The 288,358-nt window shown below is 41.4% G+C and overlaps 7 protein-coding genes and 2 long non-coding RNA genes across 22 annotated transcripts; 3 read left to right on the plus strand and 6 right to left on the minus strand.

Moving 5' to 3' along the window:
- Window positions 1-1,972: 1,972 nt before the first annotated feature.
- Window positions 1,973-14,962, plus strand: ZNF397 (zinc finger protein 397). 4 transcript variants are annotated; one of them, XM_054461378.2, is made up of 4 exons: window positions 1,973-6,280; window positions 7,553-8,046; window positions 8,312-8,453; window positions 10,407-14,962. In XM_054461378.2, exons 2-4 carry the CDS (start codon window positions 7,633-7,635, stop codon window positions 11,453-11,455), a joined length of 1,605 nt encoding a protein of 534 aa, XP_054317353.1. In that variant the 5' UTR covers window positions 1,973-6,280; window positions 7,553-7,632; the 3' UTR covers window positions 11,456-14,962. The 4 variants fall into 4 exon arrangements, with proteins under 4 accessions (XP_054317353.1, XP_054317352.1, XP_054317354.1 ...); XM_054461377.2 differs by having other exon boundaries at window positions 6,147-6,280; window positions 7,553-8,103; XM_054461379.2 differs by having other exon boundaries at window positions 6,218-6,849.
- Window positions 14,963-16,217: 1,255 nt separating this feature from the next.
- Window positions 16,218-57,221, minus strand: ZSCAN30 (zinc finger and SCAN domain containing 30). The gene is made up of 5 exons (XM_054461373.2): window positions 57,064-57,221; window positions 32,294-32,390; window positions 29,085-29,595; window positions 28,659-28,797; window positions 16,218-19,540 (listed from the first exon to the last, which is right to left on the minus strand). The coding sequence occupies exons 1-5, from the start codon at window positions 57,104-57,106 to the stop codon at window positions 18,609-18,611; spliced, it is 1,722 nt and encodes a 573-aa protein (XP_054317348.2). The 5' UTR covers window positions 57,107-57,221; the 3' UTR covers window positions 16,218-18,608.
- LOC129019102 (zinc finger protein 271) lies at window positions 33,775-85,188 on the plus strand. 3 transcript variants are annotated; one of them, XM_063653539.1, is made up of 5 exons: window positions 33,775-34,228; window positions 37,602-37,797; window positions 54,878-57,372; window positions 57,994-58,216; window positions 72,953-85,188. In XM_063653539.1, exons 4-5 carry the CDS (start codon window positions 58,168-58,170, stop codon window positions 74,920-74,922), a joined length of 2,019 nt encoding a protein of 672 aa, XP_063509609.1. In that variant the 5' UTR covers window positions 33,775-34,228; window positions 37,602-37,797; window positions 54,878-57,372; window positions 57,994-58,167; the 3' UTR covers window positions 74,923-85,188. The 3 variants fall into 3 exon arrangements, with proteins under 3 accessions (XP_063509609.1, XP_054317347.2, XP_063509610.1); XM_054461372.2 differs by lacking the exon at window positions 33,775-34,228 and adding an exon at window positions 34,545-34,656; XM_063653540.1 differs by lacking the exon at window positions 33,775-34,228 and adding an exon at window positions 34,545-34,656 and having other exon boundaries at window positions 37,602-37,747.
- An 11,091-nt stretch (window positions 85,189-96,279) lies between these two features.
- ZNF24 (zinc finger protein 24) lies at window positions 96,280-108,359 on the minus strand. Its single transcript, XM_054461380.2, has 4 exons — window positions 108,272-108,359; window positions 104,142-104,644; window positions 103,738-103,885; window positions 96,280-101,689 (listed from the first exon to the last, which is right to left on the minus strand). Exons 2-4 carry the CDS (start codon window positions 104,559-104,561, stop codon window positions 101,151-101,153), a joined length of 1,107 nt encoding a protein of 368 aa, XP_054317355.1. The 5' UTR covers window positions 104,562-104,644; window positions 108,272-108,359; the 3' UTR covers window positions 96,280-101,150.
- Window positions 106,479-199,970, plus strand: LOC129019109 (uncharacterized). 4 transcript variants are annotated; one of them, XM_063653543.1, is made up of 4 exons: window positions 106,479-108,398; window positions 120,014-120,132; window positions 123,450-123,561; window positions 199,573-199,970. In XM_063653543.1, the coding sequence occupies exons 1-2, from the start codon at window positions 107,742-107,744 to the stop codon at window positions 120,071-120,073; spliced, it is 717 nt and encodes a 238-aa protein (XP_063509613.1). In that variant the 5' UTR covers window positions 106,479-107,741; the 3' UTR covers window positions 120,074-120,132; window positions 123,450-123,561; window positions 199,573-199,970. The 4 variants fall into 4 exon arrangements, 3 of the variants coding, with proteins under 3 accessions (XP_063509613.1, XP_063509615.1, XP_063509614.1); XR_010124166.1 differs by lacking the exon at window positions 106,479-108,398 and adding an exon at window positions 108,804-109,395 and having other exon boundaries at window positions 199,573-199,841; XM_063653545.1 differs by lacking the exons at window positions 123,450-123,561; window positions 199,573-199,970 and adding an exon at window positions 110,332-110,424 and having other exon boundaries at window positions 120,014-122,095.
- ZNF396 (zinc finger protein 396) lies at window positions 125,532-140,070 on the minus strand. Its single transcript, XM_054461388.2, is given in 6 exon segments — window positions 125,532-132,343; window positions 133,193-133,361; window positions 133,363-133,538; window positions 137,022-137,166; window positions 137,442-137,929; window positions 139,956-140,070. Coding segments are annotated over 5 exon segments (1,002 nt in total). The 5' UTR covers window positions 137,859-137,929; window positions 139,956-140,070; the 3' UTR covers window positions 125,532-132,248.
- LOC134738442 (uncharacterized) lies at window positions 197,563-203,672 on the minus strand. Its single transcript, XR_010124167.1, has 2 exons — window positions 203,604-203,672; window positions 197,563-199,694 (listed from the first exon to the last, which is right to left on the minus strand). It is a non-coding gene; the product is annotated as an uncharacterized LOC134738442 (long non-coding RNA).
- Window positions 203,673-205,259: 1,587 nt separating this feature from the next.
- Window positions 205,260-232,796, minus strand: LOC134738443 (uncharacterized). Its single transcript, XR_010124168.1, has 3 exons — window positions 232,254-232,796; window positions 208,290-208,370; window positions 205,260-205,416 (listed from the first exon to the last, which is right to left on the minus strand). It is a non-coding gene; the product is annotated as an uncharacterized LOC134738443 (long non-coding RNA).
- Window positions 232,797-233,939: 1,143 nt separating this feature from the next.
- On the minus strand, window positions 233,940-263,754 carry INO80C (INO80 complex subunit C). Of its 6 annotated transcripts, XR_008495520.2 has the most exons (8): window positions 263,344-263,677; window positions 254,966-255,019; window positions 253,019-253,072; window positions 246,112-246,222; window positions 244,963-245,074; window positions 243,950-244,017; window positions 243,297-243,511; window positions 234,213-234,346 (listed from the first exon to the last, which is right to left on the minus strand). XR_008495520.2 is itself a non-coding variant. In XM_054461390.2 (7 exons), exons 1-7 carry the CDS (start codon window positions 263,497-263,499, stop codon window positions 234,215-234,217), a joined length of 687 nt encoding a protein of 228 aa, XP_054317365.1. In that variant the 5' UTR covers window positions 263,500-263,662; the 3' UTR covers window positions 233,940-234,214. The 6 variants fall into 6 exon arrangements, 5 of the variants coding, with proteins under 5 accessions (XP_054317365.1, XP_054317366.1, XP_054317368.1 ...); XM_054461390.2 differs by lacking the exon at window positions 243,297-243,511 and having other exon boundaries at window positions 233,940-234,346; window positions 263,344-263,662; XM_063653547.1 differs by lacking the exons at window positions 234,213-234,346; window positions 243,297-243,511 and adding an exon at window positions 234,357-235,612 and having other exon boundaries at window positions 263,344-263,673.
- Between the last annotated feature and the right edge of the window lie 24,604 nt (window positions 263,755-288,358).

Consider the following 288,358-nt stretch of genomic DNA (forward strand, 5'->3'; position numbering starts at 1 on the left):
ATACTCAAAAGATTCCAAGAAAATAGTATTTTATCTTTAATGTCTATTTTTCACAGTATTAAATTAAATAGCACTCTTACATTGATCTTAACACTAGTGTTTTTTAATTCATTTACTAAAATACAAACAAAACAGGGTTTCTGTTCCTGTCTTTGATCTTAGAAGTAGATAAGGGCGCCAATTATATTAAACTGAACTCCAAACCACTGTCAAATACTTTTTGGTATTACAAATTTGGTAAATATGGGCCGGGCATGGTGGCTGACACCTGTAATCCCAACACTTTGGGAGGCCAAGGCAGACAGACTGCTGAGCCCAGAAGCTCGATACCAGCCAGGGCAACATGGTGAGACCCCATCTCTACCAAAAAAAAAAAAAAAAAAAATTACAAAAATTAGCCAGGCTTGGAGATGTGCACCTGTCATCCCAGCTACTCAGGAGTTGAGGCAGGAGGATCAATTGAGCAGATTGACAGAGTAAGACTATGTCTCTAAAATAAAAAAATAAAAAGTAAGTCCATTAAAGTCACTCAGTGAGGCCCTGGTTGGTGCCTTAGAGTGGTAATCCCAATATATACTATAAGGTCTATAAGGATAAATGTAGAAATATTTTTATCAGATTTAGTATCTGCTGTAGCCAAAGAATGATACACATAGACATTTACACATAATTGTTTAATGGATGGGTCAGAATCCACATCTGTCTGACCCTAAAGCCTGTACTCTGTCTACCATATCACAGTTTCCTAAACTAATTGATACTAAGAATCATCTGGGGTATTTGCTATAAAATAGATAGAACCCCCTCCCCCAGGTGTTCTGATTGAAGGCCTAGAAATGTTTATTTTTAATAATGACCCTAAATTGTTCTTATCATTGGGCATATCCAAACCTGCAGAAATATTCCTTCTTCTAGCCTCCACATTCTCCCCACCGACTCAGTACCTCCTCCCACAAATAACAATACACATTTATTGTGCACTGTTCTAAATGTATTGATTCACTTGATGCTTACAACAATGTTATAAGGTAGACACAATAATTATCCTTATTTTTCAGAAGAAGAAACTGAGGTATACAGAGTTTAAGAAACTTGTAGAAGGTCACAGAGCTAAGAATTAAGAGAGCAGAGATTTGAACCAGCCTTTCTCCAGAACCTGAACTTTTAATCATATTACTCTGTCCATACTCACTTGCCCCTTCCTCCCCAAGGTGCTAGCCCCAAAAGTTCCCTTTGGATAATCATTTCCATAACTGGTAATGAAGTCAATTTATTGTCTCTGTATACTTGATTACAATTTCAAACTGGTAGATTATAAATAAAGGAAGTTCCACAAGAAGGTATTCAACTGGATATTTTAAATATAAGAAGTAGCCATTTATAAGAAAAGTATTACCTGCAGCAGTATAATCCTAGTCATAAAAACATAATGTATAAAATAATATATATAAAATAATTTTTAAAAGCTACACATATCCAGAAAGATAAGCAAATTATATTGTATCACCTGAAAGATATTTAAAAATAAAAGTATATTTGGCATTTAGAGGGCTTTAAGGTAATTTGGGGGAATATATAAATTAGTTATTCATTTACCACTATGTTGCCAAGCAAGATTAAAAGAAATAAATTTCTTATTAGACACTGTCAAACAGAAACCCAATGAGTATTCAATAAATTCATTGTCTATCAAGAATTCAATTAAAATCTAAATCTCCTTTTAATAATGATAGCTACAACAAAAGAATTTAGGCAAATAATACAAGCTCAAGGCAACCAGATTAGGTTTTTAAACATATCCACAGATTAGATTTTTAAACATATCCACCTTATCACATATAATAGGTGTAATGAAATGAGGTGAGTGTCTTTTATCACTTAATTCCTACAGCTTTTTTTAATGCTTTCTCTCCAAATGCTCAAGTTTCCTACTCACAAAACTATGAGAACATGTGTTTTTCTTTTTATGACTCATACGCCATGCTTTTAGGCATTGCCTTTTTTTAAAAAAAGTTCTTAGAATGTATCTATGTATCATGGTTGAATTATCCCTAAGACAGAACAGAATCCCAGTGGAAGATCTTTCTGAAGTGGCTGACATAATTAAGAGCTGGGGTGGGACCCTGTCAAATGATTTATCATTGTGATTAACCTGAAAAAAGTAAAACAATAATAACAGCCTACCTGAAGCTTTAACTCTGTTCTATACATGATAAATACAAGAATGAATGTCAGAAGAAACCTCAAAGGCTTTCTTTGACATTAGCAGCAAACAGAAAACAACAGTCACTGAGGCCTTTGTTTACTGTTTTAGATACTACAAATAAGCACTGTCATGCTCTGTTAATACATCCTATTATCTGTCTCTGAAAAATACAACTGCTAAATTAGTGACATCATGGAAGAGCCATAGAATACATTGTGAGTAATAAAAAACTCTTTTTGTAAAGGCAACGGCCTCTGTGTCTGTCATCTTACCATAACCAATAAAAACAAATCCTGGGTTCATATTAAAATAGTCTAAGCATATTATTAAAAATTTTCCTACCTGTATACTCCATTTCTTTGAATGCTTCAAATACTATCACTAGTTTTTGCATCAATACTTCTTCTTGTATATATGTATTACATATTCATTCATTTATTCATCCAAATATCTACACAATGCCAGGCCATACAGGAGAGACAACAATGGAAGACAAAATCCTTCCCCTCATGGAATTTATACTCTAGGAATTACAGTGATGAGTGAGGTGAAAGGGTATATATTTTACTTCATTTGAATCCCTACTTTTCTTCTCAGTGCTTCACATATATAAATATTTCATAACATTTGCTGAATGAGAAAATGATTTGGCCAGGCGTGGTGTCTCATGTCTGTAATCCTAGCACTTTGGGAGGCTGAGACGGGAGGATCACTTGAGCCCAGGAGTTTAAGACCATCCTGGGCAATATATTGAGACCTCGTCTCTATGAAAAAAAACTTTTTCTATAAAAAATAAAAATAAAAGAAAATGATTCCTTTCCTTTGTGCATCAGAAGCCATTTTCTCTATCCTTTATTATTGAATAGTTGTTTACAGTTAAGAGACTTTCAATGGGCTTATCTCACTTGATAAATATCATAAAGTAGACCGATGTTATATGATACAGTAATTCAAGCAGTTGGACTTCACTGAATGAGCAACCTTACTCACCAATCACTGGTAATGCCTGGAGCTGACATTATTTCACACCTGTCATACATATCATTAAAAAAACAAACAAAAATCAAGAACATCTGAAGGAGGAGAAAAACAAAAATTATACTTCTCTACCCTTGATTCAATAATTTTGTAAATATTTTTACATTAAAAAAGACTGGATATGTGTGAAGTTGGGGATGGGGGAAGATGGAGGGAATGATTTCAAGGGCATTGATATAATCGATAGCACTGAAAGTTAAATAAGTCATGGAAATTGTTGGCTAAGGTCCTTAAGGGGCTCTAAGGAGGCCCTAAGGCCCTACAGTCCTATGGGGTAATCAGTTGCTCTCTCAGTAGGAACTTAAACTATGTCCCGGAAACTAGCTCTAAATCTCTAATCTACATGTCTTGCAAGTAAGTAATTATTAATATTTTATATTTTAAACATATGTAACATCTTATAAGGAAGGACAGGAGTCTGGATTTTTTCTCAGTGTCTCACTTTCTTACCTATATGAGGGAATCAGATTACCTATCAAAGCAGATATTACTGTTGCAAATTCAGCATTCATCTATTTATCTCTCTTTTCTGCCTTTTTAACACAGCCCTAATTTCATGCATTCTCCCCAGAGTGTCTGTGTCCTTTAGGAGAGGCTGGCCTTCTCCTTAGCCCTGGGATATAAATTTCAACTGTCCTAATCCCACCATGGAGGCCTTACCTCCCTTGTTAGTGATAGACATTAGCACTCAAAGCAATTTCAGTTAATAAGACATGACGGAGAAATCTGCCGAGGAAAAAGAGTTTCCTTAATCTTATAAAGGGGCAAAAGATAAAGGTGTTCCCCTTTTTGGTCTCTGAACATTATCTGTAATCTAGAACTGAGGGAATCATTTTAGGACCATAAAGGAAGCCAGACTGGAGAACAACACACTTAAAGATGGCAGAGCCAAAAGAAGGAAGAAACCTGTGTCCTTGACAATATTGTCCAGATGCAGAAGTAAGCAACCCTGGGAATGATTTTATCTCTATGCATCTAGCTATTAGGATTTGTTTTAAAAAGGCTTAAACAATAAGGACATTTAGTAAGGTTCCTGTTACTGCAGCCAAAAGCATTTCAACTAATACGCCTTCTCTCTTTCAATAGTTTCACTCTTACGTAGTAGGTTTCTCAATATAACAAGGTGTGTTAGGTTGGATGCAAAGATAACTGCCAAAATTTCCTCCTATGATCAAGCTGCTTAATGTCTATTTCCCTTTTCCACCATTCTAGTCCTTCTATCATGGAATACTGCAGAAAAATATAATGCCAGTTACAGACTCAGGCTTTAAGAGAATTAGCATCTTTCCTCCTCCTTCACTCTCTTGGAAGCCAGTCACCATGTAAGAAAGTTTAGGCTAAACTCCTGAATGGAGAGAGGCCTTGTGGAGAAGAATCAAGTAACTTCAACCAAGAGGCAGCACCAAGACTTCAGCAATTTGAGTGAAGCCATCTTGGACCTTCCACCCCAGTTAAGTGAAGATAGCTGACACCTCATAAAGCAGAGACTAGCCATCTCCGCTAAGCCCTGCCTGAATTCCTGGCAACAGAACTGTGAGCAATAAAACATCTGCTGTTTTCAGTCACTAAGTCTCGAAGTGGTTCATTATGAAGCAATTGATAATTTATAAACAAATTAATATTATTTAGTTTTTTGCTTTGTAAAATTGCTGTAGTCATTTCACAATGATAAAGAATTATGAGTCACTAATAGCTTTGAATGCTAATGAACATTTTTCTCAAATACGTGTTTTAACAGTCTTGGCTCACAAAGGAGAATTTGTTTCTATGTATGTATGTATCGCTTCGTTATTATCCTACGTACTTTTTTTAATATAACATTTTAAAAATATATAACATTTAAACATGTAAAATGTAACATTTTAAAAATAAATACAAATAAATGGGAAACGACTTGCAACAAATGAGTTGCTATCCTTAATAAGCAAAGAATTCTCACAAATAAAAAAGAAAAATCTTACTCCCTTAATTTTTTAAATGGGAAAAGCCATCTCTGAAGAACCATAAATGGTCAATAAACATGAAGGGCACAAAGTTGAAACATGAGGCATCATTTTTCATCGACTAAATACCCAAAGAAAAATTTAAACAGTAAGACAATACCAGCAAGCTTCCACTGAAGAACTGGAAGAGCCTAAGATAGGCTCCTGGAGTCTACGATACCAGTCTCCTTGAACTATGGGGACGTGGACGTCCCCGGTCACAAGTTGCCTGACTTTGGGCGATGTCTATGGCTGTAAATTTGGGATTATACAGCCACAGCATAGAGCTGTTGTAAGGCTCCAGTGATACTCATAGGCAAAAGCAATATAAGTGACTGTTAGTTTTTGTTCAGCCTATTCATCCTTACGTTTACTTTTGTCGAAAAAGATCTGGAAGAAAATCTGAGGGTTTTTTTTTGAGACGGAGTCTCGCTCTGTCGCCCAGGCTGGAGTGCGGTGGCACATCTCAGCTCACTGCAAGCTCCGCCGCCCGGGTTCACGCCATTCTCCTGCCTCAGCCTCCCGAGTAGCTGGAACTACAAGCACCTGCCACCATGCCTGGCTAGTTTTTTGTATTTTTAGTAGAGACGGGGTTTCACCGTGTTAGCCAGGATGGTCTCTATCTCCTGACCTCGTGATCCGCCCGCCTCGGCCACCGCGCCCGGCCTAAAATCTGAATATTTTAATGGAAAATTTGGGAGTGAGATTCCGGAATTACTTGACACCAACAATGGTGGGTGGCGCCAGGAGAAAGCCTGGGTGGGGACAGCCCAGGCGGGATGCGGGGCCCTCCAGGTGCCGTCGCTCACAAGGACTCCCGACTCCTAGCGCACCATCGCCTGGGCTTGGAGGTTCCGCCGGGCTAGCAGCTACCGGGAGAAGGCGGTGGGAACGGTAGAGCTCGCGGCTCTGATTGGCTACCTCAGAGCAAGGGGCGGGGCGGCGGAGGACCCGAAGGGCGCGAGAGCGGAACACTGCGTACGCGCACTTCCGGTCTTTGTGGCTGGCAGCTCGGGGTGGGCGGCTCATTTCCTGGCCGCTCCTGGGCTTCGCGGTGAGGGACCTGGGCCCCTAGGAAGAGGGAGGTGGGGTTGGGAGCGCGCGCCGGACAGTGGAGGAGACCTGCTCCTCGGCCGGCCCATCCTCAGGTCGCGGCCCCTTGGCCCGCGCGGCGTCTCCAAGCGACTGGGGAGCTCAGAGGAGGCCAGCAGTCAAACCCCTGCTTTCCAAAGGAAAACGCAGTTCCGCTGACCACGTGACTTCGCAAATGCTGCGGGTTTAACCAAGGATATAAAAATAGAAGCGCTAGTTAGTGCGACCGGACTGGTTAAACCTTAAATTTGTAGGCTAAATATTCTAATTAATCTCTAACGTTAACCGTAGCGTGAGGAATGAATTTTATTCATCTGTCCTGACAAACTAAGGGCATACACTACTATCGATATCTCGCCATCCTAAAAGCAGGTCAAGTTTGGTCTGTGTCACAACATTTAATACCTGTTTGTTACCATATTTTGCTTTTGAACATTTTTAGTCTTGGGATATTCTAAGCTTTTTAAGAACTGATACGGATCTTTTTGCTTCTTTTGTATATGTAATACCTATCATGTTTTTGAACACATGGTAAGCATTTTACAGATACGTCTTGGTTCTTGGTCAATTCCTCTGTAGACTCGTTTATTCATAAGCAAAAATCTTAATCTAATGCTCAGTAAGTGCCTCAGTGTTTGTTGAAGTAATTCAGTAAACACCAAATGTGATCAAATGACAAATATCCAATATTTACATCAACTCATGTTTAATGTGAACTTTTAAAAAAATGTTATTACTGCCTTAAATGAAAATCAACATTACTTGCTTTAGATAGAAAGTAAAAATAAATGTTTAAAATCAGTATTACTAAATTCTGCCTAAATATTTTTACCCTTGGAAGTCTGATTCTGAAGGCTGTTTTTATTTAAAAGAGAGTTCTACAAGTTTTATTAATACATACATGTTAAAGATAGATTTTTCTCCTTGATATAATCAGAATTGAAAGAGAATTGGAAAGGAAATTTTCTCACTATGTGATTGACGTTAATGTTGCATTCACATTCTTAGGCTTCTAAAAACAGTTTTTTCCAACATTAGTGGTAGGAATTCTTCATAATGGGAGACACTAATTGAGGTTAATGATTTTTAGTTTATCATCTCATTATTGTTTTATTTAGTGATAGCCCCAAATCTACTCCTTTTCAATATATTACTAAAGTTACTCATCTTTATTATTACAGGTACTTAGAGATTTTATTGATTGCTGTAAGTTAACTGCTTTTATATCCTTCAGGAAAGAAGAGATTACTCACACTCCTTCTCAAGCACAGAACCAGTTGTACTGAGCTTTTTGCTAAGCTGTTTCAGCCAAGAATGGCTGTGGAATCTGGAGTGATTTCAACCCTGATACCTCAGGATCCTCCGGAACAAGAACTAATACTAGTGAAAGTAGAAGATAACTTTTCCTGGGATGAGAAATTTAAGCAGAATGGGAGTACTCAATCCTGCCAAGAATTGTTTCGTCAGCAATTCAGAAAGTTTTGCTACCAGGAGACACCCGGGCCCCGGGAGGCTCTGAGCCGACTCCAGGAACTTTGCTATCAGTGGCTAATGCCAGAGTTGCACACTAAGGAGCAGATCTTAGAACTGCTGGTACTGGAGCAGTTCCTGAGCATTCTGCCTGAGGAGCTGCAGATCTGGGTTCAGCAACATAATCCAGAAAGCGGCGAGGAAGCTGTGACCCTGTTGGAGGATTTAGAGAGGGAGTTTGATGACCCAGTGCAGCAGGTGGGAACAGAGAAAAGTGATGTGGGAAAAGGAATTTGCAGCCTGGCGCATGTAATGGTATCGTAACAGTAGGATAAAAATGTTTATGTCTCTACTGAACCCTAACTTGAAGTGACTAATAGAGCCATACTTGTCTATACCGTTGAATGGTCTTTTTCCCCTGTCCTTCATCCCTGGAGATGTCATCATTGACCTCTGAGATTTTTACTAAGCAAGTTTTCCTAGGGATTTTCTCACAAAGCTAACCATATTTTACTGATTTCAGGTCCCAGCTAGTCCACAGGGACCAGCAGTGCCATGGAAGGATTTAACATGTCTCAGAGCATCCCAAGAGTCAACAGACATCCACCTCCAGCCCTTAAAGACACAGCTGAAATCCTGGAAACCGTGCCTTTCCCCTAAAAGTGGTGAGGAATGGGAAATCATCTGGAAACTCTTGACACTTAGGCCTCTGTTTTTGAGAATGCAGAATTAATTGCACTTGACAAACTTGCCACATGTGAGCATCACCTTTATTATTCTAAACCAGAGGTGCTCACTTTAGCGGCTTTGTATTCACCCCTCATGAATTGCTGTCAGCCCTCCTGTGTCAGTTTCCCTGTTGTTCATTCACTCATTTCATTATGTTGTAACTTTATAAAGCGTCAATACATGTCTGGTACTGTGGTAGGCCCCGGGTCTCTATCTTAAAGAGGTTTCAGGTCTAGGTGGGTGATGGACAAATAAAAAGGCAGTTGCAATGTAGTAAATTATAGAATATAAGTAGGCACTGGGTACTGTTGGAGCACATCTAAAGGCACCTAACCCAATCTTAGAGGATCAAGGAACACTTCCTGAAGGAAGAAAATCTAAGCTAAGACTTGATCTATGAGTAAGAGAAAGCCAGGTAAATAGGTGGGACGAGGAGTAGCCCAAGTAAAGGCCATACCATCCCAAAGGTGTGAGAATACAACCCATTCTGAAAATTGCAGGTAGTTTAATTTGACTTGAATGGAGAACTGACAGGTAGTAAGAGAAGAACCAGAGAGGAAAATAGGATCCAAGTCATGAAGACCTGTATGTCATGCTAATTTGTTTGTATAGTTTCTTAAGTGCAGTGGGATGCAGTTGAAGGATTTTGGACAAGGAGTGACATAGTTTGATTTGTAGTTTAGAAGTTAGCTGCAAATGGAGAATCATGTGAGGAAGGCAAGAGTATAGTCCTATTAGAGACTGCTGTAATCCAAGTGGCCACAGTGTATTCAATCAATATGTGTTATGGTGAGCGGTGGAGAACATAAAAGCTGACTCCTGTTCATCAGCATTTAAGTTGTTTTGCAACATCTGATAATTATTAAAACTAGAGTGTGAGGGAGAGGAGTTGAGGATGATACTGAGGTTTCAGTCTTCAACAATCTGGTTAATGGTAGTACTGTTCATGTGAATGAGAAAACATAAGGAAAAACAAATACATCTGATGATATGTTTAAGTTGGTACATTTGGTGCTTGTGAAATATTCAAAAGTAAAATGCCCAATTAGCATAAGACTCTAGAGCTTAATAAAATATGGATATAATTGGGGATCTGGGCAGACATTAGTCAGACAATAGCTTACAATGTAAGTTGTAATGGAAGCCAAGGGTTGAGAGTTTGTAGAGTAAGGATACATGAGAGCCCAAAACAGAATCTGGAGGAATGCTCGTGTTTGAGTGATTTACCCTAGAATCTAAGAAGGAACAGCCACAGAAATCAGGCTAATATCACTGGAAGAGAATATCTCTAGAAGGAAGATGTGATCCTCAGTGTCAGTGCTACAGAGAGGCTAAGTAATAATCTAGAAAGTACCTATTGGATTAAAGAGCTATGAAGTGATCTTGATGAGAGTAGTATCAGTGGAAGTAGGGGACGGGGCGGTGGGGGGTGGGGGAGGACGGTAAGGCAGAAACCAGATTGTGGAATGAGGATACTTTCACTTGAAAGGCTGCAGACAACTCTTTCAAGAAACCACTATGAGAGAGTGAGGTTGCTTGAGGGAGATATGGAGGCAAGAAGGTTGATTTTAAAAGGTGAGAGACATTTAAGCTTATTTAAAAGCTGATGAACAGGAATCAGTTGAGAAAGAGATTGTAAATAGTAGAAAAAAATTGTAGGTAATTTATCAATTGATGTCTCAAAAGAGGGAGGAAAGGATGAAATTCGAAGTGTAGATGTAGACTTTATTATTAGATAAGAGAAACCCTCTTTTGGCCAGTTGAAAAAAAAAGATACTGGAGTACAGTGACATCTTTGTAGGTAGAAGTTTCTGTTTTCTCTCATGTAGAAAGTATTGACAGTGACTAGAGAAATGTAATATCTGTTTTTTTGCTACTTATTGTTTCAGATTGTGAGAACAGTGAAACAGCAACAAAAGAGGGCATCTCAGAAGAAAAATCACAGGGACTCCCTCAGGAACCTTCATTTGGAGGAATTAGTGAGCATGAAAGCAATTTAGTGTGGAAGCAAGGAAGTGCTACAGGGGAGAAACTAAGATCTCCTTCCCAAGGGGGCAGTTTTAGTCAAGTGATCTTCACAAACAAATCTGTAGGAAAGAGAGACCTTTATGATGAGGCTGAAAGATGCTTGATTCTAACTACAGACTCTATAATGTGTCAGAAAGTTCCTCCAGAAGAGAGACCTTATAGATGTGATGTATGTGGGCACAGCTTCAAGCAGCATTCCTCTCTAACACAACATCAGAGAATCCATACTGGAGAAAAGCCCTATAAATGTAACCAGTGTGGGAAGGCCTTTAGTTTGAGGTCCTATCTTATTATTCATCAGAGAATTCATAGTGGTGAGAAAGCATATGAATGTAGTGAATGTGGGAAAGCTTTCAATCAGAGCTCAGCCCTCATTAGACATCGGAAAATCCATACTGGTGAGAAAGCTTGTAAATGTAACGAGTGTGGCAAAGCATTCAGTCAAAGTTCATATCTCATTATACATCAAAGAATTCACACTGGTGAGAAACCTTATGAGTGTAATGAGTGTGGGAAAACCTTTAGCCAGAGCTCAAAACTCATTAGACATCAGCGAATTCACACAGGAGAGAGACCCTATGAATGTAATGAATGTGGAAAAGCTTTCAGGCAGAGCTCAGAGCTGATTACTCATCAGAGAATACATAGTGGAGAGAAACCCTATGAATGTAATGAATGTGGAAAAGCTTTCAGTTTGAGCTCAAACCTTATCAGACATCAGAGAATTCATAGTGGAGAGGAACCTTATCAATGTAATGAATGTGGCAAAACCTTCAAAAGGAGCTCAGCCCTTGTTCAGCATCAGAGAATTCATTCTGGGGATGAAGCTTACATATGTAATGAATGTGGGAAGGCTTTCAGGCACAGATCAGTCCTTATGCGCCATCAAAGAGTCCACACTATAAAGTAATTTGTGAATACTGTGAATAGTGTAAATACTTCAGTCAGATTTTTATGTTTGTTAGTCAAAAGAGTTTACTTTGGAGCAAAACTCCATAAAGGTTATAAAATACTAGGTCTTGAGTCTAGCTTGCTTTGTGCAGCATTTCCCAGTGCTAGTGTAAAGTGTCCCTTGAAAGCTTTTCCTGTGACTAATCAGAACAGAATACAGAAGAATCATTACTTCCAGCTCTTCTCTTATTAGGAATACTCAGGAAATACGAAAAGTGGGAATGTAACATTGAAACCTCATTTTGTATGAAAGTGTCATGAAAAGAATATAGCAACCCAGGCTCTGTCACTGCATCTGATTGTTAGTGTGCCAGGTTATGAGGCTGGTGTGGACTGTGTGAGGCACTTTGTCTCAGGAACTAAAAAAAAAAAAAAACTGACCCAATAAAGAACAGTGACAGAGCAGCAAGAAAGGTGGGGAAATGGCTTCATCAGTGATTTGTTGAGCCCAGGGCAGGCCAGGAATTAGATAGGCGTGAGAAGAAAGAATATAATTGACCCAAAGGTTATTTTTTGAGTACCTACTTTGTCCCAGGAACTAGGAATACAGTGGAAAACGACTGTAATCTCTATAGTCTAATGGGCAAGGCAGCCAAATAGGCAGTGAAAGTGGAATGCTCCTATGTGACCTTAAGGAGCACCTGACTCAGCCTTGGATAAGGAAATGGGGGAAATGGCCTGAAGGATGAGGAGGAGTTAGCCAAGGTGGTACTCCAGGGAAGTGGTACCCCAGTAAAGAACAGTAGCCAAAGGCTAGAAACAAAGTGTGGAGCATTCCTTGAGTTCCTATTGTAGTGAGGTCTTGTCTATCAGAGAAGTCTGGGTCTGGCCAGACTCTTAAGCAGTGCCAATGGAGAAGTTCCTGTTAATAGACAAAACCTGGAGCCCTTGGGCCACAGGGTAGTCAAGAGCTTTGTCTTGGTTTATGTGACCCCAGGGAAAGGGCAAATATGTGGTTTCCTTGCCCAACCTGTAGGCTATCCTAGAACTTCCATGAGGGTAGTGGTGGGAATGAGGGTGAGAAAGAGCCCAGCCTATACCTCAAGAGTGTTAGAGTGTTAAGACTCTCTCTCCCATCCTTAAGATTCTCCTTTGATTCTAAAGACAATATCAGAGCTGCTGTCAGGTTTCTTATAATTCCCAAGGCTCTGGATCAGAAGCTGCCATATCATTTGTTTCTGGGGCTATATGCCCACAATTCCTAGTACCCTAGTACATTCCCTTGGGCTTTGGTGCTCAGAAAATATTTGTCAGTTGCTGGTTCTGTGACATTCTTTGGGCACCTCGCACATGTTCAGTTTTGTCTTATGTCACCAGTATTTCACAATATCTTTTGCAATTCTTTTTTTTTTTTTTTTTTTGAGATGGAGTTTCGCTCTTGTTGTCCAGGCTGGAGTGCAATGGCATGATCTTGGCTCACCGCAAACTCTGCCTCCCGGGTTCAAGTGATTCTCCTGCCTCAGCCTCCTGAGTAGCTGGGATTACAGGCATGCACCACCACAGCCGGCTAATTTTGTATTTTTAGGAAAGACAGGGTTTCTCCATGTTGGTCAGGCTGGTCTCGAATTCCCGATCTCAGGTGATCTGCCCGCTTCGGCCTCCCAAAGTGCTGGGATTACAGGTGTGAGCCATGGCGCCGAGCCATCTTTTGCAAATTTTATTAAAGACAATGCTAAAAGGAAGTGACAGCTGAAACTAATGGTCATAGTCAGTCGAGACTTCCCTTTTCTGAGGGGCCTAGCAGGAAGAGAATATTTAGACTGATGCTTAGTGTGAGATGGAATCTTGTACAGGTTAACCAGCAACACAAAGACATATTCAAAAGACCTAATAGGTCAGAAGAATAACACACCACACCAAAAACAAATCTGTATGGAAATATAGAATCATGTGCATAGAAAAAGAATTTTCATGAGGATAAAAGGAAGCAAAGAGAAGTAATGCTCTTATTGGGGCGTACATCAGTGGACATGTGCTAACCAGTAAGAACAGCAGGAGGCCTAAATGCCCATGTTTAGGGGGAGAATATGGAAAAAATGGATGGGATTATTTGGAAAAGATGTAAGATATTAAAATACGTGGTAAGAGCTACTCGACTCTTGTTTTCCTCTTCCATAGATAAAGACCTGAACAAACTGAAAAGGTAGGACGTAAAGTAGGAATTGTAAAACGGAAATACTCTTTATATAAGAAAGCTCTACTGTATGTCAGTAAGCAGTGTAATAGATAGGCAAGCACAGTGGCTCACACCTATAATGCCAGCACTTTGGGAGGCCAAGGCTGGAGGATTGCTTGAGTCTAGGAGTTCAAGCCCAGCCTGGGCAGCGTAGTGAGACCCCATCTCTACAAAAAATAAACAGAATTTGCCAGACGTAGTGCATGCCTGTAGACCCAAGTATTTGGGAGGCTGAGGTGAGAGGTTTGCTTGAGCCCTGGAGGTCGAGGCTTCAGTGAGGCAAGATCACACCACTGCAGTCCAGCCTGGGAGAGCAAGATCCTGTCTCCAAACCAAAAAAAAGGAAAAAAAATAAATGTAATAGATACTTGCTAAGGGCTTTGTATATACTTATTAATGTTATTTCTCAGCACGTATGTAGCAAATGAGGAAATGAAGGCTAAAGGTCGTATATCTACAGAGTGGAGAGGTCAGACTTTGAACCCACAACCTGACTGTGGAGCCACTTCAGTATACTCTCTCCCCATAAGAAAGTTCCAATAGAAAAAAAAAGCTACTTAAGTAGGGAAATCACAAAATAAGTGCCAATGAACAATAAATGTTCAAGCTCACTACAGTTAAAATGTATATTAAAGCAAGAGTTGAGATGACACTTTTCCTTATAAAACAGACAGGGATTCAGGGACATTGGGACTCTAATGCTGCTGGTAAGACGTGAATAAATATACATACCGTCTCTGGCAATCAGTACCAGAAGCCTTAAGCATTGCCTTTTGACTTTGAAACTGTACCTGGAAATGTATGTTTCAGTAACCATCATGAATGTACACAAAATCCTGAAACTCTTAAAACTGATGTCACAGGCCGGGCACAGTGGCTCATGCCTGTAATCCCAGCACTTTGGGAGGCTGAGGCGGGTGGATCACCTGAGATCAGGAGTTTGAGACCAGCCTGATGAATATGGTGAAATCCCGTCTCTACTAAAAATACAAAACAGCCGGTGTGGTGGCATGCGCCTGTAGTCCCAGCTACTTGGGAGGCTGAGACAGGAGAATTGCTTGAACCTGGGAGGTGGAGGTTGCAGTGAGCCGAGATTTTACCACGGTATTCCAGCCTGGGTGACAGAGTGAGACTGTGTCTCAAAAAAAAAAAAACAAAAAAACTGATGTCAATTAATGTTAAATGAAGTATTCATGATATATTGTTAAGTAAAAATATTACAAAACAATATGTACAGTATGATCCTATGTAAAATATATATTTATGTATTAAAAATACTGAAAACAAAAACTCAAAGTGCTATACTGGTTATCTGTGGGTGCTGAGGTTGTAGGTGATGTAATTTTTTTCTCGTGCTTTTTTGTGTTTTCCAAATTTTTCTATAGTAAACCTCTAATACTCTTAAAATTAGGGGGCAAGAGTGAATGGAATCCCAGGATACTTGAGAAAATATTTTAAAAGCACTTGCTTTTCATAGCATCTCTTGTGTCTTCCAAGTTTCAGGAAATTAGCTAACTTGTTAACTCTGATCCCTTCATCACTGGTAAAATGACAATGGTAAACATAACCATCTCATACATAGTATATTAAAAAGTCTGCAAATTATAAATTCGGGTTTAAAAGGAATTCTTGCCTGAAAGATTTACAGTTGAGAAAAGCAATAGCTTTGAAGTGGAGATCTTTGATTATTAGAGTTTTTCCATGTATTCCGTAGCCATAAGCAAGTCATCTTCCAACTCTAGACCCTTACTTTAAAGGAGCTGATGTAGATGATCTCTTATGGTCAAAGCTTCAACATTCCACTTTTTATGAAATGGAAGGGGCACCAATATAAGGTGGATGTCAAAGGAAATTTTTTCGTCTTCACCACTCTTGCTTGGAAGAAAAGTAATTCATGCCTTTCCCTTCTGCTCAGGGCTGTCCTGTTTCTCTTGGTATAGAAGCAGTCCAGGGAGTAATAATGTCTACGTTAAATGAGTCTTACACAGATTTTGAAAGATAATGTGCAATTTAGGCAGTGTACTCTGGTTTCCTGCCTTTCCCCTTCCTCATTTCCATAGCCTGCAACTAATACGTCCAGCTGAAAGGATTGGAAATTAAAGCAAATCTGACTCTTATCTCTCCAAGCTCATTGAAGACCTGCTGAGGGAGAAGGAGGCCATGGCAGGTCCACAGGTCTAAGCTTGGTCCTTCTCAGCAATTAGTGTTGAAGATTCCAGTCTGGTGCATACAGCCACCTCCACTAAAGGGAAGAGAGAGTCCTAATTCTGGTGAACACAGGACGTGTTTGTTTGTGTTTAAGAGGCTCCTTCTTGCTCTCATTCCCATTGTTTTTCAACAACTGAATCTCAGATGCCCCCTCACTTTGGTTAACTGCAGCCCCAGAGACTGGCTATTTTAGTTTCCTGACATTTTTTGGCCCGGAAAATAGAAACTGAGAACACCAATTCCCTATCTTCTTCTCACAACCTCTTCCCCATCGTCCTAGCATTATCTCTGTTCATGTTATTGTGTTCCCTATTCCTGAATGAATAATTTCAAAGCAGACTTTTAAAACTCAAGTTTTATTGCAATACATCTTGCATTACATTCTAGTAATAAACGGTTGAAGTATAAATTTTGAAATGAGTTACCAAAAATCATTTACTAAACAATAGTTTTACTAAAAATACTAGGATTGGAAAAAATAAACACTAATAGAAAGTACTCCCTCCAGAATGTTAACAACGTTTCTATGGGCAATGGGATTGGAGATGGTTTATACTTTCTCATTTTCTGTATTACCAACAAAATTCACAATCAGGAGAAAAACCTATTAAATCATACTTAAAACATTAAATCTCTGATTGTCAGCTATAGGAAAAGGCAACTCACTATCCATTTGAAAGATCCCTTTAAGACTTATGATCAACCTCACTCGATAACTGCACAACCTCTGGACACAAAGAGGCTGAATTGTCCCCCCAATTTCACTCCCCTATTACCCACAACAGCAGTGATATGGTTTGGCTCTGTGTCCCCACCCAAAGCTCCAATTGTAATCCCCAGGTGTGGAGGGAGGGTCCTGGTGGGAGGTGATTAGATCATGGGAGCAGATTTCCCCCTTGCTGTTCTCATGATAGTGAATTCTCATGAGATCTGGCTGATTGATAAGTGCCTGGCATTTCCCCTGCACTCCTTCTTGCCACCTTGTGAAGAAGGTGCTTGCTTCCCCTTCACCTTCCACCATGATTTAAGTTTCCTGAGGCCTCCCCAGCCCTGCAGAACTGTGAGTCAATTAAACCTCTTTTTTCTAATAAATTACCCAGTCTCAGGTAGTATCTTCATAGCACTGTGAAAATGGACTACTACAAGCAGTGATCACCAAGTCTTCTTTAGAAATGACACTTTCTAGGATATCTTAGAAGAGGAATCAAACTTTCTCTTAGGTATTAATTGCCCTCAGCAATTGTGGGTTAATTAAAACTGCCAAAATAAAAATTAGCAGAGAGAGTTACAGGCAGAGGTTATAGCCCATACAATGGCATGAAGATAAGATAGGATCTGGAGACAGTCCATCATCAGGACTCTTCTCTCTAGCAGGAATTAGTTGTCATAAAGCCTGGCTCAGAATCCCCATGTGTTGGTTTTCCTCTTCCTACTTATAATCACTGAGTTGGGGAGCCTATTCTAGACCCAGAATGACCTGTGAGACTCTGAAGTGCTCAGAATTAGTGTGGTGTGAGACTCTGGTGCATTTTATGGGAAAAGGCATGTATACACACAGGGAATGACTGCATATCAGAGGCTAGAGAGACAGTGGGGACTGGAGTGTTTGTGTCCCATGACTCTGGGACTCAGGAAGTGGGAAGCATAAAGGAACACAGTGATCTGCCTTCCCAGGCTCCGCTATTCCCCATTCCCTGCCCACACCCCTTCTTACCAGGCTTGCAGACCCTGAGCTATTATACTTGAGGGCAATAAATACTTGTTGAATTACTCCCTCAGATTCATTTTTTTAAAAAATTAGGTCTATGACAATTTCTGCAGTAGAGAAGAGTCTTGATGGAGTGTCTCCAGATCCTGTTCTCTTCTCCCCTGCCCTTGCTACCTTCTACCCACCTTTACGTCTGAGATACCATCATATCCAGGAAGTCTTTAGTGACTCATAGACCAGATTTAGGTATCCCTGCCACGTACTTTGATGGAAACCCGCATTTTTCCTACCAAAGCACTTACCACACTTTACTGTAATTACTGTTTAGTATATATGCATATCCTATTAGCCCTTAACTCTGGGAGGGCAATGACCATGTCTACCTCAATGCCTAGCAAATACAGGTGCTCAATAAACAAGTAGACTTGAATTAACCTCAGCAGGAAGCTCAGGATTGAGGAGACAACTGGCAAGGGGGCAGAATGAGGCACCATTCCTCAGGTACTATTTTACTGCCTCAGATATTATTAAACTAATAGCATAATTCAATATTTTCACAACCTCTCAATTCAACATTTCAGATAGTTGAATAACTCTCAGCACATGCCTCCACCTGCCAAAATACAAATGCTCTTGCCAGGCACATTTGCCATCTTATAAGAAGCTCTTTCAGGATCTCTGCCCCAATCCTGGCATTACTGTGAAGGTGCCCAATGGAAATTATATCTGAGTTGGCAGAGAGTGGAGTGAAGGGGATATTGATGAGTCTCATCCAGAAATGGGTTAGGCATTTCAAAGAAATATCTACCATTCTTTTTGGAGAAGACTTGGGTAAAATTTTTCTTCCATTTAACACTTCAATAATCATAACAAACATCTTTGTGTGGATGTCTTCTTATAGTACCGAACTGGGCTGGAAGGACAGAAGTTCTGCTCTCAGGAAACTTTTCTTTTCTGTGGAGTCTCACCCCTACAGTGAACTCCTTGCATTTCACAATTGTACAACTCTTACCCACAGAGTTAAACTCTGGTGTGTGTTCTCTGATGCTGCATAAGGCCTGACCTATGCCTAAATGTTTTTCTACATTCACTACATTCATAAGGCTTCTCTCCAGTGTGAATTCTCTGGTGCTGGGTGAGGGCTGAGCTCTGATTGAAGGACTTTCCACATTCATTACATTCATAAGGTTTCTCTCCAGTGTGAATTCTTTGATGTTCAATAAGGACAGAACTCCTACCAAAAGCCTTACCACATGCAATACATTCATAGCCTTTATCTCCAGTGTGAATTTTCTTATGCTGAATAAGGGCTGAGCTCCGGCTGAAGGCTTTCCCACATTCTCCACATTCATAAGGCTTCTCTCCAGTGTGGATTCTCCGATGCCTGATGAGCTCTGAACTGCCCCTGAAGGCTTTTCCACATTCACAACATTCATAGGGTTTTTCACCACTATGAATTCTCTGATGTCTAACAAGGTCTGAGCTCAAACTGAAGGCTTTGCCACATTCTTTACATGCATAAGGTCTCTCTCCAGTATGAATTCTCTGATGTCTAATCAACTTTGAGCTCTGGCAAAAGGCCTTCCCACAGTCAAAGCACTCATAGAGCTTTTCCCCAGTGTGAACTCTCTGTTGTGTAATATCATTTGAATTCATACTGAAACTTCCTTCACTCTCATGAGATTCAAGGACACTGTGTTCTGTGGGGATTCTTCTATTGAAGGTTGCCAGACTGAAATGTCTGTCCTGGGAAGGAAGCTGACTGATTTTGTTCCCTGCAGCATTTCCCTTTTGCTTCTTAGAGTTGTCCAGACCTCCCAAATCTTCTTCAGCTATCTGTTTGGAAGGTGTTTCTCCAGGAAGTTTTCCTGGAGATATCATAACTGCTGAGGCTACACATTCCACAATTTCTTGCTTTGCCATCAACACTTTGCCAGCCACCATCTTGCCATCTAAAAATGTGAATAGAAAGTGTAAGTATCATTTACTTCCCATGACAGAAGAAACTGTTGTAGCAAGAACACAAACCCAATGAAATAGGTATTTACCTATTAGGAGGACAGTTCTCAAAACTAGATTCCCAATCTAGAATTCAGAGAAGTGGCCTGGGGTAGCCAAATATGGCCCCCTTGGAGAGTAAGGTAGACAAAGAAATGAATTAGTATTGTAGAAGAGGGATGGTGAACAAGGAAAGACATTAGTTAGAGGGAATGGTGACAAACAGGAATATTGGCGATAAACCAGGAAGCTAGGAGACAATCTTGGGTTAGAGAAGATACGTTTTTAGGCAATGAGATAATCAGGAAAAAAAGTTAAAAGGAATGATCAGGATAAAGAAAGATATCTAAGAGTCTTAAATCTGTGGTCTTCTATCAATATAGGAGAGCAGAAGATATGATTAGGAAATGCTTTGGGAGTTAGCACTGAACAGAGGTAGCTGGGCGGCAACTAGAAAGCATTAAGGCAATTTCAGATTCTGATAGGTTCCACAGGAATTAAATAATTATAAGCAAATAGAATAAGACACAGACCCAGAGAAAAGAAATACAGGTTCCTGACTCATTCTCAGGTCAGGTGGGAATTTTTTTTAACATTAAAAAAAAAATTTCACTTAAATCATCTATGGAATACAAAAGAATCTTATGGTTCTACTTTTTAAAATGTATAAGTATCAAAGAAGGGGATGGAGACAACAACTTCTTTGAGCATTTATACATAAAAACATGACTGCCCAGAGCCAGACCTTCTGGCTCTCACAAAACATGCCCCATCTCTAGTAGTCTCCTGTTATGAGTTACTGGAAATCTCTCTAGATAACTACAGTAACTCATAATAGAAGGCTACTAGAGATGGGGCATATTATATCAGCCATCTACTAGTTATATCTAGAGATTTCTAGTAACTAGAAATGGCTGATATAACTTGAATTATTTTATTCTGAAAAATACATCTTCCCAAAAGCCCTCTAAATGTATATGCATTTTACGTATCAGGAAACTGAGGCTCAGAGAAGCTAAGTGAGGCCATAGAAGTAATAACTGTTAAGAGTTAGGATTCAAATAAACATTCTTAACATCAAAGCTTGCAATCTTTATGCTATCTGCCTTCCCTATTGAAAGGATGCAGGGCTGTAGTTGCACTGAAACAACATATAACTTAAAAATCATTTAAATTTGGCTTTGGAAAAGCATTATGCTTTTATATAAAAATGAATACCTATTTCTGATATTGAGTTCACAACACTTCAAACACAACAATAAAGCACCACAGGTTGATACCTGATCAAAGCAGAGGGTTGTCTGGCTTCCTGTTTCCCCATTCCTTACCAGAAATTAAACACAGACAACATCACCTCTAAAATTCATATTCTCCTTTGATTTTAGATAGAAATTTAAATTATTCATGGTTTCATTTATTCAAAAAGAAAACATTTATGAAAAATATACTTGCATACAATAGAGGCATAAAAATTAAAAGTACCAAACAGGTTAAAGTCAGAGACCCGACGACCTAATGAGAAATTTTCTGAAAGTAACAAATAGGTCAAATTATTAAGAGTATCAATTATAGGGTATAAAGTGGCAATATAATTGTCTAGGGACAAAATCAAGGGCAATAAAAATTAGAAAAGCAATGTAACATATGGGATTTAAAACATCTTCAAATTCTGTAACTATATGAAGTCAAATTATGAGACCAGAGAAAAATTTTGCCCTCAGATGTATACATCAGGAAGACATCAAGATTTTTATTTGTTCAACTATACATTTATTATTATATTTAAAAAGTTGGAATAAATAGCTAACTAGAGTAATTCTTAGAAAAGACAAATAGAGATTACAAGTAGAGACTGGGCACGGTGGCTCACACCTGTAATCCCAGCACTTTTGGAGGCTGAGGCAGGCAGATCGCTTGAGGCCAGGGGAGTTCAAAACCAACTTGGCCAACATGGCAAAACCCCATCTCTACTAAAAATATAAAATTTAGCCAGGCATGGTGGTGCACGTCTGTAATCCCAGCTACTCGGGAGGCTGAGGCACGAGAATCACTTGAATCAGGGACGTGAAGGTTGCAGTGAACCAAGATCACGCCACTGCATGACAGAACAAGACTCTGTCTCAAAAAGAAAAAAAAAAGATTACAATAAGAAATGGTCACTTGATTATTTAGAAATACTTGCAGAGAGATAACCCAATTACTATCTCCCAAGAATGAAAACTAATTCGTAATCAGGCCCAAGTCTGGAGGCTGGAGGGTGGTGTATAGATTTTTAAGAGGCTCTTTGGAGGAGAAATAAGGCATAGGTATCTCTGTTAGAAGAGCTCTTCTGTTTTGTTGTTGTTGTTGTTGTTTGTTTTTGAAACAGAGTCTTGCTCTGTCACTCAGGCTGGAGTTCAGTGGTACAATTATCAGTCACTGAAGCCTTGAAATCCTGGACTCAAGGGATCCTCCCACCTCAGTCTCCCCAGTAACTAAGAGTACAGGTGCACATCATTGCATCCAGTTAATTAAAAATTTTTTTTGTAGACATGGGGTCTTGCCATGTTGCCCAGACTGGTCTTGAACTCCTGGGCTCAAGCAATCCTCCTGCCTCAGCCTCCCAAAGTGATGGAACTACAGGCATGAGCCACCACACCCAGCTAGCTTTTCTCTTTAACACACCTCCTGTTTTTCTTACTTGTTCTCTGGGGTGGCTCCTCAATGAGTTCTGCCAGCTCAGCAGTTCAGTGAGCAATTCCATCCTGTTTAGTTTAAAATCCTTTTAACTAGGAATGTGGCCTTCAATTGCATATTGACGAGTATGCTTTTAGCCTTAATGCTATGTCAGTGATGCTCCACTGCCCACCCAGTTCCCCTTCACCAATATGATGCCTCCTTCCCTCAGCCACTGTGAATGTTGGCTCCTCCAATGACCTGAATGTCTGTGTCTCCCCAAAATTCATATGTTGAAGTCCTAACCCCCAAGGTGATGGTATTAGGTAGTGCGGCCTTTTGGAAGGTGACTAGGTCATGAGGGCTTAGTGACCTTATAAAATAGGCCCTATTGTGCTCATTTGCCCCTTCCACCATGTGAGGACACAGTGAAAAGGTGCCATCCATGAGAAAGTGGGACCTTACCAAATACGAAATCTGCTAGCACCTTGAACTTCTCAGCCTCCAGAACTGTGAGAAGTAAATCCGTGTTGTTTACAAGCCACTCAGTTGATGGTATTTTGTTATAGCAGTCCTAACTGATTAAGACAGTTCCTAACTATACAGAGGTGCCTCCTTCTGTGGAGAATTACCCTGGCTGATGAGAGCCACTTGGCCCGGGAAGTAACTTCCACCCTCATTGCCCCTTCTCTGCGTCAAGAAGAGACAACTCTGCAGTGCAATTATGCTTCAGCGGCCCATGAAATGCTCCAAGGATTAGACCAAGGCTAGACTGTAACTGAGACCACATCATTGCTTGCTCTTTTCCCTTCCTAATCCTGCTTCTCTCCCTCTGTTACAGATTTTTCCTGAAGAACACATCCTCAATAAATCACCTGCACCCAAATCTCCATCTCAGGCTCTACTTCTGGCAAGGCATATCATGAGGCTAGTGAAGCACCTACAAGAAACTTGTAACTCAAGGTTGTAAAAATGGCATGGTGACTCTTACAATCATATCACAGTGGGCCCCTCCAGCAATTTAAACCTCATGACCTAGGTGAAAGCTGTAAAAGGATCCACATTAATTCTTCAGAGGCACGGCTAAGACTTTCAAGACTGAAAAGAGACTAGCATAAGGAGACTTAACAGGAACCCAGTCAAGACCATTCATGGCGATGGGACCACGCATAAATGGAGAATGAGTAAATTTTGCTAAGTCCAAGGACATTGGAGAGATAGAACCACTATTACTGACATGGTGACTGAGTCAACAACATACTGCCGCTATGAAGTAATAAGAAAATAAAAAGTTAAAAAATGTAACAGGTAACAGTTGGAGGGTGAATATATTTTAAACCAATCAGATCCTCATTAGAGTATTTTATTTTGTCTTGATCCCCAAACTTCAGATGAATGTGGAGAAACTGAAGCATGTCCAGAGAAAAGTGGCAAGATATCCAAACAGACAGAACACAGATGGGATCAGAGGGAGTGACAGGCTTAGTTAAAAAAGGTCAGGGGGCTGGACACGGTGGCTCATGCCTGTAATCCCAGCACTTTGGGAGGCCAAGGCAGGTGGATAACAAGGTCAAGAGTTCGAGAACAGCCTGACCAATATGGTGAAACCCCGTCTCTACTAAAAATACAAAAATTAGCCAGGCATGGTGGCGGGTGCCTGTAGTCCCAGCTACTCGGGAGGCTGAGGCAGGAGAATCGCTTGAACCCAGGAGGTGGAGGTTGTAGTGAGCCAAGATCACACCACTGCACTCTAGCCTGGGCGACAGAGCCAGACTCCATCTCAAAAAAAAAAAAAGGGTCAAAGTGCAGTGTACTCACTGCATTCAAGTATAGATTGTGTTTTATGAGGACTCTGTAAACTAAAGAAAATGGATTACGAATAAATTAAAGCTGGGAGTATTTCATATGGACATAAGGAAGAATTTTAATACAGTATGTTTGCTATACTATAGCAAACAAAATACCATAACAAAATACCACAGAATGGGTGGTAAACAACAGAAATCTCTTTTCTCACAATTCTGGAGGCTACAAGTCCAAGATCAATGTGTCAGCAGGTTTGGTTTCTTCTCTCTCCTTGGCTTACAGATGATGGCCACCTTCTTCTTTTTTTGTTGTTGAGATAGTCTCACTCTGTCACCCAGGCTGGAGTGCAGTGGCGCAATCTTGGCTCACTGCAACCTCCACCTTCTGGGCTCAGGTGACCCTCCTGTCTCAGCCTCCCAAGTAGCTGAGGCTATAGGCATGCACCACCATCCCTGGCTAATTTTTGTATTTTTAGTAAAGACAGGGTTTCACAGTGGTCTCGAACTCCTGACTCAAGTAATCTGCCTGCCTCAACCTCTTAAAAAGTGCTGGGATTACAGGCATAAGCCACTGCACCCGGCCACAGATGGCCACTTTCTTGCTAGGTCCTCACAAGATCATCCCTTGGTCTGTGTTGTGTCCTAATCTCCTCTTCTTTTAAGGACATCAATTATTTTGGATTAAGGCCAATCCTAATGACCCCATTTTAACCTTTATAAAGGCCCTATCTCTCAAAAAATGCAGTCATACTCTCAGGTTCTGGCTGGGGGTTAGAGCTTCAACATATGAATTTTGAAGGGACACAACTCATCCCATAACAAATAACAATATGAAAAAGCCCAAGAAGAACTTACCACAGTCTCTGTTCCTTAAGATTTTAAAAAAAGAAAGTAAAAATAGTCTACCTAAATGATTTCATCATTTACCTGATTTAAGGCAGGGGACTTGATGAGATGAATTTTCTTTTTTAAAAATTTAAGTTCCAGGATGCATGTGCAGGACGTGCAGGTTTGTTACATAGGTAAATGTGTGCCATGGTGATTTGCTGCACCTTTCAACCCATCACCTAGGTATTAAGCCCCACATGCATTAGCTATTTATCCTGATGCTTTCTCTCCCATCCCCACAGGCCCCAGTGTGTGTTGTTCCTCTCTCTGTTTCCATGTGTTCTCATTGTTCAGCTCCCACTTATAAGTGAGACCACGTGGTGTTTGGTTTTCTGTTCCTGTGTTAGTTTGCTGAGGATAATGGCTTCAGGCTCCATCTATGTCCCTGCAAAGGACATGATCTCATTCCTGTTTATGGCTGCATAGTATTCGATGCTGTATACATACCACATTTTCTTTATCCACTCTATCATTGGTGGGCATTTGAGTTGATTCCATGTCTTTGCTATTGTGAGTAGTGCTGCAATGAACATATGCATGCATGTATCTTTATAATAGGATAATTTATATTCCTTTGAGTACATACCCAGTAATGGGATTGCTGGGTCAAGTGGTATTTCTGGTTCTAGGTCTTTGAGGAATCACCACACTGTCTTCCACAATGGTTGAACTAATTTACGTTCCCACCAACACTGTAAAAGTGTTCCTACTCCTCCACAGCATTGCCAGCATCTGTTGTTTCTCGACTTTTTAATAATCGCCATTCCGACTGCCGTGAGAGTGTTTCTCATTGTGGTCTTGATTTGCATTTCTCTAATGATCAGTGATGTTGAGCTATTTTTTATATGGTTTTTTTGGTGCATAAATGTCTTCTTTTGAGGTCTCTGTTCATGTCCTTTGCCCACTTTTTAATGGGGTTGTTTTTTTCTTGTAAATTTGTTTAAGTTTCTTGTAGATCCTGGATATTAGACCTTTGTCAGATGGATAGATAGATTGCAAAAATTTTCTCCCATTCTGTAGGTTGTCTGTTCACTCTGATAATAGTTTCTTTTGCTGTGCAGAAGCGCTTTAGTTTAATTACATCCCATTTGTCAATTTTTGCTTCTGTTGCAATTGCTTTTGACATTTTCATCATGAAATCTGTGCCCATGCCTATGTCCTGAATGGTATTACCTAGATTTTTTTCTAGGAATTTTATAGTTTTGGGTTTTACATTTAAGTCTTTAGTCCATGTTGAGTTTATTTTTGTATAAGGTGTAAAGGAGGGATCCAGTTTCAGTTTTCCGCTTATGGCTAGCCAGTTTTCCCAGCACCTTTTATCAAATAGGTAATCCTTTCCCCATTGCTTGTTTGTCAAATATCAAATGGTTGTAGATGTGCAGTCTTATTTCTCAGATCTCTATTCTGTTCCATTGGTCTATGTGTCTGTTTTTGTGCCAGTACCATGCTGTTTGGGTTATACTAGCCTTGTAGTACAGATTGAAGGCAGGTGGCATGATGCCTCCAGCTTTGTTCTTTTTGCTTAGGATTGTCTTGGCTATAAGGGCTTTTTTGTACCATATGAATTTTAAAGTATTTTTTTTCTAATTCTGTGAAGAATGTCAATGGTAGTTTAATGGGAATAACACTGAATCTATAAATTACTTTGGGCAGTATGGCCATTTTCATGATATTGATTCTTCCTATCCATGAGCATGGAATGTTTCTCCATTTGTTTGTGTCCTCTCTGATTTCCTTGAGCAGTGGTTTGTAGTTCTCCTTGAAGAGGCCCTTCACTTCCCTTGTTAGCTGTATTCCTAGGTACTTTATTATCTTTGTAGCAATTGTGAATGGGAGGTAATCATGTTTGGCTCTCTGGTTGTCTATTGTTGTACAGGTGTGCAGTACAGACATAGAGATACAGGAATCTCTGTATATAGGAATGCTTATGATTTTTGCACATTAATTTTGTATCCTGAGACTTTGCTGCAGTTGCTTCTCGGCTTAAGAAGCTTTGGGGCTGAGACGATAGGGTTTTCTAGACATAGGATCATATTATCTGCAAATAGAGACAGCTTGATTTCCTCGAGATGAATTTTCAAAACCCGTTTTAATGTAGCACCTGCTTGGTGCAGAAGATACTTAAGAGGGCCTGCTTGGCTAATGGTAGTATCAGGGTATGATGCCTGGGGAAGGTTGGGAGGCAGTTTCCCAGGAGAATTCAGTGGATGGATGGTATGGATTCCTTTGGTGAACTGCCGAGGTCCAGGGTCTGGCCCTTGGGCTTAGGTCCTCATATACCTAATTTTATCATCATACAAAAAATAGATTTATCTCTTGGGGTAGACTCTTAATAACTAAGCCCGTGAAACTCAGTAATAAAAACAGAATGAGAATTAATGAGTAATGTAACCATCACATGGACCGGACTGAACAAATGCATTTTCTTATTACAGCTAAGCTTCATGGGAAGTTAATAAGATTGCTTGGTGAAGACGAAATCAGAAGGGTAGTCAGATTTAACAAAAGATTAATGAGAACAAGCTGGTATGCCTGATATATCTGCTGCCCATAAGGATGATTTTGCCAATAACATAATCAAAGTCCTTTCAGTTCTAATCCCTGGCATCTGTGACAGCTATCAATTTATTGCCTCAGTTTCAAATCTATGCTTCATTGCCCTGTCTGAGATACTGGAATATTTGCCAGCTGGCGTGATGTGAGCTTTATCAATAGAGGGGGTTGCAGAGGAACTGGAAGAAAGGGCTTTTCTTCCTGGTTCCAGCATGTTCTTTGTGTTTGTTTCTGTAGCACATGGGACACCCAGCAGTGCACATCCCAGTGAGTTCTAAAGGCCCCATCCCTATGGGTAGCTTCCCAGCAAGTTCTGTACCTCATCAGCTCCCCATGGGGAGCTTCTAGCACCCCAGAGTGTGGCTCCTCAGTGAGTTCTGCCAGCTCAGCACTGCAGTGGCATCTCCATCCAGTGGGCTGTGGCTGTGCCCTCTTCAACAAGGCCTGGATCTAAGACCTGGCAGGAAAGGGGAAGTTGTGGCACCCTCCTGCAGATTTGTTCTTACCCTGGATGTTCTGCCTCAGCCCTAGAGACACTCTATATCTGTTATTCCTGTATTCTTTTGAGTTTCACTTTTTGTTATAACACTTAGTAGTTAATAATTCTTAACATTAAACTTTCCCTGTTCAAGTGATTATGTGGTTTCTATTACTGATACTGTATTCATCTTCATCTTAGGGACTGTCTTGCCAATGAAACCAAAATTAAATAACAGAATACTGAGCTTTGAATATTATGGATATTTAGCCAGGCATGGTGGTGTACAACTGTAGTCCTAGCTACTCTGGAGGCTGAGGCAGGAGGATCACTTGAACCCAGGGGTTCAAGCCTGCTGCAGTGAGCTGTGGTTGCACCACTGCACTCCAACCTGGGTGATAGAGTGAGACCCCATCTAAAAAAAAAAAAAAAAAAAAGAAAGAAAGAAAAAGAAAAAAATAATTATGGGTATTAGAGAATTTTACTAAAGACTTTAATTCTTAACCCAAAGTTACAAATGATACTGGAATTTCAGATTCTAGGCAGAGCCTAAGGAAGAATATTTCTAGGCAAAGAAGCCTTTCCACAATACTTAGTGATAGCCACAAGTGGCTGTCATTAAGAAAATGAACCGTGCCACAGATGATAGCTCTCACCTCCATCCTCAACCCCACATGGACTGGGGCTTCTCACCTCTCTCCTGGAAAGCCTGGGACTCCTGAGTCTCAGTCTTGCACTGGTTCTCTAAGGGCTGCACCGGGCTATTCAGAGACTTCAGTGCTCCTGTGGATGTCATTTCCTGCCAGAACATTTCTTGGCCATGAGTTGTGTCCTAGGAGTAATCAAGTACCAGCACTATCATTCTGAGGATACACAAGCAGAAAACTCCTAGAGCAACAGGGCAGGAACGGAAGAATCAAAAACTCATTCAAATGATTAGAGAGAAAAAATACAGGACCTTAAGAGCCCTAGTGACTTGAACCCAATGAGTGAATAATTAATAACCCAAAAGAAAGAAACTGTATAATTCTCTGAGAGCTGAGTCAATGCCCCAGTCATAATTATGGCTTCCCCATTAACTTACAATAGATCAAACAAACAAAAATGTTTACTTCTTACCTGTTGCCTTGGCTCCTCCAGTTCTTTTTCCAGCTCCTCCAGCATAGTCACAGCTTCCTCTCCATTCTCTGGCCGATGCTCTCGCAGCCAAGCTTGCAGCTCCTCAGGAAGGATGGCCAGGAACTGCTCCAACATCAGCAGCTCCAGGATCTGCTCCTTGGAGTGCACCTCCGGCCTCAACCACTGACAGCAAAGCTCTCGCAGCCGGCTCAGAGCCTCCCGAGGGCCAGTGGAGTCAGAGTAACTAAACTGCCTGAACTTCTGCCGGAATACCTCTTGGCTCCAGGGGTTTCCCTGAAGGCCAAAGTCCTGGCCCAAAACATAATTTTCTTCTTCAACCTTGACAACTAGAAGTCCTTCCTGTTCTTCTGGAGCATGGTAGGCCAAGACTGTGGCCTCTCCTGACATTCTGGGCAGAGACAGTCTGAAAAGGCTGCCCAGGTGAGACAGGGAGGAGATGGAGATTTGCGTCTGAGAGATTCCTTCTGAATTCCAACTCCCCAGGACACTCCTGAGGGTAGACAATGCTCACGTTACACAGGGAAAATAATGTACTTGGAATATAAATACAGGTTTTTGAAGCCCAGTTGCCAGGGAGCATAGTGCTGTAAAGAAAACTGACTAACAGGGCACTTCCACATAAATCATACATTTATAGATGACTCAGGATTTTTTCAGGATGTGAAAGAAAAATGTTAGTATGGCCGCAATCAATTTGGCCTTTAGTAATACTGTTAGGAACAACATTAGGGATAATAAAATAGTGCTTGTAGATTATAGAGAGCAAGAAAAGCACTATAGTATATGATTCCATCTCAGAAATAACCACCATTTTATTGAGCACTAGCTTGATACTTAACATAAATTTTATATGCTTTTCCTAACAACTCTATAAGGACAATCAAAATTATGCCCATTTTTGCTGGGTGCGGTGGCTCATGCCTGTAATCCCAGCACTTTGGGAGGCCGAGGCGGGCGGATCACGAGGTCAGAAGATCGAGACCATCCTGGCTAACACGGTGAAACCCCGTCTCTATTAAAAATACAAAAAATTAGCCGGGCATGGTGGCGGGCGCCTATAGTCCCAGCTACTCGGGAGGCTGAGGCAGGAGAATGGCGTGAACTCAGGAGGCGGAGCTTGCAGTGAGCCAAGATGGCGCCACTGCACTCCAGCCTGGGTGACAGAGTGAGACTCCGCCTCAGGAAAAAAAAAAAAATTATGCCCATTTTCCTAACGAGGCTACTAAGTCATAAGTTGACCAAAGACAGACAGCCAGTGAGCAGCAGAACTGGGCTCTGCAACCAAAGTCTTCAGCTCTTTCTATTATGCTATGGGGCATCCCAAAAGAAGGGAACTCACACTTAATAAACACCTACTATGGGCCAAGCACTTTACAAATAGTATTTTATTGGAGCTTGACAATAACGCCATCAGGTATTATCATCTCAATTTTACAAATGAGGAAACTAAGGTTCTTAAAAGCCAAGCAATTTGTCCGAGGCTACAAACTGGTAAATAGCAAAGTCGAGACATGAACCCAGGCTGCAACTCTACAGTACTTGCTCTTTTTATTTCTTTTTATTACAGAATGGGTTGATGCCCAAGACAATCTTGGCTGATACTAAATTAGAAATGATGGTGAAAATGTTAGGAAGGGATCAGGGAGAATGGGCAAGGTGAATGTAGAAACAAGGAAAAATTATTGACTTCTAAGTCGCAAGGTTCTGAAACAGCACAAAGAAAAATGGATTCTTTCAACAAATACTTCAGCATTTACTCTGTGCTGGATAGCGTACTAAAGAGCAGTCTCAGAATTAGAAGATCTGTACCAAAGGACTCTTAGTTTATTATGGGAAAGCAACACGTAAACACAGTGATAAATCCAAGGACAGAGCGAAGTAGGCAAGGTAGCACAAGGGAAAGATGACCAACCAAGAGCAAGGAGAGAGGGATGGGAAGAGCCAGAAAGAGCTGCCTGGAGGAGACATCTCAGCAGAGTTTGATGTGAGTGAGCTGAGTGAGATGGAGAGGAAGGTCACTCAGGCAAAGTGAAAATGGGTATGAGAGAATGTGGCCCACTGAGGAAACTGAAGGTAGTGTGGGGAGACCAGATTAATGGCTGTCACTTCTGACTACGGCTCAAAATCAGCCATGAAACACGAACCCCAAGGCAGACTTCCTGAATCAGAATCTCCATGGGACAGGGCTTTAATAAGTGCCACAAGAGCTTCTGATGAGCAGCCAGGTTAAGAACGCTGCGCCAGACCCTGGGGTACAGTTAATGAATGGTGAGAGAGGAGGTCTGAGAGGTTGAACTACAGAGTTTGCATTTGATCCCCATGGCCACAGTGATGGCTGGAAGGTCTGTGTGCCCACCCAGAGAGTGGCGTGGAGAAGACATGGGAAGGGGTTTGTTGAAACCATTCAGGTAAGAGACTGTGAGAGACTGAGCCATGGGAGGCAAAAGACAAAAAGACGGGAGATTTGACAGGACTTGACACACCATATAAGGGTTTGGAAGAGAGAGGGGTCAAGGACTCAAGTTTGTGGTTGGCCCTTGTGACTAGAGGATGATGGTGCTATTTGCTGAGCTATTCATTAAGAAAGTTAGGTCTGAGATGCCTACGAAGCAGCATCTCCTAAACCGTGCTTTGGCAGATATTAATAGATTTTTCATACATATCTAAACACAAGAACCCTGGGGATAGTTCTCCTCTTTTTTTTTTTTTTTTTTTGAGACGGAGTCTCACTCTTTCGCCCAGGCCAGACTGCAGTGGCGCTATCTCGGCTCACTGAAAGCTCCACCTCCCGGGTTCACGCCATTCTCCTGCCTCAGCCTCCCGAGTAGCTGGGACTACAGGCGGCCGCCATCGCGCCTGGCTAATTTTTTTTATTTTTAGTACAGACAGGGTTTCACCGTGTTAGCCAGGATGGTCTCGATCTCCTGACCTCGTGATCCTCCCGCCTCCGTCTCCCAAAGTGCTGGGATTACAGGCGTGAGCCACTGTGCAGGGCCTTCTCCTCTTAATTTTTTAGTGTAAAATACTAGAGACCAAGCACAGTGGCTCATGCCTGTAATCCCAGCATTTTGGGAGGCCAAAGGCAGGAGGATCACTTGAGTCCAGGAGTTTGAGACCAGCCTGGGCAACATAGTGAGATCCTGTCCCCACAAAACATTTAAAAATTAGCCAGGTGTAGTGGCACTCACCTGTGGTCCCAGCTACTCAGGAGGCTGAGTTGGGAGGACTGCTTGAGCCTGGGAGGTTGAGGGTACAGTGAGCATGATCGCTTTACTGAACTCCAGCCTAAGTGACAGAGTGAGACCCTGTCGCTATTTTAAAAAAAAAAATACTACACACATTTCTTTAGTTCTTATTATGTGACAACAGACATTTTAAAAATTTCATGATATCTTACTCTGAGCAGGGTAATAGCAAAATAAAAGTTTTTTTAATGAAATTTTGTGACAACCAATGCATTGTCAGATCTGTGCATGGATGTGTACATAGCATTTCTCAAGAGCTACATCACATTAATGTGTGTTCTTCACTTAGTGACCATTAGTCTATGTTATGTACCTTGCTTTCTAAATTCAATATATTTGTGATATTATTCCATTTTATTGTAAATATTATGCCTCACCAACTAATCCTCCATGGGTATGTGGCTGAGGGAAGATCTTGGTCATAAAGACTCGACCTCTGCTCCTTCCGCATCTCCTTCACAGGTCCAGCCTCCGCTACATCAGTCCATCAGTGAGCCCTAAGTCCTCTATTGCCACTCTCTACTTTCCTCCTAGGCCACCTAATTCTAACCTTCAGTTACCATCCAGTCTAGACCTCCTATCTGAACTCCTGACCTATTTACCCACGGTTGCTCACTCCCACCGTAACTACTCTTGAATTTCTCAAAAGGACCTCAAACTCAGCACATGCATAACCAACTCGTGATTCTTCCCACCCTAAACCTGCTTCTCTCCCAGTGGTCCCTCTCAAGAAGTAGGAACATCCATTTGGCTGCATAACCAGAAACGTGGAAGGATCCCTAACATGGTCCTTTCCCCCACCTCCTTCCTTCCTTAAATCCTGTTGATTTTATTTTCTCTTCAAGAATCTGCCCTTCCCCATCTCTGCGACCATCTTCATCCCAGCAACTATCCCTTCACACTGCACAAGAACTCACCAACTGGCTCCCCACATTCACTTGGTCCCCATCAGTCTGTTATACACATTGTAACCACAGTGATCTTCACAGATTGCAAATCTGATCACATTCTTCTGACCAGTTTTTAAGAGTAAAAACAAAAACCTTCTAGCCAACGTGAGCTTAGGTACAGCCCTTCCCTTTGGGAGAAAGTGAGTCCCCAGTCCTAGTCCGAGCAACCCAGATGGAACCTCCAGGGTACTTTTGGACAATCCTGACTGCAGCAGCATCACTGTTATTATAATGTACCTGTATTATAATGTAACAGATATTATAATGTATCTGTTTGCTTAATTGTAATAGAAAACGCTGAGGCTTCATTACAGAGTCAAGCCCTGTTTACCTGCTTTAAGTGTCTTATTTCATCTTCAGAGCACTCTATGGTGTAAGTTCATCCGTTCATTTGAAGACAAGAGAGAAGTTATGTAATTTGTTCCAGGTCATGTGGCTTTAAGTGATGTAGTCTGGACTGTTCTGAAACCAAATAATCTGACTCCAGTCATTACTTAAACGCCTACTCTGCTAAAATGCCTTTTCACATCTGGACTCCCCACCAAATCAAAGAGCCCTTCAGAAGAGGACCTTGTTTTTCTCACATTTGATATTTGAGTGCCTATTTGTGCAGGTATTTGTGCCAGGTGCTGAGCAGAGTTATAAACAAGACAGCGTCTTTGCCATTACAGAACTTAAACATAGTAGAGACAGGCAGACGTTAAACAGAAAGCATACATAATTACCTAATTATGACAAAAACTACAAAGGGGAAGGCAGAAGGTGTTCCGAGAGTGACTGAGAAAGGATCTAGCCCAGACTCGGGGAGCCAAGAGGAAGGCTGAGACTCGTCTCAAAACCGAGCTTTGGCCACGTGAGAAGTGGCAGGAAGGAGCCCACTGGCAAGTGTCAGACTCCTGAGCCTGCAGCCCGACACAAGACACGCTGGGTAAGCGCCTGAGGAGTCAGCTGACCGAAAAGGCGGGTGGCTGAGTGGGCAAGTGGAAACGGATAGGCGGGACGGAGCGGCGGGCGGGATCCCAGATACAGCCGAGGCCCGGCCTGTGGCCGAGGGGTCGAAGAAAGGCGGCGCGGAGGCCGGATGCGGGACAGGGGCGGTTTGGGAAGCACTCGGGACCGCCCTGCTGGACCGCCCAACTCACCCTTCGCTCTACCGGCGACGCGAACCCACCCCCGGGAGAGAGACCAACGACCGGCCGCACGCGCGCCGGAAGTGGGGGGGGGCGCCCTTCTAGGAGCCCGGAGGACCGCAGCTCTGTGGCAGGCGCGGGTCGTGTCTCGCAGGAGCGGCGCGGGTCCGGCTCAGACCTGGCGGGGGCATCGCAGAGTCCAAACGGTTGACGCGCTGCTGAAAGGGTGGGGAGCATAAGATACATATTAAATATAATTATATATTCTATATATTTTAATACATAAAAATATACGTATATATTCAAACATATTTTTCCTCGATATGTCGCGGGCTGGTATACCATCGAGAAAATAAAAACCGAGAACCCATGATCTCTACATTTTGAGAGGAAGAGGAGCTGCCCACGCTCACAGCGGACGTGCTGACTGCTCACCGCGGACGTGCTGACTGCGAAGACGACAGTCCTAGGAGCTGCGGAAGGGCAGGGGCGGGGACGGGTCCTGCCCAGGAATGCCGAGGACGCCAGGTGCTGCGGAGGGGTCGGGGTAGGGGGGCAGGAGAAGCTGTAAAAATTTCCTGGTGGACTCTGCCCTCGAGCTGCCCGTGGCCGCGTGCTGGATGCTGACACAGGAGGAGGAGGAGGAGGAGCGCCACGGGTTTCCCGCGTAGGAGGCGGCAGGAGCCAGGGCACAGCGGGGCGGGGTTCAGGGCACGCTCGTAATTGGCCCAGCATCTTAGCTGGCCAGAAACTAGGCTAAGGGGTTGGTTAGAGTGAGTTAGGTTGTGGAGAGTCAAATACCAGGCTCAGGTGTTAGAAATGCATTGAATGATCAGTGCAGGGTATTCACATATAACATGGCTGGAACAGTGTTCAGGGCGGTTGTCTGTACCGTATAGAGTGGATTAAAGGACAAAAGAGATGAAAGAATACAGGTGACACATGAATTTAGCAAAATGTAATAATCTGTGAAAATATGATTGAAAATAGGGCAAGGGATGACATCGCTAAGGGAGGTGTTTTGGAAAATAAACGGATTGTGAAATACCAACGTTTTGGAATGGGGAGGAAAAGGAGTTCGAGAAGAGGAGCTACTTAGGGAGCGCCCAGATGGTTCAAACATCATAAAAGCAACAGTGTTTCAGGAGAGGGAACAGGTGACTAGCAGATGCTGCAGAGAGCCGAAAGAGGGTGAGAACTAAGCTGAAGGTGGAATTAGGGGGAATGACAGAGGAGGGCAAGAGAGAGAGATGTTACCTGTGGACTGTCCTTTCCAGTGGTTCAGAAGAGTTGGTAAGGCTGAAAATAGACAATAATCTCTTTTGAGAATTGTGATACTGCAAGAAAGGAAAAAGGATATTGGTTGAACTAAGCAACCGGATTTAAAGTATTCTTATTTTCAAGGGTAGTGGAGAGCTAATTTGTAGAAAAGAAAAGGTAAAGTTTAGTAGGCACAAGAAATTGAAGATGGAAGAAAAGAGATACAGCTGATGGGGAGGAAATGAGACCAGATGGGCTGGTGAAGTTGTTTGTCACAGAAAAGAAGGAAGTGATTTGTTCCTGAATAGGAGGAAAGTGGAGGGTGAGTGCAAGAGAGAAGGGAGAAGTTGAAGATGTTTATGTCAGATGACTGACCACAAAGGTGTTAATCAGAAGATGTTACAGTTGATCCAGACTTTGAAGAATGTTACGACGGCCAATGACTGGAAGAGACGACTTCAAGTTATGTTCTATATCTACTATCCAATATGGAAGCCATTAGCCATTTATGGCTATGTGTAGGAAAGCAACCTGTTGCATGGCAAGAGTAATGCTATCTTGAAGTGAAACATGATAACCAGTGTTTGACTCTTGCATACCAAGGCATTCCCCCAGCAAGGTGAAGAAACAATGCCTATAACATAGATAACCCCTCATAAAGAAACAATACCTGTAGCATAGAAAACCCCCTAATAAAGATCCTTATCTAATTTTCCCACTGGTCAGAGTTTTGCAAGAGGGTCTCAGACATGACCAGCTGCACGTTTTACCAAAAAAAAAAAAAAAAAAGCTTGCAATAGAAAGAATAATATCTGCAGGGCAGGTATGGGGATCCACCATCTTAAGTCCTTTCGTCCCTACCTAATGTTTCCTTCTGAGAAACTGCATTTGTCAGCTCAGCTCTCTCAACCTCTGGGAGTAGGTTTACATATATTTGCTCACTTGATATATGGCTGATAGGAACTGAGGAAGTAAAATTTTCATTTCATTGAATTTTAATTAATTTACATTTAAATTGCCACATGGGATTAGTGGTTCCATACTAGACAGTGAAGCTAGCCTATACTGGTTAAAAAGAACCCAATGAGTGAAATGAACAAAGTAAACATAGCACACTTCTAATGAAGCAGATAAAATAATGAGTGGCCAAAAAAAAAAAAAATGTAAAATTGTCTTCTACATAAAAAGTCCATAAGGTTTATACACAGAACATACTCAATTTGTTCATTCCCTTAAAGGATCTAGCAACACACTTTTTAATGTTAAGTACCCAATTTCCCCATTTTTAATGAACAGATGAATACCAGTATCTGCTAACACTGTGGGGTGGGGAAGAGAGAGTGATATATACCTAAGAAAATTAGCAACTTCATCAATAATAAACACTTCTCTATCATTTATTTATTTTAAAAAAGTATTAACACCTGAATAATGCATGGATTTTAGATAATGAAGTATCAATTTTGGTCAACTAATTTTGACAAATATGTCATATCAGTGAAAGATGTGAATAAAAAGAAATGTGTGCAAAAGTATATGGGATCTCTCTGTACTATCTATCTTTGCAATAATAGATAAATTGAATTTTAAAATATCTTAATAAAAAGAAGGCAGGAATAGGGGAATGAGGGAACAAATACCTTGTCTGCCCTTCTTTGCTGTGGGACTTCAATAACCTGTTAGACTTACACACCATATCCTCTGTATCTCCTATCTGCTCTTTTCAATTTTTGTTTCTCATTTGCATATTTTACCACCTATTTTCCAATCACTAATTCTTTCTTTAGTGATAATGTACTTTTAAACATATCCCTTGAGTTCTCAATTTCTGTCATTGAATTTTTTAATTCAGAATTTCTCTTTGGTTCAAGTTCACATCCATTATATTATTTTATTTATTTTTTGAGACAGGGTCTCACTCTCATGCCTAGACTGGAGTGGAGTGGCATGATCTCAGCTCACTGCAACCTCCGCCTCCCAGGCTCAAGCAATTCTCCTGTCTCAGTCTCGCAAGTAGCTGGGATTACAGGCACAGGCCACTACTGTGTCCAGAATTGGTGGGTTCTTGATCTCACTGACTTCAAAAATGAAGCCGCGGACCCTCGCAGTGAGTGTTACAGTTCTTAAAGATGGTGTGTCCAGAGTTTGTTCCTTCTGATGTTCGGACGTGTTCGGAGTTTTTTCCTTCTGATGGGTTCGTGGTCTCGCTGGCTTCAGGAGTGAAGCTGCAGACCTTTGCAGTGAATGTTACAACTCTTAAGGCGGTGCGTCTGGAGTTTGTTCGTTCCTCCCGTCCAGAGTTGTTCATTCCTCCCAGTGGGTTTGTGTTCTCACTGGCCTCAGAAGTGAAGCTGCAGACCTTCACAGTGAGTGTTACAGCTCATAAAAGCAGTGTGGACCCAAAGAGTGAACAGCAGCAAGATTTATTGCAAAGGGCAAAAGAACAAAGCCTCCACAGTGTGGAAAGGGACCCCAGCAGGTTCCTGTTGCTTGCTGGGGCAGCAACTTTTATTCCCTTATCTGGCCCCACCCACATCCTACTGATTGGTCCATTTTACAGAGAGCTGATTGGTCCGTTTTATAGAGAGCTGATTGGTCCATTTTGACAGGGTGCTGATTGGTGCGTTTACAATCCCTGAGCTACACACAGAGTGCTGATTGGTGTATTTACAATCCTCTAGCTAGACTTTAAAAGTTCTCCAAGTCCCCACTAGATTAGCTAGACACAGAGCACTGATTGGTAAGTTTACAAACCTTAAGCTAGACACAGGGTGCTGATTGGTGTGTTTCCAAACCTTGAGCTAGACACAGAGTGCTGGTTGGTGCATATACAACCCTGTGGCTAGACATAAAATTCTCCAAGTCCCCACCTGACTCAGGAACCCAGCTGGCTTCGCCTAGTGGAACCCGTGCCAGGGCCGTGGGCGTAGCTGCCTGCCAGTCCTGCACCGCGTGCCTGCACTCCTCAGCCCTTGGGCAGTCAATGGGACCGGGCACCACGGAGTAGGGGGCGGCGCCTGACAGGGAGGATCTGGCGGCATGGGAGCCCACCGCGGGGGGCGGGGGGGCTTGGGCATGGCGGGCTGCAGGTCCTGAGCCCTGCCCCGCAGGGAGGCAGCTAAGGCCCGGCGAGAATTCGATTGTGGCGTGGGCAGTTCTGTGGGACCCCACGCCCCCTCCGCAGCTGCTGGCCCGGGTGCTAAGCCCCTTACTGCCCAGGGCCGGTGGCGCTGGCCAGCCGCTCCGAGTGCGGGGCCCGCCGAGCCCGCGCCCACCCGGAACTTGCACTGGCCCGGTTCCCACCCACACCTCTCCCTCCACACCATGCCGCAAGCAGAGGGAGCCAGCTCTGGCCTTGGCCAGCCCAGAGAGGGGCTTCCACAGTGCAGCGGCTGGCTGAAGGGCTCCTCAAGTGTGGCAAGAGCAGACACTGAGGCCAAGGAGGTGCTGGGAACGAGTGAGGGCTGCTAGCCCATTGTCACCTCTCACTACCACCTGGCTAATTTTTTGTATTTTTAGTAGAGACAGACTTTCACCATGTTAGCCAGGCTGGTCTCGAACTCCTGACCTCAAATGATCCACTTGCCTTGGCCTCCCAAAGTGCTGGGATTACAGGCGTGAGCCACCGTGCCTGGCCCATATCCATCATTTTAGAAAGTTTTTTTTTAATTTTTATTCTTTAGATGGAGTCTCGTTCTGTGGCCCAGGCTGGAGTGCAGTGGCACAATCTCGGCTCACTGCAACCTCAGCCTCCCAGCTTCAAGCGATTCTCCTGCCTCAGCCTAGCTGGGATTAAAGGTGTGTGTCACCACACCCAGTTAATTTTTGTATTTTTAGTAGACACGGGGTTTCACCATGTTGGTTGGCCATGCCGGTCTCAAACTCCTGACCTCAAGTGATCTGCCTGCCTCAGCATCCCAAATTGCTGGGATTACAGGCATGAGCCTCTGCGCCTGGCCCATTTTAGAAAGATTTTTATGGTAAAACACACATGCCATTAAATTTACCATTTTAACCATTTTTAAGTGTACACTTCTGTATTAGTCTGTTTTCACGCTGCTGATAAAGACGTGCCCGAAACTGGGCAATTTCCCAAAGAAAGAGATTTAACTGGATTTACAGTTACATGTAGCTGGGGAGGTCTCACAAACATGGTGGAAGGTGAAAGGCATGTCTCACATGACAACAGCAAGAGGGAGAATGACAGCCAAGCAAAATGGGTTTCCCTTTATCAAACCATCACATCTCATGAGACTTATTCACTTCCACGAGAACAGTATGGGGGAAACCACCCCCCTGATTTAATTATCTCCCATTCCCTCCCACAACACATGGGAATTATGGGAGTATAATTCAAGATGAGATCTGGGTGGGGACACAGAGCCAAACCATATCAACTTCAGTGGCATTAAGTGCATTCACAATGTTGTACAACCTTCACAAACATCCATCTCCAGAACTTTTTCATCTTCCCAAACTGAAACTCCATACCAATTAAACAGTGATTCCCCATTTCTCCCTCCCCCGAGCCCCTGGCAACCACCATTCTACTTTCTGTCTCTATAAATTTGACTACCCTTAAGTACCTCAAATAAGTGGGATCATACAATATTTGCCTTTTTGTGACTGGCTTATTTTATTTAATGTCTCCAGGTTTATCCATGTTGTAGTATATGTCAAATTTTCCTTTCTTTTTAGGGCTGAATAATATTCTATTGCATGTATATACCACATTTTATTTATCCATTCATCTGTTAATGGACACTTGGGTGGCTTTGACCTTTTGGCTATTTTGAATAATGCTACTATAAATATAAGAGTACCTTTAATCCATTTTTAATTTTTGTATGTGGTGTAAGGCAAGAGTCCAACTTCATTCCATTGTATGTATCCAGTTTTCCCAGTATCATTTCATGAAAAGACCACCATTTCCACCATTGAATGGTCTTAGCACCCTTGTTAAAACTCAGTTGACCACGTGTGAGGGTTTACGTCTGAGTGCTCTATTTCATTGGCCTGTATGTCTATTCTTATGCCAGTACCACACTGTTTTGATAATTGTGGCTTAATGAAATCAGGAATTAGTGTCTAATAAGTCATTCTAAAAATAGCTTCTGGTTTTCTGTCAAATTCTTCTCAATCTTGTCTTTTATGTCCTCGAATAAAAAAAAGTATTTTATCCAAATCTAATTATCCTAACATAAGAAACTCCAGTGATTCTACTTCTGTCGTCAATTGTTTCTGCTGGTTGTTCTTATCTCGCTTGCCTGGTTGTCTTTTATCAGGAATTTTCATGAAAAATTGATGTGGAAATAATTTGAAGGTACTCCTCTTATTTTATTTTTTGAGACGGAGTTTTGCTGTTGCTCAGGCTGGAGTGCAGTGGTGCGATCTCGGCTCACTGCAAGCTCCGCCTCCCAGAGGCAGAAAGGTTCACACCATTCTCCTGCCTCAGCCTCCCGAGTAGCTGGGACCACAGGTGCCTGCCACCATGCCTGGCTAATTTTTTTGGGTTTTTTTTTGTTTGTTTGTTTTTTGTTTTTGGTAGAGACAGGGTTTCACCATGTTAGCCAGGATGGTCTCGATCTCCTGACCTCGTGATCTGCCCGCCTTGGCCTCCCAAAGTGCTGGGATTACAGGCATGAGCCACCGTGCCCGGCCGAAGGTACTCCTCTTCTAGAGAAATCATTGTTTGCTTCTGCCAGATATCTGGGAGCTCCAGTAATTGTAGGTCATCACAAACCAGTTTAAGGTATTGAGATTTTTCTGGGTCAACCAGATGACTTGCAGTTGGGCTACTGTCTGTGGAAGGGCTGGTTTACTACAAGTTCACCTTTATTCCTAGAATGTAGTTGATTTTGGGTATAATTCAAAGTACCAAGGTCCCAACCCTTAGTCTCTGATTCCAACTTTCTTCTCTCTAGTACTATGAGGCTATCAAAAATGCCATTCAGTACCCTCAGCTGCCTCTTCCAGATAAGCAAATAATCTGAAAGTGAAAGCCCACTAGATGCTTTGGTTCACCTCACTGGACTTAGATCATTTCTTGGATCTTGTTCTAGTATTCTGTACTACCTTGACAGTTCTAATGGCTTCCAGCGGATTTTCATATTTTTATATGGATTTACTGTTGTCCTTAAGGGACGTGTGAGCCACATTACTCACTGTACCAATAATGGAAGCTGAGTTCTGTGACTTTAATTTTTCCCTAAAAGATAGTATCTTTTGAAGAATAATAAGTTTTTAATTTTAATGTAGTCCGATTGAACTTTCCTTTGTATATATATTGGGCTTTACTGTCTTTTTTAAAGATTTCCTTCCCTACTCTGAAGTCATAAATATACTTTCACATATTTTCTTCTACAAATTTTACAAAAGGTTTGCTTTTCTCCCATGTATTTAATATACTTGCTATTTGCTTTGAGTGCAGTTATGAGGCAGAGATCTACAATAACTATTTCTAGATGAATAACTAATTATCCATTGATCACTTACTGAATCGTCCTTCTTATCCACACTGGTTTTCATGCCAGCTCATTCAACTACATTATTCATCTTTGATCCCACATGTAGTGTTATGATGGAGATGGTTATAGGCTATTCCATCCATCTATAAAGTTAGCATCATAAAAATGATTAAGAATACATGAACATTACAGGTCACTCAGTATTGCTTACCAATCTTATGTTTTTCTAGTAAGCTCACCTTTGCACAAAGTTTATTTCAAGCCATCTTCTCAAGCATTATTCTCCTCACCCCTCATTCTTAAATGATGATATAACCTCCTTCTTCCCAATGAATTGGAACGTCCTCAGTTTCCCACTAACCTACCTGAGCTTGCATCCATTCTCTCCTATCATCTTAGTTAGCATAGGAGAAGGGCCACTCATATCTAAAGACCTATTCTTCCACTTGTATCTTGGATCCCATCTCCTTCCCCATCAATCATATGCCATCAACAGTTCATTCTCTTCCTGTGTTATCTACTCTCTCTCCTGGATTCTTCCTGCTATCTTTTACACATTTACACATTACATATCTTTCCTATCTTAAAAATTATCAAGCCACCAACCAAGCAAATAAACCATCCCTAAACTCCACTATTACCCTATTTCTTATTTTCTTTTATTCATAACTGACTTATTGAAGTTGGTCTGTAATGACATTCTCCATTTCCAGATATCCCATTTTTTTCTCATGCTGGTTCTCTTCAACGTTTGTTTTTTATGAAGAGGTGCTGGATTTTGTCAAATGCTTTTTCTGCATATTTTGTCCTTTATTCTGTTGATATGGATTTGGTTGATTTTTAAACTGATGCTCAGATGGATTCCTGGGATAAATTCCACTTGGTCATGGTAGAAAATCCTTTTTTATATGTTACTGAATTCAGTTTACTAGTATTTTGTTGAGAATAAGAGATACTGGTCTGTAGTTTATGTTTCTTGTGATGTATTTGACTGATTTGGATATCAAAGTAATATTGGCCTCATGAAATGAGATGGAAGATATTCCTTCTTCTTGTTTTGGGGAGGGGGAGAGTTTGTGAAGAACTGGTATTAATTCTTCTTTAGATGTTTGGTAGAATTCACCAGTGAAGCCCTTGGGGCCTGGGCTTTTCCTTGTGTGTCTTTTTTTTTTTTTTATTACTAACTCAATCTCTTTATTATACATCTATTCACATTTTCTATTTCTTCTTTAGTCAGTTTTCTGTCTGCAGGGCATGTCAGAGACCTTCACAGCAGCCCCTCCCATCACAGGCCTTGGGGCCTAGGAGGAAAAAATGGTTTTGTGGGTGGGGCCCAGGGCTCCCCTGCTGTGTGCAGCCTAGGGACTTGTTGCCCTGCGTCTCAGCCGCTCCAGCCATGGCTGAAAGGGGCCAACGTAAAGCTCAGGCTGTGGGTTCAGAGAGTGCAAGCCCCAAGTCTTGGCAGCTTCCACGTGGTGTTGAGCCTGTGGACACAAAGAAGTTAAGAATTGAGGTTTGGGAACCTCTGCCTAGATTTCAGAGGATGTATGAAATGCCTCGGTGTCGAAGCAAAAGTTTGCTGCAGGGGCAGAGTCCTCATGGAGAATCTCTGCTAGAGCAGTGTGGAAGGGAAATGTGGGGATGAAGTCCCCACACAGAGTCCCCAACAGGGAACTGCCTAGTGGAGCTGTGAGAAGAGGGCCCCTGTCCTCCAGACCCCAGAATGTTAGATCCACTGAAAGCTTGCACCATGCACCTGGAAAAGCCACAGACACTCAATGCCAGCCTGTGAAAGCAACCAGGAGGGGTGCTGTACCCTGCAAAGCCACAGGGGCAGAGCTGGCCAAGGCCATGCAAGCCCACCTCTTACATCAGTGTGCCCTGGATGTGAGACATGAAGTCAAAGGAGATCATTTCAGAGCTTTAAGATCTGACTGCTCCGATGGATTTCAGACTTGCATGGGGCCTGTACCCGCTTTGTTTTGGCCAATTTCTCCCATTTGGAATAGGTGTATTTACCCAGTGCCTGTATCCCCATCATATCCAGGAAGTAACTAACTTACTTTTGATTTTACAGGCTCATAGGCAGAAGGGATTTGCCTTGTCTCAGACTTTGGATTTGGACTTTTGGGTTAATGCTGGAATGAGCTAAGACTTTGGGGGACTGTTGGAAAGGCATGATCATGTTTTGAAATGTGAGGACATGAGATTTGGGAGGGGCCAGGGGCAAAATGATATGATTTGGCTGCATCCCCACCCAAATCTCGTCTTGAATTGTAGGTCCCATAATCCCCACGTGTCATGAGAGGGACCCAGTGGGAGGTAATTGAATCATGGGGGCAGCTACCTCTACGCTGTTCTTATGACAGTGAGTTCTCATGAGATTTGATGGTTTTATAAGGGGCTTTTCCCCTTTTGCTTGGCACTTCTTCTTACCACTATGTGAAGAAGGACATGTTTGCTTCCCCTTCTGCCATGATTGTAAGTTTCCCGAAGCCTCCCCAGTCATGCTGAACTGTGAGCCAATTAAACATCTTTCCTTTATAAATTACCCAGTCTCGGGTATGTCTTTATTGTCAGCATGAGAACAGACTAATACAGTAGGCGATACCATCTAGGTTTGTGTATGTATACTCTATGATGTTCACACAAAGACAAAAGCACCTAATGATGCATTTATCAGAATGTATCCCTAGCATCAAGGAAAAGATGACTGTACTTCCTTCCTTCTGCTGTTCTGTTGTTGTTGTTTTTAAGTTTGCTCTCATTTTTAGTTTCTTAAGGTGGAAGCTTAGGTTTAGATAATTTTTTTTCTAAAATAGACATATTAAAGCTATAAAATTTCCTCTAACCATTACTTTTGCAGCATCACATAAAATATTTTATGTTGTACTTCACTTTTATTCAGTTTAAAGAATTTTCTAATTTCTCTTATGATTTCTTCTTTGGATCATGGGTTATTTATATTATGTTATTTAATTTCCAAATATCTGTGGAGTTCTCAATATGCCCTCTGGGTTAGTGGAATCCTCACTGTCCCCAACCTCTTGGTCTATAGATACCCAACTGGTCCTATCTTCTGGACTCTAAGAGGCCTCACTGGTCCCTGCGCCACCCTCAGCTGAGATGGCCCTGCCATCTCTGCCCTTAGTAGTGTCCCCACCCTCTGGGTACCTCGTTTCCTGCTTTTGGAATACCAGAAGTTGGACAGCTTTTCTTCTTTTCATCCTGTCTCTGTCCTCTTCAAAATTAGCAGTGTTTCTGGTGATAGCATTGTCAAAATCCTTGTTAGTTTTCCATAGATTTTAAGAGAATACATACGATTAGGCACAAGGATTCTCTATAGATCCTTCCTGGATAACCCAATTTCTATCCTGGATTTGGATTCTGCTGAAATAGTTAATTGGATCCATAAATCACACACCTAATCGCTTCACCAAAACGTTTGTCCCAGCGCTGTCTCCAGAGCATGCTATCTGAGACAGGCTGAGAAATTTCCAAATCATCAAATGATTTTTGCTTAACAGTTTCCTCCTCAGTATATCTCTTTCCTCTCATATTTTACCATAAGAAGGAAGGAAAAAACAAGTTACACCTTCTACTCTTTGCTTGGAAATATCCTCAGCTAAATACTCAAGTTCATTAGTTACAAGTTCTACTTTCCACCCAATAGCACAGCATGATTCAGCCAAGTTTCTGCCACTTCTAACAAGGATTGCTTGTTCTCTAGTTTCTAATACATGTTCCTCCTTTCATCTGAGATCTCACCAGAAGTATCTTTAATGTTCATTATTTCTAGCAGCATTCTCTTCATAGCAAATATATGTATTCCCTAAAATGTAACTTTCTCTACTGTCCTCTTTACTTCCTTCTGAGCCCTTACCAGAATCACCTTTAATCCTCCTATTTGTATAATCTTTTCAAGGCTTTTTCTATTAAGAATTTCAAAACTCTTCCAGCTCAATCACTTATTCAATTCCAAAGCCACATCTATATTTTTAGATATTTGTACATAGCACCCCACTTCTGGTACCACAAACAAGATGGCATAATAGAAATGTATTCTCTCGTAGTCTGGAGGTTAGAAGTACAAGATCAAGGTGCCAGCAGGGCCATACTCTCTCTGAAGGCTCTAGGGAAGTGTCTGTTCCATCCCACTGTCTTAGCTTCAGGTTGCTGGCAATCATTGGCATTCTTTGCCTTTTGGATGCATTACTGCAATCTCTGCCTCCATCATCACATGCATTCTCCTCTGTCTCCTCTGTGTCTGAATTTGCCTATCTCGTAAGAACACCAGGCATTGGATTAAGGCCCACTCTAATCCTTTATGAACTTAACTTGATTATATCTGCAAGGGCCCTGTCTTAGGCCATTCAGGTTGCTATAACAAAAAATATCATAGCCTGGGTAGCTTATAAACAACAGAAATTTATTTCTCATAGTACTGGAGGCTGGAAAGTACAAGATCAAGGCACTGAAAGATTTGGTGTCTGGAGAGGGTCTGCTTCCTGGTTCATAGACGCCATCTTCTCACTGTGTCCTCATATGGCAGAAAGCCTTGGAGCGCTCCAAGTCCTATTTTATAAAGATACTTAATCCCATTCATAAAAGCTCTGCCCTTATAACCTAATTACCTCCCATAGGCACATGTCCAAATACTATCACATGAGGAGTTACAATTTAATATATGAATTTTGGGGGGACATAACATTCAGCCTACACAGACCCTATTTTCAAGTAAAGTTACATTCACAGGTAATGGAGGTTAGGGCTTGAACCTATCTTTTTGGGGGGATACAATTCAATCCACAACAATGTGATTAGTATAAACTAAGATTTATTTAAACCACTATGGGCCAGAAGCAGTGGCTCATGCCTGTAATCCCAGCACTTTGGGAGGCTGAGGTGGGTAGACTGATTGAGCCCAGGAGTTCAAGACCAGCCTGGGCAACATAGTAAAACCCCGTCTCTACAAAAAAATAGAAAAATTAGCCAGTCATGGTGGCATGCGCCTATGTTCCCAGCCACTTAGAAGGTTGAGGTGGGAGGATCACTTAAGCCCAGGAGGTTGAGGCTGCAGTGAGCTGTGATCACACCACTGCACTCCAGCCTGGGTGATGCAGTGATACTTTGTCTCAAAAAAAAAAAAAAATAGAGAGAGAGAGAGAGACAGAGAAGGCAACCACCATTTATAAAAAGAGAGAGAGAGGCAGAGAGAGAGACATAGAAGGCAAGCAACACTTAGTGAAAAAAAAGAAAGAAAGAAAACACACACATACACACACACAAAACACCATGACCGGGCTTTCAGGTATTTAACAGATAAAGATTTTTCGAGGTGATGCCAATGACCTCACTGATAAAAAACAAAGGGAATTATCTGACCTGAACTCAACTTTAAAGATCTTGGGGAATTATAGTATTTCTTGACACAAGGCCAGTCACTTCTGTCAAAGTGAACCTTGGGAACTGTAATTACACTGGCCATTATTTTCTTTACTGAATCAGAGTTTTCAGCAATGGTTCTGAGTTTTAGGAAGTCAGTGTCAACTGGACATGCACACTGACATGTCAAAGATGTCTTATTACCCATAATTTAAAGATCTTATTCACAACAAACATGTTAATACTTGTTAATATTTATTTGAGCAGCAGCCTACTTGTTAATATGAGCAAAAGGCAAGTTAATTTTTAATGTGGCTTCACAATTTTATTTCTTTTTTTTCCCCAGAACTGGAAATTGATTTTTAAATTGAAATCCCTTCCTTGTGAAAATTGTTTACATAGTCTAAGTATCAAAGAAAATTAATTTCCAATACAATACATGATAAGCAAAAGTCCACATGTAGGTCTTTATGTTCATTTATCTGAGAAAGAAGTTTGCAGTTTTCATCCTTTTCTCAAATAAATTTACTATCTCAAAAAGATTGAGAACCACTGCTCTAGAATGTATGCCTAAGTTAGACATATATTAGTACATATGTTAGTTTGACCTAGTTTCCCCCAAGTGAAATGAGAAATAGAATTCAGGTAGAATATTGGTGGTGGCCTATCAGTTTCATTCTTGAGAATTTTATATCACTTCCCATGCCTGTATTATCACTCCTAATCTCTCTGGAAACCCTTCAATTCCATTTACTTCATTGAGAGGAACTTCTTCAGTGTCAGCTGGTATGGACCATAGTTGGCTCTAGATTTGTTTTGGCCAGTCCAACAAACAAACTCCAAGTTAGCTCATCAAACTCACACACAGAAAGCAACATCTCTGGCAAGACTCCACAAAGCTACAAATCTAACATAATCTGAAAGAATGGTTTGGCTTCCTTGGTCAAACACCCAGAAAATCTACGTTCATATCATCACTTTTGGGTAAAAGGTTAACAAAACACTTTACCTCTGTACATGAGAATTAACCTTTGGTTAATTTTCTCATTCTGTTTTATTGAAAACTTATTAATAGGTCAATGATGTTACCCAACAATATTGTTTATGGTAAAAATGTTTCCTGATTACCAAATGAATTATAAATGAACTATAAATACTGACTGCGCTAATGGATACTATAACTTTGGGCCTCCCTGAGTACAGTGACTCTTGTAATTGGCATGTCTCTTACAGAAATTCTAGAAGCTATGTCCATGGAGTTGCTATAAGACATATTAGCTCCTGTGGAAGTTTCTAATCCAGATGCATCCCACAGGTGCCCAGTGTTAGTCTCATCTCCTTGCATCTGAGCTGTCAACTTGGAATGGGAAGGCCAAAAAAAAAAAAAAAAAGCCTGGATGCTTGTGTAAAACACTGTGAGTACCACTACCACTGAAGAGGGGTAGGTGCTGCCTACTGGTCAGCTGTGGCTTCTGTCCTATCCTTCTAAATGAATCTGATGCCAAGGGTGATCTGTAGTGGTCTTGAAGGTCTAAAAGTCTAGTTGAATTCAAGAAGAACATTCTGGTTGGCAATGATATACACCCAGCTTCTTTTGGAAACTACTTGAAAATTTATGTTTCTTCCTTCTCTCATCTTCTTATCGTCTAACACAATATGTGTTAATAGTTAACTTTATATGTCAGTATTTAAGTTATAGGATATGAAAGAAGGAGTGTTATCATCTGGGAGCAGAATGAATGCCATTCATGGACCAAAAAAAAGACTATTTTCCTCTTTTGGGAAATGGTTAGCATGTTAATAGTTATGTGATAATAGTGTTATGTAAGGTGAAAGCACAGCTTCATTATTATCAAATTTGGAGAATTAAAGTATGGCTTAAAGAAACATGTATGGTACTAAGTTGACAAGGGGCAGACCATGATGCTTTTATAATGTGTCATCTTGCTTAAAGTGCACCAGTTTTCCTAGAATTATTTATTTTATGTTTACAGTTTGGGTGGGCCAAAAAGGCAATTTTTGGGAGATGCGTAATGTGGAAAGGAAATAGTAGCCATTTGTAGTTCACATATGTTGTTGCTGACTGGTGACTCACTTTGTTGACTCATTTTGTTGCAGCTTGGCCTGCAACTACTCTACCATCCTCTAGATCCTCCTTCAGCTTCTCCAACTCCTGGCCTATGTATGTGTGTTTATGACAAACAGCCCCAGCTTCTGAAGGATACCCTCACCACCAAGGTCAAAGGCAACAAGAACTAACATGGATTTCAGTCCATTTTCATGAGGTTCAAGTTTGTACTTGTGACTTCCAGCCTGACCTTGACTTCTCCCACTTTACTTCCATCTTCCTTTCTGACTACTCTGCCAACATCAAATTCTAGCATCAGACACAACAGCATTATAAGAGTGCCTAACTAGCTCTCATAATTGTTTAAGTCAATTCTCTTTAACAAATCCATATGTACATGTACACATATTCAATTACTTGTTGTGTGTCTCTGGTTGAACACTGACTGATATATCAGAGATAAAGAAGGTCATTTCATTTTGAAAAAGGAGTCAATCAAGAGGCATAACAGGCTGGGCATGGTAGGCCACACCTGAAATCCCAGCACTTTGGAAGGCCAAGGCAGGCGGATCACCTGAAGTCAGGAGTTTGAGACCAGCCTGGTCAACATGGTGAGACCCCGTCTCTACTAAAAAAAAGAAAATACAAAAATTAGATAGATGTGGTGGCACGCACCTGTAGTCCCAGCTGCACCAGAAGCTGAGGCACAAGAATAGCTTGAACCCAGGAGGTGGAGGTTGCAGTGAGATGAGATCATGCCACTGTGTCACAGGATACTTGGGGTGTTGCTTTTCTGGTCAGAAACCTCTGTGGCCAGTGGTGCCTTTGCCTGAGTTTTGCTTGGGCCCACTGGGATTGTTCCGCCCACTCAGCCTGGCAGGCTGCACTTGGCTAATGCTACCAGCCTGGATCTCACCCCTGCCAAGGGTGAGCCAGGCGTGAAGTAGCAAGGGGTATGTGAGCGAGAGAGTGTGGGGTCTGGCCACTGCACACAGGCACGCTGGCTGCTGCAGCAGGGTGGGCAGCTCCAGGTGCCAGTACAGGCCCTGGCTCACTGCAAGGCTGTGACTGGACTAAGTACACCGCAGTGGTGCCCAGAAGCTTGGAGACTCCAGGAAATGCAAGGCCCCAAAGGGAGTCACAGTCCTGGCTCAGGGAGCTTTCTGGTCTGGGCTCCCCGAAGGGCCACAGCTCTTCTCTCCTCTTTGCCTGCAATGTGGTGAGCAAGGGGCATGTTACAGCTCTGTTTGTGTTACAGCTCTTTCAGCCCCACCATTCAGCAGGTCTCAAGTTCTTGTCCTGCATCTAGAAAGAATGAGGTATGCAGACAAGTGGAGGCTGAGCAAAGTGAAGAGGAGCTTTACTGAGAAGGAGGAGCTTTACTGAGCAACAGAATAGCTCAGAGGAGATCCTGGAGTGGGTAGCTCCTCTCTGCAGGCAGCTTGTCCCATCATCTCTGCAGCTGTCAGCAAAGAGGAAGCCCTGTAGTGGGTAGCTTCTCTCTGCAGGTTGGTCCTCCTGTTGTCTCTGCAACTCTCAGCAGAAAAGAGGCCCTGGAGTAGGTAGCTCCTCTCTACTGGCAGGTCTTCTCCCCAAGTCTGGCTGAGTCCAGGGAATTTTATGGGCCTCAGAGAGGAAGAAGTGCATGCTGATTGGTCTATTGGTGGCCATGGGCAGGTCCAAGGAAAAAGCACCACCAGTTCCCCCTCCAGTCAGGGGGACTGGTGGCCTGGCCATTAGGCTTCAGGCCTTCTGGGGACCCGCCCCTTTCTGCCTCAGAACATGTCGCCTCCTACTGCTTTCTATGGTGCCTAGGCTGTTCGTGGGGACAAGCACCTGCAGGCAAATGCCAAACTGCCCTCAGCCTTCCCTCAGCCTCCCTCCTATGTTTGTCAGCACCCAAAGTCTGGAGGGGGCTGAGGCAGCAGCCTATCAGCACTGCCTCAAGTATGCGCACAACTGGCTGGGCCGCAACAGCACCCTGGCTCGGCCCCAACCTTGCTCCTAGATCGGACCAGTCACCAGGAGCAGGGAGAGGCCAGGCAGCAGAAGCAGATACCTCCAAGCCTGCTGAGGTGGGGATGCCTTCCTAGGCCCCTAGAGCGCAGAGATATCCAGGTTGGTCCGCAGCCACAACCTGGGTGGCTACAGCGGCACAAAGGAGGTGGGGGATGCAGGAAGGGCTCATGCCTGCTCCGGTGCTCCTGCCTGCTCCCAGCCTCCAAGAACACGGTCTGTAGCAAAGACTTGGGTGGATGCAGTTGCACCCGGGAGAGCGGGGCTCCTGCCTGCTCCCGGTCTCCAAGAACACAGGGAGGCTCAGCCAGCAGCCATGACTTGGGCAGCTGCAGCTATGCCCGGGGAGCTCCCACCCGCCAACTTGGAAGGAGCTGGGCTCCTGCTTGTCCCCGCTCCCTCTGGCTCTGTGAAGCTCGCAGCATGGGCAGAGCCTCCCGGCTACAGCCAGCATCTTGGCAGTGGCCACTCCAGATGGTCCAGATGGCCCACAGTTGCCATCAACAACACTCCACCCTGGGCAACAGAGTGAGAGGCTCCATCTCAAAATAAGAGAAAAAGGAAAAGGAATAACAATCCTAAACATTTATGCAAATTGTGAGCTTCAAAATACATAAAATTAAAACTGATAGAATCACAAGGAGAATAGACAAAACCACAATTATTGACAGAGAATTCAATACTCATCTTTCAATAATTACTTTTAAAATTAGTAGAAAATCAGCAAAGTATATAGTAAACTTCAATAATACCATTAACCAACTAACAATAATCAAATAGTCAACCCAACAGCAGCAGAATATATTAATATATCTTTCTCAAATGTGCATGGAACATTTATGAAGACAGACCATGTTTTTGGCCATTAACGAGTCTCAATAGATTTTAAAGGATTCAAGTCATATACAGTATGTTCTTTGACTACAATAAAATTAAATTAGAAATAAATATCAGAAAAATCTCTAGAAACCCCCCAAATATTTAGAAACTGAAATAATCCAAGTTCAAAGTATTCTGAACTGAATGAAAATAAAAACACAACACATCAGAATTTGTGAGATGCTGCTAAGGCAGTACTTAGGGGAAAATTTATAGCACCAAATTTCTATAACACAAAATAAGAAATATCACAAATCAGAGACCTCAACTTCCACTTAAAGTAACCAGAAAAAAAAAAAGCAAATTAAACCCAAAGCAAGGAGAAAAAAGGAAATAATAAGGGACAGAGTGGACATTAGTAGACCAGAAAATGAAAGACAATTTTTAAATAAATGAAAAGCTGGTTCTCTGTAAAGATAAAAATGACAGAGCTCTGGCCTATCCCACAAGGGGAAATGGGAGAAGATACAAATTACTAACAGCAAGAATGAAAGAGTTAACATCACTGCAGATTCAACAGATACAAAAATGACAAAGTAATATTATAAACAACTTTATGCCAACTTATACAAAATTGGCTGATTCTTTAAATGATACAAAATACTAAAGCTTACCCTGGAAGAAATATATAACCTGAATAGCACCATATCTATTAAAGAAACTGAATTTGTAATTTAAAACCTTCCCACTAAAAAACTCTAGGTCCAGATAGGTTCACTGTGAATTCTGCCAAATATTTAAGGAAGAAATAATACCAATTCTGTACAAACTCTTCAACAATACCAAAGACAATGGGATGCTTTTTGAATCATTCTTTGAGGCCCATGTTACCCTGACCCCAAAACTAGACAACGACATTACAAGAAAACTATAGGCCAATATTCTTCATGAAAAATCCAACAATATATAAAAAAGATAATACATCACAGTGAAGCAGGGTTTTTTACAGCAATGCAGGTTTGGTTTAATGTTCAAAAATCGATCATTGTATATCACCATATTAACAAACTATCTTCTCAAAAGATACAGAAAAGGCAATTGACAAAATCCATCCTACAATCCTGATATAAATTCTCACCAAACTAGAATTAGAAAAAAACTTCCTCAGTCTGATAAAGAGTATCAATCAAAAAAACCACAGCTAACATCATGCTTAACAGAGAAAGACAGGATGCTTAAGATTAAAAAAAAAAAGACAAAGATCTTCACTTAAGATTGGAAAAAAGACAAATATTTCCACTTTCTTCATTTCTACCAAACATTGATATACATAAAGATCAATTTTACTTCTTCTTTTCCAATCTGAATGCCTTTCTCCACCTCCCTTTGCCTGCCTTACTGCGCTGAAAATAAGAAAGGCATCCAGATTGGAAAGGAAGGAGTAAAACTGATCTCGTATGTAGAATATCTGACAGAATCTACAAAAAAAGCTACTAGAACTAATAAATGAATTTAACAAAGTTGCAAGATACAAGATTAATATACAAAAATCAATTGTATTTCTCTATATTACCAACAAACAATCTGAAATTAAAGGAAAAATACAATAGCATCAAAATATATTAAATACTTAGGAATAGATCTGTCAAAAGTTATGAAAGATCTGTAAAATATTAAAAAGAACTACAAAATATTGGTGAGAGATATTAAGGAAGACCTAAATAAATTGAGAAAAATATTGTGTTCATGGATCAGATGACCCAATATTATTTTAACATGTCAGTTCTCCCCATATTGATCTACAGATTCAATCCAATCCCAATCAAAATCTCAGATAGCTTCTTTGTAGAAGTGACAAACTGATTCAAAAATTGATATGGAAATGCAATGGACTTAGAATAACCAAAACAAAAAAATTAGAGGTCTCACACTACCTGATTTCAAGCCTTATTATAAAGCTAGAGTAATTAAGTGTGGTGTTGGACTAAAGAGACAAGTAGATCAATGAAAAAATAGAGAGGCCAGAAATAGACCCACACACATATGGATAACTGATTTTACAAAGCTTAAAGGAAACTCAGAGGAGAAAGAAATGGTACAGAACAACTGAATATCCACATACCAAAAAAAAAAAAAAATTAACTTTACCCTAAATCTCAGAGTTGTATGGGTACAAACAAATTAATTCCAGATGGATCAGAGACCAAAATGTAAAACCTAAAAATCCTGGAGGAAATCTTGGTGACCTCATTTTAGGCAAAGATTTCCCAAATATCATACAAAAAAGCATGATCCATAAAAGAGCCAATTGATAAACTGTGCTTCATCAAAACTTAAAACTGATGCTATTCAAAAAATATTAACAGAAAGAAAACTGAAGGCACAATATATTTGCAAAGCATATATCTTCTTCTTCTTTTTTTTTGCAACAGGGTCCTGCTTTGTTGCCCAGGCTGGAGTACCGTGGCATGATCACCACCCACTGCAAGCTCCACCTTCCAGGCTCAAGCAATCCTCCCACCTCAGCCTCCCAAGCAGCTGGGACCACAGGCACACACCACCACATCCGACAATTTTTTGTATTCTGGGTGGACAAAGGGTGTCGCCACGTTGCCCAGGCTGGTCTCCAGCTCCTGGACTCAAGCAATCCACCCACCTCGGCCTACCAAAGTGCAGGAATTACAGGCTTGGGCCATGGCACCTGGCCACAAAGCATGTATTTGACAAAAGACTGGTGTCCAGAATGGACGAAAAATTTGTACAGATACTTCACCAAAGAATATATACAGATGGCATATAATAAGCACATTACAAAATGCTAAATATTATTAGTCAGTATGGAAATGCAACTTGAAACCACAGTGAGATACACAGTGAGTTGGTAAGGATGTGGAGGAACAGGAACTCTCATGTACGCATGTTAGGAATGCAAAATGATACAGCCACTCTGAAAAGTAGTGTGGCAGTTTTTTTAAACATTAAATGTACATCTACCATGAGAGAGGGGGAGAAAAGTATATGTCCATATAAAGACGTGTGTACATGAATGTTCTCAGTTTTATTTGTAACAGTAAAACCTGGAATAACCCAAATGCCCATGAACTGGTGATTGGATAAACAAACTGTGGTATATACATACAATGGAATATTATTTAGCAACAAAAATTAACTATTGATACACACAGCAATAGCGATAAATCTCAAAATAAATGCTTAGTAAAACAACTCTGACAAAAAAAAAAAAGGACATTCTGTATGATTCCATTCAAATAAATATCTAGAAAACCCAAACTAATCTCTAGTAACAGCTGACCAGTGGAGGGGGCATTGGGAGAGAGGCATTACCAACGGGCAGGAGGAAACTTTTGGGGTTTAGATGTGTTTATTATTTTGATTGCAGTGATAGTTCCACAGCTGTATTCATTTAACAAACCTTATCAAATTATATCCTTTAAATATTTGCTGTTTATTTTATGTCAGTTATACCTCAGTAAAGCTGTTTTGTTTTGTTTTGTTTTGAGACAGAGTCTCACTTTGTCACCCAGGCTGGAGTGCAGTGGCGCAATCTTGGCTCACTGCAACCTCCGCCTCCTGGGTTCATGGGTTCAAGCGATTCTCCTGACTGGGCCTCCCAAGTAGCTGGGATTAAGGGCGCGCACCACCATGCCCAGCTAATTTTTGTATTTTTAGTAGAGACAGGGTTTCACCATGTTGGCCAGGCTGGTCTCCAACTCCTGACCTCAGGTGATCCACCTGCCTCAACCTCCCAAAGTTTTAAGATTACAGGCCTAAGCTGCGCCCGGCCAAAAATAAAGCTGTTTTTTAAGAACTATCTGCACTCCCCACTTGGGAGGGCTGGACTCAAATTCCCACATCTCTTTCCTCTTACGGTTATATTAAGGTCTTAGTCATACATCCCTAAATTTCATATATCCCAACAGGGACTTCGGCTGGGACAGGAAGCCCTCTTCCTCCACCTCTACTACCACTTAGCCACCCACCATTTTCTCAAACCTCTTCCTTTCCCCACCGGACAGCTTGAACCAAGTCACATGTCTCATTGGTTTCAAACCAGAAATGAGGTCCCAACTCCTCATTTCCCAAGATACTTCCATGAACACAGCAATATCCTTTCCTACCCTGATTACCCCGCACCCTCCATTTCGGGTCCTTCTCACCCTGATCAGTGAGAATTGTTCTAGCAAGCAAACCTTAAATAGACCTCGTACCCTTTCTAGATTGCAACGTAGATAAAAATCCAACTTTCCGTTAATTCAGGGATTAATTACTGAGCATCACTTATTTCTTGGGCAGTGGTTCTCAAAATGTGGTCCCAGGACCAACAGCTTCAGGATCACCTGAGAACCTGGGCTGCCACAGCCCCCTCCCCCACTACTAAATCAGCAACTCCGGACTTGCGGGGCAGAAGTCAGTATTTTAACAAGGCCTCCAGGTGATTCTGATGCGCGCTACTCTTCTGGGGGTGTCAAAAACCAGAGAGGACAGGAAGAAAGTTAGAATTAAAGCATACCTACGAATCAGATAAGCGATAGGGGGAGGGGTGGTTATTTAAAAAACGATAACTAATTAAGAACTTGTATGTAGTAAGAAAACCTACCCTGCCCCAGAGAGCTTTCCCGAAAGATAATGGATTCCGACATTCACCTCAAGAACCGGCAGACAGAGCAGCAAAGGATCTGTCACTGGCCAAGCAGGTCCCCGGCTAAGGCACTGCTAGCGACAGCTCGCGGCCGTTCGGGGGTTAATTCTCGGCACCCCCTCCCTCACCCGGTGCCCCACCCCCACCCTGCGCCTGCGCGGTGAAGCGCCATAGAGCTGAGCACTCCTCCCAGATTCCTAGAGCGGACAGGGCGATGGCGGGTTCGCCGGGTGTGAAGCTTCACAGCGGTCCGGTGACCAAGTCGAGGTAAGGGTGATGTCGGCTCGCGGATAGCAGAGGAGTTTCGGGTGATCTTGCCTAACGAGCAGGAAACTGTGCGTGGTTTCTCGAGTCCTTGGAGAGTGAAGGCCCCCGGGGTCGCTCCCGTGCACGGAGAGCCGATTGGTTCACGGCCTAGTGTTCGGTTTGTCCCCAGTCAGCCCTTGCTGGCCTTGGGTTCAACCGAATGAACGCCAGAAACTCTGTGGGGTGGGTGGAGTCACCAAGCGTGGTGCATCCACATGAATCAGCCTACTGTACTGGGAAAGAGCCACCTGAATTTGTGAGTGTTGGAAAAAGCAAAAGGGGAAGAAAAATGATCAGGAGTGTCATTTTTGGATAGGAAGGGCAGCGAATAACATAGTGTTAACCACTAGAATTCACAGTAAAATTCCCCCCTCTGCGTTATCTTTCCAGTTATACCTTTTTTTGGTAACATTAACCCTTAATTTTGTTTGAACGTCTCTAGACTTGGAATCGGGAATGTGTGTCTTAAGTGGGTTAATCCCTGGCTCTTGGATGATGGGGAGGAAGCCTAATATATTCTGAGAGAAAAGCAACTGGAAGTCAAATGAGATTTTTTGTTTTCTCCTTCTTTTATATCTTGAGGATTTTTCTGGTGGTCTAGTCTCAGAGATTACATCTGTAGTCAGCACAATGATTCCCTTCCAAGCCCAGTGGTGCCCCGTTGCCTCCAGGTCCCAGACCTTTATGTGGACAAGAAAAGCTTACAGAGGAAATGGTAATTCTCCACTTGCACCCTGAGGTGTCCAGTTGCAGCCCATGGAGATCCAATTCAATTATGAATCTCAGGAACACCACCTTCTGTCAGGTGAGAGGCAGGGTATTATATCTTTCTTAGTGGCTTTGGCGGGGTGGGGAGGATGAGGGGGTGTCACCCTATGCTAGTGTCTTCAAATGATCCCCCTTTACTCTGTTAGGCAGTATTACCTCTTTAGTGTACCAAGCATAGTCACATGACTTTATTTCAAAATCTGGCAATCAAATTCTCATGCAGCTCTCTCCACTTTTTTAAGACCCCAAAGCCATTCATTTTTCCCTGTATAATGACCTCATTGCTAATCTGTCAGTTTTGGTCATTTTTCTTATCTACTGTAGGGGCATAGTTAAAAGTTCTGGAGTCTGACAACCTAGATTCAAATAGTAGTTTTGTCACTTAACTGGCTCCGGTAAGTTACTCATATATTTTACGATTCTGTTTCCTCACTTTTCAAGTGCATAATAATTCATACCTTGAAGTTATTTTGAGATTTGTATCTGTGTATTACTCCAGAATAAAGAACCCCAAAATTTAGTGACCTAAAACATCAGACTTCTTAAACCACATTATTTCTTATGATTCTGTAGGTCATCAACTTGAGCTGGGTTCACCTGGGCAATTTTTTTTTTCTCTTGGTCTTTTCTGGGGTCATTTTGCAGTCGTCTCAAGGCTGACTCTACTGGGGCCAGGGTTTAAGATGGTTTCAATCACATTGTCTCAATGTCAGACTGTTAGTGTTGGCTATGGCTTGAGTCCTCATGCCTTCAGCAGGCGACCCTGGACTTTTTCACAGGACAGCTTGTTTCCAGTCAAAGAGAAGGCAAGCTCTTTTCATACCTATGTTTGTGTTTCATCTGTTAATGTGTTTCATCTGTTAATGTCTCATTGATGAAAGCAGGTCATATGACCAGTTCTAAAGTCATTATAGAAGGAAACTACACAGGGGTATACGTACTGGGAAATAGGATTCACTGGGGTACACTAATACTGTAATAGGCCAGGTGCAGTGGCTCACACCTGTAATCCCAGCACTTTGGGAGGCCAAGGCAGGAGGAATGCTTGAAGCCAGGAGTTCAGGACCAGCCTGGGCAACAAAGTGAGACCCCATTTCTACAAAAATTTAAAAAATTAGCCAGGCATGGTGGTGTGTGTGTGCCTGTAGTCCTAGCTATTTAGGAGGCTGAGGTGGGAGGATTGCTTGAGCCCAGGAGTTCAGAGGCAGCAGTGACTTATGATTGCACCGCTGCACTCCAGCCTGAGTGACAGAGTAAAATGCCATCTCCAAAAAAACACCAAGAAAAACAAAAAAAAACAACTAAACAAGATCCTTATCGTAAAACTCTGAGCACAGATTTTGCTTACAGTAAATTCTTTATAATTGGTAGCCACTATTATTTTAAGTAAGATAATTTTGATCTCAATGTTTTTCAGGTGTTCTGTAGGGTCTCATTTCCACATCATATGTTACTTCTTTTTGGTTTGTCCTCTCATTGCGCTGTTTTTCCTATGAGTCACCTTCAGTTGTCCCTTTTCTCACTCTAGATCTTCTGCTTCTCTTTAGTCTTGGAGCATCTTTATTTTATTTTACTTAGTTTTTCTCTCCTATGTCTAGAATTTGTCCTTCCTTAATAATCTATTCCAAGACATCTAACTCTTTCCCGAGAATCACTGCAGAATTGGACCTCCTCCTTGCAGTTTTACATAAATTGATATATTTAGTCCTTGTGTTTATGTCTCTTAGAATATGTATAAAATAACATTTTATTACAGAGAAATACAGTTATACTAAAGTCAGTTTGTAAAGAATAGATCTACACAAAACAAAATTTAAATAACCTTCAGCTCCACCCTCTAGAAATAGTCACTGCTAACATTAATATATCCTTAAAGTCATTCATCTAATTCACCAAATATTTATTATTGATAAATGTTTGCTAATAAGATCATACCTTATTAATTACTAGCCATATAATATTAGTTATTAAGGGTTTGCTCTGTGCCAATAACTGTTCTAAGTGCTGGGGATATAGCAGTGAGCTGAACACACAAAGCCTTTGCTGTCAAAGTGCTTACGTGCTAGTGGAGGGAAGGAGAAAGTAAATGAATGCTCATTATATTATCAGATAATGATAATGGTTATGGAGAAATTAAACCAGGATATATCAGTCAGGATTCCAGCAGGAAACAGATGGGTCATTCCAGTGCAGTAATTCAAAGTTTCATGAAGAGGATGGGCATGATTACAGAAATCAGCAAGGGATGGAGAACAGCCATGGATCAGACAACACTGGGGAGCAGTTAACTACCTGTAGGTCTTCAGGGACCAGGGGAAAGATTGATTACCAGGCCCTGGAAAGTATAGCTGTAGGATTTAGCCATCTGATAGGAGCTCTGGCCTTTGCTAAAAGGCTCAGCTAGTGGCCCGGCAAGGAGAGAGCCAGGATGTAGGGTGACCAGTTCATCCCCGTTTGCCTGGAATTTAGCACTGAAATGTGCAATAGCCCCTTCAGTTTTAGGCAAACCAGTACAGTTAGTCACTCTACTATTTTCCCACTTGTGCCCAAATCTACTTGCATACCAGAGGGCGTGGAACCCCAGGTGGTGCAGTCTGTCAACATCAGTCTCCTGGTACAGAGCAGGGTGGGGCACAGAGCAGGGTGGAGAGTAGATCTGGAGGGGTAAAAGGACAATATTCATTATAATCCACCACTTTTATCCTGCAATATCTACCCCAACATAGCAGAAAAACAAAGTCCCTTAAGCTGCCATTTCATTTCAGGTTGACATAATTAAATCATTATTCCCACCGGAAACCTGGAATTTAACTACCACTAGTGCCCTTCATATAAAATGGTGAAGGAGAGGGGGAAAAGGCATAAATTAACATAAAACATGACGGCTACTGTTTTTGCTATTCACAAAGCCTAAATTGATAATCCTAATTATCTTCTTCCATTACCCATTTTATATCTCCCTTACTCTCTGCCAGCACCTCGGTGGCATAAATTTCTTTACGTAGTTAAGTAATATAAAGCTGCTTTCCTGGATGATCTGAGTCCTCGGTAATCCTGCTTCTTTCAGGCTGCTTCAGTGTACCATTGATTAGGCCTACTAGACATGAGAGGACTAAGACGCATCCTATTGAATCCTCTTGAGTTCCAGACATACTCTTTCTTGCCCTTCCTATGTTGCAGCAACCAATTCCCCCTTGGTAATTGAGATCAGTCATCCTGGCCAGTAAAGTGATCCCTTCTATGTTGGTTCAGCAGCGTGAGGATCCCAGAATGACCAGGAGACGGTTTCATCTTCGAAATTAACAAAATCATGACTTTGTTCCATGGTGGAAACATTTCTCCTTTGAGCACTAGAACTCCAAACTCACCATGCCAACAATTATGGGGATAGGAAGCAAAAATAATACAAGCAAATTAATAGGTCTCTAATAAGAGGAACCATTCTCACTCTTCCTCCACCCTTGGTTCCTGTACCTGTGTATGTATTCTGGCCATGGTGAAAAAAACAATATTTATTGTCCTTTGATTTAAGGCATATATTGCATCTATATGACAGCACCCCAGACTTACAGGGTGTTGTGTTGTTGACATAACTCAGCCTTTAGCAGATCATTCCACATACTTTTGGATTAATGGGCGTATGGCAAGACCTATGAATTACATGTATGTGAATTCACTGCTATACTTGCTTTCCTGAAAAATGAGTTATTTGGAGGCAACAGAGTATTGAATACCGTGGTAATAAACATAACCTCAAGTCAATGCAAATTTGTATCTGGACTATGTATTTAATACTTTATAAACAAATTGCTGCTCTCTTTTTGATAGAAGTGGTTCAGTGTAATGAATCTGCCCCCATTTCCAGGGAATGGTTTTGGTCTTGGCTTTTAGGGGCTTGGTTTTGGTCTTGGCTGTTAGCTGCTTGGCCACATAGCAGTTGTGATAGGCATATCAACCTTAATGAGGGGAGGTCCATATTGTTGAGCCCATGTATAGTTTTCATTCCCACTGCCATGACTACTTTGTACATGAGCCTATTGGATAAGCATTGGAAAAGAGACTGGTTGACAGTCATAAAGTAGATCATCATGTCTGTCTGACAGAAAGTCTTCTTCACAGTGGATGCCCTTTGGTGAGGATTCACATGGGACACAAATATATTCACATTCATTGCCCATTCTGGGAATTCCATCCTCATACTTTTCCCCCAGAATCTTTGCTTCCAGTCCTCCAATCTTGTTCTTTCCAGGTACCTACATAATCAAATAACCCATTAGTCACTACCCATGAATCAATATAAACATATATCTTAGGCTATGTTACCTTTCATGAAAAGTGGACAACTAGGTACATATGTGAAATTCTGCCAACTGGGAGGATTTGCCTTCACCAGTGTGTTTGAGGCTACTTCTGAGTAGGGGTATAAGTAAAAGCTATTTACTTTTGGCTGGTGCCACTCCCCACCATTTGTAAACCAGTTCTGTAATTTTTTCCTCGGCTGTTAACTGGTAATAGGGAATTCCCATGAGACCATAAACATAAATTGAAAGAGAGAGGTAGTGAAGCAGTAGGACCAGGTACTGTGGAATCCTAGTCACTTGCATATGGAATTTACTTTTCTTCTAGACTTTCTTTTGAAATGGAACGTTGCTTTGTGTGTGATTTGGTGGAATAACAACCAATACACAATGAGCAGTCTAATGTATAGTCATTTGGTGCTCTGTGTTCAAGTGTGAAATCTCTGTCAGTGCCCAATACTAAGCCAGGATCTGCTTTTCATATCGAAAATGGTTGCTGACAGAAGAAGATGTGGCCCTACTCCAGGGTGGTTCTCTATGGAGGCTTGTGAGAGGCTCTATACAGCATCCATGACTGCCACTGGCACTTCCAATACCATTAGTTGTCCTGGTAATAAGAGTCTCACTCAAAAGTAGCAACCTTACAAGTTAATTAAATGGGTCATTTCAGCTCATTGAGCTGTGGTATCTGTCACCTCAAAAATGCAGAGGTACTCCAAGTCTTGCACCTCCCTGCAATGGTAACATTTGGGTAGAGCTATAAATGAAGTGAGAAAACAAGCCATATGACTATCTGAGAGTGTTCCAGGAAGAGGGAGTAGCAAATGCCAGTGGCTCCTAAATGTATCAGGAATAGAGGAAGCCTGGGGTAGACAGGTACTAGGGGTGGTAGTGGAATGAAATGAGGGCAGAGAGAAAGAAAGGGACCAGATAATGTGGAACCTTATAAACCATAGTAAGGACTTGGAATTTTATTCCCAATATAATAGGAAGCCATTGGGGTTCTTTATACAGGATAATGAGAAAGGTTAAGTTAGGGAGAAGAAATCAAATGTTTCAAGAAGAGAGTAATAACTATTCAAATCAATCCAGAATAAGATTGAGAAGTGACCATTGGCTTTGTCAAGATAGAGCCTATTAGGAACTTTAATAAATCCAGTTTTGATGGAGTTTCAGAGATAAAAGCCTAATGACAATGGACTAAAAAGAGAATAGACCAAATGTTGGTTACAGCATAGAACAATGTGAACTCCTCATACACCATCCTGATGGAAGTCTATTGGTTCAACTACTTTGGAAATACCTAGTTGAGACCCAAACAAGTCAAGGTTATATAAACTTGATATATAACTTATAGTTTATATAACCTAGAGAAACATTTGTATATGTGTACCAAGATAGATATACAAGCATATTCATAACAGCATTGTTTATAATAGCAAAATGTTATTGTTTATTGAAGGAGAATAGGTAAATAAATTGTAGTGTATGTTACGCTGTAGTAGCAAACATGAATGGACTACAGCTACACACATCAACATGGGTGGATCCTCCAGGCGTAATGTTGAGCAAACAAAGCAAGCCAAAGGATACAAGTAGAATTCCATAAATGTATAAAGTTCAAAAACATCCTGTTTTAGTCTGCTAGTGCTACCATAACAAAATACCATCTACTGGGTGGCTTAAAAAACAGAAATTTATTTTCTTATAGTCCTGGAGGCTGAAAGTCCCAAATCAAGGGACCAGCAGAGTTGGTTTCTCCTGAGGCCTCTCTCCATGGCTTGCACATGACTTTTCTCTGCACGCAGAGAGTGGCTTTTCTCTGCATGCATGCCTCTTGGTGCCTCTTCATCTTCTCCTGAGAACACCAGTCTTATTGGATTAGAGCCCTCCCTATGACCTCATTTAACCTTAATTGCCTTCCTAAGGGCCCTCTCTCCAATCGCATTGGGAGTTAGGGGTTCAACATACGAAATTGGGGATGGTGACGGGGAGGGAGGGGGCAGTGCACAAGCACAAATCAGTCTATAACACATGCAAAACCAAACAATACTTTATTAAAAATACAAATATTTGGTAAAGCTCTGAAGAACGCCAGAGAAGGATAAACACAAAATTTAGCACAGTGATTACAAGAGTAGGTGGGGGAAAGAGATTGGAGGAGGAAGACAGGAACAGGGAAGCATGCAGAAGGGAATTCTAGCGTATTGGAAACTTTCTGGTAATTTTTTTTTAAGTTGAATGGAAGGTTCAATTTTGTTTGTTGTATTATTCATTTTTAATTGTACATATATGCATATAGATGTATCCATATTTTTGTATATAAAATAATAATAAATGAGAAAGTAAAGTTTTTCAAGGAGAATTGCTATAAAGGGAAACAGAAATGAAGCAATAGAAGGATGGAATATAAGGTCAAGGTTTTTTGTGTTGTTGCTTTTTAATATATTTTTACTGACTTTTATTAAATCTACTTTAGTGAGGCATAATTTATGGACAATAAAACATACCTCTTTTAATTGTGCATTTAGATGAGGTTTTAGATGAGAATAGAGTCTCCCTCTGTCACCCCAGCTGGTGGCGCAATCATAGCTCACTGCAGCCTGAGCCTCCCAGGCTCAGCTCAATTGATCTCCCACCTCAGCCTCCCAAATAGTTGGCATTACAGTTGCACATCACCATGCCAAACTAATTTCTTTTATTTTGTAGAGACCAGATATTGCTATGTTGCCAGGGCTAGTCTCGAACTCCTGGGCTCAAGCAATTCTCCCACCTCAGCCTTCCTGAGTGCTGGGATTACAGGTGTGAGCCACCACACCCAGCTTGCTTTAGATGAGTTTTGACATATTTATACACCATGTCCACTACCCTCACAAGCAAAACATAGAATCTTTATATCAACACCCTTCTTCCAAATTTCCTTCCAGTCCATCCACATCCCTAGACAACCATTAATATGCTCTCTGTCACTACATATTTGCTTTGGCTTCTCTAACATTTCATGTAAATGGAATCATACTTGCCTGCCTTTAGTTCAGCATAATGTTTTTGAGATTCATGCATATTTTGCTTTATCAGTAATTCTTTTTTATTGCTAAATAATATTCCATTGTATGGCTATATTATAATTTATTTATTGATTCACTTGATGATGAACATTTGGATTGCTTTCATTTCTGGCTGTTAATAAAGCTGCTCTAAACGTTTGTGTACAAGTCCTTGTGTGGACATACATTTTCATTTCTCTTGGATAAATATTAATATCTAGAAATAGAATTGCTGGGTTGTATGGTAAGACAATGTTTAACTTTATGAAAAGCTGCTAGAATTTTCTAAAGTAAGTATACCATTTTGTATTTTCATCGGCAGTGTATGAGAGTGCCAGTCGGTCCACAGACTAGTCAGTATTTAGCCATTAACTATGTTAGTTGTATTGTCAGTAATGGGTATTTACCAGTAGCTCCTTGAGGTTGAATTTTATTTCCCTGATAACTAGTGATACTGAGCATTTTGTCATGTGCTTACTAACTATTCATATAACTTATTTTGCGAACTGTGTATTCTAATCTTTTGTTCGAGTTGTATTATTTTTGAGGTGTAAAAGTTCTTTGTATATTGTAGATATATAAATCGTCAAATATATGCTTTGTGAATATTTTCTCCCAATCTGTAGCTTGAATTTTTTTCTCAGTAATGTCTTTTGAAGAATAGAGGTTTATAATTTTGATGAAGTATAACTTACATTTTTTATTTTATGATTCATGCTTTTGGTGTCCTAATATCCTTGCCTGCCCCCAAATCATAAAGATGGTCATCTGTGCTTTCTTCTAGAAGTTATATACTTTTAGCTTCAATGCTTGGATTTATGTTACATTTCCAGTTAATTTTTGTGTATAGTGTGAGGAAAAAGTTGGGGTTCATTTTTGTCGTTATGATATCTACTTCTGACACTTTTGTTTTGTTTGTGTGTTCATTTGTTTTTGGAGACAGGGTCTTGCTCTGTTGCCCAGGCTGGAGTGCCGTGGTGCGATCACAGCTCACTGCAGCCTCAACCTCCCAGGCTCAAGCGATTCTCCCACCTCAGCTTCCCAAGTAGCTGGGACTACAGGTGTGCGCCACCACACCTGGCTAACTTTTATATTTTTTATAAAGACAGGGTTTCACCATGTTGCCCAGGCTGGTCTTGAACTCTTGTACTCAAGTGACCTACCTGCCTCAGCCTCCCAAAGAGCTGGGATTACAGGCATGGGCCACCGTGCCTGGCTTAGTTTCAACACTTTTTGTTGAAAAGAGTTTGTCCTTTCAGTATTGAATTACCTTGCCACCTTTGTTGAAGATCAGTGGTACATACGTTTTTGGATCTATTTCTGAAATCTGTTCTGTTCCATTAATAGGTATGTCTGCACTTATGCCACTGCCACCCTGCCTTGATTACCGTGGCTTTAGAGTAAAGCTTGAAATCTGGTAGTGTAACTACTCCAGTTTTGTTCTTCTTTCTCAAGTGTTTAGCCTCTTCTGTGCCTTTCTATATAGAGTTTAAAACTAATTTGTGTTCCCCAGTGGGCAGGTGGATGCATACCTGCCCCCAAAGGCCAAGGGAGCTGAGAGGCCACATAAAGAGGCTAACAAATCCAGTTTTCTAGAAAGAATCACTTACTAGAGATGAGGAGAAGTCATGTCTGAGGCAGCTGCAAGATTTTGGATCCCCACCCTCGTCCTCAAGAAAGCACTCTTTATGTAGCAAGCTTTTTTTTTTTTTTTTTGGTAAACATGTGCAGCTTGTCATGTCTCAGACCCTCTTAAAAACTCCGACCACTGGGCAAGTTAGATAAGCATCTTTATGAGGGGTTATCCCTGCTATAGGCAACATTTCTTTATGAGGGATTATCTATGCTACAGGAATACCTTGGCATACAGGAGTCAAACATAGGTAATTATGGTGGTTTCATTTCAAGATGGCATTACTCTTATCATCAACAGGCTGTTTTCCTCGAGTTTGTCAGTTCATCCTAAAAAACACCTGCTGGGATTTTGATTGGTGTTGCTTTGAATCTGTAGATCAGTTTGGGGAGAATTACCATCTTAACAATATTAAATGTTCTTACTTATAAGTAATTGTATATTTCTGTTCTTTTTTAGTTTCTCTGAACAGTTTTGTTTTCATTATGCAAATGTTGCACATATTTTGTTGAATTTCTAAGTATTTCATTTTGGGGTACAATTGAAAAAAACATTTTAGACTGTGATTGTTAATTGCTTGAATATATAAATACAGTTGGGTTTTGTATTCTGTTACAGTAAACTGATTTAAAAGTTCCAGTAGCTTTTTTGAGATAGGGATTTTTTGGTATATGTGGTTGTGTAGTCTCTAAAGACAGTATAACTGTTTTCTTTCCTATTTGTATGTGTCAGTTATTTTTCATGTCTTATCTTATTGGCTAGGAATGTTGAGTAGAAGTGGTACAATATTGAAGAGAAGTGATAAGAGTAGGCATCTTTGCCTTACCCCCTTGTTCCTAGGAGAAAGGCATTCAGTATTTAACCATTAACTATGTTAGCCGTAGGTTTTTCTTTGCTTTTTATTGGAGTAGTCATTTTGCATAGAATATAATTGATATGCTTAGATTTAAATGTACCAGCTGCTTATTTTGTTTTCTTTTTTATTCCATTTCTTTTTTTCCTTTTTGTCCAATTTTAGATTATCAGGTTTTTGCACTTTTTCTTCTGTTAGCTTATTATTTACACAGTCTTCTATTATTTTAACGGTTACCTCATCCTAGGCTTTCTCCCATGTGATTCTGTGAAAGAATTAAGCCCCAATGCTGTCAGGCTGTCTTATACATCTACTATGGTATTAACTGTGTACCATCATTGGAGAATTAAGAAAATAGTCACTCAGTTCATTTTCTGTTTCATTCTCTTTTGGAACTCTGGTTGAAAAAGGCTGCCTTAGAAATTAGAACATGTACACTGGATTTATTACAGTTTAATTTACTACTTCTAAGACAATGCTGAGACCCTATAATACTGTAGTTCTTCCTATCCCCTCCTCTTATGCTATTTTTGCCATATATTTTAATTCTATGTATTTTATAAACTCCACAAAACATTCATATTGCTTTAATCAGTAAGTACACATTTAGATTTACCCGGACACTTTACTTTTCCAGTGCTCTTCATTCCTGCATTACCTTGCTTGCATCTGGGATATTTTTTATTCTTGAAGAATTCTGTTTAGTATTTATTTTAGTGCAGGTATATTTTTAAAAACCTTTCTTGGTTTTTATTTAACTGAAAATATCTTTATTTTAACTTTTCTTTCAGGCATTTTATCTTATTATGCAAGTCTACGTTGGCACTTCTTTTCCTTAAGCACTTGGCAGATGACATTCCATTATCTTCTGGTTTTCATCATTTCTATTAAAGTTAGGGTTGAGAGAGAATTCTCCATGGGCTCTTGTGGGTCTGCACATCTTTTAAGCAAAGGAATTGCCTACATTTGTTCTGGACTGTTTTTTAAGAATGTTGTGGCCGGGCACAGTGCCTCACACCTGTAATCCCAGCACTTTGGGAGGCCGAGGTGGGCAGATCACGAGGTCAGGAGATCGAGACCATCCTGGCTAACACGGTGAAACACCATCCTACTAAAAATACAAAAACAAAATTAGCCAGGCGTGGTGGCGGGCGCCTGTAGACCCAGCTACTCGGGGGCTGAGGTGGGAGGACTGCTTGAACCCAGGAGGCAGAGGTTGCAGTGAGCTGAGATTGCACCACTACACTCCAGCTTGGGCAACAGAGCAAGACTCTATCTCAAAAAAAAAAAAAAAGTTGTATAGCAGGCAGCCTTTGAATATAGTGATACTGTACCCCTCTAAAGCAGAGGACAGGTGTCCTTATGTCCCTGCCTCAGGGTTCCTGTCCTGCAACACAACTTACTTTTGTCACCTTGTGGGAATTAGGGTTCAGGAAGGCAAATACTGCTATTCTGTCTAATGCTGTTGCTGTATGTAATAAACTGTCATTTGTTTCTTATCTAGGATTTTCATGTCTTCTTCCAGGGGCTGTGAAACTGGGTAGATTGACTTGTTAGCTTGCAAGTAGGGTAAAATCCCAGATTTTTCTGTTTTTGATAGTGTTGGTGATAATGATGGGATGCTGACAGAGACATGACTTTCTGGAAGAGGAAGTATAAGGGCCTCACAGGCTCTTTAACAGATTTTGAGGGAAGTCCATGAGAATTGGTAGTGAACATGTTGACCAAATTGTATGGTCAACAGAGCAATAAATGTTTCTTCATTTTATTGCCTGTTAATGAGTAGGAATTCAGGAGGTGGTTGCAAGCCAAATCCAGGAAGCATGTTCAAAGACAGCTATCTAAGCAGTACTCTGATTGTTGCTAACTCTCCTCCAGGAGAACTTCAATTTAGTGGTCAGCCTCAGGTGTGTGCCATTGTAACAAATAGCAGTTAAGATTCATATTGGGTGGACAAAAGTTTCCACCCACTTTCAGACAGTTACAGAGATATGTAGCTACACTGAGCATAAAAGGAGGAAAATTGGTGAACACTATGGACAGAAACCAGGTGAATTGTTAGAACTTTGGCTGGTTTGCTTGGGTTGGTTGCTTAAAGATTAAGGAAGAATGGAAATAGCTGAGCCATCTTACTACTTAGTCCCTCCTGTAGTCTGTCATGCCAACCTTAGATCTCTTTGGAGATGACAGTAAAAGTCATTTCAGAGTTCTTTTACAGTGGATCTAAGATGTGATAGAGGAAATTTGGCACCCTAGGAGAGAGGGGGCTTTCCCTCAGACAGACAAAACTCCTGCGAGATACCATGGACAAGATATTAACTCGTATCCAGGCTCTTACAGCTCCACACTGAAATTACAGTGCTGAATGAAAATGACCAACTTGATATGAAGAATTAGATAAAGTGTACTGTTGTTACTGCTTCTACATCTGAATGTTTAGTAGGTATTAGTTCTTGTATTTCAGTATCACTTAAGCGCCAGAGGGGATCCTCCCTATTGGAAAGAACTGAATATAGGGAAGTGCCAGAAGTCCTTTGGGACCCCTCACAAACCTAATGACTCCTTTGAGCTAGTCTTTATTTATAACTAATGATTCTGCTAATTGAAGCCTTTGGCAAGAGGGAAGAAGCCTCCACTTGAAAGTACCCCTTTAGGTTTTAGACTTTCACCCGAATTGAATGTGTTTTCAGCTCTCCAGACCATTTGTAGTCCGACAGTGATATGCCTTTTGTAATAAACACTACTCAACAATGGGCTGATAGCCAAGAAATTCAGTGGGAACCAGTGCTGTGGCATAGGCCTGTAATACTAGCTACTTAGAGGGCTAAGGTAGGATTGTTTGAGCTCAGGAGTTTAAGATCAACCTGGGCAACCTAATGAGACTGCATCTCAAAGAAAGAAAAAAAAGAAATTCAGTGAAGCTTTCATGTGCCCTACCATCATAGGTATCTGGTATTGTTGAGTATAGGAATGGCTCCTCAAAAGTCAACTCAAAAACGATATCTAACTCTATCTTCCTAGCCTTTTTTTCTGGTTCACACTCCTTAGTAAGGAAGTTTGTTACTGAATATGGCTGTTGCCAGAAAGGGATTATGTCTTCTTGGTCACTTCCTTAGAAATAACCAGGACAAAAGAGGTAGAAATTTTTTATAGACCTGATTTTGAAAATTTAAGATTCTGTTCTAAACATTCCTGGGCATGATGTTTGTTTCTTTCCCCTAATGGCAGTTGCTGGCCAGCCTGGTTGGTGGTAGGTATACCTTCCCGGTTACAGCTTAGCCAAAATGGAGCTTATGGGGTTCAAATTTAATTCTGGTCCAGCTATCTGGATTCTTTTGTTGGATAGCATGTCCTAAACCATAAAGATAATGATCACTCAGTTGAGTGCACTGCTTGCAAAGTACACTTACAGTGGCTCATATAGACCAGAACACAATACATTTTCTTGTAACCAATTTTCAGAGTGATTTATATTATCACTTTGTGGTCTGTGTTTACTGCTACAAATTGTCATATACAAATATAGATCTCTTTTTTTCCATAATTCACCAGTTTTACTTACTTTGGTATGTGAAAGGAAAATAAATCTCCAGACCCCAAAGTCACTAAGCTAAAAGGAAAAGTCAAGTTGGGAACTCCTCAGGACAAACCTGCCTCCCATTCTATTTAAAGTCATACCTCTGCTCACTGAGAGAAATGCATATCTGATTGCTTCCTTTGGAAAGGCTAATCAGAATCTCAAAAGAATGCAGCCCTTTATCTCTTATCTACCTATGATCTGGAAGCCCCCCCTCCCTGCTTTGGTTATCCCACCTTTCAGATCGAACCAGTGTACATCTTACATATATTGATTGATGTCTCATGTGTCCCTAAAACGTATAAAACCAAACTGTGCCCTGACCACCTTGGGCACATGTCATCAGGACCTCCTGAGGCTGTGTCACGGGTATGTCCTTAACCTTGGCAAAATAAAATTTCTAAATTTACTGAGACCCATCTCAGATATTTGTGGTTCTCAGGTATATTCATTTTTAAAAATAGCTAATGCATGCAAGTGATCAAAGAGTCAAGCATTATCAAAGTGTATGCAATAAAAAGTTTCTCAGAATTCCTCATACTCCTCACCATGTGACTCCCAGTTTTCTTTAGGTGTAATTATTGTTATTTTCCTGGATATTCTTCCTAAAGACATTCCTATGGGCAGAACTAGGATGGCCCTCCATTTGAGTGAAAATAAAAACCATAATTTTCATAGTAAGATGGAAGGTATGCAGCATTATCCCATTTGGAAGCCTATTGATGTTTTCACATAATAAATTCAAACAGTTGTATGAAAACTCAATATTGAAGTGATTGCTGTACTAAAGGACTGGGATCATTCTTGTTTGTGGCTTTATTATATAAGATATTGAGAGCATAGTAAATGCTCCACTGGTGTGTTAACAATCAATCTTGTACCATTTCTAAAAATTGATAGAGAAGATGCAAACAAAGTAATTGAAGCATTTTCTTTTCCTTGTTTTTCTTTTTCTCTTTTTTGTTAATACCATACTTTTAGCCCAAATTGCTGGGTAGTACTAAATTAAGCCCAACCAACTTCTTTATCTTTTTTGAGATTCACACTGCTTGCCTTATGTATGTTAATAAAATGTTTATGTATTAGTTCTAATTTAGTCACAATTTACTAATCACTAATTAGGTTTCAGTATTCCTAGATCTCCTGTGACAGACATACAGAGCATATCTGGTACATCACTTCTATAAATGATTAATGTGATCCATTACTTATTGAATCTTTCTAGGTTTCCTCAGAGGGTAATGTTCATTTTTTGGAACACTCACACTATGATCACATTTTATAGGTAAATACTAATCTGTGTCACCTGAAACTTTCTTACAATATACGGAACGCATTCCATTTGGGTTTTGTTTATTGTTCCAGATGGTGAGAACAAGACCAAGATTGGAAAGCCAGCTTCAGAGGAGGGAATTACAGCAAAAATTGAACCATTGACAGAAGAGTCTAGCAGTCTCAGAGAGAATGTTCTCCAGGATTCTGAAGGCAGAGAATTCTGTGAATTTGGGGATAAATTAAATGAAAAAGATCAGAACGTCTTTAAAAGGAGACCTCATAACTGTGATGAATATGGGCAAAGCTTTGTTTGGAATACAGGCCTTTTTAGGCATCGAAAAACCCACTGTGAGAAACCTTATGAATGTGATAAGTGTGGAAAGGCCTTTAGTGTGAGCTCAGCCCTGGTTCTGCATCAGAGAATTCACACTGGGGAGAAACCTTATTCCTGTAATTGGTGTATTAAAAGTTTCAGTCGGAGCTCAGACCTTATTAAACACCAAAGAGTCCACACTGGTGAAAAACCTTATAAATGTGATGAGTGTGGGAAAGCCTTCAGTCAGAGCTCAGATCTTATTATACATCAGAGAATCCATACAGGAGAAAAACCCTATCAATGCAGTCATTGTAGTAAAAGTTTTAGCCAGCGCTCAGATCTGGTTAAACATCAGAGAATCCATACTGGAGAGAAGCCTTATACTTGTAACCAGTGTAACAAACATTTTAGTCAGAGTTCTGATGTGATAAAACATCAAAGAATCCACACTGGGGAGAAACCATATAAATGTGATGTGTGTGCGAAAGCCTTCAGTCAGAGCTCAGATCTTATTCTGCATCAGAGAATTCACAGTGGGGAGAAACCATATCCATGTAATCAGTGTAGCAAAAGTTTCAGTCAGAATTCAGACCTTATTAAACATCGAAGGATCCACACTGGAGAGAAACCCTATAAATGTAATGAATGTGGGAAAGCTTTTAATCAGAGCTCAGTCCTTATTTTACATCAGAGGATTCATACTGGAGAGAAACCCTATCCCTGTGATCAATGTAGCAAAACCTTCAGTAGGCTTTCAGATCTTATTAATCATCAACGAATTCACACTGGAGAGAAGCCTTACCCATGTAATCAGTGCAATAAAATGTTTAGTCGAAGATCAGATCTTGTTAAACATCACAGAATTCATACAGGTGAGAAACCCTATGAATGTGATGAATGTGGGAAAACCTTTAGTCAGAGCTCCAACCTTATTCTTCATCAGAGAATCCACACTGGAGAGAAACCTTATCCATGTAGTGATTGTACTAAAAGCTTTAGTCGCCGTTCAGATCTTGTTAAGCATCAAAGAATACACACTGGAGAGAAACCATATGCATGTAATCAGTGTGATAAAAGTTTTAGTCAAAGCTCAGACCTCACTAAACATCAGAGAGTACACTCTGGTGAAAAGCCTTATCATTGCAATAGTTGTGAGAAAGCCTTCAGTCAGAGTTCTGACCTTATTCTTCATCAGAGAATTCACACTGGAGAAAAACCATATCTATGCACACAGTGCAGCAAAAGTTTCAGTCAGAACTCAGACCTCATTAAACACCAGAGAATCCACACTGGGGAAAAACCATATAAATGTAGTGAGTGCAGGAAGGCTTTCAGTCAGTGCTCAGCTCTTACCCTACACCAGAGAATCCACACTGGGGAGAAACCAAATCCATGTGATGAGTGTGGCAAAAGCTTTAGTCGGCATTCTGATCTCATTAACCATCAAAAAATACACACTGGTGAAAAGCCGTATAAGTGTGATGCATGTGGGAAAGCCTTTAGCACATGCACAGATCTTATTGAACACCAGAAAATCCATGCTGGGGAGAAACCCTACCGTTGTGTTCAATGCAGCAGAAGTTTTAGCCAACTCTCAGAACTTACTATTCATGAGGAAGTCCATTGTGGAGAAGACAGTCAAAATGTGATGAATGTGAGAAAACCTTTAGTGTATACATCAACTCTATTCAGTACCAGAGACACTGTACCAGGAAAAAATCTAATGAATGCTGTTGATTATTGATGAGTATGAAAAAGGTTTTAATCAGTGTTCAACTCTTATGCTACATTTAAACCACACTGGATCCGGATACGTGTGGTGACTCACGCCTGTAATCCCAACACTTTGGGAGGCAGATGTGGAAGCATCATTTGAGCCCAGGAGTTTGAGGCTGCAGTGAGCTATGATTCCACCATTGTGCTCCAGTCTGGGCAACAGAGCAAGACCCTGTCTATTAAAAAAAAAAACAAAAAAACACCAGTACCACACGGGAGAAAACATTAATTCAGTTTTTGTAATGAAAGGTTAACTCAGAGCTCAGACATTACTAAAATTAAGAAAAATTCTCCAGCCTGGCCAACATGGTGAAACCCTGTCTCTACCAAAAAATAAAAAATAATTAGCTGGGCATGGTGGCAGGCGCCTGTAGTCCCAGTTATTCGGGAGGCTGAGGCATGAGAATCACTTGAACCTGGGAGTTGGGGGTTGCAGTGAGCCGAGATCTGCCATTGCATTCCAGCCTGGGCAACAGAGTGAGACTCTGTCTCAAAAAAAAAAAAAAGAAGAAAAACAAAAATTCTGAGGAAGAGTCCTGTGAGTTGTGGGAAAACCTTCAATGTGAAAAACATTTTTACTGAATGTCAGTATACCACAATAGAAACAAATTTCTATCTATAATGTTGGAAAAGCTCTAGTCTTATTCAGACATAACCTACAGGAAGAGAGTTGTATTATTGTAAGAAATCTAATGCAGAACTTATCAGATATTGTAAAAATCAGTGTGGGAGGTATTCAGTCAAAAGTCAGAAGGAAATGTATTATTGTTATAATCTCAAACCTTTAGAGAGCCTAAATTACCAATTGCATATCAAATTTTTTTCGATAATGTAAGGAAAACTTAAATCCCCTCCATATCCTAATTGGCTTTTATAATAATATGACAGTTAACCCTGAGAGCTAGAGTCTTACTTTATGCTAATGCTAGATTATCTATTTTTGAATTCCATGTGTGTAAACATGCTATACTATTCTGATATTAAACTTACTAAGTACATAATTCCAGTGGCCCCTTTTCTCAGAAGTTTTTTTTGTTTTTAGTTTTAGGGGGTATAGTTTTGGTTTTCCTAGTGCACATTAGTTTGTGCAAGTTTTTGTAATGTTCACAGCAAATACAGATGTATTTTACTTTGAATAATGCAGCCCATAAACTTTATTGGTTTGAAAGTTCTTCACTACCATTTAATCACAGCTTCTAAACATGTGAAACAGGATCTTTAAAAAAATTTTCCATGTGTCAAAGTGTAGAGATGTTTCTAGCAGCATTTGTCTTGTCATCTATAGATTGAACAAAAAGTGGTAGCTGTGAAATTGTGATTTATAATAAATATATATTTGGTCTTCATCCCCTGGTACAGAGCTCCTAAGACCCTTGAAATTTCCTGAGTGGACAGGCCCCTTTATCCACACCTGAGTTTATGTTAATGGGATTACTTTTTGAAAGACAGAACTACAGGATGGGGGCTAGTTGCCACGAGAACCAACCATGTGATTAGAGGGTTGGAACTTTCAGATCAACCCCACCCTGCCTTGACCTCTGGGAGGAGAGAGGCTGGAGACTGAATTCAGTCACTAGTGGCCAGTGATTTAATCATTCATGCCTACGTGATGTAGCCTTCATAAAAAACTAAAGGACAGGATTCAGAGAGCTTCCAGGTTGAACTTGAGGTACTAGGAGTGTGGTGTACCTAGGGAGGGCATGGAAGCTCAGTGTTCTTCCCACACACCTTGCCTTATGCATCTCTTTCATCTGGCTGATCATTAGTTGTGTTCTTTTACAAGAATCTAGTAAATAAACTTTTCCTACATTCTATGAGCCATTCTAGCTAATGGTGAAACTCAAAAGAGGGGATTGTAGGAACCTTGGATTTATAGCCAGTTGGTCAGAAGCACCAGTGAAAACATGGACATGAGATTGGTGTCTGAAGTGCAGGTTGGTGTCCAAAACTGACACAATTGGTGTCAGTTGTAGAACTGAGCCCTTAACCTGAAGCATCTATGCTGATCTGATTGCAGGTAGATAGCTTCAAAATTTAATTACAGGGCACTTAGTGGGTGTAAAATTGGAGAAAATTGGAGAATTGTTTGCTGTGGGGAAACATACACATCTGGTGTCAGAAATGTGAGTATAGAGAAGACAATAAATTTTTCCTATACAGTAGCTAAAGTACCTACATGATTAATTTGTATAGTATATTCTGTGTAAAAATAAAAAGGCTTTCTGATATTTTTTTCAAGTGGCAACATTTATCAGACTTTTTTGATTTCTGACATACATACTGAAAACAGGCAACATACATGCAAAGTTTTCCACTGAAAAATAGAAATAGTTTGAAAAAATAAATTCAAATTGTCTTTCTGGTATTAACAATTTGATAAGTTCTGCTACTAAATAATAGTACTTCAAAGTTGTTTACTTTGATTATCCCCCATAATTGTCCAACTAATATTTTAATTTAGCAGACATTGTTAAATTCTGTTCCTTAGGAGTGTGATGCTAAGGCAAGGCCTTTTGGGAGGTTTTGTAGTACATTAAAAGAATATACTGTCTCTTCCAATGAAGTGTATATCGTATAGTGATAGAGACTAATATGTACAGAAAACACATGGCTCAGTGTAATCATAAAGGTAGGACATGCTTGTAAGAACTCAGAGGAGTCAGGGTTCAATTCTGACTAGAAAGAAAAGGGAGAGCTTTGTGGAACTCCTGAAGTTTGAGCCTTGAAGGATGGGAATAGAGGCATAAAGGCAGAGAGGGAATCAACAAAGGCACAAAAGTAAGGAAGTGCAAGAAATGTGGAGCATGGTGGTTATTTATTCAATAAATATTCAGTGTCAGGCATTGTACTGGTTCCTGTTGAAGATGGGCGAGGGAAGGGCCCCTGCCCTCAAGCTCACAAACAGTTACGATGCATTATGAAAATGCTTATTGAAACATACATTTCAAAGGGTAAGAATAATGTGGAAATGAAAATCAAGTGGGAAAAAAAGGGAGTGTGATGCTAAACAAGCAGGCACTTTAATTTTCTGGGCTGTAGCTAATTATCTCTAAAACAAAAGTACTTGGTGTGGTTAGACTAGATTTTATGTTTCTGCATTTTATTCTCAAAGTAATGAAAAGCCATTAAGGTCCTTGAATGATCTTCCTGCTTTAAAAACAGTTTCAGATTAAAAAGGGGAGAGAAACAACAGAAAGGAAACCCATTTTTAAAGTCTAGAAATAAAATCACGAGGTCCAGAAGTAGAGGAGCTAGAAGGCATTGACATGTTGATAGGTTGAGAAGTGGGTAAGAGAAAGGTAAAAGTTATTATCTGTTCTTTGGAGAATTTAAAAAGCAAAGAAGAAAAAACAGGGTGGTCTCCAAATCTATTTCTGAAGTTTAGCTATCTCTCCTGAGAATACATTTTGAGAGCTTACTACCCATTTCTCTATTCAGTGTCCTAGGGGTAAACTGAAATTCATGAACTTAACACACACACACACACACACACACACACACCCATGATTTCTTCCTCCTGAATTCCCTATCTTTATGAATTACACTACTAAACACCTTGTCATCCACATAAAATAACTGGTAATCAACCTACACTCCTGACCTCCAGTTTTCCAAATCTGGTTGCTTACTAGGTCTTAGAAGTGAGTTGCAAAATTGCAAAATTCGAACAACTGTCAAGAATATAGAGTGGAAGGGAAATACAGAGAATTGGGCCTGACACTTTATGCCAGTTGATTCTTCCAGGCATTTGCTGATTCTTGAACTGACAGAGCAAAGGGCCAAGAAATCTATTCAAAGAATGCTGGAAGGTTAAATGAAACTCAGCTGACTCATGCTAGGGAATAAAAATTAGAGTATAAATTGCGCCAAGTAGGTGGTGTCCTTGTAAACACCCCACATTCTCAATGTAAACATTATATGGCTACACCCAAGAGGACAAAACCTGACCAAGTCTTAAAAAGACTGAATGCAATGTCAAGTAAGGTCATCCTTTTAGTGAACTAAGTTATCTTGCCTTAATCTGGCTGCCAGCTAGAAAAGAGGAAAGGGTGAATCCTCTCTGGAGGATGGCTATCCAGATTCTACAATTTTTCATGCACAGTATGTTCAATCAAAAATTGCCAAAACTATTAGAATCAGAAACATCAATATGAATTCATACATAAATTTTATGCACACACAGATGGATTACGCAGAAACAATTATAGAACATACCTCTATACATATGTCAGTAGGCATACATACACTACCTAGCTCTTTGAGAGGATCTAGAAGAAATGACACCCGAGCATCAATGAGCATAACTAGACCTTGGTTTCTAAATATCATTCTCCAAATAAAAGGAACCAGGGCTCCTTTGAGAAATGACTGGTTGTAGGGCTAGGGCAGGGAAAACTCAAGATGAACCTAGAGCATCTTGTAGTACAGAAAGTAGGTAAGAGTTCAAAAAACAAAAGGATAGGGGCATGTCAAAGGAACATAGGAGACAAACTGAAGGAGTTCCCAAGGCCAAATAAGCATACATGCATCCATACTGATACATAGGTATGGGAGAAGAGACAACTCTTCCATATGGAAAAATTCCAAATTACATATTTAGATTCTCTCCTCCTCCAGAGGAAGCTGGAACTGTTGACCTACTTCCAAAGAATAGAGTATGGAAAAAGAAAAACTAACTACAGTGGAGAAATCTGACAAAAACTATCATAAGGCACGGCTTGTCAACCTTAGCACTGTTGACATTTTGGGGCACATAATTTTTTGCTGTGAGGGGCTGTCTTGTGGACTTATTGGACATTTGATACTATCCCTGCCCTCTATCCACTAGATACCAGTGGCAACCCTCCCCCAGTTATGACAGTCAGCCAAAAATGTCTCCAGCCACTGCCAAATGTCCCCTGATGGGCTTCTCACCTGCCTAAGATGCACCACCTAAAGGGTAACATCACCAGTGAGTGATGTTCTGTGAATATTATGTACCACTTGGTATGATGTTACAAGAAAGTCACTTCAAATTGTATTCTTTTTAAAAACCTATAATCCCCAAATTAACTAAAATCAGAAATAAAAGAGGGCATGTTACTGCTGTAATTTCAGAAATAAAAAGGATTAGAAGAAACTGCTAGGAATAATTGTACACCACAAATTGGATAACCTAGATGAAATAGACAAGATCCTAGAAACACACAGCCTACCAATGAATTGTGAAAAAGTAGAAAATCTGAATAGAACTATGGCTAGTAAGATTAAATCAGTAATCAAATACCTCCCAAAAAAATAACCCAGGACCAGGTGGCTTCACTGGTGAATTCTATCAAAGAAGTAACACTGGCTGGGCGCGGTGGCTCACACCTATAATCCCAGCACTTGGGGAGGCCGAGGCGGGCGGATCACAAGGTCAGGAGATCAAGACCATCCTGGCTAACACGGTGAAACCCCGTCTCTACTAAAAATACAAAAAAAAAAAAAAAAATTAGCCAGGCGTGGCAGCGTGCGCCTGTAGTCCCAGCTACTCGGCAGGCTGAGGCAGGAGAATGGCGTGAACCCGGGAGGCGGAGCTTGCAGTGAGCCGAGATGGCGCCACTGCACTCCAGCCTGGGCGACAGAGTGAGACTGTCTCCAAAAAAAAAAAAAGAAGTAACACCAACTTTTTATTAAATTCCTACAAAATATTACAAAGAAAGGAACAATTCCAAATTCATTTTATGAAGCCGGCATTAATCTGACACCACGCCAAAGACACTACAAGAAAGCTACAGACCAATTTCCCCTATAAATAATCCTCAACAAAATTCTAGAAAACACGATCCAACAATGCTTAAAATAATTATACACCATGTCCAGGTAAGATTTATTTTTGAAATTCAGAATGATTCAACATACAAAAATCAGTCAATGTAATACATCACAGTAACAGAATGAAGGAAAAAAGTGTGATTAACTCGACTGATGCAAAAAAGCTGACAAAATTCAATGCTTTTATGATACACTCAACAAACAAGGAATATAAGGAAACTACCTCAGTATAATAAAGGCCATATTTAAAAAAAAAAAAACCTACAGTGAGCATCATAATGGTGAAAGACTGAAAGCTTTTTCTCTAAGAAAAACAATATGCCTGCTTTCACCACTTCAGCATAATACTGGAAGTCCTAGGCAGATCAGTTTGGCAAATAAAATAAATAAAAGGCATCCAAATTGGAAAGGAGGAAGTAAAATTATCTCTATTTGCAGATGACATAGTCTTATATGCAAAAAACCCTTAAGATCACACACACACACACACACACACACACGAATAAGTGAATTCAGCCAAGTTGCAGGATACAAAATCAACACCCAAAAATCAGTTACATTTCTATATACTGACAATCTACAATCTGAAAAGGAAATGAAGAAAACAATTTCATTTACAATACCATCAAAAAGACTAAAATACTTAGCAATAAACTTAACCAAGTAAGTGAATGACTTGTTCCCTGAAAACTATGAAACATTGCTGGAAAACGTGAAAGAAGTCACATATAATTGGGAAGATACCCTATGTTCATTCTACCCAAAGAAATCTACAGATTCAATGCAATCCCTATTAAAATTCCAATGACAAGTTTTGCATTAATAGAAAAACTAATTCTAAAACTCATATGGAATGTAAAGGGATCTCAATTAGCCGGAACAATCTTGAGAAGCAATAAAGTTGGAGGTCTCACACTGCTGATTTCAAAACTTACTATAGCCAGGCATGGTGATGCGTACCTATAGTCCAAGCTACTCAGGAGGCTGAGGTAGGAGGATCCCTTGAGCCTGGGAGTTTGAGAACAGCCTGGTCAACAGAGTGAGACCCAGTCTTTGAAAAAAAAAAAAAAACTTAATACAAAGCCACAGTAATCAAAATAGTGTGGTACTGGCATAAAGACAGACACTTGAGGAAGACAAGAAACTTTTAATCTGAGGAATGTGAACTTCCTTTAAATTATCAGGCCCAAATAGACATTGAAATGTGACAGTAGTCACCTTTTACTCCATGCTTGAGCTAACTATTTCTAATCTACCTGCTATAGGGACTCTAGACTGTCACCACCAAGTAGCCATAAACCTAACAATGCCTTACGGTGGACACCATAGCTCATACCCTGTAGTTCAACAATGTATAGCTAATCACTAATCAGTGTTATTTCTGTAAACCAATGACAATTCCTGAAACTTTTGTAAATTGCTTTCTCTTTTGATTCATCCTTTTCTTTTTTCTTTAAAAGACTCAAGACTCTCCTTTGCTCTCTGAAGCACTTCCCAGTGGTTCCCAAATTCCAGTCCTCAACCTTGGCCAAAATATACTCTCTACATTAATTTTGCCTCATTTTCTTCCTTCAGGTCAATACACATAGACCAATGAAATATAATAGAGAGCCTAGAAATAAACCCTCCCATATATAATGAAATGATTTTTGACAAGGGTGTCAAGACCATCCAATGAGGAAAGGACTATTTTCTCAACAAATAGAATTGGGAAAACTGCATATTCACATGCAAAAGAATGAAGTTGGACCCTTACACTGTACCATATACAAAATTTAACAACAACAAAAAAAGATCAAAGACCTAAACATGAGAGCTAAAAATATAAAGCTCTTACAAGAAAATGGGAAAACCTTCATGACATTGGATTTGTCAATGATTTTATTGGATATAACAGTAAAAGCACAGGCAACAACAAAACCCGATTTTAAAATGGGCAAATTGCTTGAATAGATATTCCTCCAAAGAAGATATATAAATGGTCAATAATCACATGACAAGATGCTCAACATCATTAATCATTAGGAAAATACAAATCAAAACCATGATGAAGGCCGGGTGCGGTGGCTCACGCCTGTAATTCCAGCACTTTGGGAGGCCAAGGTGGGTGGATCACGAGATCAGGAGATTGAGACCATCCTGGCTAACACAATGAAACCCTGGCTCTACTAAAAATACAAAAAAATTAGCCGGGCGTGGTGGCACGTGCCTATAGACCCAGCTATTTGGGAGGCTGAGGCAGGAGAATCACTTGAACCTGGGAGGTGGAGGTTGCAGTGGGCCGAAATCGCGCCACTGCACTCCAGCTTGGGTGACACAGCGAGACTCCATCTCAAAAATAAGTAAATAAATAATAAAAAGCCATGATGAGATACCACTTCAAATCCATTAGGCTGGGTATTTTCCAAAGAAACAAACAAAATCAGAACTTGTTAGCAAGTATGTGGAGACATGGAACCCTTGGGCATTGCTGATGGGAATGTTGGTGGCTCCTGAAAAACTTAAAAATAGAATTGTCATATGATCCAGCAATTCTACTTCTTGATATATACCCAAAAGAAGTAAAATCAGGGACTCAAGCAGATATTGTACATCAATGTGCATGGTGATTACTACTCATAATAGCCAAAAATTAAGGAAAAACATCCTGTCCTGAAAAACAATTTTAGGAAGAAATGAAGAGGCATGGAAAGAGTAAATCTGAAGGTAAATGTAAATGAATATTGACTCCAAGATAATAATCCCTAAAATCAGGACATTCTCAAGGATGTAGTAAAAGTACCAATTTATAATGGATTCCAATAAAAACCAAGAAGGCATGTTATAATCTCTAGGGTAAAACAGGAGTTATCTAGCAACTTAATAGAAGGTAAAATGCATTAATTAAAAGTATTGATTAAAAGAACGCAACAAAAATAGAAAAAAACATAGAACAGGAAAGACAAATATAAACAAATAGAAACACAGTAGATATAAACCCAAATACATCCGTAATTATATTACATGTAAGTGAACTAAATGACAAATATTCTTCACTAGAAACTTTTTAAAAACATTAATTATATGCCACTTACACAGGACACACAATAACTATAAGGACTCAGGAAATTTAACATTAAGAGTATGGAAAAAGATACAGTATTCAAACACTGAAGAGTAAATAGCTATTTAGTATTTAGTATATTTAGATATTAGTAAATAGCTTTACTATTTACTAATTACTATTTACTAAAACTATTTAGATATTAGTAAATAGCTTTACTAATATCAGACAAGAAGTAGACCTTAAGGCAAAAATATTACTAGAGATAAAGTAGAACATTCTATTGATTAAAGAGTCAATTTGGCAAAAATATAAATATTCTTAAAGTATATACATCTAATAATGAGACAGAGTAGGGATGGGACTCAGCCTACCCCCACCAATGTATTTTTTCATAACATACTTGCTGACTGGAGGTTAGCGAGCTCTCTGAAAAAAACTAAGATAAGCAGCATCCCACCATAAATCTCACTCAAAGGAGTTAACCCTGTTGCCCTGATGTGCACAAGACCAGAAGAATGATCTTTAACACATGCTTCATTATAATACTAAATGTCTCACATATCTGCCATTTTGTTTCGTTGAGGTGTTTTTGTTGTTTTTAGGAGGGAGTGTTGTTTGTTTGTTTTGAGACAGGATGTCACTCAGTCACCCAGGCTAGAGGGCAGTGACATGATCACAGCTCATTGCAGCCTTGACCTTCTGGGCTCGAGTGATCCTTCCACCTTAGCCTCCCAAGTAGCTGGGACTACAGGCACACACCATCATGCCCTGCCTAATTTTTTTATTTTTGTAGAGACCGGGTCTCACCATGTTGCCCAGGCTGGTCTCAAACTCCTGGGCTTAAGTGATCCTCCCATCTCACCCTCCCAAACTGCTGGGATTACAGGTGTGAGCCACCGCACTCAGCTTATCTGCCATTTTGATCATGTGACATGTATGTTACCATGATTCCTTACTGCATCTGCCCACTCTGCATTCCATCCTGCACATGTAGTAATGCTCACCTACCTCATGAATTATGCATGTCATCCTCGTTAAGACACCGTGATGCAGTCTCCTCAGGGAGTCAGCCAGAGAACCCTTTTTCCTATGCTGTTTCCCTTATGCCCAACATTGGGCATAAGTCTTAATAAAACCTAATCTCAGAAAAGTTTGTCTGGCCTCATATTAATTTCTATTACATTGAGAGCTGACAATGTCATAGCAATAACATATTTCTTGGCAACCATGAAGGGATTGTGAGGATTTTTGTCCCTATTCGGGGGAGTTGAGAGCTAGCAGGCCTGGTTGATGTGACCCTTTTTGCAGCTAATGAGGAGGTACCTGAACCTTTGATTCAGTGTCACCACAAATGGTAAGTCTTCCTCTGGCCTCACGGGGCTCCTTGCTCACCCATAAACAATGTTCTCTTTTCCTGTCTATCTTCATTTGCTCCTTTCAGCACTCCTTTTGTTTTTTCTTCACTTTCCCCATAGTTTTACTATTTTGGATTGCCTTGATAGACATCTGTGAGAGATGAATTAAAACAGTTTCCCCCAGGGTCTGATTAACCTGGCAGGCAGCAGGACAGGTTGCATCCCTCCCCTGGCCTACGTGGTCTGGTTTGGGTTTCAGTCCCAAAGAATCAGGCAGACTGGTTTGGGCTGGAGTCCCAAAGAATCTGGTTTCTGGCACTCTGGCTGTTGACTCTGTAACTTTGGTTAAAAGCCCTCTCTACTTCATTTCCCTGTGCCACACTTAGTGGGGAAGAGAGATCTGTGACTCTTCCTGATGTTTGTCTGTCCAGTGTGTAGTCCTGTCAGTTTGGGGAGACTTCCTGAGATGGTGCCAGGGACACCTGGCTGGACTTAAGGAAAGCATCAGGGATGCCTGGATGTGACAGTCAGTGTTGGTTTTCTGCACAGTAAGAAAAGTTGAGAGCTCAAATGATTAACCTGCAACTATGGAGTTAAGTAGAGTCTTCTAATACTATCTTCCTCTCTTGTGCCTGCTTTGAATCTGTTGCTACTAAGCTGTTGGTGCTGAGGTAAGACTCATTATTTATGGTCTAACTGAAATATAAACATTGGAAACTCATTTGAAACTGAAGGAAACAAAGGGTAAAAGAGGCTTTTTAAAACAAACTGTCATAGAGACTGCTTTACCCAAATTTTGGTCCACAACTTTCCTTGGATTATCTATTGGGGTAAACAAAATTTAGCCATGTGAACAGGTTCCAATTTTGTAAAAAAAAAAAAAAAAAATCATTTGGATCCATCTATCTTTTATGATGTGTTGACTTTGTATTGCTATCATATATGGATAGAATTCTGAGGTAAGAGCTATTGGATCTTTATGTGTATATATACATGTTTAGATGTGTTTATGTGTGTATACATGCATTATGTTAAGTGTTGTGTCTAGCATGCTACTAAATTGGCTTATAAGTAAATGAATACTCATAAATTAAGTCCAATGCTGTTTTAGTTTATATGACTTTAGTAATCTTTGACAAATAAAGATCATTTTAAAGATTATTGGCAAAATAAAAACATCTTCAAAATTCATGCCTTTGGCCTCAATTAGGCAGGTTAAAAGACTGTGCTTGCTAGATGTTATAACATCATAAACTGATTCTGTAATTTTTGATAACTGTTCAACTTGCCTGCTTGGAAGCCATTAGATTCTAGGCAAGGCCCAGGGCATGTGGAGTTAGCCATGCCCCTCACTATGATGGAAAAGAGTCAGATATTATCTTCAGTTCCTGTGTCCTAGGCTCTGCACCTGGTACATGATTAAAATTGCTTACACTAAAAATAAAAGCGATGTGTTTTTTTAATAAAAAGTCACGGGGATGTGGTTTATTAAAGAGAAAGTAATTTTTTCCAGTTTAGAGGGTTTAAAAATTATTTTGAATTAAAGAAAGATAGGATAAAACTAAAGGTTTAAATGAATTGTAAAAGATTTATAAAAGACTACTCCTGTAAAAAAAATTACATGTGGGAGCAAGCTGAGTTACAATTAAAAGGGTATTATTTACTTTTTCCACAAATTAAACATTAAAATAAAAGCACATGATGCAAAGCCAAAATGTGGGCCCATGTGTCAAAATAAAAAGGGTTTCTTGGAACATTAAGTTGCTCTAACCAAAAATTGTAAAGGGTTATTTATGGGCATCTTACCTGGTGGTCAAACTAAGTAAAATTAGATAGATTTGTTTATAAGATTTTATTTAAAATTAACCTTAATGCTAATAATGCATTAATACAAAGGTAGAATTTGGTTTTCTCTTTTAAACAAGATTTTTCTGTAATAATTAAAAGGATAATAAAAGATTTCAAAAGGAGACGGATTCAGCTGGCCTTGTGATGTCTTCACCAGATCTTATTGTCTGGAAAACCAAGTCTCTACCAAAGAATAAAATTCCTGCCCAAGGAGGGGCTTATCTGCCCTTTCATGGCCATATATGTTACCAAGATTCCTTACTGTATCTGCACACTCTGCATTCTACCCTGCACATACCGTGACACTCACTGACGTCATGAATTCTGCATGCCACCCTCCTTAAGACATCACAATGCACTCCCCTTGGGGAGTCAGCCCAAGAACTTTTTCCTGTTCTGTCTCCCTTATGCCCAACCTTTCTGGGGGTAAGTCTTCATAACCCTTGTCTAGGAAAAGTTTGCCTGGTCTCATCTTCATTTCTGTTACCAATTTCTATTGAGAGCCAAGAACCTCATGTACATAACAATAATTTCACTCCAAAATATATAAAGCTTAAATTGACAAAACTAAAATAAGCGATAATTCTGTAATCCTAGTAGGAGACTTTCACAATTCTCACAATTTTTTCTTTTATGTATTTATTATCACGACCTCTACACACTGAAACAACTCTCACATTTGTAAAAGATAGAACAAACAGAAAAAAATATCTAAGGAATTACAGCGTAGGTTGACAATTTAATTAACAAAATGGCCTCACTGATGTATAGATAACAGTGCAACCAATGGCAGAAAACTTATTCTTCTTAGATGCACAGAGAAAATGTACCAAAACTTAGCATGAACTGGTTCATAAAGCAACTTATAACAAATCTCATCAGATGGAAATGATTTAGAGTAGTGCTGTCCAATAGGACTATTTTTGTCCTTTTTATACTGTTGAATACAGTAGTCACTATAGTCAACACAGTAGTTACTAGCCAGATGTGGTTATTGAACACTAATACATGACTAGTGTGGCTGATGAACTGAATTTCATTTCTAATTAGTTCAAATAGCCACATGTGGTTAGTGACTATCATCGGAAAGCACAGACTCACCATATATTTAGACAATCACACACACACTCACACACATACAGTGTAAATAACCCATGGGTCAAAGAAGTAAGCACAATAGAAATTAGAATATATTCTTATCTGAATGATAGTAAAAATTGTGGCATACAGCTAAAGTCCTGATTAAAGATAAATGTATTCAGTGTATGTTTTAGGGAAAAAAGGCTAAAATGCAATGATCTAACTATCCCAAGAAGTTATAAAAAGAAAGCAAATAAATCTAATGAAAGTAGAAAGAGTTAAATGGCAAGGAGTATGGATTAATGAAATAGAAAATAAACATTTACAAAAGGAAAATAAAGGCAAAATGGATTTTTTGAGAATAATAAAATTGATAGTCTCCCAGTAAAACTGATCAAGAAAAAAAGGACTATTTGTCAGACAAAGAATGCAAAAATGTCCATCAGCCCAGATCCTGTGGTCATTACAGATATAATATAAGGGATAATACAAAATTAGCCAGGCGTGGTGGTGCATGCCTGTAATCCCAGCTACTCGGGAGGCTGAGACATGAGAATCGCTTGAACCCAGGAGGCAGAAGTTGTGGTGAGCTGAGATTGCACCATTGCACTCCAGCCTGGGCAACAAGAGCAAAACTCTGTCTCTAAATAAATAAATTAAATAACCTTAAAAAATTGAAAATCTGTCCAAAATATATACAAGAAGAAATCTAAAATCTGAATAGCTCTGAGTCTCTTAAGGAAATTAATTATAGTTTAAAATTTGCTCATAAAATGTATTCTAGGCTAGATAGTTCAATGAAGAATACTTTCAGCATTAAAGGAAAAAATAATTAATTGTACGGAATCTCTTCAAGGTAATGGGAGAAGATGGTATACTACCCACCTAATTTTATGGAATCTGTGGATTATGCTCTTTAGAAAGGAAGATTTCCTCCCTCAAACAAGACCAGAAGGAGCCTGGTTTTCCCTAGAATTCTCCTCACATCTCCCCAGAACACCCTCCAGGCCTTTGTCAGGTAGTTACTGCTGAGCCTTTCATCATCATTTAAAGGAATCTCTTTCCAACAGTTAGCATTCACTTCTCTGGCAGACTGAATCTAACTAACTATCTACAATATGACAAAATATGCATTTATCACTTACATTACACTCCTCTACTCAAGGTGCTTGTTATTTGTAAAGATGGTTTTCATTTAATTTCTTTTGGTCTGTTTACTCAATAATATAACTAATTACACAGGACCAGTCAAAATTCCAGACTGCCAGTTGGTCTAGGGGGCTCCCCAGGAAGCTCCAAAGCAATGAGAACATTCCTTCCCAGTAAGCCATGCTAAAGGGCAATAAGTGACTATATAAACCATGAGTTAGCAAACTATTTCAGGAAGGCCAGATAGCCACTTGTTTTTGCAAATAAAAAGTTTTCATGGAACATAGTCATGCCCATGTTATCTAAGGCTGCTTTCTGCCATGATGGCAGAGTTAAATACTTGGAACAGAAACTCTGTGGCCCTCAAAGCTGAAAATATTTACTATCATGTCCTTCAGAGAAAATGTATGCTGACCCCTGATCTAAATGAGAATTTTCTTCCTTTTAAAATGTTTTACTGATTTCCTGCTGATTATAAATTTACTGATAGCTTATTGTAAAAAAAAAAAAAAAGAAAAAATAACATGTAAGAGAATAAAGATAAAAGTCACTTATTGCCAGAAGCCTACTTAGCAAATTGTATCTATAATGGTAAACTAATATTTTTCCTATTGTTATGTCATATTTTACATGTCCATAATATAGCTCTATAACATCATTTAAAATTATGTCTTTAATGGGTGGATGTTAGTAATTCCTTTCTTGATATTCCTTCTTCCCCCTCCCTGACGCAAGCTTTCTCAGTAGCCACACCTGCCCTGATTTTCCTTTAAGTAATTCGCTCTTTTCCTGAGACATTGTTTTGTTAACTTTGAATTTTGACAATTTCAAAATTATATAAAAATTGAAAGAATAATACAGAGAATTCCTGTATATCCTTTACCCAGAGTCCTCAAATGTTAACATTTTACCATATTTACTTTATAATTCTCCATCCTACCAACTCTAATCTATTTACCTATCTAGATATATATCTATATATAACACATCTAGACATACTACTATACCTATTACTCTTCCATATACCTATCTAGGCATATTATATATATATATGCAATATGTACATATATACATTATATATATTTAATTTTGGAGAGGAGAAAATGTATACAAATTTATTTAACATGTATACACAGGGAGAATCACAGGGTAATTGCCCCACATATGTAGAATATTTGTCTGAATTATTTAAGAGTAAGTTGCAGACACTATGCCCCTTTGACATTTATGTAGAGTAAGATGGGAGAGCATTTTGAGCAGAGGAGTGACATGGTCTGACTTATATGATCTAGGGGCTGTGTTGAGAACTGAGTGACGTAGGGCAAGCAGGGAAGCAGGGAGGCTATTAGCCTGAGCAACTGGAAGGACAAAATTACCGTTTTCTAAGAGGAGGAAGACTAAAGGAAGACATGTTTGGGGAAGAAATTTGCTTCTGGATATATTAGGTTTAATATGCCTAATCAGTCATGGTACCAAAGCCAATTTATAAGGCTCCTTATGTTTTCAGAGCCAGAATTTTCTGCTCTTATGATACTGATGATTCTCTAAGATTGCACCATCCACCCTGGAGGTTGCTGACTCCCACTTGATTGCTGGCCTGCCACTCATCCTGTGCTGTTTTCTTGGAGCCTGACCTCCTCAGTGATTGCTGCTGGAGAGGCTGAATGGTGCAACCTGGAAGTGCGGAGTAGCTGATGCTCTGTGGTGGAAACCGACCAGATGGAGAGAGGAGTCTGCAGAGAAGTCTTCTCTTTCTTCCTCACCCCATAGTAAGGTAAGATGCAGTACTTTAGTTCACATGGCTTGTGTCTTGAAAATGATCAGTGAGACTAAGCAAACAGGTGTGCCTTTAGAAGCTACAGACAGCTCAGTAACACCTACTCATATTTGCTTTCTCTCCTCTGCTTCACTTCTCATTTACCTTCAGTCATGCTTTTCTTGAATTGCATCACCCTAATATTGTCTTAGTAATAAGGTTTTGTCTTAGGCCCTATTTTCTCAGGAATCCAGACTAAGACAGGTTTCATAGTGGAGATGTTTATTAGGCAAAGGGATACATGAGTCTGAAGTTCAGAGAAGAGGTCTCTGGGCTGGGGATATAGATTTTGGATTTGTAGATAGTATTTAACAAGATAAGACCATGAGATCAACTAGGAAGTGGATATAGCTAGAAAAGAAAAGAGAGCTGAACACTGAGCCCTCAGGCACTCCAATATGTAGAAAGAAGTCCAGAGAGGTGAGGAAATACCAGCATTGAGACTGAGAAGAAACAGCTCATAAGGTAGAGGGAAATCAAGAGTGTTGTTCTGGAAGCCAAACTAAAATATGTCAATTATACAAAATACTATTCATTGGTAAGCAATGTAAGTCTGAGAAATGAGAACTGGAATCATCAACACTGAGGTTATCAAACTTGGCTAGAACTCTATGTTGAGAAAAATTGTATAATATATAGTAATGTCACACCTCTCATTCCTGATATAATTTGTATCTTCTTTTTCTCCTGATCAGTTTGGCTAGAAGTTTATCAATTTTACTATTATTTTTACAAGATACTTTTGGTTTAAATTGAGTACAGAAATTCATTTTTTGCTCTTGTTTTTCTGTTTCCTATTTTATTGATTTCAAATCTAATCTTTATTTCTTTTCCTCTCTTTATCTTGGGTTTACTTTATTCTTATTCTATCTTATTAAGTTGGAAGCTGAGGTAATTGAGAACTTTTTTCTACTATAATTGCTTTATTGCTATGAATTTCTCTCTAAGTAATACTTTGGCTGTATCTCATAGATGATGATGAAGTTAATGATGATGATAATAATTTTAATATATATTTTTTGAAGAACTGTTTTAGGTTCACAGCAAAATGGAGCAGAAGGTACAGAGATTTCCCATATATGCCCTACCCCCACACATGCATAGCCTCATCCATTGTCAACATCCCCCACCAGAGTGGTATATTTGTTACAACTGATGAGCCTACGTTAACACTACATTATCACCCCAAATCCATAATTTACATTAGGGTTCACTTTTGGTGTTGTACACTACAAGGGTTTCGACAAATTTATGACATATATCTACTATTATAATATATACAGTAGTTTTACTGTCCTAAAAATTCTCTGTGCTTTGTGTATTCATTTGTATTCATCCTCTCTCCCCTCTACCAACCCCTGCAACCACTGATCTTTTGGATGTCTCCAGAGTTTTGATTTTCCAGAATGTTATATAATGGAATCATACAGTATGTAACCCTTTCATACTGGCTTCTTTCACTTAATAATATGCATTTACATTTCCTGTTTTTTCATGGCTTGATAGCCCATTTATTTTTAGCACTGAATAATATCCCACTGTCTAGATATTCCATAGTTTATTTATCCATTCACCTACCAAAGGAAGTTTTGGTAGTAAATGTAAATCTAATCTTTATTTCAAATCTAATCTTTATTTCTTTTCCTCTCTTTATCTTGGGTTTACTTTATTCTTTACTTTATTCTTATTCTATCTTATTAAGATAGATAATTCTGGCCCAGAATGTGGTCTATCTTGGTGAATATTCCATGTGAACTTGAGAATAATGTGTATTCTGCCGTGTTAGATGAAATGGTATATAGATGTTCATTATATCCAGTTATTGGTGTTGTTGAGTTCAACTATGTCCTTACCTGCTGGATCTGTTTATGTCTGATATAGGGGCATTGAAGTCTCCAAGTGTCATGGTGGATTCATCTATTTCTCCTTGCAGTGTTATCAGTTTTTGCCTCATGTATTTTGACAATGTTGTCAGGCACATACATGTTAAGAATTGTTATGTCTTCTAGGAGAATTAATCCCTCTATCATTTTGTAATACTCCTGGTTGTCCCCGATACCTTTCCTTGTTTTGAAGTCTGCATTGTCTGAAATTGATATAGATGCTTCCACTTTCTTTTGATTAACATTAGTATGGTACATCTCTCTCCATCCATTTACTTTTAATCTATTTTTGTTTTTATATTTAAGGTGGGTTGCATTGCTTGTAGACAATATATACTTGGGTATTGTTTTTTGATCAACTCTGACAATCTCTTACAATTGATGCATTTAGACCATTGATATTTCAAAGTGATTATTGACATACTTGAATTACCATCATATTCGTTACTGTTTTCTATTTGTTGTCCTTGTTTTTTGTTACTATTTTTGTCTTCTACTCTTTCTATGCCTCTTGTGATTTTTCTTTTTTTAAAAAAATGTGGTCTCACTATGTTGCCTGGCTGGTCTCAAACTCCTTGGTTTAAGTGATCCTCCTGCCTCAGCCGCCTGAGTAGCTGGGTCGATAGGCATGGGCCACTGCACCTGGCTCATGGGTCTTGTGATTTTAATTGAGCATTTTATATGATCTGCCCGCCTCGGCCTCCCAAAGTGCTGGGATTACAGGCATGAGCCGCTGGGATTACAGGCATGAGCCACTGCGCCCAGCCAGGTGTTGGGTATTTAAAAAATACACACACATACACACGTTCATGTCCGATACAGGGACATTGTATTCTTGAACTTTCTTCTGGTATGTATTTAAGTTTTGTCTTCTCAGGTCTTGCTTTTAAGTTTTATGCAGTGTTTAGGGTTTATTTTTCTCCACAAAGTAGGCAAGATCCTTCCCTAGTACTCTAACTAACTACGAGTTTTTTCAAACCTCAGCACTACTGCCATTTGGGGCTAATTCATTATTATAAATTGTAGGATACTTAGTAGCATTTCTGATCTCTACCCACTAAATGCCAGTAGTGCCCATCTCCTCTGGTTGTGACAACCAAAAATGTCTCCTGGGGAACAGAATTGCCCTTGAGAATCACTGCCCTGATGCTCTATGAATTATGAAGTTTTCTACTCTGGCCGATACCATTCCTGTCTCTTTGTGAGTTCCGGTGATCTTTCCCTCTAATCCTTTTGGATAGTTCTTTTCCCAAACTCAGGTAGTCTCCTTACATATATATGCTCATAAGTACTCAACTGAATACTTGAGAGGGACTCTGCAGATCTCCACTGTTGTCTGTGCACTTATCTCCTGATACTCTGTCCTGCAAAAGCTAGCCACCTTGGCCTCCCAGGACTTCTTCCTCCATCTTCTCAACTTAAGAAAACTGCCAGTCTCTGCCTGAGCCACCCTCCCTGTGCTGAGGCCTGGAAGTTCTCCCCAGGCAAGTAAATGGGCAATCCAAGTTTGCCTCATTTTTTTGTCTCTCGGGAATCCCATCTTCCCATTCTTTGCCTCTGTCTGCTATATTTTGTCTGATATTTTATTCAGGCAGGTTAGATCTGATCCCTGTACTCCATCTTGGCCTGAAGGTTTTTGTGTGATAAAAACAGCATATTTTTATGTTAATTAGAAAAGTTCAGAAGACAGGAAAAACTGATAATGTGGGAAACGTGAGGATTATTGGAGTATGTCTTTCCATAGGTGTGAGAAGACAGCTTGGATCCAGTGGAGAGGTTAGCCTTAGGCAGAAGCAGACAGTTGATCTAAAGTTCAGAGGAAAGAAGGAAGCCGTATATAGACATATAAACACAGGTTTTTTGTTTTTTTTTTCCTAAATGTGTTTGTTGTGAATAATGGTGTGATATAGATGGGGAGAGGTATATAGATAGAACATTTATATAGGTGTATAGAGAATAAAAAATGTTACTAGGATGTTATTAGGATTATGGATTCACGTGACTTTTTGGGTGATTTTTATTTCTAAACTTTTCCTATTATATTACCTTCATAAGAAAATATGTAAAGAAACATTTTAAGAATTTAGATAAACTAGATGTTTTGTTTTGTTCAGCTGTTCTCAGCACCTTGTCACATTACTCATTTGCTTAAAACCTCTAATGGTCTCTCATTACATTCAAAGAAAAAGTTATAGTTCTATCAATGGCTAACCAGGTCCTCCATGATCCAGCTTCTCCCTGCCACCCTCACCACATTTGTCTTTGGCCTCACCTAGGTCCCATGTTCATTCTGCTGTAGCCATACGGGCCTCTTTGGTTTCTTGCACAAATGAGGCATTGCTCTTACATCAGCTTGCTTTGCAGTTGGTGTTTTCATGCCTGGAACATTCTCCAGTCTTATGGCTTGCTTCCTTATACTATCTTTTCTCCAATGTCACTTTCTCAGTGAAAACCTTCCCTGGCCAGCCTATCTAAATTGCACTATCTTTCCTTCTTGACATTTTGTATCCCTTTCCTATTTTCTCCCTAACCACTTCTCATCATATGACATACAATATGCTTTCTTAAAAAACTGTTTCTCATTTACTTTTGGTTTTCCACTGCCATGTATAGTTTTTCACACACACAAGCAACAGCTGTAAATCCCAGAACAGTGCCTGACCCAGAGTAGGCATTTAAATGTGTTGAATAAAAGCTTGCAAAATGTTTTCCTCAATTTTGAAAGACATCTCTTTGAAAACTCCATCTTGGGAGATGTGATTAATAGAGGTGCCAGGTGACATAGAGCACTGCTACATTTCTGGCCATAGAAAAGAGCCCACAGGGTGAGGCTGCTCAGGTCTGTGTGTGCTCATTCAGGTCTTGAGTCCACAGGCCTGAGAATGAAACAAAGAGCCAGAGAACCATGGAGCTGGGATGGAAGTCATTGGAAGGGCTCCAAGGGTTGTATACAGGGAATGCTTGAGGGGAATCCCCCAAGAACAATGGTAGGAGATGGGTACAGCTCTCAGCAGTGTAACTCTTAAAGTCCCAGGTTAATGAGTCTAGAGGAAGAATAAGAAGAGAACTGCCAAAGAGGCAATTGTGTAAAAAGCTGTTCGTCCACATTCCCAACATCAATGTTCAGTTACTATTGGAATGTAAAGTGTATGTGTGTGGGGTGTGTGTTACAGGGAGAATGGAGTAACAAATGGCAAAAGCTGACACAGGCCAAATCATGGAAGGCCATGCTAATTTTATTAACTTACTTATATAGTGCATAAAGTCTAGAATTTAAAATTACAAAGGTTTTCTACAAATCAATAAGAAAATACAAATAACCTATATTAATCAGAACAGAAACCCAATTCAATTATCTTAAACAAGAAAGGGACTTTATTGGCTCACAAAACTTTAAAGTCCGGAGGTAGGGCAGGCTTTAGGCACAGCTGGATCTAGGGCCTCCAGAAAAATGACTTCAGAACTTAGTTCTCTTTCCATTTCTGCTAGCATCCGAGTTTCTCCTCAGACAGACTCTCTCCACATGGCACAAATTCAGGCTTACATGGTCCTTGGTTCCTGGCATCTCCATAAAGCCTTCTTTCCAGTAGTCCCAGCAGAAGTTCTGTTGAGGGCTCTCCTTAGCCTGGCTTAAGTTATATACCCATTCTTTAATCACTGAGGCTAGGAAGCTGTGGGACTCAGGAGGCCAGGCCTGGTCACATGCTCACCTAAGCCACAGGGAATAGGTTCCCCACAAATAAATAAAGGTTGTGTTACCAGAAGATGGGGAAGGAGATGCTGAACAAATAAAAACAAGATATCCACACATAACCCAATAGAAAGCAGGTAAAGGATACAAACAATCCACAGTAAACTATAAATGGCCAATAAACATGAAAATAACCCCAATCTCACCATTTTTTTTATAATCAGGGAAATGCAAAATAAGAAAAGATTCTTTTTCACCCAACAGATACTATCAAGTGTAGGTATGGTTATATGGGGAAATGAACATTTTCCATACACTTGGCGAAAATACAGTTATGAAGGCCTTTGGGAAGACTGAAGGTGGACAGAGAACAACCCCTTTGACCCAACAATCCACCTTACTGGACTCCAGACTAAACAAATATTCACACATATGCACAAAGACATCTGAATAGGATGTTTACTTTGGCAATGTAATAGCGAGAGGAAAAAAAATTAAGGGAATAGTTAAATAATGGCATTTTCATAGTATTTAATCTTATTCAACCATTAAAGAAATTTAAAGACCTATTATCTTTTTTTGAAACCAAAATTTTAAAAAGCTACAGAATATGAGATCCTATTTATGTAAAAAGTGTTTTTATGTGGATGTATATTCGTACTGAAAGGTGACTAGAGGATGTATGTTAAACTGTGGTAAGTGGAATGTGATTGGTAGCATTGGAGAAAAGGGTCTCTCTATTCAAAGAACTGTGTTTTTTATACAATGAGAAGGTAGTCATTAGACTTTCATAATTAAAAAAAGGAAAATGGGCAAAAGCAATTCATAATAGGAAATGCAAATGGCCAAGAAACATGAAAAGATGTTCCTCCTCATTAATATTCAAAGAAAAGAAATTTTGCCTATCAGATTGGCAAAAATTTTTAAGGATTCAGGGTTGGCAGACTATAGGCAAACAGGCATTCTTACTAATGATGGAGTTGTAAATTGGTGAAATATTTTTGGTAGTAGTTTTCAAAACTGCAAATGTGAAATCTGATCCAATAATTTCTAGTTATTCATCCTATAGAAATACCCACACAAGTAGCAAAATACATGTACAGGAATGTTAATTACACTTCTATCCATAATGAACCTAATTATCAATCCATAGGGGATTAAATAAATTAAAGAATATTCATGCAATGGAATAGTATATAGTTATGAAAAAAGAACATCTTCAATGTGGGGGGAGAGGAGGCAAGTCTCAGTGTAGTGCATGTGAAATGGGGTTATGTCCTACTTTATATGGTAGCTGAGGATTAAGAGTTAATCCATGATAAAGCACTTCAAATAGTGCCTGTCACAGCAACCACAGGTGTCAGCTATTAACACATTATTGATTAAATAAGTATATGCCTAAATCTGGAAGAACAAACGAAATTATCATGACTTCTGGGTAACACTGTGAAAGGAAACATCCTTTTTCATTTTACATTTCTGCACTGTAAAAAATTCAAACCAGCAATGTTTAATAGCTTTCACATTTGTTAACCATAAACACAAATTTATCAAGGTTTAATAGCCACTACCCATGGCATGGTGAATATGTCCCTGGAGTCTACAGAACCAGATTTGAGTTTTATCTCTAGGCCACATGCAAGTCACATGATCTCTGAATCTTGCTTTCCTAGTCTACAAATCTAAGTGAGATAGGTACAGTGTCTAAGCCAATGCCTGGCATGTAGATTATTTCAGTACATGTAACCCTCCCTTCAATTTACATGAATATGAGACATATTGCTAAAGATCAAGTACCAACTGGGTATGACTACAGAGAGCTTAACCTCCAAGAAAGCCAGAAGAAAAAACCAGCAAATGCTCAGTGGCTACTGGGCAGATATCAGCAATCTGCATGACCTAAAATGACTGCTCATTTGCTAACCAAACAGATACTCTGGCGATGCCACTGCTTGGCAACTGCCATATCACCACTTCATCAGAAGCTAGGCACTCCCCCAGATTTCTATGATTATCTGTGTGGGTAATAAATGAATGTGTGGATGGAATTTAAAAATCACTACATAGTATTTAAAATCAATTTGTCTAGTGGGGACTAAGCCTAACCAGAGATAGAAGGTACACATCTCATAATTTCCTCTTCTTGTGTGCCACCATCCAGTTTTTTTTGGTCCAGTCCCTTTTTCCCACAGAGCTTTGCCTTAGCCTCAGAATCCTTTCTGAACAATGCAGATATTAGAGCTGCCAAGACAAAAACAGTATTTGCCAACCCTAGTACTACTTTTTCTACACTCACATTACCAAATATCTTTGGCATTTATGACAAATCTACCACAGCGAAGCGTCCTTGTATATAGGAACCGTATACGATCTTAAAAAGCATGACATAATAGCCATTGAGAGGTTGCTCCCTTCTTACCTACTCTGATACAAGAATTCTGTCATCCCAGCCGTCTTCCAAATATGCCACCTCAAAACCTACTTGGAAAGAAGCCAGTTATAAATAAATAAATCACATCATTTATCTTAGAGCAGAGGAGTTTACAGCTTTATTGGACATTGACTTGTTTCCCCTCAGCCACAAAGAGAAAAAGACCCAAACAAAAGTCCCTACATTTTCTTGTATAACTTAAAATACATTATATCATTACTACATATTTATACTTCAATAAATCTTAATCTATAAAGCACATTTTTTATAATTGTTATCAGAAAACCTATAAACAAGCTCCATTCTGCCTCACTTTTCCACCAGCTGGCCTTGCATTTATTACTATGCTTTTTAATAGGCTCATGCAAAACCTCACCTTCCATTTTTAAACTTGATCCAAGCACCAGATATAACCAAAATCTCTGAACTAGGAAATATTTGTATTCACATGGGTCATTTTCCACACAATGATGCCCATTATAAAAAAGCCTCCTCTCATATTCTATATTTTAACTTCCAGAGTTTTCCACTAAACAGTAGAACCACAGTACTTGGAATTCTCAGCCAAGGAGTATATAATCCTACTACTACAATGTATTACTTTAATACATTTTTAAAAATGTGTTAAGACTGAAAATTAAAAAAAAAATTCAATTGTGATAGGTTAATAAACTAGTTGTTAATAGTCTAGTTGTTTATTTTTTAAATAGAACAGTCCATTCAACTTAATATGTAGGTACAACCTCAATGCTATTAGAGATTGATTAGTTCTTTAAAAAGATTCACAAACTTCCAAATTGTGGTAAGAGTATCGTGGACTCACCTCTGAACACTGGAGAGCCAGCTAGCTCTTTGAGCCGAGTCCTCCTCCCCCTCCAAATACAACACCCTGGTAAAAGAACTACAGTTCTGGGAACCTCACAGGTGACCTCCCCTGAGGAATGCTCAGACAAGAGGAAGAGGCTAAGTTACATAAAACAGCAAACCCCTATGATTTACAGTGGAAGAAATACCTACCTACTTATGGTAGGATTACAGTACCTAGCACAGTGCCTTGTCGGTAGAAAATGTTTAATAATAAATGCATGGCTGCTTTTTTAGCCTGACGTTCAACCCTTTTGTACCAAAGGAATAAAAAATAGGTAACCTGATACTTGCCCACCTGTCAGGGAATTTTCTGTCCTTAACAAAGATGAAGGCAAAATAATGATGAATTCGATCATCTTTTTCTAAGAGCCATGACAGACCATTACCCTTATGTCTACATTTGCCTTCAACACTGCCATCCACTACAAATTTTTCCCTAGTGTTATAATTTCTACCTTCATTATTTTACAACTGTTTATTGTTTAGACTGTATGCTTTTTAATAATATATGGGAAAACATTATTTTCATTAGTAAGATGACTCCAAATTATAGAGAGGATGAGTAGCTTTTGAATTTTCCCGCAGGCAGAATATAAATTCTTGATACACTTCAATTCTTAGATCAAAGTATTTGCATATCTTCCCCAATCAAGGTGTTCCATTCACTTTTTGATGTTTTATCACCATCACTTCTTATCTGAGATCTTATGGCTCATTTTGAGGCTCTTAGCCATCCTTTATCCTCTATTTTCTCAAATGCATATTCAAATTAGGTAAAAGGAAACAAGGGTAAATTTTTAAAAGATGGTTTAAAATGGTTTTCAGACTGTAATTCCTGTTGCCTTTTAATATATAAGGGAATGTATCCTTATAAAGAACATTTCAATGATCAATGCAGAAATATTGTATTTATCTTAAAAAAAGGAAACTTTCAAGAAAGGGACAATGAATCAGGTAGTTCATTATTTGGAGAAGTAATACAGACTATAAACATCACATGGAAAATTTAGGCATTAAGACCTGAATTAAGTTTAAAATTTCAGTTTCTAGGCAGGTACGACACCATTTCTTTCAAGATAAATATCATAATGGTGAGTGAAGATTTTTACATTTCCCAGTGGATTTTCTGACAGTCAATAGGGAAAAAAACTATTCTGCATCATTTCATATTTTAAATTTTGTCTTCATTTCTGAAGAAAAAGACCTGAGTGCTGATTTTTTTTTCTTCAATCTCTTAAACTTTCACAACATTCAGAAGTTTTTCTGCATTGTGTCTTCTCTGATGTCTAAAAAGATTTGAGCTTTGACTATACGATTTCCCACACTGAACGCATTCATAAGGTTTCTCCCCAGTATGGATTCTCTGATGATTAATAAGCCCCGAATTCTGGCTAAAGGCTTTCCCACATTCAAGACATTTGTAAGGTTTTTCTCCAGTGTGGACTCTCTGGTGTTGCACAAGAATGGAACTTCGGCTGAATGCTTTCCCACACTCAACACATCCATAAGGTTTCTCCCCACTGTGAATTCTTTGATGAAGAATAAGGGCTGAGCCCTGACTGAAGTGTTTTCCACATTCATCACATATATGTTGTTTCTTTCGAGAAGGATTTCTCTTTCTTTCAAACCTGCCCTTGGGGAAACAGGTTTCTCCATATTTAAAAATTTGAGGAACACCCATATTGAGAGTGCCAGGAACTTCATGGGATTCTACTGCTGAAGGAAGCTCCTGCTTTGGAGCTAGTGCTCCATTTTCAGTCCTACCATCATCATCTGAAATAAACAGAAAATGTAAATATCATTCATTATCTATTAAGGGAAAAAGAAATCTAAAAAAAATTTAATGTACTAAAATAGCTTGCACACATCTATAAACCACTCTGACACTGGTGTTAAGGCCTATTCTCAAAAAAGAAAAAATGAAATTACTCTGAATAACAGTATAACATCATGATATAAGAGATATCTGAATAAAACATAGGCAAGTGGTTTACAAATGGTAGTCAGAAAACAAAGGTCAGAAAGATGGTAGATTCTAAGATGGTTACGGAGATAGTCAAAGTGATGTGGCTAGGTATGGATGAAACTTTGTAAGAATAAAAATAAAATAAAATTGGCCACTAGGAAATCATTATAATGTTCTTTTACTTTGAGAAAGGGAGAAATTACATCAAAATACAAAGATGTAAATTGAAAAAACATGTCAGAAAGTGGCTATTTCTGAAATGAACAAGCCAAGTCAGGTGACAGCCAATGTTAGACTAAAAGCAGAACACAGGAGTCTTGACAAGAAGGGGCTGAAGATAAGCTGGGGGCATCCTGTGTTAACCAAAGACATGACATAAAAATCCAGTATGCCCCTAATAAATGAAAGTTTTCCAATAAAAGAAGCTTGTCCCGTGTGGTATTTGTCTTGGTACTTAGAAAAATGGTTATTTCTAAGCCTCAGTGAAACGTGTCCAATGAAAGAAAAGCCTGAATTACCAACATGGGGTAGCATCACTCACATGCAGGCAGAGATAACAGCAAGTGTCATTTAAGACTTTTCTAAAACTTCATGCCTTTAAGTAAAGATCCCGTTCATATAGGGTTAGCAACTGCCTTCAGTGAAGAGGAAAACAGTAAATAATTAACAAAAAGATCAAGTCAGGAGATAAGGCTAAGAGAGAGAGACTGAAAGGTTAGAGGAGGATAGTGAGGCTTGGCGACTTGAAAAACAGAGGAGTGAGTGTGAAGATTAAGTGGAGACAAACAGCACACAGGAAACAGAAATTCCCAAGTGTGGAAGAGACTAGACAGCTGAAATAAAGAACACAGGTGAAAAGTCACTCTAAAATTCAGATGATGAGAAGTTGAAAATATCACCCCCATATATCAAGAATGATACTTCTCAAACTTTATTGCACAGAAGAATGTCCCATGAAACATGTAAAACTGCAGATTTTCAGCAGACTTCAGACCCACCCCAAAAGTTGACTGGCTGGCACTGTCCCCTCAGATGTGAAGAAAACCTGCCAGACCTCATTCAGTGGCATACCAGCACCATCTCCAACTACCTCAAGGAATGATTACTAAAGCAGAGTCAAACAAAATTTCATTTTAGTTCACATAAACATGAGAAAGCAATCTAGCAGTTTTAGGAATATACTGGGCCATATCAAAGGATACACGTAAGTATATGGTGTTAATGACCAATATATTGGGAAAGACTGGTCTTGTGAATTAATACAACTGAGCTTTTAAAAAAGCTTTTTCTGCATTTAAAGCATGTTATAGCTAAGGAGGCTTTTTTTGCATAAATACTTAGAAAAAGGAAAAAAATTACTCCAAATATTTCTACAAAACAAGCTTCTTAGAAGAAAATGACTCTAGGTAGACATTGAAGAAAATCAGAAATAAATAATTAGAAAGACTTCAGTGATATACAACAAACAGATTAGAAGAGGTTTTCAGGTAAGCTTACTGTACCAATGGAATTAGGCAGGAGATTGAAAGTAAAAGGATGTAAAACAGATGACAAGTAATACTGAATGCAAAATAGACTTGGTCCATGGGTGGATGCTGGCTCAAAGTAAGGCAAATGCTAGCCTCACATGGGCAGCTCTTTTTAGGAAGGAGACTGAAAGGGAAGAAAAGGCTGAAGATGTTAATATCTAGGAATAAAAGGTCTGAGGCCAGCAAAATCAACTTAATCAGAAAAAAACTGAAATATTAGATTAAGAGTGATATGATCCCCCCCACCAGTGAGAACAAGCAAAGTTCTGAACAAAAGGCCTACACTCTCTTTCACCCTCTAGGCCACACAGAGTTCTGGTCCTCACCACAGTGCCTTAGGGAATGGAGCTCCCAGGATGCCCACTTGAGCTGGTTCTCCACAGCATCAAGCTCAGAACTTGGTAATCCCTGAGCTTCTTCTTGAGATACCATGTCTTCTACTAGTACTTCCCGTTTTCGTCGACGGAGAGAAACCTGGAAACAGAAAGATTTGATTCAGAGAAGGAACTGTAATGAGAATCAGAACTAAAAACATGTAAGAGAAACCCCATAAAACAAAAATACTGCAGAAGCCTAGATGGCAAAGCAGCACAGATAACAGGGAGTGGTAGGGGAATGGGGGAAAAGGCATAAACATAATCCTAACTTAGTTGAGTGGAATTAATTCAGCAGCTTTGCCTACTACCTATGCCAGTGCTTCTGACACAGGAAATGACACAAGCAGGCTCACCGGTTGTCCAGGGTCATCAAGTTCACTCTCCAAATCCTCCAGCACTGTCACTGCCTCCTCTCCATTCTCTGGATGATGATCTCGAACCCAAGTCTGTAGCTCTTTGGGTAGGATGGCAACAAACTGCTCCAGCACTACCAGCTCCAAGATTTGTTCTTTTGTGTGCGTCTCTGGCCTGAGCCACAGACGGCAAAGTTCTCGGAGCTGGCTCACAGCCTCACGGGGCCCAGGTGAATCCTGGTATCCAAACTGCCTGAATCGCTGTCGGAAAATCTCTGGGTCTGGGAGATGATTCCAGGGGATACTTGATCCCTCTTCGCCATCAGGATCCTCCTCCAACTTCACTCTCAGAATTTTTTCCTCTTCATCTGGAGTTGGGATGATAAGTATTGAATCTTCTTCCACTGACTGTGCAGACATTCTGATTTATAATATTTCAAGAAAAGACAACTGAGGCAGAATATAAGCCTCAGGGCAATACCCCGTTTTCTTCACAGGCACTCCTGAGGCATAAGAAATAAAAGATATATAAATAAGCAAAAATATCCTAAGAATTTGGACTTACACTGGTAAAAGTAAAAGATATTTGTTCTTTGACTGAGTTAAAAATTCCAATCAATAACCTACACCAAGAATTGGCAAACTACAGCTTCACGGCCAAATCTAGCCTGCCACCCATTTCTGTACAACACCTGCACCAACAATAATTTTCACATTTTTAAATGGCTGTGGTCTTCACCACGGTGCCTTAGGGAACAGAGCTCCCTAAAATCAAATGAACACCTAATGATATTTAGGGAATGGAGCTCCCCAAAATCAAATGAATACCTCATGACACGTGAAAATGATATGAAATTAACATGACTGTGTCCATAAATAATTGTACTTATTCATACTTCACGCTACAATAGCAGAGTTGAGTAGTTTCAACAGACTAGATGGCCTAAAAAAACCCAACACAGTCATGCACTACAAAATGATGTTTGGGTCAATGAAGGACCACATAGATGACAGTGCTCCCATAAGATTATAATGGAGCTGAAAAATTCAAGATTCGCCTAGTGACACTGTAGCTGTTGTAAGGTCAATACATTACTCACATGTTTGTGGTGATGCTGGTGTAAACAAACCTGCTGTGTTGCCAGTTTAACACATACAGTTATGTATGTGGTACATAAAACTTGATAACAATAATAAACGATTATGTTACTGGTTTATGTATTTACTATACTTTTTATACTATACTATTTTAGAGTGTGCTCCTTCTACTTATTACATAAAAAAGTTAACTGCAAAATGGCCTCAGGCAGGTCCTTCAGGAGGTATTATAGAAGGCACTGTTATTATGGAGATGACAGCTCCGTGCATGTTACTGCTCCTGAAACCTTCCAGTGGGACAAGATACAGAGGTAGAAGGCAATGATACTGATAATCCAGACCCTGTGTAAGCCTAAGCTAATGTATGTGTTTGTCTTAGCTTTTAACAAAAACAGTTCCAAAAGAAAAAAAAAATTGGCCAGGTGCAATGGTTCACACCTGTAATCTCAGCACTATAGGAGGCTGAGGCAGGAGGATCACTAAAGACCAGGAGTTCAAGGCTCCACTGAGCTATGATCACACCACTGCATTCCAGCCTGGGCAACAGAGTAAGACCCTGTCTCTAAAAAATGAATTTAAAAATAGCAAAAAGCTGTGCCAGGCGCGGTGGCTCAGGCTTGTAATCCCAGCACTTTGGGAGGCCGAGGCGGGCGGATCACGAGGTCAAGAGATCAAGAGATCAAGACCATCCTGGCCAACATGGTGAAACCCTGTCTCTACTAAAAATACAAAAATTAGCTGGGCATGGTGGATTGCGCCTGTGGTCCCAGCTACTTGGGAGGCTGAGGCAGGAGAATCTCTTGAACCCGGGAGGTGGAGGTTGCAGTGAGCCAAGATCGCGCCACTGCACTCTAGCCTGGCGACACAGCGACTCTATCTATAAAAAAAAAAAAAAAAAAAGGTAAAAAGCTTACAGAATAAGGATATAAATATATTTGTACAGCCATACAATGTGTTTGTATTTTAAGCGAAGTGTTATTACAAAAGAGTAAAAAAGTTAAAAAAAATGTAAAAGTTTGTAAGTGAAAAAGTTCCAGTAAGCTAAGGTTAATTATTGAAGAAAAATGTTTTCTTAATAAATTTAGTGTAGCCTAAGTGTTCAGTGTTTATATAGTCTATAGGAGTGTACAGTAATGTCCTAGGCCTCCAAATTCACCACTCACTGACTGACTTCTTAGAGCAACTTCCAATCCAGCAAGGTCCATTCATGGTAAGTGCCCTGTACAGGCATTTTTTTTTTTTTTGAACCTTTTATATCATATTTTACTCTTATCTTTTCTATGTTTTGATACACAAATAGTTAGCATTGTGTTACAATTCTCTACAGTATTCAGTACAGCAACATGCTGTACCAGTTTGTAGCCTAGGCGCAATAGGCTATACCAGATAGCCTAAGTGTGTAGTAGGCTACGCCATTTAGGTTTGTGCAAGTACATTCTATGACGTTCGCACAAGGATGAAATAGCCTAACACATTTCTCAGACCACAGCACTATCGTTGAGTTATGCATGACCTTATTTACTATATGGCCGCTTACAGAAAAAGTTTGCCAATCATGACCTACTACGACGACAAACCCTATGTCAATAATCAAAAGAATCCAAGTAAGAACCAGACTACTTCAGTGCTTTATAAATGTGCCTGACCCTGGAACGCATTATTTCCAATTCAGGATTGGTGTTTCCTGACACACACAAGTCAACTCAAAAGGAAGGTTCGCTTTATTATTATGTGCTTAAAAAAATTTTCTTTACCATTTAAAAAATATTTTTAAGGTGTTTAAGAACTCCTTGGACTTAAAATATATGTGAAAAAATGTTCACTTGCTGAGTAGCAGATCACATAATACTGAAAAGATCATATGTGAAAAACAGATCACATAATTTTGAAAAATTATCTTGCACATAATACGTAAATATTCAGTCTTCCACCACAACATACGTACATTTATATTTATAATGACAGGCATTAATCACAGAAAATTCTATTAAGAAAAGGCACTCGCATAAGCACCTTAACTTCTTGCAGTGGTCCAGGACTCACAGTTTCCCTAGCTTCTACCTTCAGGGAAACTGTATGCTGCTTCTGGACCTTTATTATTTGCACGATCATGCCCGTGCTGTTGTTTACGACACATACTAGCAATGAGCCATTCAGCCTATTTATTTACTCAGGGCCCAAAATCTGAACAATAACAACTGAAAAAAACTTATTGTAACCCAAGCAAGATGAAGACTGGAATCAAAAAAGGCCTTATCAGACAAGTAATACACACTGGTTTAATTAAATACCCTGGAGTGTGGTGGCCTTATAAATAAGGTCTAGCCAACATTCATTCGTTCCTATTCCAAGACCCTGCTTATCAACGGTGCAAGTATTTCCACATAATTTTCTCTTCCTTTTATGCTGTAGAACATACTGCTTGTGGGAAGTGGAGGGAAGGCCCACGGTCCCGACAATGTTTGGGCAGGGTACCTCGTTCCAGGTGGATCGCCCACCTTAATGCTGCATAAACCTGCTGTGTACCCCAGTCCCGGCCCGACGTCCTCTAGCCCCTCTTCCCAGCACTCAGGACGGCTGATTTCAGATGACCAAAGGCCACCCTGTGACAACAGCGTCGGAACCACGGCACTTCCGCCTGCGGCCGGTGGGACTACAAATCCCAGCAGCCCCGCGCAAGTCTCGTCCCACTACCACCTCCTCCCATCACGACTCCCAGAACCCTCCGCGAGACGCCAGGGCCTCGAAATAGAACAAAACCGGCCGGTGGGGGAGGGGGAAGGTGAGGGTCTCGGAGGACGCAGGGGGTTAGAGAGCTCTCTGCAGATGCCGAAGACCCAAGCCGGCCTGTCGCCTACCTCTCCCAGCCCCACAATTGCTAGGCGCGGAGACCGCGGCCTGTTCCCCGCGCCTCCCGGGAAACTGAGGAAGGTCCCGGGCAGGCTTCCCCGCCGGCTCCTGCTAAGAGGTCCGCAGACCCTAGCCCGGTGTCCCCCTCCCTCTCATAATGTTCCCCGCACACCGGCGCAAACCTCCGGCTCAGGAACCGCAGCAGCTTCGCTGTCCACGGCAGACGCAGAAACGCCGTTCACAAGCCTTTTCCCAGCAGCCCCCGGCGCGGGCTGCTTCCGGTCTGCGGGCCTGAGGAGGCGGGGAGAGGTAAAGCCCACGTTGCCATGGAGAAGCGCCCCGGGCGGGGGAGGGGCGGCCCCACGACAATGACCGCATTGAGGCTGCGCTTGGCCTCGCGCCTCTCCTGGAACAGCCCAGCGTCCTCTGGACCGTTTAAAGAAAAGAAAAAGAGAGGACTCTACCATTAAGATAGTCCTTACAATTTCACAAGCCCTTTCACGTGCATTATCTTGTGGATCCTCTCAGTAATCCCCTGCAAGAAGGAATGAAAGGGAGTATTTGTGAAAGCTTACTGCATTGTGCCAAGCACTCTCGTCGTGCTTTACATGCCATTTATTTTTTCACAAATACATGATGTAGGAACTTTCATTATCCCCATTTCACAGCTGAGATAGTTGAGGCACAAATACAGTAAATAATTTGACAAGAGCTCACAACTCATTTGTGGGTAGCAAGATTTGAAACCAAGACGTGATTCAAATCTTTGGCTCCCACTAGTTATGTCACGGAGCTTTATTCTGACCTATTTATCTGTCAGGAAAACTAGATAAGACAGGTTAAGAGTTTTGGCAGTGATGTCGCGGTGAATTTGTAGAATGCATGGTCATCTTAAAGCTGGGCATTTTATACCATAAAACAACTGCTGACGCGATCATTTAAAATTACAAATCAGACCACATCACTCCCCTATTTAAAGCCCTCCAATTTATGTCATAATAATTTATGACATAAAAACTCCTTATAATGGCATGTAAGTCCCCTGTGGTCTGTTGCCTGCCTGCACCCCCAGACCCTGGCGCCCCCAATCACCTCAGCTCTTCGGCTCATTGTGGCCCAAGATCCTCAGCCTCACCGCCTGCCTTTCATGGCGCATGACCCTTCGTGGCACTGTTATTAATGGAAGTGATCTCATTTATTCACTTGTTTTTTGTTTTGTTTCGTCTTTAAGTCCCTTAAGGGCAGGGACCTTGTCTGTCTTGTTCACCACAGTATCCCATCCTAGATCCCGGAAACTGACTGCCTGGTAAATAGAGAACTCAATAAATATTTGTTGAATAAATAAGTGAATTGTGGAATGGTTACATTGCTGCCTTTAGCTAGGTCACATGATTGGCATCAGACACCACACAAAGGAGCCCTGTTGTTTAAGGACTGGTCAAAAGTGTAGATCCAGCCTAACATAAGCATTTCAAGATCCTCAGGCTTTGACTTTTTGCCTCATTCGAGAAAATGCCCTCTGAAAAGTGCCGTCAGGCTCCGCTGGATTCGTGCATGAGAGAGCAAGTAAGCGAGCAGCTGATGGTATACCACTGCTTTTCACTCCTACCAGAGCTCTTCTCACAACCCCTGCTAACACTTCTGTCTTCATTGCAGGAAGCTTCAGAAATACAGCCTTTTCACTCTGCTACTTGGATACGGCCCCTAAGCAACTTGGCTCCTCTTCCCAACCTTTCCCTCTTTTCTGATTTGTAAAGGCTAGATGAAGGCATTTTTGTTTTAAGAATTTTTACATCTAATTAATGTTGGAAAACAAAAATAATAAATCTCAAACGAAACCTTGGGGAAGTTAAAAATGTTGCAAAATTTTACAAAACCCTTTTCCTGTGATTACATTGTTTGTTTTGTTTTTGAGACAGGGTCTTGCTCTGTCACCCAGGCTGTAGGGCAATGGTGCAGTCTTGGCTCACTGCAGCTTCAGCCTCCTGGACTCAGTGATCCTCCCGCCTCAGCCTCCTGAGTAACTGGGCATTTTATATCATAAAACAGCTGTTGACGCGATCATTTAAAATTACAAATCAAACCACTTCATTCTCCTATTTAAAGGCCTCCATTTTATGCTGTAATAATTTATCTTGAAATGCTTATGGAAGGCTGGACTTACACTTTTGTTAAGTCCTTAAACAACAGGTGTGCTCCACCATGCCCAGCTAATTTGTTTGTTTGTTTGTTTGTTTTTCAGAGATGAGTTCTTCCTGTGTTTCCCAGGCTGCTCTCCAACTCCTGGGCACAAGTGACCCTCCTGCCTTGGCCTCCTAAATTGCTAGGATTGCAGGTGTGAGCCACCGTGCCTGGCCTCCATTCTATTATTCTTAATTATTTGTAAAATACTAAATGGAAACCACAGTAAGGTTTTCCTCACTAAGTTACTCCTTTGAGGGCAGGGGCTACTAACACCTGCTTTGAAACATCATCCTTCTGAGGTCCTCTGGGATTTTTTCCTGAATGGTGGCCCTTGTTGCCATCTTAAAGATCTAATCAAGATAAAACATCATGTTCCTCTGGACAACCTGAATGGAGGGAGCAGCTTCATACCAGGGTCCGACAACCTTGCACATATCCACATAGGCCACATAGGCAATGCCTGAACTACAGCTGATCTGAGTCTTGGCAGAACACCTTGGGATCCTCCCAGAAGATGAGTGCATGAGAGGCTTGTAAGCAGCTACTGCAAGGCCGTTTCCCACTCAGCTCTCTGTCTTCCAAAGAGACTATCATGAGGCAGTTTTTATTGCTTCCTGGGTTCCAATGAGCCATTCTGCCTTACCCTTTTAGAGTACAGCTGCAGGTTATAACAAGGCTTAGCTGCAGCATGGCATTAACCCCTCAGCAACAAGGTGTCCACAGTGTATGCTGTAGTCATCCAGCCCCTTCTGTTTTGGTGTCATCATTTTGGTATCTGAGACAAAAGCTCATGGAGAGCTGGCACTTGCTTTTGCTTTCAATGTCTGTGCAAATAATAATATGTTTAAATTCAAAAAGGGTTCGTTACTAGCCAAATCTTTCAACCTTGCCTTGATACCAAATATCTGATTCGTTAATTAATAGTAAAATGTACAAAACAACCAGACAGATACTACCTGGGTACCAGAGATATAGAGATGAATAAAATGAAGTCATGATCCCGACTTTGTTTTTCCCTTTAAAAGAGATGAGGTCTCACTCTGTTGCCCAGGCTGGAGTACAGTGGCGTAATCACAGCTTGCTGCAGCCTCGCACTCCTGGTAGGGATCCTCCCACCTCAGCCTTCTAAAACGCTAGGATTACAGTTGTGAGCCACCATGTCCAGTTTGATTCCTTCTTTTACATTACCATCTTGTTAAGGAAATAAACAACAACAGAAAAAAACAAGTATTCACAAGGCAGTGTAGAAGTGCTACAGTAGAGAAGAGCAGAAGGCCTGCAAGGGCTCCTAAATGAGATGGTGTGCTGAGAGGGAAGTGAGGCACCCTGAAATGGAGGAAGTCAGCCAAAAAAGTTTCCAGGCTGGGCATGAGTGGCCTGCACCTTTGGTCCCAGCTACTCAAGAGACTGAGGTGGGAGGACTGCTTGAACCTGAAGGGTTGAGGATGCAGTGAGCTCTGATCGCATCACTGTACTTAAGCCTTGTGGACAGAGCGAGATCGTGATCAAAAAAAAAAAAAGTGTTCACATTGGAAGGAAAGCATAGACCTTCAGATTTGGTGTTATCAGATTCCATCCAAGACTGATTTTTTTTCCAGGCTTTGGAGCTGTCAGTCCCCTTCAGCTCAAAAGTATCTCCCTCTGGGCACTTTAAGTACATTGCTTTAAGATTCCATTTTAGCTAGTTAAGTATACAGTATGAGGAGTCTTTTCATTGCAAGTGACTGAAAACCTAAGAGGCAGCATTGTTAGCTTCCCGCACAAAGCGCTTCCCCTTACTTCTAATACATTTCTGATTTTTTTGGATGGAGAGGGGGAACAGTGTGCCCAGCTGTAAGCAATAAATTGTAATTGAGCTAAGCTATCCATGACCATTCTGCTTCCCTGTGCCAGATACTCGCTTTGCCTTGCTGGCGCTGAGGAATGGGTATGTGATTCATTTCTGGTCCATGAGATATAAGGGGAAATAGTTTGTATCTTTGAAGAAATCTATCTAAATTCATTTAAATTGTCAGATTTATTGGCATAAAGTTGTTCACAATTATTTCCTTAATATCTTTAATGTCAGTTCCTTAATATCTTTTTAATGTTTGTAGCTATGTCCCCTCTTTCATTCTTGACATTGCTAATTTCTAGTTTCTTTTTTCTTAATCAAGACTTCAAGTTTTGCTCGAGGCTTATCAATTTTATTAATTTTTCAAAGAATCAACTTTTGGCTTTGTTTATTTGTTTCATTATTTGTTCTCTATTTATGGAGTTCCTCCCCTTTTAATAAAATTAACAGACAGCAAAATATGGCACTTTTGGGGGGGCAGATATTTCTGAGTTTTAGATTTGTGAAACGACCACCAAAATCATGATACACAATAGTTCCATCATTCTATAAAACTCCATCAGGTTGTACTCACGCCTTCGCCACATCCCAATTCATGGCAACCACAGATTTGTCATCTGTCACAATAGTATTGACTTGTCCAGAATGTAATAAAAATGGAATCATAAAGTATGTTATCTTTTAAGGCTGGTTTCTTTCATTCATCATAATGCCTTTGAGATTCATCTGTGTTGCCACACGTATCAATAGTCGATTCCAGTCTATTACTGAGTAATATTCCACTTGTATCTATCATAATTTGTCCATTCAACCACAGAAGGACTTTGGGTTGTTTCTGGATTTGGATGATTATGAATAGAACTACTATAAATATTCATGGACAGAGGCCAGGCATGGTGGCTTATGCCTGTAATCCCAGCACTTTGGGAAGACAAGGCAGGTGGATCACCTGAGGTCAGGAGTTCAACCAGCCTGGCCAACGTGGTGAAACCCCCTCTCTACTAAACTAAAAATTACCTGGGCATGGTGGTGCGCACCTGTAATCCCAGCTACTTGGGAGGCTGAGATAGGAGAATCGCTTGAAGCTGGGAGGCGGAGGTTGCAGTGAGCCGAGATTGCGCCATTGCACTCCAGCTTGGGCGACAGAGTGGGACTCTGTCTCAAAAAAAAAAAAAAATTCATGGACAGGTTTTTATATGAACATAGATTTTATTTCACTAGAGTAAATATCTAGAAGTGGGATTGGTGGGTCATATGGGAGGTACATGGTTAACTTTCAAGGAAACTGCTGAACTGTTTTCCAGAGTGTCTGCACCATTTTGCACCACCAGCAATGCATGAGTGCTCCAAATGCTCCTCATCCTTAACAGCACTTGGTATTGTCTTTTGCTGCTGCTGTTTATCCATACTAATGTATGTGTTGTCATAGCTCATCATGGTTTTAATTTGCATTTCCCTAAAGGCTAATGATGTTGGACAACTTTTCAGGTGCTTTTTGCTACCTATAAGTACTCTTTTATGAAGTGTCTGCTCAAGTCTCCCTCCCCATTCAAATTTTTTTTCTTACTATTGAGTTTTGGAAATTCTATGTTGGACATAAGTCTTCTGTCTAATTTGTGATTTGAAAATATTTATCTGAGTCTGCAACTTATATTTTCTTAATAGTGTGTTTTGCAGAGCAACACTTGTTAATTTTTATGAACGTCAATTTATCTATTTTTTAGTGCTTTTAGTGTCATATGTAATAATACCTAATACCAGACCATGAAGACACTCTCTTATGTTTTCTTCTAAGAGTTTTACAGTTTTACATTTCACATTGAATATATGATTTAGTTTGCATGAATTTTAGTATAAGGCATGAACTATAGGTCCAGGGTTTTTTGTTTTTGTTTTTGTTTTGCATAGAGATGCCCAATTGTTCTATTTGGTAAAAAGTTCATCCTTTGTCCATTGAACTGCCTTTGCATCTTTATAAAAAATCAGTTGGTCATATTTCTCAATTCTCTAATCTGTTATATTATCAAGCATGTTATCTCACATGCTTGATTACTGTAGCCTTATGATAATTGTCAAAAACCTGGGCTGGGCATGGTGGCTTATGCCTGTAATCCCAGCACTTTGGGAGGCCACGGTGGGAGAATCACTTGAGGCCAGGAGTTCAAGTTCAGCCTGGTCTACATAGAGAGACCCCATCTCTACAAAAAAATGAAAAAATTATCTGGGTGTGGTGGTACACACCTGTAGTCCCAGCTACTAAGGAAGTTAAGGCAGGAGGACTGCTTGAACCCAGAAGATTGAGACTGCAGTGAGCTATGATTGTGCCACTGTACTCCAGCCTGGGTGACAGAGCAAGACCCTGTTTGTTTAAAAAAAAAAAAAATCTGGTAGTTTGAGTCCATTTAGCATTCCATATATCTTTTAGAATCAGCTTGCCTATATTTACAAAAACACCCTATTCTATTGGAAATTCTACTGGAATTACATTAAATCCATTGTTCAATTTAGGGATGTCCATGAACACTCTACATCTCCCCATTTATTTTGATATTCTTTGATTTTCTTCATCATCATTTTATAGATTTCAGTATACAAATTCTACCCATGCTTTTTTCAATTTATTCTTAAATACTTAGTGTTTTATGAGCTAAATGTTTTTCTTTTGAGACAGAGTCTTGCTTTGTCACCCAGGCTGGAGTGCAGTGGTGCAATCTAAGCTCACTGCAGCTTCTGCCTCCTGGGTGCAAGGATTCTCATTCCTCAACCTCCTGAGTAGCTGGGATTACAGGCAAGTGACATCACACCCAGCTAATCTGTGTGTGTGTGTATATTTAGTAGAGATGAGGTTTCACTATGCCGGCCAGGCTGGTCTCAAACTCCTGGTCTCAAGTGATCCACCAGCCTTAGCCTCCCAAAGTGCTGGGATTATAGGTGTGAGCTACCGCACCTGGCCTTTAAATAGTATTTAAAAAATTTTTGATTTCCAATGTTTACTGTCAGTATATATAAATGTAATTGATTTTTGTATATTGACTTTTGCTATGGACTAAGTGTTTGTGTTCCCCTGAACTTTATATGTTAAAGCCCTAATTCACAATGTGGTGGTATTTGGAGGTGAGGCCTTAGGAGGTGATATAGTTTGGATCTGTGTTCCTGCTCAAATCTCATGTTGAACTGTGATTCCCTAATGTTGGAGGTGAGGCCTGATAGGAGGTGATTGGATAATGGAGGCAAGTTCTTGTGAATGATTTAGTAGCACCATCCTCCTTTGGTGCTGTTCTCGTGATAGAATTGTCACGAGATCTGGTAATTTAAAGTGTGTAGCACCTCCCCCTTCTCTGTGTTCCTCCTGCTCCAGCCATGTAAGATGTGCCAGCTTCCCCTTTGCCTTCCACCATGATTTGAACTTTCCCAAGGCCTCCCCAGAAGTTGAACAGATGCTAGCATCATTCTTCGTGTACAGCTTAGAGAACCATGAGCCAATTAATCTCTTTTCTTTATAAATTACTCAGTCTCAGATATTTATTTATAGCAATGTGAGAATGGACTAATACAGAAAATTGGTACTGAGGAGTGGGGCATTGCTATAAAGATACGTGAAAATGTGGAAGCAGCTTTGGAACTGGGTAATGGGAAGAGGTTGGAAGAGTTTGGAGGGCTCAGAAGAAGACAGGAAGATGAGGGAAAGTTTGGAAATTTCTAGAGACTTGTTGACCAAAATGCTGATAGTGATATGAATAGTGAAGTCCAGGCTGAGGAGGTCTCAGATGAAGATGAGAAACTTATTGGGAAATGGAGTAAAGATCATTTTTGCTATGCTTTAGCAAAGAGCCTGGCTGTGGGGTGCCCCTGCTCTAGGGATCTGTGAAATTTTGAACTTGAGAATGATGATTTGGGGTATCTGGTGGAAGAGATGTCTAAGCAGCAAAGCATTCATGATGTGGCCTGGCTGCTTCTAACAACCTGTGCTCATATGCATGAGCAAATAAATTAGCTGAAACTGGAACTTACATTTAAAAGGGAAGCAGAGGGTAGAAGTTTGGAAAATTTGTAGCCTGGCAATGTTGTAGAAAAGAAAAGCCCATTTTCACGGGAGGAATTCAAGCAGGCTGCAGAAATTTGCGTAAGTATAAAGGAGCCTAGTGCTAATAGCCAAGACAATGGGGAAAAGGCCTGGAAGGCATTTCAGAGACCTTTGTGGTAGCCCCTCCCATCATGGGCCTGGAGGCCTAGGAGGACAGAATGGTTTCCTGGGCCAGGACCAGGGCCCTGCTGCCCTACACAGCCTTGGGACACTGTTCCCTGCATCCCAGCCACTCCAACTCCAGCCATGTCACATAGGGGCCCAGATACAGCTTGGGCCACTGCTCCAGAGAGTGCAAGCCATAAGACTTGGCAGCTTCCACATGGTGGTAAACCTATGGGAATGCAGAGTGCAAGAGTTGAGATTTTGGAGCCTCCACCTAGACTTCAGAGGATGTATGGAAAAGCCTGGAGGTCCAGGCAGAGGCTTGTTGCAGGGGGTGGATCCCTCATGGAGAACCTCTACTACAGTACAAAGGGGAAATGTGGGATTGGAGCCCCCATATAGACTCCCAATGGGGCACTGCTTAGTGGAGCTGTGAATAGAGGTCCATCATCCTCCACACCCTAGAATGGGAGATCCACCAGCAGCTTGCACCCTGCACTTGGAAAAGCCACAGGCACTCAGTGTCAATCCTTGAGAACAGCTGTAGGGGCTGAATCCAGCAAAGCCACAGGGTGGAGCTGCCCAAGGCCTTAGGAGTCTACCCATTGCATCAGCGTGCCCTGGGTGTGGGACATGGATTCAACAGAGATTATTTTGGCACTTTAAGATTTAATGATTGCTCTGCTGGATTTGGGGCTTGCATGGCACCTGTAGCCCCTTTCTTTTGGTGGGCTTCTCCCTTTTGGAATAGGAGTATTTACCCTATGCCTATACCTTCATTGTATCTTGGTTGTAACTAACTTGTTATTTTATAGGCTCATAGGTGAAACGGTCTAGCCTTGTCTCAAATGAGACTTTGGACTTTTGAGTTAATGCTGGAATGAGTTAAGACTTTGGGGACTGTTGGGAAGACATGGTTGTATTTGCAGTGTGAGATGGACATGAGAATTGGGAGGGGCCAGGAGCAGAATGATAGGGTTTGGTTCTGTGTCCCTGCCCAAATCTCATGTCAAATTGTGATCCCCAATATTGGAGGTGGGGCCTGGTGGGAGGTGATTGGATCATGGGGGTGAGTTCTCACGAATGATTTAACACCATCCCCCTTGGTGCTTTTCTTGTGATTGAGTTCTCAAGAGATCTGGGTATTTAAAAGTGTGTAGCACCTCCCCACCTCTCTCTTGCACCTGCTCCAGCCATGTAAGAGGTACCTGCTTCCCCTTCATCTTGCACCATGATTGTAAGTTTCCTGAGGCCTCCCCAGAAGCCAAATAGATGCTACTAGCATCATGCTTCCTGTACAGAAATAAATTTCTGTTGTTTAAACCACTCAGCTTATGGTATTTTTGTTATAGGACCCCAAACTCACTAAGACAACTTTATATTCTACAATCTTGCTATACTCCATTATTATTATTATTAGGAAGATTTTTATAGATTCAGTGGGATTTTTTTAGGTAGATGTACATGTTACCTGCAAATTGGGAGTACTTATTTTTAAAATAAACAGTCTGCATAACTTTCTTTTCTAATTTTTAAAATTAGAGACAGGGTCTCGTTTTGTCACCCAGGCTGGAGTACTATGGCATGATCATGGCTCACTGCAGCCTCAACCTCCTGGGCTCAAGTGATCCTCCCACCTTGGCTTCCTGAGTAACTGGCACTACAGGTGTTGCCACCACATCTGGCTTTTTAAAAATTTTTGTAGAAATGGGGTCTCGCTGTATTGCCAGGCTGGTCTCAAACTCCTGGCCTTAAGTGATCCTCCTGTCTTGACATCCCAAAGTGCTGGGATTGTAGGTGTGAACCACCATGCCAAGCTGTGCATAATTTTCATATCTTGCCTTATTGTACTGGTTAGGACTTCAATTACAATGTTGAATAGGAGTGCAGAGTAGACATCCCTTTTTTTGTTCTCAGTCTTAAGGGGAAAAACATTCAGCCTTTCCTAATTAAGTGTTATATTAACTCTAGATTTTTAGTAGATACCGTTTACAAGTTTGAAGAAGCCTCCTTCTATTCTTTTCATAAATGGATGTTGAATTTTGTCAAATACTTTTCCTGCATCAATTGATATGACCATGTGGTTTTTCCTGTTGAGACTATTAATATGGTAAATTAGCTTCACTGATTTTTGAGTACTGAGTCAACCTTACAGTTCTGGGTTAAACCCTACTTGGTCATGATGTTTTATCCTTTCTATACATTGCTGAATTAAATTTGCTAGTATTTTGTTGGGAGTTTTGTACCTATGTCTATGAAGGATATTGGATTGTAGTTTTCTTGTACTGTCCTTTTTTTGTTTGTCAGTCTTTTACTCTCCATGTCATTTAGATTTAGTAATTTCTATTGATTTATCATTATTTCCTCTGTCATCTCCATTTTCCCATTGAACCCATCAGGTGAATGTTTTATTTTGATTGCTGTATTTTTCACTTCAAAAATTTCCATTCGTTTCCTCTTTATATGTTCCATTTCTTTCCTGATACATATCCTTCCATTCATTCACCCTTACTTTCAAAGCATGGTTATAAAACTTGCCTTAAAGTTTTTTCTGTGAACCCTAACATCTGTATCATCTAGATGTTGGCATCACATGCTTTTTTTTTCTCTTGCAAGTTGAGATATTCCTGGTTCTTTCTGTGCCTAGTAATTTTGCATTGTATCCTGCACATTTTCAATATTATGCTGTCAGATCCTGGGCATTATTTAAGTCATAAGGAGAATGTTGATGTTTTTGTTTAACAGGCAACTGCCCTAGTTAGGGTCAGGTTGCAAGTTCTGATCTGCATTGTGTGGGCTGTAGTTCCAATGTCAGTTCAGGTTTCAAACATTTCCAGTTCAATTTGGGTCTTTGTGTGTGCCACCCAGTGGCCAATCTGGGGCCTAAGTGGTAGTCTGTCTTGTAGCTCAGTTCTCAATGCCTGTGATGTGCCAGTTAGGGTCAGCTTCACACATGCGCAGTTTAGAGGCGAGCAGACGGGGCTTATACAAAACTTTAGGGGATCTCACTTGATCTCCATCTTCTTTGCAATAACTTTATCACTTTTCTGGCTTCCTGGGGCCTCTCTTACCAGTTCTTCAGTTAGAAAGCTGGGGTTTTAGTTTCCTGGTTTAGTTCTGCTGTTTACTTCTCCCAACTGCATTCTGCATCCTGGTCCAAGCAGCCAGAGGACACAGAGAAAATAAAAGCAATGGGGATTTGCTCCATGCTTCTGGGACCAAAGCAACTCTGTTCAGAACAAAGTGTTCATCTCCCTCTGAGTTTAAAGTGCCTTCCCACAGCCTGGGTGACAGAGTGAGGCCCTGTCTCTAAAATAAATAGATCATTAAATAAATTAATTTAATTAAATGCCTTCCAAAAGACTACTGTCATTGCAGTGCTGCTGATGCCAATGCTACTGCCATACTATTCCCTGAAGACTGGGGTAGAAGAGAAGGGAAATAAAGCAAAGAATACTGTATGTGGGATTTCCCCATTCTCTCTGACCCTTAGAACCCCCCCTTTCCCACTCCAAACTTTATTAGGGCAGGGATTTTTTTTTTTTAAACAGCTTCAATTTGTTTCTTCCAATACTTTTGTTTTTCATTGTGGTAAAATATATGTAACATAAAAATTGATCATTTTAACCATTTTAAGTGTATAATTCCTTAGGCCAGAGACAGAACTCTTATCTCGGAACTTTCTATTCATTCTCGGTGTGCACTTCTGGATTTCAGGTTGCCTTTGAGTCTAAGCAAAGAGATGCCAAGTGGGGAATTTCATGCACGTCTGTGTGAAGAGACCACCAAACAGGCTTTGCGTGAGCAACAAGGCTGTTTATTTCACCTGGGTGCAGGTGAGCTGAGTCTGAAAAGAGAATCAGCTAAGGGAGATAGGAGTGGGGCCATTTTATAGGATTAGGGTAGGTAAAGGAAAATTATAGTCAAAGGGGGGTTGTTCTCTGGCGGGCAGGTGTGGGGGTCACAAGGTTCTCAGTAAGGGAGCTTTTGAGCCAGGATGAGCCAGGAGAAGGAATTTCACAAGATAATGTCATCAGTTAAGGCAGGAACAGGCCATTTTCACTTCTTTTGTGGTGGAATGTCATCAGTTAAGGCAGGAACCGGCCATCTGGATGTGTACCTGCAGGTCACAGGGGATTTGATGGGTTAGCTTGGGCTCAGAGGCCTGACATTCCTGTCTTCTTATATTAATAAGAAAAATAAAATGAAATAGTCGTAAAATGTTGGGATGGCGAAAATTTTGGGGGGTGGTTTGGAGAGATAATGGGTGATGTTTCTCAGGGCTGCTTCGAGCAGGATTAGGGGCGGTGTGGGAACCTAGAGTGGGAGAGATTAAGCTGAAGGAAGATTTTGTGGTAAGGGGTGATATTGTGGGGTTGTTAGAAGAAACATTTTCGTGTAGAATTATTGGTGATGGCCTGGATACAGTTTTGTATGGATTGAAAAACTAAAAGGAATAAGAGAAGGAGAAATACAGGTATTAAAGGACTAAGAATTCCGAGGACTTAGGGCATCTAATTAGAGAGTGCCTAAAGAGGTTCAGCATAGCCTTGCCAGCAAACATTATTTATTTACTTTAAGAGTTAAGAGTGGCGGTTTGGGGATAGCACCAGGAGATATCAGCTGTGATGGCCTGGAGAAACAGTGTAAACTGGCAGTGTAAACAAGAGCAGGGCATGTATGAGTAGTTGAGAATGGTGAATAGGAGTATGACTAGACAGAAAATAGTAGGGATGACAAGTTTTTTGGGGCACAGTCCAAGTTGGTCTGGTGTCTGGGATGAGACTGGGGCCTAATAAAAAGGAGCATCTATACAGGAGCTCAAATGGGCTGTACCCTGTAGCATTCCAAGGACAGGTCTGAATTCTGAGAAGGGAAAGTGGTAAAAGTATTGTCCAGTCCTTTTTAAGTTGGTGGCTGAGCTTGGTGAGGTGTGTTTTTAAAAGACCTTTAGTCTGTTCTACTTTTCCTGAAGACTGAGGACCATAAGGGATATAAGGTTTCACTGAATACTAAGAGCCTGAAAAACTGCTTGGCTGATTTGACTAATAAAGGCTGGTCTGTTATCAGACCGTATAGAGGTGGGAAGGCTAAACTGAGGAATTATGTCTGACAGAAGGGAAGAAATGACTGCGGTGGCCTTCTCAGACCCTGTAGGAAAGGCCTCTACCTATCCAGTGAAAGTGTCTACCTAGACTAAGAGGTATTTTAGTTATCTGACTCAGGGCATGTTGAGTAAAGCCAATTTGCCAGTCCTCAAGCTTGATGTGTAGGGAAGGGAGGGGGCCTGAATAATCCCTGAGAAGTAGTAGAATAGCAGATGGAACACTGAGAAGTTATTTCCTTGAGGATATACTTCCATGATGGAAAGGAAATGAGAGGTTTTAAGAGGTGGGCTAGTGGCTTGTACTATAGCATAGCTTGCCTTTGCTGGTGTGTGGCGATTAGGCCTGGTGGAACTGCCATTAATAAACTAAGTGTGATCAGGGTGAGGAACAGGAAAGGAGGAAATATGGGGAAATGGGGTGAACGTCAGGTGGATCAGAGAGATACAGTTATGGGGGTCAGGTGTGGTATCAGGAATAATGTGGGAGGCCGGATTGAAGTCCAGGCCAGCAACAATGGTAATTGTGGGAGACTCAACAAAGAGTGAGTACAGCTGAAGGAGCTGGGGAGCAGAAAGTATATGTGTCAGGTGTGAGGAAGAAAATAGATTTTGGAAGTTATGAGAACTGTAGAGAGTGAGTTGAGCATAGTTTGTGATTTTAAGGGCCTCTGAAAGTATTAGGGTGGTGGCGGCCACCGCATGCATACTTGAGGGCTAGGCAAAACAGTAAGGTCAAGTTGTTTGGATAAAAAGGCTACAGGGCGCAGTCTTGGTTCTTGTGTAAGAATTCTGACGCACAGCCCTGCACTTTGGCTGTGGGTAATGAAAACGGTTGGGATGAGTCAGGGAGAGCTAGGGTGGGGGCAGTCTCTAAAGCCGTCTTCAAGGAATGGAAAGAAGAGTGGGGAAAGGATTTAGGATCTATGGGGTCAGCTAGGTTTCCTTTTGTGAGTTTATATAATGGTTTTGTTAGGATGGCAAAACTGGGTATCTCAAGTAGAAAGTATCTAACCATGCCTAGGAAGGAAAGGAGTTGTTTTGTAGAAGGTGTTGGGGTTTGAGAGACCAGCTGGACACGATCGGCAGGGAGAGCACGTGTGTTTTTATGAGAATTATGCCGAGATAGGTAACAGATGAGGAAGAAATTTGGGCTTGACTGAAGTAATGGGGGCTGTCTGTGAAGACTTGCGGCAGTACAGCCCAGGTTATTTGCTCAGCCTGATGGGTGTCAGGGTCAGTCCAAGTGAAAGTGAAGAGAGGCTGGGATGAAGGGTGCAAAGGAATAGTAAAGAAATCATGTTTGAGATCCAGAACAGAATAATGGGTTGTGGAGGGAGATATTGAGGATAGGAGAGTATATGAGTTTGGCACCATGGGGTGGATAGGCAAAACAATTTGGTTGATAAGGCGCAGATCCTGAACTAACCTGTAAGACTTGTTTGGTTCTAGGACAGGTAAAATGGGGGAATTGTAAGGAGAGTTTATAGGCTTTGAAAGGCCATGCTGTAAAAGGCGAGTGATAACAGGCTTTAATCCTTTTAAAGTGTGCTGTGGGATGGGATATTGGCATTGAGTGGGGTAAGGGTGATTAGGTTTTAATGGGATGGTAAGGGGTGCATGATCAGTCACCAAGGAGGGAGTAGAGGTATCATACTTGTGGGTTAAGGTGGAGAGATACAAGGGGAGGATGTGAAGGAGGCTTTGAACTGGGGGAAAAGGCGGCAATGAGATGTGGCTGTAGCCCAGGCATAATCATGGAAGCAGATAATTTAGTTAAACTGTCTCAGCCTAATAAGGGAACCGGGCAGGTGGGGATAACTAAAAAGGAGTGCTTGAAAGAGTATTGTCTAAGTTGGCACCAGAGTTGGGGAATTTTAAGAGATTTAGAAGCCTGGCCGTCAATACCCACAACAGTTATGGAGGCAAGGGAAACAGGCCCTTGAAAAGAAGGTAATGTGGAGTGGGTTGCCTCTATATTGATTAAGAAGGGGATGGACTTACCCTCCACTGTGATAGTTACCCAGAGCATCTGTGATGGTCCTGCAGGCTTCCGAGGCGATCGGGCAGCATCAGTCTTCAGCTGCTAAGCCAAGAAGATCTGGGAAGGAGTCAGAGAGCCTTGGGCCAGAGTTCCAGGGGCTCTGGGAGTGGCTGCCAGGTGAGTTGAACAGTCTGATTTTCAGTGGGGTCCCGCACAGATGGGATACAGCTCAGATGGAATCCCGGCCTGTGGGCATTCCTTGGCCCAGTGGCCAGATTTCCGGCACTTGCAGCAAGCTCCTGGGGGAGGAGGTTCTGGAGGAAACCCTGGCAGCTGCGGTTCAGGTGTTTGGAGTTCTTGTGTGCTGGAGATGTGGCTGGGGTTTTTCTCACAGTGGAGGCAAGGAATTGCAACTCAGAAATATGTTGCTACTTGGCTGCATCTACTCTATTATTGTACACCTTGAAGGCGAGGTTAATTAAGTCCTGTTGTGGGGTTTGAGGGCCGGAACTTAATTTTTGGAGCTTTATTTAATGTCGGGAGCAGACTGGGTAATAAAATAAAATGTATATTGAGAATAAGACGGCCTTTTGACCTTTTAGGGTCTAGGGCTGTAAAGCATATCAGGGTTGCTGCTAAAGGGGACATGAACTGGGCAGGGTTTTTTATATTTGATGAAAAAGAGCCTAAACACTAACTGATTTTTTTGGGAGAGGTCGGATAAAGAAAAAGGAGCATTAACCTTGACTATGCCTTTAGCTCTAGCCACCTTTTTAAGAGGAAATTGCTGGGCTGGTGGGGGAGGGCTAGTCATGGAACGAAACTGTAAGCCGGACTGGGGGTGAGGAGGGCAGGTGATAAAAGGATTATAGGGTGGAGGAGCGGAGGCTGAGGAAGAATTGGGACCTAGCTCAGCCTGGCGAGGAGGGGAGAGGTCAGATGGGTCTGTAGAAAATGAAGATTAGAAAGACTCAGTGACACTTGGGGTTGGGACTGAGGGGACAGGCAGGAGGGAAGGAAGATTTGGGACGAGTTGCATTGGGAACAGAGACTAGGGAGGGACTGATGTGTAAAAGAATGCCTGGATGTCAGGCACCTCAGACCGTTTGCCCATTTTATGACAAGAATAATTTAGATCTTGTAGGATGGAAAAATCGAAAGTGCCATTTTCTGGCTATTTGGAACCACTGTCAGGTTTGTACTGGGGTCAAGTGGCATTGTAGAAGAAACTAAGGTGTTCAGGTTTTAGGTCAGGTGTGAGTTGAAGAGGTTTTAAGTTCTTGAGAATACAGGCTAAGGGAGAAGGAGGAATGGAGGGTGGAAGGTTGCCCATAGTGAAGGAGGCAAGTTTAAAGAGAAGGGTAGAGACATGGAGAAGGGGGTGGGGAGCAGCCCTGGGCTGCAACGTGGGTGAGCAGCCAAAGCAGGCGTCCCCACAATTGACTTGCCACCAAGGGAATGTGGGTGAATGATCAAGGCAGGCATCCCCGCAGAGATCAGACACCAATGGAACGCGGGTGAATAATCAGAGGCGTCCCGCAATGATTAAACACCAAGGGAAGGCTGCCTTCCCGAGTCCGTGACCAGCACCAGAGTTTTGGATCCACGGATAAAATGTGTCTCCTTTGTCTCCACCAGAAAAAGGAATTGAAATTAAGAGAAGGGAGAGATTGAAGTGTGGCACCAAGATTGAAAGGAGAAAGAGGTTGAGGGGTAGTGAGGGAGGTTGAAGAAGAGGGTAAAAAGAGGCCGCTTACCGGATTTGAAATTGGTGAGATGTTCCTTGGGCTGGTTGGTCTGAGGCCCCGAGGTCGTAAGTGAATCTTTCTCATGGAGCAAAGAGCAGGAGGACAGGGGATTGATCTCCCAAGGGAGGTCCCCCAATCCGAGTCACGGCACCAAATTTCATGCGCATCCGTGTGAAGAGACCACCAAACAGGCTGTGTGTGAGCAACAAGGCTGTTTATTTCACCTGGGTGCAGGTGGGATGAGTCCTAAAAGAGAGTCAGCTAAGGGAGATAGGGGTGGGGCCATTTTATAGGATTAGGGTAGGTAAAGGAAAATTATAGTCAAAGGGGGGTTGTTCTCTGGCTGGCAGGGGTGGGGGTCACAAGGTGCTCAGTAGAGGAGCTTTTGAGCCAGGATGAGCCAGGAGAAGGAATTTCACAAGATAATGTCATCAGTTAAGGCAGGAACAGGCCATTTTCACTTCTTTTGTGGTGGAATGTCATCAGTTAAGGCATGAACCGGCCATCTGGATGTGTACGTGCAGGTCACAGGGGATTTGATGGCTTAGCTTGGGCTCCGAGAGTGTGCTTACTCTATCTTCCCTGGAGTCGGAGCCTCTGTTCTTGTTTTTGTCATTCTACGCCCCCTCCTACTTACTTGGTTTAAGTTGCTTTTTGGTTTTTTTCCCCCCTAGTTTATTAAGGTGGATGATTAGATAATTGATTTTAAATATTCTCTTGTAATATAGCTATTTAAAGGAATCGTACATCAGGGCTTCAGTCTTGCTTTCCTGTAGTTTTCTATTTTTTCCCTTCACATTTATCTGCTTAAAATCCTGCAGTTTTCATAGCTCTTTCCTCCACATGTGTCAGCTTCATCTTCCAGCTGATGCAGCATTTCCTAGCATCATAACCAGTCACAGTAACGTGGGAATAGGATGACATCATCTGTATGTCTCTTTTTTTTTTTTTTTTTTTTTTTAAGAAGAAAGCAAGCTTTTCCCAGAAGTCAGGGGGCAGGCTTCTCCTGATGTCTCATTGGCCTGGATTGGGTGAAATACTCATTCCTAAACCAAAAGCAGGCAGGTAGAATTGTTTTTGAATTTTTTTTTCTTTTTAAAAAGATGGGGTCTTGCTTTGTTGCCCAGCTGGTCTTGAACTCCTGAGCTTAAGCAATCTTCTGGCCTCAGCCTCCCAAAGTGCTAGGATTACAGGTGTGAACCACCATGCCTGGCCCACAGGTGGAATTGGATGATCAAGATTGGCTTGGACTAATCATTTGGGGTAGAAAAAGTATTAAGAAGTCAAACTGTAAAACCACCTAGGTGACAAGACTGGTAATAGCCAAAAAATAAAAAAAGTTTAATAGGCTGATCCAGTTCTGATGCAGCACATTAACATGTCCAACTGGAGATATTCTACCTAGAATCCTGACAACTACTTCTAAGATGGATAGACTGGAGCCCCCAAAGCTATATAGGAAAAGATACCAAATGTCTATGTGGTTGATCATTAACTATGACACTAGAGTTCCACACCTTATGTAAGCTGTCTCTCAATGTCATTGTCACCTTTGAATAAAAATGACCCTTCAGTTGAAGACAAACCATTTAGATTCAAAGACAACTAAGATTAATACACCCAGACAATAAGGTACATCCATTGAGCAAAATCTCAGTAATCAGCAAAGTAATTAAACATATAGCTTTATACAAGAAAATAATTTTGAATCTAAGAAATTACAATCAATTTTTATATTATTTCCTAGCCATTCAGGATTTGCGGCCTATATGGTCCATTTGAACATTCTTCCAGGGCTCCTTGGGTAATCTCATCATCCCCTGTCCTCAATGTTTAGTGGCAAAGGGAACATTATTTGAGCTTACAGTCAGTCAGTCCTTTCACCAAGGACATCTGGATTTTATCTTTCAGATTCTTTGCTTTTGAATAACATTCATTCCACAGGATTTTTTTTCTTTGCTAGAATATAAGCTTTATTATGGCAGGGATTATAAAAAAGCAGCTTCATTTTTGTTTCTTCCAATGCTTTTGTTTTTCATTGTGATAAGATATACATAACAAAAATTTATCATTTTAACCGTTTTTAAGTGTACAATTCAGTGGTGTTAAGAACATTCGTAATGTTATTCAACAATCATCACTCTACATTTCCAGAACTTTTTCATCATCTTAAACAGAAACCGTGTATCCACAATAACTTCCATTCCCCCTTTCCTCTAGCCCCTGGTAATCATTTTTTTGACTTTACGTCTTTATGAATTTGCCTATTCTAGTTACCTCAAATAAGCAGAATCGTATTTGTCCTTTCTTGTCTGGCTTATTTCACTTAGCATAGTGTTTTTAAGGTTCATCCTTGTAGCATGTATCAGAATTTCATCTGTTTTTATGGCTGAATAAGACTCTGTTGTATGTCTATACCAAATTTTGTTTATTCATTCATATGTAGATGGTCATTTGTGTAGTTTCCACCTTTTGGTTATTTCAAATAATGCTGCTATGAACATTGGTATACAGATACCTGTTTGAGTCTCTGCTTTCAGATCTTTTGAGTATATACATAGAAGTGGAATTACTGGATCATATGGGAATTTTGTTTAACTTTTTGAGGAACCACCAAACTGTTTTCCTTAGCAGCTACACCATTTTACATTCCTAATGGCAATGCACAAAGGTTCCAATTTCTCCTCATCTTTTCCAATACCTATTCTTTTTAAAATAATAACCATCCTAATGGTTGTGACATGGTATCTCGATGTGCTTTTGATTTGCATTTCCCTAATGATTAGTGATGTTGGCCATCTTTTCATGTGCTTATTGGCCATTTATGTATCCTCTTTGGAGAAGTGTCTATTCATGACCTTTGCCCATTTTTGAAATTTCTGTTGTTGTTGAGTTGGAGGGGTTCTTTATATATTCTAGATAGTAATCCCTTATCAGATATATAATTTTCAAATATTTTTGTTCCACAAGTATTTGGGTGCCTATTATGGGCCACGTACTGTGCCAGATGCTTGGGAAACAATGGTAAATGAGGCAGCTTATGCTGTCAGGCAGCATGAAATAGTGGAGTCAATACAGAAATAGATATAATCTCCAGTTAGCAGGGCAAAAAGTTATCACATTGCTTCTCAAATAAGCAAAGGAAAATGTAGTTTATTTTTTATAACTGATCATCTTTTTTTCTTGAATCCCTGCCCCATTGGGTGGGTGGGTGGGTGGTGAAAGAGCTGAATTAAATTGTTATATTTAGTTATTATTAAATTGAATTATTCAGTCCATTTTAAGTTCAACTCCCTCTCATGGCTATTTCTCACTCTGCCCTTTTCTGCCACCTGCTTGGGAAGGTGAGGGGGGCATACATTCCCTGTGATGAGGTGGTGCTATGGATTAGGTGTTAGGTAGTCTTGCTGTTCTGATCTTCTCTGGTTTCTATTCTGGGCAGCTGGTCTTCTGTGGTGCTTGCTCACCAAACCTGTGGCAACAAATCATTTGTTTTTTTTGGTTGGGCTGGGGGCCAGTGTCTCTTCCTTGGTGATTTGCCTCCACTTTGTTCCTAGGAAGAGCTATAGGTCCCCAGTAAGGTCTGGTGGGCCCTGCAGCTCTTAGCTACAGGATCCACAAGGTTACTTGCTCAACTATCCCAACTTTCCAGCTCTATAGTCAGCTATTTTCCAAGGTTCTCACTGGGCACAGAGAACTGCCATCTCTCTTTCGAGCCACATACTAGCTGATAGAGGCCATTTACCTAACACTGAATTGCCGTTTTTATGAGAGTTCAGTGTTGGAGCACCAGCAGTCTGTTCAACAATTTTCCTCCCAATGCACTCAATGGCAAGGGGACACAGCCCTCTCCCCTTGATTCTCTCCTAACCCCCTCCAAAATTCTGCAGGGGTTGGGCAACAGAGGTGAAAGGACACCCTGTGCCTGACCCTCTCATTGTCTCACTCACTCTTCCCAGGACTAAGAGAGCCTTAAAAATTTTACTTTTTGCTACTCCATAACTTTTTCCATCCCAAGGTGTCATTTATTCTCCTCTTCCTTGCGGCCATATTTGCAATTTAATACTTTAAAAATATTTTATTTCATGAGATAAATGTAATGGTAAGGATAAGAACAGACTGATATGCAATTAACATAAGAGTGTGGTGGTGCTCCCCGACCTACTCTTTGGGTGTTAGGGAACAAGTGGTACCTAAACTAAAACATGAAGAACACACAGGAATTAGGTAACATGTGAAAGCTAGATAGGAGTTCAAAAGGAGTACATGGAAAGGTCCAAAGGCTGGAGGACTTCTGATAATTCAAAATGGCTGAAGCATAGAGGCAATGGCAAGAGCTGAAGCTGAAGTGGTAAGCTGTGGTCAGATCACAAAGAGCCTTAACAATCTTGTTTGGCAGTTCTGACTTTATCCTAAAACAAGGGAAAGCCTATGTCTTAGACAGGGAAAGGGCATGATAAAATGTGTGCCTTAGCAAGATTACTCTGGTTGAGAGATGAATGCATATGAAGAGGGCAAAGTTAAGGGCCACATAATTCCCCTCACTCAGGGACTAGCCACCATCTTGAATTTTGCCAGTGTAAGCTGGAAAAATATAGGGTAGGAGGCAGGGTCACAACAGTATATTTAAGTATTGAAGGGATGGAAGCAGAAGGAAGGCAGAGAGTAAAGTAATAGAAGAGAGGAAGAATGACTGGCAGCCAAGGCCTTTCAGAGGTGAGAATGCTGAGGCTCAGAGGGGAGAGACCCCTCTCTCATTCTCACAAGAGGGAGAGGAAATGATGGGTAAAGTATAAATAATTTGGCAAATTTAGTCACAGGAACTTGTAAGAGTTCTTATCTTTTTTTCCTTTAATGCAGGAAGCAAAACATAGTTGTCTGCCAGTAAGGAGGAAGGTGGCAAAGGATTAGTATGGCAAACACGGTTGGCTAACTCAATGTCGTCCTCAACCCCCATCTGGCCTGCTTTCCCTCTAGAGGCTGAAAACACTTGCCCTACCAGACACACTTGCAACAAGGAAACATAAGCCAGATTTTGCTAGGTTTTTGGAAACCTTTTTGCTTAGCATGGCTGTCTTTCTCCTTTCTTCCTGACTTAATTCCAGTTCCTAGAGCTGTGACAGCTCTCTCGAAAATCGGACAAAATAGCATGAGGTAAAGCTAGACCAGTCGTCATTCCAGCTGCAGATTGAGAGCCAGCAACCCACCTTCCAGATTTCAGGTTGAAAATTCCTATTTGTTTAAACCACCAAAGATGGATTTTGCATCCAGAAGCATTCCTAACACAGAAAGGCTTGCTGTGTTAAGCCACTGTTGTAAGGACAGTGATGAACATTTGACTTGGTCTCTGAAGAGAATGGGAGTGGTAAACAAAAACAAACAAACCATATAGGATTATTGGTAATCTTGAAGGCCCAGATGAAGTGAAAGCCATAAAAGAATACCAATTTCATTTTGGAATATTTACTATCCCTGAAAATTAATCAATATAATGGGGGTACTAATAAAATGCTGATTTTTAAAACCAAGGTTAGCTCAACTAATTCTCCTTCTATATAAACTAGTACCATTCACTCATTAGGATACCTATATAACTGCGAAATAATTCAAAGTACACAGAAACACCCTTTAAAGATTCATCATATACTTAGATGATATGATTGACACCACTTTCTGGTGGAGACATTCAAATTATTCACAATAAAGAGAATGCAACCTTACAAAGTTGACGGCAGCACCAAGTGAAGATGGGTGCTTCCTTCAAAATACTTGATTTAGATTCTGCCATCTTATTCACATAGAACCTAAGAAACTCTTTCCATAATTAAGCAGTAATTCACAATATATACATCTCTGAGGCACTTGTTTCAATAGATGGTTTGTTCCTCTCCGTAATTACAAAGACAATGAGCCCCAAATAAAAAGTATCCTACATTTTTAGTGACTCAAAGTACACACAACTCAATATAAAATTCATATTCACTAGAGCTACAAATCATAATCGCTATCAGAAAATTCTATAATAAAATTTACATTCACTTCTCCTCCTACTAATCTTACATTTATCAGCATACTAACTAAGCAGAGTGTGGTAATTCCAAATGTTTGGAGCTCCTCTAAGCCAATTTCTGGAGATACTCTGAGATATGGTTGGATTTTCTGAGAATGAAATGTTTTACACTTTATGAGGAACCCAACCAGACAAAGAAGTTTACTATGAGTCTCTTCCCTTATTCCAAGGACTTTGATTTCTGATGTTTGCCTCCATATTGGGTAACTGCAGCACCATGGAAAACACAATACATGTATTATTGTAGTAACAATACAGAGGTTTATCAAGAATCTCTGGGAAATAGATAATTATGTTGTTTGTATACTGTCAGAATAATTTTAATAATGTACGATTCAGTAATTATATTTTTAAACAGGGAATCTGGCTGAATCAAATACAGGTAAAACATAGCTACTCATATCCCATAGATAAGCCAAATAAGATATCCCATAAATGTCTTAAAACTTATAAACTATAATGGTTAGGTTCAACAATTGTTTATAAGGGACTGCAGTGGACCCTTTAAACTGAACTTCAGAGATTTGTCCATATGTACAAGAGCATCAAAATCCAGGGTCTCGTTTCATGACAGCATGTCTAGAAACTCATCTTACTAAGAATATAGAAGACTCTGAAAAGGTTGTCTTGTGATGCTTGAAACATATTCATAGCTGATTTATGCCAGAAAAGGGGACATTGAAGCATTGTCATCAGCAGTTAAGGGGTTCCTTTTCCAGTTAAGCTGTGGTACATTTCTCCGTCACACACTGTACTTGTCAACACTTGTGGTATATCAGTCGTGTTTGACAATTTTGTTCATCTCCCTTTTTTCTTTATATTAAGATGATCATCCACCTTACAGAAGCACCCATAGAATAATATTGTTATGAAAACCTTCATGTTTAGCCGACTCCTTGTAGACAGGCAGTCATTTTCATGTTTCCATTGACTTATTTCCAAATTACATTGCAAAGGAGATTATTTTTTTCCAACATGGGAAATTAACTTGATATCAATAGTATGGAGGCTCTTGTGTGCTTTCATAAGAGATTAAGGCCCTTTATTTATCTGCCTCCTGAAAGTGACCTGGGACACTTCAGCCTAGTCTTGAAGTACATATTCTTTTGGGCCTCTGCAATCATATGTTCATATTTTGAATCTGGTAACAGAAGACAAAATAGGAATTTATTTTTATTTTTATTTATTTATTTTTTTAGAGATGGAGTCTCGCTCTGTCTGAGGGGTTCAAGCAATTTTCCTGCCTCAGCCTCCCTAGTAGCTGGGATTACAGGTGCACGCTGCCATGCCCGGCTAATTTTTGAATTTTAGTAGAGACAGGGTTTCACCGTGTTGTCCAGGCTGGTCTTGAACTCCTGAGTTCAGGCAATCTGCCCGCCTCGGCCTCCCAAAGTGCTAGGATTACAGGCATGAGCCACCGCACCCAGCCAGGAATTTTTTTGAGTGCTTTAATTTTTGGTCTTTAGAATTCTAGTGCTCAAGTTATGAAATGGAGGAGAATGTCTATTTTTATACTGAGTAACTCACACATTCCTTCTCAACGAGGCAAAAACACACTTGTCTAAAAAGATATATACTAGTTCATTATATGTGTTAATAATGAAAATAGTAGAACATGTCTGAGAATGCCTTTTCAAGGGCTGCATAGGGATGGAAATCTGAATTAAGCTTTGGAATTGCAAACATCAGAATTGAGACTGTATTGATAAGCAGAAAAGCAAATAATGCTGACATGAGATCTTCAACCTTCTCTCCTGTGGCTTTCATGATTCTTGAAAGGAGACTGGTGCTTACTAAGACCACTGATTTGTACTAAGGAGCGTTTGCACCTTGTGTCTTCCCTTGTGCTGAAATAGCTGTGAGGAAATGCTTTGATTCCCTCATGATACTTATGGGACGTTTTTTCTAATGTGTCTTTTCCTATGTCTAAAAAGATTCGAGTTCTGACTAAAGGCTTTGCCACAGTCATGACACTTGTAGTGCTTCTCACCAGTATGGGTTTGTCGATGCTGAATCAGAATCGCACTTCAGCTGAATGCCTTTGCACACTCATCACATGCATAAGGTTTCTCTCCACTGTGGATTCTCTGATGTAAAATAAGGGCTAAGCTCTGACTAAAGATTTTGCCACATTCATCACATTTGTGTTGTTTTTTTCCGAGAAGGGTTTCCTTGTCTCCTTTCAAACCTACCATCTTGTTCATAGGTTCCTCTATATGTGGAACTCTGGGAGGCATTCATATGAAAGATGTTGGAAACATGGCAATGCAGTTCTATGCCTAAAGAAGTCTTTTGCCTTGAAGCAGATTTCACATTTGTAGTTTTGATGTCTTCATCTGAAATAGAAAAACAAATGTCACCAGCAAAGAGAAAGGATGATCCAAATGAAATATACATGATTATTGCTAGCATGTTTATAAAACTACACACAATGTGAAGGATGGAGAGTATCAGACAAAATATTGAGAAGATTATATAAGACAAAGAGAAAGGTTTACATACTGAGGAGGCAGTCAACTAAACTATAAAGATGCAAAATTCTATGGAAAAGACAGAATAGAGAATAAGGATAAAAAGATATGTCAGAGACTAAGGAAAGTCTGGAAGGAAAGAAAGGGCTTAGAAAGAAGAAATGATTGGAGACAGAGAGACAGCTAGGAGAGGAATCCAATGTGCCAGTGGGAGTAAGAAACAAGATTTAGTACTGGGGTATCAATAAACAAATAAAGCTTAATAATCATAAAGGAATCAATAACTATGCAAATAAATGAGCTGAAGAAAGCCAAGGGGCCAAAAAGGAATGTGGAAAATAAAGTAAGAAAATATAAGTTAGGCCAATAAAAGGAAGATTATAGACTAGGATAACTAGTACCTCAAAAGATCAAGGGTAGCAGAGTACCCATTGATGAAAAACCTCTACTCCTGTATGGATTTTATATTACTGGTTGAATCGCTGTTTGTTGTATTATTTTGTATTACATTTAACATCCATGAAAAATGTACATGGCTGCTTATGGGCTGAGGCCACTCAGGCGGCACACAAATCTGGCTTGATGCAGAGGACCTTACGACTCAGGGTGCCTAAAGCTCCAGCAGAACTGCTAACTTGGATGTGAAAATGCCAGTGTAATGTGGATGCATTACCTGAAGAAATCATTTCAGTTATCCTCATGGTGGCATTTTAACTGAAGCTGCTGAAAGACAGGAGCTTAAAATGAGTTTATAAAAGCAAAGTACAAGAGTTTTGGACATGACTGGGGAGATGACTTGGCTGGGGCTGACTGTGACTACTGGGGGTGGCTTTATCTGAAGTAATTATATAAATAAGATTAAAAGCAACCCAGAGAGGTACTGATGATAAGTGATCCCCTGGGCCCTCTCAAGGCCTAATCAAAAGGATGGGGTGAGAAAGGTGGTCTGGGGAGAACAGTTAGTGATGCAGTGTGATACTGAATAAGAAAACTGAGTTGTTGTTTTACTCTTTAGAATTTACTTAAAATGGATCTACCTGCTGTCTCTACAATCTCCTTAGAATCACCCAACATAAGCTCAAATCTTAACATAAGCCCTTCCCAATTCCTTCTTAATGACACATCCCGTAGTTTCTGTGCCGTGTTCTCTTTCTTGCTGCAGCAAACTAAATAAACCTAACTTAAAAAAATACATAAAAATCAAATCAAATCAAATGGGTCTAAATAGTTATTACAAAAGGAATTTAAAATTATTTCTTGTATTTATTCACAAATATGGTGTCTCAGTCCATTTTCTGTTGCTTAGAATAGAATACCTGAACTTGAGTAATTTATTTATAAAAAGAATTTATTTCTTATAGTTATGGAGGTTGAGAAGTACAGGGTGGAGGGGTGCATCTGGTGAGAGCCTTCTTCCTGGTGGAGACCCTCTGAAGAGTCCTGAGGCAGTGGAGAGCATTTCATGGTGAGGGGGCTGAGCATGCTGATATGCTAACTCAGCCCTTTCTTTCTCTTCTTATAAAGTTACCAGTTCTCCTATGATAACCAATTAACTCATTAATCCACGAATGAGTTAATCCATTTATGAGGGCAGGGGTGATAATTCAATGACCTCTCAAAGGCCTCACTTCTCAATACTGCCACACTTGGGATTAAGTTTCAACATAAGTTTTGGAGGAGACAAATATTCAAACCATAGCATATGGCATACTCATTTATTATTACTAGTTTAAGTGGAAATCATTTTATAAATGGTAAGGATTCTGTCTCAAATTCATTTTTGATAGTTGATATTCCAAAGTGACCTTAATTATTAGTCATTACTATCAAAATCCTGGCATCAATTAGTACTCTACAGTACTGAGACCAAGATCATCTCCCAGAAGCTTTGATAAGACATGACTCAGTACCACAGAAATCATGTTGTGGCCTTAAGAAATGGTTCTATTATTCTATTAAATGATTCTGGTTCTCTCTGCCTTGTACTGCAAGATCCTGGACCCGTTGCATTCTGTTTCAAATTTCTATGAATCTTGAAAAAAAATGTACGAAAGGCCTCCACGAGGACATTCACAGGTAGGATGTGGTTCTTGCCACACCTGGCTTTGAGGTTGATCACTTCTGTAGTCACCACCACACCAAGCTGCTGAGGCTGGGATGGTCTCCCTCCCTTTCCTGATGGAAAATACTTTTTCATGAAAAGACTTTCACTTTTCTAAGTAAACCAAGACAATTTCTAGACTGGAGGTATTACGTGTCCCAGTATAAGCCTTCAGAGAGCCAGTACTTGCCAAGTTAGGGGGAACAATGTTTTCTAAATCTCTTTCTAAATTACTGTATTTCCTTTGTATAGTTTCTTATAAAAATTCCCTTGGAAAAACTCTAACCTTGCTTAGCTATCAGCCACTCCTGAACTATGGAAGCAGTGCTGGAGGGAGGGAAGGAGATACTCCCAAGTAGGATTTCCCTCTTAATCTCTGGCTCCTATTTTATCCAGGATGATCATCTAGAAGGAGGGTCTCTGCTCAAATGTTGCTTCATCAGAGAGGTCTTTCTACCACTCTATATAATAAGATCCTATCCCCGCCATTCTGTTTAAAGTAGCATGGCCCTTTTATCAAATGAAATTTTACATTGAGTTCCAATATATAAAACAGATGAAAACACAGCTACTCTGTCTGAAGCAGGAGCAGTCACAGCCTACAAGGCCTCTAACTCAGCCTTATTTCCACTTCTTACCTTCCCTCTAACCCCCTTATTCTTTGTTTTGTTTTTATTTTTTCCCCATAGCACTTATTTGTTTAGTATCTGCAATGGAAGAATAGATTGCTACGCAGCTATTCTGGAGCACTTATAGAAAGCAATGCAAAGAGCAGTTGAGGCCAGTTGAAGATGTGAGGGAGTAGAGAAGTGTATTCAAAGCACGTATGAGAGCAAAGTCACCTTAGCAGCAATACAGGCGATTCTGCTACTAGATCCCACCAGTAACTGAGCAGTTATATAGGAAATGATGATGAGGATCAGTGGTCTCTGGGCTGTGTACCTTGGGGTCCCACAGAAAGGCCTCAAGGGCTGCCTGAAGATAAAAGGGCTACTTTAAAAAGGCATGAAAACCCTGATGGAGATGTCAGGGATTTAAAATCTGAAGATTTTATAAGAATCTCTGAAAAAGAAGCAAGAACAAAATACTGAAGATCTTCATTTAGTAGGACAAATAACAGAAGTTCCCACAGTAAGAAGGAGATGAGAGGGGGAGATTTGAGGCCTCTTGCATAAATCAACTGAGATGTGTGTGGTGAGCAGAGGGCCCCCACACCTTCCACAATGAACTGAATCCTGCCCCCTCACCATGTGGTCTTAAGGACTGAAGCTCCCATGATGCTCCCTGGGGCTGCTTCTTCACGGGCATGAGCTGGCTACTTGGCAATTCCTCAGTGATTTCTGAAGGTGCTAGCTTCTCTGCAATCATGTCCTTCCTTCGTCCAAAAAAGATCTAAAAACAGGAATAATTGAGGCTGAAGAACACCATCAGGTTGGGACTTGAGGATAAAATAACAGAGAAGAAACTATGCAAAAAGTATCATGGACACAGGAAAAGGGAGGGAAAAAGTAGAGCCATCTTCTATTTGCTGGGACACCTATTAGTACTTTCACCTCTATACATCTGGTTGTGCTGAGTGGGAATACAGTTTGAGAGCTCTACTCCCAATGATGTGCCAGCGCTCTTGACTCAGCCTGGGGGTTCATCTCCACAGGCATCCTTCTTACCTGCTCTGGTCCATCAAACTCTCTCTCCACATCCTCCAGCATAGTCACAGTTTCCTCTCCATTCTCTAGATGATGCTTCTGCACCGAGGCCTGAAGCTCATTTGGGAGGATGGCCAGGAACTGCTCCAGCACCAGCAGCTCCAGGATCTGCTCCTTGGTGTGCACCTCCGGCCTCAGCCAGAGATGACAAAGTTCCTGGAGCTGGCTCAGAGCCTCCTGGAGCCCAGGTGAATCCTGGTAGCCAAACTGCCTGAACTGCTGGCGGAAGGTCTCTGGGCTGTAGCTGCTGCTCCAGTGGAGGCTACAGTCTGGATCACAGGTCTGCTCTTCCTCTTCCATCTTCTCTGTCAGAATCCCATTACACTCCTCTGAAGTTTGTGTTAGGAGCGATGATGACTTTCCTAATTTTGCAGACATTTTGACAGGCGAATAGCTCAGTACTGTTAGGCTTTAATCCTCAAGGAGGTGAAGCTCTCTGATGGACACTCCTTAAATATGATTAAAGAAACAAGTGGAAAGAAGACAAAAGACAAATGCTTCTTAGAACAAAACAACTAAGATTAGAAACATAAGACTGTATAGGAAATACTGACCTTAGTCTTAACAGAAACCATGCTTTTATTTATTTATTTATTTTTGAGACGGAGTCTTGCTCTGTTGCCCAGGCTAGAGTGCAGTGGTGTGATCTCGGCTCACTGCAACCTCTGCCTCCTGGGTTCAAGTGATTCTCATGCTTCAGCATCCTAAGTAGCTGGGACTACAGGTACCCGCCACCATGCCTAGCTAATTTTTGTATTTTCAGTAGAGACAGGGTTTCACCATGTTGGCCAGGCTAGTCTCGAACTCCTGACCTCAGGTGATCCACCCGCCTTGGCCTCCTGAAGTGCTGGGATTACAGGCTTGAGCCACCACGCCTGGCCCAGAAACCATGCTTTTGAATAATACTTCTTTAAGAGAACCAAACAGCTAAGACTCATTAATTCATATGCATAAGTGATTCACAATTCATTCTGAAAACCATGCCCACAAAGCTACTGAATATTACAATAAGAGATCAGCCAGGATTGCATAGAAGCTCCCAGATAATGGAAATAAGGGAAGCCTGAGAAATGCTCTAACTCTGGAGCCAGTTCAAAGAGCCAATCAGTGTTTAGTGTGCTGCAAAGAGCTCAAAGAAATAGTCTCATGAGGGAAGTACTTTTGTGTGACTTTTTTCAGCTTTTACTGTTAAAACATTACTTTGACATTAAAGGAGCCATTAAAAAAAATAAACCAATCAGCTGGGCACTGTGCTTATGCCTGAAATCCCAGCACTTTGGGAAGCCGAGGTGGGAGATGGGAGGATCACCTGAGCCCAGGAGTTTGGGACCAGCCTGTGCAACATAGTGGGACCCCATCTCTATCCCACCAAAAAAAAAAAAAAAGAAAAACAACGACAAAAAAGGCAATCACGTTCCTTCATCTGAATGTATTTCCATTTTTTCCGTATCCATATTATTTACTTAACTATTTTAAAATACTTAGATTGTTTCTAATTTCACTATTATAATTAATGCTGGGAGGCACATCTTTATGAATATACTGTTTTTCTCCTTTCAAAGTATTTCTTTCAAGCATGTCCCAAGGCCTCTGCTTGTTGAGGATCAAAGGAGAATAGCAAATTCTGTCTTGCTATGTATTATCAAAATATTGCACAAAGACTATCAATTCACAATACCATCACAATCATAGTGACTTGTGAGGGCAATGATTTCTTCAAGTATTATTAGCTCGTTAGCAACAAAGTTGGGGGGGGGCGGCACTTTTCTTTGTATCATTTTACTGTTAAGTATCACCAGTAACTAATCGCATTTTGTTGTTGTTGTTGTTTAGTTTTGTTTGAGACAGAGTCTGGCCTTGTTGCCCAGGCTGGAGTACAATGGCGGGATCTTGGCTCACTGCAACCTCTGCCTTCTGGGTTCAAGCGATTCTCCTGCCTCAGCTTCCCAAGTAGCTGGGATTACAGACGTGTACCACCACGCCCGGCTAATTTTTATAATTTTAGTAGAGACGGTTTCACCATGTTAGCCAGGCTGGTCTCGAACTCCTGACCTCAGGTGATCCATCTGCCTCGGCCTCCCAAAATGCTGGGAGTACAGGCGTGAGGCACTGCACCCGGTCTAATCACATTTTTAAAATTGGGCAGGAGGTATATGATAGTGTTTGTAAAACTTCAGCAAATGATGACTACTTTAAAAATCTTACGTGCGCCTCCATCTTCCATTGTTATGTATCCTGCCGTTTAATTTATTTTCTCACTTCACCAAGTATTGTTCTAGGCCCTGTATAAAGCCTGTGAGTTCATAAAGCTTGTTACCAAATAAATGATACAACTTTACACAACGATGTGCTGTGAAACAAACAATAGCAGACACACATATTAATAGAATTTACTATGTGCCAAGCACTGTTTTGAACACCTTAGTAAAAATAAACAAAGGTTAAATCCTCATAAAAGCCCTAGATTATTTTTACCCCCATGTTGTAGACGGGCAAGCAGTCACAGCAAAGCCAGGTACTCTGGCCAAGGGCAAAGATGGGGTCTGAATCCAGGCCGTCCACACTTATCCATGGTGCTGTGTGGTTAAGAGGCCATAGGCAGCAGGGGCCCTTGTGGTGACCCCTGCGCGTTGTCTCAGTGCAGAGGAGGAAGCGGCGGCAGGCAGCCGCGCTCCCAGATGAAGCGGGGCCAGAAGAGTCTGGGGAACAAGACCTGAGAGGTGGGAAGGGTTGAGGTCACGGGTTTGGAGCCGTCAGGTACCCTAAGGGATATATGAGGGACCCCGGGGCTAAAGCAGCCTCTGGAAGAGAGTGGCCGCCCTGTCACTTCAGCACCAGGCGCAGAATCTGTGCTAAACCTGAGGTGGGGGAAAGGAACCCCCGACACCGCACGACGGCCAGAAAGAACTGGGTCCCTGACAGGGAGGCTTCGATCAAAGCCTGGGACGCAGGGGTCTTTCCGCAGGGGACGCCGTTCTCGGCTCTACCCTGCTGTGGCGGGCCGGCTCTGGGAGGGCTGGCTTCCGATCATCTCCGGACCTCCCGCTCCGGCTCTTCGCCCCGGCTGGGAACCGCTGGGGCGAAGCGGCAGGTGGCGCGTGGGGCCGACGGGCGGCGCGTGGCGCCGGCAGGGGGCGCGAGTTCAGCTGGGACGGCAGGCGCCCGGGATCCGCCGGGGAAGGACTAGGGGAAGGGGTGCGCGGACTCAGGGGCAGACAGCGAGGTGGGGCAGCGTAGGGGAGGGGCCTGGGGATCTGGGACGGTGTAAGGGTGCTGGACTTGTGTGCGAAGGGAGGGGTGGCGCCGAGTCCGCGGCCGCCTCTCCGCGCCCCCTTTCCACCGCCCGGGGACCACCGCTTCTGACCTCAGCCTGGGGGCCCTAAAGAGGCCTCCGGTCTCACCTCCCGACGCCGTCGGGGAGAAACCTGGGAACTGCCAGCTGCGCAACAACTTCCGGTTCTGGTGGCGGGTGGGGGTGGGGCCCAGAATGCGGGGACGTTGCCATGGAGATGAGCCGCCGTGGCTGCGCGCTTGGGACAGGGAAAGAGAACTCGAAGGCTCAACCGGTGGGAATCCAGCTGCTCTGCTCAGTGTTCCGTTCGGTAAACTAGCATTGTTGCTTTGGAAAGTGTCTTTGCTTGCATTATTCATTTACTCCGATAACTCAGTAAGGTTATTCCCATTTTACAGAAAATAAACTCAAATGTCCTGTGACTTGCCAAGGATTACAGAGAGGGGCGAATGCTGTGCTGTCTACCGCTGAGTACAATCCCTAATACCATTCCCTCTCCCGAAGTGGTTACGCTCCAAGTACTGACGTTTTAAGGGACAAGTTTGACATCCGCAACCCCCATGCTTTCACAGGAGAACACAATGGCCCTTGAAAAAGTGAGAATTGACCCACATAAAATTTGTCACAATACATACACATATATTTCCTCAGATAATCTTAACCGCAATTGAAAAATAAGTTTGAGGCCGGGCGCGGTGGCTCATGCCTGTAATCCCAGCACTTTGGGAGGTCGAGATGGGCAGATAACATGAGCCAAGGAGTTCGAGACCAGCCTGGCCAACATGACTAAACCCCATCTCTACAAAAAATACAAAAATTAGCCGAGTGTAGAGACGCATGCCTGTAGTCCCCGCTTCTTGGGAGGCTGAGGGGTGAGGATCACCTCAATCTGGGGAGATGGAGACTGCAGTGAGCCATAATTGCGCCACTGCACTCCAGCCTGGGTTGCAAAGTCAGAGCGTCTCAAAAAAATAAAAATAAAAGTAAATTTGAGCCTAAATGCACCACAGCCCCACCTCGTGACTTCCTCCTCTAGCCCCTTTCCCTAGGGACTCCTGGAAAATGTACTTGTACTTGTAACTGAGGAATTAGGGAGAGGACGGAGATGCTTGAAAAGCACTTGCTAATTAATAAACAACAATAACAAAAAATCCCTTTTGGTATGACGCCCCCCCAAAAGTATGTTAGTACTGGAATCTGAAGTGAAGAAAGAAGAGGCTGGTTTACTCAGTCTGTGACGCTAAGGGACTAGGGAGAGGTTTGGATCCCAATTAAAGTACAATAAAACTAAATTTGAAGAAATTCTTGCTTCAAACAAGGGGCTTTCACAGGATAAGACTTTTTGCTGAGGCAGCTGCCAACACAAATAGCAAACAGCCCGAAAGTGCAGGTGGGAATGTGTTTCTGGCGCTGGTGGGTAGGGTAGGTTAAATGACTCACGTCAGTGGAGAATTTGAAACGAGGGCAAGGCTTGGCAGTGGCATGAAGTCACAGGAGACAATTTAAGGAGAATATGAACGACAGTCAGAAGCTTCAAGGAGAAGGAGGAACTATAAGATGTGGCAAGAGGTCAGGGATGATGAATTCATGGGTATGGTCCACCAAACAGCTGGATATCAGAGGCCAAAGTTAAAAACAACAACAAAAAAGGGAGCAGACATAAAAGATTGATTAGAAAAGTTTCACAGTCAGGTAGGTAGAGCAAGAACAGGTTTTTGTTTGCTGTTTTAATTTTTTAAAAATGTTTGGGGGTAAAGTGAAAAGAAATTAGCAGGAATGAGGTCCTAGTAGAGTGAGCACCTACTATATACCAGCTGTATGGGAAACACTGGGAATTCAATGGTAAAATATAGATTCTTGCCCTTTAGGGGCTAATAGACTAATTAAAGAGAAAGATGAATAAATTAACTTTTCTAAACAATGTGGCAACATTCTGATGGAGACAACTGCAGGATACTATAAAAGTACAAAGAAAGGGAGGTCCTGGGGAGAGACTGGGATTGGAGTTGATGGAGAAAGCTAGTGTTGATACATTTGAGACTGAGGCACCAGTGTGGGATGTTGTTTAGATTTGCTGGATTAAAGGACAGCAGGATGAGTGGCTGAGGATGAGGCTAAAGAGGCAAACAGCAGCCTAGTTTTAAAGGGTTTGACAGGCCAAGTAAAGGGCCATGAACTAAAGTTTTAAGCAGAAACTTGAATTAGTGGCATGTGCACATCTGCAATTCAGGTAGGGCTCTCTGATAGCAACACGAAGGATAGATTTGAAGGGATGCGAAACTCAAGACAGGGTTACCAGCTCTGAAGCTGTTGCAAAGATCCAGGCTGCAGCTGGTGAAGGTCTGAACTAGCACAGAGGGGACGAGAATGGAGGCAGATTCTGGAAACACTTGGGAGGCTGGTGCTTGCTTAGATGGAAGACTGACAGATGATTGGGTATATAATGTGTCATTCAGGGAAGTTAAACAACAGAGTACGTTTGACAATGGCTTATGTGGATATTTGAGGGGATTTTTGGGTAGACTGGATCAGAAGCTGAATGGGATGCTATCATCAATAACTGTACATAATTGGACATTTTGTGTGATCATGTGAAAATAAATATCAAACATGCTTTATATCTGAATGCTTCCCTTATACAGGTATGTAAAGATCTCTATGACTTTTATGAACCATTTCTAAGGCAATCACTCTACAATGACATTGTAGAGATATTTATTTCTCAACTTTGTACTCTTCACCACTCCCTTCATCCCGACATATTTGCTCTCCACCTGGGTAGAAGCTTTTAGGGGCATGGATCTGTGTTTGTCTAAACACATAACCCTTGTTTCTTTTGACCAGAGGTGCATGAAGCGGATGTATTATACACAGCTGCCATGTTTCTATAGGATAAGGAATTAGAAAGTTAAGAAATTTAGGTTGGCTCAAGCATGGTGGCTCATGCCTGTAATCCTAGCACTTTGGGAGATCGAGGTAGGAGGATTGCCTGAGCCCAGTAGTTCGAGACTAGCCGTCCCAGCAGCATTTTCTGCTGCTCATAGGGGATAGCCCTTTGCCGCTGCAATCGGATATAGCTGGACCATTTGACAAAGCAAGTGAGGTCCCTTTGGGGCTGAATGTCCTGTCCAATGCCAAAATTCTTAGGCCTTTTCTCAAACAAGGGATTTACCACCTTCTTAGCCTCCTGCTTCTTTGAGACAGCAGGGGCTGGGGCCGTCTTCTTCCCCTTGGCCTTCTTTTCCTTGGGCATCTTGGGCAGCTGGAGGAGAAAGAAAGGAAAGGGAATTCTCTCCTCCATCTTCTGAGCACCCCGACTGTTCCTCTTGTTCTGCAACCTCACATATTATTAGCGTTCTCCATTGTTCTGCCTTTAGTTCCCGCACTTTTCATGCCGTAGGCTCTCTGTGGCTAGCTTATCTATTGCCACCTATGAGGCTTCAACTACCATATCTAAAGTAATTAGTTCCAACCTATATCTTGAGCCTCACCTTTTTTTTTAGTCTCTTCTCCAGAGAGTTGACTGCTACTAAACATAACTGCTTGTTTTCCGACACCCTACACTGATCATGAATTATTCCTCTCTTTCCCTCTACCTGCCCTTTTTTTTTTTTTTTTAACCTGCCTCTTTTCTCCTGTATCTTCTATCTTCTGGACTAGCACTGCCATTCACCCATTTTCCCCAACAGAAATTTGGAATCTTCTATGATGTGTCTATTTCACTCATGTACATGTTAGGCAGGGTCTGCGTCTCATTTATCCTTGTGCTGTCTATGTCCGTGCTCCATAAAAACATAATAAAAAAAGGAGAGGAACAAATTGATAAAAGAGTCAGTTTGCTCATAGCAATGAGCTTATGAGAGTGGACTGGAAACAGGAAGATGTGAAGTTTGATTCATATTCGTAATGCGAGCCCAGTGTAAGATAGGAAGGAAATGAAGGATGAGGTCAAAATCTTAAATGTGAAATTTAACAAAGATGATTCAGACAGATTTAAAGGCATAGTTACCAGAGAAGACAGATGATCCATGAGGAGGATTTATTTTGGAATAAAAAGCATAATGGGGCCGGGTGCAGTGGCTCACGCCTGTAATCCCAGAACTCTGGGAGACCAAGGAGGGAGGATCACCTGAGGTCAGGAGTTCAAGACCAGCCTGGCTAACATGGTGAAACCCTATCTCTACTATAAATAAATAAATAATAGCTGGGTGTGGTGGTGCATGCCTGTGATCCCAGCTACTCGGGAGGCTGAGGCAGGAGAATTGGTTGAACCCGGGAGGCAGAGGTTGTGGTGAGCTGAGATCGTGCCACTGCACTTCAGCCTGGGCGATAGAGCAAGACTCCGCCTCAAAAAAAAAAAAAAAAGCATAATGGCTTCATGACAATTTGAATGTGAAGGGATGAAGAGAATACATCTCACGCAATACTGAAAATTCATGTCAGGGAAGACAGTAAAGCATGCTAAGAAACACGTGTTGGAGCTTCAGGATCTGCTATAACATTGAGTGCTCAGCACACTGCCCCGTATGAAGTCTTGCTCCTCACCTCTCTTTCAAGGCATGGGGCTCCATGTTTTCATCTTCAAGTTTGTTCTCCACAGACTGGAACTAAATATTTAGCTATATGTGAGGTGATTCCTCTATGAGTTTCCTCCCTAGGAAATTCATACTGTAACTACCACAAACTTCGTGGCTTGAAACAACAGGGATTTATTATCACATGGTTCTGGAGGCTAGAAGTCTGAAATGACGGTGTTGGTAAGGTCACACCCTCAGTGAAGGCTCTAGGGAGGAAGACTTCCTTGTCTGTGTGATTCCCGCTGGTTGCCGGCAGTCTTTGACATTTCTCATCACATGGCCTTCTTCCCTCTGTGTCTGAGTGTGGTTCCATGTATCATCTTTTTAAAAGACACCAGTCATTGGCTTTAGGACCCACCTAACAATCAAGTATGACCTCATCTTAATTAATTACATCTGCAAAAAATGTACATTTCCAATAAGGTCACATTCTGAGGTTCTAGGTGGACACAAATTTTGGGGTTTTTCAACCCAGCACACTGCCTTTGCCAGTTAGTAATATGTTGAAATTCACCCTTCTGTGACTGCTATGTAACATGAAATGGGTCTTTTAAATCTATTTCCTTAAGGCAGAGAATGAAGGAAGGGGCCTAAGAAAGGTGGCAAGTCCTGGATGGAAGGTGGATTATGACACCTGGGAAAGCAACATCTGTGATGGGTGGAGAGACTCAGACCACAAATTTGAATACAAGTCATTCTATCCAACTGCCTGATGCCTTTGGAATCTACCCCTTGGCAAAGGCCACGACAAAATATGGTAAACAGAATGTAAGGCTATGATGGGATGTATTTATAGCCACAGGAAAATACAGGGCTCTGCCTTGTGGAGGAGATGAAATGGAAACGAAGGTGGTCTATAACTAATCATCACTCACTTTGTACATTCATAAAATTTCCCAGAAGCAGGAAACTGGAATGAGAATAGGCAAACTGGAAGCAATGCACTGAGCAGTTGTTCTGCCTCCTTTCTTTTCTAGATGACAAAACTAAAGACCCCCACAGTGAAAATGCTTATCCCAATTTAGCCAGCTATTAAGTGGCAGAACCCAAACTGGACCCCATATCTCCTGACTCTGTTCTTCCTATTTTATCCTGATGCCCCTCAGGAAAATGATTAGAATAAAATAAAAACATACTTCTTGCAAGTTCTGACAATTATTACCTAGAAAGAGGATTTGAGGAAATGGCATTTTTGAGGAAATGGTGAGAAATTTGCCTTTAATTCACCTGTGTGTGAGGGAGAGTTCATTTAATTTCTTAGTTTAATATTAAGTTGTAGAAACAGTGTTTGATAAACCAAATCACAGGAGGAAAAATAAAAAAGCTCCTTAACAGTAGGCGTGATGTTACAATTTGTCAGCAGGAGGCGCTAGAGAGACATTGCAGGAGGAAGGGCTTCCCTTCTGGGTCTGGTGCGCACAGCTTATCTAGCATCCAGTAACAGCTCCTCCCTGTTTGCTCTTGCATCCTCTTGGGCAGTTTTGCAGCCAAGTGCCTCCAGTGAGAAGCCTCCCAGTGAATGGCTGTCTCTTGCACCCTAGAAGGAAGACTTCTGGTAAGTTCTGAAGGGCAGGTTTCAGGAAAGTTTCAATACCATGGCAAAACAGTGACTTTTCTGCTATCCAGTGAGCCAAGGCTATGTACCACAGAGGAGGTGCCTAACAATCAGGTGGACAAAATGATACTCTCGGTGAATATAAGTCAGTCTCTTTCCCTAGTGCTTGCTCAACGGACTGTAAACAAAGTAGCCACAGTGGCAGGGATGGAGGCTATGTATGGGCTCAAAAACAGGGACTGTCCCCACTCACCAAAACTGATGTAGCGAACACCACCATGTGTACCTACTTGTCAACAGCAGAGGCCAATACTAAGCCCTTCAAATGGTCCTCCGGGGCAACACTAAGCCCTTCAAATAGTCCATGGGAACCAGCCAGCCACCTGGTGGCAGGTTGATTACATTGGACCATTTTATTCATAGAGGAAACAGATTAATCCTCACTGGAATAGACATATATTCTGAATATGGATTCACCTTCCCTGCCTGTTATTCTTCAGCTTGCCCTACTATCTATGTACTTACGAAATGCCTTAGTCATCTTCTTGGTATTCTGCACAGCATTGTTTCTCATCAAGGAGCTCATTTCACAGCAAATGAAGGATAGCAGTGAGTTCATGTCTATGGAAGGAATCAATTGGTCTTACCACCCACATACTCCAACATCCAGAAGCAGCTGGCCTAACTGAAAGTTGGAATGGCTTACTGAAGACTCAATTATGGTGTCAGTTGGGAGACAGCGCCCCAAAACAACATCATTCTGTCTTACAGGGTATCATACATGCTTGGAATCTGAGATCATTATATGATGCTGTTTCTTCATAGCCAGATTACGTGGATCTGGGCATCAAGGGGTAAAAGTGAGCATGACTCCTCTCACTTTTATACCCAATAATCCATTTGCAGAATTTGTCTTCCTCTTTCAGAAACTTAGAACTATGCTGGTTTGGAAGTCATAGTCCCCAAGGGAGGGATTCTTCTACTAGCAGACGCAGTGTTTCAATGGAATGGGACCATTCAGGAAGGTGAAACTGCTTCCTAGACATATTAGACTTCTTATGCCATTGGACCAACTGGAAAATAAAAAGGAGTTATATAGGGGAGGTGCTTGATCATGGTTACCAAGAGGAACTTGGGTTGCTACTACACTATAGGGGCAAAGACTATGTCTGAAACTCAGGGAATTATCTAGGGATGCCTCTTATACTTCTGTGGCCACTAGTAAAAGTTAATGGAAAACTACAGAAACCAAAAAAGTCAGGGGTAACAACTTGGATTCTCCAGGAATAAAGGTTTGGGTCACTATACTGGGTAGAGAACCCCAGCAAGCTGTGTTTCTGGCTGAAGATGGAGGATAGGTGGACTAGTTAATGGAAGAAGGAAGAGGTAGATATTCAGTTTCACAACAAATTACAAAACCAAGGACAGTAATAGCTTTGTGTATTTTCTGTTTGCTTATTATATATATTTGTTTATTTTATGTTCTAACCATTTTCATCTTCTCTCTCCACATTTTCATTTTATATACAAATAGTTTAAACTTAACTTTACAATGTATTCTTTAGGTTACAGAATATTTAGTGGGACTATGACTGAATTTGGGGAGTAATTAATATAACCAGTAATGAATACAATGACTGCCAGGACTGTGCATCTCTACATTTTGAGGAAATGGTGAGAAATTTGCCTTTAAAAAGATAGTTGTATTTTATTACAGAAGAAAATTAGAGTTGCTTTGTTGATGTACAGATGTGCTCAAAGATGTGAAGAAGGTTGCACGTGTAGGTTAAGTAGTCAGAGTCCTATTCTCATTTGAATCTCTGTGCTTTTGCTCAAGCTATTCTATGAGGGAAACTTCAAAAAGTTCATGGAAAAAGTGTATTATGAAAAACTATGCATGGATTTCAAATTTTTTGGAAATAAACTCATACTAACTTGATATGACGTGTCTGAATAGAACCTAGTTTGAGGGACTAAGAAGGATAAGATATCAATTTGAAAAGAGCCCCTATTGGAGCAACATGAATTCTGCTAAAATTGAAGCAAGAACAAACATCGAATTTATGGTGATGCTTGCATGGAAGAATGGTGAAATCACTGATGCTTTACAAAAAGTTTATGAAGACGATGTCCCCAAATAAATCAGCAGTTTACAAATAGGTAAACCACTTTAAGAAGGACAAGATGATGTTGAAGATGAAGCCTGCAGTAGCAGACCATCCATATCAATTTGCAAGGGAAAAAAGAATCTTGTTCATCCCTAGTTGAAAAGGACTGACTATTTACAGCACAAACAATAGCCAACACCATAGATGTCTCAAGTGGCTCAGCTTACATAATTCTAACTAAAAAATTAAAGTTGAGCAAACTTTCCACTCTATGAGTGCCAAAACCATTGCGCCCAGATCCACTGCAGACAAGAGCAGAGCTTTCAGTGGAAATTTTAAACAAATAAGATATAGAGCCGGTAGCATTTCTTTGAAGAATTGTAACAGGAGATGAAACATGGCTTTACTAGTATGATTCTGAAGACAAAGTACAATCAAAGCAATGGCTACCAAGACGTGGAAGTGGTCCATTCAAAGCAAAAGTGGACTGGTTAACAGCAAAGGTTGTGACAACAGTTTTCTGGAATGCTCAAGGAATTTTTCTTGCTGACTTTCTGAAGGGTCAAAGAATGATAACACTGCTTATTATGAGGGTGGTTTGAGACAGTTAGCCAAAACTTTAGCAGAAAAACACCCAGAAATCTTCATCAGAGGGTCCTTCTTCACAGTGACAATGTTGCTACTCATTCTTCTCATTAAACAAGGACAGTTTTGCAAAGGTTTCAATGGGAAATCATTAGACATCATCCATCTTACGGTCCTGATTGGGCTCATTCTGACTTTTTTTATTTTCTAATCTAAAAAAAATGTGTAAAGGGCACCCATTTTTTTTCATCAGTTAATAATGTAAAAAAGACTGCATTGACATGGTTAAATTCCCAGGACCCTCAGTTCTTTAGGAGGGTCTCATCACTTACAAAAGTGTCTGGAGCCTATGTTGAGAAATAAAGTTTTAATTTTTCAATTTTTATCTCTTAATTTTGTTTTTCCAAAAACTTGAAGTTCCCCATGTATACACCTTAAATGACTCCTCCCATCCTCTCAAATTTGAGACACAGTTTATATTTCATCATGAAGTTTCTTCCAGTTACCCTACCCTGCAGTGATTTCTTTCTCTGTGTCCCTGAAGGATTTGATAGTATCATACATTTAGTACCTAATTATACATTCTGAACATAATTATCTTTTAATTATTGGATGTATTATACTGTTCTCCATCCCCTGCCCCACCTGCCCCAGTCCACTAGACCCTAAGCTCTTTTAGGATGATATCTCATTCCTTTTTTGCACTGTCCATTGAAAACACACATACAGTGAGTCACTACTCAATGAATACTTCTTAATTAAATAACTGTCCTTACCCACTTGCTGCACTGATCAATCTCCATCTTGCTCCGAATTCAGTGTTTCCACCAATACAGTGTTTTTCAACCTAATTTGACTAGAGAGCATCTTTGACATCAATATCTAATTTCTCAAAACCACTTGGGACTCAAAAGATAATTTGTCAATTTTTGCTTGATATGTAAAAATGATTTACATAAAATGTTTTATTTTGAATTAACATATCATAAAATTCTTTAAAAACATATTCTACATTTGTAATATGACTTTTTTCCATTATTTAGAAATAAGTAAGAAAGCAGAGTTAAAACACTATACTGTAGTTCTTCAAAAAACTAAAATAGAATTACCATATGATCCAGCAATTCCACTTCTGGGTATATACCCAAATTAATTGAAAGCAGGGACTCAAAAAGATATTTGTACACCCATATTCATAACAGCATTATTCACAGTAGCCACAGGGTGAAAGCAACACAAGTGTCCATCAGTAGATACATGGATAAACAAAATGTGGTATGCATTTAATGGCATGTTATTCAGTCTTAAAAAGGAAGGAAATTTTGACACATGCTACAACATGGATGAATCTTGAGGGTATTATGTGAAGAGAAATAAGATAGTTACAAAAAAAATACTATATGATTTCACTTATATGAGTTACCAGGATTAGTTAAATTTATAGAACCAAAAAGTAGAATGGAGGCTGCCAGGGGCTGGGGAAGGGGGACTAGGGAAGTGGCTAGTAGCTGCAGTCAGATGATCCTGAAGCTGAAATCATCTGAAGACCTATCAACTCACATGTCTGGTGGTGCATGTGATAGTATGTTGGACATGACATGTCTGCATAGCTGGAGGCTATCCAGATATCTCTCCATGCTGCCTCTCCATGTGGCCAGGTCGGGCTTCCTCAAAGTATGAAAATGTGAGGGTGGTCAGACCTCTTACATGGTGCCTGGCTTCCTCTAGAGTCTGCATTCCAAAAGACCTGGGGAGAAGTTTCAAGGCTTCTTATGACCTAGCCTCACGCAACCCAGAATATCACACTTTTGCTATATCCTATCGGTCAAAGAAGTCACTAAAGTCAGCCCAGATTCAAGGAGAGAAGAATTAGACTTCACCCCCTAAAGGGAGAAATAGCAAAAAAATTTCAGCTATCTGTAATCTATTGTAAGTGAGCTCATCCAATTGTAAAGTGCAATTATTACTTTCATTCCCATTTTCTGTAATAACAGACTGCATCAGTCGTGTTATGTATTCACTAACATACTGTATTACTGGAAAATTGACTCCTTACATGTGACAAGACTTTTTGCCTAGGAAAAAAAAATCTAACTTTTTGTGTTACTATAGAATTTCCATTTTTACCCATTTCTAGTTTCTGTTTTTTTGAGACAGAGTCTCGCTCTGTCACCCAGGCTGGCATGCAGTGGCTCTCCGCTCACTGCCGTCTTCACCTCCCGGGTTCAAGCAATTCTCCTGCCTCAGCCTCCTGAGTATCTGGGAAGACAGGCCTGCACCACCATGCCTGGCTAACTTTTGTATTTTTTAGTAGAGATGGGGTTTCACCATGTTGGTTATGCTGGTCTCGAACTCCCAACCTCAGGTGGTCTGCTCACCTCGGCCTCCCAAAGTGTTGGATTCCAGGCGTGAGCCACCACACCCGGCCTACACCCATTTCTAGTTTTTAATATAATTTCCTATTTCTTAACTTGAAGATTGCTTTACTTTTTTTCCCATACAAATGTTTTTGTTGAGATATAATTTACATACTGTAGTAAGCAGAAAAATGGCACTCCAAAGAAACCCACATCCCAATCCCTGGAACCTGTGAACATGTTGTACCACATGGCAAAAGTGAATTAAGGTTACAGGTGAATTTAAGGTTGCCAACTAGCTGACCTTGAAATAGATTATTCTGGGTTGTCTGGTTGGGCCCAACATAATCAAAAGGGTCCACATAAGTGATAGAGAGGCAGAAGAATGGTCAGATTGGTGTGAGAAGGACTCAACCTGCTATTGCTTCTTTGGAAGATGAAGGAAGGGGCCGTGAGCCAGGAATGCAGGCAGCCTCTAGAAGCTGGAAAAGTCAAGGAAACGTTTCCCTAGTAAGCTCCAGAAAGGAATGCAACACTGCTGACACTTTGCTTTTAGCAAAGTGAGACCTGTAACAGACTTCTGACCTCCAGAACTGGAATATAATAAATTTGTCTTGTTTTAAACCAGCCAGGTTTTGATATTTTGTTACAGCAGCAATAGAAAACATATACATGCCATAAAAATTCACCCTTTTGAAGTATATGATTCAATGTTTTTAGTATAGTCACAAAGTTGTATAACTTCACCACTGTCTAATTACAGCATATTTTAATCACACCCCAAATAAGTTCCATTATCAGTCACTCCCCAGTGCCTCCACCTCCCAGCCCTTGACCACCACTAATCCACTTTATATCACTATGGATTTGCCTGTACCAGATATTTCACATAAAAGGAATCATACATGTGTCGTTTTGGGTTTGGCTTCTTTCCCTTACCATAATGTTTTCAAGGTTCATCATGTAGCATGGATCAGTACTTCATTTCTTTTTATTGTCAAATAATATTCCATCATATGGCTATATCACATTTTGTCTATTCATCAGTTAATGGACATTTGGCTTGTTTCCACTTTGGGGACATTCTAAATCATGCTGCTATGAACATTGGTATACAAATTTTTGTGTGAACATGTGTTTCCATACTTTTGCATATATACTTAGGAGTGGAATTGTTGGGTCATATGGCAACTCTCTGTTTAACCTTTTGAGGAACTGCTTAGCTATGCTCCACAGTGGCTGCACAATTTCATATTTTCACCACCAGTGTATGAGGGTTCCAACTTGTCCACATGCTTGCCAACACTTATTTTCTATTTTAAAATTATTATTATAGCCATCCTAGTGGTTTTAAGGTGGTATTTCATGTGGTTTTGACTTGCATTTCCTTAACGATTAATGATGTTGGGCATATCTTAAAGTGCTTATCATCCATTTATATTATTTCTTTGGGGAATGTCTATTCAAATTCTTTGTTCATTTTAAAATTGAGCTGTTTGTCTTTATATTGTTCAGTTGTGACAGTGCTTTGTGTACTCTGGATACTAGTCTGTTATCAGATGTATAATTTGCAAATATTTTCTTCTTAGTGGGTTGTCTTTTCACTTTTTTGATAGTTACTTTGAAGCATAGAAGTTTTTAATTTTGATGAAGTTCAATTTTTTTTTCTTTAGTTGTTTGTGTTTTGGTGTCCTATTTAAGAAACCACTGCCCAATCCAAGGTCGTAAAAGTTTATTCCTATTTTTTTCCTGAGAACTTTATACCCTTAGCTCTTGCATTTATGTCTTAGATCCTTTTTGAGTTAATTTTTGTATGTGGTGTGTGTGGTATGGGTGCAACTTCATCCTTTTTCATGTGGAAATCCAGTTGTCCCAGAACAATTTGTTGAAAAACCCATTCTGTCCCATTGTATTGTTTTGGCACTTTTGTCAAAAATCAGTAGACCATAAACATATGAATTGATTTCTGGACTTTCAATGTCATTCTCTTGATCAATGTATCTGTCCTTATGCCAGTACCACATAGTTTTGATTACTGCAGATTTGTGGTAAGTTTTGAAATCAAGAAGTGTAAATTCTCCAACTTCATTCTAATCCAAGATTGTTTTGGTTATTCTGGGTCCCTTGCATTTCCACATGAATTTTAGAATCAGCTTGTCAGTTTTTCTAAAACAGGCAGCAGTGATTTTGATAGGCATTGTGCTGAATCTGTAGATCAGCTGGGGGAGTATTGCCACCTTAATATCATATGTTTTCCAATCTGTGGATATAGAATGCCTCTCTGTTTTTTAAAGTCTTTTTAATTTCTGTCAACAGTGTTTTGTAGTTTTCAGTATACAAGCCTTCAGACTTTGTTAAATTTATTCCTAAGTATTTCATTATTTTTGAGGCTATTGTAAATGGAATGCCTAATGTTATTTTTGGATTACTCAATGCTGCTATATAGAAATACAGTTGATTTTTGTATATTGATCTTGTATCAATTACAAGGGTTCAGCAACATTGCTGAAATTGTTTATTATTTATTAGTTCTAATAGTTCTTTTGGTGGTTTCTTTTTTTTTTCTCTTTTTTTTTTTGAGACGGAGTTTCATTCTTGTCTCCCAGGCTGGTGTACAATGGCGCAATCTTGGCTCACTGCAATCTCTGCCTCCCAGGTTCAAATGATTCTCCTGCTTCAGCCTCCTGAGTAGTTGGGATTACAGGCATGCACCACCATGCCCAGCTAATTTTTTGTATTTTTAGTAGAAACGGGGTTTCACTATGTTGGCCAGGCTGGTCTCAAACTCCTGACCTCAGGTGATCCACCTGCCTCCCAGTGGGTCACACCTCTAATCCCAGCACTTTGGGAGGCTGAGGTGGGTAGTGGCTTCTTTAGAATTTTTCTTTTCTTATTTTTAGGAACAGGATCTTGCTCTGTTGCCCAGGCTGGAGTGCAGTAACACAATCACAGCTCACTGCAGCCTTGACTTCCCAGCCTCAAACAGTTCTCCCATCTCAGTCTCCTGAGTAGGGAGTACTACAGGCATGTGCCATGATGCCTGGCTAATTTTTAAATTTTTGTATAGCGACGAGTTTTGCTTTGTTGCCCAGGCTGGTAGAATGTTCTTTGTATTATTCATATCATTGGAAAATAAAGATAGCTTTACTTCTTCCTTTCCAATCAGGGTGCTTTTTATTTCATTTTCTTACCCAATTCCCCTGGCTAGAACCTGCAGTACGATATTGAATAGGAGTGGTGAAAATGAACATCTTTGTCTTATTCCTGATTTTAGGGGGAAAATTTTCCATTTTTTGCCATTTAGTGTGATGTTAGCTGTGAGGGTTTTGTTGTTGTTGTTTTGAGTCAGGGTCTCACTCGGTCGCCCAGGCTGGAGTGCAGTGGCCCAGTCATGGCTCATTGCAGCCTTGACCTCCTCAGGCTCAGGTGATCCTCCCACCTCAGGTTCCCGAGTAGCTGAGCCCAAACGTGCACACCACCATGGCTGGCTAACTTTTGTGTTGTAGAGATGGGGTTTCACCACGTTGCCCAGGCTGGTCTCAAACTCCTGATTTCAAGCAATCCAACCGCCTTGGCCTCCAAAAGTGCTGGGAAAAGTGTGAGCCACCACGCCTGGCCAGCTATGGGTTTTCATAAATGCTCTATATTAGGTTAAGGAAGTTCCCTTCAATTTCTAGGTTTGTTTTTCTCATGATAGGATATTGAATTTTTGGTCAATTTTTTTTTGTGTCTATTGAGATGGTCATGTGGGTTTTGCTTTTTATTCTATTGATATGGTGTAATTACATTTATTAATTTTCTTTTGTTAATTTGTAATTAATAAATAAATTACATTTATTAATTTTCTTTTGTTGAATTGTCTTTCTTAAAAACCATAGTATATATAATTGTTTTGTAGTCTGTATCTGATATTTTTAGCAACTGAAATTGTTGCATTTGCTGTTTCTTTCTCAAGCATTCTAGTTTTCTTACATGTTTTGTGACTTTTGACTATAACTGAAGTTACTTGTAGAAATAATTTGAGATGAGGATGATGGTACTTTCCTCCAGAGAATATATTTATTTGCCACTCACAAAACAGCAGGAAGTCTACCTATCCAGGACCATCTCAAATCATACAAAAGCACTGAGATTTCCTGAACAACCTAGGTGATTCAAAAGTGGCCTGTAATTTTGCACAAAAGCATTATAATTCACTCCCACTTCAAGGAAGGTTTCCTCTGACTCCTAACTGTGTGCAGTATCTGTCCCCCTTACCCTGTTAGTTCTCTAAAAGGAAAGTTGCAGTGTTCTGTAATAGGAAAATATACTAAAAAATGATGTAGACCCTTACCTTATATCATATACAAAATTATCTTGAAATGGATAATTAGCCTAAAAATATAACAGCTAAAACTTAAACCCCTAGGAGAAAATCTAGAAAAAGAATCTTTGTGATGTTGGGTTAATTAGAGGTTTCTTAGATAGGGCATACCAAGTAAGAACCATAGGAAAAAAACAGATAAATTGAACTACATCAAAAATGAAAACATTTTGCTCTTCAAAAGACAACATTAAGGAAGACACAGAAAATATTTGCAAAACATATATCTGATGAGGGATTTATATTCAGAATATGTAAAACTCTTACAAACCAGTAAGACAATCTATTTTAAAAAATGGTAAATAAACACATGAAATTTGGTCAACATTATTAGTCATTAGATAAATTGCATTTTAAAGCCACCATGAGGTGCTGGGCACAGTGGCTCATGCCTGTAATCCCAGCACTTTGGGAGGCTGAGGCGGTTGGATCACTTGAGGCCAGGAGTTTGAGACCATCCTGGCTAACATGGTAAAACCCCATCTCTACCAAAAATACAAAAGCTAGCCGGGGCTGGCCACGGTGGCTCACGCTGTAATCCCAGCACTTTGGGGGGCCAAGGCAGGCAGATCACCTGAGGTCAGGGATTCAAGACCAGCCTGGCCAACATGGTGAAACCCCGTCTCTACTAAAAATCCAAAAATTAGCTGGGTGTGGTGGCGTGCGCCTGTAATCCCAGCTACTCAGGAGGCTGAGGCAGGAGAATCACTTGAACCCGGGAGGCAGAGGTTGCAGTGAGCCGAGATTGTGCCGCAATACTCCAGCCTGGGCAACAGAGCGAGACTCCATCTCAAAATAAAATAAAATAAAATAAAAAAATAAAGCCACAATGAGCTCTTACTGGAGTGCCCTAATGATTCTTGAACCACTCTTGGAAAAACAGATCTCCAGCAGACTTTCAGCTTCTTCAATCTATGGTCTCTGTTCCTGGAGGTGGGCTGAAGCTCCCTAGACAGAAAGGCCAGAAACTGTTACAGTTCTTCTAGAAGCTGCCCTTTCAGGTACTTTTCTGGTTTCAGCCACTGTTGACAGGGTCCTTGAAGGGTCCAGAAAGAGACTTACGAGGTCCAGGTGAATCTGGATAGCAAAATTTCCTGGCATGTTTTGGAAAGACACGTGGTTCATGGCAGTTACTTCACTCCAGGCTGGAATTCCTGCTCTCTATGGATAGTGTTTTCTTCCTCCTTTATATTTATACTTATTTCTCTCTAATTTGCAACCCAGTACAGTACCTTTATTAAAATTCAACAGTCATCACGGCTGTGGAGTGAAACAGCAAAACAGTTATTACTATGAGTTTCCCTTCTCAGAAATCATTTAGGAATGGCAAATTGCAAAACTTCCCTGGGTCATAGATGTCTCCTAAAGGAGGGCAATACTTAATAACATAATTTTATAAATGGAGACATAATGAAATTTCCTAAGTAATTTGCAAGGCTGCTGTAACACTGTCATGCACATAGTCACATTTATTTTAAAATAATGCTTTGTTTTGTAGAGCACTAAGAGGAACTCAGAATAAGGAGACTGAACTTCTAACAGTATTAAAATGTGGCTCCAATTACAGTTAACAAAAGATATTTTCCCTGCTGAAGGAACTGCCTTATAGTGACAGTGATCACCTTTCTATAGTGCTATAGAAAGAGAGACACTCTTTCCTCTGAGATAATGAAGGCTGGAGAGGAATATAGATTTTATACATTTCCAAATTGTTTCCCACACAAGACAGCCAGGGAGCGTAAGTAGTAGATTCTCCTTTTCCTATATCAGAAATCAACTTACTAATCCTAGCAACAAAATAGCTCACATTTCATAGGCACTTGATACTACTGTGACAAGTGCCTCATACACACCATCCCACTGAATCCTCTCTGCAGACAGGAAGTGCCTGTTAACCATTGAGCTAGGGCTGAGCTCCTCTCCAGGATTCATTCCTTTTGTGCTTCAGAGCACCCTGGAGGCTGGAGGCTTGCTCCTCAGTGGCTTCAGGAGCAGAGGCTGCTCCTAGGTCCTAGGAGTCTGCCATGGGGGCTTCTTCCAGGGCTTCCTTGCCCAGGACCATGAAAATCTTCATCGAATTGGACAGTATGAAGATCATCGGTCCCCTTTCCTAGAACTGTTTACAGGGAAGGCTTTGAGTGAACGTGAAGATTGCAATCAGTTGAGGACTAAATTAGAGGAGCAGAAAGGAGGCATTAAGTATAGATGTTTGTGACAGGATAAGACTCTGAAACAGGAACTTCTGATGATGCTGTTCTCAATAAATTTCCTTCTCACCTCATATCCTTTCTATCACTCAAGTCATGAGCCTGAAGTAGGTATTGTTTCAAGGGACAGAAAAGCTTAGAGTTTTTCCGAATAGTTTTTTTAACCACATAGTGGGAACAATAGTCTTTAAAACCAATATTTTAAAAATTCCAATAGAACATTTATTTTTTTAAATAGTGGGCTTTTTGAGAAATTTCCTCATTCCTTTCCTTTCTTTTCTTGAGTTATAAAAATTCATCTTTGAAAATCCAAAGCTGATATCTGAAGGATCTCAAATACAAAGTTCATAGCATAAACAACAGTTAGTGGGGAAAATGCATGCTAGCATGAGTTAAAGTGTGACCAGCTAGTAGAATGAGAAAACTAGAAAATGGGAAGGCAGGTGACTAAAGCTTAGGAGCTGGTGACTTTCTGAGCAGGCACCATTAGATGCCTGCCCAATAGCAGTTCTCTCTTTTTGAAACCAGTCATGGTAATCCAACTCCTCTTTTTATTACCTACTTACATTTCCAGCCTCGTTTGTTGCTAGGATGAATGGCCAAGAGATCTAGTTATTAGCAATGAGAACAAAGGAAAAATGACCTGGAAAGCATTTGGGAAAGACTTTGCTGCTGATAAAAGGAAAGCCCTTTCCCTCTTGCCATTTTCTTCCTGACTTCAATGCAGTTGTGTAAGAAAGTGATGCTTGAAGCTGCACGGTTTGGAAATCGTGAGATAATAAAGCAAAAAATGAAATGCAAGCACATTGAGAATGGCAGGTGTGGTAGACAGACTAATGTTCCCCAAAGATGACCATGTTCTATCCCTGAAACCTGTGACTATGTTATGTTGCCTGGCATGGGGGAATTAAGATTGCAGATGGAATTAAGGTTGCTAATTAACTAACTTTAAAAATAAGAAATTATCTTGGATAATCCTGGTGGGTCCAGTGTAATCACAGGGTCTTTAAATGGAAGAGGGAGGCAGAAGAAGAGGTTGGAGTCAGAGAAACGAATGTGCTACATTGCTGGACTTGAAGGTGGAAGAAGTGGCCATGAGCCATGGAATGTAGGCGATCTCTAGAAGCTGGAAAAGAAAAGGAAACAGATTCTCTCATGGAGCCTCTAGAAGGCTCCAAGGCTGTTGGCACAGCCCTGACAATGCCTTTGTTTTAGCCAAGTTAGACCATTTTACACTTCTAACTTCTAGAACTGTAAAACAATAAATTCATGTTTTTTTTTCTTTTTTTTTATTATTATACTTTTAAGTTTTAGGGTACATGTGCACAATGTGCAGGTTAGTTACATATGTATACATGTGCCATGCTGGTGTGCTGCACCCATTAACTCATCATTTAGCATTAGGTATATCTCCTAATGCTATCCCTCCCCCCTCCCCCCACCCCACAACAGTCCCCAGAGTGTGATGTTCCCCTTCCTGTGTCCATGTGTTCTCATTGTTCAATTCCCATCTATGAGTGAGAACATGCGGTGTTTGGTTTTTTGTCCTTGTGATAGTTTACTGAGAATGATGATTTCCAATTTCATCCATGTCCCTACAAAGGACATGAACTCATCATTTTTTATGGCTGCATAGTATTCCATGGTGTATATGTGCCACATTTTCTTAATCCAGTCTATCATTGATGGACATTTGGGTTTCTTCCAAGTCTTTGCTATTGTGAATAGTGCCGCAATAAACATATGTATGCATGTGACTTTATAGCAGCATGATTTATAATCCTTTGGGTATATACCCAGTAATGGGATGGTTGGGTCAAATGGTATTTCTAGTTCTAGATCCCTGAGGAATCGCCACACTGACTTCCACAATGGTTGAACTAGTTTACAGTCCCACCAACAGTGTAAAAGTGTTCCTATTTCTCCACATCCTCTCCAGCACCTGTTGTTTCCTGACTTTTTAATGATTGCCATTCTAACTGGTGTGAGATGGTATCTCATTGTGGTTTTGATTTGCATTTCTCTGATGGCCAGTGATGATGAGCATTTTTTCAAAAGAACAAAGCTGGAGGCATCACGCTACCTGACTTCAAACTATACTACAAGGCTACAGTAACCAAAACAGCATGGTACTCGTACCAAAACAGAGATACAGATCAATGGAACAGAACAGAGCCCTCAGAAATAACGCCGCATATCTACAACTATCTGATCTTTGACAAACCTGAGAAAAACAAGCAATGGGGAAAGGATTCCCTATTTAATAAATGGTGCTGGGAAAACTGGCTAGCCATATGTAGAAAGCTGAAACTGGATCCCTTCCTTACACCTTATACAAAAAGTAATTCAAGATGGATTAAAGACTTAAACGTTAGACCTAAAACCATAAAAACCCTAGAAGAAAACCTAGGCATTACCATTCAGGACATAGGCACGGGCAAGGACTTCATGTCTAAAACACCAAAAGCAATGGCAACAAAAGCCAAAATTGACAAATGGGATCTAATTAAAGTCAAGAGCTTCTGCACAGCAAAATAAACTACCATCAGAGTGAACAGGCAACCTACAAAATGGGAGAAAATTTTCACAACCTACTCATCTGACAAAGGGCTAATATCCAGAATCTACAATGAACTCAAACAGATTTACAAGAAACAAACAAACAACCCCATCAAAAAGTGGGCAAAGGATATGAACAGACACTTCACAAAAGAAGACATTTATGCAGCCAAAAGACACATGAAAAAATTCATGTTGTTTTAAGTCACTACGTTTGTGGTAATTTGTAACAGCAGCAGTAGGAAATGAATACAGCCACTCAAGGGCAAAACACCTCCCAGCCCCCCATGCAGCAAGGTGTGACCATGTGTGTAAGTAACTTCCCATTCATATCCTGAAAAGAAAGCTCCTTGCTCTCAGCCTACATTTTATTTCTATAAAGTAGAAAATGGTCATGCAAATGATTGGCCTATTTCTATCTGGTAGATGTGAACAAACCTGTAGGGGTTGGCTGAAGCCACAGACAGAATAACCTGGATCCCCGAATAATAGTAAGATGCAGAGACACATACACTCCTGGTTCACCCACCTACTGAGACTTTCACACCAAGGGGAAATAAACTCTCTGTCTTGTTTAAGTCACTGTTACTTAGCATGTACAGAAGTCTTGTAACTAATATCCTGTATTTCTCTTGGAAACATAGAATTGAACAGACAAAAAAATCAGCAAAAATTTAGAAGATTTGAACAATTCAATTAATAAACTGGATTTCTATACAGAATATAGAATATATATTTAATATATACAGAATATACAGAATACTGCACCCAACAACTGCTGAATACATTTTCTTTTCAAGGACGCATGGAATCTTCACCAAAACTGACCATATGCTGGGCTCTAAAGTAAGTCTCAACAGATCTCACAGGGTTGAAAATCATACACAATTTTCACAGGATTAAAATTATACAGAATGTTTGCTTACCACAATGCAATTAAGCTAGAAATTAATTACAAAATTACAAAAAGATAACTTTAAAAATATTGTTATGTTTGGAGATTATAAAATATATTTCTAAATAATCCATGTGTCCAAAAATAATTTACAATGAATATTATAAAACATTTTAAATTAAATGGTGATATCTTGAATCACCAAGAGTAGATTTTAAATGTTCTCACCACAATGATAATTATGTAAGGTAATGAGTATGTTAATTAGCTTGATTTAGCCATTCTACAATGTATACATATTTCAAAACATCATGTGGTACATGATGAATATACCCAATTTATTTGTCAATTTAAAATAATTTAAATATAAATTAAAAATACTAAAATGAGTAACAATTAACTCCCAATTAAAATAAGTTAATTAAATGGTAGTAAAACACTACACATTAAAATGTAAGATGTAGCTAAGGCAGTACTGAAAAGAAAATTTGTAATATTTAGTGCATAAAAGGTGAAAATCAACAAAGAAAGCATTCATTTCAAAAGATTAGAAAAAGCACAATAGGCTAGGTGCGGTGGCTCACGCCTGTAATCCCAACACCTTGGGAGGCCGAGGTGGGTGGATCACAAGGTCAGGAGATCGAGACCATCCTGGCTAACATGGTGAAACCCCGTCTCTACTAAAAATACAAAAAATTAGCCGGGCGTGGTGGTGGGTGCCTGTAGTCCTAGCTACTCGGGAGGCTGAGGCAGGAGAATGGCGTGAACCCGGGAGGCGGAGCTTGCAGTGAGCCGAGATGGCGCCACTGCACTCCAGCCTGGGCGACAGAGCCAGACTCCGTCTCAAAAAAAAAAAAAAAAGAAAAAGAACAATAAAATATAGCAAAATACAGTAGAAGAAAGAACATATTAGAAATAAAATGAAAACAATAAAAAAATAGAAAACTGTCATACAATAAAAATGATAACAAAGCTATAGTTCTTTCAAAGACATCCAATCAATAAACCAGTGGTGAGACCCTTCAAGAAAAAAAGAGAAGACACAATTAATAAGAGTGACTGTAATTTATGTCTACACCAGGGCATGTTTACACTGAGAAAGGCCACTGAATGTAATTAAATTATATACTTTTTTGAAACATTTATAATTAACAAATTAATTTTATTATACCAGTGAACCTATAAAATACTTTTATTCAAAAACTGTTCTCAAAAATTCTTTCTAAAAAAATAAAAAGAGCATGTATAGCAAAGCAGTCACTGAATTTTTTTGACAGGTGCATTTTTTTCAACATGATCATATTATTTTTAGCACCTATATAAAATTGCCTGCAATCCTATTTTAAAGCTGGAAGAAGCTTTGAAGGAGCTTCAAAGCTTCCTCAGCTATGATCAATTTATAGTTGGATTGGGTTGGGTTCTTTTGGAAACAGATTCTGAGATGAAGTTGACCGAGCAGTCTGTTTGAGGAATGTCTTTGGGATCAATGTGTGCGGGAGGAAAAGGAAGGAAAGGTGAGAGAGCGAAGGGCCAGTTGGGCTGTGATACAACCCAATGGCAGCCTTAATCAACCCCACGGGGAACTCTGCTATTAAAATGACCTGTCAGAGTTGTCCTGTTTGTGCCACAATGTCCAGATCTTTACCCCCCACCAGTTGTTGAATATGGACCATTGGAGGAAGAACAGGACCTTAGGCAAGGCAGCCCTCCAGCTGAGAGAGGCCCTGAAAGCATTGTATCTGTCACCAGCCCTGAGGCCAAAAGTCGTGATGGAAGCTGCTCAGTGCACATGTATCTTATATGCTACTGGGCCACATCATGGCTGAAGCCTGAATGAATTCCAAAGTGAAGATTGACCGAAACAATTATGGCTTATTTAAATTCAACTATTGATGGTAGTTAAATTTGGTTTCTCTAGGGAAAAATGCTAAACTGAATAGGATGCCAGGAAAATAGATATAAACTGGGACTGTCCCATACACATCAGGTCCATTTCAGGCAAATCAAGATGTATGATAGCCCTACAAATAACTGGCATTAGAAATGAGAATGGAGACATTGTTACAGATTGGCAGGGATTGAAAGAATAACAATTTGAAATTTAGAAATATTCATTTGAAATTCCTTGAAAATACAATTTTCCAATTTACTGATAGAAGTAGAAATAGGAAACATTAAATGCCCAATACTGCTAAGGAAATTGAATCTATAATTTTAAATCATCCCCCGACCCCACAAAAACTACAAGCCAAGATAGTTTCACTAATGAAATATTCCAGAACATTTAAAGAGGAAACAGTGCCAATCTCAAAAATTCTTACAGATGTTACAAAAATAGAAAATATTCTCATTTTTATTTTATAAGGCCAGGATAATGCTGAAATGCCAAAAGCTAATAAAAAAATTACAAAAAAGAAAAAGAAAAAATGGCAAAGTAATTTCACTAATGAATACAGTTACAAAAATCTAAATAAAATATTAACAAAATCCCTCAGCAATACATACATGATGAAATGGGTTCATTCCAGGAATGCAAGGTTTACTTAATACTATTGGAAAATTATTAAATGCAATCCACTGTATTAACAAAACAAAGAAGAAAAATCATATGATTTAATAGATACAGAAAAGGCGTTTAATAAAATCAAATCTCTATCTACGTTGAAAAGAAAAAACCAACCTCTTAGCAAACCAGAAATAGAAGGAAAAATCCTTAATACAATAAAGAGTATTCACAAAAGACCCACAGCAAACATTACCTTTAATAATGAGATGATCAAGTTTTATTCTAGACATGGGAAACAAGACAAGGATCTGAGAAACAAGACAAGGATTCCACTGTTACTACCTCTACTCAACATTGTCTTAGAGATCCTGGCAGAGGCAAAGGCAAGGAAAAAATTTAAAAGCTAAGGATTAGAAAGGAGGATTTTTGGTTGGGTGTGGAGGCTCATGCCTGTAATCCCTGCACTTTGGGAGGCAGGTGGATCACCTGAGGTCAGGAGTTCAAGACCAGCCTGGCCAACATGGTGAAACCCAGTCTCTACTAAAAATACAAAAAATTAGCCAGGCATGGTGGCGGGTGCCTGTAGTCCGAGCTACTGAAGAGGCTGAGGCACGAGAATTGCTTGAACCTAGGAGGCAAAGGTTGCAGTGAACTGAGATCATGCTACTGCACTCCAGCCTGGGCAACTAGAGCAAAACTCTGTCTCAAAAAAAAAAAAAAAAAAAAAGGAGGATTTTTAAATAAGACATGGTAATATTTGTAGATAACCTATAGATAAATTAAGAGCATTAACAAGTTCAATATACAACAAGCAACTGCATTTGTACATTTCAGGAACAAGTTGGAAAGTAAAAAAAAATTAAAAATCTTTTAAATAGTCATTAGAAATTCAACACCTAAAGCATAAAACAAAAGATAGGCATGACTTCTTATTTATTTATTTATTTATTTTTATTATACTTTAAGTTCTAGGGTACATGTGCACAACGTGCAGGTTTGTTACATAGGTATACATGCGCCATGTTGGTGTGCTGCACCCATTAACTCGTCATTTACATTAGGTATATCTCCTAATGTTATCCCTCCCCCCTCCCCCCACCCCATGTCAGGCCCTGGTGTGTGATGTTCCCCTTCCTGTGTCCAAGTGTTCTAATTGTTCAATTCCTACCTATGAGTGAGAACATGCGGTGTTTGGTTTTTTGTCCTTGTGATAGTGTGCTGAGAATGATGGTTTCCAGCTTCATCCATGTCCCTATGAAGGACATGAACTCATTCTTTTTTAAGGCTGCATAGTATTCCATGGTGTATATGTGCCACGTTTTCTTAATCCAGTCTATCATTGATGGACATTTGGGTTGGTTCCAAGTCTTTGCTATTGTGAATAGTGCCGCAATAAACATACGTATGTATGTGTCTTTATAGCAGCATGATTTATAATCCTTTGGGTATATACCCAGTAATGGGATTGCTGGGTCAAATGGTATTTCTAGTTCTAGATCCTTGAGGAATTGCCACACTGTCTTCCAGACTGGTTGAACTAGTTTACAGTCCCACCAACAGTGTAAAAGTGTTCCTATTTCTCCACATCCTCTCTAGCACTTGTTGTTTCCTGACTTCTTAATGATCGCCATTCTGACTGGTGTGAGATGGTATCTCATTGTGGTTTTTGCATTTCTCTGATGGCCAGTGATGATGAGAATTTTTTCATGTGTCTGTTGTCTGCATAAATGTCTTCCTTTGAGAAGTGTCTGTTCATATCCTTCACCCACTTTTTGATAGGGTTGTTTGTTTTTTTCTTGTAAATTTGTTTGAGTTCTTTGTAGATTCTGGATATTAGCCCTTTGTCAGATGAATAGATTGCAAAAATTTTCTCCCATTCTATAGGTTGGAAGATAGGCATGACTTCTAAGCAAAAAGTTTTGAAATATAATTGAGGGAATCTGAAGGGCTCCCAAATAATGAGAACAATCTTGAAACAGAATAAATTTGGAGGTCTCATACTTCCTAAATTCAAAACTTATTCCAAAAATACGGTAATCAAAACAGTATGGTACTGGTGTAAAGACAGACCTACAGACCAAAGGAATAGAATAGAGAGCTCAGAAATAAACTATCCCACACATGGTCAAATGCTTTTTAACAAGGATGCTGAGACCATCCAGTGGGGAAACAGTCTTTTCAGCAAATTGTGCTGGGAAGATTGGATATCCATATGCAAAAGAATAAAGTTGGACCCTTACACATCATACAAAAATTAACTCAAAATGAATTAAAGACCTAAATGCAATAGCTAAAGCTATAAAACTCTCAGAATAAAACATAGGGGAAAATCTTCAAGACATTGGATTTGGCAATGATTTATTTAATATGAAACCAAAAGCACAGGCAACAAAGCCAAAATAGATAAACTGGACTACATCAAACTTTAAAACTCCTGTATATCAAAGGATACAATCAACAGAGTGAGAAGCAACCTACAGAATGTGAGAAAATATTTGCAAATCATTTCAGACAGGGTTTTGATATCCAGAATATATAAAGAACTACAATGCAACAATAACAAACAACCAATTAAAATATGGGCAAAGGTCTTGAGTAGATATTTCTCCAAGGAAGATATACAAATGGCCTAACAAACACCTGAAAGAATGCTAAACACAATTAATTAGGGAAATGTAAATCAAAACCACAAGATACCACCTCACATGCATTAGGATGGCTACTAGCAAAAAACCAAAGCAAACAACTGGAAAATAACAAGCGTTGGCAAAAATGTGGAGAAACTGGAACTCTTGTGCATTATTGATAGAAAAGTAAAATGGTGCATGCTATGGAAAACAGTGGTTCCTCAAAAAACTAAAAATAAAATTACCATATGATCCAGCAATTCCACTTCTGGATATATACCCAAAAGAATTGAAAGCAGGATCTTGAAGAAATATCTGGACACCCATGTTAGTAGCAGCATTATTCACAATAGCCAGCATTATTCACAATAGCCAAAAGGAGGAAGCAACATACATGTCTATCAATGGATGAGCAGATAAACAACCTGTGGTATTTAGTATAATGGACTATTATTCAACCTTCAAAAGGAAGAAAATTCTGACACATGGTACACCATGGGTGATCCTGAGGACATGATGCCAAGTGAAGAAAAGCCAGTCACAAAAAATACAAATACTGAATTATTATTCTTATATGAGGTACCTAGAGTAGTCAAATTCATAGAGACAGAAAGTAGAATGGTGATTGCCAGGGACTGGGAGGAGGGGGAGGTGGCAATGGGCAGTTGTTTAATGGGTATAAGGTTTCAGTTTTGCAGAATTACAAGAGTACTGGAGATTGTTTGCACAATGTGAATGTAGTTGACACTACTAAACTGTGCACTTAAAAATGGTTAAGATGGTAAATTTTACGTCATGTATATTTTAACACAATTAAAAAAACTCAACAGAGCCTATAAAACAATATTTATGGAGAAAATTATTGAGAAACCAGTAAAAAAAAATTTACTGAAATACAAAGAAGACCTAAATAAATGGAGTGAATTCCCATATTCATGGACTGATTATAACTTAATTGTAACCTATTATAACCTAATATTGTAAAAATGGCAATTTTTCCCAAATTAACTTGTAGACTTAATGTAATCCCAATAAAAATTGAAACACTTTTTATGGAAATTGAAAAATGAATACTAACATTTATATGGAAATACAGAGTTAAGAAGAGCAAAGACACTTTTGAAAGGAGAATGTAGGTGATAAGACTTGCTCTACTTGTTATCAAGATTCATTAAAAGGGCCAGGCGTGGTGACTCACGCTTGCAATCCTAGTACTTTGGGAGGCTGAGGCAGGAGGATTGAGCCCAGGAGTTTTAAACAGGCATGGGCAACAAAGAGAGACCCTGTCTCTAAAAAAAGTTTTTAAAAATTAGCCAGACATGGTGGCGCGCACCTGTGGTCCCAGCTACATGGGAGGTTGAGGCCGGAGGACTGCTTAAGTCCAGGAGGTTGAGCCATATTTGTGCCATTGCACTCCAGCTTGGGCAACAGAGACCCTGTTATCTCAAAAAAAAAAAAAAAAAAAGAAGATTCATTGATTCATTAAAAGGTTGTAATAACTAAAATTAAAGTATGGTGTTAATGTAAGACAAATAAACATACCAATGGAAGAAATTAAAGGTACCAGGAAAAGATTCATACATACATGGATGGCTTGACATGTGACACAAAGATCTTTGCAGAAGAGTGGGAGAAAGTTTTTTTTTTCAATAAATGATGCTGAATCAATTATCTAAATGGAAAATGTAAAATAAAATTGACCCCTACTTCATACCATACACAAAATCATTTTCAAGTTAATTATAAACCTAACTGTAAAAAGCAAAATATTAAAGATGATGGAATATAATATAAAAAACATTTTCAAGATATTGGGATAGGGAGAGATTTTAGAAATATGACACTAAAACTCTAATCTCAAAGGGAAAGAAAAAATGATAAATTCAACTTATTAAAAATTAGGATTTTTATTTATGAAAAGATGCAAATGTGGAATTCCAGGATGTTAGCTGTGCAACAAATGAAAAAGTAGTCTCAATTTGAGCAGTAGCACTGAGAATAACTCCAGTAATTTTTCAGAAGGAGAATTATTGGAGAATTCAGACTTGTTTAACAATATTGAGAGGACCATACAGCTTCAGTAGAGATGTTAAGCATTAATTTTGATAAGCACCTAGAAAACTAAACAAAAAAATAAAGCAATGTTATGATTTTTCAGGAGCAAAAACACAGAAGGATGTTTCCAGACAAGGAAAAATAATTATACAATACAATACTACCTGGTTCATTTGTGGAAAAATTTTCAAAATCATACTATGATGAAGACATATCATTACATTGTATTGCAACTGTATGTTAGAGGAAGAGGATGAACTAAATTCCCATTTTATGAGGTAGTATTATAGTATTCTTTGCCATTTTCTCCACAAGAGGGCGCAAGGTGAATGAACTTTTCCTTTTGTGGCCTGGTCTTCATACTCTGCCGTTGGCATTTCAATCTAATACCACAAGTATTTTCAAAGCAATGGCTCTTTTCAACTTGAAGAGTGGAAAAGTGGTCTGTAACCATCCTTCAGACCCTAAGCCTGGGTCTAGGAGAGCATTTCCGATTGAGCTTGTCTGCTATGCAATGCACTGGCGTAATGGAAATCATGCCAGACCAGAGGTCATCTAGCATGGACCATCCAGCTGAGGCTGTCCCTTCCTGGCCAGGGCACCTGAGGCAAGTGAGTTGGCCTCTTGGAGTCTGTTTCCTCATCAGTAACATAAAGGCAATTAGAGTAATCACCTCATAGGATTGCCCTGGGAAATAAATGAGGTAGAGTTCCCTAAGTGTCTAAGAAATATTTTACATGTACTAAAAAAGTAACTATTATTATTTTTACTATTAATTCCTTATCTGTGAAACTCCAGAGGGATTGCCAAGGGGGGACTGAGTGACCTCCAAGAGTCTCCTCCAAGATCTTTTTTCTGAGTTTGTCAATGACTTACCATGCATGCTGGTCATTTTCTATAATCTATCTGTAAAGCTTCAGAAAGGAAGAGGAGACCTCTGAAGAGGAGGGACATGCTGTTCCCAGGAATCTGCTCCAGCAGCTTTTCTGTCCTGCTGGGCCCTGTACTCGCCCTCCATGCCTGCTGTGTGCTGTGGGGCTGGAAGTGTGTGGCCAACACATCCCACACTTTTGGTCCTGGTCTCAGCTTGGTCCTGCCAGCAGTGGAGAACAGAGGCGGCTTTGGTTTAGTGCTGTCCATGCTGGCCACAGCAGCAGCCTCTGGCTCCTGGGGCAATGGGTACCTGGTGTAGGCTTGGGGGCTGGCCGGGTCAGTAATGACTTCATCTCTAGTTAACCTTCCTCTATTTTCCTCCTCTGGCACCCCTCCAGTTACAACCACCAGCCATTGCAATACCTTGGTAAATAGTTCTTTGCCCTAAATCCTTCTCTGCTTGAAAGAACAAGTGGTTTCTGTTCTCAGACTGCACCTTGATTGATGGGTGCAGGGGCTTTAACATCTGGAAAGCTCTCCCCAGGCAAGTGGGGTGCACAGGCCAGCCAAACCACAGTCATCGTCACCACCTCTTCTCACATGCAGGTTTCTAGACATTAATATGAGCCAGGGGGCACCATACAGATGTTATTTGTATACACCTGGTGTATACAAATATATTCATTTCTATTGTGGTGCAAAATCCCATACAGCCTGCAATGGGGCAGCCTTTCTGGGCCTGAGGAATGGGTCGAACCTTTGCTAACATGTTAAATTATCAGGTTGTGCATTCCCCTTTAGGATGTGTGTTTCCTTGCTTTCTGCTGCCTTCCTGCTTTAGAAGCACAGCAGCCATGAAGCACTAAACTTCATCGTGCACACAACCAGGCACTGCAGGATTTTGAAAGGGTGCTGAAGGATAGATACGGGCTGATTCCCAAGTCATGCTCGAGACTCCCTTATGAAGGAAGCTGCCAAAGACTGGTTTTGTGACCCTAGCTGGCCTCCTGTCTTTGACCTAGAAAGAGGTTTCAAAGGCTGAGAAAAGGCTAGTGATGAGAAGGTTTTTGAGAAGGTTGCTGGGAGGGGCCTGCATGACACCTTGAGGGGCAAAGGGAATGTGGGAGTGTTTCCCAAGGACCTGATTTGGGCCGCTCCACTGAGAAAGCTGGCTGGGGTCATTTGATATCCCACCCAAGAGGGCTGCCTGAAGAGCAAAACCCCACAGCACAGTAAGTCTGAGGCTCCTTCATCATATAAAGGCTCAGGAAGGTGTCTTGAGTGACCAGCTGGAAAGAGAGCCCCAGAGACTAAGGAGTCTCTGAAAAAAACCTACAAAGTTCCTTACAGGGAGGAAAGAACTTGCTTCAGAGAGGGCTGATTCCAGATCATCACAAAGTTCCAAGTAATGTGAGAATCCTGCTGCCCCACCCTCCTTAGCTCCACCCTGGGTGCGGCCAAAACCCACAGCAACGGGTGGAGCTGAAGAAACAAAAGAGCTTGGAGAAGGAAAGAGAGAAATGTATCAGGACGCGTCTCCCTGCAGGCGGCTGGTCTGCAGTGGGTCTCTGCCACGCAGAGGAGGGAAAAGGGAAGAACTAACCCCACTGTAGGGGAAATGAATGATGCTTTCTCATCACTTCCCATGAAGCCCCTTTGCTCCACATAAAGGCTAGGCTGGCAACACATGCTGAGGTTTAGAGTTCATGGGGTGGCTAGGAGGGGTGGCAATGGCTTTGGGCTTTATTGTGGTTCAAGATCCTGAGCCCAAGAGGGTTCCAGCACCACCCCTAGGAGTGAGGGACTTTGCTTCTACCTTTCTGCAGGAACAGTGGGTCTCTGCAGAGCTTGAGGTGGGTGGGAGAGAGGATTTGAGAAAGGAGAGGGTGGAAGTAGACCATTTAGGGGAGGAGTGTGAACTTGTCCGAGGATTGTGGTGAGCCTGAAGGGTAGGGCTGCTGCTCATCTGACATTTTGGAAAGGTCTTCCTGGCTGTGACATTGCTGTCCCTCAGCACCTGCTCCTCAGGTCTGATGGGGTTGATGGTTCCGGTTAACCAGTGCTGACGTTTCACCCCAGTGAAGACAAAGGATGCAAAGTAGGTAAGGGCATTGGAAAGCAAGTGGGGCTAGCCCAGTGAGGAAGAAAGTGAGACGCTTGCCCTACAGACCACGCCTGGTGGATGGAGGAGTTGGAGCCAGGATTCTATAGTGAGCAAGAACCGTGGGGGATTATGATGACCGAGCTTCAGGCTACCAAGCAAGCTGTTGAAGATGGTGCATTTACTTGTGAAGTTAGGCTGTGGGTGTCAGTAGCTGAGGTGTTGAGGAGGGAGAGGATGGTTGTCAACATGATAGAGGACTGGGAACCAGAGTGTGTGGCGCATCTATGGTGCTGAAGTGACAGAAGGTGGAGAGGAGCAGGTTGGTCAGGTGCAAGTCACCATGCAATGAGGAGGAGGAGATGGAAGGGAGTGGAGTCACCAAGTGGAGGGTCATGCGCGGTGAGGTTTTCAGAGGGCTCAACTGGGAGGGAGGAGAAATGGATCAGAAAGGGATTTGGATAGTTGGAATGACCGGAATTATCTGATTACTAAGCGCGTGCTCTCTTTCCCCCTCTCTCTCTCTCTCTCTCTCACACACACACACACACACACACACACACAGCCTGAGCTGACCAGAGCCTGGACCATTACTCAGCCCAGACAGACTGACCCTCCTAATGCTCCAGGTCACAAAAGCCCTCCAAGGGCTCTTGGGCTGGGAAGTGCTGCAGAAGTAGACAGAGAGGGCCTGAAATATTCTCCCTCAGCCGTCCCTCCTTCATTTGAAGTACAGAATTATTTGCTTGGTGCAGGGGCTAGGAAGGTGCCATACCAGGAATCTCTAGTGGCATTTTGTGGCTCATGGGTGGCTTAGGCTGGGGTGAGCCTCGGCAATGGCACCCCTCTGCAGTAATCCTCACCCTCCTGCAGGAACTTCAGACAAACTTCAGTTCACAAATACTCATCGAGCGCTCATGGTCGGGGAGGTGCTTTGCTGGATGCCTTGAGGGATCAGCCCTGCCTCCGAGAAGCTTCCAGACCTACAGAAGACAGAAGGCTTGTCTAAGAGTCACCTGAGTCACACAGTGTGAAGTGTGAATGTTCACACATAAGGGGCGCGCAGGGGATAGTGGAAGACTTCCTGGGAAAGGCAGCTTCAAGCTGAGCTGGGAAGGAGGGTAAAGTCTTGACAGAAAGGGAGAAGATTTCCAGGCTGAGACTGGCAATTGGACAAAATTGTAGTTAATAGGTTCTGGTGATTAAACCCGCCATAGGAGGGTAGTGTCTTCTGCTGCTTGTCTGTACCACACACATGTGTGTAAGCAAATTGGAACCAACACATCTGCATGGTTCTTTTCCCACAGTGGAGGAGTTTCAATATGTTAATGTCATATTCCTCTTAGCAATGTTGAGACAGTGAAATCTTATTCAGCATTCTGGTTTGACATATTGCTCTGTGCTTGCATGGAATATCAGAAGTGATCATAATTTGTAGACAAGAATCTTGCCTATTTTACAGTTTCTGTATTCTGTGCCACACCTAGAAGCAGTAGGCATGTCCTTAGTGTCCCCATTCTCTTCTAGCTGATTTCATTCTCTTCCCTCCTGTTTTGTTGAAGGTCCTGGGGGCTCTGTCCTCACTCCTTTTTCTTCTTTCAGGAGAACCTTTGACTCCCATGGCTTTGATAACTCCTCTCCTGATGGAGGATTGGGAGTGAAGAAGGAGAAGACTGTAAATCAGGGGAGTGTGTCGGGCCTTGAGTTAGACACTAAAGGTTTGTTGAGGACGGAGAGAGTGAAAGAGTGGCAGAGACGCAAAAAACAAAGGTGGGGTCTGCTGCAGCAGATGCAGCTGGTGCAAGCAGGAGGAGGCCTGAAGGTAGATTGCAGGGGCCAGTGAGAGACGCTGTGAAAGGCTGGGGGTAGGGAGTAAAAGCCAGATTGCAGCTGGGCCAGGTGTGAGGACAAGGAGGAAGCAAGTTTTTTTCAAGAAATCTGGACAAGAAAGGGCAGGAAGAGATGGGGCAATAACTGCAGAGGGAGTGTTCTTATGATAAATGAGGCTTGAGCATGACAGGAAGCCTGCTTTTTGTTTAAATGCTCCTTGGTTGTAATGTGTTCAAGCCAAGGTAATAATCTAGTCAGCCTGCATGGAGGGACTTGCTCAGGTTTCTGCCTCTGACACGATGGTAGAAGGCACCTAAGCACATGCATACCACAGTTCTAGTGGTTCTTTGACAAACTTCTGCCCCAAGAGAGTCTCGGCTGGGCAGCAGAGAGTGCCTGGATTATTTAGAAGCACTACAGGCTGATGACAGAGAGAGAAGAGAGAGAGAGAGAGAGAAGAAAATAATTCAACTTAGAAATATCTTTATGTAAATGAAGATTGTTTTTAGAAATCTACAAACACCTACAAGTTAATTATGCTGGATTTAAAAACAAATATCGAAACTCCCTGAGCTCTAACAGGCTTGCATAGAGCCCAAGGGTTCTATGGACAACTGGAGTAGGGGGCAGTGGATGTGATGGTCTCAGTTTAGAAGAGAGTCCAGCTACAGAGTACATCTGATCTGATGACTAGGGACATCTTCAGCAGTTCATAAACACGTGCTGTTCTCACCAGCTGCTGGGGAAAAGAGACTGTAGAAGCCGCCATTTGTTGGTTACAGGCAAAGGAGGTTAACTTGAAAGAAATGGGCATATTTTATATAATACAAGCTACCAGGGAGGATTTCAGAATGGTCTTTGTCTTGGTTAAAACGTGATCAAACACCACCATACCTTAAAAAAAAGCTACAATGAAAATTGAATTAATTAATTAAAATTAAATTTGAACAGAAAATTTAACTACTAAACTAAAGCACATAAATTATGTTTTTAAAGGTCAGATTTCTGCTCCTATTCGAGGTAAACTAACTGATACATATTTAACCTCCCACCTGAAATAACAACAACAAAAAAGGGAAAAACACACAAAATATATGAAGTAATTGTTTGAAGACACTGGACATCAGGCAACAAAAGACAGTGATCCTTGAGAAAAGGAAAACAAATGATTGCCCCAGCTTATTGGTTTGAGATTTTTAGGCAACAGTACAGGGAAGGAGACCCAAGCAAAGCAAGACCCAACTACATGTTGCCTATAAGAAACCCATTTTAAATATAAAGACAGAAACAAAGACAGAATGCAAATTGGTAATTGCCAAGGGCTATAAGGAGGAGGAAATGAATAGTGACTGCTTAATGGATTTTCTTTTAGGGGGTTGAAAATATTTTGGAACTAAATAGAGCTAGTGGTTGTACAACATTGTAAATGTACTAAATGTCACTGAATTGTGCACTTTAAAATAATTACTTTTATGTTATGTGGATTTCACTTAAAAAAAAAAAAGAAAGAAAGAAAACTAGGCCAGGTACGGTGATTCATGCCTGTAATCCCAGCATTTTGTGAGGCCAAGGCAGATGGATCACTTGAGGTCAGGAGTTCAAGACCAGCCTGGCCAACATGGTGAAACCCAGTCTCTGCGAAAAAAAATACAAAAATTAACCGGGCATGGTGGTGGGTACCTGTAATCCCAGCTACTCAAGAGGCTGAGGCAGGAGGATTGAACGTGGGAGGTGGAGGTTGCAGTGAGCCAAGATCGTGCCATAGCAGCCTGAGTGAGAGAGTGAGGCTCCAACTCAAAAAAACAAAACAAGACAAAACATTAAAACCCAACAAATTAAAAAAAAGAAAGAAAGAAAACCAGCTACCCACAGGAGAACTAGAAAATAAAGTTAAAAGACTCAATCTTTAAAATAATTATGCTTGTTGTGTTCATTGAGAGATGAAAGATTGAGGATTTTGACAGAGAAATATAAAGTATATAAAAAAGAAAATTCTAGAACTGTAAATATAACTATCAAAATTCGTAACTCAGTGGATGGAGTTAGGTGGAGAATAGATAGCTGAAGAGAGAATTCATGAACTTTCAATGGATCAGAAGACAATATCCAGAGTACAATATTGGGAGATGAAAGACGGAAAAGGCAGAAGCTGGGGTAAGAGACAAAGAAGTTAGATAAAGGAGTCCCAGAGGAGAAGAGTAGGGAAGTGCAATAGAAGCAGTATTTGAAGAGTTAATAATTGAAAATTTTTAAAAGTTGATGAAAGATATTAAGCCATAAATTAAGCTGACTTCAAAGCAGAAACAGTGGAATCTGGACACAATGGAATGATGCCTTAAATGCTAAAAGAAAATAACTATTAGCCAATGAATAGTTTAGGCAACAAGTTCTCCACAGTTCATAAGTGGGAACATTCACTTAGGACAGGAGAGATGTGAAAGGGTCACAGGAGATGGGTAAGGTTTGAGAAGGTCACTAAAGAGGCATTAGCAAGTGATGTTTTCCAGCCAAGTGGTCAGGAAATCTCAGGGTCTGTTGCTGGAACACTGATTCAGTCTGCTTGGGTAAAACTGACCTCCTGTTACTAGGGGTAGAATGGAAATTGAGGTTAGAAAGAGTCAGTAAGAGCGAGATGGTGAATGATCTCATTTTACAGGTGATAGGAAGTATTGGAGGTGTATCTGTGGCATCTCTACCTTGTTTCTTGGGAGGACACCACTAGTAAAACCTTTCTGACATTTTCCTGGTGTAGGTATAAATCACACTGTCTCTTGCCACTTTACTATGAGTGAAATGAAATTTAGATAAGTGCCCGGTTCAGCCTGCTCTGTACTTTCACTCCCTTGTGAGAACATATTATTGAATTGCCATTTTTAAAGAATCCAGTTGCAATGAATCTTATTTCCTCTTTCATTTGTTCCTCTGGAGCCAGAGTGAGGCAGTAGATGAGGAAGGGAAGAGAAAATATAGAAGTTCCCTTTCAAAGTTGCTTTCACATGGCTGACCTTTCGATTTATTTTCTCTCTAAGTACCACACTTATTTTAGTCATAACCTTTCCCTTTTTGTCTCTGTAAGGGCAGATGCTCCTTATAAACCCACATGGTCTTCATCAGCCCACATGAATTCCATCTTGCTTAACTGTGTTTTTCTCATCTCTGAGTGTCACTCCTATTTGGCTCCCTCCTCCAGAGTCCTACTCTGACATCTCTGATGTACATCCTTGCATAATTCATAAATCTGAAAAAAATCTGTGGTACTCTTTATTATGTGTTTTAAATCACATTAATGGCAGTGTGCTTTTAGAATCCTGTAATTTGACCTACTGAACCGAAAGTCTAACTTTCCAGTCTTTTATCGTTTATTTGCATTTCCTGGGGTTTTTGGTTTTGGTATTATTCACTTCCTTTAAGATTTCTCAACTTTAACTTTTGCTGATTTAAAATTTATGCCATAAATTTGATATAGTACTCCACTTCTAATTGTTGTATGCAATGTGCAGCTTTCCAGACAGGGTATACATAAAGGGTATACATAAAGGGGTTTCAGTGCACAGATGTATGTACACATTTAATTGCACTAGATAGTGTCAGGTTGCTGTACAGAATGGCTGCATCAGTGTTCACTTCCACCATCGAAGCATGAAGTTTTTTATTTATTTTGTTTGTTTGTTTGCTTTTGAGATACAGTCTCCCTCTGTCACCCAGGCTGGACTGCAGTGGCATAATCACAGCTCACTGTAGCCTTGACTGCCTAGGCTCAAGTGATCTTCCATTTGCCTGCTCCTGTGCCAATATCCACTGTTTTAATATTGTGTCTACAGTATGTCTTCACAATTAATTAGTAAGACAATTTGTCCTTCTTTGCTTTTTATTATCAAATTGACTTATCAGGCTGGGCACAGTGGCTCATGCCTGTAATCCCAGCACTTTGGGAGGCCGTGGTAGGAGGGTTCGCTTAAGCCCAGGAGTTTCAGACCAGCCTGGGCAATATAGTGAGACCTCATTTCTACAAAAGACAAAAATAAAAATTTAGCCTGGCATGGTGGCATGTGCCTGTGGTCCCAGCTACTCAGGAGGCTGAGGTGGGAGTATCGCTTCAGCCTGGAAGTTCGAGGCTGCAGTGAGCCATGATTATGCCACTGCACGCCAGCCTGGGGGATAGAGTGAGACCATGTCTCAAAAAAAAATTGACTAATCTGTTTGAGAATCTTTAGTATTCTACTGCATTTTAGAATAAGTTTGCCAAATCTTTAAAAAAATCTTGTTGCAATTTTAGTAAGGATTACATTTAATTTACAGATTAGTTTGGAAGAAACAACTTTGCAAAGTGTTCTCATTACATCCATGTACATTTATGTAAATATTCTTTTATTTCATAATTAAAAGCTTTATAGGAATAAAACTGTCATACAAACCATGCATATGTTTAAAACACACAAATTGGTAAGTTTTGACATATGGATGAACCCATGAAACCATCAGGAATATCAAGATAGTGAACAAATCCATAATCCCCTCAGAATTCCTTTTGTCCTTTTGTAATTCCTTTCTCCCATCTCTCTCCACATCCCTGTCTTTATGTAACCTGTGATGCCCTCTCATCACTATAGATTAGTTTGCGTTTTCGAAAGTTTTTAGTAAATGGAATCATATAATAGGTACTTTTTTGTCTGGCTTCTTTCATTTGGCATGATAATTTTGAGATTCATCCATCTTGTAGCATGAATCAACAGTCCCTTCCTGTTTATGGCTGAGTAGTATTCCACTGTATGGATATAACACAATTTATTTACCCATTCACTGGTCAGTGGACAATTGAGTTGTTTTCAGTTGTTGGCTATTACAAACAAAGCTGCTATGAACATTTGCATAAAATTGTTTGCAGGAACATATGCTTTCTTTTCTTTTGGGTAAATACATGGGAAGCAAATGATTGGGTTAGAGGGTAGGTTTATGTTTAACTTCTTAAGAAATTGCCAGACTGTTTTTCAAAGTGTTGGTATAATTTTATATTCCCCCAAGCAGTGTAAGAGTTCTAGTTCCTTCAAATCCTTACCAGCAGGTCATATGATTAGTCTTTTTAATTTTAGCCATTCTAGCAGGTGTGCAGAGGTATCTTATTTTGGTTTTAATTTTCATTTTCCTAATTACAAAGATGTTGGGCATATTTTGCTTATTTGCCATTCATGTATCCTTTTCAGTGAAATGAGTGTTCAAGCCTTTTGCCTACTTTTAAAATTGGTTTGTCTGTTTTCTTTTATTGTGCTTTGAGAAGTCTACATATATTCCAGATAGCAGTTCTTTATTATATATGTAATTTACAAATATTTTCTCCCAGTCTCTGGCTTGTCTGTTCATTCTCATAACAGTCTCTTGAAGAGCAACTGTTTTATAGATGAGGTCTACTTTATCAAATTGTTATTTTATGAAATGCGTCTGTATGTAAAGGAATTGTGTATATAAGAAGCGTGGTGTGTAAGTGTTGTATATAAGAAGTCTTTGCTTAACTCAAGTTTATGATGAACACTTCATGTTTTCTTCTAGAGGTTTTGTAGTTTTAGGTTTTAAATTAAGGCCTATTTACTACTTTTCTACTGCAGCATAACAAATTACCAGAAATGTAGCAGCTTAAAACAATGCAAATTGCTTATCTTACTGTTTCTATAGGTTAGAAATCCAGCATGGCATGACTGTATTCTTCAGGCTAAAATCAAGATATTGGCTAAAGCTGCAGTTCTGGGTCTTTGGGTCCTCTTCCAAGCAAACTAAGGTCTTTGGCCAATTTCTTGTGTAATTACTTCAATAAGTAATTACATTCATTTGGCTTGATAATTTTGAGATTCATCCATCTTGTAGCATGAATCAACAGTTCCTTATTACTTCAATAAGTAATTATACAAGTAATTGAAGTTGGCCAAAGTAATTACTTATTGAAGTAATTCAATTACTTATGGTCATACGACTGAGATCCCTGTTCCTTGCTGGCTGTTAGCCAAGGGCCTTTCTCTCAACAACTTAAGGCTGTCCATATTTCTTCTCACATGGCCCAGCTCCATCTTCAAACAAGCAATGGTACACCTACTCTTCATGCTTTGACTCCCTCTAACTTCCATTTCTGTCTTTTGCTTCTGCTTTTAAGGACGCATGTGGATTACATTGGACATTGGACTCACATGGAAATCCAGGGTAGCCTCTCTATTCTAAGTCAGCTGATGAGTAACCTTAATTACCTCTGCAAAGTTATTTTTGCTATGTAACATATTCAGTCTTGGGGATCAGGGTATAGAAACTTTTTGGTGGACATAATTCTTCTTACCACAGTCAATGACCCTGATATGGTTTGGCTGTGTGTCCTCACCCAAATCTCATCTTGAATTTTAATCCCCATGTGTTGAGAGAGGGAAGTGGCTGGATTATGAGGGCCGTTTCCCCCATGCTGTTCTCGTAATAGTGAGTGAATTCTCATGACATCTGATGGTTTTATAATTGGCTATAAATGGTAGCTTTTCCTGCACTCTCACACATTCTCTCTGTTTTGGCTGCCACCATGTAAGACATGCCTGCTTCTCTTTCCATCATGATTTTAAGTTTCCTGAGGCCTCCCCAGCAATATGGAACTGTGAGTCAATTAAATCTCTTTTCTTTATAAATTACCCAGTCCGGTGCAGTTCTTTATAGCAGTGTAAGAATGGACTAATATAGATCCATTTTGAGTTAATATTTATATATAGTGTGAAGTATGAATAGTTCATTTGTTTTCATGTGGATATGCAATTGTTCCAGCATCATTTGTTAAAAAGGCTATCTGCAATGATCTGGATGTGTCCTCCCAAAATTCAGATGTTGAAATTTAATCACAAATGTGATAGTATTGAGAGGTGGGACTTTTAGGAAGTGATTAACTCATGAGGCAGAGACGCCATGAATGGGATTACTGCCCTTATAAAAAAGGTTGAAGGGAACTGCCTTGACCTGCCATGTGAGGATGCAGCAACAAGGTGCCACCTTGGAAAAAGAGATCATTCCCTCACCAGACACTAAATCTGATAGTGCATTGATCTTGGACTTCCTATCCTCCAGAACTGTGAGCAATACATTTCTATTATTCATAAATTACTCAGTCCAAGGTATTTTTGTTATAGCAGCCTGAATGAACTAAGGTACTTTTTCTCTACTGGATTTCCCTGTACCCTTGTCAAAAATCCTTTGTCAATATATGTTTGAGTCTATATCTGGACTCTGTATTCTGTTCCATTTATCTGATTGTTTATTGCTATGCCAATACAGCACTGTTTTGACTATCACAGCATTACAATGTCTTGAAGTCTGGTAGAGTTAACCACAATTTTTCTCTTATTTTTCAAAGTTGTTTGAATATTTCAGGTTTTTGCATTTCTATGTGAATTTTAGAATCAAAATATCAATTTCTATATGAATAATACTGGATTTTGAGATTGCATTGAATGTATAGATTAATTTAGGGAGAATTGACATCACAACTATATGTTGTATTTTCTTACCACTGAACAAAATATAATCTCCTTTTATTTAGATTTTCTTTTATTTATCTCAGCATTGTTTTATATTTTTCAGTGTAGAGCTCTTTCACATCTTTTGTCAGATGTATCCCAAGTATTTCATTTTTTGGAAATGTCATTGTATTTTAATATCAATATATGATTGTTCATTCCTAAAAGGAATTTATTTTTGTTTCTGTTACTTATTTTTCTTTCTTATTGCACTGGCAATGTTAAATGTTGTCCTTGTCCTTTTCCTAATATTAGGGGAAATGTGCAATGTTAAATGTTGTCCTTGTCCTTTTCCTAATATTAGGGGAAAGACTTCAGTCTTTCACCATTAAGTATAATGCTAACTCTAAGTCTTTTATGGACGGCCTTTATCAGGTTGAAGAATTTCCCTCATATTCCTAGTTTGCTGAGATTTGGATTTTTTTTTCACAAAAAAAAAACAAACAAAAAAGCCCACAAGAATTAGCTGGGCACAGTAGCTCACACTTGCAATCTCAGCACTTTGGGAGGCTCAGGTGGGCAGATCGCTTGAGTTCAGAAGTTTGAGACCAGCCTGAGCAACATGACAAAACCCTGCTTTTACCAAAAATACAAAAATTAGCCAGGCAAGGTGGCATGTACCTGTGGTCCCAGCTACCTAGAAGACTGAGGTGGGAGGCCCACATGAGCCTGGGAGGTGGAGATTGTGCCAAGACCCAAGATCACACCACTGCACTCAAGCCTGGGCAACAAAGTGTAAACCCAGCTCAAAAAAAAAAAAAAAAAAAAACCCACCAAAATTGATGTTGGATTTCGTCTAATGCTTTTTCTGTGCTATTGAGATGACTATATGGTTTTTGTTCTTCATTCTGCTGATATGATGTGTCACATTTATTGATTCGAACCATCTTTATATCCCTGGGATAAATCCCCCTTGATCATGGTGAATAATCTTTTTAATGTGCTGCTGGATTCAGTTTGCTAGTATTTCATCTGCGATTTTTGCATACTAGTCCATAGAGACATTGGCGTATAGTTTTCTTTTTTTGTTGTATCTTTGGTTTTGGTATCAGTGGAATGTTGACCTCATAGAATGAGTTTGGAAGTAGTTCCTCCTCTTTACTTTTAATTTTCCTTTTTACGAGAAAGAATTGAGCTTGAATCTTCTTTACTTTTTGGGAATAGCTTGAGAAATATTGTTACTGGCTCTTTAAATGTTTGGTCGAATGCCTCAGTGAAGCCATTGGGGCCTGGGCTTTTCTTTGATGGGAGGCTTTTTATTACAGATTTAAACTCATAACTAATAAGGGGTCTGTTCAGGTTTTCTGTTTCTTATTATTTCTATCTTGATAGGTTGTATATGTCCAGGAATTTATCTATTTCCATTCAGTTTTCTAATTTGTTGGCATATAGTTGTTTGTAATGTAATAGACTCAAATAATCTTTGTATTTCTGTGGTATTGGTTGCAATACCTCCTTTTCATTTCTGTTTTATTTATTTAGATCTTCTTTTTTCTTGGTCAGTCTAGATAATGGTTTGCTGATTTTGTTTATCTTTTTAAAAAGCCAATTGTTTGTTTCATTGATATTTTATATCTTTTTATGTCTCAATTTTATTTATTTATGCTCTGATCTTTATTATTTCTTACCTTCCACAAATTTTGAGTTTGGTTTGCTTTTGCTTTTCTAGTTCCTTGAGATGCACTGTGATATAGTTTCAATTTGTGTCCCTGCCCAAATCTCATGTTGAATTGTAATCCCCAATATTGGAGGAGGAGCCTGGTGGGAGGTGCTTGGCTCATGAGAGTGGACTTCATCCTTGCTTTCTCATGATAGTGAGTGAGTTCTCATGAGATCTGGGGTTCCTTATATTCTCATTTTCCACACAATGGGGGGATTTAGCCAAGGAAATCTCTCTTGGTGTCAGGTCTGATACAGCCTACAAGCAGCTGCAATGACACTGGGTTCCAGATGCAGGTGCTTGCAGTAGTTGTGAGGCTGGGGTCCTAGGCTCAGTGTCTTGTGAACCTATTTTGGCACCTGGGTGTTGGGGTGCTGGTTTGCTCTCTGTGGTGGGGTTAGTTGTAGGTTGCTCACAGAGATAGAATCTGTCACTTTGAGGTAACTTCTGGCAGCTCAGGCCCAGAGGGCTGGGTTGTAGCTATGATTATATCCCTGGGAGTCAGAGCACAGCATTGGCCCAACTCCAGGGAGTAAGGGATGCTCTGGAGGTTTGGGCCTGGGGAGAAGGGTATGGCTGCAATTCAGGAACCTGAGCCAATAGGGCTCAGTAACAACTTGAGTGCCATGAGCGCCACGAGATAAGGCACCATGTAGTAGTGACTATAGACCTTGGGATGGTGGGGCTTGGCAGTGTCCCAGACTGTGAGGGCAGATGCATTGACAGCAAGTACCCCAGAATGGTGAAGCACAGCTGTCGTTTTGCCCTGGGGAGGGCAGAGCACAGCACTGTGATCATTTGACTCTCCAGGGCTCAGAATCTAGAGGGCTAGTCCAGCTTCAGGGAAGCAGGATACTAGATTCGTTTGGCCTGTAGGGTAGGGCATCTCACCTCAGCCACTGCTCTATTTCTCTGGGATGCAGGGTACTATGTTAGCTCAGCCTTGGGATACACAGTTGCTCAGTGTGGCCAGGCCACCAATTCACCAGGTGGCAATGTGCCACTTCAGTTCAGGACTGGGGTGAGGTGGTTTGGTGGTGGCTCAGCCTTAGGGATGAAAGGGAGCTATGGCTCCGCACACCCAGAGTAAGACACTTCAGCTGTAGTTCCAATTCCAAGATGGCATAGTGTAGTAGCCACGTGAGCTACAGTGGGCAGGGCAGAATGTCAGCTCCTTCTCTTGGAGAAGCACAGGTATTTGGACTGTGCTCCCTCACCTGAGCTCAGTGCCTGTGAGGACTGCAGGGGACCTGGTAATGAGGTCTCTAGATGTCCAAGGCATTGATGGGGGTTGCTGGGATCTTCTTTCTTAGCTCCTTGCCTTAAGGAGAAGTTCTTGCTGGTTCCCAGCTGATCCCAGTTGAGGGGTGGGGTTGTAGAGGCCCAGTGTTTCCTTCTGTGGCTATCCCAAGTTTCTGTGCTCACTGGGGTTTCTGTTACTCCTCTGATGCACCCTGGTGCTCTTCCTCAGTTAATCTCATTAAAATATAGTTGTTTATTCATTGTTCTGGCTGTCTTTGTGAGAGGAATGAGTGCTAGGGGCTTCTAGTTGGCCATCGTGCTTCAGTGTGGGAACTTGAGCACTCTATTCTACATATGTCATGCTGCTTGAAGCTGTTCCACAGTTTAATGAAGCTCGCTATTTTTTTTCCTTTTCTTTTGTCAAGTCTAACCTGCCATTAATTCTTCCAGGGCATATTTTTATTGCAAACAGTGTAGCTTTCCATTTCTAGAAATTTGGTTTAGGTCTTTTAAAAAAAAACTCACATGTTTTTATATAACTTTTTGAAAAATACAGAATACAGGTTTAATGATTGCTTTAATGTCTTCATCTGCTTACTCTAACACCTGTGTCAGTTCTAGGTCAGTTTTGGTTGATCCATTATTCTCATTGTGAATTATATTCTCCTACTTCTTTTCATTGCCTGATGACCATGTTTTGATGCCAGATATTGTGAATTTTACATTGTTGGGTGCTGGATACTTTTTTTTTTTTTTTTTTTTTTGAGACGGAGTCTTGCTCCGTCACCCAGGCTGGAGTGCAGTGGCGCGATCTCGGCTCACTGCAACCTCCTCCTCCTGGGTTCAAGCAATTCTCTGCCTCAGCCTCCCGAGTAGCTGGGATTACAGGCACCCGCCACCATACCTGGCTAATTTTTGTATTTTTAGTAGAGATGGGGTTTCACCATCTTGGCCAGGCTGGTCTTGAACTCCTGATCTCGTGATCCACCTGCCTCGGCCTCCCAAAGTGCTGCGATTACAGGCGTGAGCCACTGTGCCCGCTGATAGTTTTTTATTCTGTGAATATTTTTGTGGTCTGCTCTGGGATGCAGTTAAGTTTCTTAGAAATAGTTTCATCCTTTCAGGTCTTACTTTTATGATTCTAATGGGGCCAGAGTAGTGCTCTGTGTACGGCTAATTATTTCCCACTACTAAGGCAAGACCTTCCTGGGTATCCTATCCAATAGTCTGTGAATTAAGTTTTTCCAGTCTGGCTGGTGAGAATAAGCACTATTCCCAGCTCAGTGTTAATGCCAGGCACTGTTCTCTAATCCTTTCAGCTAGCTTCCTCCCACCCCCGACCCCCAGTCTTGGGCAGGTTCCTCTCACTCCTGTGCTGGTCACTGCTCCACTGAATATGCAAGGTGACGATCTACAAATATCTGTGTTTCTCTCTTTGTCTTAAGAACTTCAGCCACTTTTATCTACCTGGGACTCTCAGTTCTGACTCTGACTCATGGAGACCGCTAGGCTGTGCCTGGGTTTCCTCTTCCAATGCTGTAGCCTGGGAACTCTCTCAAGGCAGTAAGTTGGTACAACCATAGGGCTCACCTCATCTGTTTCCTGTCTCTCAGGATTAATCTTTTTGTTGCCTGTTGTCCAATGTCTTAAAACCCATTGTTTCATATATTTTGTCTTGATTTGTTTGTTTGCTTGTTTGTTTGAGGCGGGAGTGTAAATGTGGTTCCTGTTACCCCATCCTGGGTAGAAGCAAATGTTTCTTCCTTTATTTTCTTAATTTGAGATTTTGTCTCCATAAATATCTTATATATTCTTGAATTATTTCCTTGATAGTTCTTTTCTCTGTGTTTTCTCTCTCTCTCTCTCTCATTCTACTTTATTGGAGAATTTCTCAACTTTATCTTTTAAATATTCTGTTGAATTCTTAGTTTCTACTATTATATTCCTAATTTCCAGGAGATCGCTCTTGTTTTCTGAATGCTCCTTTTTTTATAGCCTCCTCTTCTTCTTTAATGGATGAACTATCACATCTATCTAGAATATTAATTCAATTTTAACACATTTTCTTCTACTCATTGCATTGTCTTAGTTTCCAAATCCCCTTTTTCTAGTTGTTTATTTGATTTATATATTTTATATTATATATTTTATGTTAAAGGCTTTCTTCCATTATAAGGTGATCTCTGGTTTCTCATTCATATATATATTCATGTATATATATATGAATATATATATTCATATATATGTATGTATGTATGTATGTATGTATGTATGTATGTATTTTTTTGGAAACAGAGTTTCGCTCTTGTTGCCCAGGCTGGAGTGCAATGGCGCGAACTTGGCTCTTTGCAACCTCCTCCTCCTCCCAGGTTCAAGTGATTCTCGTGCCTCAGCTTCTGGAATAGCTGGGGTTACAGGCATGTGCCACCACGCTCGGCTAATTTTTTGTATTTTTAGTAGAGATGAGATTTCACCATTGTTAGTCAGGCTGGTTTTGAACTCCTGACCTCAGGTGATCCACCTACCTCAGCCTCCCAAAGTGCTGGGATTACAGGCATAAGCGACTGCTCCTGGCCCTCTTATTCATATTTAAGAGAAGACACTTACAAGCAAATTGGAAGCTCTTGCTTACTTACACAACAGTAAATTTAATATTTATAAACAGTAAATGTTACCAAATTATACACTCATCCTTATATCCCTTATTCCAAGGTGCCTTCCTATATTTACTACTTCCCTTCTTGCTAGAATTCTTCCTCTAAGAGTGTTATCAAAAAGGGTTTTGTTTGTTTGTTTGCGTGTGTGGTTTTTTTTTTTTTTGTATAGTAAAACTCTATGAGACTCAGTGTATCTGGGGATATCTTTATTTTATCCTCACCCTAAATGGTAATATACCTGAATATAAAGTTCTATTTCATAGTGCGTATTCTCACCTATAAGTGAAAGCTAAACATTGAGTACATATATGGTCACAAAGAAGGGAACAACATATGCTGAGGCCTACTTGAGGGTGGAGGGAGGGAGGAGGATGAGCATCAAAAAACAAAAAACTACCTATCGGCTGGGTGTGGTGGCTCACGCCTGTAATCCCAGCACTTTGGGAGGCCAAGGCGGGTAGATCACCTGAGGTCAGGAGTTTGAGACCAGCCTGATCAACATGGAGAAACCCCATCTCTACTAAAAATACAAAAATTAGGCAGGAGAATCACTTGAACCTGGGAGGCGGAGGTTGTAGTGAGCCGAGATTGCGGCATTGTATTCCAGCCTGGGCAACAAGGCTGAAACTCCATCTCAAAAAACAAACAAACAAACAACCTATCAAGTACTATGCTTATTACCTGGATGGCAAAATATCCTGTATACCAACCCCCTGTGACACACAATTTACGTATATAACAAAAAAGCACATGTACCCCTGAACCTAAAATAAAAGTTAAAAATAAAAATAAATAAAAAAATTTAGCTCAATTCTTTTTCTGAAACACTTTGAAAATCATGACTCCATGATCCTCTTACACTAACAGTTGCTGTTGACAAGTCAGATGTCTGTCTTGCTGGGAGGTGTCTCCAGGGTCTCTGGAGTGGTATCTTTTTCTCTTTTTCAAATATCCCTAATGAAGCCATGATACCAGATCTCTTTTTAGAGAAGAGTTTGATAATGCCATGTAATTAAACCCTGCCTAAAGCCAGGGTTGTAATTCCCACCACAAGGCTTGTGAGGCCAGTCACTGAGCACCCTGCATACTAGATTCTGCAGCTGAAGGAAACATCCAACCACCGAATCATCAAAATTTTTCATTAGTTTTCTCTTGGAGAGCTTATTATGAGGTATTAAATTTTAAGAGTCAAAGACAATGGGAGATTGGCTGCATCCCTGCCCACAAAGGGTTCCAGGTCACCTGGGTTCCATCTAGTTGGAATGGAGATGCTTGCCTTTGTGTCCCTCCCCAGGGCTTCCACTCAAGCCTGTTCACAGGAATGTTTGGCTTGGTAAAGGAGGAGCCCAGGCACATCTGGGTCTCAGAAGTGACATAATGTGCTTGCAATGTCTATGAAACACAGTGATGCTGCAGGAGATGGGTCTTTGGGAGAGAAGTGATGGAAGAACACCATGCTGGACAGTGTACAAGTGTGAGTGCGTCAACACAAGCTTGCTGTTCAGATGAAAACATATGGGTTAATCCAAAGTTTCTCTCTTTCCCTAAAGTAAACTTGAGGATTTTTACTCACTCTCACCAATCTCAGACAAGTACAGTGAGACCTACAGGACTTCCATTTTCCATGAGGTCTCTCAGGAAATTCATCATTCCCTGACATGCCCCATACACCTAGGTGCTCATGTGTCCACCTAGACAACGTCTGCTCAGAAGATGGAGCAGACATATGGCTTTAGTTCAGCTTTCCCCATCTATGGGGATGTATGTAGAGGACCCTTTGGGAGGCAGAATAGTGGCCACCTCAAAGATGCCTATTCCGGAATCCCTGGAACCTGTGGATATGTCATGTTACATGGCAAAAGCGACTTTGCAGTTGCGATTAATGTAAGGAGCTTGAGACACTGAAGTTATTCTGGATAATCTGGGTGGGCCAATTTAATTACATAATTCTTTTAAAGCAGAAATCCTTTTCTAGTTAGGTCAGAGAGATGAGATGAAAGAAAAAGGAGACAGAGGACGATGGCTTCAAGCCACAAAATTTGACAGCCTATAGAAACTGGCAACAGCCCTCAGTTTACAACCAGCAAGAAAACGGGGACCTCAGGCCTACCACCCAGGGCACTGAATTCTGCCAACAATGCAAATGAGCAGTAAATGAATTATCTCCTAGAACCTCCAAAAAGGAATGCAGCCTGCTGACACCTTGATTTTAGCTCAGTAAGACCCATACAGGACTTCTGACTTCCAGAACTATAAGATAATATATTTGTGTGGTTTTAAGCCATGGGGTTTATAGTAACTTATTATAGCAGCAATATAAACTACCATGGAGCCTTATATAAATGTAAAAAAAAAACAGTCAACAAATGAGATGACTATAAATTGAGGTGCTCCTGATATATACAATCCTGGGCACTATTATGCTCCCAGATACAGATCACAAGAAGCAGGAACATATACCATCTCTCACCCAGTCACAGACACCACAGATTATAAGATGCATCCCTACTTTATAGATATTAAAATATGAATTTTAAAATTGATGAACTTCTGGCTAGGCATGGTGGTTCACACTTGAAATCCCAGCATTTTGGGAGGCTGAGGCAGGAGGATCACTTGAGACCAGTTTAAGACCAGCCTGAGCAACACAGCAAGACCCCATCTCTATAAAATAATAATAATAATTTTAAAAAAATTATCCAGGCATGGTGGCATGCACCTGTAGTCCTAGCTACTCGAGAGGCTGAGGTGAAAGGATTGCTTGAGCCCAGGAGTTTGAGGTTGCATTGAGCTATGATTGTGCCACCGCACTCTAGCATGGGTGACAGAGTGAAGCCCCATGCCTAAAAGTCTTTTTCAAAAGATGAATTTCTGTTTAAGCTTCGGGACCAAGTCAAGCCCTAAAGAAGGGAGGTGGGAGGGCGCTAAGAAGACTGATTGGTGCTAGGCCCTGAGGGTGTCCTGCTCCCCTGCCTCCAGCATGACCTTGCTCCTATTCTCCCTCCTCCAACTGTCAGAACCCCCAGCATGGTTTCAGCCAGCAGAGGAAGACAGTAGCACTGCACCTATTACGTGCTCTGGGTTTAATATCTTTCTTTCTCCCAACATCTCAGGAAGATGGTAAAAATCAAGAGCCAGGGTCATGGCCAGCCTCTCTAGCACAGATGAGGTTAATAATAAAAGAGTCTCATGAACTAAGCTGTATGTAAAAACAATTGAAAAATCCCTTTGCTTACATAAAATAGCAGTCTATAAAGGTGGTATATTAGTTCGTTTTCACACTGCTATAAAGACATACCCAAGACTGGGTAATTTATAAAGGAAAGAGGTTTAATTGAATCACAGTTCCACATGGCTGGGGAGGCCACAGGAAACTTATAATCATGGCAGAAGGGGAAGCAGGCACCATCTTCACAAGGTGGCAGAAGAGAGAAGAGCAGGGGGAACTGCCATTTATAAAACCATCAGATCTCACGAGAACTCACTGTCATGAGAACAGCATGGGGGAAACCATCCCCATGATCCACTCACCTCCCACCAGATTCCTCCCTTGACACCCTGGGGGTTACAATTCAAGATGAGATTTAGGTATGGACACAGAGCCAAACCATGTCAGGTGGACATTTTAGATTTTGTTCCATCTACATTTTTTTCAACTTTGTTTTATGGAAACCTTCAAACACACACAAGAAGTAGACAGAATAGCATAACAATCTCTCATGTGCCCATCATCTAGCTTCAACAATTATCAACAATAATCTGCTTTCATTTCTCCCCACAACTTGGTTTTACCATGGGTATATTTTAAAGCAAATTCCAGACACCATGTCATTTCACCTATAAACACTTGAGTGTGGATTTCCATCAGATAAGGATATTATTTTAAAAATATGTTTCCTATGACATTATCAAACCTAACAAAATTAGTGATTTGAGGTGGACCATTAGGCATGGTGGTATCAAAGGAGAGAGGCTAGCCATGAAGTGTTCAATCTTGTATTCATATTCTATTGCTGCTGTAACAAATTACAGCAAATTTAGTGGTTTAAAATAATACACATTTATTTTCTTACAGTTCTGGAGGTTAGAAGTCCAAATCAGTCTTTTTTTTTTTTTCTTTTTTTTGAGATGGAGTCTCGCTCTGTCGCCTAGGCTGGAGTGCAGCGGTGCCATCTCAGCTCACTGCAACCTCCACCCCCGAGGTTCAAGCAATTCTCCTGCCTCAGCCTCCCAAGTAGCTGGGACTACAGGTGTGTGCCGCACATCAGTTAATTTTTGTATTTTTAATAGAGATGGGGTTTCACTATGTTGGCTAGGATGGTCTCAAACTCCTGACCTCAGGTAATCCACCTGCCTCGGCCTCCCAGAGTGCTGGGATTAGAGGCGTGAGCCACCACGCCTGGCCCAAATCAGTCTTAGTGGGCTAAAATTAAAGTGACAGCAGGCCTGCTTCCTTTCTGGAGGCTCTAGGGGAGAATGTGTTTCCTTGCTTTTTCCAGTTGCTAGAAGCCACCACATTCCTTAGCTCATGGTTCCTTCATCTTCAAAGTCAGCAATGGTACATGTCTCTGGCCATTTGTTTTGGGATTTACATTTTCCTTTCTGACTCTCTCTTCTGCCTCTCTCTTCCACTTTTAAGGACCCTTAACATTATATTGGGCCCACTTGAATAATCTAGATTTTTCTCTCTGATTTAACATCAGCTCACTAGCAACCATAATTTCATCCGCAACTTTAATTCTGCTTTGCCATGTAACCTAACACAGTCACAGGTACCAGGGATTAGGACATGAACATTTTTGAGGGGGTGTCTGCCACAGTCCCCTCCTCAATTACTTATCCATAGGTTTGAGGCATATGGTTGGGGGTAGGAGCCAGGAGATGCCAATAATAACAGGACTGGAAAAACCATGAGAGAAGGTATTCAAGTTCTGCATAAGAAACTTCAAGGAAAGTTTTCCAGTGTCACTATCATAAAGAAAAGAGATATGAGATCTTCACAAAAAGGTGCAAGGCAAAAACTCCTTTGCATGACTTGCCAGTCTTGGCTGCATTCAGAATTTGTTTGGAGAAGGAAAAGGCCCTTCCTTTTTCTCTCTAAACAGAGATTCAGTAATGCCAAATGGGCCCTCGTTGATGGGAAAAATCACTATGTAACTTTTAAAAAATTATAGAAATGTAAATCCGTGATGACAACAAGTCTTTGGCCCATCTGATAAGGCGGCTGGTGCCCACTGCTGGTGGCCTTTCCTGGGGCTCAAATAGAGACGAGCCACCAGGATGAGGATAGGGTCCCCAGCATTCCCTCTCTGTGAGTCAGCTTACAAAAGGCCGTGTTGACTTGGATGTGAATCATGCCTATTCCAAACAAGATTCAAAATGCAAGAAAATTATTGTTGAGCAAGGTGTTTTATGACTTTAGCTTACTTCCTCTTTTGAAACATTAGGAAATGTCAAAGTTAGTTTGTTCAGATTTATTAGGGAATGTGTGGAAAAGGGAAAACCTAAAAAACAAAACAAGAACAAAACCACTTGTGGTTGGTTGATGCACAACTGTCTCTTGGGCATCATTTCTAGGCAAAGATTGTCTTTTTGTAAACAAGGATTTATCTCCCAGACTTCCTTGTTTTTGGATAGCTGATTGCCAGACATTGCTGGCACATGCATACTCACACAGTTATCTATACTTGTTCCTTGCTGCTTATTGCTCATGCTAAAACCTCTTGAATGTAAGGTTTTCAAACACTGACATTTCCAAATACGAACACTGGCATTCTCACGTATATACTTTGTGTATTCAGAAGTTGTATTATTAATGTGGTGCAAACCTTGTGTTTAGTTTAATTAAACAGCAATGCTTTGCTATGTTTATTTCTTGGAGGGTGTGTGTGTGTGTGTGTATGTGTGTGTTCCATGCGTGCCTCACATTTCTATTTGCATATGTGCATAAAGCAAGAAAGCAACCAAATAAACAAACGCTGTTCTACTTCCCTACGAAAGTGACTTTTAAAGACGTATTGAATTATATTTTAGTGAATTTGAGTAAAGCATTTAAGTGCAGGGCAAATTAGAGCAAGCAAAACATTCGAGCATACATAACCATTTTATCTTGGCTCGTGGCCCCTTCTTCATCTTCAAAGCCAGCAATGGTGCATGTCTCTGGCCATTTGTTTTTGAGATTTAAATTTACATTAAAACAAATCTAAACTGAAATGTGTTTTAAATTTTAATTTAAAACAAAATTGTGGCCACAGCATGGATTGTGCTTCTATATTTATTTGCTCAGCTTCAAAAGTAAGACTAGTCCAGCCTTTATCCTGGGCAGGCTGTGGTCAACAAGCCACCAATCTCATCAGTGGGGCCAATATCAGAGGACTGGCATGGGGACCTCAGATATCCATCAGGTTCCTCTCTCAGGAACATGGGAGCAGTGATCTTTTGGGGGGCCACATGGACACTGCATCCCCTGCCTTGGGCACTGGATGGTATTATCTTGCTGGAATTCCCTTCCAACTCTGCCAAGAATGTCTTTGAGACAGAGAGACTGATGGGAAGAAAGTGAGCAGGACCAGCTCTAATGAGGTTCAACCGCAGAGGTTTCAGTGTTGGTTGTGCTGTTTGACTTCACTGGGACCCCATCCTCCAATTTCAAGCACTTCTCAGAACTCATGATTATTCCTCAATCTGAAACTTTAGAGAGGTTGGGGGACCACTCCAGACACCTAAGGGTAACAGAAAGGAAGCACCGTGTGCCAGCGCTCTACTGTCATTCGTGGTGAAAAGCTTCCTTCTCTTTCCTATTTTTTGTGGTTGGCAAAATATAAAAGGTCGTTCTACTTATTTCGAAAGGAAAAATAGAATGAGGGAGGGAGGGGGAGGTAAAGGGAGAAAGAGAGAGAGATCAGTTCATTTTTGTTTGGGGAAAACTTTTAGTCTATAACAGCAACAAACAGGTATTGTGGCAGTGGCCTCAGCCCTGCTGAAGGAAATCCAGGCCACATTAAAATCTGGGGAATTTGAAACGGCGGTGTTTTTAGTGGCCTGCAGATTTCCATTGGCAATTTCTTTAAAGCCAAAGGGTTATAATTAAAATAGAAATGGATCCAATTATTTCTGCCTCCTGTCTGAAAGGATGTAGCTGGTAATGAGAATCACATGTCTAAATTTCAGCTCCTTCTATTTCCAAGCAAGTTGCCCCATGAGAGAAATTCTTTCTTTTCAGCAAATCTCAGTAAACCACATTTCTCCCTCCTCCTTAGCTACTGTGGTTTTGCACTGATTTTTACAAGTCCCAGCAATGGAACTCAGTCATAGTAAATGTTCTTATTTCTCTCTCCTTTCTACTCTTTATAAGACATGTCAGGGTGATAAGACTTATTTTTTTTTTTGTTTCAAAGAGACAGAGATTAGAAGAGTGGGAGGGTTTAGTCTTAACCAGAAAAGATTTACCTTATCAGGAATAACAGGCTAGGTAGCTTGGCCATTGCCACTTGGGATATTCTGAGGCTAAGGGAGGGAGGTGAGGAGGTAACTAGGTGATGGGGGTGAGAGGGGTGTGTAAGGTGTTATAGGTGTACAGGGAGGCCAGTCTTGGGAAGAATTTTACCCACTGGGTGAGTGAGGCTCAGATAACATGTGCCTTAGAAATGGCAAAGCCTATACTGGGACAGAATGCCATGGTCACCATGAATAAATATATAATACTGTTGTTCTTATCAGCATTACTGACTATTCATGATAGATTTGGTCTGTGCAGTGCAGATCTATTCAAGTTCCAAAGGACATTCCAAGCCTCCATTCCTTCCACTTGCAGAGCCAGCCCCCAGTGCCAAGATGCTATATACATTCACATACAAGTCTTTGTGTAGACACGTGTTTTCATGTGCTTATTAGTCATTAGACTATCTTTTTTTGTGGTGAAATAGCTACTCAAATCTTTCACCCATTTTAAAATTAAGTTGTTTGACTTTCTATTATTGAATCATAAAAGTTTGTTATGTATTCTAGATACAAACCCTTTATCAGACATGGATCTGCAAATATTTTCTCATTGTCTGTGATTCATCTTTTTTTAAATGGTCTCTTTCGTAGGGCAAATGTTTTTAATTTTGATGAAGCCAATTAATTGCTTATTTTGGTAACATATTGTCTTTTTCATGCCATACTTAAGAACTCTTTACCTAATCCAAGGCCACAAAGATTGTCTACAACGTTTACTCCTAGAAATTTTAGTTTTTACTCTTACTTTTAAGCCTGTGATTCATTTTGGGTTAATTTTTGTACACGTTGTGAGGTAAGGGTCTAAATTGATTTTTCTGCATATGGATATCAAAATGTCCTAGCAATATTTGTTGAGGACTATTATTTCTTAACTGAACTACCTTAGCACCTTTGTGAAAAATCTATGGACCATAAATGTAAGGAAGTATTTATGAACTCTTAATTCTGTCCCATTGCTTTATACATCTACCTTTATGCCAATAGCACATTGTCTTGATTACTGTGGCTTTGTAGTAAGTTTTGAGGTCAAGTAGTTTGAGTCCTCCAACATTGTTCATCTTTTCAAAAATTGTTTTGGCTAATCTAGGTCCTTCGCATTTCATACACATTTAGGATTGGATTGCAAATTTCTATAAGAAATCCCACTGAGATTTTGATGGGGATTCTGTTGAATCTATAGGTCAATTTGGGGAGAGCTGCCATATTAATAATAGTGTGTCTTTCAATTCACAAAAATGGAATATGTCACCATTTATATAGATTTTTAATTTCTCTTGTAATCTTTGTACTTCTAATATACAAGTCTTGTAGTTCTTAGTTAAGTTTATTCCTAGGTATTTTATTATTTTGTATACTATTGTGGACAACATTTTTTAAATTTCATTTTTGGATTGTTCATTGTGCATATGTAGGAAATATGTAGGAAGATTGATATTTTATATATTGATCTTTTATCCTGAAACATTTCCAGACCTAGTACCACTATGTATATGTATATATGCTATATATATGTAAAAAGGTTTTCTACATACTGGATCATACTGTCTGTGAATAAAAACAAAGTTTTACCTCTTCTTTTCCAGTCTGTATACAAATACACTGGATTGCTCTTTCTTGTTTTCTTTTATTGACCAGAACCTCCAGTACTACACTGAATAAGAGTGGTCAGAGCAGATCACCTTTGGTTTTCAGCCTACACGTGTCTTTGAATTGAAAATGTATGTCTTATAGACAAAATATAATTGGATTTGCTTTTTAAATTTAGTCTGAGAATCTGTGATTTTGACTGAAGTATTTATTCCATTCACTTTTAATGTAAGTATTAATATGGTTAGAATTAAATGCGTATTCTGCTATTTGCTTTTCATATACTGTGTGTCTTTTCTGTCCCTCTATTCCTCCTTTACTCCCTTCTTTGTGTTAAGCAAATAATTTTGTATAGTATTTTAACTCCTTGGTTGATTTTTAAACTACAATTTTGAGTTATCATCTTAGCATTTGCTCTAGGAATTACAATATGCATTTTAACATTACCACAACACACTTCAAGCTAAAACTAATTTAATCCAGTAAAATATAGCAACTTTCCTCCAATCCAGCTCAATTTCCCCCCACCCTACTCTCACTTTTGTGCTGTTAGTATCATACGTTACTACATCTATTTATATTTTAAACCCAAAGTACAGTTTTTTTGATATTATACCATTTAAAGAAATAATAGAAGAAAAAATGTATACTCATTAAGTCTTTTATAATTACCCATATGTTAACCATTTTCAGTCTTTTTCATTTCTTCTTGTGGATTCAAGTTATCAACTGGAGTAATTTTCATTCCCATCTTGAAGGATTTTGTTTAGTATTTTTTGTAAGGCAGGTCATTAGCGATATATTATCTCAGTTTTTGTTTATCTGAAAATGTCTTTATTTCACTTTCCTTTTCGAAGGGTAACCTTGCTGAATATAAAATTATTGGCTGACAAATGTTTCAGTGTTTTGAACATGTCTTTCTACTGCTTTCCGGCCTCCACTGTTACTAATGAGGATTTAACCATGATTTGTACTATTGTTCTCTTATGGATGATTAGTTTTCCTCTTGCTGCCTTCAGGATTTTCTCTTTGCTTTTTGATTTCAACAGTTTGATGTGACTAAGTGAAGATCTCTGTAATTTTCCTACTTGGGGTACAGTGGGGTTCCTAGATCTATAGTTAATGTTTTTCCTCTAATTTGGGAGGATTTGAGTACTATTTGTTCAATTTTTATTTTCCCGCCCTTTTCCTCTCCTCTCATTTTGAAACTCCTCTTCCACAGTTGTTATGCTTGATGCTGTCTCATAGGTCTCTGAGACTGCTCATTTTTCTTCAATCTTTTTTCTCTTTGTTCTTCAGATTGGATAACATTCTATCTTTAGTACTGATTCCATATAATCTTTTTTTATTTTGTTACTGCATTTTTCAGCTCTAGAATTTCCATTTGGTTCTTTTTTAAAAATTTTATTTCTTTATTGATATTCCTACTTGAGTCACTTTCATAATATTTTCCTTAAATTATTTAAGCATGATTTCCTTCAATTTTTTTAAACATATTTAAAATAGCAGCTTTGAAGTCTGTCTGTTAAATCAACATCTAAAGCACTCAAAGACCATTTCCATTGATGTCTCTCCTGCCCTCCACCCCACCCCTTAGTATGGATAATACTTTCTTCATTTTTTTTCTATGACTCATAAACTTTTATTGAAAATTTCATATTTTAGATAATATGTCATAAGAACTCTGGATTCATTTTTCCTTTCATCCTCAGAGAGTCTTGGTTGTTGCTACCTTATATTAGTTTATAACTTGCCCGGACTTGATCTGCAGAATCTGTTACCCTTCAGTGTGCATCTGCTGATATCCCTGATCAGTTTTTTTTAAAAAATTCTTATTTGTTGGCTGGGCGTTCTAGCTCATACCTGTTATCCTAGCACTTTGGGAGGCCAAGGCAGGTGGATCACCTGAGGTCAGGAGTTCAAGACCAGCCTGGCCAACATGACGAAACCCCATCTCTACTAAAAATAAAAATACAAAAATTAGCCGGGTGTGGTGGTGGGCACCTATAATCCCAGCTACTCAGGGGGCTGACGCAGGAGAATAGCTTGAACCCGGCAGTGGGGGCTAGGAGGGCGGGCGGAGGTTGCAGTGAGCCAAGATCCCGCCACTTCACTTCAGCCTGGGCGAAAGAGTGAAACTCCATCTCCCAAAAAAAAAAAATTCTTACTTGTTTTTTTGCACAGGTGGAAGGGTTGGCTTCTTATGGGTCACCTTTGTGTCTGCACAGCTTAATGAGCACTCAATAACTGGTCAGAAATTGTGTTCAAATACCATACTTTGCCACTGGTGGATCTGTGATTGAAATGGGAAATGTATTCAAATTTGGGCCAGTTTTCATCTCTGCCTTAGGTGTTACGTTAACACTGGGCCCTCTTGGGTCTCCACTGTGCATGCATACAGGTTCCCAGACAGACAGCGATATGGAATGCTTGTCAAGCTCTCAATGCTGGTTCATTTCCACGACCTTCCTGTTAAATTTCTGGTTAGTCCAATACTGCTCATCCCAACCAGGATTGAAACTTCAGGCTAGGAAATCTGCAAGCTTTTCTCACTTGCCGCTGACTGTGGGTTTCTACTTTTCACTTCAAATTAAGTGAAGGCCTGTGCTGTTCAGGTCAAACAACCATGTTGACTGGTGGAGGCAGTTTCAGCAAGAATGCCATATATTTCCACTGTGTTTACTTGAATCTCCATAGTTTCTTGAGAACATAAATTTCTCAATTTGTTTGCCCCTTGTCAATTTCCAGAGCCCTGAAATAATTGTTTTCGACAATTTTGTCCAGTTTTACAATTGCTTTGCAGGGAGAGGATTTGTTAACCACTTCACTCCTTCATAGCTGGTAGTCCCATCTATATACAGTATACTTCCAAAGAAATGGATTTTATTATTTTAAGCATGACATCTTATTAACTTAGATATGACTGCATACTAATAAGTAAAGCTAAATTTAGAGAAACTGTGGTTCATGATAGTGTGCCTTTGACATTTTATGATCCAAAACAGAAAAGGTTTTTGAAAAGGCATTTTGAGATAATTCTTAAGATTTCAAGCCTTTGATTTGAAAAGTCTATTTATCTGAATAGTAAGAATCTCATATTTTCATAGCAGGAAATTATTTCAAGCATTTAATTTAGCAACAAGCATATGAATGAACTGGAGCCTAAATTAAAGAATTCCAAATTTATTCCTGATCCTGGTTGTTACTGAGGGATAACACAAATATTTCCCTGGTGTCCTGTGAGAGACTGAAGGAATTTTGAGGTCATGATTTATATAATTTGCCATCCTCTTTTAAATGGATTCAGCTGTGATGTCTGTGGCACCAGGAGAATTTAAGTGTCTGCCTGAGAGCCAGGACTCTGTCCATGTCAAGCTCTCAGCCAGACCACTTCCCTCAGATCCTTTCTACTTTTCTCCTTCCTCAGTCCATTCCAATAACCCCTGGTTTTGATGAGGCATAGGACGAGGGGCTGCAAGATCAGGAGCACATCCAGCTCTGGCTTCTGAGGCCACATGGTCACCTGGGGAGACTGAGACATCCAGGATCCTGGAAGCAGAGCAAAGAGCCATCTCTGAAGAGGAGGAAGAAGACATCTGAAGAAGAAGGTTTTTCTTCAAGAACCACCACACACTTGCCTTCGGATGAAATTTGAAGCCATTAAGCTTCCCCTTCTACTTAAAGCTCTCCTTCCCTATTTCTCCTGCATGCTGTGGTTTTTATCACTGACAACATATCGTTCCCTGAGTCTCACTGTCTCCCAAAGAGGAGCTTCAGGTTCATCTTTGTCTCCCCAAGTCTGAAAATAGCAGATAATATGCTTGCAACTTCATCTTGATGGCTTAATTCCTGCTCCTGTCATTTACACTTCACTTCCCTGTTTTGTCTCCTTCATCCTGCCCTGCCCAGCCCTGGGAACTCTGTGTCTCCCATATCACTCCCCTGCTGGGGATCTGAATGTCTCCCTACTGCCTCCCTAAGCCAGTCCAAGTTCCCCTGGCTTCTTGGGCCTTCCAGAATCTGTCCTGGCCTTATCTACCCCCACTTACTTCCCAACTGGGAGGTGTTGCGGCCATGGCAGAGGAAGGGGTAAAAGACCAGTCATTCAGCCTTGTATGACTGTAAAGCAGTGTACCTCTAACAAAAATTTCCTGGCTTAGGAGCGTAAAAATAAGTTTTATACAAAATCAATAATAGAAGCACTCAGATTGAAGCATATTTTTAAAGGTATTAGTGGGAGTGATTCAGAGTCAGCAGACCCAGGGTGTGGACATGAGCTCAGAATGGCTTCTCTGGAGCAAAATCTGTGACTTGATCCTGCAAAGCAAAATCTGCCGGTCCTTTCTCATCACTGTCTCTTTCCTGGTGTGACATGATTATGGTCAGAACTATGTTCTCCAAAAGGATCCACTGAAGTCCTACCCCCAGTACCTCAGAGTGTGACCTTATTTGGATATAGGGTCATTGCAGATGTAATTAGTGAAAATGAGGTCATTAGGGTGGGCCCTAATTTAATATGACTGGTGTCCTTATAAGAAGAGGGAAGAGGCCGGGCTGTGTGGCTCATGCCTGTAATCCCAGCACTTTGCGAGGCCGAGGTGGACAGATCACCTGAGGTCAGGAGTTCGAGACCAGCCCGGCCAACATGGTGAAACCCCATCTCTACTAAAAATACAAAAAAATTAGCTGGGCATGGTGGCAGGTGCCTGTAATCCCAGCTACCCGGGAGGCTGAGGCAGGAGAATTGCTTGAACCTGGGAGGCAGAGGTTGCAGTAAGCTGAGATTGCACCATTACACTCCAGCCTGGGCAACAAGAGTGAAACCCCATCTCAAAAATAAAATAAAAATAAATAAATAAAAAAAGGAAGATGATGTGATGTGAAGACACAGAGAGAGGCCAGTGTGTGAAAATGGAGGCTGAGATTGGAGTTATGCCTCCATAAGCCAAGGAATACCTGGGGCTATCAGAATTTGGGAGAAGCAAGGAAGGATCCACCCCTAAGAACTTTAGGGAGGGTATGCCCTGATCGTACCTTGGTTTTAGACATTTAGTCTTCAGAACTGTGAGAGAATAAGTTTCTGTCATTTCAGCCCAGCGAGTTTGTGGTGCTTTGTTACAGCAGCCCCAGAAAACTGATAAACATGACATGCATATTTTGTTAAAGTCTGTTCACTCTGACTTTGACTTCTATGTATCCAAGATAGCAGTCCTGTGTCTGCTGTCTGGGACAAAAGCCCACCTGCCCTGTCCTTCTCTCCTGGGCTACCAGGTCCTGCCATGTGTGGGTTGAAGCTTTGGGAAGCAGGCACATTTAATAGATTGAATTTCATTTTTCCCACAACTTCTCACCCTCACAGAGGAAAGTATAACTCATGCTCACTGTGAAATCAGGGCTGTTCTTGGGCCCCTGGCGAAGTGCTATCCAGACCTGGCTCTGTGACTCTGAGGAAAACGGCAGGAGTGTGAGGCCAGTGCCCTGGATGCAAAGTGCTATCCTTGGGAGAGGCCAAGCAGGGATGGCTGACCGGTGATGATGGTGGCAAGCGACTCCGTCTCTGGACCCTGTCTTGCCTCCTCCCCACACCATTCAGGGCTCTTGCACAGGCTGTTGCCTCCGCTGGGAACTCTCTAACCCGGCTCCTTCTCCTACTTTGTGCCTCGCCTAAGTGTCACCTTCTTCCTTAAGGGAGCGACGTTGTCTCCCCTCCCCACACGCGTCCTCCCCAGCCCGTTCTTTGCTTGTCTCATAACATTCATTATTATTCCTTACTATTTTACTCACTTGCCCACTTGTGGTGAACTGTCTAACAGTGATGCCAGCTTTATCCCCCATGGGCCCCTACAGTCTAGTTACTCAGCAGCCAGAGGAATCTGTTGAAACCGAAGTCAGCCCATATCACTCTGCTGTTCAGAACCCTCTGAGGCTCCCCAGACCACTAATAGTAAAAGCCCAGGACCTTACCATGCCTACTGGGGCCCTTGGGTCCAGCCCCAGCTATGTCCCTGATGCATCACCTTGTTCATCACACCAATTCCTTAGTGCCACTGAGCAGGCCAGGTGCTCACCTGAAGTGGGGCCTCTGCCAGGGACACTGTCTCCCCAGATACCTGCATGGCCGTCTCTTTCACCTCTTTCAAGTATTAGCTGAAATGTCACCCTCTCAGTGAGCCCACCTTGGCCACCCTATTTTTTTAAAATTAAAGTTTTCATTGTGAGATAACTGTAGATTCACATGCAGTTGTAAGAATGCAGAAAGATACCTAGTACCCTTTACCCAGTTTCCCCCATTGGTAATCTTGTAAACCTATGTACAATGGCACAACCCGGATATTGACATTGATACAGTTAAGACACCAGGTATTTCCACCACCACAAGGATTCTCATGTCTCCAATTTGTAGCCAAACACTTCGCTCCTGCGCCACTCCCTCCGTAAACCCTGGTAACCCATCGCCTCTTCTCCATTTCTATGATTTTGTCATTTCAAAAATGTTACATAAACGGAATCATGTAGTATGCAAACTTTGGGGATTGACTTTTTTCACTCAGAATAAATCCTGGAGATTTATCATGTTGTTGTGTGTATCCATAGTCAGTTTCTTTTTATTGCTGAGTAGTATTTCATGGTATGGATGTACCACAGTTTGTTTAACCATTCTCCAACTGGAAGACAGCTACATTGTTTCTAGTTTGGGGCCATTATAGATAAAGCTGCTATGAAAATTCATGTGTATGCTTTAATCTGAATACAAGTTTCCATTTCTCTGGGATAAATGCCTAAGACAACAATTGCTGGATCACCTATTAGTTGCATAGTTACTTAAAAAAAATTTGTTTTTTAGAGACAGGGTCTCACTGTCACCCAGGCTGGAGTGCAGTGGTGCCATCATAGCTCACTGGAGACACAAACTCCTGAGCTCAAGTGATCCTTTCAACTGAGCCTCCTAAGTAGCTGGGACTACAGGCACATACCACTGTACCTGGCTAATTTTAAAATTTTTTATAGAGACTGAGTCTTGCTTTATTGCCCCGGTTGCTCGAACTCCTGGCTTCAAACAATCCTCCTGCCTCAGACTCCCAAAGCACTGGGATTACAGGTGTGAGCCACTGTACCCAGCCCTATGTATTTACTTTTTAAGGAAGCTGTGGCTATTTTATTTTGAACTAGCCCCTTCCCCAAACATCTGATACCTTTCACCTGCTTGCTTTTTAGAAGCACAGATGCAGACACCAGATATGAAGTCAGATGTCTGACCAGTGTTCGTATATCAGGGGAAAGCTTGCTGGAATCACCAGCGCACACAAAAGCCAACGTGCCCACAAACTGCGTAATGCGGTGATGACCACAAGAGAGAACCTGTGCAGGAATTCCCCAGATGAAGCACTTTGCTAGATTTACAAGAAAATCACATTGAGTTCAAAAGTCAGGTTAGTGCTATCTTTCGTGAAAACTTACCACCTCAGGAAAGTTCTAACTCCAGAAACACTCCTGAGTTGTGAGATGACCAAGCAGAGCTGTGGTCCAAGCAGACCCTCACCTCACCAGCAGTTCCAGGCACCCACCAGTCCCAGGGGAGCAAGACTTTTTGCAAATGAGCAGAAACATTCTAGTTAGAAACATTCAGAGACCCCTAGAGGCGGGAGAATCAAAACAGAACTGTATTTCATGCTGAAAAGTGAAAACCAAATAAACAAAGCTCCCTGCCACAGCAACTGGTCAGCTCAGCTGTATAAGTGAATGGCAAAAACATTCCTGGGCTCTGTGGAAGCCCCTGGAAGAAATCCAGAACCTTATGTACTTAGCCTGATTGGGGGTGGTTGTTATTACCATGAATTTATTTATTTCTTAACATATCAGTTCCTTTCATTTCAAACATTTGCTTCACATTTGTGGTGATTAGGTGAATGCTGGAAGAAATGATTAAATGATATTGTAAAATAATGTTTTGGCCTGACTCAAAATAGAAATATTTATAGTGCTTCCACTAATGCCAGATGATGTCAGCCTGATTATTGTGCCGCTTTTTAAAAAACACGCTAGGCTGAAAAAAAAATTCACAATCTAAAGTGAGCCGAGGCTCTAAGAGGCTTTGTCTCTATAAGCCCTCTTCCTGTCTGCTATTTGGTCCCAGCAGTAAAGCCCATGTGCTTCAATCAGTGTGGTGGATGTCTGGAGCAAGGTGGCTCTGGGTGTTGGGAACTCACATGTCTCATTATCTGAAGAGGAAACCAAAGACTGGAGAGATGGCTTGAATATCACTGAGTGCAGAGGTCTGTGTCCCCTCCTAGCCTTGTGCTGTGGGATTTGAAGGTCACTGTGCTTTCACTCCTGCAACTCCTGTTCCCCACTTTTCTCCCCTGCCTTTTTCTCTCCCCCGTGTTATCCCTCCTTTTCTTTTCCCTTCTCCTCCCACGCTAAGCTGAATCCATTAAACTAACTGAACCAATGAGATCTCGGCCCAGAAGCATCAGCCTCCTTTATAGTGGAGACAGAGGTACAGACTCAGTGCAATATACCGCCATGCTCTGCAGAGAGCCGCGACTCATTCCTGGGCAACTGGTGGAAGGAGAGTGTGTCTGGGCCCAGGGAGTGGCCTATGCCAGGGTGCAGACCTCAGTGTTACTCTCCAACCTGAGCCCAAGCCTGCCCCTGCCCCGACCCACACCATACCAAGTGCCACCCGGACCTGTCCTGGCAGCCCTGGGCTTCCTTCCAGAGCATCATGGGAACTACAGGGAGCAATCACTGTGGTCTCTTTACAGTGTCTTAGTGCAGAAGGTGACGGTCTGAGGAAGTTTCATTGCAGGCTTCAGTACAATCTCTGGGGAAGATTATCAATTTGTGGAAGAAAAGCAGAAGTCATTTCCAGGAAGTCTTCAAAGACTAAACTATAAATGCTTAGTGAGCAGTGCAGGACATGGATGGGAGGAAACGCAGGTGCCTGCCCAGGCCTGCAGCCCTGGGTCAAGAACCACAGGGAAGACCATTGTCTTCAGAGTCCATCAGAGGCCCCAGAGCCTGGATTTATGGGCCAGGCCATACTGGGCCAGGCTCATGGTGGCTCCTATGTTCGTCTACTTGGGCTGCCTTACCAAAATACCATAGACTGGGTAGCTTAATCAACAGAAATTTATTTTTTCACATCTCTGAAGGCTGGAAAGTCCAAGATGAAGGTTCTGGCTGATTTGGTTTCTAGTGAAGGCTCTTTCTGGCTTACAGACAGCTGCCCATCTGCCTATGCCCTTCTCCCTAGGCCTTTCCTCGGTGCCTGCACACATAAGCCAAGAGAGAGAGTGACAGAGAGAGGGAGAGAGAGAGGAGAGAGAGGGGGGAGAGAGAGAGAGACAGAGAACAAGCTCTCTTCTTATAATGACGCAAATCCTATCAGTACCCTGACTTCACTTAACCTTAATCACCTCCTTATAGGCCCTATCTCCAAATACAGTCACATTTGGGGATAGGGCTTCAACATATGAATTTTGGGGTAATACAAGTCAGTCCACAGCAGCTCCCCAGGAAACGGTGTTCGACTTTCCTAAGTAATGGCCAAGGATTCCTTGGGCATCAGTTTGGTTAAGGTCTGCTCATGCTCCACGTCAGTCACTGCTCTGGGTGGGGACTGGGCCATAAAGAAGTCAGGGCACCTTGAGTACCCCTGCCCTGGCAAAGACTCAGCTAAGAATGTGGGATGTTATGCTATGCAGGTTCCTTCCAAATCAAGCTACAACTCCCACCAAGGTTGATGTGCAGACACAGGAGCTGTGTGCTGGCCCTTAGGCTTGAGACCTGGACAGAAGGAGAGGTGGGCCATTGGTGTATCGTGGATGGCATATGAAAAGACCGGGCATCCTCTGTTTCCTTCCCTCCGTGGTGCAATGGGGATGATACAGCAAATGCTATGCAGGGCTGCTGTGGCACTTGCATGAGATGCCGTATGTGGAGTCTGAGAAGAAGTGGAGGGAGAAGGGAAGGGAGGCAGAGGCATAAGGAGATTTGTCTCCTCGCTTTTTCATGGCACCATGGGAAGCCCGCCCCTGGGTTGGCAATCCCAGCTGCCATCTCTGTCTCTGGCACTGTGCCTCCCTGGTGTCTGTCTCTAAACCCAGACTCTGAAAGATCCACAACGTGTCTAGCAACCAAAATTAGAGGCCTGCTGCTCTTGCTGCTGCTGAATGGAGAGCAAGCCAGCATGTGGGTTGGAAGTGCAGGGCAGCTCGGCAAACTTAGAAGCTGTTGCAGACCAGAGGGAGAGCCACCTGCTTCAGGAAAGAGGCCACAGGGCATGTGTGTGTGTGTGTGTGTGTGTGTGTGTGTGTGTGTTTGTGTGTGTGAAAGAGAGAGAGAGAGAGTTGTAGCCATGAGTTCTTCCAGCAATTGGGCATGACCTTGGGAGGCTGCAAACAGATCCTAAATTGACAGTAAGATTCAGCATCTTGGGTCTCACTGTGTCCAAAGTCCTCTGGTCTTGGCCTAGGGCAATGCCCCTAAGTGTAGATGGGACAGGAGTTGCAGTGCCTGTCCTTTTACACTGGGGGAGCCCAGTGAGGGGGTGACACATATTGTGGCAGATGTCTGAGCAGTATGTCCCCAGAGGCTCTCTGTAGGGGTGTGTGTGTGGCAGGGAGGGGAGGGAGGTGGGGGGCAGTTGGGGGAGTGGATGCTGTAACACTGAGCTCCTTGCTCTCCTGTCCCTCTGGGAGGGATAACCCAAGAAGAAGCTTAAACAGAAATGTGTGACCCCTGCCCTGACTCCTGTGGGGGTAGGGATGACAACCTAGATCCTCTGCAGCCCGCTCACCCAGCCATGGAGGGGATGTCTGCTTCCACACCTAGTGGGAGGGAGCAAAGAAGACTCAAGCCTTTGGTCAAGTGACGATATTCTTAAAACAATAAAAAATGATTTAGGCCAGGTGCGGTGGCTCATGCCTGTAATCCCAGCACTCTGGGAGGCCGAGGCAGGTGGATCACTTGAAGTTAGGAGTTTGAAACCATCCTGGTCAACATGGCGAAATCCTGTTAGACACAAAAATTAGCTGGGTGTGGTGGTGCATGCCTGTAGTCAGTCCCAGCTTCTTGGGAGGCTGATGCATGAGAATTGCTTGAACCCGGCGGGCAGAGGTTGCAGTGAGCTGAGATCATGCCACTGTACTCCAGCCTGAGCAACAGAGCAAGACTGTCTCAAAGAAAAAAAAAAAAAGGAAAAGAATGATTTAGTTGGAGGCCACAAATAGGTATCAGGATTCTCCCACATTGCATTGGCAGCCCTAATTTAAGTCACGATAGTATATGAAGTATACTAGCTCCTTAGTTACCTGAACTGGATATGGAATAAGCTGTTTTCAACAGGTTAATATTTGAAAATGTCCCTTTTGTCCATTCAGCAGGTTCCTAGGGAGCCCCAAGCTGTGCCAGGCAGGTACAGCACTAGAGACCATCAGTGAGCAAACCAGAGGGTCCCTACCCTGTGAGCTTGCACTTTATCGGGAAGAGATAGACAATGAGCCGCCAGCAGAGTAAAGAAGAAAATTGCACTGTGTGCCGGAAGAAGGGAGAGATGCCCTGGAAAAAGAAAAGGCAGAAAAGGAAAAAGAAGAGAAGAATGGGCAGTGGTGCCAGGCGCAGTGGCTCATGCCTGTAATCCCAGCACTTTAGGAGACTGAGTTGAGGGGATCACTTGAGGTCAGGAGTTCAAGACCAGCCTGGCCAACATGGTGAAATCCTGTCTCTACTAATAACACAAAAATTAGCTGGGTGTGGTGGCGCTCGCCTGTAATCCCAGCTACTGGGTCGGCTGAGGCAAGAGAATCACTTGAACCTGGGAGGCAGAGCTTTCAGTGAGCCGAGATTGCAACACTGCACTCCAGCATGGACGAAAGAGTAAAACTGTGTCCCCCAGTCCCCTCCTCAAAAAAAAGAATGGGCAGTGGCAAGGTAGATGGGTCAGGTACAGCTGTGGTCAGGGAATCCTCGTGTGGGAGGTGACAGTCGAGAAAAGAAGGAGGAGCTATTGTGAGCCAAGGGCGTGTGGGGTAAGAGGTTTACAACCAGAAAGAAGAGCTAGTGCAAAGGCCCCCAAGGCTCATAAATGGGGGTCCATGGACAGTCTTCACTAGGCCAAGAAGGAAGAGGATGGATGCCCACCTGGGCCTGGATCAGACTCCTCCTCCATGTGATCTTCAAGCAGTCAGTCCCCTCACCTCCTGGTTCTCCAAGTCCAGGCACCTGGAGATAGAACAGGCTTTGTGACAATGGACCCAACCCACAGTCATGCTAAGGACCCCTCTTCTTCTCCCTAGGGCATTCCTCCCTTGTCTCTGCTTAATCTATCTCTTCCCTTGAGGGCTGTCGTTCACACTCTTTCTCACTCGGCTGGCTGTCTTCATCCTCAACCCAGTGCCATGCAGCCCCTGGAATTATTCATCTCAGAACCTAGAAGACAGCTCCCACCCCCGGGGTTTTTCTGGACCCTCTGGTCCTCATAGGGCTTTAGATTCAATGATTCATTAGATCTTTTTGAGGATTTGTATCCTATGATTATGAGAGAAATCTCTAAAAAAATGTAATGCATTCCTCGCTACCTTAGGATCCAGTGCAATGAATGTTTTATCCTTCTGCAAACTGCCAAGTCCTTATTACAATACTATAGAATCGTAAGGTGGTCTTTGAGAACATTTACCACTCTGTTCTACAGATAAGCAAAGGAAATACAGGGTTATATGTACACTGGCCCCAGGACAAACACTGAAGCATACCTGCTCGTAGAAGCCTATGATTTCAGCCTGGTGTTTTGTTTTTGTCATTTGACTTGTTCTGAAATAAAGTAAAATGAAGACTGTAGCTCTCTGACCCGCTGAACAGCAACATTTGATAAAACTTATTACTGATTAAGAGAGGCTATCTTCTTTCCCCAAGTTTTTTTTTCCCCATAGTAACTCTTCTTCACTGTTACCAGGGCCCTCTGAAGTGACTTAAATCCATACCACCTATTGCTCCCTGGGCTTCATGCATCCACAGATTCTCCCTCCAGTTAAACTACCCACTCCCTGAGAGAAGAAGCAGAACATCATAAATCTCTGTATTTATCCCCTATGGAACTGAAGAGCCACAACACACAAAGTCCCCAACCAACTTGCTGAGTTAATTTATGAAAGGAAAATAAACCTCAGGATCCCAAACTCACTAAGCCAAAGGGAAAAGTCAAGCTGGAAACTGTCATGCAAACCTATCTCCCTCATAATTTGCCCACTAGGAAATTTCTCATGGGCCCCAAGATGTTTACCCTAGAACAGTTCTGTTGAATTTCACCCTGACAACGTGAATTGATAGCTTATCTTCATGGGTATGGGACGAAGGACAGAACTCAAAGTCATCTCTCTGCTCACCTGAGACAAATGCATACATGATTGCTTCCTCTGCCCTATGCTTATTTCTTCTTATGTAAAAATGCAGATTCACTGAGCTAGATGAATGCATAAGTGACTATTCCTCTACCCTTCTCACATGTGGACAGCTGATCAAAGACTCAAAAGAACGATTGGTTGACTCTTATCTACCTACAGCTTTTTAAAATTTCTTCCTCTTTCCCCAATATCTGCCCTTTCTTCTTTAAATATTGAAACTCTCAAAATCATCTTTGAAGAAAGGCACAGACCTGTCTCCTGGGCGTGCATCCTCAATCTTGCAAAGTAAACTTCTAAACTGATTAAGACTTGTCTCGAGTACTTTTTGGTTTATAAATTCTCAACCATTTGTAAGATTCCTGCCAGAATAATCCAATACTTCATCACTTCTAGGGCCTGAAAAAGGGTTCAGGGCCCATTGAAAAAAAATTTTCAAGTCCCACAGCAAAGTTAGATAGATTTAAATTCTTTACATGGTATTTGATGGTATTGGTACTGACATGTAGCTATGCTATAAAAGCAAACATCTGCAAAATCTCAGTTGCTTAAAAAAAAACAAAGCCCTTAGGAAGAAACTGCATCAACTAATGAGCAAAATAACCAGCTAACATCATAATTACAGGATCAAATTCACACATAACAATATTAACTTTAAATGTAAATGGACTAAATGCTCCAATTAAAAGACACAGACTGGCAAATTGGATAGAGTCAAGACCCATCAGTGTGCTGTATTCAGGAAACCCGACTCACATGCAGAGACACACATAGGCTCAAAATAAAAGGATAGAGGAAGATCTACCAAGCAAATGGAAAACAAGAAAAGGCAGGGGTTGCAATCCTAGTCTCTGATAAATCAGACTTTAAACCAACAAAGATCAAAAGAGACAAAGAAGGCCATTACATAATGGTAAAGGGATCAATTCAACAAGAAGAGCTAACTATCCTAAATATATATGCACCCAATACAGGAGCACCCAGATTCATAAAGCAAGTCCTGAGTGACCTACAAAGAGACTTAGACTCCCACACAATAATAATGGGAGACTTTAACACCCCACTGTCAACATTAGACAGATCAACGAGACAGAAAGTTAACAAGGATACCCAGGAATTGAACTCAGCTCTGCACCAAGTGGACCTAATAGACATCTACAGAACTCTCCACCCCAAATCAACAGAATATACATTTTTTTCAGCACCACACCACACCTATTCCAAAATTGACCACATAGTTGGAAGTAAAGCTCTCCTCAGCAAATGTAAAAGAACAGAAATTATAACAAACTGTCTCTCAGACCACAGTGCAATCAAACTAGAACTCAGGATTAAGAAACTCACTCAAAACCGCTCAACTACATGGAAACTGAACAACCTGCTCCTGAATGACTACTGGGTACATAACAAAATGAAGGCAGAAATAAAGATGCTCTTTGAAACCAATGAGAACAAAGACACAACATACCAGAATCACTGGGACACATTCAAAGCAATGTGTAGAGGGAAATTTATAGCACTAAATGCCCACAAGAGAAAGCAGGAAAGATCCAAAATTGACACCCTAACATCACAATTAAAAGAACTAGAAAAGCAAGAGCAAACACATTCAAAAGCTAGCAGAAGGCAAGAAATAACTAAAATCAGAGCAGAACTGAAGGAAATAGAGACACAAAAAACCCTTCAAAAAATTAATGAATCCAGGAGCTGGTTTTTTGAAAGGATCAACAAAATTGATAGACCGCTAGCAAGACTAATAAAGAAGAAAAGAGAGAAGAATCAAATAGACGCAATAAAAAATGATAAAGGGGATGTCACCACCGATCCCACAGAAATACAAACTACCATCAGAGAATACTACAAACACCTCTACGCAAATAAACTAGAAAATCTAGAAGAAATGGATAAATTCCTCGAAACATACACCCTCCCAAGACTAAACCAGGAAGAAGTTGAATCTCTGAATAGCCCAATAACAGGCTCTGAAATTGTGGCAATAATCAATAGCTTACCAACCAAAAAGAGTCCAGGACCAGATGGATTCACAGCTGAATTCTACCAGAGGTACAAGGAGGAACTGGTACCATTCCTTCTGAAACTATTCCAATCAATAGAAAAAGAGAGAATCCTCCCTAATTCATTTTATGAGGCCAGCATCATCCTGATACCAAAGCCGGGCAGAGACACAACAAAAAAAGAGAATTTTAGACCAATATCCTTGATGAACATTGATGCAAAAATCCTCAATAAAATACTGGCAAACTGAATCCAGCAGCACATCAAAAAGCTTATCCACCATGATCAAGTGGGCTTCATCCCTGGGATGCAAGGCTGATTCAATATATGCACATTAATAAATGTAATCCAGCATATAAACAAAACCAAAGACAAAAATCACATGATTATCTCAATAGATGCAGAAAAGGCCTTTGACAAAATTCAACAACTCTTCATGCTAAAAACTCTCAGTAAATTAGGTATTGATGGGACGTATCTCAAAATAATAAGAGCTATCTATGACAAACCCACAGCCAATATCATACTGAATGGGCAAAAACTGGAAGCATTCTCTTTGAAAACTGGCACAAGACAGGGATGCCTTCTCTCACCACTCCTATTCAACATAGTGTTGGAAGTTCTGGCCAGGGCAATTAGGCAGGAGAAGGAAATAAATGGTATTCAATTAGGAAAAGAGGAAGTCAAATTGTCCCTGTTTGCAGATGACATGATTGTATATCTAGAAAACCCCATTGTCTCAGCCCAAAATCTCCTTAAGCTGATAAGCAACTTCAGCGAGTCTCAGGATACAAAATCAATGTACAAAAATCACAAGCATTCTTATACACCAATAACAGACAAACAGAGAGCCAAATCATGAGGGAGCTCCCATTCACAATTGCTTCAAAGAGAATAAAATACCTAGGAATCCAACTTACAAGGGATGTGAAGGACCTCTTCAAGGAGAACTACAAACCACTGCTCAATGAAATAAAAGAGGATACAAAGAAATGGAAGAACATTCCATGCTCATGGGTAGGAAGAATCAATATTGTGAAAATGGCCATACTGCCCAAGGTAATTTATAGATTCAATGCCATCCCCATCAAGCTACCAATGACTTTCTTCACAGAATTGGAAAAAACTACTTTAAAGTTCATATGGAACCAAAAAAGAGCCTGCATCGCCAAGTCAATCCTAAGCCAAAAGAACAAAGCTGGAGGCATCACGCTACCTGACTTCAAACTATACTACAAGGCTACAGTAACCAAAACAGCATGGTACTGGTACCAAAACAGAGATATAGATCAATGGAACAGAACAGAGCCCTCAGAAATAACGCCGCATATCTACAACTGTCTGATCTTTGACAAACCTGAGAAAAACAAGAAATGGGGAAAGGATTCCCTATTTAATAAATGGTGCTGGGAAAACTGGCTAGCCATATGTAGAAAGCTGAAACTGGATCCCTTCCTTACACCTTATACAAAAATTAATTCAAGATGGATTAAAGACTTAAACGTTACACCTAAAACCATAAAAACCCTAGAAGAAAACCTAGGCATTACCATTCAGGACATAGGCATGGGCAAGGACTTCATGTCTAAAACACCAAAAGCAATGGCAACAAAAGCCAAAATTGACAAATGAGATCTAATTAAACTAAAGAGCTTCTGCACAGCAAAAGAAACTACCATCAGAGTGAACAGGCCACCTACAAAATGGGAGAAAATGTTCGCAACCTACTCATCTGACAAAGGGCTAATATCCAGAATCTACAATGAACTCAAACAAATTTACAAGAAAAAAACAACCCCATCAAAAAGTGGGCAAAGGACATGAACAGACACTTCTCAAAAGAAGACATTTATGCAGCCAAAAAACACATGAAAAAATGCTCACCATCACTGGCCATCAGAGAAATGCAAATCAAAACCACAATGAGATACCATCTCACACCAGTTACAATGGCAATCATTAAAAAGTCAGGAAACAACATGTGCTGGAGAGGATGTGGAGAAATAGGAACACTTTTACACTGTTGGTGGGACTGTAAACTAGTTCAACCATTGTGGAAGTCAGTGTGGCGATTCCTCAGGGATCTAGAACTAGAAATACTATTTCACCCAGCCATCCCATTACTGGGTATATACTCAAAGGACTATAAATCATGCTGCTATAAAGACACATGCACACGTATGTTTACTGCGGCACTATTCACAATAGCAAAGACTTGGAATCAACCCAAATGTCCAACAATGATAGACTGGATTAAGAAAATGTGGCACATATACACCATGGAATACTATGCAGCCATAAAAAATGATGAGTTCATCTCCTTTGTAGGGACATGGATGAAATTGGAAATCATCATTCTCAGTAAACTATCGCAAGAACAAAAAACCAAACACCACATGTTGTCACTCATAGGTGGGAATTGAACAATGAGAACACATGGACACAGGAAGGGGAACATCACACTCTGGGGACTGTTGTGGGGTGGGGGGAGGGGGGAGGGATAGCATTAGGAGATATACCTAATGCTAAATGACGAGTTAATGGGTGCAGCACACCAGCATGGCACATGTATACATATGTAACAAACCTGCACATTGTGCACATGTACCCTAAAACTTAAAGTATAATAATAATAAAATATAAAAAAAAAACAAAAAAACAAAGCCTTATTTCCTTTTTTCTTTTCTTTTTTTTTTTTTTTTTTTGAGACAGAGTCTCACACTGTTGCCTAGGCTGGCGTGCAGTGGTGCGATCTCGGCTCATTGCAACCTTCCCCTCCCAGGTTCAAGCGATTCTCCCGCTTCAGCCTCCCGAGTAGCTGGGATCACAAGCAAGCACAAACTCACCCAGCTAATTTTTGTATTTTTAGTAGAGACGGTGTTTCACTATGTTGGCCAGGCTGGTCTTGAACTTCTGGCCTCAAGTGATCTGCCCGCCTTAGCCTTCCAAAGTGGTGGGATTACAGGCTTGAGTCACTGCACCCAGACCTCCAAAGCCTCATTTTTTGCTCATACTCCATCCACCATGGTCAGGTGGGGGCTCTGCTTTGCTGAGTGTCACCTGCCTTCAGGAGTGCAGTGACAGAGCCTTTCCCACCAGGAGCATTGCTGTTCTCATGACAGCATGTATTTGTTTCCTATTGCTGCTATAACAAATTAATATCAAATTTAAGTGGCTTAAAACAACACAAATGTATTATGAATAGTTGTAGAGGTCAAAGTCTGAATTGGGCCTCACTGAGCTAAAATCAAGATGCTGGGGCTGTGCATGGTGGCTCATGTGTGTAATACCAGCACTCTGGGAAGCGGAGGCAGGTGGATCACTTGAGGTCAGGAGTTCGAGACCAGCCTAGCCAACATGGCAAAAACCCATCTCTACTAAAAATACCAAAATTAGCCAGGCATGGTGGCACATGCCTGTAATCCAGCTACTAGGGAGGCTGAAGCAGGAGAATCGCTTAAACCTGGGAGGCAGAGGTTGCAGTGAACAGAGATCACGCCACTGCACTCCCGCCTGGGAGACAGAGCAAGACTCCGTCTCAAAAAAAATAAATAAATAAAATAAAGAGTTGTTGGCAGGGCTGTCTTCCTTCTGGAGGCCCTAGGAGAGAATCCTTTTTATTGTCTTTTCTATCTTCTAGAGACCACCTACCTTCCTTGTTTCAGTACTCCTCCCTCCATATTCAGAACTAGGCAATGTAGCATCTTCTCTTTCTCCAACTTCTCCTTGTCCAATGACATATCTTCTCTTATTCTATTACTCTTATTCTCTTACTCTTCTACTTTCTCTTATGAGGACTCTTGTAATGATGTTGAACCCACTTGGATAATCAAGGATAATCTGCCTATCTCAAGATTCTTAATCACATCTGCAGCATACTTATCGCCATGTAAAGTAACATATTCACAGGTTCTAGGGACTAACATGGATTTCTCTGGGGGGCTGTTATTAGCTGATCACACAGAGAGAAGTGATGGTGCCCAATCACACACAAGGCTTAAATATTCTGCCCAGAAGGAGGATACTTCATGCCCTTCACATTTCATTGGTTAATCAAGTCACATGGCCACACCTCACTTTTATAAGGTAGAAAGTACAATCCCTCCATGTATACAGAATGAGGAGGATAAGAAAATGCCAGGAATTCTCCTTCAGAGCTAGGAGGAAGAACGCAAAAGGTTTTCACCATCATGGTCACAAGATAAAACTAGAGGAAACAAAAATCATACTTTTCCATTTGGTGAGTAAGTGGCAGATGCAAAGAAGCCCTGATTAACTGAATTTCAGGTGGTGATGAGCCCGTTATGGTTGAGTCAAAAGGCCCAGTGGAGGCCAGCACCTAGTCTGCTGAAGAGCAGGCTGGCCACAGAGGAAGACTATGTGAATGACAGGCAGCCAAGCTTTTCATGATAGTTCACAAAGACAAACATAAGCCCACAGACCCAAGAAGCTGAGCAAGTCATGGCAGAATAAATACAAGGAAAATCACATCCAGGCACTTCATAATCAAAATGCTGAAAAGCCTAAGTTAAATACAAAAATCTTTCAAGTAGCCAAAGAAAAAAAAGACACTTTATATACATAAAAAAAATTAGGGCTGACATCTCATCAGAAACAATGAATGCCAGAGGACAATGGAACAAAATCTTTAAAGTGCTGAAAGAAAAACACTTGCAACCCAGAATCTATAAACTACCAAAATATCTTTTAAAGATCCAGGCAAAAATAAAAGCATTCTGGTTAAACAAAAGGAATCATCCGTAACACATTCGCACTCCAAGAAATGGTAAAGCAAATCCTTAATTAAGGCTGATAGAAAATGACATCAGACTGAGCAAGTTAACAAGATAGAAAATAAATTCCAAACATCAGGAACAAAAGGAGGTTATTATTGGCAATGCTGCAGACATGGAAACATTAAATAAAGGATTTTGAACAACTTTATCCTCAAGAATACTGACGACTTAGACAAGATAGGCAAATTCCATGTGCCGTTTGTTTTGTTTTGTTTTGTTTTGTTTTTGGTAGAGACAGGGTCTTGCTCTGTTGCCCAGAATGGTCTTGAACTTCTGACCACAATTGGTCTGCCTGCCTTGGCCTCTCAAAGTGCTGGGATTACAGGTGTAAGCCACTGCACCTGATCTAATTTGGTTTTGAGGGCTCGCTCTGGAAAGTTGGCCGTAAGCCAAGATATCCACTGTCTAGGAGAGCCTTGACTAGGGTAAAGTTAGGTTCAAGTGTGTGTGTCAGGTGAGGCACGACAAAGAAGTGTAACCAAAAATGCATGAGATAGAAGGAATTTATTACTTATAGTTCCCAGGGAAGTTACGGATGCTGATGGGAGGCTGATGCTAAGTGTAGAGGTAGTAGGGAGCTCAACCAGCAAGTGATGGGGAAGAGGGAGAGGGAAATGGGGAAGGAGAAGGAGAGGGAAAAGGGTAGGAGGGAGGACCTATGAGGCTATGCCTATATTAAGGTCCATAGGTGTTACCTTTTAGGTTTTCTCACAGGGATTGTGGATTACCTAATCTAAAGAAAATATGTGCAAAGAGGGGAACTTATTTTCATGACTCTGGTGTTGATCATTAGGTTTTATCACGGTTAGCAGCTATGAGGTGTGTTGGATTTGGGGTCAGTGGGATGAAGAACAAGTGGGCTATATCAGAAATAACCATTACAGGAAGGGGAAGTTTTAACTAGGCTAAAGGAGGTGGGGTATGGCTGGGTTTCAAACAACTTATGTAAGGCCTAAAGATGGATGCCAAGCAAGTATATTAAACATATTTATAATATCTTAAAAAAATGACATACCAAAACTGACACAGGAAGAAATAGAAAATCTGAAAATCTCCAAGTTGATTTAAAAAATTGAATGTGCAATTACTTGCAAGGAAACTTCAGTCACAGATGGCTCTACTAAATTCTATCAAACTTGCAATGCAGAAATTATACCAATTGCACATAAACTGTTTCAGAAAATAGGGGAGGAGGAAATCATTTCCCAATTTTTAAATGTTTTGGCCAGCACAATCCTAATACCATAACCAGACAAAAAACATTACAAGAAAAGAAAACCACAGACCAATATTCCTCATGAATATAGACACAAAAATCCTTTAACAAAATATTAGCAAATTGAACCCAGCATTTTTTAAAAAGAATAATACAACATGACCAAGTGAAGTTTTTCCGAAGAATGCAGTGTCATTTTATTATTTCAATATTAATAAATCCATATAATTCATCACATTATCAGAAAAAAGAGAAAACCCATACAGCCATCTCAATAGATACAGGAACAGCATTTGACAAAATTCAATACCTCTTCATGATACAAACTCTCAGTACACTAGGAATAGAAGTGACCTTCCTCAACCTGATAAAAGACATTTTGAAAAAAGCCTACAGGTAGGCCAGGTGCAGTGGCTCATGCCTGTAATCCCAGCACTTTGGGAGGCTGAGGCAGGAGGATGACTTGAGCCCAAGAGTTTGAGACCAGCCTGGTCAAGATAGTAAGACCCCATGTCTACAAAAAATAAAAAATTAGCAGGGTATGGTGGCATGTGCCTGTGGTCTCAGCTATTTGGGAGGCTGAGGTGGGAGGACTGCTTGAGACTGGGAGGTCAAGGCTACAGTGGATCATGCCACTGTACTCCAGCCTGGGTGACAGAGCAAGACCCTGTCTCTAAATAAATAAATAAATAAAAACCTACAGCTTACATCATACGTGATAATGAAATCTTCAAAATTTCACCTTAACATGGAGAACAAGGCAAGGATGTACAATTTCACCACTTTGATTCAACGCTGTACTGGACATCACTATCCACTAGGACAATAGGGCAAAAAAAGGAATAATAGGCTGGGCACAGTGGCTCACACCTGTAATCCCAGCACGTTGGGAGGCTGAGGCAGGTGGATCATGAGGTCAAGAGATCGAGACCATCCTGGCCAACATGGTGAAACCCCGTCTCTACTAAAAATATAAAAATTAGCTTGGCATGGTGGCATGCATCTGTAGTCCCAGCTACTTGGGAGGCTGAGGCAGGAGAATCACTTGAACCCATGAGGCGGAGGTTGCAGTGAGCCGAGATCATGCCACTGCACTCCAGCCTGGCAACAGAGCAAGACTGTCTCAAAAAAAAAGAAGTAATAGTCAGGCAAGGTGACTCATGCCTGTAATCCTAGCACTTTGGGAGGCCAAGGTATATGAATTACTTGAGCTCAGGAGTTTGAGACCAGCCTGGGCAACAGAGCAAGACTTTGCTCCCTGCACCCTCCAAAAAAAAAAAAAAAAGAAAAGAAAAAAAAATTAGTGGGGTGTGGTGGCTCATGCTTGTAGTCCCAGCTACATGGGAGGTTGAGGTGGGAGGATGACTTGAGCCCAGGAGGTGGAGGGTGCAGTGAGTTGGGATCAAGCCACTGCACTCCAGCCTGGGTGACAGAGCCAAACCCTGTTTAAAAAACAAAGCAAAACAGAAATAATAGGCATAAAGATTGGAAAGAAAGAATTAAAACTGTCTAGAACTAATAAGTGAATTTACAGGGTCTCAGGATACAAGGCCAATATAAAAATATCAGTTGTATTTCTATACACTAGCAGCAAGCAATTAGAAAATCAAATTTTAAAAAACACCACTTTACAAAAGGTCAGATTGAGGGAATACTCTGGGGTGTTGGAACCATGTTCATGGTGGTGGTTATGCATGATCTGAAAATGAAATCAGGAAAACAATTCTATTATACTAGCATCAGAAAGAATAGCATCCTTAGGGATAAATTTAACCAAGGAGGCAAAAGACTTGTACACTGAATACTGCAAAACATTGCTGAAAGAAATTAAAGAAAATCTAAATAAATGGAAAGACAGTCCATGTTTATGGATCGGAAGACTTAATATTGTTAATATGATAGTACTACCCAAAGCAATCTACAGATTCAATGCAATTCCTATCAAAATCCCAATGATATTTTTTACAAAAATAGAAAAACCCATCCAAAAATTCAAATGGAATCTTAAGGTAACCCATATAACCCAAATGATCTTGAAAAGAACAAAGTTGGAGGAGTCACACTTCCTGATTTCAAAACTTACTAAAAATCGACATTAATCAAACAGTGTGGTACTGGCATGGGAACAGACGTATAGACCAATGGAATAGAATTGGGAGCCCAGAAATAAACCCTCACATGTATGGACAATTGATTTCTGACAAGGATGCCAAATCATTTAATGGGGAAATGACAGTTCTTACAACAAATGGTGCCAGAAAAATGGAATATTTACATGCAAAGGAATGAAGTTAGACCCTTATCTTACACTATATACAAAAATTAACTCAAAATGGATCAAAGACCTAAACATATGAGCTAAAACTGTATAACTCTTACAAGAAAGCAGCAAAAATATATTTGTGACATTGGATTTGACAATGACTTATTGGATATGACACCAAAAGCACAGGCAACAAAATACAAAATTGATAAACTGGACTTCAAAAACATTTTTGAAGTTTGGTGCACCAAAAGACACTATCCAAAATATGAAAAGATAACATTCAAAATGGGAAAAATATTTTCAAATCATATACTTAATAAGGATCTAGTATTCAGAATATCTAAAGAACTTTAACAACAAAAAGACAACCCAATTTTAAAATGGCCAAAGAACTTGAACAGATATTTCTCCAACAAAGATATACAAATAGCCAATAAGCACATGAAAAATGCTCAACAACATTACTCATTAGAGAAATGCAGTCAAGCCACAATGAGATGCTACTTCACACCCACTAGGATGGCTATAATGAAAACAAAACCAAAATAAACAAGTGTTGGTGAGCATCTGGAAAAATTGGAACACTCATCCATTGCTAGCAGGAATGTCAGTTGATGCAGCCTCTGTGGAAAACAGTTTGGTGGTTCCCGTAAAAGTTAAACACAGAATTGTAATATGACTCAGCAATTTCACTCCTAGATATATACTCAAAAGAACTGAAAACAAGTATTCAAACAAAAACTTGTACATGAGTGTTTATAGCAGCACTATTTATAATAGCCAAAAGGAGGGAGAAACTCAAGTGTCATTGATGGACAATGGATGAACAAAATATGGTTTACCCACACAATGGAATATCATTCAACCATAAAAAGGAATGAAATTCTGATATATGCCATAATGAAGATAAACTTTGAAAACATTATTTTAAGTGAAAGAAGCCAGACACAAAAGGTGACATATTACATCATTCTATTTATATGATTCTCCTTATATAAAATAAACAGAATAGGTAAGTCCATAGAGACAGAAAACAGATTAGTGGTTGGCAGGGGCTAGAGGGAGGGGGAAATGACTACTAATGGATTGGGGGCTTCTTTGAGGGGATTATAGAAATGTTCTAAAAATCAGATAGTTGTGACAGTTGCACAACCTTGTGAATATATTAAAAACCACTGGGTTTGACACTTTAAAAGGCTTTTTAATATATGTAATTTATATCCCAATTTTTCAAAAAAAAGAGAATCTATCATAGAAATATATATCACAGAAGTGAATACTACTGCTTGTAAATAAATTTTTTAAAGACCATTTATAATAGCAACCAAAAACCATAAAATATTTAGGAATAAATTTAATAAAATATGTGCAAGCCCTCTATACTGGAAACTATAAAACATTACTGAGAGAAATTAAAGATCTAAATAAATGGAAGGATGAGTCAAGTTTAAGTTTCAGAAAACTCAGTATTAAGATACTCATTCTTTTCCAATTGATCTATAGACTCAATGCAATTCCAATAAAAATTCTAGTAGGCCTTTTTAATATATATATATTAAATATATATATTAAATATACATATATTAAATATATATATTTTATATATATATATAAACTTTTTTGTAGAAACTAATAGTCTGATTTTACCTTATGTTGTGCTGTTTAAGTAGCCAACAGGAAGCCACTGCAGGCTCTGGGAAATCTTTGTTTTATGGAAATGAGCAGCATTAGAACCTTCAACTAGGAGCGGATAAGTTGGATTTTGCTTAACTTGGGGATCCTTTGATTCACTAGTTACTACTCAAGGGAAAATGAGGAAACAGCCCAGAGAAATGAATCCTATCAGATCATTCTCTAAGTGTGGGCCATACTCAGAAATGAGTTTGGAGATGTTGAAGTCACTCAGTAGCTCTATGGCTTCCTTGATTGGCTGATTGTTTTGTGAGCCTCCTAATCCTTGCTTCCTCTTGAAATGCCAAATCCATTGCTAACTAAATGAGACAACCCATAAGGAGGACTTGACAAAGTACTGGGCATACAGGACACTCAGTAAAAGCTGAGCTGCACCCTTCCTGGACCTGGCCTTTTTGGGTCAGGTTTTCTGTGTTGACTCATACACAGATGAAGGTCGTGCTCTGGACAAGGAAGAACATAAAACCAGAAAAAAAGCTGGCAAAGAGTAGAACACAGGTGATGGGGACCAGGACCAAGATAGGAAGAAGCCCAAGAGACAGACGAGCTGCAGACATGACAGGGAAAACAAAACAATGAGATGCTAAGATTGCAGAGTTAGGCAGGTCTGCATGACAGGGTTCATGGAGTATACTTCAGTTTTTCAAAGACCGTTGCCAGGACTTTTTTTCCATTTATTTCTTTATGGCTGGGTGTAGCGGTGGCTCATGCCTGTAGTCCCAGCACTTTGGGAGGCTGAGGCAGGCCTATCACTTGAGCCCAGGAGTCGAGGCATGCCTGGGCAACACGGCGAAACCCTGTCTCTACAAAAAAAATACAAACATAATCCAGGTGTGGTGGTGCGTGCCTGTAGTCCAGCTACAGGGAGGCTGAGGTGAGAGGATTGCTTGAGCCTGGAAGAGGGAGGTTGCAGTGAGCCAAGATGGCACCACTGCACTCCAGCCTGGGTGATGGAGTGAGACCCTGTCTCAAAACAAACAAACAAACAAACAAACAAAACAAAAGAGAAAGTATTTTATAACTTGAATGGTATTATAATGTGTTATGTACCACAAACATGCAAATCAAGACACTAATGTTATATTTTGAGATATTTGTACTGAGAACAAGAGAAGCTTCTTCCCAAATTTCCCTTTGAGAGCATCTCTCCCCTTCTCAAATCGTCCCTCTCCCCATAAAATAATGGCAGCCCAAGAAACATTTGATGGATGAAAATCAGACACATACTGATAACCTCACCAACTACTGCAGGAAAGAATGGGCTAGACTTTGCATATGCACGATGAGGTATGGAATCTACTTGTTTGGGTTTATTGCACCTAGCTATCACTGGAAAGTACTGCTTCTTTATCACAATTCCTACAGGGTAGAATGTGGTGGAGTAAGTGGGCATTCTGAGTCATTTCCAAAAATTCTTTTAAGGGGGGTTCTGCAAATAATACTATTTCTTAAGGTAGGAGCAACTTTCACAATCTGTTCAAGTCCTAACAAGTAATACATTACATTTTGAATCAGAATAAGTCAAACCAGAATTTTTAAAGTACATATTAATAATAGTTCTTGTGGATTGTGTAATAGTTAAAACAGCAGTTAAAAAAAAAAGAAAGAAAGAAAGTGGATTTCCCACTTAGTAACTAGTTGATACTTTATCGTAACTAAAGTTTGAAAGGCAGCATTTGGGATTCATGAGTAAGATTTTCTTCCATGACATCTGACCAAGCAATTGCTGCTCCATTCTTTCCTGCAGTAACCTTTATTATTATTTTAAAATAAACTTTCAAATTTAAAACAGTTTCAGATTTACAGAAAAGTTACAAAGATACTACACAGAGTTCTACAGCCCCAACACCAAGTTTCCCCTATTATTCACATCATAACACTAGTGTGACACATTTGTTAGAATTAACGAACCAATAGTGATATGTTATTAACTGAAGTCTATAGTTTATTCAGATTTCCTTACGTTTTGCTTCATGTCCTTTTTCTGTTCCATGGTCCCTTCTAGGATACCAGGTTTCACTTAGTTGTCATGTCTGCTTAAGCTTCTCTTGGTCGTGACGGCTTTTCAGACTTCTTTATTTTTGAGGACCTTGTCAGTTTCGAAGACTACTGGTCAGGTATTTTTTAGAATGTCCTTCAGTTGGGATTTGTCTGATGTTTTTCTCATAATTAGGCTATTGGGTGTTGGGAAGAAGACCACAGAGGTGAAATGCCATTCTCATCACATCCTATCAAGGGTACACGGTGTCAGCATGACATCGCTGTGGGCATTAATAGGATGATTTTTTTTACCTTACCAGGGAAGCATGGAGCTCCCTGAAGGATGAGCCAGACCTCAGTTTCCAGGCATATGTGGGAGAGGCTGTGGGGAAAGGGGCTTGAGCTTCAGATTCAGTCATGGAAAAGGGAGAGAAGCCCGACCAGGCAGAGATCATATGCCTGCTGGGAAGCCACAGTGATTTACACTGCTGAGTGGAGAATTGCTGAGTAAATATTGCTCCCAAGGAGGGAGGATGTGCCCTGCTGCCTGCTCCCACCCAGTGCCTGGTAAGTGGATGCCCAAAAAGGCTTTTATCTGTGCTGCAAGGAAGCCCAGGAATCCTGTGGGTGGTGGCAGTGGTGGTGGTTCAGGTGGGAGTAATTTATGAATATAAGTATTTGCTTAGGAGGCAGAGGTTATGTTTAAAATATGAGCCTGTTTAAGGGAGCAACCTCAGTAAATGAAGGCAAAAGCATTACATAGATATGGCCCAAACCAGGCTGGTAGGAGAAATGTGCCTGAGGCTTGACTCCATGGGTTAGGAGCCAAAGGGGTGGATGCACCCCAGGCTAGCCTGGAAAGAGATTAATTCATGGGCTGCAGGGCCCCAGAAGGCAGGAGCCAGGTGGGGTGGTAATAAAACTGTCTGTGCAGCCCAGTGGATGTTGGCCATGCCTCCTCCCCAAACCCACTGTGCATCGGTGACAGAGGGGATAGCATTTCCAGTCTTTTCCTCTTGCTCACCCTCAAGGACTCTATGCAGTATGCAGGCCAGGATTATCTCAGGCTGTGGGTTTCCACATGTGCTCCTGCACGGAAAGTCCCCTGGCTGCTGCAGGATGTCCTCTGCAGAGCCCCATCCTGTCCTCCTTATCGCAGCTGCAGGCAGCCTGAGCCACATTCCTCCTGCCTGAGTCACTGTTCCAGGCCACAGGCCGCCTTGCCTCCAGCTTGGCCTATGGACCAGGCCACTGTCCATTCCATCATTTGCCAGACACTGTGGAGTGTCCCTGCCCTTGAGGTCTTACCCTGGTGACCATGCAAGGCAACAACTGTGGAGCTGGGGGACCTGCCAGGGTTCCATGGAGGAAGGCAGAGGGTAGAGGAGGGGACAGGGGAGCCTCCTGGAGGACGCGACGGCTGAGCTAAGTGCTGGGGAAAAGGGAGTGCTCCAGATAAAAGGGGATAGGGGATGAGATTGCCACATTGTAGGAAACGAAATGTTGTGTTGAATGAAACTCATTTAAGGAGACACTAAGCCAGAAATGTTAATGGGAATTAAAAAGGACTCTTCTATACCTAGGATGGAGTTCTGAGGATGGTGAAGCTAGGATGCAAAGTCTTGATCCCTTTGTTAGGATCTTCTCTTCAAAAAGCGGTGGGGGGCCGGATGTAGTGACTCACACCAGTAATCCCAACATTTTGGGAGGCCAAGGCGGGAGGATCACCTGAGGTCTGGAGTTTGAAACTAACCTGGCCAACATGGCGAAACCTTGTCTCTAATAAAAAATACAAAAATTAGCCAGACGTGGTGGCACACACCTGTAATCTCAGCTACTTGGGAGGCTGAAACAGGAGAATCACTTGAACCAAGGAGGCAGAGGTTGTAATGAGCTGAGGTTGCACCACTGTACTCCAGCCTGAGCAACAGAGTGAGACTTGATCTCAAAAAAAAAAAAAAAAGAAAAAAAGAAAAGGCAGTGGAGTTAGGTGGATGGGGATCCCAGGGAAGGAAAGCCAGGGCACATCCTCCTAGACACCTCTCCTCTTCCCAGCAGCTTCAAAACAAGCTTGGACTATGATCCTGTGCTGCTTGGGCTGATGGCCCCAAATTGCTGAGCCTCAGTTTCCCCCAGGGTTAAATTGGAAGCAATAGTGCCTGCCACAGAGGATACTGAGGAAGTCCTGAGGGAACAGTGCAGGGCCCAGCTTATGCAAATGGCCAGTAAGTGGTGTTTGTGACTAATGACAAAATGGGATCAGGCTTCTCCCTAAGGAGGGACCTGCACAGCAAGAGGCTCAGGGCAGCTAAGGTGGGGGAAGAGGCCAACATTACCTGTCCTAGAGCTCTCCCTCTGGTCTTCCCTGTCCCTGCTTACTCTGAGTAAAAAGACAGTCCAGGCATGGTGGCTCATGGCTGTAAGCCTAGCATTTTGAGAGATCAAGGCAGGAGGATTGCTTGAGGCCAGGGTTCCAGGTTGCAGTGAGCTATGTTTGCGTCACTGCATTCCAGCCTGGAAAACAAAGCAAGACCCTGTCCCTACAAGACAATAATAATAACTTTAAAATTAGCCAAGTGAACCTACAGTCCCAGCTACTTGGGAGGCTGAGGCAGGAGGATCCCTTGAGTCTAGGAGTTCCAGGTTGCAGTGAATTATGATTGCACCACTGCATTCCAGCCTGGTTGAGAGAGCAAGACCCTGTCCGCAAAAAAAAAAAAAAGAAGAAGAAGAAAGAAAACAAAGAAAAAGACAAAACACAAACTAGAATTTCTGGAATACTGTGGGTCACAGAATCTTTAGAAATGGGGGACACCTCACCACCCATTGCTCCCAGCCCTCTACCCCTCACAATTTCATCAAGACAATTTCAGTTCCTTCCCATTCAACGACTCATAAGAGAACAAAACAATAGTTTAAGTAAATACTACATCTGGCAAAGCCATTCAGCGTTTTAGCCTTATTGTTGGTTTCCACTCAAATATTTATGAAGCATATAAGATGTGCAATGCTCACTGCTAGGTGTGGTAATGCCAGTGAAAGGTAGTTTAAATTAAATGGGTCCACCCACCCTTCTGCTTTAAACAAAGTGTCTTGGCTAGGCTTCTTCAGGAAAACAGAGCCAATAGGCTGTGTGTATATATATAGAGAGAGGTTTACTTTAAAGAATTGGCTCATAAGATTGTCGGGGCTGGCAAGTCTGAAAACTGCAGGGCGGATGGGCAGGCTGGAGACCCAGGGAAGATGTGAGTCTGAGGCTTCTTTCCTCTCTTTGGGGACCTCAGTTTTTTTTCCTCGAAGGCCTTCAGCTAGCTAGATAAAGCTCACACATATTATGAAGGGTAATCTGCTTTACTCCAAGTCTATTGGTTTAAATGTTAATCTTAACTAAAAAATACCCTCACGGAAAAATCCAGACAACATATGACCAAGTATCTGAGTACTGTGGCCTAGCCCAGTTCACACATGAAATTAACCATCACAGAACGTGACACGGGGTGATGTGCTTCTCATGCGTGTCCCAGGCAGTGTTCCTCTGCTTCTCCTTGCCCTCCGCAGGTAGCTCCAAGCCAACCTTCTCCTGCCAGAGGACACAGGGGCTGAGAAGGAGTCCTGGGTGTGGATGCAGGGGCCTGACTCACAGCCTTCCCTGCCTCTAGTTTCTCTCTTGAACCCCAGGTTCCTTAGGTGTAGAGCGAGCCCGCCGCTACACTTGCCTCAATATTGTTGTGGGCATTAGATGGAAACAACGTGCGTGGGGTGCATGGTGTGACATCAAGTGCAGTGGCTGTGCTATCAGGAGGGCTAGAGGCTCTGACACAGAGCAGGGCAGAGTGACCCTGGATCCTGATGGGTGGCGGTGGGCTTGCCTTATGGACAGAGGCAGCAGAGGACGGATGGTCCAACCTCAAGGAATTTTCCTGAGTTCACAGGAAAGTGTTAGCAATCTTCCCAGCCCAGCGCTCCTAAATTGAGTCTCTCTCACTCTTTGTAAATTATATTGTACTCTTTCCAAAAATTCTAAGACATTCAAGTTCTCCTTCTTCATCCTCCCACTCCAAATCCACTCCTTTTTCCAAAGGAGACAATCATTAACTCCTTAGCATAAATCATTTCACATCCTCTCTTACTGATTTTTTTAAACTACAAAAAGGTGGTTGTCTATATTTGTGATTTTATTGTTGTTCACTTACCAACGTATTGTATGTATTTTTAATGTCTAAATCTGACTTCTTGTATAATAGTAGGCTTTTTTAACTTTCTACTCACTTAAAATAGAGAAGAAAGATGAAGAAAAATAAACAAAAGACTTCTACAAATAAAATATAAACTTCGTTGTAGGCCAATGAAATCAGTTTTCTGGGAAAGCATCCACATTGCTCAGTCCCCTTTTCTCTGAGAAGGGCCCTGGCCCAGGTGATGCTACCGGGAGGCCTTGCCTCTGCTCTCCAAGACCTTACATGCACCCAGAAGTCCCCACTTACAGGTTCCATTCCTAGAGTGTCCTCCTTTGTGTTTCTCTTTGGCTCCTGTAGCCATGTTTGCCTCTGAGGCAGAGCCAAATGCTATGGGCTCTGTGCCACTCCATAAGCAAACAAATGGCAGCATTGAATTTCAAAGAAAATTCCTTAGGTTACTGTTTTCCTTCCTTCCTTCCTTCCTTCCTTCCTTCCTTCCCCCCCTCCCTCCTTCCTTCCTCCCTTCCCTCCCTCCCTCCCTCCTTCCTTCCTTCCTCCTTTCCCTTTCTTTCTTTCTTTTCTTTCTTTCTCTTTCTTTTTTCTCTTTCTTTCTTTCTTTTTCTTTTTCTTTCTTTCCTTTCCTTCTCTCTCTCTCTCTTCTTTCTTTCACTCTTGTTGCCCAGGCCGTAGTGCAATGGTGCAGTCTCGGCTCACTGCAACCTCCACCTCCCAGGTTCAAGTGATTCTTCTGCCTCAGCCTCCCGAGTAGCTGGGATTACAGGCATGCACCACTACACCCAGCTGATTTTTTGTATTTTTAGCAGAGACAGGGTTTCTCCATATTGGCCAGGCTGGTCTTGAGCTCCTGACCTCAGGTGATCCATCCGCCTCGGCTTCCCAAAGTGCTGGGATTACAGGCATGAGCCACTACGCCTGGCCAGGTTACTGTTTTTCTACAAAACCTTCCAAACAGCCAAGCAAGGAGTTCGGGGGGAATTGTACAAATGCGTACTTTGAGGAAGCTCATTTTTGAGGTCTGATGTTGTCTGTAATAATTTTCCGTTGCAAAGAGCAGAAATTCTCTTCTTTATCTCTAGTGAGCAATTTCCTTTCCAGATGTTATTAGGGGAGCTATCAGTCACCAAGGCCTTGGCTGGCTCCCTCATAAAAGCCCTTGCAGTATTCCACGCTGCAGAACCCCAGGCTATGCCCTCCTGGATTCATACTGGAAAGATCCAAGGCTCCAAGCCACCAGGGCTGGTGGATGTGACTCATCTTCCTGACCCCAGGGGAGGCGAGTGGTGTGTTTGGTGCACACTGTGCACCTGTCAGTAGTCAGCATCCTGTAGGCCAGGAAAACACTGACTCTTCTCAGGAAAGGCTTTGATGGCAGTTGGAACAGAAGTACAAGTAGACAGAGGCCACTGAGTTATAGAAGAAAACCAGGCTGGATCCAGTTCTGTGGATCCAGGAAGAAGGATCCCTCATTTTGCTGCTCAAGCTGGTCATCAAAACAAGTAAACAACTAGCCCCCCTTTTTTGTTTTTTTAGGGTTTTAAGGTTTGCTATTACATAGGAAACATGGTAGTATACATGGTGAATACCAAAGAAGACGTAAAACATTAGTGATTTTTAAGAGGTCCAGTGGGTGGTTTCTACTGGCTCTTTCTGTCCCTCATTATTCTAGAGGAGTTCCTCCATTAAAGTCCTCTGCTATTCACCTCACAAATCCCTCAACCCCTCTCTCTCCCCTGGCCTCAGTCACAGATCGTTGCTTCTTTAGCTAGTTATTTACTCCTTCCCTTGTCTCATAAAAAAGTGGAGCAAGCTTATTAGAATAACAGAATAAAGGACGAAAAGAAATGGTCAAAATAAGCAATGAAGAAGGCAAGGAAAATAGTTGATAGAGCCAGCAATAAGATGAGCACATGGAAACATCTATGATATGATGTTATTCAGTTACTACAAGCAGGCATGAGCCAAGAGTCCTAGGAGCCAAGGAAATGAGAAATATAACCAAGCAGAACGTATAAGTCAGGAAAACTCTGCCTTTCTAATGCACAGACCAGAGGGGAGGTGGGTGATCCCAGTCCTGAGTTAAGTGCTTCTCTGACATTTTCTTATTTGGTCCTGACAATCTCGTGGGGTGGACATTATTATAACACTCATTTTACAGATAAGGAAACTAAGAATTCAAGAGTAAGTTAGTAATGTGCCCAAGACTACAGTTAGTGAGATGTAGAAATGAGATTCAAACCCAGGCTATCAGGCTCCATGTCTGGGTCCTGAACGAAAAAGCTCACCCTGCAGGACCAGGGTGGGGGAGTGGGGTTCTGTGGGACATTTCTGAGACAAATGTAATAGGCATTTTTGTAGGACCATATCTCCTGACCTCTTTCAATGCAATTCCTTAATATGGGCACAAAAGCATAAACCCTGTTGAAATTTAGCAAAAGCAATTCCTTGAAGCCAAACAATTTGTGCAGGTGCATAGTTCTTTGATAACCTAATTTCCTTCTCTATGTACATAAATGAATACTGCAGATTCTATCAGGAATTATAACAACAGGTATTTATTCAAGCCATAGTCAGTCATTCAATGCATCCGCAGCCCTCTCTATTAAGATTTATACCCCACTAGAACCTCAAAGCTGAAGTCTTTGGTCTCCTCACTCTCAGGCTTCCTAACCTCTACAGAGAAAATACTCTTAAATACACAGCCCTCTGGGACAACCGAACACACAATGAAGACCTCTATTAAGAACATTTACAAGACAACTTTACCTGTCCATGGTTCTTCTCTTCTATATTCTTTGTTAGATGTTTTAGGAATTGGGTACTTCCTCTATTCAAGACCTCATACCATTTAGGCAGCATTTCTCAAACTTTCAGCATCTGTAAGCCAGTGCAAGCTAATGCAAAGCACTAACTTTGGGTAAGATTTCATCACAATTTTTAGTAATAAAAATATCACATTCTTTTTGAAAGCTTTTTTATTATGAAGAAATGCAAACATATACCAAAGGCAGAATAGTATAAAGAACCCCCATGGACTTATCACTCAGCTTCAACTATAATTGACTCATGGCCAATCTTATTTCAATGCGATTCTTATCCACTTCCTCTCTCTCATATCATTCTGAAGCAAATCCCAGATATCATATCATTCCATCCATAAATATTTCAGTAGGTGTCTCTAAAAATATGAATTATTTTAACATTACAATAGCATAATAACTATTTGTGAGAATTCCAAAATATTATCAAATATCAAAATATATCAGATTCCCAATTGTCTCAAAATTTTAAAGGTTTTTTTTGTTGTTTGAATGAGGATCCAAATAAGGCCCACACATTCCCATCAGATAGAATATTATTTTAAATGACACTATTGTTTCATGCATTTGTAAGAGGGCATAATTTGTAATCTCTCCCCAGGATATCTGTCCTATTTGATAATGGGGTCAAGTTCCATAGTCCATTGATTTCTTTCGTTACCCTTTATTTTTACTAAGTTAAACACTCCCAATTTACAGTCACTGGAAAGAGTAACAAATGTCTGGTATCTTTTTCCAATGACTATGGATTCAGAAATTAAGAGATTTCTTATTGCAAACATGTTTAACCCTCCACCAGGTGCCAAATCAATCATGAAACACATTTAAAATCTGGACAGATCCATGCTTTAACTTGGGAGATGGGGGAAATTGGGTCCCCCTCACCTACAGGGACTTCCTTCTGGCTCTGAAGAGCATATCTTCAATGTTACAAGTCGTTTTAAACCATGCCCAATACCAGATTAAGAAAGAGTCAAACTCCAGTCAGAGCAGACTGGACCTGAGTTTGGTCTTAAGAGGATCTCTCAAGTCCAGCTAATTGTTTTTCTCTTAAAGGGTCTGAGTTTTTCTTTTGGATCCTGCAGACCAATACCAGAATTGACCTTTTATCAGAGGCAAATGACCAGTAGATATGCCGTGATGGACAAAGTCATTCAAAGTTGTTAGGAGGACACTGAAAGTGTCAGGCAGGGTATGAGGTGATCCTGAAGCAGGATTGGAGCCAAGTAGAAGAGGAAGAGGGTGATGTAGGAATGAAGAGGGAGGAATCTGCAATGGCATTCATATTTCTGACTCCAGTGTGGGATGCCATGTAAAAAGGAACCCTAAATTCACACATACATGCACACACACCCCAAAGAAACCCCTTGCAAGTTGCTCATGGCCCTGGGATGGAAAGAGCCAGCTGATCTGAGAATAAGAAAATGTTCCTTACATGAAATATTCTCTTCATAGTTACAGCAAATGTTCTCAATGCTGGCTGCACATGAGAAGCATCTTGGGAGTTCAAAATACTATGTCCAGGCCCCTGCACAGGCCAGTGGAATCAGAATCTCTGGGTATTTTTAAACCTCCCTCACCATCCCCCTCCTGGACACCCCCCACCCACACAGGTGATTCTAACTTACAGCTTGGCCTGAGAATCACCAGGGTACAGCATGGACAGCAAGAGCTATTTCAGTACAGGATCGATTAATGAGCAAGGGCTCATTATTCAAAATACTCACAACTTGAAGCTTGGTTTGGCTCAGCCTGGACTTCTGGAGCTTGGGGTGAGAAGCAACCTAATCTTCAGAATTCACAGCTCTCCCACGAAACAATGTCAGCAGGGAGAGCCTGGCAGGGGAATGGGAAAGGAGGCATGAGGTGTCCTGCACACAAGCTTCCCTTCTGCCCAGGGAGAACACTGGTTCGCTCACTCCTGTGTGCATGATGATCACACGGGGATATCTGTCAAATGCAGCTTTCTGGGCCCCACTCCCTGGGTCGGTCAGAAGGTCTAGGATGTGGCCCAAGAACCTGCATTTTAGCAGGTCTCCAGGTGACCCTCTGAGGGTTTATGGAACAAACACACATCCATAAACCCTGAGAGGCCTCCAGGAGCAGCAGTCTGTGGGTCCTTCCTGATGAACACGTGCGGGGCAGGGCTTCCCTCTTCAATCCTGGGCCCTGTCCCTGGAGGGTCTGAGCAGTAGGTGTGAGGTGGTGCCTAGCATCAGCGTTAGAAGTGATTTCAGGGCACTGCCCAATTGGGGAACTTCATGGAAAAGAAGTGGACCTGCCCCAAGTTTTCTCTGTACAATAGAAGGTGGAAGCGAAGCAGGAAGGACCCTTGGCTCATTCACTCCTTGCTTCTACCAAAACGGAAGCTGGCGTTTTTCCTAGGCTGACAGCTGGCAGGAAGTGCAAGCGGAAACCAAGCAGCAGCCTCTAGTCTTTCAGAGACCATTGATTTCATCAGAAAAGTGGGTCTCAAAGCATCATCAAAGCAAATATGCAAATTCTTGGGCCCCACCCCAGACCACCTACTGATCAGGTACTTTAGGGAGACAGGCTCCCTAATCTGTGTCACAGGAGGCTCCCAGGTGATTCTGATGCTTGCTCGGTGATTATGGGCTTAGGAAAGGCCCCCACCTCTTCTGGCCATCCTTTCAGGTCCCTTGTCATGGAGGCAGGGGGAGGCCCCACAGCACCTCTCCCGCTGTCGGTTTGTTATTGGGAAGGTGCTGAAGGATGCTGGGGCTGCCAACCTGGAGGAAAAGGAGCCTGGTTCCAGGCAGCTGCCACCTGCACAGGTTGCTCTCCCAGCTGACTTGCTTTGTCTTATTTTCTCTAAGCCTGAAGAAGGGCTTTCCCCAGAGAGAAAGGACACCTGGTGCCTAATTCCCCAAAGCAGAGGCAGCTGTGGTCCAGAAGCTCCAGGGCCTGTTTCCACTTCCTCCCTGGGGAAATGCGGGCATAGGGCCCAGAGAGGTCCAGGACTTGTCTCGACACTCTCCTTTCCCTAGCCAAGAAAATGCTTCCTCTTCTTGGAGGATGGAGATGCAAACACTCCCTTTCTGGAGCAGGCTGCAGCCAGAGGGGTGGCATCCTGTACCAAGACAAAAGCTCTTTTGGGACAGAGTGTCAATGCTGGTACCCCACACCCCCAAAGATGAGGGGAGGCTGATCTGAGGCAGAGGTACATGTGAGAACCAGCCCAGTGGGACAAAACAAGTTACTTGCCTCTTTCTTCTCTGGACCCAGTTTTGGAATTCTTCTAAGCATTCTGATCAGAGACAAAGACTAACATGCTCTAAAAGGGGGGTCACCAGAATTAGAAGTAATCCAGACCTGTTGTGGATTCACTGCAGAGTCTTTAAATGTGTTATATGGGGTTAACCACTTTAAAACAAAAATTCAGGGACTTGGGATAAATGAAAAGTATGGTTTTATTGTATTTTCTTGTCAAACACCTTTACTTGAGGCAACAACTGAAGTATAATTTAATTCAGCAGGAAATATCACACTTGGAGGGAAAACACACACTAAAAAAAAAAACCCTTAAATTAAAGCCAAACATTCTTTCCAAGGCACAGCACTGGCATTTTCAGATTGACAGCAGAACAAGTTTGTTTCCGTGAAACAAAATCATGAGTCCAGAGTCTGTTTTTGAAACAGCTTTCCACTTCATCGCCCTTTCTGAGGCTCAGGGAACGATGCTCGTGGCCTTCCTCAGGGCCAGGTAGCCGGTGACGACGTCAGAGGGCAGCCTCCGAATGTAGGAAAACTCTTCAATGGTGCTGAACCGCAGTTTGCTCTGGGGGTCTGTGTAGTTGGCCTGGGTGGAAAGAGGCACAGGGAAGGGCAGAAAGTTTTTGCTGGTAGGGATATTTTAAGTTCAAGTATAAGTTTAAAAATTTTTTCTGTTTCACTGAAAGTGATATATATTTTCATTATGTCTTACTCTGCCACCAAGAACACTAAATCACTCACTGTGGCACAGGCTCATTAACCTTCCCAGACTCTAGAAACACTTCAGGGTATGGACGAGAGGAAGGGGAATAACCACATCAGACTCTGGGACCCTTCTTGTTGGTGCCTCAAGGGCTGCAACAGGTCCAAGACTGAATTCATGATGGTCATCCCTCCCTGCCTTTAGACTCCTGCCTCCTTCCAACAAATGTCCCAGGTCTGTGCTCCTCAAGGCAGGAGCCAACGCCCAGCATGCTGGGCATGTGCCCCTCCCTGCTGCGCTCCACTTACCTCCAGCATGCTCCTTTCCAGCTCTTCCAACACCCCCTGTGCCACTTCCACGCCTCCCTGAGCAACTCTGTAGTGCATCACTGGCCATTCACACCCACCCTTCCCCTAGAACTGCAGCCAGGATCTTCTTTGCAACGTGCAATTCTGATCATGTCATTCCTCGGCATAAAATCTCTCAAAATGGCTCCTCTGCTCTTGGGACAAAGGCCCAAGTCCTCAGTGCAGCTCCTCAGCTATGGGCCTTCCTTTGTCCTCAGCCTCCTCCTCAGCCACACGTCCCCACTCTCTGATTCCAACTGTCCCCGGCCTCTAAGTTCCTCCCTCTTACCATGCCCCATCTGTCCTTTCCTTGGCAGGGGACCCCAACTGTGGCCCATTTTGCTCAGTAATCACCAGTCCATTCTTCAGGACTCGGCCCCAAAGCTACACCTCTGGGGAAGCCTATTTGTACTCCCACAGGAGGTCAGAACCTCACCCTCCACTTTCACAGCAGCAAAAATATTCCAGTGGAATGCACATCTCTGTTGCTTTAAAGTTCATTATCTGCATGACTCTTTTATGATGGTCTAGGCTATGAGGGTCCATGAGACAGGAACCACAGTTTGCTTATCATTGTAGACTGGCTCCTAGTGCAACGCAGAGTACACAGAGGGCCTCCAGTCAGGGTTTGTATAACAAAATGAATGATTAATGAATAAACAAACAGACAATTGGGACCACCACAGAACAGAGAACTTGTTTCCCAGACATATCAAAATTCCCTCTTGGTCTCTGTTCCCCACGTGCGAAGTGGAGGAAATAACTCACTATATACCTCAAAGCACACGGGCTTCTACGGATTCTGAAACAAAAGACATGAGGGTGAGTCATTGTGAGCTCCTTTACAAAAATTATAAAAGATGCCATTAAAGTCTAGACAGATAACATCCCATTATTCAAGTGTAGACGTCTACTTTAATGTGGATCATCTTTGTGTGGACCTAGACTCACAGTAATCCTGTGATTTAGGAAGGGAGGGAACACTCAATAAAAAAGCAACAAGCTGTCGGGAACTTATTTATAGGCTTCTCATGCCCTAAAAAGTCTTCCATTTTGCCACTGGGAACCCCCCCTAAGTATTTAACTGCTGTGTGTTAGGAAATGGGATTATTCCTAAAAGGCTAAGATTAACTAATGGCTCTATATAAAATAAAACTTCGATCCTTTGGCTTGATCTAGATGTTACCTTTCTGTACTACATTTCCTTTAAGGACAGTAATATAAGGAAAGGCTTAATTAGAAAAACAGTGACAAGTCTCTTCTGAGGGATCCTGGCCGTGAGGGAAGTTAGGTTAACTAGCAGGAGAGGCTGCCCTGCAGTTCCGAGCAGAGTGTAGGCATGTGTGTCTGGCGGGGACCATCTGGCCTCCATAGACGAACCAGCCTCGGCTGAGCTCCATGTCTGTGGCTGCCTCACTCCTACCAGCAAACTGTGCTGAGCCGGCCCGCCCAAGTTCAGACCTCACTGCCAAGAGGGCTGCTGAATAAACAGTGCAGAATACAGAGATCCTGTGGCACCAACAAAAAGGTTACCAACAAAAACCTGAACAGACTGGACTGGACCCAGGGGCCAACATCTAGGATTCTGAATAGAAGGAAGGATGCCAAGTGACACCCAGGAATTGAACAAGTAAAGAGCTTCACACCTACAGTCCACCCTCCTCTGGATGCCATCCTTTGAGCCTGAGTGAAAAAAGCAAACGCCAACTTCCCACAGGGAAGCCAGCAAACAGCTTCAGGCCACCCTTGCTGTAGGGTGACAGGCAGTATTCACGGCTTGCCCGTCTCACCCAGAATACACTTTTCATAGCTCTGTAATGAGTGCTGAACACAGCTGTGACCCTGCACGTCTTGCTGCCGTGCCTAGGCACAGGGGAAACAGTCACATGGCTGGCTAGGAACAGGTGTGTGTCAATGTAAATGTGTACTAGGCTTTACTTTTTAATTATGTAACTTTAAATTATATAAGCAACAGACGAACACGTTCTCCTCTAAAAAAAATTAAAAGAAAACATTACAGATAAGACTAAAGTACTCATTTATCACCATCTACCATCCAAAAGTCCTCTGTCTTCCCCAGGAGAAACCACTGCTAAGTGGGCACCTTTCCAGACTTTTTATGTCTACCCCTATACACATATGTAAACACACAAGAGAAATAACCCAATTTGTGTGTGTGTGTTGATTTTTATATATGTGGCACCATGCTGTTTATATTGCTTTGCATCTTTCAATCAACATTACATCCTGGAAATTTAGCCATGTTGTTACTATGCATTGAGCTCAAGAACAGTATGAAAATATCCGCTGTGATAGACCTTGATGTTGCTTCCAGCATTTTGCGAATGCGGTCTCTCATAAGCATTTCCGCATGAAGTTCTTTGTGCACACTGTTTCTTTTTTTTTTTAATTTTATTATTATTAAACTTTAAGTTTTAGGGTACATGTGCACAATGTGCAGGTTTGTTACATATGTATACATGTGCCATGTTGGTGTGCTGCACTCATTAACTTGTCATCTAGCATTAGGTATATCTCCTAATGCTATCCCTCCCCCCTCCCCCCACCCCACAACAGTCCCCGGAGTGTGATGTTCCCCTTCCTGTGTCCATGTGTTCTCATTGTTCAATTCCCACCTATGAGTGACAACACGTGGTGTTTGTTTTTTTGTCCTTGCGATAGTTTGCTGAGAATGATGGTTTCCAGTTTCATCCATGTCCCTACAAAGGAGATGAACTCATCATTTTTTATGGCTGCATAGTATCCCATGGTGTATATGTGCCACATTTTCTTAATCCAGTCTATCATTGTTGGACATTTGGGTTGGTTCCAAGTCTTTGCTATTGTGAATAGTGCTGCAACAAACATACGTGTGCATGTGTCTTTATAGCAGCATGATTTATAATCCTTTGGGTATATACCCAGTAATGGGATGGCTGGGTCAAATGGTATTTCTAGTTCTAGATCCCTGAGGAATCGCCACACTGACTTCCACAATGGTTGAACTAGTTTACAGTCCCACCAACAGTGTAAAAGTGTTCCTATTTCTCCACATCCTCTCCAGCACCTGTTGTTTCCTGACTTTTTAATGACTGCCATTCTAACTGCTGTGAGATGGTATCTCATTGTGGTTTTGATTTGCATTTCTCTGATGGCCAGTGATGATGAGCATTTTTTCATGTGTTTTTTGGCTGCATAAATGTCTTCTTTTGAGAAGTGTCTGTTCATGTCCTTTGCCCACTTTTTGATGGGGTTGTTTTGTTTTTTTCTTGTAAATTTGTTTGAGTTCATTGAAGATTCTGGATACTAGCCCTTTGTCAGATGAGTAGGTTGCGAAAATTTTCTCCCATTTTGTAGGTTGCCTGTTCATGCTGATGGTAGTTTCTTTTGCTGTGTGCACACTATTTCTCTAGGGAGCTGCCTATAAGGCATATTACAAGGTCAGAGGCTTTTTTTTTTTTTTTTAATCTCAACAGACTGCTCCAATTGTCCTCCAAAGAAGCAGTACCCGTGTATGTTCCCACCTCAAAACAGCAATGTATGAAGGTACCCATTTCTGTTTGTTGGTGCCAAAATGTATAATCAAATGTCTTAATTTCTTCCCTGTTTGATAAGTCTTTCTCCTAATTACCAGTGAAGCTGAATATCTACTTATTGGTCATCTATATTTCTTCTCTGGCAATTGCCTATTTATATCTTTTTTGCTGATTCTTCTGTGGGATTGTCCTTTAATGAACTGGGAGAGTTATCTGTCTATTCAGAATTTCTTATTTCCTACATACAGTGGGGCAAGAGGTTTTAGGTAATGTGTAATGTGACAAGTCCATTGCCAATGTCATAAAGGGGCCTGGAATAATGATTCTCCTTCCTCCTAATGTGTGAAAACCATTGTACTAGCAGATGAGCTGCCTGAAACAATAAGGATAAAGCTGACATTCTGAGGAACCACCCTCCAAGTCTGGCCATAAACTGTGGCCTCCAGAAACTCAAAATGACACAGGGAGAGATTTCCACTTTGGGTCATAACAGAATAACTGGTGCCAGATGAGCTCTCTTGCCATAAATGACTATTACAACAGGCCAAATACATGAAGTAGCCATTTTCAGGCAATAGACAAGAGGTAGCACAAGACTGCAATGCCTGAGAAAAGAGAAGCTCACAAGGTAAGTTCCAGGATCATCCAAACTCTCTCTGCCTGTGACAATTTCCTGACTGTGGGGCAGAGGTGGAGCTCACACAGAGCTCAGATTCAGGGGCTACTGAAACACCTGTTATTGGCCAAGCTGAGTAACAGAAGAGGGAGCTGCCCTGGAAGGGAGGCAAAAGTCAGTCTGGGATTCCACGTGAGTCCATAACCATGGGCTGGGCTATGCATGTTCAAGGCAAGACTATATACATCTTACTGGAGAGTGGTTAAGAGGGAAACAGAAAATCCAGAGGTTGAGCAGTGCTAGGAGTTGCTGAAGTGCCAGCCCAGCCAGAATAGAGAGATCTCTATAACACTCCTGGCACCTAGCTAAGGCAACAGAAAGGCCACAGCTTGGGAAAAAAAAATCATGCCCTTGAGTACCATCTATTCTAGTCTCACCACAACAAAGCCTAACACCAAACTTCAATAAGACTGGCAGAGGATAAAGAACTTAGAAGTTAAGTGTAACTAAGTTAAAGGAGCTTGGGAAACATCATGGGCTTTCTGCAGACCTGTCCTAACAAAGGTGATCAGTCAGTAACTGAGCTACCACAGGAAAAAAAATACTCTTCAAGGAAAGATAACAGAATCCAGAGTTTTTACAATATATCATCCATAATGTCCAGTACACAATCAAAAACTTGTAGATGCAAAGAAACAGGAAAATGTGACGCACAGTTAAGAAAAAAAGCAGTCAACAGAAACTGGCCAAGATGAACCAAATGTTGGAGACACCAGATAAATACTTTAAAGCAGCTATTATGTGTTCAAGGACTTAAAATATATATATATATACACACATATATATATACGTATATATATGTATACGTATATATACATATATACGTGTATATATGTATATATACATATATGTGTATATGTGTATCTATGTGTGTGTGTGTATATATATATATATATATACTTAATGACTAAGTAGTCTTAAAAGGCAAGGAAATCACCAGAACCAGACCCGAACATGATGTAGGTTTTGAAACTATCAGACAGGAAATTCAAAATAACTACAATTAATATGTTGAAGGAGTTAAAGGAGAGACAACATGCAAGATAGAAAGTTATTTTAGGTCAGGCATGGTGGCTCACGTTGGTAATCCCAACACTTTGGGAGGCCAAGGCAGGAGGATGGCTTGAGGCCAGGAGTTCAGGACCAGCCTGGGCAACACATTAAGACCCCTTCTCTATAAAAAAAATTTTTAAAGTTAGCCAGGTGTGGTGGCACACACCTGTAGACCTAGCTTCCAGGGAGGCTGAAGCAGTTGGATTGCTTGAGCCCAGGAGTTTGAGGCTGTAGTGAGCTGTGATCACATCACTGCACTCTAGCCTGGATTAGAGAGCAAGACTCTATCTCTAAATACATAAATAATTTAAAAGAAAGTTATTTCATCAGAGACATGAAAACTATAATAATCAAATAGAAAAGCCAGAAATTAAAAACACAATTAGAGAGATAAACGATGTTTCCAATAGGCTCATTGGTATACTCTATACAGTGAGTAAAGAACTTGAAGACACATCAGTAGATACCATCCAAACTGAACCACAACGAAATAGGAGTTTTTAAAAGCAAACAAACCAGAACAGAGCATCCAAGAGTTTTGGGACACTATCAAATAGTTTAACATGTGTGTAACTGGAATCCTAGAAGAAGGGAAAAAGACAAGGCAAAAGAAATATTTGAAGAAATAATGGCCAAGAATTTTCCAAAATTCTTGACAGATACCAAACCACAAATCCAAAACCTCAGAGAACATCAAGAACACATACCAGAAAAATAATACCCTGAGTCATATTCAGTAATACCCAGTCATATTCAAACTGATGAAACCAAAAGACGAAGAGAAGATCTTGAAGGCAGTCAAACAAGAAACATTACATAGAGATGAACAAAGGTAAGAATTATATCAAACTTCTCATCAGAAACCATGGAAGCAAAAAGACAACATTTAACCACTGACATCTTAAAAGTGATGAAAGAAAAAACTGTCAGCCCAGACTTGAAAATGTCATTCAAAAATACTCATTGAAAATATCATTCAAAAAGGAAGGACAAGGCTGGGTGCAGTGGCTCACGCCTGTAATCCCAGCACTTTGGGAGACCAAGACAGGATGATCACTTGAGCCCAGGAATTTGAGGCCAGGCCCGGGCAACAGGGTGAAATCCCATCTCTACAAAAAATACAAAAAATTAGCCAGGCATGATGGCACACACCTGTAGCCCCAGTTACTTGGGAGGCTGAGGTAGGTGCATCACCTGAGCCTGGGAGGTGGAGACGGCTGCAGTGAGCCAAGATGGCAACACTGCACTCCAGCCTGGGCAACAGAGTAAGGCCCTGTCTTAAAAAAAAAAAAAAGAAGAAGAAATAAAGGCTCTTTGACAAAACAAAAAAAGAAAGAACTTTGTTAGCAGCAAATCTACTTTATAAGAAAAGCACAGTAAATTGTTCCAGTAGAAAGAATATGACATCAGATTGCAACTTGGAAATAGACAACAAAATGAAAAAAGGTGGAAACAGAATGAAATGAAGATAAAAGAAAGTTCTTTTTTTTCTTATTTTTATTTCTCTAAAAGGTAACTGTCTAAAGCACAAATTAACAGCCATACATTTTGTTTGTAGCATAAGTAAAAGTAAACTATATGATAACAAAGAATGAGAGACTGGAATTAGAAATTCACTACTAGAAGACCCTCACATTACGCAAAAAATGGTAAAATATTTGAAAATAGACTCAGGTTATTTAAAATGTATATTGTAAACATGAAAGTAACCATTCATAATTTGTAAAAGAGGTGTAAATAATAAGAAAACAAACAGAATTTTAAAATGTTCAATTAACCCCAGTTTTACCATGAGAAAACATCAGAGGAATTCCAGTAGTGGAGGATTCTACTAAATACCTGACTAGTGCTCCTTAAAACTGTTAAGGTCATTAAAAACAACGACAATCTGAGAAACTGGCATAGCCAAGAGGAGTCTAAAGAGACAGGATGACTAAATTTGATATAGTTTTAGGTAAAAACTAAGGAAATGTGAATAAATTATAGACTTTAATTAATAATAATATATCACTATTGGTTCATTAATTGTAACAAATATACCATAGATGTTAATAACAGCAGAAACTGAGTTTGGGTTATATGGGCACTTTCTATACTATCGTCTCCATTTTTCATAAATCTAGAACTGTTCTGAAAAATACAGTCTATTAAAAAATGCTCAATAAATCCAGAGAAGGCAGAAAAAGGGGAATAAGCAAACACAAATGGAACAAATAACAACTAGTGAGATGGTAGATTTAAATACAACCATATCAACAATCACTTTACATATGAATAGCCTAAGGACAACAGTTCTTAGATTGATAGACTGGATAAAAAGCAAGATCCACTGGGTGCAGAGGGTCACATCTTTAATCCCAGCACTTTGAGAGGCTGATGTCGGGAGATCACTTGAGCCCAGGAGTTCCAGGCTTCAGTGAGTTATGATTACACCACTCCATTCTAGCCTGGGCAAAAGAGTAAGACTCTACCTCCAAAAGAAAAAGAAAAAGAAAGACCCAACAACTCAACAATATGCTTTCAACAAGAATCCACCTTAAATATATAGATAGTTTAAAAGTGAAAAGATAAGCCAAGTGTGGTGGCTCATATCTGTAATCCCAGCACTTTGGGAGGCCAAGGCAGGAGGATCACTTGAGGTCAGGAGTTCGAGACCAGCTTGGCCAACATGGCAAAACCTCAACTCTACTAAAAATACAAAAATTAGCCAGGTGTGGTGGCGTGTGCCTGTAGTCCCAGCTACTCAGGAGGCTGAGGCAGGATAATCGCTTGAACCCAGGAGGTAGAGGCTGGAGCAAGCCAAGAGCGTGCCACTGCACAAGAGTGAGCCTGGGCAACACAGCAAGACTCTGTCTCAAAAAAAAAGTGAAAAGATCAAGAAAGGTATACCATCCACACATGAACAAAAGAAAGCTGGGGTAACAATATTAATTTCAGGCAAAGTAGACTTCAGAACAATGAATATTATCAGGGACAAACAGGGATATTACATAATAATAACAAAGAAGGCAATTCTCCTCTGTACATAATTAATTTGGTCAATCTGTTAGATAAGTTGGAGTCATATTTCATCAAAATGTAAAGTATTTAAATTATTTTTCCAAATTTATGAGATGAAAAAGGATTAAGACCCTGACATGCAAGAGCTAATTAAAAGAATCTCTAAGTTTACCCATTTGTTTAACAAAACAAGACAAAAAAAGATGAATCTTAGGTTCTACCTTCTGCAAATAAGAAAATGGGGGTGTTCTGAGGTTCCTGAGCTTTAGCAACTTGCCCACTTCCCACTATTTCAGCTCTGCTGGCAGTTTCTGAATTGTGTTCCCCAGAAGCACTTGAGCAGTCACTGTCGTGGGGAGTGGGGAGGAGGACAGGCGGCCAGATCCACACGGGACCACAGCAGAAAGGTGGGCTCCAGGCTGTTATATATTGGATTCTGTAAAAGATTTCATTTGGAAAAGGTGTTCTGATGCTTAAAAATAAGTTTGAATGTCACAATCTTTGCCAAAGCACCTGTTTAGAGAAGTTTAAACACGGTTTTGTAAATACAATCATCATCTAAAATGCAGGTTTTTAAAACTTCGGCAGTAAAAAAAGAAATACATAGTTGTTTGTTTTATGTTATCTCATATAGTTAACTAGCAGAGGTAAAGAAGAGAAGCTGGAGTCTCCTGCTTTCTGGTTCAATCCTCCCCACAGGCTGCCCCCACAGATGCCTGTTTTCAGCAATGAACACACTGCACAAACCTATCACCTATCACTGTAGACAGGCTCCAGGCAGGACCAGCCGTGGTCAATATTCAACACTTGTCTAATTAGACATTACTGTGAAATCTTTTCCATTTAATGTTATAAGAGATATAATCATACTCACAAGCAGACCTGAAACATCAGAATACTTCTTAGCTGGCTTAAAGGATGGAGGAGCATCAATACTGAAGTCTGGGGAAAAAAAAAAAAAGATAACTAAACTGAACTGAAAACATTCAAACCCCTTCTCTTTTTTTTCTAAAATAGTATTTGATAATATTGCTGAAAATTTCCTTTGTGATTAAGTAGTCACAGAAGTCTCTGGAGATTAGCTAAAGAAGTAGGGGAGGATTCTCAGAAACAATACAGTGCGTCACAGGCCAAGTGCAGGCTCCAGATCTAGCCCCGCCCTGTCACCAGGGACCCTCTATTCCAGCAGAACCACCGGAAAGCTCATCTGCCCACCAGCTATTTTCACGATCTCACACTACGTGGGGTGATGGTGATGAAATGCCAAACAAGCCAATAACTGGATCTGAGCACCCTGACACCCTCATGTCCACACCCAGACAAATGAATGACTAGCTCACTTGTCACCCATGTGAGTCACCCCCATGAAAGAAGTACAGTGGAGCAGGAGATGGTGAGGACTATGAACTTGTACTTTCCAGTGAAGCTGAACAGAACATATAACAGTGTTTTACATAAATCTGGACACACTGCAGCATGAAGTATTTACTAAACACTGGCTCACAAAGTAAAAGAGCTGGCCTTTAAGCTGGTTGTCAGGAACCCTCCTAAATCTGGTATTATACTTGGGCTACCTTGTTTTTGGAAACACATTTTAAGAGTAGACTTTTGAATAAGAAGTTTGTCTAGTAGAAACACCAATATTATCATATCGGGACCTATGACCCTAAAAACCACACATCCATGACAACACAAACAAATAGGCTCAATACAGATACAGTTATGAGAAAATACACACATAATCTGCCCAGACTGATGCCACTATAAAATTCTCAAGCTAAAAATTATTTCCTACAATGATGCAAACACAATAAAATAATGTAGGTTGTTATAAGACAGTTCCTACTCTGAACATTACAAACATATGGAAGGCTCTAGACAGCTCACAGTTAGGATCGTTCAGTTGCCACGGCAATGCCCTTTCAGAAGCGAGGATTTGTTTCAGGTTCTTCCAGGTTCTGTTCTTCTTGCCAGCTACTGCGCCACCGTGGCCAGAGTGCTCGAATTGAAGGCATGGATTAGAAGAAACAAAAACCAATGGAGACTACCATTTCGACATCTGACATTTATGCCTAATCATAACTGTAATATACCTCTCATCTGTCAACAACCATTTAGACCCCTGAGACTTTTTTAAAAGGTATTTCACCGTACACATTAACATGTTAATCTTAGTTTAAAAAAGAAGTTTTCAGATTGTCAAAACCCTTGACTTACTTTGTGTTGCAGTAGAAATAAAAGGCTACTTCTTTATATGCACGTAAAAAAAAAAAGCCTTTATTGGGTCTAACTTTGTAGAATTCATTCATGAATTTCTTCATACTTTAAGATAAATTTACTACGAAGTCAGATTTAAATCCATGACTGCATCTCTAAACTCCCTTCTTGGGGCAAGTCTCTGCCATGCAAACTGGGGATCCTGGAAAAGTTGAGAAAGCCCCAGTTGCAGTATGGCAAGCCTTCTGGGTACCTCTTTTTTTTTTTAATCCTATAAAGATGACAAAATAAAATGGAAAAGAATACCAAAATCTGTTGCAAACACTGGTAATATTGTATTTCCAAAACTAATTCATTAAAAAAAATTTAACAGTATAATCTGAACTGCTGCAGTTTATTACCAGTCTCAAGAATGAAAGGAAGAGTACCCTGTGTTCTACTCAACAGCACAATAGCTTGGATTTACCTTACGAAACTAATGAGGAAGTACTTCTCATTTAGCTAAATATTTCAAGCTTTGTCCAAGATTGTAAGACCAATGGAAAGGTTAGGGGAACAATCATCATGGAAATGTCCCACCCTCCAAACAGTACCCTTTAATGAATCCACAAAGGACACCCAAATCCTTGGGATATGGCACATTGAGAGATCAACAGAAAGAACCCTTCTCTTGTCCCCATCTTGCCCATGGGGGAGAAGGAGGTGACTGGGACTGAGGGAGGAGAGAATGCCAGTGCTACCTTGGCTGCAGGCCCAGCAAGATCAGAGGATGAGGTGTGGCATTTGGCTGTTTATTCAGCTAATACCTTCGATGCTTACCACAAAGTTGGGATCCTTAAATGGCAAAGGTTTGGCAGCTTTTTCCACAGGTCCTGTGCTAAACTCAGAGGGCACCATTTTATTCTCACTCATGGCTTCCATGCTGATACCCTTAAAACATAATAAAAATAGTTTGAAGAAGTCAGTTTCTTTCAGCTGAGTTCCCCACCTCTGCTCTCAACAGGGCATACGATGATGCCACAGGGGATGCAAGAGAAGACAGTGTGCCCAGAGCTCCAGCCTGCCCCAGGGAGGGCACACCACATGGGGAGTAGCACCTGCTGTGCAGAAGCCACAGGAGAAACAGGCCAGGACCCCCAGCTGCTATGTCTCCCGGGTACCCTAAGTGCCAAGCACAGGGATGGCTGTCCTACTCAAGTTAGCTCATTTAATTCTGACAACCACTCCACACTAGGTGCTATTATCCCCAGCATACAGAAAAGAAAACTGAGGCCCAGGGGAACAGGTTCAAGGTTACATAGTGATTGACTTTTGGATTCAAACCTCGGTTGGGCCAGTTCATGACACCACACAGTTCTGACTTCCACTGATCTTACGAACTCTGTCTTAAAATATTAAGACAACAAAGGTCCAGCCCCTTTAAGGCTCTAGTTGGCCAGAGAACCCAGACTGGAGCTGGTATGCTTAAGGGGCACAACAGGACATGGGCATTCCAAGGAAGGAAAACGGAAAAAAAGCTGGAGGGCCACAGGTCAGCTGGCAGCAGCCAGAGTGCCCTGACAAGGAGGCTAATATGGTTTAAAGCAAAAAACCTTTAAGCTAACAATCACAAAGAAAAAACAAGCCAAAGTAAGAAACCACTTCTGATCTGTAATACAATTTCCCATCTTGCCAGATTTCAATTAACTTTTAAAAAATTGAGATGTGATTTACATACAGTGAAATACACAGATCTTAAATGTAGTTGTCATGAGTTTTGCCAGAAGTTTACACTAGTACAGTTCCTATCCTCGTCAATACGTTCCAGTCCCAACAGCAACCACTGTTCTAATTTCTACCACATTACTTTTGCCTGTTTGAGAATTTCATATAAATGGCATTTAACAGCATGTACTCTAGTGTCTGGATTCTTTTGCTCAGCATAAAGTTTCTGAGATGTGGCCGGGCATTGTGGCTCACACCTGTAATCCTAGCACTTTGGGAGGCCGAGGTGGTTGGATCACTTGAGGTCAGGAGTTCGAGACCAGCCTGGCCAACATGGTGAAACTCCACCTCTACTAAAAATACAAAAATTAGCCACGCATGGTGGCGCGTGCCTGTAGACCCAGCTACTCGGGAGGCTGAGGCAGGAGAATCACTTGAACCTGGGAGGCGGAGGTTGCAGTGAGCGAGATCATGCCACTGCATTCCAGCCTGGCCAACAGCGAGACTCCACTCCCTCTCAAAAACAAAGAAAACTTTCTGAGATGTATCCATGTTGTTGCGTGGATCAGTTTGTTTCATTGTATTTGCACACTACTCAACACAATAGTATTCCACTGTAAGGATGCACCCCAATTTGTTTATTCATTTTCGTGTTGGTGGACATTTGGTTCATTATCAGTCTTCAGCTATTAGAGATAAAGCCTCTGTGACGTTTTCATTTCTCTTGGGCAAATACCTAGGAGTGGAATGGTTGGGTTATAGGGTAAGTGTATGTTTAACTTTACAAGTCATTGCCAAATCATGTTCCAAAGTGGTTGCGTGCAGCCTTCAAAAAAAGAGTTAAGGCTAAAAGTCATCATGTTGTCATGTGGAACGTGGAAGACACTACATGATTAACTAAAACACAGCTTATCTACTCTCAGCTGGAATTTTAGCAACTTATTCTGGTTCCTTCATGCTGATAAGGAGCTCAACTTACTTAGTAAGTGAAAATCTTACTTATCTTAGTAAGAGAGTATGGTGGAATATGAATATATACATTCATTCATGTTGGGGGAAGAGGAGTGGAGAAGACAAGAACCACTAACATTGCTGCAATAGTTCTTTGGGTGCTCTCTCCTCAAACACCTTCCCTGACCCCTCTCCAGGTCTCTCCACCTGAGCCGAGGCTCCAGCCAAGGCCCTGTGGCTCCCTCTCTTCTGTGGACGCCACCTTCCGTCTGTATTCCCCTTCACCTCATCCTCTCCACTTCCAAGGTCTTTCTTAGCTTTTCTTCCCTCCAAGCTCAGTGCAAATGTCAACTCTAAGAACTGAGAGGCTGCCCATTCCTCATCCTTTTCCTACCATCTGTACCCACAGTGATCTATCTCTTCCTTCCTCCCATCCTCCCTCTGCACCCCCCTCTCCCTTCCTCCCACAGTCTTTTGCGTTTATCTGGTAACTTCCTGAGCTACACAATTCAGAGGTGGGACTGTGCAGTACACATCTTGCCTACTCCAGCCGATTCTCTACAGCTCAGCCAGTGACACACTTTTCAATGCAAGCATGATGATGCTCCGCTATTTAAAACTGGCCAGTGGTTTCTACTTCCCTTGGGATTAGGAACAAATTCAGGCCTCCTCTCCAGCCTCACCTCTTGCTCCCCATCCTTCCTACATTTTGTCTTTTCTGGTGCGATATCCATTTAGCCATTTTCTATATAGCAAAAATAGTCTCCAATTTTTCCATCTTCATTTATGCTGTACTAAGATTATTTTCATTGGGATTCATCCATGTCAGTTTTAATTTTACAACAAAGGTTAGATTTAGTATTTTTTACATAACGAACTTTTATTGCTTGTATGATTTTTTTTTCCTTTATGGTAATCATATTTCTGCCAGGTACCTGTACTCTGGGAGACCCAGTCTGATAAGGAAGATTTGATTCTCCCATCACATTTAATCAGTAACGAACGTTACCTTGTGCAGTTTTAGCCAGCTGTCAATGTTATTTTGCACTGACTATTTGTAAGAGTAACATCAGTATATATTGTATATATGATTGATAGTTTAGACAAAACAACAGCAGCTTTATGATACAGGCAGGGAACAACAGATCAGAAGAAAGGGGGACAAGGAGAGGGGGTAGATTCAGAGAGTGAGGATACACAGAGGGCTCAAAACATGCTGCTTTACTTCATAGTTGAGCCTCTGTCCCTGCTTCTAACCCAATGCCCAGCACAGAGTAGGTACCAAATAATGAGTGATTCATTGATTAACTGATCAATGTTAAGGAACAAGACAGGGTGGCATGACTGAATGCCAGCATCAGCACTGGAGATGTATATGCTCAGAAGCTCCTTACAAGGAAGCATCTCTGGCTGGGATGCAGCCGCCAAACACACAGGAAGGATAACTTGGAAAGAAACAACTGAGTGTGGTTACCTGCAGGGGCAGAGGGGAACACAGTGGAATGGAGAGGGAGATGGGAAGGAAATAGAAGAGAGTAAATCTTCTCTGAGTATAGCTTGTTGTAGAGTTTTGACTTTTTGAACCATGTTAAGGTTTCATATACTTGAAAAAATAAATAATAAAATCAACAAGGATGGGGCAGGGGATAAAAAATAGAATTTAAAAAACCCTATAAACACAAATTCACTTGTGTTTCAAATAACATAACCACACTGAGGGGAGGCAAGGGAGAAATAACCTGAGTAACTATGAATATGGTATTTTGACTATGTAATCCAAGGTTAAAGGCCAAAAAGAACCATACATAGTTGGTAAGTTTGTTTCTCACAGGGGCACATGTTAATAATTCTGAAACTACTTTATATGTATTCTAAGATACATAGCAAATGTAGAAAAGCAAATAAGAAAAGGGGGAAGACCAGAATGAGCGCTGTGGAATTGGATTGAAACTAGAGGTTATCAATATGAGCTCACAGTTTTCAATATACATGCAGATAATTACAGAAATACATATAGAGGTGTGGGTAGTGCAGGTATACACACACATATATTTCCTAGCTCTGTCCACTGAGAAGACTGGAAACAATGAACAATAGGCAAAGCAACATTCAGATCATCCTTTCTAAATACAATCAGCCCTCCGTATAAAGGAGTTCTGCATCCATGGATTCAACCAACCACAGACAGAAGACATCTGGTGGGGGAAAAATGCATCTTGATTCAACATGTACAAACTTTTTTCCTTGTCATTATTCCCTAAACTGTACAATATAACAACTATTTACATGGCATTTACATTGCATTAGCTATTATAAGTAATCTAGACATGGTTGAAGTATACAGGAGGATATACACAAATTATATGCAAACACTATGCCACTTTATATCAGGGACTTGGGGTTCCATGGATTTTGGTATCCATAGGAGGTCCTGGAACCAATCCACCACATATACTGAGAGAAAAGTGTATTATTCTCTAAGAACCAGTGATCCATGAAGAAATGGCTGACTCTATGGAGCAGGGATGGAGCAGGAAAGTATAAGACTAGAACATCTTGTGGTGTCAGGAAGAAAGCACTTGTGTCAGTTTATTCAGGGTGCCATAACAGAATACCATAGACTGGGTGGCTTATACGATAGAAATTTATTTTCTCCAGTTCTGGAGGCTAGAAGTCCAAGAACAAGGTGTTGACAAGTTTGGTTTCTCCTGAGGCTGTGTGCACCCCTGGAGTCTCTCCGTCTTCTTATAAGGGCACCAGTCATCCGGGATTCGGGCCCACCCAGACAACCTCATTTAATCTTAACTACCTCCCTGAAGTCCCTATCTCCAGAATGTAACTGATGTATACTAGGGGTCAGGACAAAATAATAAATATTGGGGGCATGGGGATACAAAAACTCAGTCCATAACAGCACCCAAAAAATGATAGGGGCATACTAAAGGACATGGGAGCCAGTTTGAAGAGGCTCCTACTGGACCAATCTCAAAAACTTAAGCAACAAACCAGTATATATATGTAAATCCAGAATATATGAAGAACTCTACAACTTAACAACAAAAAGACACTTCAATTTTTAAAAGGGCAAAGAATTTCCTCAAAGAAGATATACAAACAGCCAGTAAGCACGTGAAAAGATGCTCAACATCACTAGTCATTAGGGAAATGCAAATCAAAATCACAATGAAATTCCAATGCACACTCACTAGGATGGTTACAATCAAAGACAATAACACATATTGGCAAAGATGTGAAGAAACTGGAACCCTCATACACTGCTGGCAAGAACGTAAAATGGTGCAAAAAAACACCATTTAAAAAAAAAAACAATTGGGTAGTTCCTCAAAATGTTAAACACAGAATTATCATATGACCCAATAATTTAACTTCTAGGTATACACTCAAAGACAATGAAAAACATATGTCCATGCAAAAACTTGTACACAAATATTCATAGCAGCATTATTCATAATTGCCAAAAGGCATAAACAACCTAAATGTCCATCAGCTGATGAAGAGATAAAATGTGGCAGGGCCAAGCACAGGAACTCATGCCTGTAATCCCAACACTGGGAGGCTGAGGCGGGAGGACTGCTTGAGGCCAAGAGTTCAAAAGTGGCCTAGGCAACATGGCAAGACCCTGTCTCTACAAAAATAAAAATAAAAAATTAAACAGTTGTGGTGGCACGTGCCTGTAGTCCCAGCTACTCCAGAGGCTGAGGCAAGTTCAGGAGTTCAAGGTTACAGTATGCTATGATTGTGCCACTGCCTTCCAGCATGAGCAGCAGAGTGAGCCTCTGTCTCTAAAAGAAATAAAAAATAAAACACAAAATGTAGTATGTCCATAAAATGTAATATTATTCAATCACAAAAAGAAATGGCATTCTGATTCATGCTCTATCATGGATAAATCTTGAAAAAAATTGCACTAACAAAAAGAAGCTAGACACAAAAGGCCACATATTGTATAATTCCATTTACATGAGATATGTAGTCACATTCAGAGACAGAAAGTAGATCAGTGGTTGCCAGGGCTGGGAGAACAGGGGAATGGGAAGTCACTGCTTACGGGTAATGAGTTTCCCTTTGGGGTAATAGGAATATCCTAAAATTAGATAGGATACTGTGAGGGTTGCACAACTCAGTGAATATACTATAAACCACTAAATTATACACTTTAAAAGGGTGAATTTTATAGTATGTGAATTATATCTCAGTAAAGCTACTACAGATAAACTTATAAAATAAGGAATGAATAAAGCTAGTAGTGGATTATAACCCACATAATAAAATAAAAATCCATGACATAAATACTGATTTTAAAAAATGAATAAATGGCCTGTTGTAGTTCTGGTTACTCAGGAGGCTGAGAAGGGAGGATCACTTGAACCCAGGAGGCTGCACTGCGCTATGATTGTGTCTGGCAATAGCCACTGCACTCCAGCCCAGGCAACATAGCAATACCCCATTTCTTAAAAAAAAAAAAAAAAAAAAAATTTTTTAAATAGAAAAAAAAAAATGAATAAATGGAAGAGAAAGCTGTTGCTCACAACAGGATTCTAATTAATAAATCTAAAAGGAATAAAGATTCAAATTAGGAAATCAATACTTGTCAACCACCACAATAATAACTATTTCAAGCAAAAGCTATCAATGGATATTAAAAGTCACTGGCAGAGTATGAAATAAAATAGGCTATCTATAGTCTCAAAGTATCTTCCCACAAGATACTTCAATACAAACATGAAAAGAATAACTTTACATTGGAGAAACCTGGCAGATACCCCTTACTAAGTGCTCAAATCTAACATCATTAGTAATTTGACATCAAGTGCCACAACAGGATGCACAGAGAAGATAGCATTACTTCTCTATTTTTGCCAAAAATATATAACTCAAATCTAACCATGAGGAAATATCAGACAGGCCCAAATTGAGGAATATTCTAGAAAATAAGTGGCCAGTACTCTTCAAGTGTCAAGGTCATTGTGTTAGTCCATTTTCATGCTGCTGATACAGACATACCTAAGACTGGGTAAATTATAAAGAAAAAGAGGTTTAATGGACTCACATTTCCACGTGGCTGGGGAGGCCTCACAATCATGGCGGAAGGCAAAAGGCACGTCTTACGTGGCAGCAGGCAAGAGAGAGAATGAAAGCCAAGTGAAAGGGGTTTCCCCTTATAAAACCATCAGACTTCCTGAGAGTTATTCACTACCATGAGAACAGCATGGGGGAAACTGCCCCCATGATTCAATTATATCCCACCGGGTTCCTCCCACAACATGTGGGAATTTTGGGAGCTACAATTCAAGATGAGCTTTGGGTGGGGGCACAGCCAAACCGTATCATTCCGCCCCTGGCCCCTCCCAAATCTCATGTCCTCACATGTCAAAACCAATCATGCCTTCCCAGCAGTCCCTCAAAGTCTTAACTCATTTCAGCATTAACTTAAAAGTCCACAGTCCAAAGTCTCATCCGAGACAAGGCAAGTCCCTTCCACCAATGAGTCTGTAAAATCAAAAGCAAGTTAGTTACTTCCTAGATACAATGAGGGTACAGGCATTGGATAAATACACCCATTCCAAATAGGAGAAATGGGCCAAAACAAAGGGGCTACAGGACCCATGCAAGTCTGAAATCCAGCAGGGCAGTCAAATCTTAAAGCTCCAAAATGATCTCCTTTGACTCCATGTCTCACATCCAAGTCACACTGATGCAAGAAATGGGTTCCCATGGTCTTGGGCAGCTCTGCCCCTGTGGCTTTGCAGGGTATAGCCTCCCTCCTGGCTACTTTCACAGGCTGGCGTTGAGTGTCTGCATCTTTTCCAGGCACACGGTGCAAGCTGTTGGTGGATCTACCATTCTGGGCTCTGAAGGATGGTGGCTTTCTTCTCACAGCTCCACGAGGCAGTGCCCCAGTGGGGACTCTGTTTGGGGATTCAACTCCACATTTCCCTTCCTCAATGTCCTAGCAGAGGTTCTCTGTAAGGGCCCTGCTCCTGCAGCAAACTTTGGCCTGGACACCCAGGCATTTCCATACATACTCTGAAATGTAGGTGGAGGTTCCCAAACCTCAATTCTTGACTTCTGTGCACCCACAGGCTCAACACTATGTGGAAACTGGCCAGGCTTGGAGCTTGCACTCTCTGCAGCCATGGCCCAAGCTCTACCTTGGCCCCTTTTAGCCATGACTGGAGTGGCTGGAACACAGGGCACCAAGTCCCTAGGCTGCACACAGCAGAGGGGTCCCTGGGTCAGGCACCTGAAACCGTTTTTTCCTACTAGGCACCGGGCCTGTGATGGGAGGGGCTGCCACAAAGGTCTCTGACATGCCCTACAGACATTTTCCCCATTGTCTTGGTGATTAACATTTGGCTCCTCATTGCTTATGCAAATTTCTGCAGCCAGCTTGAATTTCTCCTCAGAAAATGGATTTTTATTCTCTATCACATTGTCAGGCTGCAAATTTTCTGAACTTTTATGCTCTGTTTCCCTTTTAAAACAGAATGCTTTTAACAGCACCCAAGTCACCACTTGAATGCTTCGCTGCTTAGAAATTTCTTCCACCAGATACTGTAAATCATCTCCCTCAAGTTCAAAGCTCCACAGACCTCTAGGGCAGGGGCAAAACGCTGTCAGTCTCTTTGCTAAAACAAAGCAACAGCCACCTTTACTCCAGTTCCCAACAAATTCCTCATCTCTATCTGAGACCACCCCAACCTGGATTTCATTGTCCATATCATTATCAGTATTTTGGTCAAAGCCATTCAACAAGTCTCTAGGAGGTTCCAAACTTTCTCACATTTTCCTGTCTTCTTCTGAGCCCTCCAAACTGTTCCAACCTCTGCCTGTTACCCAGTTCCAAAGTTGCTTCCACATTTTCGGGTATCTTTACATACAGCAGCAACCCACTCTACCGGTACCAATTTATTGTATTAGTCCATTTTCATGCTGCTGATAAAGACATACCCAAGACTGGGTAAATTATAAAGAAAAAGAGATTTAATGGACTCACAGTTCCACGTGGCTGGGGAGGCCTCACAATCATGGTGGAAGGCGAAAGGCACGTCTTACATGGCAGCAGGCAAGAGAGAGAATGAGAACCAAGTGAAAGGGGTTTCCCATTACAAAACCATCAGATGTTGTGAGGATTATTCACTACCATGAGAACAGTAAGGGAGAAACTGCCCCCATGATTCAGTTATATCACACTGGGTTCCTCCCACAACACATGGGAATTATGGGAGCTACAATTCAAGATGAGATTTGGGCAGGGGCACAGCCAAACCATATCAGTCATAAAAGATAAAAAGACTAAGGAAGTGTTCTGATTAAAGGAGACTAAAAAGAATGACAGCTAAATACAATGTGTGATCCTGGATTGGATTCTGAACCAGATAAGGGACAAGAATAAAGTCTGTGTATTAAATACCAGTGTTGCATCAGAGTTAACTGCCTGAATGATAAAATTCGGAATGATCTCTCCTCACTACCTTCCCACACTCCTCTCCAGGGCCTCTGCATGTGGGCATCTGGGCCCTCCTCTGTTAACACCCCTCTTCTGCTTCTGTCTGGACTGCCCCTCACTTCATCTTTCCCCCATACACAGTCTTTCCTAACTGTCCTTATGTAAGAGAATGACTTTGGTTTTAAGAAATTCACACTGAAATATTTAGAGGATTAAAAAAAAAAAAAAAAAACAGTGACCAAGTGAAGCCTCCCCAAGAGGCACACCCAGCTGCAAATGAGCCAGAGGTCATGACTCCTGGTTCCTGAGAAGGAAGGTGGAGCTGGCATGCAGGGCAGGAAGGGTGACAAGTGATCTGCTCTTTCAGGAGGTGGTGGTACAAAGGCAAAGGAGAAAGCCCAGGCCCACTGGAAGGAACATGGGGTGAGCTGGTCCAAGGAGACCTGCCAGCATTAGCAGAAGGAAAGCAACCATTCTCCCAATCATCTAACCATTCATAGAGTGTGCCACAGGACTACTCAATGCCCTGGACTGTCAGGAGACGGAGCCTACGAGCGGCCTAAATTAAATGAGCAAGAGAGATAACCCTGAGAGCTACCCAGTAAGCACCACGTCAAAAGAAAAAAAAAACACCCCCACTAGGGACAACTTCAGGTCTAGTTCAGGGTAAACAGGCTATGAAAGAGATTTCCTGGGGCCAGATATGCTTTAAGTTTCAACTTTACTGTTTGAGTTTCTCATAAAGAATGTAACTACTGATATAATACTGTTGCCATCAGAGAGGAAAAAACCAATCTGAACTGTTAAAGAGCAAAAAGGACACACTAAAGGGAAGGGGAAAATGCAGTCCCCAAAGCTTCCAACAGCGATTACAGAACCATCCACATACCTGCCAGCTCCCAGGGTCCTATCCTCAGGCAGTGGAGTTAGCTTTTTCTTCCACTCCAGAAATGTTCAAAAACTGCATTTCTTTTATTATTTTGTTGTTGTTGTTGAGATAGGGTCTCGCTCTGTCACCCAGGCTGCAGTGCAGTGGCACAATCACAGATCACTGCAGCCTCAACCTCCTGGGCTCAAGCCATCTTCTCACCTCAGGCCCCACTCATGAATAACTAGGACTACAGATGCACACTATTATGCCCAGCTAACTTTTGTATTTTTGTTGAGACAGGGTTTCACCATGTTGCCCATACTGGTCTCGAACTCCTGGACTCAAGTGGTCTGCCCACCTGGGCCTCCCAAAGTGCTGGGATTCCAGGTGTGAGCCACTGTGCCTGGCCAAATACTGCATTTCTCCTTTTCAGTTTATTCCACTTCCCCAATCCCAGTGAGGAAGCTCAAAGGTGCTGTGTGCCCAGTGAAAGGAAAGCAATACAGGGGATTCTTCTGACACAAGTGTTTAGTTCCAAGGCCCCAGGGAGACAGGGGAGAAAAATGCCAGACAGGGGCCCTCGTTAGATTCAGGCAAACAAGCACATCTGCTGAGAGTAAGGAGAGGGTGATACGAAGAGAGGACCAGAGGTCTTAGTCAGCCTTTCCAGGCAGCAAGCTAGGGAAGAGTCAAGAAGAGGATGAAAATGACACACGGAAGCACTGGTTTTTGAAAGGGACCCCTCCTGCCGGCTTGCTCACTCCATCCTCTGCCAGACCCCCACTGGGAAGTCAGGCTGAAGAGAGGGCAGAGAAAGGAAGCCACCCTGGAGTGAACTGAGCCACATCATACCAGTGCTGCCTCCTGCTTCTGAGATTGTGGCAGGCTCCCTTCCTTCTCTAACCAGAGACACCCCTGCCCCAGGCCAGAGCTGGTTTTATGCTTCACTTTCCTCTCCCCCGAACCCCACATTACTACACCCTTACTCTTCACTTCTGCTCAGCTTAGCCTAGCTGAGACTCCTGTGTCTACTAACAACAGGATGAGAGAGAGACAGACCTTTAGTCAAAGGGAAGATCAAGTCTGTGAGGCTTGGATGCAATAAGATAAAATTAAAATGATGTATCATTTCCATATTACTAAAGCCCTATTATCACTAAGGACTTTACAAGATGAACTGTCCCGCCCCAAGATATGAACACCCTAAGAGGAGAGGAAGGAACGCCTAGCACTAAGGGGTGCCCCCTCTTTGCAGCACTAACAGAGCTGATGTAAGTCTCAGGGAAGAGAAACCCAGCCTGCTACTCAGGAAACACACGCCTATGGCTAACAGACTGGAGTTCACAAGGCCTGGGTCTCGCCCTGCTCTGCTCTGCCCAACTGAAGAACCCAAATCAATGGCTTCATCCCTCCAGACAGTAGTGTGCTTGACTCTGAATCAGACTAAAGGATAATTTGGACATTCTGTCTGTGGTTATAAAGAAAGGAGAAAAATATCCTTTGTCTTATTACTGAAAAGTCAAATGTCAAGTTATATCTACGTCATAGAATTATAGATGCAAATAGCTGACCCTGGTCTAAAACTGCAAGGTTACTATAGGGTTACTTAAAACAGCAAAAATTCAAAATGTAACCTAAATATCCAATAATAAAGTCAATTAAATATGAGTAGTTAATTCCTTGGAATATAATGCAGTCAATAGTCATAAAAGACTATTTGACTTTTAAAAGTCTAATTGAGAAGACTATCAACACACAGAAATGTTCATAAAATAATGCTAAGTGAAAAACAGGGCACGTAATGCTATATACCAAATATAATGATAAAAAACTATATCTACATGTAGAAAACACAAATTATAATAGTTGTTGGGGAAGGAGATTGGGTGACTTTTTATGTCAATTTTAAAAACGAAAAAAGGTAATTTTAAAAACAGAAAATAACTTTGAAGACTTACAATTATCAGGATTTGTTGATTTTTTTGCTTTTGTGTTTTACAAAAGTTGAATAGTGGGATGATTATTTTTTCAATGAATAAACCAAATCAGTCCAGCATTCTCTGGCTGCCCCTCCAATTACAGAAGATTCTCTCATCATCTGCACTATCCTTCCAAAGATGCAACTACTGCCTCTCTACTTTAGATGTTTTATTAGCTGCTTCACAAATGAAAAGGCTATTAAGTAACTCTCAGTCTATAGGTTAATTAGATTTCTCAGTACATTTTATCAACTTTAATACACATTTGAAAAGCCTAAATTGCCCTATATTGATCCAGTAAAACTGTTCCCAAAAGCATTTCTCTGCACCATGAATTTGGCTATACCAGAGATCTAATTAATAATCTTCTAATATACAAAGTAACAGAGTGATCTCAAGAGAGGCAGTCAAGAAAAAAGAATGTAGACTCTGGATGGCATGCCTGGGTTCGAATCCCGACACTAACACTGTGTGACCTTGGGCAAGTTACACAGTCTCTCTATGCCCTTGGCGTTTTTATCTGTAAAATGAAGTGATCAATTCGCAGAGGGTCGTTTGGAGGATTAAATGACGTAGTACTTAGAAAGTACTTAGAACAGTGCCTGGCGTGTAGTAAATGCTTGATAAATATTAATTACTATTATTTATCCTTATTCCTTTCACTTTAACAGTTATCTGTTCCCCAACCCACCAAAATTAATCCCTTCAAAGTAACAACCAGAGTGAATGGAAGACTGCACTTTCATAACATTATTAATCAACAACTGTTATACTGAAAATATAAATCCACAGAATTGTGATTCTAAGATGATTTGTACCACCCCTTAGCAAGCATGAACATTAGTAGTAATTTCTGCTGAACTAGAGAGAGCCATCTTGATGAAATGATAAAACAAAGTTGTTTTTGTACTACTAAATTATTTAATAGTATTTCCTAACACTGATGTAAAGAAGGCTTCTATAAATGCTTTTCTCAGAATACTTTTAGATGAAAAATATTCCCTTCAACTCCTCAGGACTTCTAAGCATCTAAATTTCTAAACTTCTTTAAATTTCAACTAAGCACGCAATTTTACTTTAGAAACAGCAAGCATATTTCAGGAAAGTTAAACCCACCTTAAGAATCCATGATAATTCAAGTTATCTTTAACAATCTCAAAAAGCACTCTAATGTCCTACATGTAAATGTGCTTTGTAAATTTTAAAATTCCATGACAGTTTTACATACTTTGCCTTTACTTAAGAATCAAAATAGCTAAAATTACTGACGTAGGGAAATTTAGGTGATGAAAGACCTATAAAATCTCTTCTAACTCAAGAAATACAATCATTTATAGAAAAACACTCACTTCCCCACTAAGGAAACCTTGGGCAACCTGGGTTAATCTCACAATGAGCACAGCTCTGAACCTGGAATGCCTTCTCCAGCAAACCTCTCCAAGCCAACTTCAAATCCCTCTGCCTCCCTACCTCTCCTTTGAGTACCATCACCAGCACTGAGGAATCATCCTCCTGTGTCTTACCACAATAGGGCACCAACACCTATAATTACCTATAATTAGCTTTGGCTCAAGGTTAGACATTATTATATCTTCCTAATGGCTTCATTTGTGTGATAGGTAGAATTCCAGTACACCCCTGCCACCTTGCAAGTACGCTGCCCCTGGTGTGCACACAATTTCTCCGAGTTATTCAAGCAAACACTAATCTAGGTGCAGCTACAAAGGGGTTTTCCAGATGCAATTAAGGTCTCAAATCAGCTGACTTTTAAAAAAGGCGATTATCCAAGTAGGCCTGCCTAATCACATAAATCTTTTAAATCTGAGTCCAGGGATCAGCAATAAAAGAAGTCTGAAATATCTGAAGCATGAGAAGAATTGGACACAAGGGAGATTCTCCACAGCTGGCTCTGAAAATGGAAAAGGCCATGTGGCAAGGAACACGGGCAGCAGCTGACAGCCAGCAAGACAGGGGCCCCGCAGTCCTGCTGCCCCAAAAGAACAGAATTCTGCCAACAACCTGAATTCACCTGCATGCAAATTTCTCCCCAGAGCCTTCAGACAAGAACTCGGCCAACACTTTGATTTCAGCTTTGTGATACCCAGAGCAGAGAGTCAACACAGTCGCATTGTGTCAGGACTTCTGATCTACAGAACCATGAGCTACTAAATGAGTGTTATTTAAGCCACTAAATTTGTGATAATTTTTAATGGCAGCAGTAGAAAACTAAATACAATGTATGTACGTCATTCTCTCCTGGGATGTTTTTGGTAGTGTGGGGACAAGCTATAATCCTTTGAAATGTCTTAAGCATACTGCTGGGGATGGAACAGAAACAGTACAATAAATTACTGCTACATGAACTGAACTGAAACAGAACAGAAAGGTTGAGCAAGTGACACAGATGAGGGTGACCTCAAGAAGATTCCCGGCAGCCCTCAGGGGTACTGTACTTATGCCTGCTTATTTCCTATACGCTGTGAAAAGGGAACTAGAATGAAAGGATCACAGCAAGGCAAAAATCTAAGACAACCGGGCACGGTGGCTCATGCCTGTAATCCCTAAACTTTGGGAGGCCAATGTGGGCAGACTGCTTGACCCCAGGAGTTTGAGACCAGCTTGGGTTAGGTGGTGAAATTCCACCTCTACCAAAAATACAATGGTGGCATGCACCTGTCGTCCCAGCTACTTGGGAGGCTGAGGTGGGAGGATCCACTGAGCCCGGAGGTTGAGGCTGCAGTGAGCCATGATTGTGCCACTGTCCTCCAGCCTGGGTGACAGAAGAAGACTCTGTCTTCTTTAGTTAAATATCAGTTGGGAAAAGGAGAGTCAGGACAAAAGAAGGCACTATTTCAGGAAATGCTCTGCCCTTTCCAGCTTCTCCTGAGGCTGCTGCTTGGATACAAAAAAGGCCCACGTGGAATACAGAGTTAAGATTTCCACCATATTGGATTACTGGGAATTTCCAGTCTCCTGAAGGCATTTGACCACTTTCAGAAGCTTGTGGTAGTGGAAGTTGATCAATACTCCCTTTGGGGTCAAAACAATTATTCCTCCCCATATGTCCTAGTGACACTCCTTGGTCCTGGCACAACTGGTTATCAAAACGCACCAGTCGCAGACTGGGAGCAATTACTTACAATGCATACATCTGGCAAAGGAGTCTAATCAAGAAAGATAATGTAATGAACTTCTACACATCAATATAATTTTTTTTTTAAAAGCCAATTAGAAAAAATAATTAGGCACTCCACAAAAGATCTGGAATGTCCAATAAGCTCATGAAAAGTGATTAATATCATTAGCCATCAGAGAAACAAATTAAAACAAGGAGATACTACTACACACTCAACAAAATGGCTAAAAGTTAAAGACTGACAATGAAAGACTGACAATACTCTGCATTGTTGAGGATTTCGAGCAACTGGCACTCTCATACTTTGCCGTTAAGAATGCAAAAACAGTGCCATTACTTTGAGAAATACTGTTTAACAGTTTCTGAGTTAAATGTATGCCTACCTTCTGACTCAGCAATTCCACTACTTCTCAAGAGAAATGAAAGCATTTATCTACACAAAGACTTGTATAAGAATGTTCAGAGCAGCTTCTGCACAAAGCCAAAAACTGTAAACGTTCAAATATTCATCAGGTTTATGTTTATACAATGCAACAGATGTACTAAATGACTCTCAAAAACATTGTCTCAAAAAGGAACCTAAACAGATGCAAAAGAATAACTGTTACCCACTTCCTAACAGTTACCCACTTTACTTGTTACTTGTGAAGGGTGGCCGAACAGTAGGTAACTGTTAGGAAGGAAAGACAGTACTGACAGGAAAACGTCACCTGCTCTTAGAAATGCTATCTTGATCCAGGCAGTGGCCATAGGTGTATACAAATGTAAAAGGGCACTGGATCTGTAGTTTTGTTTTGTTTTGTTTGCGATAGGGTCTCACTCTGTTGCCCAAGCTGGACTGCAATGGCACGATCATAGCTCGCTGTAACCTTGAAATCTTGGGCTTAAGTGATGCTCTTGTAGTTGGGACTAAAGGCGTGCAACATTACGCCCAGCTATTTGTAAATCTGGATGGGGGTTGGGGAGCAGGTCTCGAACTCCTGTCCTCAAGCAATCCTCTCACCTTGGCCTCTCAAAGTGCTGGGATACAGGCGTGAGCCAGGATTCTTGAAGATCTGTGGTTCAGCCAGTATTCTTGAAAATCTGTGCACTGTACTGTGTGTAAATCTAACTATAGCAAAGTAATATTAAAAGGTTAAAAAAAAAGCACTACCAATCACCTACAGAAGAAGGAACAAGAAGACTTCTAGAACAGCCACTGACTGGCTGGGTGAACGGTGTCACACCATATGCTGAGGAGCACAAAGTAACACTCTATCTCTGCTTTTTTGCTTTGAATAAAATGCAGGAGCCAGAGAAAACACTAATCAAGCCACTCCCTGCTGAAAATTCATTGCTGGAATTACGGAGCCTAGATTGTTCAGAGGCCCTGACGTCTGAGCCAGGCGCTGAGCTCAGTGCTTTACACTCATTACTTCATAATCTTAACAAGCCCATGAGTTAAGACCAAACCTGCATTTGGATTGGGAAACCCAGGGTCAAAAAAGCACTTTTCTCAGGATGAGAGAAAGCATACTTATCAATACATCTTGTATTCATCCATGCAGGACATTAGAGCGCTATGCGCCTCAAAGACACTGGGTAGATGTCTGCAGAATGGACGAGGGGAAGACATGCAAATTTCTGAATGACTGACACTCATTAGTCCTGAACCTCATGCTAAAGGCGACCTCGAGGGGAAGAGGCAGTCCTTCTATTAATACTAAGTCAGTAATAACCTCCCTACTTCTTCTTCTCTCCTTACAACACAAGGCGTTGTAAGCCCATGTGTCCAAACGAAGGGAAAGAGTAGTCATTCACTCCACGGGACAGCGTCTTTCAACCCCATCGGAGACCGCACGCGCAGCGCCCCACATTGCGCACGCGCCCTGGCTCAGCTCCGCCCCGCCAAGTCACGTTCCCCGACGCGCACACGCAGGCTGGGAGCGCGAGTGCGTACCTGCGCAAAGCTGGAAGCGGACACTTTTTTCTTCTTACTGGCGCCATAGCCCCCGCCGCTGCTGCCATTGTGGGAAGGGCTGGCCGGCCTCTTCTTGCTGTTCCGGACTATTCCGGGAGTGGAAGTGGTGGCCACAATTGGAATTTGCGCCGCCATCGCACTCTGAGTCTTCCCCTGGTCCCCCCACCTCTTTCCCAGCGCGGGCCCTGCAACTTCCTTTCCGCTGTTACTTCCGTCTTGATGCTTGAAAACCCGGCCTGGACTCAAAGCTGTAGCTGGCTTCTCTCGGTGCAATCTAAAAGGCGGAGCTCGGAGTAGCCTGTGCCGTCGGGACGGGAAGATGTCAGCGGGCGTTGTCCTCACACTCGGGCGCTCTGGGCGTGGGCCTTGGGTGGGGCACGTGCCTGGAAATCCCCACTGATAGAGGAATAGAAAATCTCCCAATCTTTTTAAGTAACTACGTTTTAAAAAATTAATGAGCGTGTTGTCTTTTCTCATATAGAAGAGTGATTACTTTTGATGTCTGTAAGCCTAAAGCTGGGGTCGTTCTCAGTAGACCGCCAAGCTACTGGCTTCCCTGCCTTCCCCCGCGGAAAAGGTTTGTATATAAATAGTGCCCAAATGGACATGAAGGGTAGAGTGGTTCTTAATCTCTCTCTTTTTTTTTTTTTGAGAGGGAGTTTCGCTCTTGTTGCCCAGGCTGGAGTGCAATGGCGCGATCTCGGCTCACTGCAACCTCCGCCTCCTGGGTTCAAGCGATTCTCCTGCCTCAGCCTCCCGAGTAGCTGGGATCACAGGCATGTGCCACCATGCCCGGCTAATTTTGTATTTTTAGTAGAGACGGGGTTTCTCCATGTTGATCAGGCTGGTCTCGAGCTTCCGAGCTCAGGTGATCGCGCCTCGGCCTCCCTAAGTGCTGGGATTACAGGTGTAAGCCACCACGCCCGGCCGGTTCGTAATCTCTTAGGCTTCACAGACTCTTGAGCATGGAATCTGTGCTTCCTCCCCCTGCCCCACACCCCCACCTCCCCACCACCCCATTAAATGTATACAGACACAGACAAAATTTTACAGATTTCAGGGAGGTCACAGATCTACTAAAACCTATTTAGGAACCTCAGTCCCCCTACCCGCCTTGTTCTTTGCCTCATTCTACCCTATATTTTTACAGAACCTTTGCGACAGCATGTAACTAAATGATTTATAATCGGATGGTTAATGTCTTTTTTTGGCTCCTGCTAGAATTTAATCTCTATGAGGGAAGGGTCAGTTATGTCTTGTTCACTTTTCAGTCCCCCCAGTCACGGTACCTTATAAGTCGTTGGTGCATTGTAAGTATTTTTAATGATGTATTTAACGAATGAACTAACTCCCTGCAGTGATTGGTGGAAGCTACTATGTTTGAATATAGGAAGCTGATGTATATGAGTCTTGATATTTGAAATAAACAGGCTGCACAATGACTTAGAGGTGAGAGAAGGAGCAGTTAGGGAAACTAGCAATACTGTTACTGACATATTTTCTCCTTTGGAGAAAGGAATAAGCCTACCAGTGTTGAAATGTTCTTTCCCACACCGCATCTCCATCCCTATCCTCATCTAAAGCTAGTCTTTTCCTCATTCCTTAACTCAAGGACTCACCTCCAACAAGCCAGTCACCTAAGCAAACTCTACTGTCCCCACCTCCTCCCATTCCTCACCTCCTCAGCTCGCTTCTCTCCTTCACGGCTCTTGCCCTGGTGAATCTGTATCCCATGTCTACATCTCAGCAACAGCCTCCAGATGGAAGTTTCGGCCGCCATCTTTCCCTAATCCATTCCTGACCCCAGACCATCCTTCATACTGGCTGCCAGAATGGGATTTCTAAATTACAAATATAATCATACCACTTAAACTTTCTTACATTCTTCAGGGCCCTTTTACCTTCAGGGTAAAATTTTTTTTTTTTACCTTCAGGGTAAGAACGTTTTAGCTTGTCATACAAGGTCCGTAATAACTGGGCTCTGGGCCGGGCGCGGTGGCTTACGCCTGTAATCCCAACACTTTGAGAGGCCGAGGCGGGCAGATCACAAGGTCAGGAGATAAAGGCCATCCTGTCCAACATGGTGAAACCTCGTCTCTACTAAAAATACAAAAATTAGCTGAGTATGGTGGCACGCGCCTGTAATCCCAGCTACTCAGGAGGCTGAGGCAGGAGAATCGCTTGAACCCGGGAGATTGCAGTGAGCAGAGATCGTGCCACTGCGCTCCAGCCTGGCGACAGAGCAAGACTCCGCCTCAAAACGACAACAAAAACAACAACAACAAAAACTGGGCTGTGCCCCATTCTGTTGCTTGGTTCCCAACACTTAATTCCTTGTGTTCCAGCCTAGGACTAACTCTATTTCCTAGAATGTACATGTTTTCTTAGCTTGTCATATTTTTGTTTCTATTATTTCCTCTCCTAGGAATGCTTAGCTCCTTGCCTGATTACCATCCATTTTGCCTCAGTTCGGATGCTACTTCCAATGAAAAGCTTTCTGCCATCTGACACACCTTCCTTCCCCTTCCCTTTCCCTGTTCTCACGCTGTGCACGTGAGCACAGGGGGACCTGCTGGGCTGCTTCCTGTCATCCCTTATTGAGTTCAAACACCAACTCCCTACTTTTAAGAAGTCAGACAAGTGGATGCACCGCCATCTGGTTTCCTGTTACTAAATTCAGGCCTGATCTTGTCTGATTCCTTTCTGAAATTCTTCCCTTGGTATCTGAAACATCACCATCTTTTTGTTTTCCTCTTTCCTGGCCAGTCTTCTGTTACCAAATGGTCTCTAATGCTACTACAGGTTTTTCAAAATATATAGTCACATGCTTCTGTAGATTCACGTTTTAAAAGTTTCCCAAGTGATTCTAATGATCAGCCAGGTTTGAAACCAGGCTCTTGCACAGAATCCTTACATATTGAGAGTTCCTTGGTGCTTGGTCCAAGGCCCTCTGCCCTTCTCAGTCGATACTGTCCCTAGCCATTGCACCAATTCTTGGGGATTCAGTTACCACCTAAATGCAGACCACTTTCAGATTTGCATCCCTTATCTGGCTCTTTCTCCAAAGATGCATACCCAAGGCCAGGTACGGTGGCTCATGTCTGTAATCCCAACACTTTGGGAAGCCGAGGCGAGTGGATCACTTGAGGTCAGGAGTTCGAGACCAGCCCGGCCAACATGGGTGAAACCTTATCTCTACTAAAAAAAATACAAAAATTAGCCAAGCATGGTGGTGCCTCCCTGTAGCCCCAGCTACTTGGGAGACTGAGGCACAAGAATCGTTTGAACTCGGGAGGTGGAGGTTGCAGTGAGCCTGGACGACAGAGGAAGACTCCGTCTCAAAAAAAAAAAAAGAGCATACCCGGATGTAAAATTCCTTTCCCTAGTATAAACTCAGATCCTTACATGCATCTTTCATTCCGCATGGCAAAAACAGAATTCATCATCCTCTCTGCTCCTCTAAAACAGATTCCTCCTTCAGTGTTTCCTGTCTCAGCAAATGCCACGATTAGCCACCAGTTCTTCAGACCAAAACTTGGGAGTCATCCTTGACTCCTTCCATTCCTCCACTCCACACCATAACCGCATTCCAGCCATCATCTCTCTCTGGACTTGCAAAGTGGCCTTATGCGTTCTCTTTCTGCCTCCACTTTTGGTCCCTGCGATCTAGTTCCAACATGCGATTCCAGATGATTTCTTTAAAGATACAAATGTGCATTTTTCAGATCACACCCCCTGCTTGAAACCATTCAGCGGCTTCCAGTGGTCCCTAGAGTGAAGCCTATTGTCCACGAGGTGGTTCCAAAGGTCCTTAGAGACCTGCCATCTCTCCAGCTTGCCTCTGTCCCAGGTCCCTGTACTCCTGCTCAGTTTTCACTTTTGTTAGTTCCAACAACCAGCTGTGCCCCTCCTCCCTCAGGCCTTGACACACTGCTCCTCCTGCCTGGAAGCTGCTTTTCTCCCGACCCCACCCTCCTCTGGTCTCACTAAATTCCACACACCCTTCCTATCTTGGCTGACATGCTATATTTTCAGTGTTCCCTCTCCTCTGGTCTGGTTCCACATTCCCATCAGTCTCTCTCAGTTATTTCATCCCTATTGATTACCTTTTTTTTTTTTGGAGGATCTTTCTATGTAGCCCAGTACATACATTTCTAGTAGGGAAGGAAAGATATTATATTTGTCTTCTCAGCCGGACTTAAGCTTCCTATAGGCAGTTGCCAGAGTCATCAGGGATTGAGTGGCAGAGCATCAACAGATGACAGCAACAAGGAGAGTGGGAGAAATGCTGGAGAACATCGGCTTGAGAAACCTGCTCCACGACCACCGTGGCAGTGCCAGTTACTGCCCAGTGTTGGCACATACCAGGATCCCATATACTTGCTGCATACGTAACTCATGGGTTTCCTTGTCCATTGGTAAAGATAAATTAATACTGATGACCCAACATTCTGCTAGCTTATGTGTTGAGACAGGGCCTAAGGCTCCCCTAAGTTCCCTCCTCAGTTGTTCCTGAAAACTTGCAGGGTGTGTCTCACCCCTGCCGTAGTGTGAGCCCTCTCTTGCACTTCCTCTTCAGCTTCCTTCCTGGTACTTGCAGCTCCTGCGTCCCTCACCAATGCCACACTTCCTTTGGCAAAGGCTGCCGGGGCTTTCTCTGGGATATTGATGCCCTGACTGCGGTGTACCAGTTCAGCAGCCTCAGCCAGAGTCTTGATCCCAGTTAAGACAATGATTAAGAATGAATAATGTGCCTGCTAAGCTACTATGTATGACTTGAGACACAGAGTGCCTAATTTACTGTCTCTCAAAGATCTCAGAAAACACAGTAGGTATTTGGGATCATGCTGCTACTGCATGGAAGACACACTGCTCATCTCTTGATACCTTGTGTGAAGTGTGCTAGTCATGCTCACTGTATGAAAAATGGCTGTTCCAGTTGATATGGGACTCCTTGATGAAGGGAAGAAACCTTGAAGCTGTTGCAGTCAAGATCCTCAAAATCCCCCAACTCCTGGATACTAAAAGAGGCAGCTCAGTGTGCACTGCCTACTCTGAGCTCTGGGGACGTGCAGTTGAAAACAAACCCATTGCAGTGAGAAGCTGATGGAATCCTCAGAGACCAGTGGCAGTCCTCTCAGGAGTGTGAGAGCAGCACTCATTCCTGGAACACCATCTCTGAGGAACCTTCCTAAAGTAGCCTGTGTTTTCTCCATCACAGACCAAAGTATATCGTTTGGTAAGTGCTTGTGGGTCATAGGCTCACTTGAGCAGACACGGTTTCTTCTTTGTCGCTGTTTTCAGAGTATTGCAGTCCCTCGGTGGCAATCCGTTAAGTGCCTCATTGTAAACAATCAGTATTAATAGAGCAGAAGAGAGCTCTGGCCCAGTGGATGCTGGGGACAGGCCTTTGCTCACTTCATTGCCTGCTATTTCTTGCCTGACAGCCACATGGAAATATTTAAAAGCTGGAAAGAGTAATTGAAAATAGGCCTGACCGTGACATTTCCAGGGTTCAGGGCAAGAGTACAAATGGAGGCCTACCTACCATATGCTTTGATATTTAAGTGTACAAAGCAAGCTAATAACATGTAAAAAAAAAAATATATGTTCTACCCTTCTATCTTGGCAAATGTATCTTTATAACTCAGAAGGCCAGAGTTGAATTTCGAATGCTCAGATTTCTTGGAGTTCTGCTCAGAATATGGTAGGGTGGGAAGAGCTGTTCCAGCCCTGAGCCCCCCTTTCCCCCCCTACTCCTCAGGGCATCTGGAGGAAACATGTGTGTACACCTGTGGAAACCTCTTGACCACCCCTCAAGCCTTTGGGGATATACATCAAGCCCAAGGACAAGGTCCACAGGGGCCCTCCCAAGGGGCACAGGGCCATTTGAGCATGAGGTTCTGGGGTCCCAAGCACCAGAGCATGTTCTAAAAGGAGGGAGCCATGGACTTGGGTCAACACATTTCCCTGTGTCCCTATTCACTCTGCTCAGTGTGGAAAGGCAGAGCTAGAAAGAGGGGCTTCTTGCCCAGGCTGTGCGTCACCTGCAGCCTGTGCTCAGAGTGTTAAGTAGGAAGACACCAGATGAGGAGTGGAAGCCAGCTGCATGGAGCTCCAGCCTCCTTTACAACTGGAGTGGGAGAGGGGAAGGCAGGTCCAGGAGGAGATCCAGTTGAGATGGCAGAAAATTGATGTGATTTCCATCTCTAAGCCTGGGTTTTCTCAGTAACAGGAGAGGTAACAGGTAGCAACACCTACAAGGTGGAGGGAGAGTGGTAGAGGCTTAGGAAGGGTCGTAGGAAGACATACTTGGTGCATCCAAACTCGTGCAATCTACTATCTGAATTTTGACGTCAACAGATGATACTGCTTTGCAAAGTCTGAAGGAGAGAAAATAGTTTTAAGGGCCATTTTGCTTACTGGAATTACTTCTTAAATCCACACCTGTTAAGTAAACACCAATTTAACATTGCAAATGTGGCCCAGAAAGGCTGACACAGGACTTTCCAAATAGTGGGGTGCTTGCCTTCCATTGTGAAAGGCAGGATTCTGCTCCCAGGATGGTATTTTTCTCTCTTTTGTTGCCCACCTCTCTGAATCCCCTCCTGGGCACTGGTTGTCCCCTCCTCTCTTACCAGAGGTCCCACCCATTATTTAAAATGAATTATTGTTTTAATACTTACTGTTTGTGCATACCATAGAGAAAGAAAACAATTATAATTACTATAATTCTCCCATCTCTGATATTTTTTTCCCTGTTTTCTCTTTCAAAACCTCAAATTTGCTAATTCCCAGGCTGTGACAACACCTGCTTTCTTAAATTGTCAGCCTGCTTTGATTCTTTTCCCCAGCATCATGGTTCCTAACCCCGCTGCTGTGTTGCTTGTTTTGGTTGTTTTTATTCACATGTGACACCTTGTTTCTGTCGGCTGTACATTAAGATAGTATCAGAGAAGATCAATCCACAAGCTTTGGGCACATTCACTAATGGAATAAAACAGAGACAATATGGAAGCTTAGAGATGTTCATTGTCTAAGTTCACCAAGAAATCCCCAAAGACTGAGAAATTGAGGCCTCCTATGGGTATCCCATATGCACCCCTCTCTAGACATCGCTGCTGCTGCTGCCCCAAAGTAGGTGAGCTAACCAGCCCAGCTCCCAGGTGTGACCCAGCCCTGGAAACAGGGGCAGGGCAAGAAGAGGGTGTGGCCACGGGAGGGAGACCCATTCTGGGCAAAGGACCCGTGACAGGCAGGGCTGTCAGCAGTCTTCTTCCTTGGCATGGCACTGGACAGAACCCAAAGGATAGTGGGACAGTCCCCATCCCTCACTTTGTTGAAAGACGATGGCCATTGTTTGGAAGAACAAGAGATGAAATGTGCTCACAGTTTTTTAGAAAATCTTTCATTCTATAGAGAAACACTCGAACTACTTAGGATGCCCTATGACCTATCTGTTTATCTCTCCTTTCGTCTCTCACATTTGGGCTCCCGAAAGTTGACTGGGTTCTGACCCAGTCCAGCCACCCTGCCCTCCATCCCAGTTCTCTCAGGGATCTTGGGGTCCCAGCCTGGCTCAGCACCTGCCCTGGCTCTTTCGATCTCAATCCCTGGACTTGTGTGTAAAGTGGCTTCTAGCCCCTTGCCTTATCCCATGTTCACTTTTGCAATTCCCTGATGCTGTTGTGAAGCACTTTCTGAAAAGTTCTAGTTCGTTCTCCATCTACTTGCACTGAGGATCTGAACTTTTTGTAAGGATTGGGGATTGTCAGTGTGAACTGAACATCAGTTTTTGTGCTCTGCTGTAATGCAAGGAACCTCTCATGAGCAGGTCGATAAGGCATTTCTCCCTATGCTAAATGGCCCTGCACTAGTATGCAGTTTGAGTTTTTGCCTTCTGATTTCATTTCTGCCATTAAAGGGCTGGCTTCAGACATCTCCCGTAGCACACCCATACATGTAACAGATTTTCTGTTTTTAATATGTTGTGGACTGAAGTGATCAACCACCACAGGTGTTAGAAATATGTCAATATGTCTAAAATAATCACAGAAACCCATGAGTGAGGCCTTGGTGGGGACAGGGTGGGTGACCCAAGACCAGAGGCATGTGCTTCAGTGTGTGGACTTTTGAGAATTTAGTTTAGCTGATCTGATTAATGGCCTTTTTGGGTAATTTTTTTTAACCTCTTTTTGGCTTCAGTTTCCTTATCTCCAAAATGAGCTAACCAATTTTGTTTATCTGAGTTGTCAGACATTTTTAAGTAAACATTTTTTAAGCCATAACACATAAAAAATGTGCACAAATCATATGTGGACAGCCACGTGAATTTTTACAAAGTAAACACACTTGGTAATCCAGCTTACAAAACAGAACATTATCAGCACCTAAAAGCCCCTGCTTCATGCCCATTGCCAATCCCAAAAGACTACCATTCCCCAAGGTTACCACTTTCCTGGTTTCTACCACCAGAGATTAGTTCTGAGCTTTATAGAAATGTAATCAGTCATGTACTGTATGTATTCTTGTGTGTCTGTCTTGGATGAGATTCCTTTTGCAGCATGTAGCAGTACTTCATTGTCATGGCTGTATGGTTTTCCATTGTGAGAACAAGCCACAGTGTAACCATTCATCTGCTAGACATTTAGGTTGTTTCCAGGGTCTTCTGGCTCTTTTGAATGAAGCCGCTTTGAACGTTGTGCATACATATCTTTTAGCGTACATAGGTAAACTTCTGTTGGGTTATATCAAGAATGAAATTGTTGGGTCACAGAATATACTTTAATAGATACTTCCATTTGACAAGTGGTTATACCAATTTACCTTCCTACCAGCAGCAAATGAGAGTTCCACTCATCTACATCAAGGATTTTTTCATTGCACTTGATACTACATAACTATATTTGCCAAACAAATGCCCCGAGCAAGCGGAGAGGCAGTGGGATATAGCAGAAATCACACTCAGGTAAAACCTCAAGTGAAGGATGCAATTGTTCTGGACCAGGAAGTTATTACTTGTAAAGCAGTGATGATCTATAAGACCACTTTCATCTATGAAAGTCTTGGCTTTTTTGGTGATTTTCATGAGAAGTGCTTCCTTTGTCACATACTTGCTGGTGTCTCCCTGTGACAGGCCCAGGACAGCTCTGGGTGGACACTAAACAACAGACATATTACACATTTGCCATAGATGTACTGCTTCAAGTGCAGAGATTTAATTGGTGCAGGGACATTGACGACCTGAAGGGCTTTGGAAACAAGGGTGGGAAAGAACAAGAGAAATTTGCAAGAAGAGTTCTTGGTCCCAGAGTGGAGTCATTTTGTTCTGGAGAGTAAGGCTGAGCTCGCAGGATGGTCAGAGTGTGAAAGAGCTAGTGGCAGAGGCAGTGCTACAATCACCATGGATGACACGCACCTATTCCTTCATGCCTGGGCAAGGCAGATGGGATGCTGCTGCCTGTGCCTGCCTCCTCTCACAAAGCTCTCCTGCATGAAATTTGAGGTGGGCCACTGGGTGGGTGGGTGGAGCCTGTAGCCTGTGCTCAGGCCCTCACAGCGAGAGAGACTTGGAAAATTTCTATCTTACATTTTTGGCTTTTTAGAACGATGAAGTCTCCAAACCTAAAAATGGGTTCAGACATTGGACCGCTAGGGCTACGGCTACTGACGATACCAAGAACTAAAGTGATTGCCAGTTGTTTACCTTTCCTGGAGTTTTTAAAAAATCACAACTAAAGAGCATCAGAACACTATTTTGTTCCTTATTGTTTTCTGTTGTTAAAGCTCCCAGGATCCACACCTTCAACCCACCCCGCCCCCAAAGTACACAATTGTCACATGTCCAGAAGTGACACAACTTCTCAAAACCATGCAAGATATGCAGGAGGACTTGTCAAACCAAGAGGTGGCCAGAGCAAGCTACTGTAGTTTCCCATTATCTGAAGTAGCCATCTGCAAGGCAAGGGCTTGTTCCTAGTCCCAGAACATAATGGTTCATGATTCCTCAATTAAAGATTTGAATGCTTTCACTCTATCCTTCAAGCAAAGATCTCACCAGGTACTTACTCTGAGAGCAAAGGAAATCTGCTTCCTCCCACCCGTCCAGATGCCCAGCCACACACTAACAAATGCACACACATCACAAACACCGGTGTTGTCCTCCTTAGCCCTTGGCCCTCCTGGCCATTCCCTGTGGGGCTGGCCCGATGTGCTGGCTTTTGTATCACCGGGTGCTCTTCCTGAGGCCAGCTATGGGCAGATTATGAAACTGCCGCATTTGCCCTTTCTCTCCCCAGCCTCACCTCATGTCTATACGGTCCTTCCTCCTGTACCTCCTTCTGTCATGAGGGCTTTTCTTCCACTTCCCCTACCCCCTGCTATAGGGCAAGCAATGAATTAACTCAGTATGGGAGGAGGGGACTCCTTACAGAAGAATAAGACCAAAAATATCTTATATATAGGAGCCCCCAGCACCTCTCCAAACTCCTGGAGAGCCACTGTAGGCATGGCTTTGACCCTGAGGCCTCTTAAAAGGCAGATACTCTCCCAGAGAGGTTGAGTGTTTAATCACCAATCCCTGGTGTCTCACTTTGAGTTATTTTGTCAGATCACTTTCCTCTGAGCCAGGAGAAGTCTTTAGGATGGAAAGAGCTTGTAAAAGTCAACAGAGAGAACAGAACAATAAGGAGGGCACACCTGCTAAGAGAGCTGATCCAGGATTCTCATGTCCTGTGCCCCTTCCTCTTGCTAACCAGCATACCTTTGCCCCACCTGAGAGAAGAAGAGATGCGACCCAAGCTGGCTGCCTGCACAGCATGCTCCAGGGTCCTGCTACAATTTAGCAAGTATCAGTCGCCATCTCCAGCCTGACCCCCAGCCCCTCTTCGAGCACCTAGTCTAGACCTTGGTCTTCAACTCCCAAATCCTCAAACCTCCCTGTTACATTCCTAATGGATCCCATCGCTCCCCTGGTCACTCAATATGAATGTAGCAAATCCAAATGCTGGAATAGCCCTTTCCAGTTTGAAAGCACTTTGACACAATCTTACTCCATTTAAGCGTCACAACAAATCTGCCAGTGGGCTACTATTATGCTCACTCCATCACTTAGGAAACATATTCCAAGAGATTAAAGGATGTTTTAAGGTCACACAGCTACATAGTGGCCCCGCTGGTTTGCATCAGCAATGTATCTGATGTCCCGTTGTGTGCTGGAGAACATCAGAGGCATTCCTGGCGGACCTCTCCCCTCTTCTCAGTGCCAGGCCTGAGCCAATCAAAGCCCTGCTCCTTCTTTCTTGCTCACTGCACTGGCCAGACTGTTCAGTACAATGCTGAATAGAAGCCATGAGCACAGACATCCCTATCTCCCTCCCAGTCTTAGAGGGAAAGCATTCATCTTTGACCCTTAAGTATGATGTTAGCTGCGGGTGTTCTGTAGATGTTCTTTATCAAGTGAGGAAGTTCCCTTCTATTTCTGAAAGTCTTAAATATGGAATGGAGGTTGGATTTCTTCAAATGCTTATTCTGCATCTAGTAAGGATATCATATACTTTTTCCTTTCATTCTGTTAATATGGCAAATTAGATTGGTTTTTGAATGTTAAACCAACCCTGAATTCTTGGGTTAAATCTCACTTTATTATAATGTATTACCCTTGTAGTAACATTGGATTTAATTTGCTACAATTTTGTCATGAGTTTTTGCTTTTGGTATTAGAGTAATGCTGTCCTCATAGACTGAGTTGAAAAGTATTCCCTCCTCTTTGATTTTCTGGAAGACTTATAATATTATGTATTATTTCTTCCATAAGTGTTTGGTTGAATTTTCCAGTGCAGATATCTATGGCTATTTTGAGGCTCTCTGGTTGTTATTTAAAAATAACTATAATAATCCAGGAAATGTCAACAACTGACAATTCCAATTGCTGTTGTCAGCATCAACATCCTTACCAACAGTATTTAGTGTCATTATTTTTAATTATCCCTGCTAGCTCACAAGAAGAATGAAGCTGGCATCTGAATAATGTTCTAGGGGTGGGCTGAGTTCATAAAGAGCCTCTGTCATATTTAACCTGAATCTTTCAGAAACCAGCAGATTCTGAGAATGAGTACTACTCCAGATGCCTTAGTGATGTTTTCAGCCCCCTCACTCAGGACCCTTGGCCAGGCAGGAGCCCTCAGTACAGCTGGTTCTCACCCCTTCCTCTGCCACTCATGGTCTCCACCCCTCAAACAACATATTCTCTCTTTTGCACTCTTCAGTTTTGCTCCATCCTTCCAGGCCCAGCTGGCATCCATCTAACTTCCCTGAGACTCTGTCAACACCTCACAGACCTTTCTCCCAATTCCTGTCACCCTGACAGCCAGAACTACGCCACTGAGCCTCTTGTTAAGCACTACCTTATGCTATTTTCTCATTGGTTCTTGAATGTTTTTCTAATTAGATTATAAACTGCTTTTCTCATATTGCCTCAGAGCACCTGATACATGGTTGACTGCTTTAAGAGCAGCCTTATAGCACGTTGCATAGGAATTCCTGATGCAATTTCCTGATGCCTGCTTATTCTGCAGCAGCTCCACTGGAAAGCAAATACCAGGGAGAATGTCTTTTCATATACGACTTTCTCTCCTAAGTGATTGCCCATGTTATATGTCAGGTCTGCGTATCTCTTAAACGTTACTTGGCTTTCTTAGTGGCAAAATGACTGACCTGATTTTTCAATGAAAAATCTAAAAGTGTATATGACAAAAGTCAGTGTCTCTTAATATCCAAAGCATTTTTACTTACCTTTCATTACACTCTGCCATGAGGCAGAGAAAGCAAATATCATGTTCACATTTTATGAGGCTCATCTTTCCAGCCTTGGCACTGCCCATGCTTCCTCTGGGCCCAGGTTTGGACTCACTGCTGTCTTGACTGAGCCCTGACTACCTTCCATGCTCCAGGCCTCATGCTGTTCCCTTGGGCTGGAAATTCCCTAGGGTCCAATTCAGATATGTCTCCAAGTGACTGTTATCTGCTCCCAGGAAGAATTACTCCTACTTGAATATAAATTAAAAAAAAAACAAAAACCCCACACTTTGATTTGCCTTGTCACATACTATTAAAAACATCTTTAGAACTCATTAACAAAATATGCCTTAATTTCAAGAATAAATATAGAGGTTGAAAGTCATTTTTTTTTCTTTCTAAAATTTTACTGTAGACATGGGGTGTTGCTATGTTGCGCAGACTAGTCTCAAACTCCTGGCCTCGAGCAATCCTCCCACCTGAATCTCCCAAAGAAAAGTTATTTTTATAGTTGGTGAGTTGGTCAGTATTGCAAAAGGCAGTGAGCATTTATTCTGATGGCCTAAACCCAAGCTATCAGCAGTTATTAAAATATACGTGTATCATCAAAATCCATGAAGTCTCTTTGTCTCATCGCTCTGTTTTCCAGTTCCTTATGTTTCTGATTCTTGTTGTTTCATGTACATATCCTTGAATGTCTATCTGTGTGTGCTTGTGGGCCTGCCTTGGCTGAGGTCTCTGAGGTATTTGGTTTCTCTTCTCTTTCTCTCCTTTTCCTATTGCCTTCTTGATCTTTTTTTAGTGTTGTTGTGACCTGGGCTGGCTCAGCATTGGGTCACACCAGGTCTTGGCAATCAGAAGTCAAAAAGGACGGTGAGTATTTTGGCCACAGAGAATAGGCAAGATGGAAACTCTCTCAGCCACAGAGCTCAGCCCTAATGAGGGTGTTGGGGAAGACATCACAGTTTCACTTCTTGCCCCAGAGAAAGCCAGCTCAACCATGTGCCTACATGGTTATCCCCTTCTTACTGAGTCCCTGGAGGCCAACTGTTAGCCTAAGTCTGATTAGGCTAGGTGTGCATAGATCTGCCTAGCATGAAACACAGGTTTTTTTTTTTTTGTGGTTTTTCTTTAGGAGTTATCCCTTATATTTTTCATACCCCAGAGAGCTCATTCAATTCTCTATCCCAGATGTACATATCTGAAATTGGTAAACACTCCTTCCCCTATCAAATGATGTTCTCCCCTGTTTTCTGCCCAAGAACTGTCCAGATGAACAGACCAAGGGCTCTGTTGCCCTCTGGTGCCCAGGTAGGTTCAGCCAATGGGGAAACTCAGCAGGAAATAGGTGAGGGAGAGTGGGTTCAAGATATTTAGTCCCCTAGCTCCCTTGTGATCTCCTGACACCCAGCCCAAACCTTGCTAAACTGTTACTTCATTGAACTCTCCACAGATTTTCATAATTTGAGTGTGCCATTGATTTCCTGCTGATGGACTTTGAGGTGTTTAAATCATCCAGAAGCAATGCAGGTTGAAATGTTATATCACCTTAGGGTATAGCCACTTGAAGTAATCTCACAACAAAGGAGAACAACCAACTCAAATGGGAGCCTTGGGGAGAAATCCTGTGATTTCACTCAAGGCAGCTGTATCTTATTAATAAATGTATCACTTATTTAATGTAAAACTCCCATAACGACCAAGCTCAATGTCCTATAACTACAACTCCCATAGTGGAATTGCTTAAAGTCTTAAGATTGTAAGATTATTAGGAAAGGAGTAAATAATGTCAAAATTATTCTAAAACATGCCTGAAATTTAGGATCATGAGCATTCTTAAATTCATTTCCTCCTCCTTCACAAAGGGTAGCGGGAAGCCATGTTTTTGTGCCACTAGTATAAGCAACTCTACAATTATGATGACTCAGCAGGCTGATTAAGTTTAGGTGAGGCCAAGGTTCAGCTCGAGAAACAAGTCTGCAAAATTGCCCAGGCATTCTGTGTCCTGAGCATGTCCTATGTGCCAAGCTGTTTACCCAAGATGTCACATGCACTGCCACATTCATCCTCAGGTCAGTTTTGTAGAGGGGCCCATAGTCCCCATGTTATGGAGGGGTCTTTTCCTCTCACTAGCTCCCACACCCCAGCTGTGCTATGAGCTCCCCAGTTCCATAACAGGCTACAAAGGCAAATAGGCCTTTACTTCGAAGGAGATGCACAGGGGACACCAAAAATAACTCACATAGGCCTTCCCACCATCACCTTGCCTGACCACGGTCACCAAGTGTGAACCCAGGACTGCTCCATGACACTGGGGTGCTCATATCATGAGGTACCCCCCAGAGACCAGAATGTCCCATCTGGACAGTCTCACAGAGGGAAACTGGTCTCTGTCAAAATATGTATTCCTTTTACTCACCTCTCACAGGGTGACATCTGAGAAAACAGGAAGTTGGATGTTAGTGTCTGTCATTCACAAAGGCTTTGGGGTGGCTCTGGGACTCCTATGTCATAGATAATCATGGTAGTCTCATGGCAGCCTCTTGACAAGCTAAGCTTCCTGCCCCTCCCAGACCAGGCATCCCATGCACCTTCCAGGATGTGGAAATGTTAACCTCTCCCCGCAGCAGGAATGCACCCTGCATAAACTTGAGCCAAGTTCAAGCTGTCTGTTGGCTGCACGAGCCACCCCTGACTACTCAGTTATTTCCTCATGACTTGACCCTATATTTTATAGCCCTGAATTTTAGGTGCTCCCCCTCACTCTACCCAGCGTTATGGCAGTTGTTCTTGTGTTCACTTTATTGACTAGGAGCCAGGCAGTTTCAGACAGTATCCCAAGGAAGGAGGAGCAAAGTTTGAGGTCCCAGCAGCCCCAGGGTTCCTTTGCCCCACTGGATGAAAGCCTTTTGAGGCCTGCAATGCTTTTGGAACTCTCCCTTCTTGCCCTGGGTTCATGGCCCCACGCATGGGAGTGACTTCGTCATGCTTCTGGAATGGGCAGCCTGTCTCAGCCAGGGTTTCCAGCCCAGGTTCCCTGCTGTGCCCTACAGAATGCAGACAGCTCAGGCTCAGCCAGGCCCAGGCCCTCCAGGAGAGCCAAGAGCTGATCTCAGCTATCAGGGACACTTACTGCACAGTGAGAAGGAATCCCATTTTCGTAGCCCCCCTGGGAAATGTTGTTCCTGTCAGTGTGGCTCCAGTCTTGACCATTGGCCACAATGCCCACAGCCCCATCTCTGACTGCAATTTTGTGCTGTTGGACTAAGAAGTATTTAGCTCTCGACTCCCCCTGCTTGTCCCAAGACTTGGCATCACATCTTACACAGGTGTACACACACACACAATACACATACACACATATACACACATGCACAAAATACATGCACACCTCTATATACATAGCACACATACATGTATACACATGCACACAAACATAAAAAAATCACTCACTCTCCTACATCTACACATACGTAACACAAATATATACATATATGTTTTTACACACATACATATTCATATACACACACAGCCACCTTTTCAAGTGGCTCTCTCTGTTGTCCAGGCAGAGACGCACCAGTTCTGATTCAAACCTCCGCATCCTTCATCTCTCTTTGATGGGGAGTTGGGGGTGCAGAGGACAGTGGCCACTGGACCAGTGCATCCACACCACTTTGAGGTGCTATTAAATAAGTAAGCTCCAGTTTAAGAAGCAGAAGGCCATGATTTAGGGTGTGTCTGCTTGTGGTCACGGCAAGTGTGTTTCTGAAGATCATACCTTCTCTTTCCTCCAGCTATAGACTTGTCCAGGGCAGAGACACTGTCTGACTTTTTATTTTTGTATTTTGTTGGTTTGTCTGTTTTTGTCCTAAGTTCCCATCACACACAGGCGGTGGCCACCTGGTTTTAGTGAATGGCTGAAAGAATGAATGGACAAACACATCCAGTTATTTAAAGGCAGTGACTGTGCATAATGATGAAGACGACAGCAAAAATAGATGTTTGAAAGGACAGTTGAGAGATAATGTGAGAAATAAGATAACTTGACAAATTGTTAATTTTACCTTCTAAATTTTTTTTGTCTCACTAACTGAAGAAAAGTTTACTGCAAAGAAAAGTTGCTTGATTTTTTTCAAATAAATAGCTAGCTCCTAGCCCCAGATCTTCTGAGTTGGTGAATGACATGAGCTGTCCTTGCTGAAATGTTCTTCCCCTCCCCAGGTTACACAGTGCCAGGGTATGTGTATGTACTGAGGGAGAACCAGCTCTTGTCCTTGCTCTCAAATGGCCTCTTCAGGTCCCAGGTTCCTTGGCAGCCTCTGTGCCCCAGGTACCCCTAGGAGTGGGAATCTGGGCCAAGGCTGCCTGTGGTCTAAGTTCCCATGCAAGGTCACAGGATCCAGGCTGTGAATGGACATCAGTGGAGCCCGTGGAGGCCCAGGATCTAAGAAGCACTGCTCAATGACAAACTGGGGTGACATTCGAATTGTTTATAACAACGTGCTAAACAAGACATTGGTCTCGACAACCAAATTCGGCTTATGGTCTCCGGTTGGCAGCCTCTCCTCTCTGGGGTCCGTCCATCTCTCTGGAGGCTGCCAAGCAGCTCAGCGCAGATCTCGCAGGTGTCAGGACTCCACAGAGCACTGTGGGGTGTGTGTGTGTGTGTGTATGTGTGTGTGTATCTCTATTTATTCCTTCTTCCCTTCCACACCCTGCCATCCTAAAAAGCATCCCCACATAACTGAGGAGACTAAACTGGTCCACTACCTTCAGCTCTATGCTCAGGTTAAAGAGAAGGAAAGAAATTCAAATGGGAGAGACCTTTGAAGAGTTGTCAGTGACTGGAGAGGGATGTGGCCTCTCACTGCTGGGGCACACTGAGAGGTGGAGGAGGCAAAGCAAAGAGGACTGCCCACACCCCTGCCTCCACGCTGCTATGAGTGCCCTGTGCAGGGAAGATGGAAAGAGTTAGGATTAAATTGGGGGTGACATTTTAAGTTAAATGCCACTGGAAGTTTATAAACTAAAAGTAAAAGTTAGCCTGACATGTTAAGGAGTCAGGAATGGAAATTCAACTAAAAATGTTTCAAGACAGACAAAGAAAGTAAAATGAAGCCATTTCCTGTTCGCACCCCCGCTGGTTCAGCCTACTCAACAGACCATCTTTCTCCAGCCCCAGGAGATTCTGTCTAGCCTGGGGAAAATTCTTCTCCCTTCGTGCTTCTTCCAGAACTACCTGGGACTAACCTAAGAGCATAGATTTTGGAAAGATAAAAGTCAGTCACATTTAGAAGTTACTCCATTCACCTGCCTGCCACATCCCTGCTGAGGGAAAATGAAGACAGGGTGAACTCCAGCTCAGATGAAAAGGCAGGAAAAAATATTTAGAGAGTCTTCTCATAAAACATGAGCCCAGACACACCAGTCAAAAACAAAACATCAGAGACCAGAGCGGTAAAGAGGAGGGCAGCTCAAAGCAGGAGGCTGCCTGGCCTTGCTTCCTAAAATCCTCCCATGCAATGGGTCCTTCAGCTCACACGCACCCTCTGCCTTTAGATCAGCCAGGCAGTCTCTATCTGAGGCCCCGGGTTTCCTGGCTGTCAAAATAGATAGCAAGAGCTGGTTCCAGACACCTCACAGAGTGGCATTGAGTCAAATATGGTTTCATAGACTTAAACAAAAAACAACTCTGCAAACTCTGCAAATGTCCCCAGACGTCATCACTGCATATGACTGAGGCCCTTATGGAGACCAGTTCCCTCTGTAATTCTCCTAAGGATATATATAGTGCATTCATGCTGTGTCACTCTCTTTGGGACTTTGCAATCCAGTATTCTACTAATTTTAAACATGCATGGCCCCAGCTTACAAACAAGTTGTGTTTCAAAAGTGCATTTACAGTTTAGTTAGTTGGCACCCAAAATTCGGTTTCACATGAAAACCTCACTAAAACTAATCCATAATGCATGTGCAATCACACTGGTAGAAAACAATGCTGTTATACTGTGGTAATGAAGTCAAACGGAAAAATACGTGTACCATATATTTAAACTAACCAAGTAATAGTACATTCACTAGCTTAAATCCAGGTACTTGACATTCTCTCCTAATGCTTGAATGTTGCTGTTTCCTGCATCTTGAGGCCTAATGTGGGGCACGAAGCCAGTCTATTATAATATGAAGGGATATGGAAAATTGTGATGGAATTCCTGACAAGTCAGAACCACCCACACATTTCTCCTCTAGGACTTCCCTGAGCCACCTCTGGCCTCCTCCACCGTCACTGTCTGCCCACTGCCCACTTCCTGGCTCCACCCCACTCTTAACACATTTCCCATCTTCCTCCTGCAACTCCAGCACAGATGACAGCCACACACAAGGTGCTAAGGTTTAGAGGAAGAAAGAGTTGACATTTCTACTTTTAAATTTACTAAAAACAATTCAATTGCAAAGAAAAACAATTTCAGGGACTCAATTGCCATGGTCTAACCCAGCCTGACCTGAGGTAGCCAGGGGTGCCCTGGTGGCACCACACCTGGACTCGGGGGACTCATGGGTCCACTCTAGAATCAGTCTCTTTCTCTACATTTAGAATGGGTGTCGCCATTTAGGGCTGCAGACCACATGTCCAGGACTGGCTACACAATTTGTGGGTTCCAGTACAAGATACAAATGCAGAGTCCCTTGTTCAAAGGTATTAAAAATTTCAAGACAGTGACAACAAAGCCTGGGCCCCTGTACATAGATTCTGTGTGACTACCCAGGTGGCACAACCCTGAAACTGGCCCTGAAAATGACACCAACTTGATGGACAACCTCGACCCATCTGGGTCGTGTCCAAATTCTTGAAAAAGAATGGTCATTTCCTGTTCAGATTTCCCAAATGACTCTCCCTTTAGCCTCCTTTCATTCTGTGGACTGTGCCCAGGGCCCTCAAGAAATTAGACTCTGATTCCTGGCCACAGAGACTCCCTTTACCTCCAAGGCCCCAAGTCTATGTGGTAGAGCAGATAACACTCCAAACCAGCACTTACATGCCACCTCTCGCTGTGGTCCTGTACAAAATTCCTTCTACTTACAAACTTTCAAAAATAAGAACACAGTGTTCCAGGGCCAAGGCAACAGACATAGGCTGCAGAGGTTACCTGGGTCCTTTTCATCTCAGCATCTGTTTGTTCACTGTCCACACCTTCAGCATGCTGGCTGCATCCAGGCCTTTCTTTAGGTCTTTGGCCAACATCAAACCACAGTGTGATGGCTAATTTTTTGTGTCAATTTGATTGGGCCCCAGGGTGCCCAGAAATTTGGTCCAACATTATTCCGGATGTGTCCATGAGGGTGTTTTTGGATCAGATTAACATCTGCATTGGTAGACTGAGTAAAGCAGATTGTCCTTCCTAATGTGAGCCTTATCCAATCAGCTGAAGCCTGAATAGAACAAAAGATTGACCCTCCTGTGAGTAAGGGGGTAAAAACTCCTCCTGCTGCCTGCCTTGAGCTGGGATATGAATCTTCTCCCACCTTTGGACTCATTGGGAAACATTGGCTCTTCATGGGTCTCAAGTCTGCCGGCTTTTGGACGAGAACTTACATCATTAGCTCTCCTGGTTCTCCGGCCTTTGAACCCAGACTGAAACCACACCATCAGTTCTCCTGGGTCTCCAGCTTGCTAACTACAGATCTTGGGACTTCTCTGCTTCAACAATGGTATGAGCTGATTCCTTATTTTATTTATATCATGTATATAAACATTACAATATATTAGTTCATATAATAAATATGAATTTCATATATATAAATATATAAATAAATAAATAATTAAATATACATACATATATTCTATTGGTTCTGTTTCTCTGGAGAATCCCAATGAATACACTCAGTCTCAGGATTCAGAGTGCTCATAGCCAGGCATGGTTGGTGGCTTATGCCTGTAATCTCAGCATTTTGGCAGGCCAAGGCAGGAGGATTGCTTCAAGCCAAGAGTTCAAGACTAGCCTGGGCAACAAAGCAAGACCCAGTCTTTATAAAAATTAGCCTGGTGCAGTGGTGCATATCTGTAGTCCCAGCTACTCAGGAGGCTTAGGCAGGAGGATCCCTTGAGCCCAGGAGTTCAAGGCTGCAGCAAGCTATGAGGGTGCCACTGTACACCAGCCTGGGTGACAGAGTTAGACCGTATCTCCAAAAGAAATTCAAAAAGAAAAAGGAAAAGAAAGTGCCCATGGTCAACAGTGTATAAATGCCCTCCAACCAAAGTCCACTAAGAACACACCTGTAGTTGACGAGGTGTTGGGTGTACTTCTCATAGTGAGATAGAAATACACCAGGGGAACCATGGGGCATCTCAATAACAGTGTGTTAGAAAAATCCTATTATGGGATTTGGGCTTTGGGGGTTATTAAAGAGGAACCAAGAAGGCAGAGGCTTTCCCTGGATTGCACAATATCAGAAAGCGAGGACAATTCTGTGATTGGTTATGTCAACAAAACTTATCTATGAGAGGGCTCGCTAGAGCAGGAATAAAGCTATAATTGGTAAAGAAGCAGCAGTCACTCATATTAGCCAAGGGAGGAATGCTTATAATTTTGTGGGTGACACAATAACTACTTTTGTCTGTGCCTAAGCAAAATTATGAAGTGGTCTTGTTTTGTCTAAGTGACCTTGTCTGATGTTGGTGTTCTGAAATATCGTTTGTCTCTCTGCTTCATGTTCTCAGTCATTTCAACTCCCCTGGTTCCCTTTGTTCTACCCCCACACCCTGGCCAGCCCTGCTATCCTGGAAGAGAGCTAAAAGCTCAACTTGTGAGGTCAGATGAGCTGGGTCTCCCTTGTGCTAGCTGGAAGGGCTCTGGGACCTTCTGAGGGGAGACACTGCAGTACACATGGCTTTTCTCTTGCTTACCGTGACTCCCTTTCTTTTTTTTTTCTTTTTCTTTTTTTTTTTTTTGAGATGGAGTCTTTCCCTGTCACCCAGGCTGGAGTGCAATGGCATGATCTCAGCTCACTGCAACCTCAGCCTGCCAGGTTCAAGCGATTCTCCTGCCTCAGCCTCCCGAGTAGCTGGGATTACAGGTGCACAACACCATACCCAGCTAATTTTTGTATTTTTAGTAGAGACAGGGTTTCACCATGTTGGCCAGGCTGGTCTCAAACTCCTGACCTCGTGGTCCACCCGCCTTGGCCTCCCAAAGTGCTGGGATTACAGGTGTGAGCCACCGCGCCCAGCCCAACTGTGATTCCCTTTCTAAAAATCCCTCTACTCTGAATTACCAAAAACCAAGTGCTGTGCTGAGGCCTTTAATATATATTCACCAATTCAATCCTTACTACAACCCTAGAAGGTAAGTACTAGTATATTTGTAACCAAGGTACACATAGACTTAAAAAACAAAAAAACAAAACATAGCAACAATAACAAAGACCCACCCTCCACCCATCACTGAAAGGCCCTTCTTGTGCTTGATCTCGTATACTTTAGGCAAGTGTGATGTTGTGTCTGTATACTGTGGCAAAATCAGAGAACTTCCCTTTCCAGTCTGTACACTATTTGCAGAGTAATCTTCTTATTGCTTGACCCTGGATCAAAAACCTGCACTGTAGCCAGGCACAGAGGCTCACATCTGTAATCCTAGCACTTTGGGAGGCTGAGGCAGCTTTTCTCTTGAGCCCAGGCATTTGAGACCAGCCTGGGCAACGTGGCAAAATCCTGTCTCTATTAAAAATACAAATATTAGCCAGGCATGGTGGCGCATGACTGTAGTCCCAGCTACACGGGAGGCTGAGGTGGGAGGATCACCTGAGCCTGGGAAGTCAAGGCTGCAGTGAGCTGACATCCCCCCACTGTGCTCCAGCCTGGGCAACAGGAGTGAGACCCTGTTCTCCAAAAAGAAACAAAAACAAAAAACAAACCGAAAAAACCCTACACTACTCCCTTATGCCTAGAGAATTAAGCTCAAATTCCTTCCATCAGGACTCCACCTAATTTGGCTTTCAACTACTTTATTGTCCTCAGTTCCCCTTTTCCCCCTAAATGACCTCTCTACCATGGTCAAAACCATACATTTGTAGGTCCCCTGAACACATCAAATGCATTTCCACATCTGCAGTATTCTTTCAAATTGAAATATTCCCCTGCCTCCATCCAATCTCAGGCTATCTCTCCTGTTCAACTCAAGTCTGACTTCGGCTGTAAAGCTTTTCTGGCATGTATCTTGTGCTATTTCATATAGTTATTTATGTTTTTATGCATTACCCGTGTTGTCCCAAAGAGACCTGGAGTAGATAGTTTGCAAAACGGCCACAGTAATTTCTCCCATGCCTGTATGTATGCCCCTTTGCCATTTCTATCCTCAAGAGGTCTTCACTTGTTGAATCTGAGCTTGAATCTGAATATGACCTGTTTTGGCCATTGGTGTGTTAGAAACCCCTGAGACCACCAAACAGCTGGCCAACTACCAAATGTGCGAGCAAAGCCAACCTAAATCATCCAGCCCCTGCTAAGCTGGCCTGGATCGGAAAAGCCATTCCAACCAATCCATGGAATTGTAAGCAAAATAAGAAATGTTTGTTTTTATATGTCAGTAATTTAGGGGATGGCTTGTTATGCAGCCAAAGCTAACCGATATAAGATTCTAAGCCCCTTCAGGAGCTGAGATACTTTACCTGAATCCTCAGAATCCAGCCTTGCACATGGGATCAAGTTCTCAATAAATGTTTGCTTTTGATGATAACAACTGAAATACAGAAAGCTGGAAACTGAGGTTTGAAGGATGAGAGGCCTAGCCTTCCCATGCTTAAAGCCTAGAGGTCAGGAGTTCAAGACTAGCCTGACCAACATGGTGAAACCCCGTCTCTACTAAAAATGCAAAAAAAAAAAAAAAAAAAAAAAATTAGCCAGTTGTGGTGGCACGTGCCTGTAATCCCAGCTACTCAGGAGGCTGAGGCAGGAGAATCGCTTGAACCTGGGAAGCAGAGACTGCAGTGAGCTGAGATCGCACCACTGCACTCCAGCCTGGGTGACAGAGAAGACTCCATCTCAAAAAAAAAAAAAAAAAAAAAAAAAAAAAAAAAAAATCCCTTATCTTACACAACAAGTTACCTGTGCACTAACAGGTAAGTTGTGGATTCAGCTGCTGGAGTAGCAGGAAGGGGTTGACTTTGGGAAGAGATAGGCAGCCTATGGCAGTGAGCTCTTACTCGTTTTATCATTCTTTCATCCATTGATCAAATGTTTATTGAACACCTACCATGTGCCTAGTGTTGTGCTGGGGACTAAGAACAAGGAAATGAACAAGCCGTGACCCTGGTTCTCAGGGGCTCTAGGTCTAGAAGGAGACAAGCATCAGAACACATCTGACCATCCCTGGATTAAGTTCAACAAGAAAAGAGGTTAGCCAGAGGACTCCTTTGTGCCAAGTCCCATGTTCCAGGGTTCATTTCCTGAACAAATTGATCATGTTGTTCTTTGATCTCTTCCACTGGTGAAAATTCATACATATTTTCCCAAAGCTATAAGTTCCTATTTTCTTAACCAGATTACACTGCTCATTAGGAAAACAAGTGAAAAAAATTAGTCCTTAATGATATAGTCATCTAATTCCTTCAGAGGTAACAACACTGTATGTGCAGCTGGGTCCTGAGAACCACATGCTCTGACAATGTCAATACTTCAAACCTTGAGGTTGAAGAACAAAAGACAGTGATACCTGTTGCCCTCCACAGCTATGGTGACAATCTGCCTGATGGCCTAGGGCCTGAGTGTGGCTCCCCAGATGGATTAGAGTAATAACAGTTATTGGGTATTGAGTGCTTACTGTGTGCTAATCATTGTAAACACTTTATCTTTTTTAATCCTCCCAGCAACCTCATGGGACAGGAACAATTATTATTTCTTCTTTACAGTTGAGGAAACTGGAGCACCAAGAAGTTAAGTAACTTTCCCAGGGTCACATAGCTAGTAATAGCAGACATGAGGCTTGAAGCCAAGTGTTTGGTTTTTGTTTTTCCTGAAGCTTGCACAGCTTTAGACCTTGTCTGCTAACAGCACTTGTCTGTTAGGAGATGATTCTGCCTCCTTTCTTTTCCTCCTACTCAGTCCAGAGCTTCAGGGTCCCTGCAGCCAGGCAGTTATTTGGGTGTTAAGTAGCCTTATGGTATTTTTAGCTCTTAGAGGATTGGAAGTGCTTTATACACATCT

This window comes from Pongo pygmaeus, chromosome 17 (assembly GCF_028885625.2).
Source record: "Pongo pygmaeus isolate AG05252 chromosome 17, NHGRI_mPonPyg2-v2.0_pri, whole genome shotgun sequence".
Taxonomy (NCBI): domain Eukaryota; kingdom Metazoa; phylum Chordata; class Mammalia; order Primates; family Hominidae; genus Pongo; species Pongo pygmaeus.

Coding starts and splice junctions, on each gene's coding strand:
- ZNF397 (XM_054461377.2), top strand. CDS start 7,633: ATGGCTGTGGAATCTGGAGTGATTTCAACCCTGATACCTCAGGATCCT. Junction 8,104..8,311: donor GCAGCCTGGCGCATGTAATG/GTATCGTAACAG, acceptor TACTGATTTCAG/GTCCCAGCTAGTCCACAGGG. Junction 8,454..10,406: donor GTGCCTTTCCCCTAAAAGTG/GTGAGGAATGGG, acceptor TTATTGTTTCAG/ATTGTGAGAACAGTGAAACA.
- ZSCAN30 (XM_054461373.2), bottom strand. CDS start 57,106: ATGTCGGAATCCATTATCTTTCGGGAAAGCTCTCTGGGGCAGG. Junction 32,391..57,063: donor GGAAAGCTCTCTGGGGCAGG/GTAGGTTTTCTT, acceptor TCTGTCACTTAG/GCTGGAGTTCAGTAAAGCGA. Junction 28,798..29,084: donor TGGAGGAGCCAAGGCAACAG/GTAAGAAGTAAA, acceptor GATTACTCCTAG/GACACAACTCATGGCCAAGA.
- LOC129019102 (XM_063653539.1), top strand. CDS start 58,168: ATGGAGATCCAATTCAATTATGAATCTCAGGAACACCACCTTCTGTCA. Junction 58,217..72,952: donor GGAACACCACCTTCTGTCAG/GTGAGAGGCAGG, acceptor TTATTGTTCCAG/ATGGTGAGAACAAGACCAAG.
- ZNF24 (XM_054461380.2), bottom strand. CDS start 104,561: ATGTCTGCACAGTCAGTGGAAGAAGATTCAATACTTATCATCCCAACT. Junction 103,886..104,141: donor TTGATGACCCTGGACAACCG/GTGAGCCTGCTT, acceptor TTCTGTTTCCAG/GTTTCTCTCCGTCGACGAAA. Junction 101,690..103,737: donor CCATTCCCTAAGGCACTGTG/GTGAGGACCAGA, acceptor TGTTTATTTCAG/ATGATGATGGTAGGACTGAA.
- LOC129019109 (XM_063653543.1), top strand. CDS start 107,742: ATGCTGCATAAACCTGCTGTGTACCCCAGTCCCGGCCCGACGTCCTCT. Junction 108,399..120,013: donor GCCTGAGGAGGCGGGGAGAG/GTAAAGCCCACG, acceptor TCTGGATTTCAG/GTTGCCTTTGAGTCTAAGCA.
- INO80C (XM_054461390.2), bottom strand. CDS start 263,499: ATGGCGGCGCAAATTCCAATTGTGGCCACCACTTCCACTCCCGGAATA. Junction 244,018..244,962: donor GCAACTGAACGATCCTAACT/GTGAGCTGTCTA, acceptor TTTTTTCCCCAG/ACTTCAGTATTGATGCTCCT. Junction 234,347..243,949: donor CTGATGTTTCAGGTCTGCTT/GTGAGTATGATT, acceptor CTTTCCACCCAG/GCCAACTACACAGACCCCCA.